Source organism: Vulpes lagopus, chromosome 2 (assembly GCF_018345385.1).
Source record: "Vulpes lagopus strain Blue_001 chromosome 2, ASM1834538v1, whole genome shotgun sequence".
In the NCBI taxonomy this organism is placed as follows: Eukaryota; Metazoa; Chordata; class Mammalia; order Carnivora; family Canidae; genus Vulpes; species Vulpes lagopus.
Window position 1 is genome coordinate 44,366,987 of NC_054825.1, and position 266,348 is coordinate 44,633,334.

General features: G+C 53.2%; 5 protein-coding genes, 2 long non-coding RNA genes and 1 pseudogene across 23 annotated transcripts; 3 read left to right on the top strand and 5 right to left on the bottom strand.

Annotated features, from left to right (window-relative positions):
- Nucleotides 1-9,353: 9,353 nt before the first annotated feature.
- On the bottom strand, nucleotides 9,354-18,267 carry ISLR2 (immunoglobulin superfamily containing leucine rich repeat 2). 6 transcript variants are annotated; one of them, XM_041746601.1, is made up of 4 exons: nucleotides 17,458-17,618; nucleotides 17,066-17,162; nucleotides 14,436-14,546; nucleotides 9,354-13,009 (listed from the first exon to the last, which is right to left on the bottom strand). In XM_041746601.1, exon 4 carries the CDS (start codon nucleotides 12,999-13,001, stop codon nucleotides 10,764-10,766), a length of 2,238 nt encoding a protein of 745 aa, XP_041602535.1. In that variant the 5' UTR covers nucleotides 13,002-13,009; nucleotides 14,436-14,546; nucleotides 17,066-17,162; nucleotides 17,458-17,618; the 3' UTR covers nucleotides 9,354-10,763. The 6 variants fall into 6 exon arrangements, with proteins under 6 accessions (XP_041602535.1, XP_041602534.1, XP_041602530.1 ...); XM_041746600.1 differs by lacking the exon at nucleotides 17,066-17,162 and having other exon boundaries at nucleotides 17,458-18,267; XM_041746596.1 differs by having other exon boundaries at nucleotides 17,066-18,267.
- Nucleotides 18,268-23,711: 5,444 nt separating this feature from the next.
- LOC121485807 lies at nucleotides 23,712-27,556 on the top strand. The gene is made up of 3 exons (XR_005986368.1): nucleotides 23,712-24,196; nucleotides 26,685-26,977; nucleotides 27,301-27,556. It is a non-coding gene; the product is annotated as an uncharacterized LOC121485807 (long non-coding RNA).
- Nucleotides 27,557-28,664: 1,108 nt separating this feature from the next.
- Nucleotides 28,665-75,256, bottom strand: PML (PML nuclear body scaffold). The gene is made up of 9 exons (XM_041731322.1): nucleotides 74,987-75,256; nucleotides 72,064-72,530; nucleotides 50,291-50,535; nucleotides 42,224-42,444; nucleotides 41,976-42,122; nucleotides 41,335-41,590; nucleotides 40,233-40,285; nucleotides 32,249-32,399; nucleotides 28,665-31,153 (listed from the first exon to the last, which is right to left on the bottom strand). The coding sequence occupies exons 1-9, from the start codon at nucleotides 75,119-75,121 to the stop codon at nucleotides 30,366-30,368; spliced, it is 2,463 nt and encodes an 820-aa protein (XP_041587256.1). The 5' UTR covers nucleotides 75,122-75,256; the 3' UTR covers nucleotides 28,665-30,365.
- LOC121484117 lies at nucleotides 52,867-53,661 on the top strand (annotated as a pseudogene).
- Nucleotides 75,257-77,650: 2,394 nt separating the features above from the next.
- Nucleotides 77,651-90,611, top strand: STOML1 (stomatin like 1). Of its 6 annotated transcripts, none has more exons than XM_041745374.1 (9): nucleotides 77,651-77,812; nucleotides 79,627-79,733; nucleotides 79,835-79,942; nucleotides 80,879-81,028; nucleotides 81,340-81,543; nucleotides 84,411-84,606; nucleotides 85,189-85,401; nucleotides 85,500-85,585; nucleotides 90,221-90,611. In XM_041745374.1, the coding sequence occupies exons 1-8, from the start codon at nucleotides 77,680-77,682 to the stop codon at nucleotides 85,571-85,573; spliced, it is 1,185 nt and encodes a 394-aa protein (XP_041601308.1). In that variant the 5' UTR covers nucleotides 77,651-77,679; the 3' UTR covers nucleotides 85,574-85,585; nucleotides 90,221-90,611. The 6 variants fall into 6 exon arrangements, with proteins under 6 accessions (XP_041601308.1, XP_041601307.1, XP_041601303.1 ...); XM_041745373.1 differs by lacking the exon at nucleotides 90,221-90,611 and adding an exon at nucleotides 85,915-86,052; XM_041745369.1 differs by lacking the exons at nucleotides 85,500-85,585; nucleotides 90,221-90,611 and adding an exon at nucleotides 85,915-86,826.
- A 12,915-nt stretch (nucleotides 90,612-103,526) lies between these two features.
- LOXL1 (lysyl oxidase like 1) lies at nucleotides 103,527-126,104 on the bottom strand. The gene is made up of 7 exons (XM_041743801.1): nucleotides 124,760-126,104; nucleotides 112,112-112,220; nucleotides 109,162-109,299; nucleotides 108,556-108,712; nucleotides 107,926-108,021; nucleotides 106,309-106,424; nucleotides 103,527-103,865 (listed from the first exon to the last, which is right to left on the bottom strand). The coding sequence occupies exons 1-7, from the start codon at nucleotides 125,961-125,963 to the stop codon at nucleotides 103,859-103,861; spliced, it is 1,827 nt and encodes a 608-aa protein (XP_041599735.1). The 5' UTR covers nucleotides 125,964-126,104; the 3' UTR covers nucleotides 103,527-103,858.
- A 25,009-nt stretch (nucleotides 126,105-151,113) lies between these two features.
- LOC121485147 lies at nucleotides 151,114-152,137 on the bottom strand. The gene is made up of 3 exons (XR_005986213.1): nucleotides 152,055-152,137; nucleotides 151,838-151,930; nucleotides 151,114-151,693 (listed from the first exon to the last, which is right to left on the bottom strand). It is a non-coding gene; the product is annotated as an uncharacterized LOC121485147 (long non-coding RNA).
- A 3,876-nt stretch (nucleotides 152,138-156,013) lies between these two features.
- On the bottom strand, nucleotides 156,014-175,197 carry TBC1D21 (TBC1 domain family member 21). Of its 7 annotated transcripts, XM_041744743.1 has the most exons (11): nucleotides 175,070-175,163; nucleotides 166,165-166,272; nucleotides 165,930-166,033; nucleotides 164,782-164,876; nucleotides 164,370-164,480; nucleotides 164,158-164,258; nucleotides 163,182-163,278; nucleotides 162,530-162,630; nucleotides 161,468-161,584; nucleotides 160,841-160,924; nucleotides 159,382-160,518 (listed from the first exon to the last, which is right to left on the bottom strand). In XM_041744743.1, exons 1-11 carry the CDS (start codon nucleotides 175,070-175,072, stop codon nucleotides 160,486-160,488), a joined length of 954 nt encoding a protein of 317 aa, XP_041600677.1. In that variant the 5' UTR covers nucleotides 175,073-175,163; the 3' UTR covers nucleotides 159,382-160,485. The 7 variants fall into 7 exon arrangements, 6 of the variants coding, with proteins under 6 accessions (XP_041600677.1, XP_041600672.1, XP_041600673.1 ...); XR_005986155.1 differs by lacking the exon at nucleotides 159,382-160,518 and adding an exon at nucleotides 156,014-156,074 and having other exon boundaries at nucleotides 160,841-161,584; XM_041744738.1 differs by having other exon boundaries at nucleotides 159,382-160,924.
- Between the last annotated feature and the right edge of the window lie 91,151 nt (nucleotides 175,198-266,348).

Genomic DNA, 266,348 nt, shown 5'->3' on the forward strand with positions numbered 1-266,348 from the left:
AAGCCCCGAGTTGAGCTCTGAGTTCATAGGGAGTCTGCTTGGGATTCTCTCCCTCTCCCTCCCTTTCCGCCCCTCCCTGCACCTCCCCCTCATGCATACCCTTGCTCTCTCTCTCAAATAAACTCTTTAAAAAAAAGAGTGAAAATAGAAGCAAGCTGCAAGAGAAATGACATGTTAAATACAAAGAATTCATATTCCAGAAAATATAAGGAACTCCTATGAATCAATAAGAAAAAGACTCTTATTCCAAATAGAAGAATGAGTAAAAGATGCTACATAAAAGGCTATCCAGATGGACAGTAAACAACAGTATTCAATGTATTAATCACCAGCGAAGCATCACTTATAAGCACGTACAATGCTGTTCCACACTCAACGGAATATCTACAACCCAAAGCCTACAATGCTGAGTGTTGATGAAGACTCTCACTGCTGGTGCAAGGGTCAGTCAGTACATATTGCAAAACTGGCAGTACCTGCCAAAGCTAGCCATATGTATACTGTACTGCCTTGTGATTCCACTCCCTCAAAAATGAATAAATTCCCCCAAAGACAGAGGGGATTCCTGGGTGGCTCAGTGGTTTGGCACCTGCCTTCGACTCAGGGCATGATTCTGGAGTCCCGGGATTGAGTCTCGCATCAGGGAGCCTGCTTCTCCCTCTGCCTGCGTCTCTGCGTCTCTGCCTCTCTCTCTCTCTCTGCATCTCTCATCTCTGCCTCTCTCTCTCTGTGTCTCTCATGAATAAATAAAATCTTTAAACAAACAAACAAAAAGACAAATAGAGAAATGTTTACATTATCCTAATAGTCCCAAACTGGAAACAGCATAAATGTCCAAAAACAGTAGTACGAATAAATGAAATCAGTATATTCACACAATGGAACATTGTACAATAGTGAGAATGAACAACATGCACAATAACACAGATGCAATGTGCTACATGCAATAACACGGGGGAGTCTCACAAGCAGAATGTAAGTACAGGCAAAACTAATCCATGCTGTTAGGAGGCAGGAGAAGGAGGGAGGAGAACATGGGGAGGCTGCTTGGGGCTCATCATCCTCTTTTTGCTGATCTGAGGGCTAGTTATACATGTTTTCTCTTTATGAAAATACTTCTCTGTATGTATGTTATATTCCAAAAAATTTTTAACTGGGAAGGAATAACACCTTGTGACATTGCCTCAAAAGTATATAGTGCTGGGGGCACCTGGGTGACTCAGTGGTTGAGGGTCTGCCTTTGGCTCAGGTCATGATCCCGGGGTCCTGGGATCGAGTCCTGCATCAGGCTCCCCGCAGGGAGCCTGCTTGTCCCTCTGCCTGTGTCTCTGCCTCTCTCTCTGTGTCTCTCATGAATAAATAAAATCTTTTTAAAAAACAGTGTACAGTACAAAATGAACAACATGACAAAGAAAAATCGACAAATTCATAATCACGAAAGGAGATTTGAACACACCTTCCTCAGAAATTAATAGAGCAAGCAGAGCAAGACATTGGTGAGGAAATAGAAGATAGGAACAGTAAAATTAGCAGGCTTAACCTAATGGACACATAATCAGGAACCCAATTCAAAAATGAACGTTCTTTTTGAACATATCTAAGCTTTCACAGAAATTAACTACACGCTATTCCTCAGAGTAAGATAAAATAACCAATAGCCAATATCATACAGTCCTCATTCTCTGACAACTGAATTAGTATAAAAAAAAAGTGGCAGGAAAAAAAACACATACATTTGGAAATTTAAAAGCATGTGTCTAAATAATTCATGAATCCAAGAACAAATCTCATGAAATAAAATATTTAAAACTAAATGACAATGCAAACACTACCTATCAAAACTTGGGGCATGCTGTTAAAATGGCACTTAAGGCGACATTAATAGCTATAACGGCATACATTAAAATGAATAAAGTTTAAAAATTAATGAATTAAGAACTGAACTCAAAAAGTAAACACGGAGAGTTGTGTTGGTCTGAGTCAGAGGGAGCCTGTGCCAGAATTCCCTGCAGTGCTACTCCAAGAGAAAATTATTATGTTGGTACCAGCAGGATTCTGGGCGACCTCACAAAAGAGTTACGTGCTCCATTGTGGTGTGAAAGCGGCAAAAGACCTTTGTGAGAGTCTCCAGTGGGGAGCTGAGTCATGCCTGCAGACCTCCCAGGCTTCCTCCTAGCAGGCATCACTGCCAGGCGGGTCCTGGGCCTCAGACTAGCTCTCCATGCAGTCAGCACCACGCTCCAGAAATACCCTTACAATATCCCATGCCCACCGTTGCTCAAGATGAAGGGGAGTGGAGCCCTAGACCCCTGGTGGGGTGTCGATGGTGGAGATAACGCCCTTCACATTCACCTGGGGAGGTGAACTGAACCAGATGGAAGCTCCCTGAACTGGGGTGGTGATAATGACACTGTTTGTATCTCCATACAAATACATGCATGTCTATAAATGCATGCAAAAATGGTCTGAAAAGATACATGTCACTCTGGTAAGAGTGATTACTGCTGGGGAGAGCTCTGAGATTGCAGGTGGTGGTCAAGGACATTTCAGTTAATCAGTTATTTAATTATCTTAGAACAAGAATATGCTACTTAGGTAATTTAATAAATTTCTGTAGAAAGAGACTGGAAGGAATGTAAAAATGTTAACTATGGTTTTCATAGGATGGGTTTTATTATATAAATAATAAATTATGTTTTCTTTTTAAAAAATTCATTTATTTATTTATTTTATTTTATTTTATTTTATTTTATTTTATTTTAGAGAATGTGTGCAAGCAAGGAGAGGAGTAGAGGGAGAGGGAGAGAATCTCAAGCAGACTCCGAGCTGAGTGTGGAGCCCGATGTGGGATTTGATCTCACGACCCTGAAATCATGAACGGAGCCAAAACCAAGAGTCGGACGCTCAGTTGACTGAGCCACCCGGGTGCTCCAATAATAAATTATTTTTTCTATACACTTCTGTATTTTTTCATTTTTATTTTTTTTAAAGATTTTATTTATTTATTCATGAGAGACACAGAGAAAGAGAGAGAGGCAGAGACACAGGCAGAGGGAGAAGCAGGCTCCATGCAGGGAGCCTGACATGGAACTCAATCCCAGGACCCCGGGGTCACAACCTGAGCCAAAGACAGGCGCTCAACCGCTGAGCCACCCAGGCGTCCCTATTTTCCCATTTTAAAAAATCGAGGTGTACAAAAAAGTGTACAAATCTTCAATATATAACTTGATGAATTTTTACACACACACACACACCCATGACACCACCACCCAGAACAAGGTGGAGAACATTTCCGGCCCCCAGAACGCTCTTTCGAGCACCCTCCCAATCCTGGTCAGTACCTTCCAATACTATTCTGACTTCTCTCCCTCAAAATTGGTCTTGTCTGCCTTGAACTTCATATGAATGAGATCACGCAGTGCACATTCTTTCGTGCCTGGCTTCTTTCACTCAACATTACGGCGTCCGTGCTGCTGTGTGTAGTTGCAGCTTGTTGGTTTTCTTCATTGTTGTGTGGTAATATATGAATATACCACAGGGTTTTTTTTTTTTTAAGATTTTATTTATTTATTCATGAGAGACACAGAGAGAGGCAGAGACACAGGCAGAGGGAGGAGCAGGCTCCACACAGGGAGCCCGACGTGGGACTCAACCCCGGGTCTTCAGGATCACGCCCTGCACTGAAGGTGGCGCTAAACCGCTGGGCCACGAGGGCTGCCCCTATACCACAGATTTTTTTCTTCACATTCTACTCTTGGTGGATATGTGGGTTATTTTCAATTTGGGGTATTAATAAATAAAGCCACTACGATATTCTTGCACTTGTGTTGACCAGAGACTCGTTCGTCTTTTGATGGTCATTAAGTGCTCACTTCTTTGGGTATATGCCCGAGAGTGAAACTGCCTACTCATGAGCTATAAAGTATCTTTCACCTTTGTATGCCATCAAATATTTTCTAAAGTGTCTATACCTATTTACATGTAATCAGCCATAACTTTTATACTTAGGGAAAAAAATTGCTATTTTGAGAAATAAGAGAGACAGCAAAAGAAACTTTTTTCTAGACAAACTCCATAGCAGCAAATTTAACAATATATAAAATATATCATCCTTCACTTAAGCTGATTTATAGAGGTATCAGAAGGAGGTTTGGCTTTGTGGCTAAGTGCTCTGTTGGAGTCAAATAGTCAAAATACAAACCTCAACCCTGCAAATCACTAGTTATGTGACCTTCAGCAAATTACTAACCTTCTCTGCTCTTTGTTTTCTTGTCTAAGTTGGAATAATAATATTATCACCACATAAGATTATCATAAGGATTAATAAAAGAATGTTTATAAATTCCAGAGTATATATGTGCCTGAAATATAGTAAGAGTTCAATAAATGAACATACTGTTGGTATTATTAATAAGTAATTTTAATTTAATTAAATTTAATTACTTATTTTCAATATTTATTAGGCGACTATTAGCATTTTTAATCTGCTTAAATGCACAATAAGCCACTTTGATTTATTTAAAAATTTTTATTTATTTTTATTTTTTATTAATTTTTTTAATTTATTTATGATGGTCACAGAGAGAGAGAGGCAGAGAACAGGCAGAGGGAGAAGCAGGCTCCATGCACCGGGAGCCCGATGTGGGACTCGATCCCGGGTCTCCAGGATCGCGCCCTGGGCCAAAGGCAGGCGCTAAACCGCTGCGCCACCCAGGGATCCCCCGATTTATTTAAAAATTTTTAAAGAGTTTATTTATTTATTCATGAGAGACACACACAGAGAGAGGCAGAGACAGGCAGAGGGAGAAGCAGGCTCCCCACAAGGATCCCGATGCGGCACTAGATCCTGGGACCCCAGGATCATGACCTGAGCCGAGGGCAGATGCTCAAGCGCGGAGTCACCCAGGCATCCCAAGCCTTTTTATTTTAAAAAAAAACATTGATTAAAAAAAAAAAACATTGATAATTAATTCTCCAATCCCATTCTTGCCCTATTTCAACACTGATCAATTCTTACAAAGTTCCTCTCTGATGTTTATGATTGTGGCAATTTTTCTCTCAAATGGCTGGATGCCTTGAATGGCTTTTAGACTCAATTTAAGGACCAGTTTGCTGGAGTGTTGCTAAGAGAAAGTGCATCTAATTTGCCAAAACCAAATTAACTCCCAATACACAAGGGGACATATTTAAGCAGTAAACAGTTGATAAAAATATAAACATTTATTCTCCTTATTCCATGTGGACTAAAACTTAATTATTAAACTTACATTCACATGTCCAGACAAAGCATGTGCAATTAACGCAGTTTAAAAAATCATATCATCTTCAAATTACCTAAATTACTTACTCAACCAAGAGATGGTACAAAGTCTTTCCAACGAATTTAACCCAACAAGTTGGTTTTATTTTCTGCTCATCATGGGGTCTTTGGATGGATTTTTGAAAAAAATCCATATCAAGTCTCATTAGGAAAACTGGCCATATTTTGAATTAAATGCTAATACTGCAAGACCATTTCTAATTCAATCTCTTTTATATGCCCGTCACAGCAGATCTTCCATTTTCAGTATATTATTCTTTATTGAGTCCTAAGGCAAAATCTTGTCATTGAACACGTATGTGTAGGTGGGTGGGTTACAAACACAATCAATTAATTGACACATTACAACTGAAATGGCCCTGCCTTCTCCATTCCCAATTTTCCAACAGAATCGCTCTTGTCAATGTCCTTGTGTTGGCGAGTTACAGGTAAAGGTATTTGCTAGGTCAGACTTCCCAGTTTCTGGCCTCTACAAGGGGCCTTCCTTAGGTCCCCCTTCCTGAGCTTGGCTTTTTCGGCAGAGAATGTTCCTCATCCCTAAAGGTAAAGGTACCCTAGTCTCTCTTCTCAGGTTCTTTCTCTGCGGATGATGCGTCCTGCTGGGCAGAGGGGCCCTCTTTCCCTATGGGGTGTCTCATAGCTGGGGCTCTGATATTAAGGAGTCTGGGGCAAGACGGTTGTAGCAAGATGCTACCCTCTTTCTTTTACCTACCAAATTGCTTTGCCTTGAGATCAAGGAGGGAAAAATCAAGATTAGCATCACCACCGGGGATTAACTGTCCAAACATTTACAGACTTGAGTAATCTTTAGAAATGTTAGCTTTAGTTGTGGTTGTTATTCCAATGGCATGAGTGGAGGGCTGCATTCCAAATACAAGATCAGGAAGCACTGGACCCCGTTCCAGATGCTTCTTCCTCAAAGAAGCCCTGCACCCCTTTGTCCTTTTGTATTAATGGACTTTCTCTAATGATCTTCAAGATGGTTTTCATTCCAGCTGATCTTTAGGAGACACTAAAGAGGGGGGCACTCCTTTCAAATCACCTTTCTGCAGACAGGTTTCCAATCTGATTCAAGGCCACATCCTGGGCATCTGGTTTCTGTAGCTCAAAGAATTACTGCTCCTGATAAATTGCTGTGAGTTCCAAGGCTATTGCTGTCATATTGCATTCTCTGAGCATTTTCCAGTTCCCAACACATGGTTATAACACACACACACACACACACACACACACACTCCTCAACCCACTGGACTCCATTCCCATACCGCATCCAGGTAAGTCGTATGACAAAATAGCACAGGACCTGGAGACACTAAAAAAATCTGCATTGAGGATCCCTGGGTGGCTCAGCGGTTTAGCGCCTGCCTTCAGCCCAGGGTGTGATCCTGGAGTCCCGGGATCAAGTCCCACGTCGGGCTCCCGGCATGGAGTCTGCTTCTTCCTCTGCCTGTGTCTCTGCCTCTCTCTCTCTCTCTATGTCTATCATGAATAAATAAATAAAATCTTTTTTAAAAAATCTGCATTAAATGGAAAGCTTTGCAGAGAGGATTGGAAGTGGGTACTACACTTGCACACCTCTGAGGGTTCTCACAGAGGTGTGCCAGTGGCAGTCAGGCTTAAGGGGTGGAAGTCAGGGAGAGACACATTTTATTTATTTATTTATTTTTATTTTTAAAGATTTTACTTATTTATTCATGAGAGACACAGAGAGTGGCAGAGACACAGGCAGAGGGAGAAGCAGGCTCCCTGCAAGGGAGCCTCATGCGGGACTGGATCCCAGGACCCCGGGATCACCACCTGGGCCAAAGGCAGCCGCTCAACCACTGAGCCACCCAGGTGCCCCCTTGCGGGGTATTCAATAAACTTTGATCTCCTATGTTTTGCCTCACGCAAATTCCTTCACGTCCCACACTGCCACCAGCTTCCACCTAATCATCACCCCACATTTGAGGACCCACATCTGATCTGGACAACCACCCCCTGGCGACACCGCACCCATCTCTGAATCAGCACGGTGGAGGTCACACAACCAGTTGACGAGGGCTTTGTAGGAAAGAATGAAGCCTCAAATAGGCAAGGTTTCAGGGTTCCTTCCAACCCTGGGATTTTAAGAGATTTTTGAGGAAGAAATAAGGGAAAAGCAGAAAGAGAAAGAGAATAGAGAGGAGAGATGGGGAGGAAATGAAAGAATAAAATTTAAGAAGAGACAGGAAGGAAGGCCAGAGGCTGGAGACCATTCTGTGCATGTGCCAATCACCCATTCATACGGAAGGAAGCTGGTAAGGGCCTGACGGAGTGTCACGGCTCCCTGGTCGTCCACCTCCAGCACCTGCCCACTCCTGTCCCGTGAGGCCACCCTGGGGCCTGGCTTTGCCCCAGAGCACCAGGCTGGCTGAGCAGTGCATGCCCCTCCAGCGGGACGCGGAGCCCAGGACCAAGGAGGGGAAGAACTCTCAGAACCCTGCACATCTCTCTGGGGCCCTCAGGGTTCTAGGTCTCCAGTCATTAGGACAAGGACCCCGTCTTCCCCTCCTCGCTCCATACCCACGACCAGAGAACTGGGTTAGGCCAAAGCTGCTGAGCACTCACCCAGCCAGGCCTCTGCCAAATGCAATCATGTGGGTGGATTCCTGAACCAGTTATGAAATTGAGCCAGTCCCTGCCCCCTGCTCAAAGGCAGCAGTTTTGAATAGAACAAAGCTTTTATAATATAAGATTATATTTCTGAGCCGTGTCTCCGGCAGTGGGCTAGTTGTAGTGGAGGGCTCGAGCTGTGACTCTCAGAAGGGATTTTTTTTTTTCTCTGACACAGGTTTGCTGGTCTGAGCAGGGAAACAGGGCTCTGGCCCTGGGAAGAATCACAGCCCCCCGCCTCTGCCAGAAGACAGGCTAGAATAGGAGGCTGGGTGTCTGGACCTGGGCCGGGTCCCCAGGGTGGACTGGTCCAGTTAGGAAGCCTTGATACCCACCTAAAGGGTGGGGGAAAAAAAGAGATGGAAGCTGGAGCTACAGCTGGAATGTTTATCTGCTCCCCTATTTCTACGCCTTTCCTTTTATACCTCCCTTCCTGGCCACTCCCTGTTTTGCAGAGGGATTCCACTGACACACGGCCAGCCCAGGCCCTGCCCCGTGGGCTGGTCAGGGCCACAGCACTCCCTCTTAATTCCTGTTTCTGTCTCCTATTCTCCTCCACACAGGAAACCTCACTTCTAGGACTATCGAATCAGTGTGCTTTCGAATCCTACATGTGATCCTACATGATCCTACACTGATCCTACATGTGCACCCACCTCAACTCACCCCAGGGACTCACAGACCTTGTCAGCTGTCCATCATCCACTGAGCAGCCCTGTCCCAGACACACACGTGCGCACACGCGCAGGCACCTGCTTGGGCATGCACACACAGCTCCTCCACTGAAGGTGCCAGCTTGTTCTGCAGAACCAGCCTTGCCAGGTTGGTTTTCTGCTCTCCATCATTTGCCTGCTCTGTACTTTGTGTTATCTGGGACTTCTTTTGTGCAAGGTGCAGCAGTCTTGCCCCTATGAATCCCCCCACGGTCTTCTTCTCACTGGAGGTGAAACCGAAACCAGGCAGTCCACACACGTGCCTACATGCGCACACACACACACACACACACACACACAGCAACACCCCATCACAGCCACAGTGTCGACCCACGGAGGATTTGGCACCCACACAACACACTCCACGTGCATGCCCTTGAGCTCCCTGGACTCCTGGAGCTTAGCCTGCAGAGAGCCACCCACCCTCCCTGCAAGCCCTCTCCATTCCTTCCAGCCTCCACCATCCCACGTGGTTTCACCCCCTCCACCCAGGAGTCCGAGGCGCCGCCGAGAAAGAGCAGGCGGCAAAATCACAGGACAGTCAAACCACCACGAAATCACACAAAGGATCCCAAAGGGAGGATCCTGGGGGCTCCTTCCTTCTGTGGTTTCCACAGCATCCCCCAGGCTTCCTTCCTCTGTCCCCCCCCCCCCCCCCCCGAAAGAGTCAGCGAGCCCAGTTCAAATCGATTGTTTTATTGACTGTTTACATACAGACGCCTTTAGAAAAGGGCGCGGGCTCCGGAGGGGGCAGGGCGCTCCTCCGCCCCGGGCCGCACTTGTGCTGCGCTTTGCGGACGGGCCGGTCCCGACGCCCGACCCCCCACCCCCCCCCAGCCCCATCCCCGACGTTTACCTTCAAGAATGAAAACAGGACCCCGCCCCAGGCGCCGCGCCGAGTCCACCCTCCCTCCCGCCCCCACCCCTGCCCGCCCGCCCCCCGCCCCCCTACACTACACGGTCACACTTTACGGAACACAGACTTCTGCTACGGAGCTCGCTCGGCTATAGGACTAGTCGCCGGGAGGGAGGGGGGGCGGGTGGCCCAGGACCGGGCCTCTCCGGTCCGCATCCCGCAGCCCGGCGCGCTCCGGCTTTGTGCTGCGACCTGGGGCGCGGCCGGGGACCGCCCTGGACTTCCTTTGCACCCCCCTCCCCCAACCTGGAACGCAGGTCTGGGCTGCGGGCAGCAGCGGAGGTGGAGGTGGAGGTGGAGGTGGAGGTGGAGAGCTCCGAGCGCCGGGACCCCAACTCACCCACAACGAAACTCCCCCAGGGCAAAGCCCGCGGCTCCGCGGCGCCTTAAGTTAGGAGGAGGAGGGAGAGAACGGGGTCCCCCCACACGCGTCCCAGGGGCTGGGAAGGGGGTGTTAGCACCAGACCCGGAGTGTCGCTGTCTTTGGGGGGCGGGGGACAAAAACAAAAACAAAAAAACACAACGAAAATATGAAAATCGGAGGCGGAGCTGAAAGGCGCCCCAGCCGATCAGCAGGCTGGGGGGATGGGGGCACCGAAGGGTTTGCTTCCCCGGTCGGAAGCGGGCTTCCAAACTAAGACTAGGGAGTTGCCACCAAAGTCCTGGCTTCTGGGACGTGCACCCCAGAAAGGACGGAGTGGGGGTCCAGGCGGGACCCTGCAGCGCTCCGCGAAAGGGGCTTCTGCTGCGGGTCCGGGCTGACCCCGGGCCGCAGCGTTGCCACCAGACGCTCCCCACGGCAGCTCGGTTTCCTCGAGTTCCAGAGCCCACGGCAGGCAGGAGCATCACATTTTGTAGATAACAATTGCGGTGGGAATGGAGAGGCGCGGACGTGGCTTCAGGGGCGGCAGGTGGGGTATCAGAGGGAGGGCAGCGCGGGTACTGTGCTTGCCACGGAGGGGCACTGGGTCCGCCAGGTATTGGGGGGCCAGGGACGGGTGAAGTCGTCCCCCTCCCCACTAGAGGTCCCCGGTAGTGAAGGTCGGGGCTGGTAAAGGGGCGGAGTAAGTGAAGGTTGCAGGACGGGGTGGGGGTGGGCAGCGTCCTGCCAGCCCGGGGCTTCTGCTACCGCGCACCCAAGGTGGGGGACGGGAATGGGCGGGCCCTCGGCGCTGGGGGTTCAGCCTGCCGTCTGCTTGTAGTTGCCATTAATTTCCTGGGCGATGTTGACCGCCTCAGCGCCCAGGGGCAGCCGATCACTGTACTCAGAGCCCGCCTCGAACTCCTCTTGGTTGGCCTTGGACTGGGACTCCGCCAGCGAGCAGGCCGCCAGGCTCTCCTCCCTCTGCAGGTCCCCGCCTGGGTCCCCCTGCTCCGCATCTTCCTCCAGGCCCTCCCCGGAGGCCTCCTCTGGCCCGCCGGCGTCTGCCCCGCCGTCTGCGGGGTAGCTTTTCTCGGACTCGAGGTAGGAGGCACGCGGGTCAAAGTCGGCGGCGATGCGTTTCTCCATGGGGTCAGGGGCCTGTGGCCGCAGGATTAGACGGTAGGGCTTACCTGGGTGTTTGGCCAAGAGGTGGCAGCAGGCGGCGCCCAGCAGGGGCACGGTGGCCAGCACCAGGAGGAACACGCTCACCGCCACGATCACCAGCAGGGAGGGCAGCTCCTTCTTGGTGGCGAACACCACCTGCACGTGGCAGGCCTCCCCTGCTAGGGCCAGGCACACGGAGTAGTTAGTGCCGGGCCGCAGGCCGCGGAACCAGTAGGCGTTGACCCCCTCCTCCACACGCGACCACTGCACGGCCGCGCCGCCCCCGGCTGGACACAGGTAGAGCAGGCGCAGCGGCCTCCGGCCGGGCCGCCCGGGACCCCCGGGCCCGGATCCCCAGCGCGCCGCCAGCGGCGTCAGCTGCACCCGAGCCTCGCGCTCCGCCACGTCCAGCGCGATGACCCCCAGCTCGAAGACGTGCTGCTTGAGCTCCGAGCTCTGGTTGAACGCGTGGTTGGACACGTACCGCGAGGGGTCCCCGTGGCCACAGCGCTGCTCCTCCACCGGGTGCGCGGAGACCTGGTCCTCCGCCTCCTCCCCCTCACCTGCCTCCGCCTCCTCCTCCTCCTCCGGCCCTGCCTCCGCCTCCCCGAGGGCAACCCGGGCCAGGCCTTGGCCTTTGACTTTGCCCTCGGGCTTGGACGGTAGAACGCTGTTGCCTCGGCCTTTGGCTGTGGACTTGCGCTCAGAAGTAGGGGCCTGCCCTTCAGAGTCTCCCCCAGCGCCGGGAGCGTGCTTGGGGGGCCCAGCAGCCGCCACCGCCACGCGGAGGGACGTGGAGTTGGCGCCCAGCTCATTGTGGGCACGGCAGGTGTAGATGCCCGCTTCCTTGGCACTCAGGAGGGGCACCAAGAGGGAACCGTTGGTGAGGGCCAGGAATCGGGGGGTGGCTGGAGGTGCGGGCCACGCGGGTGCTGGAGTGGGGGTTGGGGCCTCGGTCTGGGTCAGCCCGTTCCCATCTCCATCCTCCTCCCTGTCCTCTGCCCCAAGCCCCTCGTCCTCCCCGCTTGGGACGGGAGGCTCTAAGACTACGGTACCACCCGGGATCTGAAGTTGCCATTGTAGGCGGGGTGTGGGGTGTCCTTCCGCGACGCAGTGGAGCATGAGCGCCAGGCCCGCGGGCAACGGGCTGCCCGGAGCCTCAGGCGGCGGCTCCGCACTCAGCCGCACGCTGGGTGGGACACAGGACAGGGCGGGCAGGCGGTGCACCGGCACCCCCTGCAGCGCCGGAGGCGAGGCACACGCAATGGAGTCGGGCTCGGGTAAGGAGACCCTGGTGCTTGCGGCCCAGGTCTGCAGCCACACGAGGCTGCAGCCGCAGTGGAAGGGGTTGTGATACAGTTGCAGATGCGACAGCGCGCTCAAGGCGTCGAAGGTGCCGGGAGCCAGAGTCCGCAGGCGGTTGTTGTTGATGCGCAGGGAGCGCAGGTCGGGCAGTGCCCCGAGGGCGTCCCGGGGCAGCGAGCCCAAGCGATTGTGGTTCATTTTCAGTAGCTGCAGCGCGCTCAGGTTACGCAGGTCGCTCCACGGAAAGCTGGATATGAGGTTGTGGCTGAGGTCGAGGTTCTTGAGCTGGCTCAGCACCGCCAGCGCGCCCGGCTCCACCGTGCGCACCTCATTGTGGGCCAGCCACAGCGACGTGACCTGGGTGACGTCGGCGAAGGCCCCACGCCGCAGCACCGTGATCTTGTTGGCCGACAGGCTAAGCGTGGTCACGTTGGCCGGCAGTCCCTCGGGCACCTCTCGCAGCTCCTTGTACGCGCAGTCGGCGAACTGGTGCGCGTACTTGTCCACGCAGGCGCAAGGCTCTGGGCACGCTGCAGCCACTCCTAGCAGAGCCCAGGCCAGCCACAGGGCCCGCAGGGGCACCATCGCGGAATCTGCAGGTGGAAGCCAGGGGAAGAGGGGAGAAGGTGACTCAGGAGCCCCGCTTCCCTCCCCCTATTAAGTACTGTCTGCGCAAACCCATCTAGGGCAGGCCCTAGGGCTCCAGTAACCTCCTCCGGGCTCAGGAGTCTTTCTTGGACAGGAGTAGGGGGCTCGATCAAAGTCTCAGGATCCAGTGCATGCTCTCTCTCAGGGCCCTGACTTCCTTTTCTAGCGGACTCGGACCTCGATTTCCCCCCCTATCCCTTCAATCTGGCACCAGACCCCTCAGAGGCTCAGCAGCTGGCCTGTCTGCGCTGGGCTCTACCCTGACCCCCGTGTGTGTGTGTGTGTGTGTGTGTGTGTGTGTGTGTGTGTGTGTCTAAGCCTTGTTTAACTCCTTGGCAGGGAACCACAATAAAGTATTTTTGTGTGACCTGTTGTCCTTCCTGGAACCATATGTCCCATGCACAGCACTCACACACGCGACAAAACGAGCAGACAACAATACAAACACGCGCTGGGCACCGCCATCAAATCAAGTCCTGCCGGGGTTTAGAGGTTCCCAGCCCATTTGCTAGCATACACACACAAAGACACCCAGGCGTGGACACACTGCACCCTGGAGACTTCATTGTTCTTTCGGCTGAACCTAGCTTTTGCACAGCGTTCTCCCTCGCGGCGCTCTCCTGTTCATTGTGCAGCTGAGCTGACAGACACAAGGACACAAGTCCTCGCACGAACCGACCCACACATGGGCACACGTGCGCACGCTTGCATGCACAAAAGCCCTCCGCTGAGGCTGAAATCCCAGCGGATCGGCAATGCCCAGAACTTGCAGCGGTGGTGGGAGGCGACCCGGGTAGCAGACCCGACGGCGCCCCTCCCTCAGACACCCAAGCACTCTGCCCTGGGCTGCAGCTCCCTGGGACGCGGGAGAACCGAGGTTGCTGGGTCAACTTCCGTCTGAGAGAGGAGGTCCTCCCCCACGCCTGGACCGGGATCCTTGAGGAGGATGTCACTAAAGATGCCTCCTCCCATCCCCAAGAGCCCAGGCGGCTCCCAGAGGGCATGGGGTCCCCAAGCTGCAGGTGACGGGCTGCCACTAGCTAAGGAAGCCGGAGATGGTCCCAGAATCTGCCCCTTTTCTGCAGCTCCGATGCCTTAGCATTCTTCCCCCCCCCACCCCCCCAGTAAAACCTTCTCATCCGCAGCCACCCAAACGCCTGCTGCTCCCACCTGGGGCTCTGGGAAGGTAGGGCTGAGCCCCTCCCACACGCCCCTCTTTGGGAACCTGGGTTCCCCACGCCGCCTTTGCTCCCAAGGGAGGCCCCCTCCCCGCCCCTCCTGGTCTCCCCCTGACGGCACCAGCGGATTACGGGACCCCAGGTGTGACGTACCTACACCGGGGGCGAGGTTGTGGGGCATCCCCAGGCTTACCCGCTGCTCGCTGACCCTCCGCTCGCTGCCCTCGGGCTGCAACCTCTGCTCCGGACGGGAGGTCTGGGGGCCAGGCCACTGCCCAAGGGCGCTTTCCACATCTGTTGCTGGCTGTGGGAAAGACCGGGGAGGGCGGAGAAGGGGCCAGGTGAGAGTGGGCAGCTCCCGGGCCCTGAGGTCCCGCTTCAGTTTTTCCTTTCGCGTCCGTTCCCCGCACGTCTGGCTGGCTGCACACTGGAGTCCTCGCGCGCTCCCGGCTGGGCGGCCACGCGCACAGCCTCTCCCACCTCCCGCATGGGCCGCATTTGTTAAAGCCGCAGCGGCTCACCCCGAGGCTGAGCCGCGCGGGTCCCCAGGGTGCCCCCGCGCGCACCGCCCTCCTCCGGCTCTCCCCGGTTCCCCGCACACCCAGACCCACGGCCCCCCACGTTCACACACCGGGCAGACATTGCCACTATGCCTAATCACACCACCCCCCACATCCAAACACATTAGTGCAGACACACACGGACCCTTCACACCCTCCACGCAGTCGACCTTCACATGTTAGAATTCTTTATCATCATGTAATAATAACCGAGGCAATGTGTGGAGGCCTCCCTACCTTCACACACCTTTTCAAAGGCTCACCTTCGCCCGGGACGCTCACCACTGTCCCCCCCCCGCCCCGCCACGCGCGCACACACACATTCACGCTCACTCACCCTCACGCGCGGGTCCCGCCGGGGCCGGGGAGCTTCGCTGCTAATTGAATGCCAGCCGCTTTTACGCCCAGCAACACGTGAGACAAACCATCTTTGAGGAATTTGGGGGAAGGCGAGGCGCACGACCGGAGGGGGGGGCGTGTCTTTGCCTTTAAACTCTTTCTGCAAACGCGGGCCGCGGCGCCGGCGGACCTGAACTAGGACCTGCTGAGCTGCGCGCAGCCGGGCGCGCGCGGACCCTTCCTTCCCGCACCCCCCTCCCCACTAGCAGCCTCCTCCCCGAAGCCACGTTCAACACGATGCATAATTGATAGTGTTAGCAGAGCGCCTCGCCCTCCCTGCTATTTTTTGCTTGGATCTGGGTAGATGCGAGCCCTGGTCTCCCCCGCCCCCCGCCTGTCTAACCCGGAGACGGGAGCGCAGGACCCGCGGGGCGCGCGGGGAGGTGACGCCTACACCCCAGCCCGCCGCCGCCCCTGCCCAGCCGCTTACCCCCTAATCTTTGGGTCTGGATTTCCGTGGCTGGAGCAGCGCGCGAAGCCCACCTCCCAGCCTGCAGCCTGGGCGCACGGCCCGGTGCGCGGGGAGCGCGGTACCGGCCTACGCCTCCCTCCCCCGGGGCGGCCTGGGCGCACCCCGGCGCCTTACCGTCAGCTCTTGGCAGCTACCGGGGAGGGGGGCACCGGGGCTGAGCGGCAGGCAGCAGCGCCCCAGGGATGGTTACAAAACGTCTGCTCCTCCCGAGCCGTGTGGGCTGGGAACTTCAGGCCCGAGCCTCTCTCGCCGTCCCTCCCTCGCCGACGTCTTCACAGCCTCTCCGGCAAACCGTCAACCCCACGCACTAGCCCCCAAGCCTCCGCGGCCGCCACCGCCACCGCCAGCGTGTCTCACACCCTCACACAACAGCCGGCCTCAGCAGATTCGAATACTCGCTGTTCCCGACTCTCGCTCCCTGTCTCTGGCGAAACCCCGACATTTCTTTTAGCGACGAGGAGGTGGAGGCGCAGGAATGTCGAGGCATTTGGCTGGAACTCGATGTGTAGCTCCTGCCTGCCCATAGCAGCCCTGGAGACAGAGCTGGCGGCCAGAATGGGGAAGGGGATGCAGGCTCCGGGAGACCCCGGGGACCCCCCCCCCTTCCTTCCCGGTCCTTTCCCTGGACGCTGCGCGCTCTGGGGCGCCCGGTCCCCGAGCCCTCATCCCAGGCCTGGTGCGGGGGTTCTCTGACGGTGGGTCGATGGTGCGGGTTTGGGGCCTCTGAGATCAATCTCCCGATTTGAGTGTTGAGCATTTTAATGAGCCAGGGAAGTGGGGAAGGGAGACGGACGAGGAGCTTTGCAGCTACACGGGCTGCCCAACCGGCGCTCCGAGAATCCTTTGTAAATTAAATATGAACCGACCGGCGCGCGCTCAGCATCCCTCTCTCTCTCCTCCTCCTACGGGGGCTGCAGGCGGCCCAACGGGCTGGGACCGGCCCGGCTCCTTCGGACCAGGATTGAGAACCCAGAATGTCACTCCACCTGCCTGGGCCTGACGACCTAGGGGGAGAATACAGGGACGCCCTGAGAGCGATGGGGTCTTCAAGGAGGGTTGGAGGGGTGAGGGCGCCTGGGTTCCCCAGTCTGGGGCCGAGTCCCTGCGGTTGGGCCAGGGAGTGGCGCAGCGGGAGGGTCCGGTGCAACCTCTTTGTCCGTGGAGCCAGGGCGGCGTGTTGGGAACGCGAAGGGGGGCGGTTCTGCGACCTCGGTTTTGGAAGAGGGGTCCTGGAGGCGGGGGGGCCCCGCAGCAAGGATGGGCAGGCAGGGCCCGGCGGCGCGGGTCTGGAAGACGTCCGGGGGCGCGGGGGAGGGGCGCCTGCCCTAGAGGCGGGGACCGAAGCTCGGGCGGGAGGCGCCCTGCTTGTGGACCTTTCCACCCAGCTTTCACCTTTCTTGTGGTTCTTTTTGCCTTGGTCGAGGAGGCGGACAGGTAGGCAGGCGGGTGAGGGACAACCTGGAAGCGCTGATGGAATGGAAGGCGGAGGCTGGGGAGCAGAAGGGGGAATGGGGTGGCTCATCCTCCGCGGAGAGCTTCCCGGAACCGCAGGGACCCGCCCCGCCAGCGTCCCGGGAACCCCCTTTTTCGTGGCTCGCTTGCCAGGGATGCAGAAGCCAGAGGATTCGGCGGGGAGACGGGGCTCCGGGGGCCAGGAGGGCGGCCAAGGATGCGGTGGTCACCCAGGCGAGGGACCGGCCGCCCGCGGGCCCCTGCGACCCCCGCCCACTCTCCAGCGAGCGCTTCTGTGCCCCGAGCCCCGGTGGGGGAGAGACGCCCCTTACCCCCGCCTGCGACCCCGGAGAGCCCAGTGCCTGCCCTGCCGGGGCAGAGTCCGCTGAGGCCGGGCCGGGAGCCACGCCTGCAGGATCAGCCTGGGGCCCCGCCAGGAGAGGACCGCGCGTTCCCCCCGGGGCGGCCGGGGCGCGGGAGCTGGCGTGCGGTCTGTAGGGTGAATGATGCTACAGTTGCGAGGGGCCCGGGAGCCCGAGCAGCGAACACCCCACCCCCGCCGCCGCCCACGTCCTTGATCGTTAAAGAAACAGGCACCTAATCAGGTGCGTGGAAGCAGGTAGGCGGGGAGGAGGGATTCAAGGTTCTCAGCCGCCGGGGGTGGGGGGGAGGGGGCGGGTTCCAGAATGGGATTCTGTAGCATCCCGGGCTCAGGCTTCTGGACCAGGATGGGGGCCGGAACCTCGACAGGCCCCCCCGCCCCCCGGCAGCTGTGGCTCCAGGCTGGTCTTTGCGGATCGACTTCTGACTGCAGACTTCGCGGACCTGCGTGGTCCAGAGGGTGAGGAGGGTCGCAAGCCCGCGGCCTCCCGCGCTGGTTCCCGCGGCTCCGTGGGCTCCCGGTCTCGGTCCCGGGCCTGGTCCGTGCGCGCCCCCTGCTGGACACGGTGTGCCGGGCGCAGAGGCCGGGGCCGGGGCCCAGAGGGGCACGCGCCCCCCAGGGCACCGCAGCTTTCCTTCTCAAGCCCACCCAGTCTCGCCCAGGGCGTCTGCAGCCTCCTGCCCGCTGCTCACCACACGGCGCCCCATTGAGTCCCAGCACGTTCCAGTGCGCTCAGTTCTCCAGGGAGGGAGGAAATCTTCCCCTCTGCCTTCCTCACCCCCACCCATCCCTGGTGGGGTGAGCGCATTCTCTTTGAGCCTTTTTTTTTTTAATACATATTTTATTTTCTTTATTTATTTACGATAGTCACAGAGAGAGAGAGGCAGAGACACAGGCAGAGGGAGAAGCAGGCTCCTTGCACTGGGAGCCCGACGTGGGATTCGATCCCCGGTCTCCAGGATCACGCCCTGGGCCAAAGGCAGGCGCCAAACCACTGAGCCACCCAGGGATCCCTCACTTTGAGTCTTATAGGAGGGTTCTAGAACACAGTCCTTAAGCCTTATGACTTTGTCAGGGACCTAAAATGTCCGAGATCTGGAAAAGAAAATCTGCTGGCACTAAAAGCTGGGGAAAACCCCTGAGAGGTCGGAAGTCGTAGATGTTTAATAGGAAAAAGTGCAGGACTTTTCTAACACTGTGTGAACGATCCAGTTGCACCTGCACTCAAGAGTCCAAGAGTCGTATGTGCTCTCGTATTTAGTGTGGCACGTGAGTGACTTAAGGGATGTGGGACACCCTCGAAAGGCAGAAAGCCGGGACCCAGGAGGGCATCAAATCCTCCCTGCATCACAGCGGGCTCAGGAGTTCTTCCCACAGCTGCCCTCCAACCAGGGTCTCCAGAACACTCACCGCTCCCGCCTTGCAGCTCCCACCTTGCAGCTCCGCAGTGTGCACCCCCCCTGGCCTCCCAACACGCACTCACACAGTGCTCCTACCTCTCTCCCCCAGAAGCAGCTTTCTTTTTTCTAATTTCCAGCAAAAAAGCTCCCCAGCCTGGGAAGCCAGTTCCCCTTGAGGATAGCTCCTCCCACCTGCCAGCTCTCCTTCCCCTCCTACACCCTCCATGGAGTGGTCAAGAGGAAAGGTTTCAACAGCAGACTCCACCAGGTACCAGCTGTGTGACCTTGGCCAAGTTACTTAACCTCTCTGTGCCTCAGGGCGGGGGGGGGGGGGGGGCGGAAACGGGCATAAATAAGAATAGCTATTGTGTTAAGTGGCTGTGAGTATTCAGTGAGTCAATGCATGCAAATCGCATAGTACCTGGCACTTAGTGCTCAGAAACAAGTTATTTTTTTCCAACAATAGCCAGAATTAGCCATTATTACTGCCTCTCAGAGTTGGGTACAGGTATGATGAGATGTTCTGCTACACCTGCTCCCACATGCTTGTGTCCCCCGCCTGCTCCATAGGAAGAAGGACCTTGGCCCTGCCCCTATGTGTCTCTCTTTCCTCCCTCCGCCCCTACCCCCATGGCATGGGTCGCAATCAGAATTACTATTACGATTTGTAAAGCTCTGTAGTCTCAGATACTGAAACTCAGATTCTCATGCTTGTAGCTGTCACCAGTGTGCCTGTTTGGAAAGAAAGACTTGCAGCTGCAGCCCTGGTGGAAGGTTTTTAATTAAAACCACAATCTGTTTAAGTATTTATTGGGCTCAGTGACTTTAATTATTTTCCGGGGAAAAACAAAACAAAACAAAAATCCACATTTGCATATGGGAAGACCGTTGATTTCAGAGGAAAGTAGCAACCTGTGGCAGTTTGCTGGAGGCCACTGGGAGGAATTTCCTGAATGGTTCAAATGAAGCTCGACATTATTAATAACCTGGGATCTAGTCCACAACCTTCCTCCTAGTGCTTTCATGAAATTAGCTTAACATGCTGGCAAGGCCCTTTATTGCCATCAAAATTAACGACGGCTCTTCCGGTGGCATCTCTTGTAATTATCTGGGTCTGTGCTTGTCTCACTAAAAATGAGGGTGGGGGGGAGCTCCTGCCTGGAAGAGGCAACACACCTGCCTGCGAGGGGCAGCGTGCTTAGCTCTTCTACTCAGCCCGGGCGAGACTGGTTCTCCCCAGAGTGAGGAGTCTGGGCAGCCTGCCCTTCCACAGTAGGGTGAAGCAGGGTAAAGGAGGGTTTCCATTTGCAGGTAACAAAGTTCCCATATCGAAGGGAGCAAGCAGGCCTGGCTTCAGGGCTGGTTGGTTCAGTGGCCCAGTGACATCAGCAGGGCCCTCTCCTGCCCCTCCCCTCTGCCACCCTTAACGGGGCTCCTGCCTGAGTCTTGTGTTCCTTGATGCCCGTTGGAGGGCTTCGGCAGCAGCTGGGGTAACATGCTTGGTGGCGGCAGACTAGTGGGACAGAGGGACTGGATTCCCTTTCTACAAGCCACAGCCTCTCCTTAGGTCTTATCCACGCCTATTGGCTCAGGACCTCTCATCTGTGAGCCAATCAGTGGTAAAGGGGATCGAATTGATTGGCTGAGAGTAATCATCTAGCCCTGAAAAGGATGTTGAAGACTCAATCCCAAGATTATCTACAGGCAAGAAATCCCCTTTAAATCGAAGTGCTGGGGAATGGCATGATCGGAATAATCTATAATTGTGTCAAACTGAATCGAAATGAAACTGACCGTAATTATATTAGATGCCATGTCAGACATTAAACCACATTAGACACCATATCTGGAGATCGGACCAGTCTATGTCCACCATGTGTGACCAGGATCAGGGCGCAGTGTGCGACCAGGATTAGGGAGCTCTCTGGGGTAGGTATACGTACAAGCTAGCGAATTCTCTGCTTTCACAGAATTCTTGAAATGATAAAAATTTGTTCTTGGAAATGCCTGCGCTGGGATCCAAATGCCTGTGCTGGGATCCAAAGCTATTTTGGGAGCAGTAGAAGCTTGAGTCTTCAGTTGGATATTTATGAACAGGAGATGTTTATGAACTCAAAGATGTTCCTACATGACTTCACATCCTGAACATGTCGCCCGGTCCCACGGCAGAGAAGAGAGGCACTTTACTGTCGAGGTGGAAAACAAGGGGGAAGAACTGTACCCTGGTCTTATGAAGAATGTGGAGGCAGCGCAAAGCTGCCAGCTTCACAGACTCCTTGTGTGACCTTAAGCGACTTCTGTCCTCCTTCTAGATGTGTCCATGCTTGTGAAGGTAGGAAAGTGGGCTGGGTGTGCTCGGAGGCCCTTCCAGTGCTGCTGCTCTCTGAAGCCTTGGCTCTTGGGTGCTGTGGCTTTAGAAGGAGCCAGTTTGCCGGTTGAATTGGAGCATCTAGGGAGCCTCTGCAGGGACTTCCTGCAAGAAGAGGTCTTTGGAGAGTCTGGGAACCATTGCTTGCCCTCCCCCTCATGGCCCTGGATGGCTTCTTTATTTTCCTTTCTCCACACTGCACCTGCCTTATCTCTTGAGGTCATCAGCACACCTGGGCCAGGAGCTAACTCCTCCTCCCCAAAACTGCTCTCCATTCTTCTCAGGGCAGGGGGAGTCTTCTTGCTACAAAACACATCTTGAAGGCTCTTCCCGTAGTAGGATAAGTGAGGCATCACTAGAAATTAAGTCTGATCACTCAGTATTTCAGGAGCCTGGTACGTGGGCCCAGGAAGAAATGCCAAGGCTGCCAGGGGCTTCCTGACTGGAGAGGGCATGCAGAAGGAAGACACAACTCTTCATGCCATTCTGGCCACTCCTCTCTGCTCTGCTCCCCTCAGGTCTCCATCTCCTGGTGCCCTTAGTAGTGTCCTCAGAAGCCGCGTTTGCTGTGACCCCCTGAGGTCCCCCTGTGGCCCTCATCTGAGACCACAAGGGTTTGGCCTGGGGTGAGCGGCTCCTCCTCCTTCATCCTCCAGGTGGAAAGCTCCTGGAGGGTCACCCAGAGCTTTCTCATCTCCTGTCCCCATCAAAGCCAGAACAGCACAGGATGGGGCACGTGGTGGCATCGAATAAACTGAATGTCCTCTGGGATAGTCTCTCACTGACAACAGGCTCTTTGTTTTTGGAACCCATTTCCCAGAAGCAAAGCTGCGATAAGGATTCATGCACATGCCCATTGACTGAGGAAATTTCTTAGCAGAAACTGGCAGGAGAAGGGAAGTAGGAGAGGAAGGGGAAGAAGCCAAGGCAGCGGTGTGATCTCAGGAAATCTCAGCGGAGGCCTGATCCCTGGGAGTTCTAGGCATAAATCACACCTCAGAGTCTATACTGATTGAGGCGGGGAAGCTCGGCCTCCTCCATGGATGCACAGCAGCGGTCAGACACTGCCTAAGGGCTGCTCCTGGAGATAGAAACTTCCAGGCACTTCCCCCGCTCATGAAGCTTCTCTGAGATGCCTTCTCAGGGTAGTCTGGTCTAGGACAGGCCGAGCTTGGTGGCCAGTGCTGACCTTGCTGGTTAGGAGGCCCTTGAGACTCTCAGGCAGATGGCTGATTCTGGATGGGAAACAGGCCCCCACGCAGGTCTCCCGTATTAGCCCCTGTACCCCACTCCAGGGCTCCTGGGCCCCAGAAGCAGAGCCATCCCACGTGTGGGGAAGACTGAGGTGGTGCCCTATTGGAGCAGGTCCCAATGACTAACAGCATATCCCAGAGAGAGAGAGCACTCCTGCCAGGCAGCTGGCTGGGGCAGAGAAGTGGAGGAAGGACAGCCCTCCCTCAGGCGAGCCTCGGCATGTCCAATTCTGCACCCAGGTAAGGCCAGATCTGATGGTCATGTCTTGGGGACAGCCAGGGACATTTCAGTGTAAGGGGGGCCAGAGCAGGAGACCAGGGAGTAGGGGCTGCCCCTGCTTTCCCCTCCGACTTTCTGCCTTCTTTGCCTCAGTTTCCCTTCCTGTGCCATGGGGCTAAACATCCTTTCCAACCTGTCTGTCTCCTCTGGGACAGGAGCTTAGATCTGTCCTTTCTTGCTCTCAGGCCTGTCCCTACCTAGTCCAAAAGGAGGAAGCATCTTTCAAGTGCAGCCACCCCCAGGAGGGACCACCTCCTCCCCTAGTTCTCTGCAGGGCCCTCTTTGAAGTGCCCCAAATAGGTTTTCCCTGCCAGCCAGCAAAACGCCTCAGCCTCATTTCCCTGAGCCCTTATCTCCAGACCCAGCTGGAAACTTGATGTATTTATTTGCTTCTCCCAGAACCTCTTCTGTCCAACCCACAGCTCTGCTGGTGCTGCAGAAAGTGACCTTCCTGGAGATGGTTGTGTCTGGTAGCCAGGTGGGGGCCGAGGAGGGAAGGGACAGCAGTAAATCCCTCCAGCCTTCAGCCTGCAGGGTGACCCCATTGTCATCACTGTAGTCATTGTCTTCGGCTTCGTAGGGATAAGGGAGACAGTTCAGGAGGCTTGGAGAGATGGGGACAGAAGTACCAGAAGTAGTTGGGGATAGGGTCTTTCCATTCTTAAATGGACTGGAGTCAGGAGGGGGAGGGAGAAAGAGAGAAAGAGAGAGAGAGAGGAGGAAAGTGAAGGAGAGGGGAGCAGACAGGATAGGGGTGAAGGAAGGGAGGAGGGAGTGGGGAAGGAGGAAGAGGAGGGGAGGGGAAGGGAAGGGAGGAAGGAAGGTGAAGGGAGGAGGGAGGAGGAAGGAGGGAGAGGGGAGGGCAATGGAAGGAAGAAGCCCACAGAGCCTTGTGGGGTCAGCACAGTGCCTTCTCTAGGGTGCTGGAGGTATAGAGTTACTTTTTACTCAGTGTTGCCAATTCACAGAGTTTCATGCTTTCTGTATGTCACTGTGTTTGTCCTCCTCATTTCTGAAGGCTGTTTTATCACCCCCAATTTGCATATGAGGCCACGGAGGGAGGCGAAGGATCTTGTCTAAGGTCACACATGGGATTACGAGTCAGGTGTCTCCAGAGCCCGCATCCTAACCACCTGCAGACTCAGGGACCCTACCTCGGGCCTAGCCCATGTCCTCTGCCTCGGGGGCTGCTCTCATCTACTGAGAACTCCTCTCCAGCAGCCAGCACCGTTGGGCCATAGAACTCCGGAAGAGAGTCTCTGAAGGCAAATTCTGTTCCCAGGCCCTCGCGCTCAAGCTGGTCAAGGAACAGTTTCAGACGATCAGACAAGTGACCGGATTTCACACTTAGGTCCTCTCACACTTGTCCGGCCGGCTTTGCGGAAAAGGTCTGTGGTTAGTTAGCCAGCTTTTGTAATCTGCTTGGCTGTCGGGTTTGGGATCCTGATATTTATAAACTGAGTTTAGCACAGTCCAGGCAGCTGGTCTTTAAGGAATTCCTCAGGGTTGAGTTTAAGGAGGTTGCTGGAGCCAAGAATGAAAGAATTCTCCCTCCCTTTGTCAGCAAATGCGTTTTGTAAGGGTGGGTAGAGACTTCCACACTTTCTGTTTTGTTTTATTTGGGAAGGGGTGTCTCAGTTGAAGGTCTAGACCCTTCTCTCTAAAGAATCTGCTTTAGATTTACTTTACTTTACTCAGGCATCTGCTTTACTCAGATCTGAAGGGTCTGGAGCTGACACCTGGATCTGGATACAAAAATGAATGATGGGCCTGCCCCCCTCTGGCCCCAAGCCCCAGGCCCAGTTACCAGGCTCACCCCAGCACCAAGGCTACTCCTGGAGAGTGCGTCCTTGCAGACTTCTGCTCACCGTTCCCTCCCTACTGCCTCCCTGCAGCCCCTTCCACCTCATTCCCACCAGCAAGTCAACCACATGAAGGGTTTAATAAGCCCCAAGACACTTCTTACTTGCAGTGTCACTGGGGATGGAGACTTCCCCTAAATCACACATTCTGCATTCTCAACGGAGCAAGATTACCCAAGAGAGGATGCAAATTGGTTCAAGGGGGTCCCACGAACCACCTTAGATATTTCAGTGGTTTCTGACCCCACAAAGGACCACAGCACACACACAGACATATGGTACATGTGTGTAAGGCAAAAGGAAAGGGATCTCTACTTGCATATGATAGGATTTTGTATGTAGAACATCCTAAGTAATCGATAGGGTATCTATAGTATTAAAGTTTCATGGGGGGCGGTGCATGACTAGGTAAAAATAGGTCTAAAGAGGCTCCTTATGGGGGCAAAATAAAAGTTTTGAGAAGCACAGCTGGGCCCAGAGTGTTGGGATGTTAGCTTTTTAAAGCTTGAATTTCACACTTGTGAGACCAAAGGATCAGGAGGAAACAGGAAGGGGAGGGCGGGGAGTGTCCCCCCCCGCCCCCCCGCCCCTGCCTGCCAAGGCGCCAAGGCGGTGCACCTGCCAGCTGTGGGTCACAGATGGCTCCAGTCTAGACACAGGCGCCCCGTTGGGCAAATTCCAACTCTGTGACATACAAGTTTAATGACCTTGAGTAAGGTGCGTGGCCTTCCCGCCCCCACCCGCACCCTGCGTTCAGCTGTAGAGAGAGGGTGAGAGGGGGCTGGGAAGGTTCCCAGGACTAAATGGGGTGCACGGTTCCTTCGGGTCATGCCGCTGGGGGCAGTACTCCCCGGCTCCAGGGGGAGGCTTGGGCTCCCGACTGATCCTCGGCTGGGGTGCAGCGAGCTCCGATGGAAGCGGATTGCTGGGCGTCGAAGAGGATGCTGCGGAGGGGGCAGGCCACTCCCAGGGCCCATAGGAGGGGGTTCCCAGAAGCTCCTGCCCCTCTGTCCACAGCTTCATGGACTCTGAAGCTGCTAAAGCGACCTATCCGTGGCCTCAAGAATGACAAATTCAGGACACCTGGGTGGCACCTGCCTTTGACTCAGGTCATGACCCTGGGGTCCTGGGATAGGGTCCCTCATCGGGCTCCCTGCATGGAGCCTGCTTCTCCCTCTGCCTGTGTCTCTGCCTCTCTCTCTCTCTCTCTCTCTCTCTCTCTCTCTCTCTCTCGTTGTGTCTCTCATCAATAAATAAATAAAATATTTTTTTTTTAAAAAAGGTGACAAATTCCTTTCGTCTGCTTCCTAACTCCATTGCTAATCTTCATCGCCCAATGTGCCCCTAAATTTCATATAGTTCCAAATCCTAACCTAAGGCCTTAGGCCACCTTCCTTTTTTTTTTCTTTTTTTTTTTTTTTTTTTTTTTTGTTTTTTTTTTTAATTTTTATTTATTTATGATAGTCACAGAGAGAGAGAGAGAGAGGCAGAGACACAGGTGGAGGGAGAAGCAGGCTCCATGCACCGGGAGCCTGATGTGGGATTCGATCCCGGGTCTCCAGGATCGCGCCCTGGGCCAAAGGCAGGCGCCAAACCGCTGCGCCACCCAGGGATCCCTTTTTTTTCTTTTTTAAAGATTTTATTAATTTATTCATGAGAGACACAGAGAGAGAGAGAGAGAGAGAGATACAGGCAGGGGGAGAAGCAGCTCCCCTCCCCTTACGCCACCTTCTAACCCTTCTGGCCCCGCCCTATCCTTACCCTCGGCTCTAATCTGGGCCGGACCTTAGCTCTAACCCTCATCTATGACCCTTACCCTAATTCCCCTAGCAGGTAGCCCAGGATTTCTCCAAATGAAGTCACAAGTTTTGCAATACCTGCCTCCTTCCCGAGCTTGTGGTTACCTAATATTTGTCCTTGAATTAGACCTTCAAATAATCCCACTTTAGCATCATTCTGAGCAGCAATGTTCCAGAAATCATGGTTTTGATACGCTGACTCTATGTTTTTCTAGGACATATTAAACTCAGCACAACCCCGTGAACGATCCTACCCGCTCCCCCCGCCCCAAGCTCTACCCAAAGTGCCTCCTGTGCCACCCGCTGCGAGCCCTGCGCCTAGGGAAGCACCGGGCGCCCCGGAGCCCCAGCCCCATGCACCCCTACCCCCCTGCTGGCCGAGCCTGGGAGCAGCTGTCGCTCAGCTCCTTGGGGGTCCGGTGTCTGGCGTCACGACCTGCTGCTGCCTTTGGCCTGCCACTTGGTGTCATTAACTGTGGGGTTCTTCAATTGTGAGGGCTGAAGAAAGGTGAGAAAGGACCCCCCCCTTTCCCATACTCTAGGTACAGGGCTGGGGATACCTGGGGTGTGGGGTGGGGACAACCTGAGGTCAGAGGATCCAGCCAAGGAGGGGCTGGCAGGTGGAGGGTGAAGGGTAAACTCAGAGAGGGACAATTGTCGGGGTTGGGAGTAGGGGTTGGAGTGAGAATGGGTGGGAGTAAGGATGAAGGGGGGGCAGGCAGGGGTGGGGGGAGAGGGGACGGGGGAGGGACACAGGTACCAGACAGCAGCTGGGGGTTGGGCCGGTAGAGGGAAGAGTAAGGTTGGAGTTAAAGCAGATTTCTGGGCCAGGTTCCTGGGGGTGTGAGCGCCTGGGCCTCAGGAGGCCCTGGAGCAGGCCGGGCTGGCCGCCACTGAGCCGAGGGGTCCCTGGAAGGCTGCTCTCCGCTTCAGGTATGCGAGGCTGACACCCCTCATTGGGGTGTGTTGGGGACACAGCACCACCGGCTTCTCAGCCACTCCAGGGCAGACGCCCCTGCTCTCCTCCCTGATTCCCTCGGACCCCCCGCAATCTCCTGCTCTATTCCAGATCCTGTTTTTTTTTTTATTCCCTGAAGCCAACCCCATGCGTGTGTGTATATATATATATTTTTTTTTTTTTTGCTAAGATCTAACATCTATTAATTTTTTATAACTCATGAAGCAATAAAACTGTCATCTTCGTTGTCTGTAAAATAAGATCTTATGTTTGGGTGGTTCTTCACATATTCAAAAGCTATTTCCACATTCTCTCATTGGTTCATGCAAAGGCCTGTGATGTAAAAATGATCCCTATGATCCCATCTGACAGAGCCGGGGCCCAAGCACCAGGGAGCTTGACGCATCAGTGCCCTGACCACTATCCCAGCTAGTTCATGGTGAGCTGACCTAGCGTTCAAACGGGAGGCACAGGGGACGCCTCTGGATTCGCTCTCGGGGACTAAAACTCCAGGACTGGAACTTGGGCGTCTGGGGGCAGGGAGATGCGGTTAAGGGTGGTGGCACTGATCAAATGACAATTACGGGGCCGCTCACCCAGGCCTGGGGTAGGGCCAGTTCCCACACTGCCTGTGCTGTGGGAATCCCTGCGTGTACTCCTGTGGATTCCACCTGTGACACCCTGGACAGCAGCACATTGATTATACATTGCTAATGTTCTGGGCTCCCCTCCCCCTTTTGGGGGGTTTTCCCACCTGGGACTCTGGGGACACAGACAGGGAGGGCATGATTACCCTGCAGGGACTGAGGAGGAAGTTGTTAGACTCTGGTCTCTGGCTCCTGACTCCCTCTAGGGGGCAATTCTTGAAACTGGTGCTTCTTTTCCTCCTCCTCCATTTGCCTCTCCTTTTGGGAGATGATGCCCCGCAGGCCCACCCTGGGTCTCCCCCTTTGGAATAGGGGGAGTTCACATCTGTGAGGCCCTCGGCACTGAGCAACACAGGGTCTCAGCTCTCCTAGGTCCCGAAAGGATTTCACAAAGGGCAGCTCTCCCACATCCAGGGTCCTACCCTCTTCTCCAGGGCAAGAGGCTGCCCAGTGGCTCCTGGGGTGGGCTGAGCAGCGCTTGATTGGTGCATCTGACTTTGAACATTCACATCTTTTTTTTTTTTTTTAAAGATTTTATTTATTTATTTATTCATGAAAGACACAGAGAGAGAGAGAGAGAGAGGGAGAGACACAGGCAGAGGGAGAAGCAGGCTCTATGCAGGGAGCCCGACATGGAACTCAATCCCTGGACCTGGGATCCCACCCTGAGCCGAAGGCAGATGCTCAATCACTGAGCCACCCAGGGATCCCCCAACATTCGCATCTTTATTAAAGGCTGCATAACTGGAGAGAGGCACACAGCCCTTTGTTAGAAAACCTGCGGTCAAACGCATTGGGGTTCACCGTAGGACCAGTGCTCCCACTGTGGCAGCCAGTTCCTAGGTAATCCCTTAGGGAATCTCCAGGGCACCTCGATGAATGGGGGCTGAGGTGTGGGTACGCAGACCTCCCCCCTGTGAAAGCTCAGGCTCTGGAAGCTGGAGGTCTGGGCTGTGTCCTGGTGGCAGGAGCCAAGGAAGAGGGAACATTGGGTAGCAGGGCAGGGCCAGTGGTTCTGCTAGTCAGAGGGAAGGCCCTGATCTGCCGGTGTTCTGCTGCTGACCTCTGGTACGACCACAACGCTGGGGACCTTGGCTTAGGGCTGAGAGCTACGTTTAAGCCCTTGTCTACTGCCTTGGTGGCCATCGTCCATGTCTAAACCCAGAATGGCAGAGCTGGACGGGAACTCAGAGACCAGCCAGACCGACTGGCCCATTTATCAGGTGAGGATGCTGGAGCTCGGGAAGGGGTCTTTTCCTAGGTCACACTCCCTGTCAGGACTAGGACGGGCTTTGCTACGGCGCCCTGCTCCTCTTTCGGGGAGCAGTCTAACCGAACACTGGCTCTGAGTCTTAGCAGGCATCAGAATCATTTGGAGGATGTGCTGAAACAGCTGGCTGGGCCCACCTTAGAGATGCTGATTCCAGAGGGCCGGGGGAGGGCTCTCGGGGGATGCCAACACTGCAGGTCCCTGGTGTATGTGGCAAGCAGCGCTGGGTAGGAGGACACTCCTCAGTGTGGCGGATGTGGGCAGTGCAGAGGGCAAAAGCCATGCAGACAGGGGCTGGTGGCTTGAGGACCAAAGAGCAAAGCCTAACTAAGAGGAGGTGGCTGCATGGCCAGCAGGAAAGAAGCAAGCTCGGAAGGGTCATACTTTGGAAGGAGGGGTAGGCATGGAGCAGCAGCTTCTGTCTCTGCAGATATGAGGCCCTCTGGGGCCAAAAATGCATTTTGTTCTCAAAGAAGTGAACAGAGCTGGCCTTCAGACAGGCAGACGGTGGGAGAACCAAACTCAAGAGGGCAGTTTGGTTTGAAAGGCACTTGGGGTACCCGTGGGTGTTGCGGGCACTGTCTGTGGGGACTACCAGCAGGTCCCCTACTGCAGTGACTGGGGGGTCAGGGAGGGGCTGCAGGGACACTCATGGAAGTGGCAAGTTGGGGGTGGGGGGGCCACTCGGCCTGGAGGCCAGGCCTTCTTTATGCCCCGGTTTTGGCTCCTTGACAAGAGGGGCCAGGGCTCAGGGGAAACCAACCCACTGGTGCCCCCAAAGCCTGAAAGGGGATCTGGTGGCCATGGGCGGTTAGGACTCAGACTTGCTTGGCTCAGAACCTTCTCTGTGGGGTTTTTAGAGAAGGGGAATTTGGTCCCAGAGAGCTGATTCTGGACCAAATGACGACTGAGTGCTAGGGATTAGGACATGGGAATGCTATGATGGGTCGGGGCAGGCGGCTGGCTCAGGGACCCCATCCCTCTCTGTCCCCGGAGATTCCAAGCCAGTCTTGGCTTCCTCTCAGCTCTGCTGGCATGCCCTCTTTGCAAAGCTGTGGCCAGTGAGAAGGGTGGAGAGGCCTTGTGCCGGAGCTGAGACAGCCCCCTCCGACCGGCCTTTGAAGTAAGTGCTCAGGGCCTGCAGGCTGACAGCTCGCTGGCTGGGGGGTGACGTGCTGGTCTGCGGGCCCAGGTAGCGGCTGTACTTCTTCAAGCCCTGCTGTGGGTCACGGCGGTACGCAGCCAGCAGCTCGGTGAAGCTCACATTGTGCAGGGCCAGGAGGCGGGCCTGGGCCTGGGCCAGGGCGGCCGCCTGCACCAGGGGCTGCAAGGATGCAAAGCACTGCAGGCTGCTGAAGGAGTAGACGTGCTGGGCCAGCCGAGGGCCCGGGGAGATCTCGAGGAGCCGGCACAGGTCTCGCAGGGCCAGCACGGTGGCCAGGGCGCTGCGTTCGTTCACATTTCTTGCCAGGTAGGTCTTGGCCAGACTCCCGAGTCTGAAGCTGCTGGCCTGGGGAACCCGCTCCCGGACGAGGGGCAGCACAGCCAGGAAGCCCGAGATGGCCTCCTGGAACCCCCACAGCCTGTTCATGTCTTCCAGGGCCTGGAAGAAAATCGGGAGGCTGGGCCCCCACAGTTTAGAGCAGGCCAGGACGGGGCGGCGCATGGAGCCCAGGAAGCCAAGGAAGTGCTGCAGCCCCACCTCCAGGGAGACGGCCTTGGAGAACATGCTGGAGTAGGCCTGGGGCTGGATGAGCACGCGGAACTCACTCTCCCGGTTTACAGCCGCCAGCTGGCTAATCTTCTGGGCTGGGCAGGAGAGAAGGGCAGGGTGAGGCCCCAGGGGCCTGCGAGCCCCAGGGCAGGGGCAGCGGGACCACTAGGGCTGCCGTCCCCCCACACGGAGACCCCACCTTGGGGCCTGCCGGCAGGAACCCGGCATCACCTCCAAATGCGGCTGTACGCTGGCTGCGGTGGGGCCAGGGGTCGGGAGGGGGAGGGCTGGCCACTCTGCAAACATTCCCTACTCACCTGCTGGGAGTCCAGCTCCCCCCTGCCCCCGCCACTTGCCCAGAGTTTGCCAAGCAGGTTAGGTCCGGGTCCCTCCTGCCTGCCTTCTGTTAGCCTCACCCGCCTACACTGGGGACCCTTCTGTGTCTCCACCACATCCTCCGCTCCCTGCCTCAGCCTCCAGTCAGGACCATGGGTTGCTGAGCTGAGACTCCCAGCCTGCTCAGAGCCGTGGGACACGCGGCCCACCTGTGCGACCTACTCCCTTCAGAACGTGGCTCAGAGCCACCCTGCGAGGTCTGTAAATGACTCCCCCATCCTCGGGGGGCACCACTATTTCTGCCTGGCTGGGCCGGCCCCAGGCTGGGTCCGTACCACAGGGCAGGCTGGGACCTTCTGGTTCTACAAAGGGTACTGCAGGTAAGGCCTGTGGGGCGGTGAGGGGCTCCTGGGAGGAGGGCTCATCTTCCTCCACGACCGCGGCCTCCAGCTTCCCTGCGCAGCCCAGTGGTGGGATGAGCCTCTACCAAGAACCCCGCCCTCAAGGCCCAGGGCCTTGCTTGGACTGCCGGCCTCAGAGCGGGGACTTGCCACACGGTGGTTCTGTCTAGAAGTGCGCTGCCAGGGCTCAGAGAAGTGCTGGTCAGAGGTGAGCTCAAGGATGCACCTGCCTCATGCTCTCAGGCGCTGGTCAAGGCAGGAGTCCTTATTCCATCAGCCAAGAGGGACACCTGGGGTCCTGGGGGCATGCCACGCGCTGCCTGCTTTCTGGCTGCTGTCACTGGCCAGAGCTCTGGGCTCTCCTGGGCCCAGAACATAGCTCTGCCTGCACCTATTTCCGGGACTCAGAGACTAAGCTTAGAGCGGGGTGGGAGTGGCCACTGGAGAACCCACTTTCACTGTCAATCTTGAGGTCAAAGAAAACCAGGGGCCTGTCTTCTGCTTGGGGGCCGGCGAGGCTGTTGTCCAGGACCCTGAGGGAGCTAGGGCCCTCCAGCTGGAGGTCACTGGACTCGCTGCTGCTGTCGTCCAGCTCTCGGGAGGACTGCAACACAGAAAAACCAACAGGTCAGGGGTCCGGAGGGCGAGGGGGCATGCTGGCAATGCGAGCCTGTGCCCGTGATGAGCCTGTGTGTGCGTGCGTGCATGGTGTGAATGTGGGGACACGAGTGAGCTGGTGTGGTCGGTGGCACCGGCACGCACAAGAGGGAGGGCAGGGTGTCGGGAAGAGGGAGGTGTATGTCTGAGTGTGTGCGCACGAGGATGTGTCGCAAGAATGCACGTCGATGTGTGTGTGCACGTGAGGCCATGTGTGAACCACACAGTAGTGAGCAGGAGTGAGAGACTGAGATCACGCGGGGGAGTGTCTGTGAAAGCACGAGCAAGGGAACGAGGGCAAATGTCAAACGTGTGTATGCATGCATTGGGTGTGAATTTGTGAACCTGTGTTGACAGGTGTGTGGGCCTGTGAGTGTATGTGAGTGAGTGCACGGTGTGGGTGTGGACACTCAGGGAAGGGGCCAGTGCTGTGGGGGGCACGGCCAGAGGGTCTGCTGCTCCCTTCTCTCTGAACAGACTCAGAAGAAACTCATGAGCTTGGGACAGGAGGAAAGAGGCTCAGCTCAAACCCCAGAACTTCCTCGGGAAGGGGCCTGGAGCCTGGCTCTCCTCCTCTCCGTGGCCAGCCCAGGCCCCAGCGCCCTACACAGAGGCTGGGGGGGGGGGGTGCCCGCTCAGCGTCAGGAGCGCCCCATCTGGGTGGCCGCAGGGCCTGGCAGCGAGAGCAGTGGGGAGAGGCCTTGGGGCTGCTCAGGGAAGCCTCAGGCCCAGGGCTCCCCTATTGGGGCGCCCGAGGCCCTGTTCCCTCCAGCACAAGGCAGAGACACAGAGCGGCTCGGGGCTGGGGGAAGGCTCCAGGGCTGCAGCTCCCTTCATCTGCACAGCTGCCAAACCCACAAGTGTCTTTGGTGGCCTGCTCAGGATGTCCTGGGAATGCCACCTGCGGGTGGAGCCAGAGACCAAGAGGAAAGGACAAGGCCGATGTCACGGGGCAGGGGGGAGGGGTACGGGGGTACTGCTGGCACAGCCCAGAGCAGGCCCCGGGTCTTCCTGCCTCCGGACAGCCTCTAGAAGGGTGATGCTGGGTTGACTGCCCCGCAGCTACCTGAAGCCTCCCAGGATTAATGCTGGCTTCTGGCTGATGTCCCTGGCTCAGGGGCGGGGGGTGGGGTGGGGGGTGGTGGTGGTGGTGGCATGGCTCTAGCCCTAATTTTACTCCCCAGGTGAAACATTTTAACAAAACGTCAGCCAAGAGCCAAGTCATTACTCCGCACAGGTAAAATGTGCTGGATTTTCCTAGGAGTGGCTGAGTTTTACTGTTTGCTTTCCATGGCCCTACCCCAGGCTCACCAGGTCCTCCCAGTCACTGACAGAAAGACTATGAATCCATCTACAGTGGGTCTTGCTTAAAGCCTGAGACATGATCCTGGAGACCCGGGATCGAGTCCCACGTCAGGCTCCCTGCATGGAGCCTGCTTCTCCCTCTGCCCGTGTCTCTACCTCTCTCTCTCTCTTTCTCTCTCTCTCTCTCTGTGTCTCTCATGAATAAATAAATAAAATCTTAAAAAAAAAAAAGAAAAGAGAGAAGCCAAGAGTTAGGGGGTTCCACACATAAGGCCCCTGCATATCCCAATCCCTGATTTGGCCATGCATCAAACGTGGATTTTGCCTGCCTTGCTCTGAGTCTTCTCATGGCCCCAGCTCCCTTCCATCCTCTAAGGAGCCTCTGCAGGTGTCTTCCTCAAAGTTGCTGGCTAATGGACCAGAGACACTGCCTTCTTCCCCTACCCCAGAAGGAAAAATCCAAGTTTTGTTTTTGATTTTTTTTTTAATCTTCAGCCTTCCAGACCTTGCTCTTGCACTTGGGCTGGTGGAAAGAGCTGGACTCCTCTTGCTGTGTCCTCCCCAGAGCCAAAGAACTGTCCCTTTTCCCAAGGCCTCTTGGTCACCCACTGACATGGCACACTGCCAGCTTTCTCTTCGTCCTTCCTATTTTTGATCCTAATATAACAGCAAATGCACATGCGGTGGCCCGGAGTCCTTCCACCAGTCTCCTTCCTTCTGGAATATCCTCTCGGGCTTTAGAGCCATAGTCAGCTCTTCGGATATCCTCTTCCAAGATCTGAACTCCCTGGAGAGCAGCACCGCAGCTTCCTTGGGCTAGCTCCATCCTCATACCGGGGTCATTTATGATGGCCAGCAGAATCTCATTTGTAGGGCCTCCCGTTGTCCTGGGGTCATTTTCTCTTTCATAGTGGCACAACATGTCTTTCTTGTCCCGAACGTACTGAAGACCATGCTGGCTCCCTTCATAAACGGGCAGCCTCCCTTCTGCTGAGCTCATCCCTGGCGGGAAGGCTGGAACCTCCAGCCCTGACTCTTCTTCCTCTCAGATTCCTCTTCACTCTTGGGACTTCTGTCGAGTGCAGCTAGTGCACGGGGATAATCTTGCCAGAACGCCTTCCACTGAACTCCAGCCGGCCGTACACGCGAGCCCCCTCCCTGCCCTAAATCCCAGCAACACGGCCAGGAAGTACTGGCACGCTTAGAAGAGACTTCGGAAGACCCAGCAATCAACACAAGATGCAGGCTGTCTTCCTGCCCCCCTCTGCTCACAGAAGGGGCGCCACTGCTGGGCTTCCGTCCACCGTCCGGGTGACTGAGTGTGCGGGTGGGGAGCATAGAGGGATAGTAGGAGAGACCCGGGCCCAAGCCAGGAAAAGGCCTTTTCTTGCAAAACGCTTGAGATCTGCTGGGGAGGGAAGAGGAACAGCGGGAGAGGAAACAGAGTGGGGGAAGATGAGAGTCCACATGCATGACCTGGAAAGTGAGAAGTGGGAAGCTCCAAGGAACAAGCGAGCGGGCGGGCGTGGTGGGAATGGAAGGAAAGAGGAAGAGGACTTAAAGATGTGCTTCTGGGAGCTGGGAGTCAAACCCCCTTTAATATTCTTTGAAAGATGCAAGTAAATACTAGGCTTCATTTCTTTATTATACTTGTAATGGACTGTGTTTCTTTGACTGCCATGGGGGGCCCAGGTGTTTTTCAGGATACACACGGCACTAGGATACACATGCAGCCTGGCTGGTGAGCCACAGTTCACTGGTCTTCCACACAGATTAACTCAGTCGGGCAACTGCATTCCGAACCCACACAGCAGGCCTACCGGCCATACCAAGCCTACCCACAGGAAACAGCTGGGTTGGCATTTTAATCACCTTCCACGAGCCTAGGAGGTTTCTTTGGGAAGATCCAGTGTCCCCCTCTCCCCTGCTGGATCACATCCCAGTACATACGGGTTACCTCCATTCAAGGCTGATAACACACACAAATCACAGACGTGCCACCAAATCCCCCAATTCAGTGGTTCTCTCCTTTCTGGCTGTGCATTAGCAGCTTCAACAAATCCAGATGCCCGGGCTGTACCCCAGACCAATTCAATTACGATCTCTGGGGGTGGGAGCCAGGAATCTGGCATTGATAACCGATCCCCCCGTAAACCCCCCCCCCCCAAATAAAAGACTCCCGTATGCAGCCGGGGTTGGGAACTACTGTCCGAGTGGTCAGCAGCCACTTAGGAGCCTGACTCTTTGATATTCAGCATCCGGTCACCCGGTGTCGTCTATGCAGTATCACCATTAATTCTTATCAAGAGTCCCCAGGTTTCTGAGGAATTTTCTTAGCACCCAAGCTTAAATGACAGCTGGGATCAGTTTGGCAAGACACACACATATTTCTCGTTTTTGCAGACACAAAGCCCCAGCTCTTGCAAAGTCTGGAAGGCCCGAACCACTTCACAGGTATCTGCAAACTGAACCATCCTGTCAGCTAGCCTGTGACTCCCGCTGCCCTCTGCCCACTGCGCCCAGCTTCTCAGAGGAGCACCTGCTTCTTTTCCTGACACCCACACTCACCAGTGTCACAGCCCCTCTCATGGATCGGCCATCTCCCACGGGCCTCCCTTCTACGGCTAGCCACCACTGCCACTTCAGCCACGGACTGCCCCCTCCTGTGTCCACTTGGTCCTGCTACTGCCGGACACTGAGGCTAGTCATCTGTCACAAGAATAGGTGAGAGAGCATCTATTTTTTCCTGCCTTGGGCCCTAACACAGAGCCTATGGCAGAGGCACCGCTGACCACCCCCTTCCCCCGCCCCCACCCTGCCTCGTTTTCAGGCCTCGTCCTCACCCATAGGCCTGGGTCTTGCCCCTCCACTGCCTTCTCCCACTCACGGATCACTCTTCCTGTGCAAGCAGTCTCTCCTTGAGCCTTGCCCATCTTGCCAGGCTTGTGCCAGAGCCCCCAGATTCCAGCAACAGACTCAGCTACAGCCTGGGGTGGGGGTCCCTACGCACCTGATATGCTTGGAAAACATGCTCTTTAAGTAGTAGGCCAACTTTCACACCTGGAAGGTGGGATGGAGGCCACGGTGGGGTGCGGTGTAGTGGTGGTGGCTGGGGCAGGGGTGTGCGGAAGCCTGGAACACCGTGCGAGGGTTGCCCTGCTCCCCAGTCAAGTTCCTGCAGGTACTCTAGGAGCTCCAGGGGCCTGGCAGGGGGCATAGGAGGTGGGTGAGAAATGCACAAAGGGCCTTAATTTGTTTCCTTTTAAAATGCTATATTTTTTAAAAGTTTGGGTTAATTTTAAAGTAATGGTTAATTTTTAAAATGTACGGTCTGAAAAATACCAACACAAAAGCAGTGGCCCTCTGGCTCTCTCCCACTCCAGAGCTGGCCTCCAGAGGTGAGTGGCTGCTTCTAATTTTTTTTTTAACTCATCACGACCTAAAATGAACTTCTTTCTCCCTCCTCCCTTGAAGAACCTCAGCCGTCACCTAGTGCCTCCCTGCTGACAGCTGAGGCTTAGGCTGACACCTGCTCCCTCGATATTGCCGGTGAGACCCCTGGCATGGCCATCCTTTCTCCCAGTGTCCTTTCCAAGCTTCTTTCTACCCCCGCCCCAGGTCAGTTTTGTTTTAGGAGGTTTCAGGGATGGAAAGAGATGCCCAGAGTTTCAGAGGAATGTAGAATGTGGAAAGGTAAGACAGAAAATCTGACCGGTGCTGAGGAACAATCGAGAGACGCCTCTAGGGTGGCCAGAGAGCCTCTGCTTGCGCGGCCAGGCAGATGCTGTGACGTATTGAGAGGAGAGGCAGAGAGATGAGTCTGAGGGATCTATGGGGCATCTGAGGGCAGACGTCAGAGGGCCACGGGCTACTTTGGTCTAGCAGCAGGAGCAAGCACCAAGCACCAATGGAAGCCACAGGTGTGGCTGAGACCACAGGGAAGGGCACATTAGGAAGAGAAGAGGGGCTGTGGCTGGAAAGAACAGAGGCCTGGGAGGAAGGAGGATGAGGAGCAGCAGCTGGAGCTATGGGAACTGGGGCGGGGAGGGCAGGGGCCTTCGAAGTACCTGAGAGCTCAAGGGACAGGATGCTGTGGTCAGGGTCCCCATGGGCCAGTTCGTGGTAGGATGTGCAGGGGTTGGCCACGGGGCTGTTGGCTGCAGCGGAGTGGGGTGAAGACCCCGGAGAAGACAAGGTGCTGGGTGTGGAGGTCACCCAGAAAGAAGGCTGGGCCTGGCTAAGGAGAGGCCACCTGGGAGGCAAATGCTGGAGCCTTCCCTCTGTGGGAGGGAGGCAAATGCCAGAGCCTTCCCTCTGTGGGAGGGAGGCAGGAGGAGGCATGAAATGGTCTGGGGTGAGTGGGGTTGCCCTCAAGGCACAGGGGACCTTACCAGATGGTGGGACCAGTCTAAGAGGCACAGAAGACCCGACCCGTCTCCCACTCTGATGCTCACGGGGTGTGGGAGAAGAGGGGACACGGTAAACACCCCCACCCCCCCAAAGAACCAAGTTTCAGCGCAGGGAGGATACAAAGCCACCTGCAAGAGAAGAGCTGAATCCAACAGGGAACGTGATGGTCGTGGAAGAAGGGTGTGCAAGGGCAATCATTCAACAAGTATTTATTGAGTAGCCATATCTGCCAGTCCTGACCTCATGGGCTGGGGTCCTGGCAAGGCCCAGTAGAAAGCCTTGGGTGGCAGGATGGGGCAGTGGGAGGTGCAAAGGGTAACAGATGCTTCCTATTTTTTGGGCAAAGAGGCCCGGGGATGTGAGGAACGGCAGCCTGAATCTCACTCGTGCCCTTTTGGGGGAAGAGGGCTTACATGTCCTTGCTGAAGCCATCTAGCCATTCCTTCCTCGGTCTGCTCCTTGACCACAATGCACTGAATGCCTACGGTGTGCAGGGTCTTAGGTGCATGGGCCGGGCTGGGCCACGCAGTGGGGTGGAGGTGGCCCGGGCAGCAGGGGCTGAGTGAGTGGCCCCAAGGCTCCAAGAGGATGGTGGCCAGCAGCTAGAGCAGAGGGAGGTGCCAGGGACTCTGAGGCCTGTCTGAGGGCGGCTGGGCTGGTGGGAGGCGTCTCTGGAGGGCAAGGGGAGGGCAAGGGGGTGGCAAGGCAATTGGAGAGCCTTTCAGTGGGACCTGGACCACGTAGTGGCTGGGGGGGGGTTCTTCCCAGGGGCTGTGTCAATCCCTGGGGGTGATTCCCACCCTAAGAGTCTGGGGCGCTCTGTCCCCCTTCATTCCCACTGTTGAGAGAGGTGTCAAGCTGAGCAGCCACAGAGGAGAAAGGAAGGGCAAAAAAGTTGTTGAGCCACTGGGCTACGTTGGGGGAGCCCCGGAGAGAGCAGCCGAGGGAGCGCACTGCTCCGCGTGCCCGGCGTCGGTGGCCCATGGCCCTCTGGAAGTGGCAGGGACCCTCCTGGGCACCGACAGGATGGCAAGGAGGCCCTGTGGCGGCAGGGTTGGTGGCCTGGACTGCAGGGGCAGGGTAAGTCCACATGGGTTTACAGTACACTTTGAGGGGCAGGCGGAAGATTCGCCCAAGACGGGCGGTTCTCTGCGCTCTACGAGACAGGGGGCCGGTCCCGCGGCGGGGGCGGATGGCAGCCTCCTCCTGGTGGCGGGCAGGCTGGCTGGGAGAGTCGGCCTCAGAGACTGCGGCTTGCTCGGCGGGGTGGTGGGAAGACCAAGCTGGGGGGCGGCATGCGCCATGGGGCAGGCGGGAGGCCCAGCAGAGGCGGAAGGCTCCTCGTGCTCTTGGCAGGGGGTGGGCAGGCGAGGCATGTGGTGTCGCGGTCTCCGTGGACTCCGTGCACTTTCCAACACAGAACCTCAGACTGAGAGCTGGAAGGGACCTCAGAGGCCACCCAGTCCAACCTTTCACTCTGTTCGGATCCCCTCTTCCCCAGCCTCCATTAACCAACCTCCAGGGACAGAAGGGTGGCAGCCCACAGCGGTGCTCGCTCCGCTGTGGGGTGGTTTTAAAGTCCTCTCTTACGGAGTAAAAACTGGCCTAATTGGGCCCTGTGCGCTGCTGCCCACACCCTCATGCCCCTGCGCTGACCCTCGCTGGCTGCGGTTAGCTGGGGTATGGGTTCTCGTCCACCCTCCTTGCTGAGGACTTAGAGGTTAGAGAACACGTAAGGAAGCTCCAGGCGTAAGGAAGCCCCAGACAAAGGCATTGGCTAGTCCAGCAAAGAGACAGGGCGCTGGAAGGAAGCGTTCTATCAGCATTTCGGAGGAGTACATATGGTTACTGAAGGCTCCTGCCCTGGTACGGGGGGACGGCTGGGGTGGTCCGGGCCCGCAGCTGGCATTTGGAGGCTGTCCTCAGGACAGCGGGGAACTCACTGCCTCGCTGGAGAACTCCCCAGGCGCAGGGCAAGTCTGAGAGTCACCTGCTGTGGCTGTGTCCCCTGGGACCTGGAGTGGGGGGAGGCAGGAGTCCGGGGCCGAACTTCTGGACCACTCACCGAGTTTTCAGCGTCTGAGTCTTCCGAGCTGCTGATCACCACGACGCGTTCCTCTGAAACAAGGCAGGGGGGACAGCATTAAGCCCTGCTGGGACGCCCGCTGGGTGGGGCCCCAGGTACACTCCGTGGGAATCCCTGAAGGGCCAGTGGACGGGGCAGACGACGTGTGCCCTGCAGCGGGGGGATGGGAATATTCCCCGGGCATGCCTGCTGGTCTGGGTCTGTTTATTCAGCTTGGTTCCTGACACCCCTCTTTACAAGGGACCTTCCATCAGGGTCTGCTTATTCAAAACGGCTTTCTGTCACTGCCCACTGTGCCCTGTGCGTGAATACTCAATTTAGCTATTGGCCTTGAAATCGGAATTTGCTCCTGATACAGGCAACTTGGCAAGCAGCACCTGCTTTGGAGCTTTTGCAATCCTAGAGAAAGAAGCACGTTGGTTTGTTCCAACCCTCAGCCTCATGAGCTGAGATGTCTGGCTTGGAAGATACTTTATTTGGTTAATCAAAACCTTTTGATTACCAATAGCATTGTGAGCAAGGAATGTCGGTCAGGGCTCAGTATGCAAGCAGGATCGGGGCTCAGTCTGGGACCTAGAATGAAAACAAAGGGGGCCTCTGGGTGATGCAGATCTAGGAAGAACTGTCTCGACCATTCCAGAATTCTATTAGTTGACCTCAGCTCATGCCCCAGGACTCCCTGTCTGGCAGTGTCCCTAAGAGAGATCGAAAGACAAATGAGGCACGCTTGAGGCAGGTGACCTTTGCAGACAAATTTGGGAAGTGAGAGGTGTGGACTTTCCCCGAGGTCTCTCTGGGCACATGCTAGGTACCCACCAACAGATGCACCCTTGTGTGTGTCGGGGGAAGGAGCTACGGAACCACGGGCTTCCTCGCACTGGAATCCCAGTACATCACACAGTAACTTGTATCCATCCTCACTCCCTCCCCTGGCAAACTGTGGGCGTCCCCTCTCCCCTCTGGTGGCAGCTGAGGGCACAACACACGGGGGACGCTGTTGGCTTTGGCCTCCCTGGGTCCCACCCAGGCCTTGGAGGACAGCACGCTGGCTTTGGCCTCTGCCGCCTGCCCGCCTCCCTACCTGCCTCCCCAGGGTCGCCGGTTGAGTGGTTGCTGTTGGGCAGAAAGACCTCGTTTCCCATGATGGGACTTTCGGGGCTGGAGGGCCCATCCATGGGTGGTGAGACTGCCTTGGAGGTGCTGGGCCTGGGCTGCTCCGGGGAGCTCTGGGCCAACCGAGTCTCCCGCTCCTCCTCAGACTCCATCTTGATGGCCTTCCTGGGGCACTCGGTTTGGCAGGACTTCCTCTTCTGGGGAGTGACTTTGTTGCAGACCTCCTACACGGCAGGGAGTCAGAGGCTAGGTTAGCAGCCTTCGGGGGTGCCGGGGCGGTGGGCAGAGATGCGGACCTGGGTGGCAGGGGCCTGTGGGCCTCCCTCACCCCCGGCCCCCCCCCCCCCCCCCCGCTCTCGCCGTGCAGATCGTGTCTCTCTCCACACACGGCGCCCCCTGAGCCATCACACACACTGGCTGTGCGCTGACCACCGCCTCTGCGGGCCTCTGCCTGCCCCGGAACAGCTCGTTCTTACGGGGGGCTTCGCGGCATGGCCCCCAGGAGCAAGGGAGAGAACAGAGTCGGTGCTGACAAAGGCCTGCATTCTCACCCCAATCGGCCCCGCCTGACGGGTGGGACCTGGGCCTCGGGTGCGGAGGGCAGCTCACCTCTCTGCAGGACGGGTCTCTGATGGAGTAGGCGTGTACCGGCACCGGGTGGACCCCAGGCACCGACTGTACCAAAGCCACAGTGTGGGTCTCCGCCAGCTGCGGGGCCTGCGCCGGACTCCCCAGCAACTCCTCCGGCGGTGGGGTCTAAAACAGAGATGGAAATGAGAACCCCGGCCTCGGGGCAGCCCAGTCCCCAGGGCCCACCAGGGGCCAGGAATTCCTCCTCGCACCCTCCAGGACCTCACCTTCTCGGGCCTGTGAGGTGCTGGCGTCCGGGCCATTTCAGTGCCTGGGCTCCCGCCCAGAGCCAACCGGTGACTTCTGGTATCACACGGACCAGAAGGCCTGCCAGCTTGCTCAACAGCTAGCTCTAGAAACAAAGCTCTCACTCCCCATGGAAGCCAATCCACTCCAGGTGCGGAGTTCCAACAGCGAGGACACCCTCCCTGGGAGCTTCGCCGTGACCCTCACTCTGCCCCCGGGCCTTGATCCCACCCGGCCAGAGAAGCCAGTACACACCCGGGACACATCACTTAAAACTGCTCTGGCCTCAGTTCCCCTGTGCAGAACGGGAATACCAGTACCAGCGGTCTCAGGGGACGCTGTGGATGAAGCGTGCTTAGAAGAGCACCTGGCACTTCCTAAGTGCCACCACCGATAACGGTCAGTACTGTTTTGGTCGCACCAGGTGAAGTGTGTCCTACATATAAGTCAAAAGGAAGCAGGCAGGGGAAGTTCCTCCAAAAGCTAACCACAGAATTTCCAAATGAGCCAACAATTCTGCTCCCAGGCACAGGCCCAATGGACTGGAAACACGTTCAAATAGAAACCTGCACACGAATATTCACAGCGGCCAAAAGACCCATCAGGTACAGCCATTGGTCGGGACATTATTTGGCCACGAGAAGGAACGTGCAACCTGGATGAACCTTGCACGCTGCACTAAATGAAAAGAAGGCAGCCAGAGAAGAACGCACGTTGTACGGCGCCCCCCAGGCGAACAGGGCCCACGTCTCCTTTCGGGGCAATGGCCCAGCCGGGTGGGGTGGCTGTACAAGACTGAGGGTGCTAGAGGTCACCCAACTGTACTCTCTAAGATGGTTCAGATGGCGACTTCCCTCTATGAATTTTCCCACAATAGAAAAAAAAGATTACCGTTAAAAGAAAGAAACAGGGACCATCCCGTGGTTATTGCCAACCTACAGAGAAGGGTCAGAGGGACAAGGGGTGAAGTGATCTGATTCCCCAAGGTCCTGGCCAAGGCAGGGTTTGAATCTAGTGTTTCTGAAATGCAAGTTCCTTTTATTTTTATTTATTTATTTATTTGACAGAGAGGGGGTGGGGAGAGAGCCTAAGAAGGGAGAGTGGCAGGGAGAAGGAGAGGGAGAAGCAGGCTCCTCGCTGAGCAGGGGGCCAGCTGTGGGGCTCCATTCCAGGACCCTGGGATCATGACCTGAGCCGAAGGTGGACACTCAACCGACTGAGCCACCCAGGTGCCCCCAAGTTCCCTCTTCTTTAGTCACTGTCTCTCCTTTCTATCCCTCCATACCACCTTTCTCTACTGTGAAGCATCCACTGGACAGTTTGCTGAAAATAAGTGACAAGTGATGTGGGAAGCGTCCCTCGGAGAGGGGAGGCCCAGACTCTGGCGTTCGGCTCCAGGAACCCTGGCCTGCTATTCCTGCCTCCAATCCTGCCCCGTTGGTGCTCCAGCTCTGTGTGTGCCCAGGAGATGACCATGAGCAGAGCCCTGCGGTGAGCTGTGTAGTGAAGGAAAAGGAACCCCTCACAGCTGGACGGGGTGCGTCCTCGAGCAGAGCTGCGCTGGAGAAGCCAGACCCTGGACTGTGAAATTAGGAGGAGGCCGGGGATATGCCTTCCTCCCAGGGACAAGCTCTCTCCCTCCTGTGTGGTAGAGGAAGGGTCAGGACCACATTCACAGGGGGAACCCCGGGAACTGCCTGGCCAAACCCGTGCTGGGGGCAGGAAGGGGAAACCCAGCACAAGATGGGGCCACGTGCTGCACCGGAACCCCCAGCCGGGGCTCTCCTTGGTCTCAAGCACTCTGATGTAGGATGTGGGCTCCCCTATCATTTGCTATAATGGACTGATTTCTTTTGTCCCCTCTTCCTTCCTGGATTTCTTTTTCTCAACATCTTTACAGAAAGGAAGGAGAGCGGTCTCTCTGGATCAGAGCAGAGTGTGTATCTGGGGGAAGGGGAGAGAACAGACGATCTCCTGGGCCTCTAGGAAAGCATACAATCTCCGCGGAGTGCTCTATACCAGTATTTTTCAAACTGTAGTCTGTGACCCACTGGCGGATCATGGAAGCAATCCAGTAGGTCAGGACTAGCATTTTTAAACGTTATGCACAATAGTACAGAACAGAAAGCATTAGAGCACATCCCATGTAACAAGTGTAATTTACTGTGCAAAACTATCATTTAAGTCACAGTTAGGCATGTCCATGTGTATATACTATGCTGTATTATGTGACTAGATATAAAATATATTTCTCAGGGGGTAGTGGTCAAAAATTGAAACCACCTCACACCCGTAAGGATGGCTATTATATTACGGAAAAAAGTGAGGATGAAGATGTAAAGAAAACAGAGCCCCTGCGCACTGTTGGTGGGAATGCAGGACGGTGTAGCCCACCATGGAAAATTGCAGAGTGACTCCTCAAAACATAAAAAAAATAGAATGACCGGGATCCTTGGGTGGCTCAGTGGTTTGGTGCCTGCCTTCAGCCCAGGGAGTGATCTTGGAGTCCCAGGATTGAGTCCCACGTCAGGCTCCCTGCATAAAGCCTGCTTCTCCCTCTGCCTGTGTCTCTGCCTCTCTCTCTCTCTCTGTATCTCTCATGAATAAATAAAATCTTTTTTTATTTTTTTATTTTTTTAATGAATAAATAAAATCTTAAAAAAAAACCAGAATGACCATATGATCCAGCAATTCTGCAGCTGGGGTTATTTTACATTATGTTGTATTTTATCACCATGGAAGTTTTTTAAAAGAAGTTGAAAAGGTCCTTTTTTAAAAGAAGTTGAAAAGGTCCTTTTGCGTCTGGATCTACGACTCACTGGTAGGTGAAGACCCCCTTTCCACGTGAGCTATGAACGCCCCACAGGTGGGCCTGCCTTCTTCTCTCTGCCTCTGCCCCACCCATGACACCCTGACTCTCCTGTTAACGAAGCAGGGGACACACAGGAGGGCTCACTAAAGACAAAAAAAAAATCATGATGACTGATTTCCAGTCGCTTTATAGCTTTAAAATGTTTTATTTTTTTCATTGAAGTATTATAATGTCATTACAAAAAGAGCCTAGAGGGATCCCTGGGTGGCTCAGCGGTTTAGTGCCTGCCTTTGGCCAAGGGTGTGACCCCGGGGTCCTGGGATCAAGTCCCCCATCAGGCTCCCTGCATGCTTCTCCCTCTGCCTGTGTCTCTGCTTCTCTCTCTCTCTCTGTGTCTATCATGAATAAATAAATAAAATCTTTAAAAAAAAAAAAAGAGCCGAGAAGTCAAAGGAAAACGCCTCTAAGCTGGGCAGTCCCAGTCAAGCCTACCGCTGCGTCTTCTCATCGCCTCTCACACCCATGCCATGAAAGTAAAGCAACGCTTTCAAGAGGGATCAAGTGTTGGTACCAAAAGCCCAGCTCCTGCTTCCTAAGGCCGGGCACGGGCCCAAGAGTGGCCTTTCTCCTCGCCTCGCTGACTTTCTCCTGGGACAGCCAGACCGTGCCTGCCACCTCGCCAGGGCTGCTCCACGGGTCCCTGGGGCTCCCGGTGTGTGAAATCTGTTCCCCTCCCCCAAATCCACTGGCCTCCCTGCCCCCTCCTCCAGCCTGCTACCAAAGTAAAGCAAGAGGCTTTGCAAAAAAGAGCATTCTTTTTTTTAATTAAAAAAAATTTTAAACTAAAAAAATTGTTATTATTATTATTATTTTGCATTCTTCTGATGTTCCAAGTTCAAACTGCTTAGTAGTGGATAGGATAGTGAGAGGTCACATAAGACCCAGCAAAATGCTGTTCATTAATTAACCAGGGACTGGGACCTGGAAGACAGCCGGGCTCTGTGGACCCGGGACACTTTGCACAATTATTCATAGGATTTTTTTTTTTTTTAAATAGGATTTCTGTGGGGACTTATTCATTCTAGCACTGTAATACCAACAACCCAATATGCACTGGCAGGGAACTGGCTAAATATAGTACGTCACATCCATTCCATAGGCCACTATTCAGATGTCAGAAGGCATCAGGAAGCTCCCTACCTATGGACAGTGTAAGAGTTCCAGAGAATTCCAGAATACTTCCTTGGGTGAAAAAGCTTGGCCACAGTACTATGAATATATGGTATTATGCTACCTTTGTACCAAAAAGGAACGGAAAAACCAACTACCTGTAATCGTATTTGCTTGTAGTTAGATAAAGAAATTCTGGAAGGATATGTAAGAAATTAATAAAGACAGGTATATGGGCATGAGAAGTAGAAAGACAGAGACAAGGTGGGAGTGAGACATTATGTATCATTTTCTTTCTTTTTTCAAATCCAGGTAAGGTACGTGCAGGACTTGGGCAGCAAGGTGCCCTACGTAGGGTATTATGTGAAAATATAGGATATGCACAATTACAATCTTAGGTAGTATAAGAAATCATTATGATGCTGGCTAATGGAAGGCTCAAATGAGGAATGGAGTAGGGAGGGATGCTAGGTGAGTGTCCTCCCTACCTCAAAACAGTGCTTCTCAACTTAGCTATAAATTATCATCACCTGGGGGCCAGGAAAAACATTTTTAGGTACAACTTATATACAGTGAAATGCAGAAATTGTGAGTGTACAAAAGTTTAAAAAATTGGAGTACAGTTGACATATTTATCACTTTCTGTGTTTTTACTTCTGACAATGTGACTGTATTACTGATCTAAAAAATACAATAAAATGTCCTCTTTTACTTTTCAAGCTAAACATATGGGGATGCAGTACCCAAGGCAATTAGGAGTTGGCTTCTAGTCCTACCTATAGCTCGCCGTGTCATGTAGCCCTGAGTTAAGTCACCCTCTCCCTGGGCCTTACCTTCATCCTGTACAACAGAGGGGGTTAGACTCCATGCTCTCTCCTAGCTCTAAAATTCTCAGAGGCTAAATCCTGCCTCCTCCAGGAAGTCTCTCCAGATTGCCTCTGTCTATAGCAAATCTCTCTCTCCCAAAGGCCATGCATGGCAAAGCTAGGAAGGCTCACCTGACTGCTACCACCAGACCTGCTTTCCATGTATCAGTCTGGCGTGCACATCCTTGACAGGGAGGTGCACGCACACCTGGATGAGCAGGATGTGGAGGAGACCAGATGCCTGGTCCAAGAAGGAACTCAGGAAACTTAGCCCGAAGGAGAGGAATCATGCCTGCAATCATCCAAGAGAGCAAGCCAAGGGGTGCCCCTGCATTTTCACCCAGGCAATCTAAGAGCAATCCAGAGACGGGAGTGGCTGCCTCAAGAATGAGTGAGCTTCAAGTTCCTGGAGGTGTGTGTGTATGGACAGCCACAGGTCAAGGGTGCTGCAGAGGGAATGCCAACATAGGGGGGTTATGGACACCTCCAAATCCTGAGAAACTATGGTTCCTGCATACATGCTGCTCCTGAAATCACACCAATGAAACCCAAGCTGCTGGGCCTGAGGTCGGACTCCTGGCCCTATTCTTGCTCCAAGAGCCAAGTGTAGGGGGAGAGGAAGGGAAGGCCCCTATGTCGATTCCAGGAAAAGGCTCATGTATCTGGGGTGGGGTACAGGATAAGGGAGAGGTCCTCTACCACAACTATCAGGGCCACCCACCAGCGACCGCCTTCTTCACCTCCTGTCCACCCCTTCCCGAACCCATCAAGTGCCACTCTGGCACTCAGCAGCCAGACCAGCCTCCACCCAGCCTCCAGCTAGCCTCCACCCAGCCTCCAGCTAGCCTCCACCCAGCCTCCAGCTAGCCTCCACCCAGCCTCCAGCTAGCCTCCACCCAGCCTCCAGCTAGCCTCCACCCAGCCTCCAGCTAGCCTCCACCCAGCCTCCAGCTAGCCTCCACCCAGCCTCCACCCAGCCTCCAGCTAGCCTCCACCCAGCCTCCAGCTAGCCTCCACCCAGCCTCCAGCTAGCCTCCACCCAGCCTCCAGCTAGCCTCCACCCAGCCTCCAGCTAGCCTCCACCCAGCCTCCAGCTAGCCTCCACCCAGCCTCCAGCTAGCCTCCACCCAGCCTCCAGCTAGCCTCCACCCAGCCTCCAGCTAGCCTCCACCCAGCCTCCAGCTAGCCTCCACCCAGCCTCCAGCTAGCCTCCACCCAGCCTCCAGCTAGCCTCCACCCAGCCTCCAGCTAGCCTCCACCCAGCCTCCAGCTAGCCTCCACCCAGCCTCCAGCTAGCCTCCACCCAAAAGGGAGGGGGGAAGCAGAAGAGAACAAGCCCCAGGCGCACCTGTCCATTTCTTGGCCGCCACCAAGGCAAAGTGTGAACAATCCTAAGGCTGTTATTGCTCGCTGACTTCTCTGCATACAGTGAGAGCGTCACGGTACTCTTATGACCCACTGCTCCTTTCCCCTGCCACTGCCCAGTTACGATACCAAAGACAAGCTGCTTAAACTCTGTGGGGGTCATTTCCTGTATATGGAGCAACATTTGCTGCCTCGTGGAGGAGGCACGAGTCCATGACCACTCTAGGATTATGCTTTTATGGGCCCACGTCCACCAGCCCCGAGGGCAGGAGAGAGGGAGCTGAGGGAGCCCCCACGGCTGGCGCTTGCTCAGATGCCTTCAGATTCTGTTGCCCCCCACCCCTCTCCCAGTAAGGGCGTCCTCACACCAGTTATCTATCTAGAGCTCAGATTTCAGCCTAGAGATTTTTGTCTAAGGGCTTTTAAGGGTTCCTCGCCCTGGGGGCCCTGTTGGGCATCTCTTCCCCCAGTGTCTTCTGAAAGCCCCCCACCCCCTCCCCGACATCCCCAGCTCATAGAGTCGCCACAACTCCTGGATTTGGACTGCAGAGCCAAGCACTACCTCATCCCCAGCTATGTAATGTGTCCCATCTGTGTCCTGGTTGGACTGGACAACTCTTGAGCTCAGGAACCGGCCTGCTGTCTACTTCCCAAGTGCCCAATACCAGGCAGGGCCCACGAAGGTGGGCAGTTGGTCCAGATGACAGGCCATGGGGGAGGCAAAGCATCTCCTCCACTGAGCCACAGCATGGTTTTGGGTAAACATCCAACCACTCAACAACCAACCAACCATCCAAATTTTTTTTGGTAAAAATCCATCCAAGGGGACAGCCCGGGTGGCTCAGCGATTTAGCACCAGCTTTGGCCCAGGGCATGATCCTGGAGACCCAGGATCGAGTCCCATGTTGGGCTCCCTGCATGGAGCCTGCTTTGCCCTCTGACTGTGTCTCTGCCTCTCTCTCTCTGTGTCTCCTCTCATGAATAAATAAATAAAATATATCTTTTAAATAAAATATTTTTAAAAAAAAAATCCATCCAAGGGAGCGAGTTCTCTCCGCTCCCTTCTGCTCTAACTTCACCGCTGACTGCTCTGTTGCTAGATACCAGGCTTAAGAGGAACTTCCTGGAGTGGTTCTCTCTCCGGGGCTGAACTGATACTGCGTCTGGTTCTCAGCTTTGTATTTTAACTTCTCTGAGGATCGCCACATCACAGCTCATCCAAAAGGTCTTGCAAATTGGTAAAACGTGACCCCCTTGGGAGGCCGCAGACCCACCCCAGGCCTCCCCTCCTCCTTACCCTGTGCTCTAGAATCTACCATGCGAGCAAACCCGAGACTTCATGTGTCAAAAGCCAGCCTCCAGCTAGCCTCCACCCAGCCTCCAGCTAGCCTCCACCCAGCCTCCAGCTAGCCTCCACCCAGCCTCCAGCTAGCCTCCACCCAGCCTCCAGCTAGCCTCCACCCAGCCTCCAGCTAGCCTCCACCCAGCCTCCAGCTAGCCTCCACCCAGCCTCCAGCTAGCCTCCACCCAGCCTCCAGCTAGCCTCCACCCAGCCTCCAGCTAGCCTCCACCCAGCCTCCAGCTAGCCTCCACCCAGCCTCCAGCTAGCCTCCACCCAGCCTCCAGCTAGCCTCCACCCAGCCTCCAGCTAGCCTCCACCCAGCCTCCAGCTAGCCTCCACCCAGCCTCCAGCTAGCCTCCACCCAGCCTCCAGCTAGCCTCCACCCAGCCTCCAGCTAGCCTCCACCCAGCCTCCAGCTAGCCTCCACCCAGCCTCCAGCTAGCCTCCACCCAGCCTCCAGCTAGCCTCCACCCAGCCTCCAGCTAGCCTCCACCCAGCCTCCAGCTAGCCTCCTCCGTGTCGGCGCGCGCGCGGCCCAGCTGGCTGACGGCCGAGTGCATCTGCGCGTGCGCCGCCCCGAAGGCGCCGTCCTGCTCCTGCAGCACCCGGGCCATGGTGTCCAGCTCCTCCTGGCGCTGCTGGATCTCGGCGCTGATGTCGCACTTGAGCTCGCCGTGGCTGCTGTCCAGGAGCGCGCACGAGCAGCACAGCGGCTTGGAGCAGCCTCGGCAGTAGATGCTGCGGACACACGAGGCGGGCGCGGTTGAGGGCTCTCCTGCCCCCCCCTGCCCCCAGCTCTCCTAGGGAGACTCCCCTTCGAGGGTGACAAAACCTCGAATCGTGGCATGTTCCCCGGTTCCGTCTGTGGCCAGCGCGATGGTGTCCAAACCACCAATAAAGCATTAGCACATGGAAAGGTACTGAGGTTCCAACCGCTAGCCTCCCCCCAGCCTCCCCCTAGCCTCCCGCTAGCCTCCAGCTAGCCTCTCACTAGCCTCCACCCAGCCTCCCGCTAGCCTCCACCCAACCTCCACCCAGCCTCCAGCTAGCCTCCACCCAGCCTCCACCCAGCCTCCAGCTAGCCTCCACCCAGCCTCCAGCTAGCCTACACACACACAGGGGATCAGCTCCTCACACTCTTCTGAACTTCCTTTCCCTTCCTGCGAGGCAACCAGATGAGCGTCCGGGTGCCTCCTTCCAGCCCTCTGTCTGCTTTAAACCACTTTGCACAGATAGCCAGGCTATGCAGCTGCTCGCAGGATCTTAAGGAGCTGATGCGACGCATCCCGTGTAATCCTCACTAGAGTTTCAGAGGCGAGGAGAGCTACTGTTACCCTCACTTCACAGGTGAAGAAACAGAGGCCCTCAGAGGTTAAATAATTGCCCCAAGTATCTACAACAATTCTAGTAGGTTGCTACTTGGTTTACAAGAAAGATCATGCTACAAATGAGATCATGAGTCATGACTCTGTAACTTCCTCCTCTAATTTAACTTTTCCTTAGGACAACATTCCTGGAGGTCTGATAAGTATGGGTCTAACGTATTCTTTTTTAAAAGCTCCCTTAAAGGGGATCCCTGGGTGGCTCAGTGGTTCAGCGCCTGCCTTTGGCCCAGGGCATGATCCTGGAGTCCCGGGATCGAGTCCTGCGTCGGGCTCCCGGCATGGGGCCTGCTTCTCCCTCTGCCTGTGTCTATGCCTCTCTCTCTCATGGTCTATCGTGAATAAATAAATAAAATCTTTAAAAAATTAAAAAAAAAAAAAAAGCTCCCTTAAATTCCATGTGTACCACAACTGATCCAGTCAGTCTCCCATTATGGACAATCCAGTGATTTCCTATTTGTACTCCCCCCGGCCCCTTTATGCCAATATGGACAATGTTAGGCCGACTTTATGTGGCCTAACACGTCTTCTGTTCTATGAAATAGGTTACAAATGATAGGAGTGCTAAATCAAACCGTATGCATGCTTTTAGTTATTTAATGTATTTTAGCTAGCAGACACTTCTATGGCATTATTATAAACATTTGAGGAATATCAACCCTTTTAATCTTCCTAACAGTCCTACAGAGTAGGAATTATTATATCTTCATTGTTTTTTAAAAGATTTTATTTATTTACTCATGAGAGACACAGAGAGAGGCAGAGACACAGGCAGAGGGAGAAGCAGGCTCCATGCAGGGAGCCCGACACGGACCCGATCCAGGATCACACCCTTGGCTGAAGGCAGCGCTAAACCGTTGAACCACCTGGGCTGCCCTTATATCTTCATTTTAATGATGGGGAACCTGAACAAGAGGTACAATGACTTGTCCAAGGTGACACAATTAGTGAGTGATAGACTCCAGAGACAAACTGTAGTAGGCAGAAAATGTACTAATAATCCCCAGAACCTGTGTATGTTACCTTATATGATGGCAAGGACTTAGTACATGTGATTAAGTTAAGGATCCGGGATGGGAAGATTATCTTGGATTATCTGGGTGGATCCAGTATAATCACGAGGGTCCTTATAAGGAAAATAGAGGGGGAAGCAGGCAGGTGTGAGGAAGAAGATGTGATCATGGAAGCAGAGGTCTCATGATGCTATCCTGCTGGCTTTGAAGATGGACAGGGGTCATGAACCAAGGAATGCAGGCAGCCCCTAGAAGTTGGAAAAGGCAAGAAGACAGATTCTCCCCAAGAGCCTCCAGAAGGAACACGGCCCTACTGACACCTTGATTTTATCTCAGTGAAACCCATTTCAGGCTTCTGACCTCCAGAGGTACATGATAATAACAACTTTGTGATATTTCGCTATACCTTTCTCTTCCTCCCATCTTGGGGCCTGTGGAGGCTTTTTTTTTCTTTTTTTTAAAGATCTTATTTATTTATTCATGAGAGATACACAGAGAGAGGCAGAGACATAGGCAGAGGGAGAAGGAGGCTCCTCGCAGGGAGCCTGATGTGGGACTCGATCCCAGCACCGGACCATGCCCTGAGCCAAAGGCAAACGCTCAACTGCTGAGCCACCCAGCTGTCCCAGGGCCTGTGGATGCTTGCTGGGAACAGGACTCTTAGAATGACAAGTATGTCCACAGGGCTGTGGTCCTAGGCCATGTTTGCTGGCTATACGTGGGGTTTCCAGAACCAGAGGGAGCACACAGATCTTCTTAAAATTGAAGGTGTTTATGCGTGAGATGAAACTGAATTCCATCTAGGCAAGAGCTATGCTTACGTGAACAAAGCAAAGAACAACAGAGTGACTCCCGGTGGCAAAACAAACCAAACCAGAGTAGTCTGGGGAAAAGCAATTCATGCTTGTGGAAGCAGTGGCATGGTTCATGCCAAATTCCCAAGCAACCTTCCTGCTAAAGCCATTGGCCATAGAATTCATGTGATGCTGTACCCCTCAAGAATTTAAACTTACAAGTAAATACATAAAGGTGTAGAGAAGAAAATCAATTTGTAATGTTTTAAGCTCCTTAAATTTGCAGTAATTTGTTACAGCAGCCATAAGAAACTACCATAAAACCCCAGGCAGTCTGGCTCAAGTCCACGGTCTCAAACACTCCAATGCTGCCTCTTCCAACACTCCCAGGAAAATATTGTTAGTCATTTCCCCAGAAATATTGCTGTAATTTGTTCTCACTAGCAATGATAGCCCACCTGAGGCCAGGAGAAAGGATCTTAGCTGGAGCCACTTTGGCCTCCGTTACTGAGATCAGTTTGTCCTGGAACTACCAGCAGAGACCCTGCTGGCCAACCTGACTTCAAAATTGTGGCACCAGGCACGGGGCCTCAGCTTCGCCAGCTCTCAACCTCCCCATATCCCCCGAGAAGGCAAGGCCTTAGAGCTTGAACCTCTTGATCAAACACAGGAGACTTATTCCAGGCCAGCAGAGGTTTCCTGGAGAGCCCAGAGTATGAGGGAATCATGGGGGCTGGCACTGGGTCAAGGGCCTTCAGCTCCTTCCAGCCTCGGGAAATAAGATGTAAGTGACAGAGACCCAGCAGCAAGAGGCAGGGCCAGTGACTGATGTCAGTGGCAGCTGAAGCAGAGAAAAGAGCTGGACAAATGCAGATCTGACCTCGGCCCAGCGCCCTGGGCAAATACCTAACCTCCTTGCACCTCAGTATTCTTATCTGTAAAACAGGGATAATCCCCAACTCACATGGGAGTGGAGTAGAGGATCAAATGAGAGAAGTCCTACATAAATGTTCTCAACAAAGACTGTGATTATTGTAATTGACTGAAATATTCCTACTCAACCAATGATACGAGTAACGAGAAATGCTGAGCAATTATGAAGAGAACTAGTAACTCTGCAGAGGGCAGCTTGGCACCAGCCATCAAAATCACAAATGTTTTTATCCTCTGACCCAGCAATCTCTCTTACAGGTATCTGTTCTATAGCTCTATCTCTACATCTTCGAAACAACATCTGTACAATGTCACGCAGTATGTAAGAGCAAAAAATAGAAACAATGCTAGGCAATATGTTTTATAAATTCCAGCCTTACAGTGGAATCCTATGCAGCTTTAAGAAACCACAGAAACTCTTTATATGGAAAAATCTCCATGGCAAAATCAGGATGATAATAGAAACGATAGAAAGATTAAATGATTTTATATATATATATAAAAGGTTAGCGTAGTGACTAGCATACAATGATGTTCAATATTTGTACTATTATAATGTATATTTTATTTTATATTTTTTAAAAAAGATTTTATTTACTTATTTGAGAGAGAGTGAGCAAGAGAGAGAGGACAAGTAGGGGGTAGAGGGAGAGGGAGAAGCAGACTCCCCATTGAGCTGGAGCCTGATGCAGGGCTTGATCCTGGGACCATGGGATCATGACCTGAGCCAAGGCAGATGCTTCTCTGACTGAGCCATCCAGGCACCCCTATAATGTATTTTGTTTTTTTAAGATTTTATTTATTTGTTCATAGAGACAGAGAGAGAGAGAGGCAGAGACACAGGCAGAGGTAAAAGCAGGCTTCATGCAGAGAGCCTGACGTGGGACTCGATCCAGGGTCTCCAGGATCACGCCCTGGGCTGCAGGCAGCGCTAAACCACTGCGCCACCGGGGCTGCCCTATAATGTATATTTTAAATTTAAAAAATCAATAAGATGCTACCTATTGTGTAAGAATGAAGTAAGATGGAGTTAGGAATAGATGGGGCTAGACAGGGAAAGATAAGAGAAAGGCCCAGAGTCAGGCTCCCATAAATCCCAAGGACACTGAGAGGCCCCAAAGTCAGGCTCCTACCCGTCCCAAGGAAACAGAGATAAGGCAGCAAAACAGAAAAAATAAAAAATAAAATAAACCTGGCTCCCTAACTCCAAAATGTTAGGGAGTATCTTCCTTTGGTGGTTAGATGGACAGACCAGACCCCAAGACAGCTATATATCAATCACTCAAGACAGCACAAAGAAATCTCAAGGCTGTGGGCTCCCTGGTTAGGTTCTCAATAAAAGGCCAGCCAGAAAGCATTCAGCGGCAACCCTGTCAGGACCCCCCTCACTTCTGAGATCTTTCTCTGTATCTTGGCTTAATAACCTTCTATCACTTTACTCACTCTCTGTTTGTCCACGACATTCATTCTTCGACTCTGTGAGACAAGAACCTAGCTCTTCCATATCAAGACTATATTCAGGGGCCCCTGGGTGGCTCAGTGGCTGAGCATCTGCCTTTGGCTCAGGTCATGATCCTGGGGTCCTGGGATCGAATCCCGCAGTGGGCTCCCCGCAGAGAGCCTGCTTCTCCCTCTACCTATGTCTCTGCCTCTCTCTGTCTCTCATGAATAATTTTTTAAAAAAAGACTATACTCATATTTGGTTATATCTACAAAAAGACATTTTAGAAGGACACACAAGTTGATAAAAGTGGTTCTGGGTGGGGCAGGGCGGAGGTGGAATGAGACATTTCACTGTTAAGTCCTTTAAATGGTTTTTATATTTGGGGTGCCTGGCTGGCTCAGTCAGTTGAACGTGAGACTCTTGATCTCGGGGTTTTGAATTCAAGCCCCACACTGGGGGTAGAGCGTACATTTAAAAACAATTGTTCTCATGAAATCTTTTGACTGCTTTCATGTTTGAACCTTGTGAATGGATGCCTATTTTCTTTTCTTTTTTTTTTTTAATTTTTTAATTTATTTATGATAGTCACAGAGAGAGAGAGAGAGAGAGAGAGGCAGAGACACAGGCAGAGGGAGAAGCAGGCTCCATGTACCAGGAACCCGATGTGGGACTCAATCCCGGGTCTCCAGGATCGCACCCTGGGCCAAAGGCAGACGCCAAACCACTGCACCACCCAGGGATCCCGGATGCCTATTTTCTAAATGAAAGAAGAGAACACAAGTCAATGTGGGCAACCACATAGTGTGCAGAAATAGAGAACTAAAGCTTGCTGTCACTTTCCCTGCTTTGGACCCTGGGAAGGGCTGAGTCTGAACTCAGCCTCCCTTCCTTAGGAAGAATGTTCCAGAGCTACCTTGGTGGCTCAGCAGTTGAGCATCTGCCTCCGGCTCAGGGTGTGATCTGGGCCAGGGATCGAGTCCCACATCAGGCTCCCCACTGGGAGCCTGCTTCTCCCTGTACACCTAGGGTAGTCTGGCTGGCGGTAGAGCAAGACTTTCTGGGTTGACCCCAGTCTCTGCTAGGGCCTTACTCTGAAGCCCCATCTCCCCTAAATGGGTCCTCCTAGGGCAAGTGGCCACTGCCCCCCCCACTGGACAGAAGCAGACAATTGGCAGCAGGTTTCCGTGAGGTGGTTGGCCTGCATCAGACTCCCTGGGTCTGAAAGCTCCCAGCCTTCTGATAAGACCGAGGTGCAGACCATAAATTGGAGTGGCCCATCAACGGGCTGCACCCCGGGACCAGGATTTCCTTGGCCTAAGATTCCTTCACCCTCATTCAAGGGACCCTCACTGAGCAGCACCTGTGTGCTTGGCACTTTGCGGAAGGCAAGGTGAGGTGGGCACATGCCCACAAGGAGCTCCATGACAAAAACCAGAACTTAGACACAGACATAGATAATAGCTCTGAAGCAAAATGACAGTTATTTGCTCCTGGATTACTCAAAAGAATGAACTAAAACAGCATAGAATTAATAAGAAGTTGCTCCAGAAAGTGGCTGAAATATTCCAGAATTAAGAGTCGAAAATCACTTAATCTAGCCTAGCAATTCAGATGAAAAGAGATATGGAAAAAAATTTCGATGCTCTCATTCACAAACAGCAATTTGCAAATGCTTAAAAAAAAACCCAAACTGTAGACGTAATTATAGCAAAAAGTATACATATGGAAAAAAAGACAAAACTACTGAGAAAAATCTAAAAAACAGGAAGATGTACCCAGGTCCCAATGGAGGAGGCTAAATATTAATGATTATCAATTCTTCTCAAGTTAATATAAAGGGTTAAGGGAATTTTAATCAAATCACAGATGAGATTTTGAAACTGTACTGACTGATTCTACATTTCACAGGATGGAATAAACAGATCAAATAGTTAAGAAATTTTGGGGAAGCCAGTGTCAGGAACGGGAATTTTCTCTGCCAGATAACATAGGACAGAATGTCCATTAAGAGAGTACATGTGGGGCAGCCCCGGTGGCGCGGCGGTTTAGCACTGCCTGCAGCCCGGGGTGTGATCCTGGAGATCCGGGATCGAGTCCCACGTCGGGCTCCCTGCATGGAGCCTGCTTCTCCCTCTGCCTGTGTCTCTGCCTCTCTCTCGCTCTCTCTGAATAAATAAATAAATAAATCTTTAAAAAAAAAAAAAAAAAAAAGAGAGTACATGTGGGGGCACCTGGGTGGCTCAGTTGGTTAAGCGTCCGGCTGTTGGTTTTGGCTCAGGTCATGATCTCAGGGTCGTGGGATCGAGCCCCATGTCGGGCTCCGCACTGGGCGTGAAGTCTGCTTAATATTCTCGCCCTCTCCCTCTACCCCTTCCCCAAAGCACATGCTATCTGTCTGTCTCTCTCTCAAATAAATAAATAAATAAATAAATAAATAAATAAATAAATATTTTAAAAAAAGAAGAGTATGTGTGGAGCTAGTCTCAGAGTAATGAGAAAGATGAGCAGAACAGACTAGGTAGTCCTGAAATAGGCCCTGGCATCTATAATAATGTGATATTTTATGGAATACAGAAAGCATCCCACACTAAAGGACATTAAACAATTCCATTCAGCAACTGGAATCGAGAAAACTGGCTACCCAGGGGCAAAAAGTAAGTTAGAGCTTGCTTCATATATCACACTTCAACACATTTATGATGGGTCACGGAATTAAAGATGAACCCTAACGATATGCTAGTTGACTGTTTACTTATGATGGTAAAGACCTTATAACCTCTGAAGAAATGGAAGAAATCATACAATCGACGGATGCGACTACCTAAAAATTCAAAACTACATATTTTCTGGAAAGGCATTCACAACTGTCTATCATGAGAAAAGCAAGTTACGGAATGCCACACACTGTTCATTTTCGTTTAGATGATTATAGAGATCCCAAGAGGGAAAGAAAACAGTCTATATTGATGGGAGTTAGTCACTTCTTTCTCTTTCTCCCTCCCTCCCCCTTTTCATCTATTTAGATCTTCCAAAAATTTCCATAATCACTTCAAAGTGAAGGAGTTTGGGCTTTAAATAGAAGGCAATGGAGACCTCAAAAAACATTCCATCTGGGAATTACAAAGCTCTTCCTCTTCTTCCCTGAGATGGGTTGTTTCGCTTATCCATTTATGACTGTTCAGTGAACTGACTACGTTGTTAATATTTTTTTCATTTTTTATTTTTTTAAAGATTTTTAAAGATTTATTTATTAATGAGAGACAGAGAGACAGAGAGAGAGGCAGAGACACAGGCAGAGGGAGAAGCAGGCTCCATGCAGGGAGCCCGACGTGGGACTCGATACCAGGTCTCCAGGATCAGGCCCTGGGCTGAAGGTGGCGCTACACGCTGAGCCACCCCGGCTGCCCTTTTTTTCATTTTTTAAACGATTTTTAAATTTATTTTTTTTTAATTTTTTTTTTATTATTTATTTATGATAGTCACAGAGAGAGAGAGAGAGGCAGAGACACAGGCAGAGGGAGAAGCAGGCTCCATGCACCGGGAGCCCGACGTGGGATTCGATCCCGGGTCTCCAGGATCGCGCCCTGGGCCAAAGGCAGGCGCCAAACCGCTGCGCCACCCAGGGATCCCTTAAATTTATTTATTGATGAGAGAGAGGCAGAGGCAGAGGCATAGGCAGAGGGAGAAGCAGGCTCCCTGTGGGGAGCTCAATGTGGGACTCGATCCCAGGACTCTAGGATCACGCCCTGAGCCAAAGGCCGACACTCAACCACTGAGCCATCCAGGTGCCCATGTTGTTAATATTTTAATAAAAGCCTCACGTTGGTGGCAGCAGAGGCGACTAGTGACCCCGTGTGAACAAAGCTGCTCTCAGGGATCCATGTGCATCATCTTCCTTAAGTTCGATCCTCGTCCTGTTTCCAAAAATGCATACAGGCTCGTCCTGGGGCCAACAGGGATGAATTTTACCACAGACCGTCCAGGTTAGCTGACTTCCGGGGGACAAGAAGGTCCTCAGTGGGCCTCACATGGAGGAAGGCAAGGAAGGGGGCACGTGGCTGGGCCTCAGCACGTGGACCCTCTGGCCGCGCTCACCGACCACCTGCAGCCAAGCAAGAGCGGGGCGCCCGGGCCGAGGCGAGCTGGCGGCCCACCTTCGGACCACAGACGCGGCCAGCCTGTCCTCCTCGGAGAGGGCACCCGCAGGGGGCCACCTGCACAGCGGCTTTAACCTCCCCGCCGGCCTGAGCAGACAAGGCAGCTGTCCTCGGCTACTACGGAAACGGGGGGGGGGGGGTGGGGGGGGAGCCCCAGCCGGTGGTCCTGGCACCAGGGGCCTGTGCAGCAAGCAGGGCACTGCGGGAGATGCCGGGGGAGCCAGCATCTCTGGGAGCAGCTCTTTCTGGGACATCCCCATTGCCTGCTCCCGAACATGCTCGAGGACGGCGAGGTCTGAGTGGGCAGATCTGCTGGGGCCAGCAGAGCACCCTCGTCCTTCTCTAGCCCTGGGACACTGAGGCAGGCAGCTGTGCTGCCCTGGGGGGCTCAACGTGACTGGGCCCCCCCCACTCGGCCAGCAGGGACCCGATGGACACACTATTCTTCGCTCCTCCTCTCCTAACTGCTCCCCTCCTGGACCAGTACACTTGGAAACTGAAAAATAAATAAAATAAAATAAAATAAAGTAAAATAAAATAAAATAAATAAAATAAAAGCCTCAACAGGTCTCCTGGGTTCTCGGTGTCCCCATCCGAAAGCTGCCTATGTCTACATTGCTCTGCCAGAGGCTACGTGACAGCAGGAAGGGTAGAGGACAGCTTTGGGCCTGAATCTGGGCCCTTTTCATTTCTAGCTACAAGGACTTGAGCAGGGATCCCTGGGTGGCACAGCAGTTTAGCACCTGCCTTTGGCCCAGGGCGCGATCCTAAAGACCAGGGATCGAGTCCCACGTCGGGTTCCCTGCATGGAGCCTGCTTCTCCCTCTGCCTGGGTCTCTGCCTCGCTCTCTCTCTCTCTCTCTCTCTCTGTCTATCATGAATAAATAAATAAAATCTTAAAAAAAAAAAAAAAGGACTTGAGCAAATGACTTTCTTAGAGTCTTTACTTCCCTGTCTATAAAATGGGGATAAATAACGATGCCTCTCATAGACTCTTGCAAGGACAAATGGGGGCTGGTCTATGTGAAGTCAGCTGCACAGAGCCAGCTCCACAGTGGACATTCTGGAGCCATGTAAGAAGGGGAGGCATTAGCTACACATGTACATATGGCTGGGAGAGCCCTCCTTTGGGTGGGCAAAGCCCTCAACCTCAAACAGTAGGAAACATCACATTGAGCATGGTCTCCAGGCTGCCCTCCTTCCTACTGCAGCCAGGCCACATCTCCTGCTGGGACCAGGGCGGCATACCTACCACTTCTGCTGTTCTAGGGAACAGGGTAGCTTGGAAATGCAGGAAGCAAAAATCCTATATAAGTGGGACCTGCGCAGGAGAGCTGGCCCCAAAGCAGGACTCTGGGGCAGGGCCCGGCTTGCCTGAATGGCAACTGCAAAACTCTCTCCTCTAGCACCTTCACCTCCACAAGAATAGTAGGGAGCTTTCACTTTGGTGGAGCAGAAGAAGGAGCAGCCTCCCTTGGAAACTCAAATTATTAGCTATAGGGCAAGTAAAAGGGATCCGTCAGTCATTTCCACAGGAGTATGAATGCATTTAATCAGGACTGGTTTCCTGAAATCTGCGGGGGGGACAGAGTTGAGGAGAGATTTCTGAAGCCAGGAGTGGACCTGGGTAAGTACAGAGCCTGGGACACTGAGAGTAAAAGCACTATTCCTTTTGACCTCCCCTCTTCCACCCATTCTTTGGTTGAGAAGGTGGTGACAAAGGTGGGGGAACCCGAGGGCTCAGGGAGGAAGATACTAGAAAAGAAGCAGCAAGGAAAGGTGAGAGGAGAAAGCCTTGTCTGTCTCACATGGCCATCTTATGCCGACCCCACAGAATGACAAAGAGGAAGTTTGTGCTTTCCCTCCCCACTCTTTTCTCTACAGTCCCTGCTCCCAAGTCAGAGGACCATACCCCTGGTGGACAGTGTTCTCTCGGCCACACCACTGCCCTATATATGGCAGTTAATGGCACTACCATTGAAAGGCCAGGCAAGCCAGAGACCAAGGGGAATGCCAGATACACCCCCCACCACAACTTCAACAACTTATCATTAATTCTTGTTGATTCCTTTCATTTACTCAAAAAAGATTTATTAAGTACCTACTATGTGCAGGTGTGGTGCTAGGATGTAAAAGTGCTCAAGGTGGAATCCTGGTTCTTATATTTGTCTCATCAGTTCCCATTGCAATAACCTTTGTTCTTGCCTCAGTAATGACTTATCTCCTTTGGTGCTGTCCCCTAAGACCTCCCTGCCTCTGGTCTCTCCAATCAACCCTTCCCAGTGGCCACCAACATGATATTTCTAAAATGCAATGACCATCATACGCTGAGATGACTACAACGATGCCCCTCAGAAATACAGTTGAAACAGTATCAACTGCAAGACAATTTTTAAATCATCACATAAGTCATATGTTAATAAGAGATTCAATTTTTGGAACAATGATAGATAACTTAGGGGAATTCACTGAGTTTTATAAAAATGCACTACAGTTATACAGTATTGAATACCAGTGAACATTGATAAAACAGGAACTTAGGTGCCAGGAAATGTTGCAAGACACCAGGACAAGGTTTATCACATAGGTAAGTATAGTGATTGTCAAATTATTTAAGTCTAAGCTAGGGACACCTGGGTGGCTCAGCAGTTGAACATCTGCCCTCCGCTCAGAATGAAATCCCAAAGTTCCTGGATCGAGTCCCGTATCAGGCTCCCTGCATGGAGCCTGCTTCTCCCTCTGCCTGTGTCTCTGCCTCTCTCTCTCTCTGTCTCTCATGAATAAATAAGTAAAATATTAAAAAAAAAAAAGTCTAATCTAATTTGGGGTGCCTGTGGGGCTCTGTCGGTTGGGCATCTAATCTTGGTTTTGGCTCAGGCCATGGTCTCAGGGTAGCAAGATCAAGCCCTGCCATTGGGCTCCACACTCAGCAGGGAGTCTTCTTCTCTCTCCCTCCCTCTCCATGTGCACATGCTCTCTCCTGCTCTCTCTCTCTCTCTCTAAAATAAATAAATACATCTTTAAATCAATCTAATTTCAGTAAAGGAGATGGCAAAAGAGACAGAAATAGCTAAAACAATCAATTAAAGCCATGAATGAGAAAACATTATTTGATGATTAGGTTAACGATAACTTAACACTGTATTAGTTAAGTGACATATGGTATAAAGAGGCAGCTCTTCTACTTAGCCATACTAATCTTGAAACACGTCTCCAAATTTCAGCTTTGGCAGAACAAATCCAAACTGTAAAAGATGCCAAAGTAGAAATTTGTTACAAAATTCAACAGCTAAGGTTAATCATTAAATGTTAATAGAATCTCGTAAAGTAGAAAACTGGCAGTAACTCCTTATATGTGACAAACAATTCTGATAATCTCAAGTACGTTTATCACAATGTGTATAAAATGATTTTATGTAACTCTGAATGTATACTGTGGTTCTGAACTTCATTCAATGGTCATCAAATCAGTTTCCCCCAAGTGAAATAATACTATTAAGATTATGAGTTGGAAAAACCTGGAAACAAAAAATTAAAGCTTGTAATACTAACAGTGATAGAGGAAAATGAGAAGGAAAAGAAAGGGGGGAAGCCTGGGTGGCTCAGCGGTTTAGCGCCACCTTTGGCCCAGGTTGTGATCCTGGGGACCTGGGATGGAGTTCCACGTTGAGCTCCATGCATGGAGCCTGCTTCTTCCTCTGCCTGTGTCTCTGCCTCTCTCTCTCTCTTTCTCTTTGTCTTTCATGAATAAATAAAATCTTAAAAAAAATCTTTAAAAAAAAAGAAAAGGAAGAGGGAAAAAGAGGAAGAAGAAAAAAGTTTCACTGAAATAATGTAAATAATAAGTAATAAGAATTTTTATTTTTATTATTTTATTTTCTAAGATTTTATTTATTAATTTATTTGACATAGAGGGAGAGAGAGAATGCATGAACAAGGGGAGGAGCATAGGGGGAGTGAGAAAGAATCCCAAGTAGATTCCATGCTGATTCAGAGTGCTAAATGGGGCTCAATCTCACCAACCTGAGGTCATAACCTAAACTGAAACAGAGTCAAATGTATAACAAACTGAGCCACCCAGGTACTCTGAAATAAAAGGAATTTTTAGATTGAAGAAACCTGCCAGGTTCTAGAATAATCTGATACAAAATGCTCAACATGAAGACACTTTGGTTAAATTAATAAACTTCAAGAATGAAAATGTCTTTAAGTCTCAAGACAGAAAAAGCAAATACATTTGGTCTCAGGACTCTCCTCATGAACATTTGATGCTGAAAGACAATGTATCAAAGTCTATAGAATTCTACAGGCAACAGTATGACCCAGGTATATTATACCCAGCTAAGATATCATTCAACAGCAACTGATAGACATTTTCAATGCCAAGAGATCCTGGGAATTGAGACAACTTATTGACAACATCCATCCAATTAAGAAGTGGATCAAAATAAAGAATTTGCAAGAAGGAATGCTAGAGTACAAGGCCCAGGGTCATGCAGGAGAGCCATCTTAACATAGAACCAAGATAGGTAGATGGGAATGGGCCATGGTGCTCTTTTCCAGCAGACCCTATCACGATTGTCTAAAAATGGAACTGTTTCATTTAAAGCAAACTACAATGACTCTAACCTCTTAATGTATTAGCAATTTTTTTTTGCTTACTCTTAGATATCTTAGGAAACTTTTTTTAAAAAAATATATTTATTTTTTTAAAAGAATATATTTATTTTTTAAAATAATATATTCATTTATTTATGAGAAACACTGACAAAGAGGCAGAGATGTAGGCAGAGGGAGAGGCAGACTTTCTGCGCAGAGCCCGATATGGAACTTGATCCCGGGACCCCAGGATCACAACCCGAGCCAAAGGCAGACACTCAACCACTGAGCCACCCAGGTGCCCTATTTTAGGAAACATTTTAAGATGAAGAAATATTTCTTTGAAGTTTAGTAAGTCCAATCTTACTTCAGTATCTTTTTCTTCTGTTAAAGTCAAGGAAAATTAAATTTATTATTGTTTAAATAGCATGCTTCTTTTTAATAATCCACTTCTGAGGGGGGAAACACTCTGAGTTCTGAACAAGCAACTTGCAGAATCCCTTTTTTGCAATTCAGCCTGGTTGTTAATTGAGGACTGTCTGAATGTAGAGGCCAGCAGTGCCACGAGAGGCTTTGCAGTCGGGAAACCCTGCACCCATTTGGGCCTTGGCTCAGACAAGATCTTCTATTTGGGTTAGCTCCCATTAATGCACTGGCCTCTTGCCTCACTTATACAATGGGAACAATCCTCTGCTCCTCATCTTTCAAGAAGGTGTGAGAATTAAGGCGACAACCCAAGAAAAAGAGCTCAAAGAAGGAAAATACTGTTATATTAATAAGGGGGATCCTCCTACCAGAAGAGCCCATTCTCTGCCTATATAGGAAGAGGGAAAGCTTCCTGATGGAAAGGGACTGCCCAGGTTCCAAGGGGTTGGGGAGCTTCACTTGAGGCTGGCTTCGAACCTGTCCCCTGCACAGACAGGTATCTGATCCAATCAAAACACACTCAAACTAGGCTTAGAATTTGGGAAGAGATTCTTACTCTCTCCCACTGGATTTGAGGATGACGGGGTCTAATAAGGGCCTCTGGAGCTGCTGTAATCATCTGGCAAGTGACAGGGAGAAATCCTTCTGTGAATAGAGCTTGGAGGAAAGCCACATCACAAGAAATACGGGGAAAATAGGTCCTGGTGACACAATTTGAATATCTAATCAAGTAGGGTCAGAAGCCAGCCACAATCCTATTCACTCCTCCCATAGGCCATTCATTCATTTTTGCTTATGCCTCTAACTAAACATTTGTTACTAATTCACACATTTGTTTCAGTTGTAACTTATACAGACAAGATTCTTTGAGGCATAGCTCCCATGTCCCTTCATCCACATATTCAACCAAATCTACCTTCCAGCTCTACCCCCCCACCCCCCACCCCACCTGCCACCATGAAAAGAAAAGCAGTTGCTCTTGGCTATGAAAACAAGTCCCTTGGGTGAGTTCATAGGGAAAAAAAATGGGTAATTTGACTGTGCCCGAACTCCTGGGAGCAGCAGCCTTCACCCTACCCCGTTCGTGCGGTGCTCCTGGGCCAGCTTTCAATCCCAGTACAATCATTCAATCCCCAGGAAGGTGCAACTTACACAGCTATGGTGCAAACTCTCAGGAGGCACTTGCTTGGTTCAGGAGGTCAGGGGGGCTCCCCAGAGTTGGCACCTAAGGTATCTGGCCTTCCTCCTCCAAGCCTTGACCCTACAAGGGCCCTGACACTCTGAGTCTTTTCCATATCCTTCTCAGCTAGATGCCCTTCGCTTCCTTGCCACCAGCTCTGCCACTGCATGCTGCCCACCTCTGCCCTGAATCTTTCCCCTGGGCTGTCCAGCCTGCTTCTCCTTGACCCGTTGTGAATCATCCCAACTTCAAGTCTCAGGAACCCTCTCCCCAATTTATGATCTCATCACACCTTTCAAACTGGATTAATAGGTCTTTTGTTTTTTCCACTCAACTAATCCAAACACTTTCTGTCTATAAGCTTTGATGGCCCTGGATTAATTCCCCCACCCCATCTGGCCATGCTTTGGGATCTGAGACCCAGATGTGGGTGCTCTCCTAGACCTATATTACTCTTGGGTGGAAGACATTCCCCATCCCTCCCAAATACACACAATGGAGAGGCTGGCAGCCACCTGGACCTCCCTCCAGGTTAGGCAGGCCCTGGAAGTGTGAGATTTGGGCATTTTCCCCAGCCTTCCATCTCCACATTCTTGCAGGCCTCGCCCCCACCTGGACCATGGCCTCAGTCTCCTAATGGGGCTCCTTTTTCCCTGGTGCTGATTCTTTGTTTCAGTCTTTGCTAGATACACGTAAACCCAACACTATGGTGGTCAATCTCTTCAAATTCTTTGTGGAATGGGGTGAAATGCAAAGAAGCATGCAGCCAAAGAAACAAACACTCACCTCCCATCTCCCAAACGTACCGCTTTACAGAACCACAGCGCAGAGAGAGAATCTAATCCTCCCACCCTTTGCCTTAACACCCATCAGTGGCTTTGAACAGAGCCCCCGCTAGGGTCCCCTTCAGAGTACATTCTATAGGCCATTTCTCTGGTAAAACAAGAGTAAACTGAGTGAAAAAGGAGCAAGCTGAGAACATTCTATGTTCCAGAAATGATACGCTAGAGTCCTATCACCAGGCTCCCTCATGTCTGTCTCCAGCTCCCCCTTCCAGCGCCTGCCTTCAGGCATACCCTTTACTTTGCAATTCCTGAAATGCAACAGACTCACTAGTGCCTCTGCCTTTGTACCTGTTGCCCGGCCCACTCCACCCTGCCCCCACACCATTTCTCCTTTCTTACACATCAGGCTAAACGTGACACCCTCTTGGAGGCTACCTTCCCCAGCCAATGTCTTTTCTAAGATGACTCACTTTGTGCCTGTGCTCCTCTCCTTTTTGCCCTTAACAACGGACTGAGCACACACTCAGCCCTGTGCCGAGCAGGGATACTAACTAGCAAGGGAAAGTGTAAGGTAGAGGACAGTGCGAAATTATTCAAGCTCAGGGTGAGCAGGTTTCCTGTTGGCCTTACAGCCTTGGTGGTTAGTTGCAGATCTGGTTTTTCTACTACACTATGACCTCACAGAGCGCCACGACTATATCTGTCTGTATTTACACTCTAGTCCCCTAGCAGATGGCCTAACACATAGGAGGAAGTAGGCTGAAAAAAATGTACTCCATGGAGGTGGCAATATCAGCCCCAAAGGCAGACACTGCCAGGCTGAGTTCTAAGTTCAAAGCCACCTCTGGTGCTGCTCCCCAACCTGGGTCCGAAATCAACTCAGCATCAATGAATGGAGTGGTCTCTCATGAATAAATAAATAAATAAAATCTTAAAAGAAAAGAAAAGAAAGAAAAGAAAAAGAAAAGAAAAGAAAAGAAAAGAAAAGAAAGAAAAGAAAAGAAAAGAAAAGAAAAGAAAAGAAAAGAAAAGAAAAGAAAAGAAAGGGGGGACTGGGGATCCCTGGGTGGCTCAGCGGTTTGGCGCCTGCCTTTGGTCCAGGGTGATCCTGGAGTCCCAGGATCGAGTCCCACATCGGGCTTCATGCATGGAGCCTGCTTCTCCCTCTGCCTGTGTCTCTGCCTCTCTCTCTCTCTCAGTCTGTGTGTTTCTCATAAATAAATAAATAAAATATTTAAAAAAAAAAAAAAGAAAGGGGGGGCAGCCCGGGTGGCTTAGCGGTTCAGTGCCACCTTCAGCCCAGGGCGTGATCCTGGAGACCTGGGATCGAGTTCCGCATTGGGCTCCCCGCAGGGAGCCTGCTTCTCCCTCTGCCTGTGTCTCTGCCTCTCTCTCTCTCTATGTCTCTCATGAATAAATAAATAAAATCTTAAAAAATATATATGTATATATATCTATATTTATATATATACATATATATAACTTGAAAGAAAGAAAGGCCTCCATATTCTGCTGGATCCCTGGTTGGCTCAGCGGTTTAGCACCTTCAGCCTGGGGCATGATCCTGGAGACCTGGGATGGAGTCCCACGTCAGGCTCCCTGCATGGAGCCTGCTTCTCCCTCTGCCTGTGTCTCGGCCTCTCTCTCGGCCTCTCTCTCTCTCTCTCTCTCTCTCTCTCTCTGTCTTTCATGAATACACATAAATACAAATACAAATAAATAAATCTTTAAAAAAAAAGAAAGAAAGAAGAAAGGGGAGAGCATTACAGGTATAAAGGAGATTTTTAAATTATGAAAGAACTCAGGACAAACTGGAAAATTTTCCAGAAAATCTGACTCAAGATCCCTAACAAACCAATACCAGGGAGAAAATCTACTCTTGGGATTCCTGAATGGCTCAGCGGTTGAGCGCCTGCCTTCAGCTCAGGGTGTGATCCTGGAGTCCAGGGATCGAGTCCTGCATCAGGCTTCCTGTGTGGAGCCTGCTTCTCCCTCAGCCTCTCTCTCTGCCTCTCTCTGTGTGTCTCTCATGAATAAATAAATAAAATCTTAAAAAAAAAGAAAAGAAAAGAAAATCTACTCTTCAAAAAAAAGCACCAGTTCCAGGTAATTTTTCAAGAAACTTCTATAAGCTCAAACTACGTATGTTCTTTAGCTGTTCTAGAGCAGAGCAGAGAAATTATAGGACTAGGATTTTAACATTGACTTAGTACATAATACGTGCCAGGCATTGTGCTAAGCAAATCCCAGGATCACGTTCCACATCAGGCTCCCTGCAGGGAGCCTGCTTCTCTCTCTGCCTGTGTCTCTGCCTCTCTCTCTGTGTCTCTCATGAATAAATAACTAAAATCTTTGAAAAAAAAAAAAAAGCTTACAAATTCACTGATGGAGAACGTGTATAAAATGGGTCAAAAACCTTGAAAGAAATCATACATACTCATAAAAATTGATCACATTTGTAAATACAGATAATAGCCTAAGTAAAATAGCATTGAATGAAATCCAGCTAAGAATTAAAATAATAGTATATCATGACCAAATAGCATTTTTCCTCCTGGGAATTAAAAAAAAAAAAAAAAAGGCTCAACATAAAGAAACACATTGCTATATAATTCACCACAATGAAAGGTATAAGGACACCTTCATTGAATCCCAAAGAACACCCATTCCTGAGTTAAAAATAAAACAAAATAGTAAAACAAAAAACTCTTAGTAAGCTAGAAGTGGGAGGCAACTTTCTAAATGTGATTTTGTAAAGTTACCTAAGGAAAGCAATAATAAATAGCATCATATATAAGAAAAAAACTCTCTCATGAAAGCTAGGAATAAGATGAAGTTTCTTTTTCTTTTAAGTTTTTTTTTTTTTAAAGTTGCCTTTCTAACCACTTCCTTTCACCATTCAATATTGCTCTGATGGTTTTAGCTATGAGAAACAACAAAACAAAGCTACAAGGAGGTAATACGTGTAAATTTTGGAGACAATAAAGTTTTGTATTACTTGTGGATAACATGAATTGTTTACCTAAGAAATTCAGAAGAATCAATTGGAAAAGCTAACAAAAATAAAAGAGCTCAAATGGCTAATATAATACATAAATTAGGGGGATTAAAGGATGTTAATGATCACCAGCTAGAAATAATAATGGAAAAGATTTTATTCACAGGCTCATTAAATATTATATATATATATTTTTTATTTTTTTTTTAATTCATGAGAGACAGAAAGAGAGAGGCAGAGACACAGGCAGAGGGAGAAGCAATTTTACTTTTTTTTTTTTTTAAGATTTTATTTATTTATTCATGAGAGACACACAGAGAGAGGCAGAGACACAGGCAGAGGGAGAAGCAGGCTCCATGCAGGGAGCCTGATGTGGGACTCGATCCCAGGTCTCTAGGATCACGCCCTGGGCTGAAGGCGGCGCTAAACCACTGAGCCACCTGGGTTGCCCAAATATTATAAATTTAACTACAACTTAAAAGTTCAAGAGGTATGTCCATGAAAGTATAAAGAAAGATATAACCAGAGATGAGGCCAACTCTCCCCAGATTTAATACAATTTCATTCAAAATCCCAGTGAATATATAAGTTCTGAAATGGCATCAACTGTAAAAACATAAGAAAAGCAAAATTTGGGACGCCTGGGTAGCTCAGCAGTTGAGCATCTGCCTTTGGCCCAGGGCGTGATCCTGGAGTCCTAGGATCAAGTCCCCCATTGGGCTACCTGCATGGACCCTGCTTCTCCCTCTGCCTATGTCTCTGCCTCTCTCTGTGTGTCTCTCATGAATAAATAAATAAAATCTTAAAAAAAAAAAAAAGTAAAATTGCTTCTGAAGAAGAATGGGAATTTGCCCTATCAAACATGAAGCTACTAGATTCCCTAGGACAGTAAGGATTAGCAGAGAAATAGATCATCAGCACAGAACAGATTTTTACAAACATACCCATGATTGCTTGAGCATTTAGTATAGGGCATGTGAGATGAAGGCAAGAGTGGATTATTCAATAAAAGTTGTTGAGAGAACCAACATTCCAGTTGGGAGAGAAAAGCAAAGTGAGGAATCCTACTTTATACCATGCAGAAAAATTGATTCCTTATGAATTGAAGATTCAATTATAAACATAAAACCACGGGATTATTAACACAGGATATAAGAAAATATTTTTAACGTTGGCATGGGAAGAAAATCTTTCCCAGTATGATCAAAGCAGGACACCATACAGGAAGACTGATGAACTGGATTCTATAAAACAAAAAACTTAAAACACAATCCCACATAGGAAATGACATGGCAAAAGTCAACAGGAGAAAACGTTTGCACCGTTGCTGGCTCTTGAAATTAAGGATTGCATGAAGCCTGCTTCTCTCTCTCTGTGTCTCTCAAGAATAAATAAATGAAATCTTTAAAAAAAAATTAGGAACTAATTTCTTGAAGAAAAAAACCAAACAGGCAAAGGACCTAAATAGGCAATTCACAAATGAAGAAACAAGAATAGGCAATAAATATATAAAAAGCCACTAAATCTGAATCTTAACAAACAAGGAAATCCAAATTCTAATGTCCTTCTGTTGGAGGAATCTGCTGGAAACAGAAACTCATTCTGGTAGTAGAAGTCCAAGCCAGAAGCAAGCTACACTCAGGTTTAGGAAGAATACAGTTTTGAGTGTGTTCCCAGTGGGCAAAGAATACTTTTGCTACGCAGATTCCCAATGAGCACACCTAGGAATCTTACAGAAGCAATCTATTGGGAACAGGAATAGTTCACATAGGTATGTTATCTTTTTGGCTGAAAGGGGGAAAATTAGAATTTGTAGGGCTATCTACCCCTATCTGTGCATAATTCACAAAGAAACTCTGGAGGCATTCCAAACTGGTAACAGTGGTTAACTGTGGGTGGGGGGAGGGAGAAGTGGTAGGAATTAAGCAGACGGGGACAGAGTGGAGTGGAGACTTTGCCCCCTTTATAAATTTCATAATTTTTTTTAACCATACACATGTATTATGAAAAATATTGGATTAAAATCCTGTGCTGTTTAATAAAAATAATTTTAACTGAATTCAATTGGATTTTTTTCCTATAGACATTCTGAGACAGCACTGTGTTATGGTTTTGACTTTCAGACAAAAACTACCTGCATCTCCTCTGGAATCTATCCATGACCCACACTCCATGGCCGGTGATGTAGAAAATCCCACTGTAAAACTTTCTAAAGGGCAGTTTGGTAACGTATCGAAATGTAAAATTTTCATACCCCTTCTCCTAGCAATGGCATTTCCAAAATATACCCTGAAAAAAATTATTGGGTAAGCGTGTAAAGATGGTTCTGCAGCACTATCTACTACAGGGGGAGGCTGTTACCGATCGCTATCCATTTGCATGGGATAATATAAACTGCGGTCATGGCCACAGATGCTGCTGGTCCCTGGACCACATTTTGAGTTGCAAAGGCCCAGAAGCCCCTTATCCCCCGGTCCCCGCTATGTGACTCTCTGCTCCCTGCACCTTCTACCCGGCTCCGGGATGTGCCACCCCACCAAGACCAGCAGGCTCACCTCGTCAGCATAGGGGTGCGGTGGTTGGGGTTGGAGCAGAAGATGCTGTTGGACTTTCGAGTGCTGTCTAGGAACTCACACACCGACTGGCTACGGAGCTCTGCCAGGGGCCGAGCCTCGTGCTTGAGGAACCACTGGTGCGCCTCGAAGCACTTAGCACAGAGGAGCTGCTCGCACTCAAAACACCAGAAGTCCGCAGGTTCTTTGCATCGGGTGCAAACAGCTTGCGCGTCCACGATCTGCCTGTAAACCGACAGGCGCCGCTGCAGGCTCTCGAAGAAGACGTTGTCCAGGGCCGGCGAGCCAGCACCTAGAGGCCCGGGCACCTGGCAGATGGAGCAGCGCAGGCCTGATGCCTCCAGGCATCCCGAACAGAGCGTGTGCAGACACGGCAGCAGCTTGGGGCACTTGGCTTCGGCCTGGCAGCTCTGGCAGCACAGGAACTGGAACTCCTCCTCCAGGGCTTGCTGGGGGACCAGAGAGGTGGGGTGAGGCCTGAAATCCCGGAGCCCCCCCAGATCCTCTGCTGCGGCTGGAGGGTAGAGTGGGCTCCATATTCCACGCCAGGCAGTCATTAGATGATACAAAGCCCGGGCTGAGCAGGACCACGGTCCCCAGCCTCTACCCAGGCGTCCCTCTCCCACTCCGCAATGCGGGGAGCACGGCACTACGAGGCCCGGACACCCAAGGATGGGAGCATAAATCCCTACCTTCAAGGGACTCACTCTAGAAAGGAGATACGTGAAGTGTATCTCATGTAACATCATAAACAGTGCTTAATATGGTTTGGTGGAGGGGCGCCTGGGGGGCTCAGGGTGTGATCCTGGGGTCCTGGGATCGAGTCCTGCATTGGGCTCCCCGCAGGGAGCCTGCTTCTCTCTCTGCCTGTGTCTCTGCCTCTCTCTCTTTCTGTGTGTCTCTCATGAATAAATAAATAAAATCTTTAAAAAATATATGGTTTGGTGGCTCTTGAAGAAGTTAAACACAGGAGTACTATATAACCCAGAAATTTCATTCCTAGATAGATTTCCCAAAATAACTGAAGACGAGTAGCTGAACAGATACTTTACACCCATGTCCACAGCACCATCATGCACAGGCTCCAAAAGGTAGAAATAACCCAAGTGTCCATCAACAAATGAACGGATAAACAAAAGTGGTCTACGTGTGCAATGGAGTATCATTCAGTTTTTAAAAATGAAGGAAGAGGGGACGTATGGGTGGCTCAGCAGTTGAGCATCTGCCTTTGGCCCAGGGCATGATCCTGGGGTCCCTGGATCGAGTTCCATATCGGGCTCCCTGCATGGAGCCTGCTTCTCCTCTGCCTGTGTCTCTGCCTCTCTTGAATAAATAAAATCTTAAAAAAAAAATCTTTAAAATAAAATAAAATAAAATCTTTTAAAAAGAAAATGAAGGAAGGGGCGCCTGGCTGGCTCAGTTGGTGGAGAATGTGACTCTTGATCTTGGGTTTGTGAGTTCAAGCCCCACACTGGGTGTAGAGGTTACTTAAAAATAAGATCTTTACCAAAAATAACATAAAATAAAATGAAAAGGAAGTAAATTCTCATACATGCTATGAGAACCTTGAAAACATTAGGCTAAGCAAAATAAGACAAACACGAAGGGACAAATAATTGGATGGTTCACTTATATGAAATATCTAGCATTGGCAGATCCACAGCAGCAGAAAAGTAGAGTGGAGGTTACCAGGAGCTGGGAGAAGTGGCTAAATAAGGAGCTTCTGCTTAGGGAGTACAGTTTCTGTTGAGGGCGATGAAAAAAATTCTGGAAATAGATGGTGGTTGATGGTTACCCAACATTGTGAATATATTCAATGCCACTGAAATGTACACTTAAAAACCGTTAAGTTTTTGGGGTACCTGGCTGGCTCAGTGAGTGCAGCACGAGGCTCTGGATCCCGCGGTTGTTAAGTTCAAGCCCCATGCTGGGCGTAGAGATTACTTACAAGAAATAAAAATGTTAAAAACATGGTAATTTTAATATTATGGATATTTTCTAGCAAAAAAAAGGAAAGAAAGAAAGAAAGAAAGAAAGAAAGAAAGAAAGAAGAAAGAAAGAAAGAAAGAAAGAAGAAAGAAAGAAAGAAAGAAAGAAAGAAAGGGAAAAAAGTGCTTAATAAAGTACTGGCCCACGAGGAATGTTCACAAGGAAGTAGTACGATTCCTAGTTGTAATAATGCACAGAACAGAAGTTACTGCAGGATGGTGCTTTCATGAAGGGCCTGGGAAAACACACTGCATGAGATGTGAGGTAGCTCCTCTGGGGCAGGAAGGGGACCTGGGGAGCTTGTCCCGGAACAGACCCAGGCAAGCTTCCCGGAAGAGGCCCCAGTAAACCCGGAGCAGACCCAGGCAAGCTTCCTGGAAGAGGCCCCAGTAAACCCTTTGTGGACGGGGGGGGGGGGGGGGGGGGGGGGGGGGGGGGCGCACAGGATGTTCCAACAGAAGGATCTTGGAGGTAGGTATCCTAGCGGAGAAGCCACCCCAAGAGCTATGAGGCCTTAGCCAAGACTTTCTCTCGTCTGGGCCAGGTTCCCACTTCCTGATCTGGGAACTCGGGTTTTGGTTTTCCACACTTGGGACATGCCCCTGGCTCTCGGCCTGCTCCCCAGGGCTACCCCGCCATCCCCCGAATCCCTGGACCTTCATCTGAGGCTCAGGGGGCAAGTCGCCAGGGTGGGCAGATGAGTCCAGGCCCTCAGCACCTTGCCCCCTGTCCGTGGGGCATGCCAGCCCGAGGCCCCCCCAGCTCACCCTGGTACCCCTTCCCACTCGCAGCTGCCCCGAGGGTGGGGGCCCAGGGTCTGGCGGTCACTCTGGGGAGGTGCCTGGCCTCGCTGTCCCCTCCCTTCCCCGAAGCCATCAACCAAGCCTCCACCCCACCTCCCCAAGCCCAGTGGTACCTCCGCGGGGTTGCGGCTGGGGCTGGGCTGGTGGCCCTCGGAGGCGGGCTCCGGGGGAGGCATGCTGGGCGCCGGGGGCGGTGCGGGGTCCTGCCCGGGAGCCGGAGAGCGGGGGGGCGCGGGCTCCTGCTGCATGGATCCCAGCACAGTTTCGCTTCTGGGTTTTGAGCCTGAGGGGGGAGGAGAAGCGAAACGGAGAGGCAGGCGCCGGATCGCGGTCGCCCGAGCCCGTCGGAGGGGCGGCCCCACTCAGGGCCCGCCTCCCCGGAGGAAGTGAGACAGAGCCGGGGGGCGGTTCTAGGGGCGGGGCCGGGGGGGTCTGGAGACACGCCCCGAGCCGGAGGGAGGAGGGGACGAGAGAAGATGCTCAGCCGACCTGGGGGTAACCGGCCGCGGCCCGGCCTAGCGGGAGGGAGGCCGGGCCGCCCTTGGCTTGACCCGGGGCACAGACAGGAGCCACAGGTGGGCCTGCTTTGGAAGAACCCAGGTCTAAGCGAGAGCAGTCACCCAAACAGGTTTGCACGCTGCAGAGGGGCAGTCCGGAAAGGAGATCTCAGCTGGAACGTGCAGGAACTTGGGGATGCGGAATGCTTGCAACAGCACGAGCAAAGGCATGGAGGTTTGAAACAGGAGAGTCTGTTTAGAAACCAGTTTCCAGGGACGCCCGGGGGGGCTCAGCGGTTTAGCGCCTGCCTTCAGCCGGGGGTGTGATCCTGGAGACCCCAGATCGAGTCCCACGTCGGGCTCCCTGCATGGAGCCTGCTTCTCCCTCTGCCTGTGTCTCTGCCTCTCTCTGTGTGTGTCTCATGAATAAATAAATGAAATCTTAAAAAGAAACCGGTTTTCATTATTTTCAAATTTAAGAGGGGACCCATGAGCAGGATCAGGGCTAAGGAGATGCACTTGTTCTGTGGGCAACAGCGTGAGATTAGAACCCAGAAACATGACCCAACACGCATGTTGGGACAGTCACTCTGGCAACCTGGGACGGGGGACCTGGTCTTGGACAATGGCTGTGGGATGCAGAGGAGGGATCTGAGTCTGAGACACCGGGAGGACAGTGAGTGGAGCTGAGGGGAACAGGATGATGCCTTGGTTGAGAGTTGGAAAGGTTGATGAGTCTGAGGCAGCGCGGGCAGGGAGTGGAAGGGGAGAGCCAATGAGCAGGTATGAAGACAGCGAGGAGAGAGCAAGTTAGTTCTTGGCTAAAGGGGAAACATGCCAGCTCCCAGCTGGTGAGGGTAGGAAGCACAACCCCGGGCAGCTTCACTGGGTGAAGGGCCCTGGCTTCAAACACCAAACCACCCCAACCACTGTACTACCCGCTGGGTACAATTCTGTGCTCAGTTCCAGCTTGAAGCGGACTAGGGATGGTGATGGGACCTTGCTCTTGTAAAGTTTATCCTCTGGGCTATGTGGGGAAAGGGATTGGCAGGGAGACCCCACTTCCCAGGACCGTGTGAGGCCTCAGGGGTCCTACCCTTCCCTCCAGCCTGATCAGTACCCTCAGGGCTTCAGAATCAGGCCATCAAACTAGAAAAAGCCAAAGATGGTGAGCAGCATCTGCAGAAGGGACCTGGAAGAGTCACATCAGGGGGTGTGAGGGTCTGAGGAGGCAGGATTGGCATGTGGCTGAGACAAGGAAAGCTTTATTATTTGTTTGCTCACCTTTTTTTTTTTTTTTTTAAAGATTTTATTTATTTGACAGAGAGAGCACAAGTCGGAGCGGCAGGCAGGGGGAGATGGTGAAGCACGCCCTCCACTGAGCAGGGAGCCCATGGGGCTCAATCCCAGGACCCTTGGGATCATGACCTGAGCAGAAGGCAGACGCTAGGCACCCCTCTTCCCTCACCTGCCCCAACTGGATGTTGAAAGTCAATGCTGCTCAGAGTGAATTTACCATCTGCATTTAGATTTTTCCCAAGTCATGGAGAAGCAAGCTAAAGCTACCTCTTGGTCACATTACCTCTCTGGGTCAAGGGGTGTGCTGTTTCCTGGATGTCTGTGATGACGAAATTCCTCTTTTTGTGCCAACAGTGAGCTGGCTATGGCTTCACTCAACAGACAAGTATCTTTTTTTTTTTTTTAAGATTTTATTTATGAGACACACACACACACACACACACACACACACACACATATATATAGAGAGAGAGAGAGGCAGAGACACAGGCAGAGACACAGGCAGAGGGAGAAGCAGGGTCCATGCAGGGAGCCCCACGAGGGACTTGATCCCAGGTCTCCAGGGTCACACCCTGGGCCAATGGCGGTGCTAAACCGCTGAGCCACAAGTGATTGAGACCCATTCTATGCCAGACCCTGCTTGGGAGGCTGGGGGGCTGGAGGGGGTGCCCACAAGGAAGAATCGTTTGCTGACCGTGCCTAGGAGAAACCCTAATTCTAGATAAGACACTCCAACCCGCCAACCCTGCAGTATGGGAGTTTGCAGCAGCAGCGCCGAGCAGGCTTGATTCTGGAGGGAACGTGGTTCGCGGGCTCCCCCCCCCCGCCCACCCGGCCTGCGGGGCGCGGAGGCAAGGCGCGGGCGGGCGGGCGAGGTCCTCCAGCCGCAGGGGGCGCTGTGCCGCGCGGGCCGGCCCCTCTAGCCGCCGCCTCCCGCCTCGGTGGCCCGCGACCCCGGAAGCGGCGGCCGGGGGGGGCGGGGCGGGGCGCGGGTGCACCTGCCGGGAGCCATGCTCGGCAGGTCGGGGTACCGGGCGCTACCCCTGGGGGACTTTGACCGTTTCCAGCAGTCGAGCTTCGGCTTCCTGGGCTCGCAGAAGGGCTGCCTGTCCCCGGAGCGGGGCGGCGCGGGGCCGGGGGCCGGTGAGTGGCCGCCCAGCGCCGCGGAGCCGGGGCCCGGGAGGAGGAGGCCGAGAGGGGGGATCGCAAGTCCCCATTTCGAAGATTTAGTTTATTATTATTCTTTTAAAGATCGTATTTAATCATGAGAGGCCGAGAGAGAGAGAGGCAGAGGGAGAAGCAGGCTCCGTGCAGGGGGCCCGACGCGGGGCTCGACCCCGGGACCCCGGGTCACGCCCTGGGTCAAAGGCAGGCGCCCAGCCGCTGAGCCCCCCAGGGTCCCCTGAAGATTTATTTTATTTTTTTTAAGATTTTATTTATTTGTTTATTCATGAAAGACGGGGGGCGGGGGCAGAGGGAGAAGCAGGCTCCGTGCAGGGAGCCCGAGGGGGGACTCGACCTCGGAGTCACGCCCTGGTTCAAAGGCAGGGGCTCAACCGCTGACCGCTGAGCCCCCAGGGATCCCCTGAAGATTTATTTTAAAGAGAGAGGGAGGGAGAGAATCTCCAGCAGATGGGGCCACATCTCAGGACCCAGAGGTCACCATCTGAGCAGAAACCAGAGGCAGCAGCTCCTGGACTGGTCCTCCCCGACCCCCAACCCCGGGCGCCCTTCAGATTCCCATTTCGGCCAAAAGGAGCCCAGGGTGGAGGCCTAGGAGGTGGTCCGCATGCTAAGGGCGCCTGGCTGCGGAGAAATGGCACAGTCTTCATTCATCCTGGGGGTGCTTCTAGACGCCCCTGGGGCCCAGGCATCCGCCTGTCTCCCAGTGGGTATGGGCAGGCCCTCAGCTGCCTCTTGTTGAGCTTCCGTCATCTCCTGCTCCAGAGCCTTGAGGGATTCCCTGGCCCTGGGGTAAGATCCCCACGAGCCTCCGTCGTTGGAGGATTTGGTCCGTCCCGACCCTCCTGTGATGACAGCCGACCCTCTCCCGGGCTTCCTTTCCTGCAGGGGCTGCGGGGGTCAGAGCCGGGCAGGAAGGTGCCCCGGGGTCTTGGAGACCGCAGAGGGCACGGCGTTCCTGGGAGCACGGAGCAGAGCCTCCGGGGTTGCTTCCTGTCTAGGCTTGCAAGGGGAACGAGAGCAAAGAGAGCAGAGGATCGCCATGCTAGGTTCTGGGGCTTTCTCCGCTCCACTTGCATCTTGAGCCCTTGGTTCTGCAGGAGCCGGGCTCACGGCCCCTCATCTTCCTAGTTCACACCTCCCTTTCAAGTAAAGCATTCCGTAGTCCTTAGGGCATTAAAGGGCTGGGGCGGGGCGGGGGGGTGAATTTTGAACTAGGGAAGAAAATCTTCGCCCTCGCCATGCCATTCACGCTTTATCCCTTTAGGCTAAAGCATTATTTCCAAAAGGCGGCCCTGAAAGCACACTTTTTGGGGCTGATGGTAGAGGAGGAAGGTTCAGGAGCATTCGGTTCACCCCCAGTGCAGTGTTTACAGATTCCTGGATGCCCCTGGCTCCATGCCAGGTGTGGGAGGCACTCCGCGTGAGGCAAGAGCATTGATCCAGGTACCCGGTGAGGAGAGCATCACTTGGATTGGCTTCTCAAGTCTAAAGGCTCTTGCTTAGCAGAGACTTTGCTTAGCAGAGATTTGGCCTTGTGGAGGTGGGACTTGAGACAGATTAGTTTTGACGAGTGGGAGGAGGGAACATCCTTACCTCGCACCTGGCTAACGACCGGAGTCTTAGGGAGGCAACTGAGGGCCCTGAGAAGGGATGAGCCACCAAAGAGGGAGGTGGGCAAAAGGTACCCTCGACCAGCTTCACTCCGCCCACGGCTCTGCTGCCAGAACCTGTCGGTGTTCCCTGACTGCCTCTGTCTGCTCTCTTGTCCCCAGATGCGCCCCAGAGCTGGCCTTCCTACCTCTGCCACGGCCTCATCAGCTTCCTGGGGCTCTTGCTGCTGCTGCTCACCTTCCCCATTTCCGGCTGGTTCGCCTTGAAGGTAAGGTTGCCTGGGTCAGACCCCGGGGCTTCAGGCCACGCTCCGAGCTTTGGCATTGTTGGATCAATCCTCCCTCCATCTTCTGTCCCCTTCCCCTACAGATTACATTATCGCATCCCAATGAAATGGGCTGGTCCGGGATTATCCATTCACATCTTTCAGATGAGGAAAAACAGGCTCAGACTTGCCCAAAGTCACACTGGAAGCCAGTGAGTGGTGCAGAAGCCTTCCCAAACTCCCAGGTCCTGGGGTCTGGGCACTGGCTTTAAGGGTGCACACACACAAGAAAAAAAAAAGGGTGCACACAGATATTTTCCTTTCTTTGGGTCAGGCTAAAATTTGAAATGAGAAATACTCCGCTTGGCCCAGCGGGTAATAAGTAATAGGAATTCAGGCCTGGTTTTTAACAAGGGCTGGTGAAGAGGGGAAAGGGTGAGCTCTCCCTAAGGATCGCATCTGCAAGCCGCAGTGAAGTTGGAAGCCCAGGCAGGCCTTGCCCTTTGTGTGGCCCTAGGCAACAGCCAACCCTTCCAGGAAGCCTTTGGGTTTGATATGGTCTGGAAGGAAGTCTCTTAGAAGGTGCTAAACCCTAGTCCTAGAAGTGCCACTGAAACAAATGCTGTTTGACCTTGGGCAAGTCACCTTGCTTCTCTGGGCCTTCATTTCTCAGTTTGGACATATTTACTTCTAAAGTTGGCAAAGCCCTTTGCTTGGGGTTGGAGTCATTCAGAACTGCCTTCAAATCTTGTCTGTTTCACTTGGGGGCTGTGTGATTTTTGAGCAAGTCACGTAACCTCTCAGAGCCTTGGTTTTCTCTTCTAAAAAGATCTAAGAAGGGATACCCGGGTGGCTCAGCGGTTGAGCGGCTGCCTGTGGCTCCGGGTGTGATCCCAGAGTCCCGGGATCAAGTCCCGCATCGGGCTCTCTGCAGGGAGCCTGCTTCTCCCTCTGCCTGTGAGTCTGCCTCTCTCTCTGTGTCTCTCATGAATAAATAAGTGAAATCTTTAAATAAAAAAATAATAATAAAAAAAAAAAGATCTAAGGATAGCTGACACTGACCAAGGCAGGGGGGGCGGTGGGGGGACCTGGGCAGATGCTGTTGTCAGCCCGGTACTTTGACCGCTTTCCCTCCCCCTCATGAACAGATTGTACCTACCTATGAGCGGATGATCGTGTTTCGACTGGGCCGGATCCGTACCCCTCAGGGGCCTGGCATGGTTCTGCTCTTGCCCTTCATTGACTCCTTTCAGCGGGTGGATTTAAGGACACGCGCTTTCAATGTCCCTCCCTGCAAGGTGAGGAGCTTCTCGGCTCTCCCAGAAAGAGGGGGTAGGGGCTTTTGCAGAGTGATTGTGGGAGCCAGTACCTCGGTGTGTGAGCAACCATCAAGGTCAGGGTAGGGGAAGAAACCAAAATGTCGAGGATGGAGGCTGGGGGACGTCCTTATGCAGTGTACCTAATGACATGAACTTGGGAACATGACATTCCCATCGGGGAGCCAGGTACCCAGTGGGTGGGTCAAGCTGGGTGGTCTCAGAGGGCCTGACCCCCCTGCAGCGCCAGCCCCTTGACCATCTCCTCTCTCACCAACCCTCCACCCCAACAGCTGACTTCTAAGGATGGGGCCGTGCTGTCCGTGGGGGCCGATGTCCAGTTCCGCATCTGGGACCCAGTACTGTCCGTGATGACCGTAAAGGACCTGAACACGGCCACGCGTATGACGGCCCAAAATGCCATGACCAAGGCACTGCTCAAGAGGCCTCTGCGGGAGATCCAGACCGAGCAGCTCAAGATCAGCGACCAGCTCCTGGTAGGCAGCTCCTCGCACGGTAGAGGTCAGTGGTGGGCACCTGGGCCTGGCTCTGCCTGCCGAGGCTCTTTGAGCAGAGCGCCAGATCGCTCTGGGCCTCAGTTTACCGTGCGTTCCAACCTTTGAAGAGCCAGTGGTCTGGGTAGGACTGAGGAACAGAAGATGAGTGCAGACCATAGTGGTTTTGGAGAGGCACTGGCGCCCTGAGAGGGGAGTGGCCCCACTGAGATTCTCGGGGGGGGGCCCTGCCTCACTGCTGGGGCTTTACCCTTCCCTGCTCTGCCAGCATTGCCATTGACACAGCCTCGCAGGCAAGCAGACCAGCAGATGGGCGGGCAAGTGAAAGGAGCAGGGGCCTGCCTGGGCACAGTCACCTGGGGAATTCCATGCCCCACAGGGCAGCATTTGTGTTTTGAGGGCTTTGTGTTTCTTGTTCAGAACAGAACAAAGGGACACAAGGGCATTCGGACCTTTTTCCTGCCTCTTCCCCATGAATAATGATCTGAACAAGAACTACCCTTGCATCCCTTCTGTGGCAGGACAGGATGGAAATGCATGTCCCCTGCTCCCTGCGCTCACCTTGGGCTCCCCCTGCCACCCCGCCCCAGTGGCCCTGGGTGAGGTTTCCTCTTACTCCCCTTGGCTCTGCTTTCTGGGGGCCTAGGGTTCCAGGACGGGTGGGGCAGGTAGTGCCAGTTCCAGAGATCCCAGGCCCTGGGGCAGTGAGTCAGCCATGGGAGGGAGGGAAGCCCCCGAGGAGGAGCCGCTTCTGTTCTGGTGAGAGCAGCTCCTGCGTGCAGAGCTTGCAGAGCATCATAGTTTACGAGTCCTTTCCCTGCCCAGGTGTATCTGCTTTACGTTTTGCTGCAGGAGGACTGATATTCTGGTTTTATTTTGGAGGGAGGAAATGAAGGGCTTATTTGGTGCCCCCCCTCATCAAGGGCAGAGCAGGCCCAGCGCCAGATCAACTGCCTTCTGCCCGCCCCCCATCAAACCAGTGCTCCGTCTTCTACAATTGATAACAATTTTTATTTATGAAGCTACATGGCGTTTTAGTGTACTTTTTGAAGGAGAAAGCTGATCTCAGCCTAGTTGCTGTCAGGGGCGGGCAGGGGAAGAAACCAGAACACCAGGCCTGTTGTGCAACAAGGCTGAGAGGGGCAGTCTGGGGGAGGTCGGTCCCACTCCACAACGTTAGTCATTGAGGGCCTGTTGCCCAGACGGAGTTGGCGCCCAGGAGAACGGGGTCAGTGCCTGTGGTTAAGGCGAAGTCTCCAGAAAGCCAGCTGCCTCCTGTAAGCCCCAGGCCAGGCGGACATCTCTCATCCTCACTCCCCTTTCTGCCTACCCCTGGAGGTATGCCCCCTGCTGGGGCGGTGCTCTGGGCTGGGGGGCATGGCTCCTGCCTCTGTTGATCCTCCCTCCCTCCTCCCCTTTCTGTGAGGCTGCAGGCTCTGTCTGCACCCCAGGCCCTCGCAGTTCTCCCCCTCCACTCCCCGACACCAGATCCCCATCGTTTCTGCCCATAATTTGAAACAATGGCCCACGTGGTCTCCATGCCGCCACCCTCAGCCCCCTTCAATCTAGTGTCCGTGGAGCAGCCAGGAGGCTCTTCCCAAGGAGCAAGTCCTGGTCACCTCCCTGCTAAACTGCTCTCTGAGGCTCCGAGGCTCTGTGTGTCAGGGTAAATCCAAGTGAGCCGAACCCCCACCTCTGAGCCAGCTGTCTCGTCTCCTGGCCCATTGTGAGGGTCTAGCTAAACGGGACTCTGGTTACTCCCATTTCCCCAGACATTCCAGGTTATCCTGTCCCTGCCCTGTACACGCTGTTCCCATTACCTGGAAGAGCCCTTCTCAAGGAGTTCCCGGACCCGGTTCCAATGTGGGGAAGGGGAGTTTGCACATGCACAACACCAATCTTCAGATGCCTGTAGGGTGTCCCAAGAATCCAGCTCCATTCTGACACTGTCCCCCCAGAGACAGCATCAGATCCCATGGGTTAAGTCCCACAAGACTGCCCCCTGGCCCCCACTAAAGACGCCAGTCACAAGCCCAGGCTGTTACTGTGCTTCTGGCAACCAGCTACAGATTTGGGGGTTCCACCGACCTCCCTGGGTTCTTTTGCTAGAGTGGCTCACAGAATTATGTTTACCAGTTTATTAACAGATATGATAAAAGATATGAATTAACAGCCGGACAAAGAGAGACACATGGTGAGGTCTGGGGAAAAGGCGCGGAGCTTCCATGCCCTACCCAGGCACACCTCTCTGGCATTCACCAGCCTGGAAGCTCTGGAGCCCAGTCCTCCTGGGAATTTTCTAGAGGCTTCTTTGCATACTGAGAACTAAGTCATTGGTCATCTGTCCTGTCCCAGTGGAAATTCCAACTCTCCAATCACATAGTTGGTCCTCCTGGCAACCAGCCCCCATCCTTGGGTGGGCTCCAAAAATCACCTTTTTTAACATAACAAAAGACCCCTTTATTTCTCTTCTCACCGCAATTCCAAGGGTTGTAGGGCTGGGAGTCTTGAAACAAAGACATACTTGGAGGTATCATTTAAACGATCAGTGCGCATTTCTTATAAATTACAGCATCTGCTCAGTCTTCCTTCCTGCTCTACCCATGGACCGGATGGCTCCCCTCCTCCTGGCGTTACCGCCCCCTCCCTGGACCTCCAGGGGGTCAGGCCCTGTCCTAGTTGCTCACCACCAGCTGCTAGCAGCTGGGTTGTAATTGCCCTCTGCCTGCATTCCCCAGGAGGGAGCTTGGCCCTGGAGGGAGGGAGGCGGTGGGGCCTCCAGACCAAAGAAGGTCCTCCCACAAAGGCTTGCAGATTTAATTCCACATCTCCCCACCGCTGTTTTCCAGCTGGAAATCAATGACGTGACCAGAACCTGGGGGCTGGAGGTGGACCGAGTGGAACTAGCAGTGGAGGCTGTGCTCCAGCCACCCCAGGACAGCCCAACGGGGCCCAGCTTGGACAGCACCCTCCAGCAACTGGCTCTCCACTTCTTGGGAGGAAGCCTGCCCTCAGTGGCTGGAGGCGCCTCACCCCTCGGGCCAGGTGAGGAGTCCTGGGAAGAAGGGGAGGTGCCCCCCAGGGCACTGGGCTGGTTGTCCGCACAGGCTTTGTGCGGAGTACCTTCGTGCTCGGGAAGCCTGCCCAGCCGCTCAGGCCACCCCTCTCTAGGGCCCATGGGAACTGAGGCCAGGTGTCTGAGCATGTAGAAGCCTTGGGGAGCCCCCATTGGGGGAAGGGACGGCACCCAGGGAGCGGGGGTTAAGCTGAAAGCTGAAAGGCGGGCAGCCCCCGTGGTGTAGCAGTTTAGCGCCACCTGCAGCCTGGGGTGTGATCCTGGAGACCCAGGATCAAGTCCCACATCGGGCTTCCTGCATGGAGCCTGCTTCTCCCTCTCTGCTCTCTCTGAATGAATAAAGAAATAAATCTTAAAAAAAAAAAAAAAAAAAGAAAGAAAGAAAGCTGAAAGGCTGCCTCTTAGCAGAGGAGGAAGGGGAACTCAGGCCAGACGGGCGCAGAAGAGGGAGCAGCCACAGACAGTGCAGAGGTCACAGGGAGCCTGACCTTGGCAGCACCCTGACTTTCTTCTCTCTGCTTCCTTCCCCTTGGCTGTTGGCCACCCCCCAGCAGACACCTTGGAGATGGTGAGTGAAGCTGAGCCGCCTGCCCCTCATGTTGGTGCTGGGCCCAGTCCGAAGCAGCCTGTGGCTGAGGGGCTGCTGACTGCCCTGCAGCCCTTCCTATCAGAGGCCCTGGTCAGCCAGGTCGGGGCCTGCTACCAGTTCAATGTCATCCTGCCCAGCGGTGCCCAGAGCGTCTACTTCCTCGACCTCACTACAGGTGTGCCTGCCTTCCCCGCCCTCGCCGTCCCACCCAGGTGGCCCGTAGCAGCACCCACCCCCGTGGTCCTATTTTAAATTGCCCCCTGCTCCTGCCAGGAGTTTTGGGTGAACTTGCACCGTGTGTGGAAAGTGACGAGCTGGGCCGTTGTCTCCCTGCCCTGCCCCGGTGAGCAGGGGAGCAGGTGAGCAGGGGCCCCTGGGGTGAGAGCTTCGTGCACACGGTGCAGCTCTGCTGGCCAGGGTCTGTGCTGAGCACGGCAGTGCATGATCCCACCTGCCCCTCACCGTGGTTCTCTGATTCAGGGATGATTGTCATCCCCGTTTCACCAGTTTGAAAACCGGGGCCCTGAGTGGTCACACAGCCAATAGTACTTGAACTCAGTGAATTGGAACCTGGACACTTAGCTGTTAGCTGTTACTTTCCACTCCTTAGTGGGCCATGCTAACCCCATCTTCCCCCTGCTGCGTAGCTGTCCCCCTGCTAATGCTCCATTTTTCTCTTCCCCCATAGGGCACGGGAGCATAGGGCACGGGGTGCCCGACGGCATCCCTGATGTAGTGGTGGAGATGGCTGAGGCAGACCTGCGGGCCCTTCTGTGCAGGGAGCTGCGGCCCCTGGGGGCCTACATGAGTGGGCGCCTAAAGGTGAAGGGTGACCTGGCCGTGGCCATGAAGCTGGAGGCTGTCCTCAGGGCCCTGAAGTAGCAGCTTTGGCTCACTGCCCATAGGCCAGCCCAGATTCTGGTGTGAAGCCGGGGGTGGGGGGGCATCTTGGAGGAGGAGGCGCTGGTGCCACACCTCGGGTTGTTGAGCCTTGAGAAGTTTCAGGCTCGGCCAGGAGCCAATGAATGGAGGCTAGCAGACACGAGAGGCTGGGAGAGACTGAGTCAGGCCGCCTTGCCGTCTCACCTGGAGTGCTTCTCTGGACAAGCCTTTGCCCATCCCGGCCCCTGGCTGAACACCCAGCCCTGAGCGGGCCCACGGAGTGCTGACCAGAGAGCAGGGCCCGCTCCCCTCTGCCAGCTACATGACTGGAGAGACGGGGCCCACAGGGCCAGCCCGACTGCACCTGATTTGGTCCCAGTGTGAGGGAGCCAAGCGTGTGGCTCGGGTCCTGGCTCTAGAGTGGGGATCAGAGAGGTGCTGGGGGCGAAGAAAGGCAGCCCACCGCCCAGAGTCACCGCAGGGCAGGGATGTGCCCTCGTGGCAGTGGTTCAGGCCCAGGCCAGTGGGCGGTGCGGATGGAAAAGCGCGGGGCCTTCTCGGCGTCCAGCCCTGCTCCTGAAGATGGCTTGCCTCACCTCCCAGCTCCGTCTTGCATGCCTGGTGGGCCGGGGCCCAGGGCAGCATGTAGGAGGGCCCTGCTGTTCTGTGCTTTTTACCAGAGGTTTACGAACCACCAATAAATGTGCTGTTTACAGTGTATTGAAGAGAAGTGGGGGCACAGGGGTGGGTTGTGGGGGTCCCCGAGGCCATGCTCCTGCTGGTACCTGGGCGAGGACAGGGGCTCAAGATAGGAGGGTGTGTGCATCACCCACAGTTCCCCTTCCTGCCACGGAGTTCAGAGACCGTGGGGCAGGTGCAGGCTCTTCTGCTGCTCTTTAGGGTAGAAGCTGGCCCAAAGAGAAGGTGTGGGTGTGTCAGGACTGGTCCTGCAGATGCCCTGCTGAGACCGGGGTGAAGGGTCTTACCAGTCGCCTTCAGGAGAGTCCGGTCCCTCTTTCTCCACTACTAGCACAAGGGAGGGAAGGGGACGGAATGGGCCTGGAGGCCTGGCCCAAACCCCAGGGACCTCAGGGAAGGGGCCTTTTGCTTGTTTAGCCCTAAGAAATGAATCTCAGTTCCTGAAAAGGCTTGTGAGAAAAGGAACCCACAGAAATCGGGACCTCCCCTTTGCAAAACAGCTCTTGGCTGGTCCTCCGGGCCCCGGGCTCCCCGGGGCCTCCCCGGCACCACTGGCTAGTTGTCCCTCTGTTCCCGCCAGTGCCTGCCCTCTCCCTCCTCTCACCAGCCCTCCCAGCGTGGGCTGCACAGCCTTGGGGTTCAAGGGTCGGCCCCGGGGCCCATCCTGGAGGGCCAGAGCCCCAGCCAGCTGGCCCTCCTCTGCCCTCAGCCTGTTCAGGAGCCGTCCCCGTGGTCCCTGCCGGCCACTCCCGCCATCCTTGAGGCCCAGTGGGGCACAGTCCTCTGCCCTCGACTGGGCCCCCTCAGCACTTGGGCATCGCGCCCATTCCCCACTGTCCGTGTCGCCGTTCTTGCCTCGGTGGCTGCTCTCCCTGCCGGACCCTGAGCCCCCCGCACGAGCTGGTCCCTCCGACCCGGCTGCACGGGTGGACCAGGAGTTCCAGGAAAGCCCGCACTTCCCTCGCAGAGCTTAGGAGAAACCGAAACTCAGATTCTTGTGGGTGTGGGAGGATCAAGAGAACATTTACAGGAAACTGAAACTTGTGGGTGTCTCTCTAGGTGGAGGGTAGGGCCTGCTACTGACTTCCCTGGTGGGCAGAAGTCATTCCTTGGTGAGGCCAGCCCTCCAGGCCAGGGCCCCCAGGTTCCAAGGCCCCTGGGCTTCTGAAGACTGAGGAGACCTTGCAGTCTGGGTGTTGGGGGGGCGGGGGACAAGGGGCACTTAACGGGCAGTAGGGTGTGAGGAGGGAGGGAGAGGATGTCAATCAGAGGAGGCTTCCCTAAAGAGGCGATGCCCTTGCAGCCACAGGGCAGGCTGACGAGGTGGGGCACGAAGTGGGGCACGGGGTGGGGCATGCGTGCCACAGAGTGGGAAGCCCCTGCGAGGCTGAGGCTGCAGTCGAGGCAGCTGAGCACCTCTGATTTTGGGAAATGGAGCCTAAGGTATGGGGGTGGTGCAGAGATTTGGGGGAGAGACCATAAAAATGGTAACACCAGACCATGCATGTCCCTGCACTGGGCTAAACCCTTGCTAGCTATCCTCTTCTCCCTCAAGGTAACCTTGTGAATAATGATAAGATGCTTATATTGACGTCATGTAATGTATTACTTTTCTTTTTTAAAGATTTTATTTAGGGCAGCCCTGGTGGTGCAGCGGTTTAGTGCCGCCTGCAGCCCGGGGTGCGATCCTGGAGACCCTGGATCAAGTCCCATGTCAGGCTCCCTGCATGGAGCCTGCTTCTCCCTCGGCCTGTGTCTCTGCCTCTCTCTCTCTCTCTCTCTCTCTCAATAAATAAATCTTAAAAAAAAAAAAAAAGATTTTATTTATTTATTCATGAGAGACACAGAGAGAGAGAGAGAGAGGCAGAGACACAGGCAGATATGGAAGCAGGGCCCACGCAGGGAGCCCAACGACATGGGACTCGATCCCGGGACTCTAGGATCAGGCCTTGGGCTAAAGGCGGCACTAAACCGCTAAGCCACCTGGGCTGCCCCACGGAATGTATTACTTTGATGTCATTTTAAAAATAAGTAAATTTGAAAAAAAATAAGTAAATTTAGGGGTACCTGGGTAGTTCCCAGTCCGTTAAGCATCTGCCTCCAGCTCAGGTCATGATCCCAGGTCCTGGGATCAAGGCAGGCACTGTGCTCCCTGCTCAGCAGGGAGTCTGCTTCTCCCTCACCCTCTGCCAGACTCTTCCCCTGCTTCATGTGTGCTCACTCTCTCTCAAATAAATAAACCTTAAATACGTAAATTTTGGGTAGCCGGTACAGTCATGTCACTCAAAATTTTTTGAAGATTAAGAAGTCATAGTATTAAAAATTTCCCTCCTCTCCTGACTCCATCCACATATTTCCTGCACCTGCCTCCAAACAGGTATCCCCTAATATTAGTTTCTTGGTTATGCTTCCAGAAGTTGTTTTTTAACTGCATATACAAGAAAACCCAAATATATATATATCCTCCAGGGTTTTTTTTCATACAAGTGGCAACATAGCATATGTAATGTTGCTTTATTTACTTAATATTACACCTTCAGCATCTTTCCATAATAGTACACGCAGACTTTTTTCACTGGGTTTTTTAGTTACACAGGATTCCGTTGTTCAAATGTACACTATTTAACCTGCCTGCATTGGTAGACAGTTTATTTTTTGTGTTTTGCTGTTTCAAACAATGTTGCAGTGATAGCCTTTAACATATCCTTCTTTGCCAGGGTTGAGTTTATCTGTAGGATAAAATCCCTGTAGGAAATGGCTAGGTTAAAACATTTGTAATTTAATAAATATTGCCCAAATGCCTGTTTATAGATGTTCAAAGGAGCTTTATTTGATCATCAGAAACAGAAAACTACAAATAACTAAATGGTGCCGCTCTCCATACAGTGGGAGGGGCAGACGGTAAAAAGGTGCAAACTATAGACAGACGTGATAACTTGGGGTTATTCCTATTTACACTCCAATCATTGGTGAGTAAGGGTGTGTTTTCCTCGCAGCCAGGCCAACACACACTGTTATTAAACTCCTGGAGTTTTTGACAATCTGGTAAGTGAAAAATTGCATCTCAGTATAGGGTTTTTATTATCATTATCCAATTGTTTATTGCTTTCTAACTTGGATTTTCTTTTTTTTTTTTTTAAGATTTTATGTATTTATTCATGAGAGATACAGTGAGAGAGAGAGGCAGAGACACAGGCAGGGGGGAGAAGCAGGCCCCATGCAGGGAGCCCAACGTGGGACTCGATCCTGGGACTCCAGGATCATGCCCTGGGCCAAAGGCAGGCACAAAACCGCTGGGCCACCCAGGCGTCCCTCTAACTTGGATTTTCAATCCCAGCAAAAGCACAGGATTTTTGCTGTCTTCCTCCAGCATTTACTTTTTTTTTTTCCTTTTTAAAAAAATAAACTGCCAGGAGATGCACCCATTAAATGGAGTGCTGGATGAGTTCTGACAAATGTGAACACGGTGCACCCATCAGCCAACACAAGACCGAGGACATTTCCATCAACTCACAAAGCTCCCCCAGGCCCCTTCCCAGCCCCAGGCCCCCGCGGGTCTGCTCTGTCCATCGCAGGGGTTAAATTTCACTTTCTGGAACTTCAGACAGATGCAGCCGCGTGGTATGTATCCTCCCGGGTCCGGCTCCTCCCCGCCCTCGCGTGTCTGAGAGTCCCGTTCTTCGCGTCTGTCTGTAGTCGCGCCTTTTTGCTGCCTGTTCCTCCCACTGTGTGGATGGCTGCACTGTTACTCACTCTAGTGTCCATTACTGAGGATCAGGATCAAATAAAGCTCCTTTGAACGAGTGTGGCCATGCGTTTTATTTGGGTAAACACCTAGGAGTAGGGCACCTAGTGGTTGAGCGGCTGTCTTTGGCCCAGGGCATGATCCTGGAGTCACGGGATCGAGCCCCACGTCGGGCTCCATGCACGGAGCCTGCTGCTCCCTCTGCCTGTGCCTCTGCCTCTCTCTCTGTGTCTCTCATGAATAAATAAATAAAATCTTTTTAAAAATAACATCTTTCCTTCCATTAAAATATCTGATTGGGATGCAGGTGCTCTCAGGGTATTTTGCACCTCACTAACTTCCTGTCTTTCTCCTCAGAGCACTTTACCTGCAGTACACGGGCATCCGCAAATGTTAACTTCATCTCCTCCCACTAAGGCTTTAAGACGCTTTCTCTTCCCTAATTGCATCGGCTGCCATGGAGGTGGGCACTTTGAGGGTGGAAGTGAGAGAGGCAAGATCCAGCAGGAAGAGAGAAAGAAGGAGGGGGAAGGTTCTAGAGGTAGGCAAGGGAACAGGACCCAAGCCTGATGGAGGGATTAGCTGTGGACAGAGTGGCTCCTTGCACCTATAAAGAATGAGGAAGTAGGATGGGGTAAATATCTGGGCGAAGGAAAAAAAAATCTGTAGTCCAGCCCACCCACGCCCCCGTGCAACACACAGGTCGGTGTGGTTGGTGGGAAGATCTCAGTCCTTGGGTGACTCACTCAACGTCCGGGCTTAGCGTCTGATGCCCCCCCCCAAACCTTGAAATGAGAGCGATGAGGAGGTGGGCCTCGGGGAGAGTTGTGTAGGGAGGGATGGGAGCTGGGAGGAGAACACTCTGGCTCTTCTTTCTGGATGGGAAGAGAGGGAGGAGGCAGAGAAGAAGGGGCTCCCTACCCCAGTCCTCTGCTGGGACGGCACCTACCTTCCCCGACTTTCCAGAACCGGCCACAGCATCTGCCATACAATAGGCACCAGCGCGTGGTTTTTAAAACTAACCGGTTGAAGGAGACGGGGAAGTACTGGATTTGCTGGGGAAGGTGGAGGTAGGGGATGGGGAGAGAGATGGGAAGAGGAGGGCCGCAGCTGGAGGCTGGAACAGAGGGAGCAGCAGTGCAACTGCCGGCGGCCCCCTGGGGGAACAGCCATGTGGACCACCCAGGGGGGCCAGAGTCAGGTCAGCCTGGGGAAGGAGAAGCCTGGGGGGCACCCGGGGCCTCCCGACGCCCATCTCCTCGAAGGGAGCCCATAGAAACCCAGGCATGAGCTTGTGGCTCCACCTGGTGGCGGTGTCCCCATTCCCAAACCGGCCTGGGCTCTCCGGGAACAAAGAACGGGGAGACCCGAGGGGCAAGCAGGTAAAGGGGGGACCAAAGCCTGGGAAATGTACACCTCGCCTGACCATCGTCACCCATAGGCGCACACACCCCGTGTGTCCCCAGGCCCCGGTGGGCCTGTTGGTGTTGGGGGGGCGGGTGGAAATAGGAAGGCAGGAGGACCTGGCCTGGAGAAATTGGGGAGGTCGACTACTGTGACCAGGAAACTGCAGACCATGGAGTTAAATCTGTAAAATGGGGGACGCCCGGGTGGCTCAGGGGTTGAGCGTCTGCCTTTGGCCCAGGGTATGATCCTGGGGTCCTGAGATTGAGTCCCACGTTGGGCTCCCTGCGTGGAGCCTGCTTCTCCCTCTGCTGTGTCTCTGCCTCTCTCTCTGTGTGTGTCTCTCATGAATAAATAAATAACATCTTTTTTTAAAAATCTGTAAAATGAGGCTGATTGTATCAAAGGCCAATTTTAAGATGTTCCTAAGATGAAGTACTATTACGTTTGGAAGTTCCTCCCCAGATCAATTATGAAGCCCACAGAATTACTACATTAAATATAACATATTACTGTGAAAGAACATGAAGTGATTTTTGTAAGTCTGCTTGGAAATTATTTGGCTAAAAGTGATTCATTTACAGTATAATCCCACGAGTTCTCAGGACTCTTGGGTGCTCATTTGCATTCTTGAAGTGCTCATGGAATTTTTAAAAAAATATAATTTACAAATTATTTCCAAATGTAATGAAATTCTTATGAACACTACATTTAATAATTAAAGAAGTTGACACAGAATTGATGACATACATTAACAACTGATGACATCTTGTAGACATTTCATTAAACATTTAATAATTTGGGTTATTGTATAGTTTTTGCATTTTGGAACTAGGGCTCCTCTTGGGCTTTAAACTCTTATGTAGGTCTCTGAGAAGCTCCGGGACTCGGTTCTGTTTCCCTGGAACTACCTTACTTGGACAGGAAGTGGTTCTGATAACACCCCAGTAGGAGAGCTATGAAGGATAAAAATGGGATAATATATTAATGCACTTAGCACAGTGTACACCAAACTCCAAGCACCTGATAGAAAGTAGTAGATGTTATTCACTATATTTGCACACACATACTCACATATTAATTTCCTCATTCATTAAAAAAAAAAAGTTGTATTGGGCACTCACTTTGTGCTGGACAAGGCAATGTTCCAGGTGCTGGAATAGAAGTCAAAAAACCAACCCAAACTTGTATCCTCATGAAATTTATACTCTAGTTGGGAGTGTAAATAATATATAGATATATAAACAACAAGCATGAAAAATAAAGTCTTTCTCCTGTCTCTCTGTGTGTCTCTCATGAATAAATAAATAAAATCTCAAAAAAAAAAAAAAAAAAAGAAAAAAAGGGGGGTAGGGAATGCCTGGGTGGATCAGCAGTTGAAGCCCAGGGCATGACCCCGGGGTCCAGGTATCAAGTCCCACATCGAGCTCCCTGCATGGAGCCTGCTTCTCCCTCTGCCTGTGTCTCTGACTCTTTCTGGGTGTCTCTCATGAATAAATAGACAAAATCTTTTTTAAAAAGTTTAAAAATAAGAAAGTCAGGCAGTGTGTGAGAAGGATAGAAGTGCCTTGGGAGAGGGCCTGGCATGCTCTAGAATAGCAAGGCAGCCAGTGTGGCTGGAGTGGAGAGTGCAAGAGAGTAGGAGGAGGCTAGAGGGACAGAATGGAGCCAGGTCACATAGGGTGTTGGAGGCCATTGTGAGGACTCTATGGGATGAGGACCCGCTGGAGAATTCTAGCAGAGGGAATATGAGAGACTGAATATACGAGCTGACAATGGCCAAGCTACATATAAAATGAACTTCGACCTCAACCTTCAAACCATTGCCTTTTCTACAATAACCAGCCCAGGAAGCCAGCCTGCTGTGCGTCAGGTTTGTGAGAGGCCAGACCGCTGTCTCATGTCAATCCAGGAAGCCAGGTTCCTTTGTGTCCCTCCTCCCAACTTAGAATCAACCAGAAAAAAGCCAAATGTGCACTCCTAACCCATCACACAGGATGTCTTGCTTCTGGTCAGCCACCTACAGCCTCCCTGTGCCAGCAGCCTCCAATGGGGGCACACCCAAAGCCTCCCCATTTTCCACCATAAAGCCTCCCCATGCGTCTGCTGCCTTTGAGTCTCTGCCAAAACACAAGTGACGGTGTGTTTTGACTCCCTTCCAGAGCAAACTTCCGATAAACAGCCTTTGCTTTTCTCATCTGGTTGGTCTCCATTTATTTCTATAAATGACAGAAATTGCCTTCCGTTGTAGAAGCTGCTCTTTTTGAGGACAGACTATATGTAAAAGCAGGAAGATCCAGGAAGAGGCAGTTGCAGCAATCCAGGCAAGAGATGGTAGTGGTTTGTACCTACCTGGTAATTGGGCAGGTGACTAGAAGGGAGTGGGCTCTGGGTATATGTATTTAAAGTTGTTCTTGGGGATCCCTGGGTGGCTCAGCAGTTTAGTGCCTGCCTTCAGTCCAGGGTGCGATCCTGGAGACCTCGGATCGAGTCCCACATCGGGCTCCCTGCATGGAGCCTGCTTCTCCCTCTGCCTGTGTCTCTGCCTCTCTCTCTCTGTGTCTCTCATGAATAAATAAATAAATAAATAAATCTTTTTAAAAAAGTAAAGTTGTTCTTATATGGAAAAAAATTGCATATTCACAGGTATGCAAAGGAGCACACCAAGAGGTCCCCTCCCCATCTCACATAACCCCAGCAAGGTAGCAACACCAAGGAATTGGCATTGACATCATGTAGTTTATTCAAATTTCACTGGTTGCCTGTGCACTCTGTGTGTGTGTGTGTGTGTGTGTGTGTGTGTGTGTGTAGCTCTACTCAACTTTTGTCACATGTGAACCCAAAGTCACCACCACAACAATCAAGACCCTCAACTGTACCGTTGCCATGAGGTCTCTTGTGTCACTCCTTTCTAGCCACATCCCTCCCCTCCTGTTCCTAACCTCTGGCAGCCGCACCGGTCTGTAACTCTGGGATCACATTACCCACAAGTGTCGCACACGTGGCATCGCACAGCAGGTATTCTTCTGAGACTGGCTTTTCCATGCCCTGTAACTCCCTGGAGGTTCATCCCAGCTGGTGCTTGTATCACTAGCTCCTTACCTTTGGTTGCCCAGTGGCGCTCCACAGTCGGGGTGCCTCATGGTTATGTTTAACTGGTCACCTGTTGAAGGACAGCGGGAGGTCTCCAGGTTGGGGCTATTTACAAAGAAAGCCGCTTAGGAACATTTGAAAATGAGTTTCATTCATCCAGGATAAATGCAATTGCTGGGCCCTTGGTAAGTCCATTTTTAAAAAAATATTTTATTTATTTATTCATGAGAGAGAGAGAGAGAGAGAGAGAGAGAGAGGCAGAGACACAGGCAGAGGGAGAAGCAGGCTTTGTGCGTGCGGGGGGGCCCGACGTGGGGCTCGACCCCGGGACCCCAGGATCACGCCCTGGGCCAAAGGCAGGCGCTCAACCGCTGAGCACCCCCCCGCCCCCCCGCGCCCTGGGCATCCCAGTAAGTCCATTTTTAGTTTTGAAAGGAACTGGTTATATTTTGAAGCTCGAGCCACAGGATCCCCCAGCGGATTAGATGTGGGCGTGAAAGACAGGAGTCAGGGGAGCCTTGAAAGGACCTAATGCACATAGAGCAGTGCTGGGACAGGTGAGGGCTCGTGTCAGCTAGATGGTAGCTCCGCAAGTGACAGCAAATGACAACACAAACCGAGGAAATGAGAAAACCCGCGAGTCACCGTAGACCACAAGCACCAGGGAGTCCCTCAGAGGCAGGTAGTGCAGGAAACTGCTTTGCTACCTGCATGTATCAAAAGTGAGAGAGGACTTCCACCCTCTCTTGGGATGTGGAGAGGCACAGGACAGTGTCACCCTCATTCTAGTGAGAAAAAGCCAGATAATCTACAAACTGTAAGTCTTTAAACTTACCAGAGAGCTGAGGTCGTCGGGAGCAACCACGAGAACTGAATTCCAGAGAGTGACAAGTGCCTCTTAGGGAAGACAGGACAGACAGTTTGCCTTGGGGGCTCCCGAGGGGGCAGGAGGGAGTCTCGGAGTGGAGGAGCAGGGGAGGGAGGAGGCCCCCTCTCCAAGGCACATGTGCAGAGGGTGAAGGGCTGCTGCTGGTGGGCAGTCCCTGGACCTCACCTGTTTCTTGAGGAGGTTCTTTCCACCACATGGGGCAAGGCCCGGTAGGGTAGGGGGAGCCCCCTCTGGCCCCTGGGCTGCGGGAGGAGAGGCAGAAACTAAGATCTTGTTGCTGGGGAAGGATAAAGGTCAAACGCCACCTCTTGCCCTTGTGGGAGGTGCACACCTACCACCCAGGTAGGGTTTTGTCTAAGACCCACCAGGAGGCACAAGGTGAAGGTCAGGAACACTGCCAGGGCGCCCCCTCTGAGTGGCAAGTGCACGGCTCCCTGATGCTGGGCCCGGGAAGGAGAAGCAGCAACAGCAGCCTACCAGTGGGGGAGCAAGAGCACGCGGAGGGACCGCGGGGTGGGGGGACAGGCAGGGACCTCAGCGCGGCTGAGGATGCGACACCGACAGCAGGACCCGGCCCCTCCCCGGAGGACCGTAGGCTGCCTACAAGAAACCCTCTTTAAATATAAAGACCGAGGTACGTTAAAGTGAAAGAATGAAAAGTAGACAAGCCATGCAAACACCAACCCAAAGATAGAGCGAGTGCCTACACTAACACAAGGTGAGGGAGCCTATGGGACAGAGACTATTCCAGGAATAGAGGGACACAACACAGAATGATAAAGAGGAAAATTAACCTCAGAGTGGAGAACAGACGCCCCCCCCCCCGGGATAATTATAAGTGATAGAACTGGAAGGAGAAGTAGACTCACCCACTCATCTCTCAATAAATACCTCACAGAACGAACGGGTAGTCAGAAGGTCAGTCTGGATGTATAACTCAAACAACAATTTTTTTATATTTATTTTTTTACTTTTTAAAAGATTTTATTTATTTATTCATGAGAGACACACAGAAAGAGAGAGAGACAGAGACACAGGCAGAGGGAGAAGCAGGCTCCATGCAGGGAGCCCGACGCGGGACTCGATCCCTGTACTCCAGGATCACACCCTGAGCCAAAGGCAGCTGCTCAACTGCTGAGCCACCCCGGCATCCTTTAAATAACACTGTTAACTGACTAAAAAACCCGTTGACATTTATAGGACACTCCACCCAACAACAGTGGAATACACATTCTCTTCGAAGCCATGGAACTGGCCCAACATTGATCATATTCTGAGCCATAAAACAAATCTCAACTTTAAAAAAAAAAGATTTTATTTATTCATTCATGAAAGACACACACACAGAAGCAGAGACACAGGCAGAGGGAGAAGCAGGCTCCCTGCAGGGAGCCCCATGCGGGACTTGATCCCAGGACCCCGGGATCATGACCTGAGCCGAAGGCAGATGCTCAACCACTGAGCCACCCAGGTGTTCCTGTGGGATAAAATTTAAAGTAGTGCTTAAAGGGAAATGGCAGCATTGCGTATCTGTATTAGGGAGTAAAGGAGAATATCTTGATGACCTTGTTTATGTAGAGACTTCTTAGCTAGCACAAAAAGTACAATCCATAAAAGAAAAACATGGTTACATTGGCTTTCACCAAAATTAAAAACTGCTTTTCTGAAGGTACTAGGAAGAAAATGAAAATACAAACTCCCGATTGGGAGAAAATATTTGCAACACCCATAACTGATAAAGAACCTGTGTCCAGAATAAAGAAAACTTTTGAATCAATAATAAGGCCATTTAAAAATGGGCAAAGGATTTGAAGAGAGACTTCATGAAAGATGAGATATGATGGAAAATATGTACATGAACAGATTCTTCCCATTATGAGTCATCAGGGCAGGGCAAAATAAAAGCATAATGAAATACCACTGCATACCTATGAGAATGGCTTAAAAAAAAAAAACAAAAAAAAGAAGTTCTGGCAATAGCCAGTTTGTGAAGCAATAGCCTCTTTGGACAACAATTTGGCAGGTTCTTGTACAGTTAAACATGCACTTATCCTATGACTCAGTAGTCTCATTCCTAGATGTTTACCCAAGAAAAATGAAGATGTATGTCCACTTAGAGATCTCTTTGTGAATGATTACAGCAGTTTTCTTCATAATGGTGCCAAACTGGAAATGACCCATATATTCATCTTCTGGTAAGTGAAAACAAAACAAAACAAAACAAAACAAACAAACAAACAAAAAAACCAAAAACACCAAAAAACCAAACCCGTGGTCCCTATGATGGAACACTACTCAGCAATAGAGAGGAACAAGCTATCGATACATGCGAGAGCACGGATGAATTTCGAAAGCCTTCCATTAGGTCTTCCATAGGGCAGAGACCAGGCAGAGGGAGAAGCAGGCTCCATGCACCGGGAGCCCGACGTGGGACTCGATCCCTGGTCTCCAGGGTCACACCCTGGGCCGAAGGCAGATGCTCAATTGCTGAGCCACTCAGGTGTCCCCATGAAAGGGCTTTTAAGGGTGATGAAAATATTTTACATCTTGACGTGTTGTATTTTTTTTTTTTTACAACTGCACATACTCATCAAAACCTTTCATACACCTGAACTGGGTGACCATCACCGTACGCAAATTATTTGTCAATATATCCGATTGAGTTTAGAAGTGAAAGAGGCAATTGCTGTGAATCAGAAAGGAGGTGGCCTCCGATGTCATGTATCCTGGAAACGGAGTCCTGCACCCTCTGGTGGCATCCGGGGACAGTGACAGTCTGTTTTCTGGCTGAGAAGCTGTGAGACTGCTGGGACCCCAGACAGAGGCCACAGCCCCCATCTGTTGCCTGGCTCGGGTGCACCGCCAGCTGGCTCAAGTCCCTGGGGCCAAGGTGGGTTTGGTGGCCCGTGTCACCCGACTTTGGGTGGGTATGTGTAGGGACACTGCAGAGAGGGAACTCCATCAGGACCTGTTTATTTAGTCAGACGTTCCCAAGCGCAGCAGGGAGAAGCCGGAGGACGTAACCTATTTAAAAGTAAACAAACAAAGACTTCAGAAGTTCTCAAGGAGAAAAAGAAATGACAAATTGTCGGCCTCTCGGGGCACCCCGGCTCACTACAAGTTTCTGGGAAATAGCAGTGACTCAGTTATGGCCTTTTGGTATCGTTGCAAGCTTTGCCTACTGTCCGCGCGCCCTGGGAGGGGCACTTAAGCCTGGAAGGGGATGTCCTGTCCCCTGCGCTTGGACCCGGGTCTCAGGGTCGAGTTCAGCCCCAGCACAGACCGGGGCTGCGGGAAAGAAGGCCTCACTGGGTGTTGGATAATGATGGGCAACGCTGGCTGCATCCGAGGACACGACAGTCCGGGGTCCTGTGAGCTGCCCTTTTATCCAGGACTTTCATGTCCACGGCCCAGAATAAAATCGCTCTGTGATTATCATCATGAGGGCGGCTGGGGCGATCCGGTGACCTTTGTCAGATTTGGGTGTGGGGACTGTGTTAGCTTCATAAGATCAATCCGGAGGCATAACATCAAGCCACAGTTTCCCGCCTGCCCGCTGGGAAGAGTTTAGCATAGAGCTGACCGGCTTCCCTTGGTTTGAAAGAACTCCTTCTAACGTGGGGGGTCTTTTTCAGAGATGATAACTTTTAGGATTTCTCCTGTGGTTATTGGTCTTTTGCTCGTTGAGTCAATTTTGGCAATTTACAAATATATTCCTAGAATGTTATGCTTTAATGCTGAAACACTCTAATTTGTAAGCATGGGGTTATACGTCCTACTCTCTTAAATTTCAGAAATAATCTCCATGGCTGTGTTAATATTCCCTTCTGAATCTCATGTTTTGTGTTATTATTTTGTTCTTGACCAGATTAGTTGATGGATTGTCCATTTTATTTATTTTTATTTTTTTAAAGATTTTATTTATGTATTCATGAGAGACACACACACACACACAGAGGCAGAGACACAGGCAGAGGGAGAAGCAGGCTCCATGCAGGGAGCCCAACGCGGGACTCGATCTCAGGTCTCTAGGATCAGGCTGGGCTGATGCTACACGGCTGAGCCACCCTGGCTGCCCGGCTTGTCCATTTTAATTAGTTCCTGCTTTCCCCTGCCAATAAAGAACGATCTAAGTATGAATTATACTGCTTCTAAGAAGAATTTTGCCTCTCCCCTCGCAGCCACTTTTTGAACCGCTCTTTCCAGGAGTCCTGATTCCAGGGAGCTGCAGGGGAAGGAGATGAAGGTTTGAGCAGTGGTCTGGCCGTGCTTCAAAGCACAGGCGTATGGTTTTCCGTCTGGTCCCAGAGGCCTGCGACGACCTTGTGGGAACCACGCCCGTCTCCAGAAATGTGCTTGCCTTTGAATCCCAGCTCTTCTATTCACTAGCTGGCGGAAGTGGGCAAGTCGCATGGCCTCTCTTTGCCTCAGCTCCTCCATCTGCAAAATGGGAATAGTAACAACACTGCCTTCCTAGGGACATTGTGAGGATTGTATAGCATTTAGGGCAGAGCCTGGCACAAGGCTGTGGTCCACAAGTTAGCTACGGTGAGCGTCATTCTTGGTGTTCTCCTGCAGGGTCTTTTGCTTCTCCCATTCCCCCCAGAAGGTAACTGTGCTTTCCCCAAAGGCCAGATCTGAAGAGGCTTCATGAACCGAGGCACGGGGTGGGGGTGATGGAAGGTTGCCTGAGAGGGGAAGAGGGACGGGGCTGGGGAAGAATGAGGGAGGGCACAGTGAAGCAGGCAGAGAAAAGAGGCTGGGAGAGCTTCTCCCAGACTGGAGAGATGGGCCTACGCCTCTGCTAAGTAGCAAGGACAGCGTTTGCTCGGGCCAGTGCCCTGACGACGTGGTGAATCTCCAGGGACACAGCTGCATGGTGTCCCTGTCTGTGCTGCGGAGTTCAGCCACTGGGCCAGCTTGCAGTGCCTGGCGTGGACTAAGGACTACAGGGTCCGTCTCTGTTGTTCTGGGTCTTTTATTTTAAAATGTATTTATTCATGAGAGACACACAGAGAGAAGCAGAGACACAGGCAGAGGGAGAAGCCGGTTCCCTGCAGGGGGTCCGATGCAGAACTCGATCCCAGGACCCCGGGGTCACGCCCTGAGCCGAGGGCAGACGCTCAGCCACTGAGCCACCACAGCCTTGCACCACAGCCTTGTGCCAGGCTCTGCCCTAAATGCTATACAATCCTCACAATGTCCCTAGGAAGGCAGTGTTGTTACTATTCCCATTTTGCAGATGGAGGAGCTGAGGCAAAGAGAGGCCATGCGACTTGCCCACTTCTGCCAGGCGTCCCTCCAATGCCCCCACTGCAGGCCTCTGTGGCTTCCCCCAAGCCCAGTGACGCCTCAGGTCCTCCAGAGGCTACATTGTCTCCCCCTGGCTGTCCTGCTCTGAGGCCCTGGCCTGTCACCGTGCAGCCAAGGTTTTGCATGTCACCTCTTCTCTCCTCTCTGTGTCCTTCTCCACCCTCCACCCTCTTTTCTTCTGTCCAATTCTCTGGCAGATGAGGAGCAGCACAGAGTCCAAGGCGCCCCCGCTCCTCAGGGCACAGATGGGGAGACTGAGGCCTGGTGGCCGGGAGAGTTAGGACCACAGCCAGGTCCCCTGCCACTTGCATGGCATCTGCTCTCTGCCCCTCCTGCTTCCAGCCATGCCAACCCCAGATCGTCAGTATTTAACAGATTCTGTGGCCTAGACCTACGAGGAGGCGGACAGGAGGCCCATGGAGCCTCGAGATGATTCTAATGGCATAGTCTGGGAGGCAGGGAGCGTCTCCACCTTAGGGCTGAGCAAGCCCGGGGCAGGGGGTATTGGGCAGGTGTCCGGGAGGCTCTTTGCAACCCAAGTGGCTCAGGAGTGCCTGGATGTGATGCTGCGGCCCCTCTGGCTCGGGGAACCCTGGAGGCAGGTGCTGAGGCAGGGGTGGAGATGGCTTGGCCGCCAAGCCTCCCTTCTGCCCCTCGAAGGTACTGCCTGTACAGGGCCGAGTACCGGGCTCAGGTGGGGCCCACAAGCATTGCCAGGGACAGGGACTGAGGATGAATCACCCTTTCTCGGTTCCGGCAGGGAAGGTGATCCCACCCTCTGGCCCTGGGAGAGCAAGCAGCCCCCGGCCCCTGAGCCCTGTGCCCCCAGGAGCCTTGAGCTGAAGGCACGGCTTGTCCCCAGAGATACACCAGCAACACCCGGCCCCGGGTCCTGGACAAGAGCCTAGAGCATGGCTTCCAGCACCGGATCCTTCTTGAACTCACCTGTGGCCTCAGACAAGTTCCCATGCTGGGCTTCAGCTGCCTGACCTGGGAACTGGGGACTCGTGACTCAACCTCATAGGGTCCTTCTTGTCTGAGACCCCCCTTCACCTGGGAGGGGGGCACCTGGAGAGGAGGGGGTAGGGCCGGAATCAGGACAGCATCTCCGCAGGGTACAAGGGCGAGGCCACAGCAGAAAGGGGGCCCCTGGATGACAGGCATCTGCCCACACTCCTCCTCGGTCCTCCAGCACCTCGTGGAGGGCGGCGAGGTCCCAGCACCTGGCACCATGTGCCAGGGAGGAGTTGGTGCCCAGCACGACTCCGTGGGGAGGTGGGGCTGCAGCCCCGCTCCGTCCTGCAGACTGGGCTGGAGGAGCCAGGCGGGCTGGGATTCTTCTGGAGGAGCTGCTTGGCTCCAAGAAGCCCTCCCTCTCCACCTCTGCTGCCAGGCACCGAGGCACGAATAGCGGGAGAACCAAAGCGGTGTGGGGGGGGGGCCAGCCTGCACTCACCCAGGGCTCCTTGGAGGGCACTCCAGGTCGGCCTGTGGGCCACGCACCAGGGCATTCCCATGTTTCCCCTGGGGAAACCGAGGCCCAGAGCACAAATTACCCAAAGTCACAGAGCCTGGCCCCTAGAGCCCTGGTGCTTAGACCCAGGCCTCCCCTTCCTCACTCATGTCAATCCCCTGGGAAGGAAGAAAGCTGGCAGGGCCAGGTGGGTGCTCACAGAAAGGGAAGAGGAGAGGTGCCCCGACCGTGTCCAGGGCTCGGGGATGCTGTGGGGGGGCAGGCAGCCACGGGGCCCCTCTCCGTGCCCTTCAGCCTCACTCAGGCAGATGCCTGCGCTTCCCTTCCCGGGAGACGCCGCAGCAAAGGCTCTGCCACCCCCCCAGGCCTGTGTGGCCAGCTGTGGGGAGCACCAGCTATGGGGAGCACCATGTGAGCTCCGGACAGCAAGCCTGACTGCAGGCCCAGCGCAGGCCCGGCATCGGGAGGCTCTCAGGCTGCAAATGAAGCGGGGGTGGCCGGCAGAGTCGGTGCAGGAGGAGGGCAGGTGGGGGAGACCGGGCAGGGGTGAAGGGCTAGAGCTGCCCCCCCACCCTGCCTCGCCCCCCACCCACGGGACGCGGGGCCCCTTGTCACCCAGTGGGCTTGGCCTTGGGATAAACCCCGGGGCTTCCCCGCGGGGCTGGGGGCCCCCTGGTCGAGTAGTGGTGGTGGCTGTCCCCCCGCCATTCTGCCAGGGGAAGGAGGCGGCCCAAGGACAGCCCCTGACCCAACCCAGCCCTGGCCAGCCCCGGCGGCAGGCCACAGTGCAGAACCACAGGGTAGAAAAACCTTGTTTTATTCAGCCCAGGCCTGGGCGATCTTGCTCCGTGATATGGCCAAAATATAAAAAATAAAAACCAACAACCGACAAAACAACGTTGTAGAGAAGAGTTAAGTACAAAATTGGGCCTGGCATCCGGAATCCCTGTGGTTTCGGTCTGCGCTTGCTCCCTGAGGCCGGCAGGGAGGGATGCCTGTGGCTTCCAGCTGCCCCTGCCTGGGGTGGGGGCTGCGCCCCTTGGGCCAGGTCGGGCCTGGTGGGAGGCTTCCTGGGAAGCCAGGCCAGCTTTGGGAAGTGGGGGAGATTGGCCGTCTGTCCCTCTTCGGCAAGATCAGGATCTAAGGAAAGAAAGGGAGTGGGTCAGTGGCGGGCTCTGGGGCAGGCCCCTCATGCAGCCCAGACAAGGCTGGCCACCGTGTCGCCGGCGGAGGGATGCCCTTCCCGGACCCAGATCCCAGATGGAGGGAGGGCAGGCTGGGGAGGAGCCCCCAGCCCCAGCCTCCAGGAGAGGGGTGTCCCGGCCTCAGCCACGCACGCAGGGGTCGTCTCAGCACCACCCTTTCCCCTGGCCCCCTGTCCTCCAGGCCATTAGCAGAGCTGCTACTGTCTGGAAACACTTTCTTGTTTTTTCTAACTCGGTACTTTTAAAAAAAGCCTCCTTCCTCCTCTTCAGAAATATGATCGAAAGCCACAGGCGTCAGTCCCGTGGCCTTTCTGGGAACACTGCATCCAGCTTCCTGTGTGCTGGCCCGGCCGCCCGCCTGCGGTCAGGGTACCAGAGACGCTCTAATAAGTCTTGATTGAGCCTTTCCAAGCACTTATGTAAAGGGCCTGGAAAGAAGGACCTCCGCCTTCCCTGGCCCGCAGGCCCCAGGGCACCAGAGGGGGCATGGGGCTGCTTCTCCGCCCGGCCTGTCCGGGGGCCTTGCTCGTGCATGGCCGGGGAGCGGGACACTGTTTCAACCCACCCTTCCCAGCGGTGGGATGGGCAAGAGAGGGACGTGGTTCCCTGCCTCTGTGCTCACCCCCGGCCCCCTTTTTGCCGTGTGCCCCTTTCCTTCCTCCTTCTCCTTCCACAGAATTGCTTCCCAGAAACCCTCTACCATTTAGGTGACCCCTGAATTGGGAATGGCTGAATGAGACAGGCCCTGAGGAGGGAGGAGGTTAGAAACTCAGACCTAAAAAGAGCCAAGTTGTCAGGGATGGGGCAGGAGTCAGTTGTTTTAGACGTATTCTGTGACCTGGACAATTCTGATCAAATTCAATTTATGAGGAATCTAATCTCTAGATTAGAGGCTGCTGTTCTCATTTTTAATATACAGAGGGTGGTAGTAGTGGTGGGGTGTGTGTGTGGTGTGTGAGCAGTCAGCTTAGTGGGGGCAGCTGAGGATGAAAGGGCGGTCTCTAAGTGGGTCCTGACTCTGATCACATGCAGAGTCTTAATCCTGGTCACACACTGAGCCCCGACCCTGGACACACACTGAGCCCTGAGCCTGGACACGCACTGAGCCCCGACCTTGGTCACACACTGAGCTCTGACCCTGGTCACACACTGAACCCAGGCCCTGGACACACACTGAGCCCTGACCCCGGTCACACACAGAGCCCTGATCCTGGTCACACACTGAGCCATGAACCTAGTCACACACTGAGCCCTGACCCTGGCCACACACTGAACCCTGACCCTGGACATACACTGAGCTCTAACCTTGGTCACACACGGATCTCCCCCCATCCCCTCCCAACACACACGGAGTCTCAAGCCTGGTCACATACTGAGTCCTGACCCTGTCACACACGGAGCCCCCACCCCCCCGGCACACACTGAGCCCCGACCCTGGTCACACGCTGAGCCCTGACCCTGGTCACACACTGAGCCTCAACCCCGGACACACACTGAGCCCTGAGCCTGGTCACAGGCTAAACTTCATACCTGTCAATCATTCCTAAGCATATGCTTTTGTTTCTCCGAGCCCTGAAATCTGTCATTTGTCCCGCAGCTGATGGACTGAAGTCTAAGACTACTCCTGTTTTGTTTTGTTTTGTTTTTGTTTTAAATGGAAAAGACTTGCTTTGAGCAACGCAAAGGGTCCCCCCGCAAGTACTTCATGTGGGAAATCAGGAGACAGACTGAAGACAGGCAGCCTGGGACACGGCACCTGAGGGCCCTGCCCTAGAGCCGTGTGCCAAAGGCCTGGCCCAGAGTTCTTCATCTGCTTGTACAACTGGGCCCAGGCACTGGTGACAGCTCATTCCAACCAGAATAAGGGCTAATCTGGGACTGTTTAATTCAATTGATTTGACAGAGACACAGCTGCCTTTCCCTGAGCACCACCGGGAAGGCTTCTCCAACACCAGGCATCAGGCCTTGATCTTTTAACCTCACAAGCGTACGTGGGAAGGGCCTAATTTGTTGAGAAAAGTAGTTCAGAGAGGTGAGGCGACCTGCCCAATGTTCCAGAGCGAAGAAGGCGGAGGGAGAACCAGGCTGCAGACCTCCCCCCACCCAACTATGTTTCCTCCTGCTGGTTCCCACTTGAGAACGCTTAGGGAGCCACACAATCTAGCCCCAGGTCCACACCCCGTGGCCAGAGCCCCCCTGGGAGCACTCGGCTTGAGGCTGGCACGGATGGGGCTCCACCTGCTTGGCTGTGGACTGTGCCTGACTGCAGCTGTGCGTGACCCAGGGTGCAGGCGCGGTGGGTGGTTGGTGCGGCCCCCCCACCTGCTCCCCAGGTAGGAAAGGGGCTGGGGCAGGGAGGGTGGTGGGTGAGCACTCACTGGACAATTTTGCAGTTTGTGGTAGAAACATAGCGACCTGTGTAGTGGATGTTGCAACGCACCACATTGTTGGTGAAGTCAGACTCCAAGACTATATACTTCGGGTTCACGTGGACCTGAGGAGGAAGGGATCCGGTCAGGGGGCCACACCTCACCTGGTCAGCAGGGAGGGTGGTGGGGGTGCAGACAGACAGACATGGAGGAGGCCAGGAAACGGAGAAAGACCGCTTGAGACCAAGAGCTACGGAGACAGAGATACAGCCTGTAGTCAACAAAACACGTCACCAGATCATATCAGAAGATGGGAAGCTTCCCCAGAGCCCGAGCCCAGGCCAGCTGGGGCCTGTGTGGGGTGCTCAGGGTCAGAGAGGCTGAATCACTGCCCCAGTGGTGAACGAGGGATGCGCGGGGACCCGAAGCCTGGTTTCCGGGTCTGAAGCTGGGACCCTCACGCCACACGTCCATCCGTCGAGAGGAGCCGTGGCAGGGCTGCCTGCCGGCTGCCAGGTGGCCTCCCCTGCCCTGGAGCCCGAGACGCCGGACTCTCACTGAGATGATGGCCCAGGTGTAACCTTCAATGCTGGACTAACTGGTGAGGGGGGTGCCTCACTGGGGTGGGCCACACCCGGCTCACACTTGCAGAACACCGAAGAACGTGTCACTTCTAAATCCTTCACACTCCCCACGGGCAGGAATTATGCAGGACTTATGTGGTCTGAATCCCTGGTGCCTGGAACCCAGAGGGGCCTTTGTACAGGTCTGGCAAGTGGATGCACAAGGGAAGGAAAAGAATACCCCCGGCAACCCTGGCCCCTGGCCGCCGAGCTCGCTGGGAGGCTCCAGGGACGGGGCTGAAACCGGGGGTGTCCGGGTTGCTGCGTTCTGAATGCAGCTTTGCCGGCGGGCCGTGTTCAGGCGGGTTAAAGGGCCGCTCCAGCCTGGCTTCACCGCTCACTGCTCGGTCTTTGCTTCTCTCGGGCATGCAGCGGCGGGCCCAGGGCGCCCAGCACCACGGTTCCCAGCCCTTGCTTTGTGCGGAGGAGGAGGCAGCGATCTGAGAGCCCCCGGTGAGGCCATGCGCAGCCTGCGTGGAGGTACCACAATGGGCTGTGTGTCCTGAACATGCTGTTCTCCTTGGCCCCACCCCACCCCACCCCAAGGGAAGTGGCATTGGGGTGAGCATACTGGAGAAGCGGTTCAGGCCAGAGGGGACTCCGTCACAGGAGCCCTTGGCTTTGTAGGGGCCTCTCTCAGAGAGCGCCAGTGCCCTCTTCCAGATGGCACGAAGCCTCCCCTACCTGCAGGTGGCACGGCGGGGGGAGCGTGGGTGCACAGCTTCCCAAGTCACCTAGGGAAGACAGCCTCACTACCTCCTCCATCACCACACCTGGGCCAAAGGTTCCTGCTTGTCTTTGTGGCCAGAGAGGCTCTACCTGCCTGAGGCCCAGAGCCTCCAACGGGAAGAGAAGAGCTCCCCGTGAGGTCCAGGATGGTGCCTGTGCTCAGCAGCTGGGGAAGCGAGGGCCCTAGAGGCTGGAGCATTTACCGCAGGGGCAGGGACACGGAGCCAGAGCAACAGAAGCAGCAGGAGGGAGCACCCCAGACCAGGAAGCCCACCTTGAGGATGTAGTTCCCGGGCTGCACGTCCGTTATGTCGATCCACTGGCAGTCAATGTCCGCGTTGTAAGTGTCATAGCAGCCTGGGCTCAGGCCCTGGGAGGAGGGATAGGGGTCCAGGCTGCGGTGCTGTGCACTCCCCAGCCACCAGGGCCACGCCAGCAGTCTGTGCCCCTCCTGCCTCCCTCCTTAAGCCAGCTGGGTGGATGCACCAGAGAGAAAATAGGGGCGCAGAGCAGCCAGGTGGGTGGGCCTGGACAAGGGGGATGCCGGGAGAGTGGGCTGGAGGAATGGATCCACTCTGCGGATGCCGGACCGACTGCCAGAAAAAGGGGATCTGGGTGGACAAACAGGCAGCAGAACACTGTGCCATTTAGACTTCGATGGAACGTTCCTTTCTTTCCATGGGCAGCCATGCCTGGGAGCCACGCAGGAAGGGGCCTGCGCTGGGGGGTGGGAGGGATGTGTGGGCAGTCCCCCAGGGCCCGTGGTGGCCTGGGGGCTGATGAGAAGACCCTGGCTCCCACTGGGCTGAGGGGCCAGGAGCCGTGGGGCTCCTCAGTGCTCCCCTGGGCAGGGCTCCCTCCTGGTGCTCCCGAGTGCCCGCCCCCGCCCTCTCCCCGGCTGCACCTGCGTGTGAGAGGTGCACGCGTAGCGTTTGAGGTTGCCGAAGTCACACGTGCTGTCCTCCAGGCAGAAGCTGGCCTTGTGGCCCTCGGCCACCTTCTTGCCTGTGGCTGCATCCAGCAGGTCATAGTGGCTGAACTCATCCATGCTGTGGTAATGTCTGAGGGCAAAGGACACGAGGAGAGAAGGGGGTCGAGTCACCCCTGGGTTCCTGAGCTGGCCCTGGTGAGCCTGCTGTGGCCCGGCCTCCCGTACCCCCTGGACTCCCGGGGCTCCGTGGTCCCCTGAGTCCCCCAGAGCGCCCTCTCTGGTGCTCCCACTTAGCCAAGTCACCCTGGGGGAGCACCTCCCCAGGACCCCACATTTCTTTTCTGGGCTCCCACCTGCACTAGCCTCCCTTGGGCAATTCCCTGTACTCTAGGCATTTCCATCCCATAAGACCGAGCATCCTGCAGTCTAGCTTTTGCTAAGGGACTCTCACCCTAGTGCTGGATCCGTGGCACAAAATACCTTACAGGTGCCCCAGCAGCACCTACTCCTCCCAGAGCACTCCCGGCAGGAGGAGCTCAGGCCCCGAGGCCCCGGGCCCACTGGAGGAGCCCCACTCACTGGTGGCAGCTGTGCCACTCCCAGGTGTGCCGCGGCCGGTTCGGGAGGAAGTCCGCGGTGCCCTGGTTCTTCACGCGCTGGGGGAAGCGCAGTAGCACCCGCACGTCGTAGTCGGTGGCCTCGGGGGCATAGGCTGTGCTGCGGGGACAGGTGGGGAGAGGAGTGAGGCCGGGGACTGTGACACGGATGCCCAGAATGGGCCCACTTGTGCCTGAAGAGCCTCACAACGGACTCCCCGTATGGTGGCCAAAGCTCAGGCCCCTCCCCGTCCCTCCTGAGCACACGGACTTGGCTGTCCCCTCCCTTGCGGCCTCCACCAGGTGCCAGCAGCTACCAGTGAGGTCTTTCCGAAGTGGCATCTGGCCCAAGGACAGTCACACCCGCAGGTGATTCTCAGCTGGGGATGGCCTTGGGGCGTGGGGACATAGCAAAATCTCCGAAGGGCTTTTCAGAAGTGGCCCCTATCCAGGAGATTCTGGACAAGCGGCCCCTCCTCTGGACGGAGCCCAGACGGTTGACCAAAGTACGCCACGTCTCAGGTGTGGGCCCAAGAAACAGGCTTGGGCTCTCCAGTGTCCCTCCCCTCCGTCCGGGGGTTCTGGCTTCGAACACTGTTTCTCAAGCCGACTTCAGCCCTGGTAATCCATACTTGTGCCCAAGCGGTTCATTTGATCCAGATCTCACCCAGCCTCCTAGGTCTAACTCGTTTCCTCCTCCAGGAAGTCTGCCCTGATTGCCTCACTGAGACAAGTCTTGACTGCCTGTGAACTCTAACAATGGGTGGCCTGTGGCTGTATCCAGCAGGTCATAGTGGCTGAATTCATCCATGTGGCCCAGCCCGACACCACATGCCCCCTGAACGGGGTCGGTAGGACCAGGTCACCTTTCCCTGACCGCACGGCAGCAGGGCCAGCGAGATGCCCTTGCCTGTTCAGGACACACGGGCCTGCTGCAGACCGCCTGCTCCCAGTGTCCTTGCTGACCCCTCTTTCCCAACTGAGACGGGCTCTGTGAGAAGAGGAAGGGAGGGAGAGAGGAGTGAGGGGCAGCAGCGAGGGGAGACACACGCGCGTGCACGTTGGGGGGCCGCCTGAACTCCCCTTCCGAAGAGGATGCCGACAGCTGTCCTGGCCGGCCTCAGGGGCACTTCCCTGGCACTCACTACGGTCTGGGTCCTGAAGCCAGAGGCAGCAGGCGGCCAGCTGTAGGGATTAGCTCTCTCTGAGGACGTCTGCACAACAGGCAGTGTTGGCTGCCAGGACGTAAGGCCCTTGGCCTCATCTGGGGGAGGCCTGGAATCTGTCTGGGTCTGGGCTGGAGCAAAACATCCTCCTTCCCCCTGTTCAGTCAAATCCTGCCCTTCTGTTCGGCTCCGCACACCGTGGGAACCCGTCAGGGCCTGAGGTCTGGGCCCAGCTGGCCGCAGACTCGTGGGGAGACTTGGCGGGGCGCCCTCCCCTCGTCTGGGCTGGGCCCAGCCCACGCGCTCCGGACTCTCGGTGATCTTGGGGGCCCGGCCCTGCCGCCCCGGCCGCAGTCCTGCTGGGCCTCCCAGGCCGGCCCCGCCACTGCCCTCTCCTCCTCTGACCTCCCCCGACAGCTCGGGCCCGGGAGCCAGCTCTCGGCCCGCTCCCTGCGGCAGGCTCCTGTCATCAGGGCGCCTGAGGGGTCACTTCCCAGCGGCCCAGGACCGGGGCCGGGCTGCCTCCCCTCTCCAGCCCATCCGCACAGGATGCTCCATGAAGACGGGGCCGTATTCTGGCTTTGACTCACACCCCTCAAAATTCAGCCTCGGTGGCCTGCCATGGAGGCCATAAGGTGCTCCCTGCTGGAGGGATTGTAGCGGGGACATGACCACGATGCTCTGTCCCAGGGACAACTGAGACGCGAGAACTGAATGCACAGGCCCACTGAGTACTTCGTGCTGGAGGGATTGTAGCGGGGACATGACCACGATGCTCTGTCCCAGGGACAACTGAGACGCGAGAACTGAATGCACAGGCCCACTGAGTACTTCGCTGCATCCCCTTATCCGCGGTCTCACTTTCCGCGGCTTTGGTTACCCACGATCAGGGCAAGGCGCTCCGAGCCAAGGACGCAGTGAGCAAAGCTACATTCTGGTGCAAGCGCCCTGTCCTGTTACGGATAGACAATGCCTTGTGGGGAGCTACTCTGAGGGGCTTGGGTGGGGAAATGTCGAGATTCCGGAGGGCTTCCCAGATACTGAAAAGTAAAAGTAAGTAAAGAATTAAAAAAAAAAAAAAAAAGCCAGCAAGTATTTGCTCTCCAACGTGGAGGGATGTCCACAAATGAGGCAGGACGATGTAATCTCTAATTCTTTGAGCACAGGGAGATGTCCCAAAAGCATATGTATCTGAACAGAATATTCGAGGTTAATCAATTCCGAAGCAAGCTCTGCAGGAGGCAGAGTCGCCTAGGGATAAAGCAGAGCTGGCCTCGCTCCCTTCCCGGGGTCTTGCCAACTGGTCTCCTTCCCGTCCCGACTGCCGCACGTACCCAAGGCCTCTCAGTCCTGGTGCCCCCTGCCCTGCTGGAGAGCCACACCTGTCCTGCGGGGCGATGGTGCCATGCTCCTGCCCTCTGTCCCTATGGCTCGTTCCCCCACTGAGCTTCCCTGGGTCCTTGTGGGAGCACCTTCTCCTGGGGGCAGCTCAGGGTGGGAAGGCCTTAGCTCCTCTGCTCCTCAATTGCCTGCCTGCAAAGCGCTGGTGTGAAGATGAAACGCCACAGTGAGGTTCCCTGTATAGTAAACTGTACGGAAACGCTTGCCTGTTGCCTTCCCCTCCTGGCTCCCCGGGGGCAGTCGAGACTCCCAGACGAAGAGGGCAGGGTCACTCGGCTTGGAGGCAGCCTGGCTGGCATGAGCACGGGCTCTGGGGGACTCCCAGACACTGTCCCCACATTCCACACTTCATCCTCTGCCCCTTACCTGGCCAGACACTTCTCCTCTGCAGCACAGCGCAGGGAGTAGAGATGGGCTCTCTGCACGTAAGTGGATGCTTGCACGTAGTTGGGGTCCGGGACCAAGTCAGGGAGACCTGGAGATGGAGGAGAGATGGAGGAGGGGGAAAGAGTTGGCATCGAGGGGCGTCAGGCTGGCTGCGGCTAATGCCCAGAGATCTCCCCAACCTCAACCACCCTTCGCCACCCTCCTTCCTCTACACAGGCTGTTGCCTCCCCCAAGAAGCCTCCTCACCCGAGCAAGGGGTGTGATTGCAACTATTCCCTCTGGGCTCAGGTGTGGGCCGGGGAGCTCGGGGAGCAGGGGCCCACTCCTGGAGCTCCGTGCTGCGGGGGCCTTGGAGGCCCCCCCCTGGAGGAGCTGGGAAATGAGCAAGGTCTGGGAGGCAGGGTGGAGTCCGGAAAGCCGGCGAAGGGGGAAGGGTATGCTTGGCGGGGCAAGCAGCATGAACAGGGGCCTGGAGGCAGGGCTGCGTGAACCAAGTGGTTTCCTGGCCCGGGCACTCCCTCCATGTCCTCGTTCCCCAGGCTTCTGGGCGCCAGCCCCCAGATGCCCTCTGCAGCAGGCATGCTTCCCGAACCACCGGGAGAGCCCTGGGCTCTGGCCCCAAGTGGATCCTGGAGACCTCACGGGCAGAGCCAGGTGAATGTCGGTTGGCACAAGCGGGGCGGGCAGGAAGGGAAGGGCAGCAGGGAAACATCCGTAGCACAGGCTGCTGACAGGGCAGGATTCCTTTCTTCTTGCCAGCAGCCCCCACACCTGATCACACCCTCCCCTGGCTGCCTCTCTGGCCTCCAAGCTGAGAGGCCCGGAGTCTGTTCAGACCCTGCGGTCACCTGCTCCCCAGGCCACGCTAGGGACCAGTGCCCTGGCCATCCTGCCCCTCCCCCATCTCTGTGCATCAGCTGGCCCCAGGGAACAGGTATTAGGAATCAGCAAAAACCAAACTCAGGTGTCCAGACCCTCTCTGCACTGGAACCATCCAATCTGGCTGCTGGCCGCGCAGGTTGGTAGGTGGGCAGGGGCCTCCAGAACCCTGGGCTCTCCCCCCGCGTGGCCACGGACTCCCAGGTGAGCGAGCCTGGAGCCTCTCTGTCCCCTCGTCCTCAGGGATTCTGGCCGTTAAGCAAGGACATGAGGCCACAGGTTGCTTTTCAATTTCTTTCAAGCCCTTGGTTCTTGGGGGCCAAGTGAGGTGCGGGCAGGGAGTCACACAGGCAGGATTCCAGCCCCTCTTCTTGCTCCCCAAACCCTCTGCTCAGTTTTCAGGTCCCCAAGGTGAGGCTGACCCTCACACACACGCATCCCTTGGGCTCCGAGACCCCAGCTCAGCTCGCCCTGGCCCCAGGGCCTTGGCCCCACGCGGGAGCCCGGTCCAGGCCGCCAATGTGATGTCACCTACTCGGAATGAAGAGGAAGCTTGGAGCACAAGGGTGGGTGAGGATGAGGTGGCTCCTGGCTGAGGGGGGCCGTCTTGGCCAGCCTAGATCCCATTACTCAAGCTCCAGGAATGCCTGCAGTCATTTCCCCAGGGATCCCTGGGTCCTCAAAGCAAGGGCGCACCTCGCTGCCAAGCTAGTTCTGCCCCTCTGGTCCCCAGAAGTCTCTGGTGGGGGGAGGGGAGGAAGAAAGGACCGGGAGGTCCCCTTCTCCATCATCAAAGCGCCTTTCCGGCAGCAACGTGTGGGGGTGGGTTAGCTGGGCCTGAAGCCTCATGAGACCCAGTTATTTGGCACCAGCCGGCCTGCCTCCCCCACCCCAGGCCCAGTTTCAATAAACAATGCACAGATGGCTCCTCAAAGCTTTTCTGGCCCAACCCTTCCTCTCTAGGCCATTCTATGAGCCGGCTGTGCCGTCCAGGGAAGTTAGGAGAACCAGCTGCGAAAGAGGCGAGAGGTACTTCGGGCCCATGACTGAGCCCTGACCCTGGTCCTACATGAGGCCAGACATACTAAGGTTTTTTTTTTTACCTATCAACAACTCTGAACCTCAAATTCACGGTCTCCAGATTATGTACCAAAACCTTTGTACTTAAAACAGTTTTGGGGCACCCCGGGTGGCTCAGTGGTTTAGTGCCGCCTTCAGCTGGGGGCATGATCCTGGAGACCCACGATCGAGTCCCACGTCAGGCTCCCTGCATGGAGCCTGCTTCTCCCTCTGCCTGTGTCTCTGCCTCTCTCCGTGTGTGTCTCTCATGAATAAATAAAAACTTAAAAAAATAAAAAGAACTGTTTTTAAGGAATTGCTTTGACCTCATTAATCCTTTTTATTGTAACGGAGTGGGTGGGTTTGGGTATCTGCAGCATCTACATGTAGGGATTCTGGAGGACAACCAGCGACAGACCCTTCAGAGCTGCCCCTCACAACGGGGGTCTAGGCCCTGGCCATAGATGACCACCTTCCTCTTACTGCTGAGGAATCTCAGGTTCACCTCCTGTTCCAGGAAGTCCTCCCTGACTGGTAGCGACATTCCAGGCCACACAGGCTTCGGTCTCACCACTAGATCTGTACGGATTTAGAATTAGATCTCGTCTTATTTACCTGGGTCGACTCCACCCGGACTCTGCACTCCCTGAGTGCAAGGACCAGGTCCCCCCCACCCCCCCTTAGTGGGCAACCCGCCAGGCTTTGGGGCTGACGGACTGCCCTGTCGCATGGTCCTGTCTGCCAGGTTTCTTTAATGATTAGTGGCTTGATACTTTTCTGTTCCAACCACGGAGTGCGCTCTGCATCCTGTCCCGTAGGAGGCGCGAGGGTACACGAGGTGCTGGAGGGACCAGGGCTCAGAGAGGGTGATGAATTTGCCCATGTTACACAGGGAGTCAGGGCAGCCCTAGGAGAGGCTCCCCACCCCTCCTAGGACTCCCTTTAAGACTCTTTTTATAAAAATGAACTTTTTGGAAATTCAGACTTAAGGCATACACTTTAAGTTTTGACAAATAATATATGCGGTGTGACTATCACCACCATCAAGCTACGTATTGTTTCCACCATCCCTGAAAGTTCCCTCCTGTCCTTCCCAGTAAATCCCCCTTTCCCCCTCCACCACCCCAGGTAATCACTGATCTGCTTCTTAATCACTGTAGATAATTATGCCTTTTCTAGAACCTAAATGGAATCACTCCTGGCATGATTTTATTTTCTTTGTTCTGTTCTCTCTGACCATCACAGGAGTCCCCTAACTGGCTCCCCGTGGCCATGCTCCACCTCTGTCACACTGGGGGAAGTCGCTGGAAAAGAGAGTAGCCCTGAAAGCTCAGGCTGGGCCCCCCTTACCCCGTTAGAGGAGGGGATCCCCTGCAGAGGTCCCTGGGAACCGCAGGCCCCACCCTCAGGTGGTGGGCTTCTCAGGGAAGGAACAATGCCTCCTCCTCCACCTGCTCTCCTAGGAGGTATTCCATCCACAGCGGGCCCCAGGCTTGGGCTCTCAGCCCCAGGGGGCTGGGAATCAGGGGTTAGCCTGTGTGTTGGTAGAAGGGCACCCTCCCTGCCTTCAAGGGAAGGCTTGGACAGGGGCTTGCAAATGTAGGGATAGGGGATTGGTTTGCCGTTTCTGGCTTAGGGGTTAGGGGTTAGGACCAGGCCCTCCAGGCCCATGTTACATGAAGTGCACCTACAGCTGCATCATGTGCTCATCCCCCAACCCAGGAAGCATGCATTTTAAGAGGAAGACCCCCGAGAGAGGGTAAGGCTTACTCAGAAGGTCAGGAGAACTCTCCATTGTGGGGCTGTAATTTTGAGGAGGGGTTAGAATCTTTTATCCAGAATATATGGCATCATCCAGCCCTGGGACCTGGCACTGGAGACTATAAAGTGGGTTCCAATGAGAACGTCTCCCAGAGACCTCACATTTCTCTACACGCAGAGACCGAATGAACTGTAACCTTAATGTCAGAGCCAAGTAACCATTATTGGGGGGCACTCTTCCCCAGAAACAAAGTGCTAACCATGGGGGTTGGGCACACAGGGATCCAGGCTGTAAAGTCTAGGCCAGGGTTGGAGGGACACCAAGGCAGCGGGCAGTAAAGGCCCCTGGGATGGCTGAAAGCAGGCTGCTCCCAGTGTAAGTGAATCTGGTCCCAGGGCCATTCTGCAGGCAGCCTTGGAGGGGGGCCCCATCAGACCCTCCAGGCCTGGAAGACATAGAACCAAGGCACTCTGCATTCCTGCTTCATCCCTGGAGCTTCCTCGGGGTGGGGGTGGGGGGGGAACCCAGGGCCCCTTCATAAGGGCTCAGGAGCTGCCCCGTTCTGCACCCCAGGCTGGCCCACATGTCAACCTGTGGCCCGAGGCCTATCTTCCTCCTCCCAGGCAGGACGCGGCTGGGGCCTTCTCCGGGAAATACTCCATCTCATCCAACCTCCCCAGTGTTCTTAGGCTCAGTTTCCCCATCTGGATGCCAGAGAGAGAACACTCACCTGCCTACAAACACTTCTGTGGCTCCAACAACATTTGGAGATGAAAATACTTTTCAGGAGCTACTCAGTCTGTTCCCTAGCCTCAGGCAAGAGCCCAGGACCTCTTAGAACCTCTACAGAAGATACTTCAGCAGCCCGGCAATCCTCCAGCTGTCTGACCTAAATCCTTCCTGCTCCAGGAAAACACTGGTCCCTCCCTCTCAGCGGCTCCAGGAGGCCACCGGGGCAGAGGGCCTGTGGTTACCTCCTGGTCACCTGCCCATGCCTCACCTGTTCCCCTCCTGGCTTCCCCCTTCCTGTGGGTTCCATAAACCTCGGCTCCTTTGAACTCTATCCTCCCCAGGCCTCCAGCTCCAGAAGTGGAATGCAAAATAGCCCTGATCTCTTGAGCCTGGGGCTGGAGGATATACAGTGCCCAGCAGAAACCCGTGGCGGCCTGGGAGAGATGTGTGGGGCGGGACGTCCTGGCTCAGCAGCAAGGCTGGGAAAGCGGAGAGCTCACGGGCTCGCCCTGCATCACCAGGAGCTGATGGGGCCTCCAGGGTGGGAGCTGGCGGCTGAGCCCCGGGAAATCCTCGTCTCATCATCAGGACACTGAATTGTCAGGGCTGGCCCGCACCTGTGTGACGAGGCGGCTGCGGGATTTGCTGGTCCTGCCATGAAGGGGCGCCCCCAGCCCAGGCAAAGGAGCTGTGAGCAGCCAGGAGGCCAGGGGGCCAGGCCCGGAACCGCCCACAGAACCAGGCCCAGACTTCTGAGGGTGCCAGCTAAGGCCTGTGGTCTGGCCTCCACCCGGCCTTCTAGACCTCACAGCCCAAGGGTCAGGAGGCCGCTCCCTAGCACACCAGACCTCTTCTGTCCTGGTCTGATGCCACGGGGCCTGGTCTTGGAATTCCGCTTGCTTGCTTGCTTACTTACACACACACACACACACACACACACACACACACACAGCCCTGCAGGGTCCAGTCTTTAGGCCCCGACTCTGAGCAGGGGATCTGGGAGTGTTTGTTCAGCTGAGAGGCTGCCCAGGAAGCAGGCTGGGCTGAACCTTTTGGTGGGGGGGTCAGCCACCCTCGGCTCTGGCCAAGCCCGCTTGCTGCCCCCTTGCCCCCTCACTCCCTTGCGCTCTTCCCCTCGCTGTGAACACAGCCCCCGAACCCCTTGCCCTCTGCTCCCCGTGCCCCCGGCCCATACCTCCAGAAGCCTCTGTGGCTGCTTCTGTCCCCTGGGTCCCTCCCAGCCCCTCAGGCCCTTCCCAGTGACTCAAACTTTCATCTTTCTTACAAAACCTGCTCAGCCCACTGCCTTCCCATCTCAGCTCAGAGCACCTGTCTCCTTCCAGCTGCACAGGCCACAAACCTTCGTGGTACGCCTGACCTGTCTTCCTCTTACACCCCACGTCCAAGCCATCGGGAAATCCCATCACAGCTCCATCTCCAGAAGAGATCCTGAATCGGACTTCCCACCATCTCCGTTGTTAGCGCCTTGCGCGGTGACATCACCCCTGCCTGTGTCTCTGTACCAGCCTCCTCTCTGTCTCCTGCCTGCCTCCTCGCTGCCCATCCCGGCATAGTCAGGGACCCTGTTCAAATGTCACTGCTCAGCTCGAAGCCTGCAGTAGCTCCCCAACGCAGGGAGAGGAAAAGCCAAAGTCCTCCTAGTGGCCTCTAAGGGCCTGCTGCCTCTCTGGCCTGCCTCCTATCACACCCCTAGCTCAAGTTCTGCTCTGTTCTAACCAGACCTGAATACACTTGAAACCCCCAGGGAATCCCTGCCTCAGGGCCTTTGCACTGGAGGTTTCCCCTTCCTGGAATGCTCATCCTGAATGTTGCCTGCCTCACTCACTGGCCTCCTTCTCTCTGCCCAAATGTCCCCTTCGTGAGGCCTACCTTAACCACCTTTGCAGCCTTCTCCTTGCCCCTCCCCATCCACACCAGATTTCTAGTTACCTCTATTTTCCCACCATCCTTACCACATTGTCATTTCCCCATTTATTATGTTTAGGCAGGAAAATACAATGTCCGCAAAGGCAAGGGTTTTGTCTCTTCCCCCTAATATTCCGCTCTAGATTGCGCCCGGCAAGCAGTAAGGCCCTCAATAGTTCTGGAGTGGGTGATTTTCCTTCGGAGATGCCATCTCTTCTCCTCAACCAGAGGAGAGCCCCAGGGGGTGGGAGGGACTGCCCTTTGCCTGCCCCCGCCAACTATGGGTGCAAAGCAGGTAGGAGAGAGGCCGGTGAGTTGGTGGTGGGTGCTTAGGCCCTTGCAACTGTAAACCTGGTTTCTGGTTGCCAGGCCGAGACTTCAGGGGAGGACAGGCCTGGGTCTGGGGCCTCCCTGACCTCTATGGGCGCAGCTTGGGGCCTGGCACCTGTGTGCCCTGACACACACAGGCACGAACACCCGCAGGGTCTCGTGGCCTCTGCCTGCGTGAGCAGACTTCATTATCAAGCAAAGGCTGAGGCCGATTCCAAAAGGCCTTTCTTTTGAAAAAGGACTAGCTTTGGGGTTGGAAAACCCATGGTTGCAGTTGGTCTGCAAGCAGGAGGAAGGGCGGGTTGTTTCCTGGGGCTTTGATGACAAAGACCCCTGGGACCCGAGTCCCTTCCTGCCCAGGCGTTCTGACACCAGCACCAGCCCATTGCTAGGTGACACTGAAAGGCCCGGTTCCCGAGTGCCCATCAAGCAAGGGGGGTGGGGGCAGGGACCCAGGCCTGGCGCCGCCCGGTAATCCCGAATCCACACAGAAAAGCCCTCTGGGTCCAGCTGCCTGTGGCAAGGAGGCTGTTAGGTCAGAGCAGGGGGGGACCAGACCTGGCCTCGCCTTCCGGCCTGGCTGAGCCACTGCCGCTCCGCAGGAATGCCCGGCTCGGGAATTGGAAGCAGGTGTGGGCTGCCTGCGCGGACCACCCGCCTCCTCCCCCTCCTCTCCTGCCATTCCAGCAGGGCCCTGGGGAGTTTTCCATGTGTTCTTGGCTCGGACAGGAGTGGGATGGACTCAGGCTGGGGCTACTGGTGCAGTGTGTGTGTGTGTGTGTGTGTGTGTGTGTGTGTGCGCGCGCGCGCGCTTGTGCATCCGTGCACGCGCCCCTTCGGAGAGGAGAGGGCGCGGAGATGGGGACCCCTAGGGTTAGGAGAGAGGGAGGAGGGGGGACAAGAGGCCAGAACTCCTGGGTGGAGGGTGGCAACAGCCTGGTGCTACTACCCCAAAGGCCTGTGGGGCCTGCGAACTCAAGGCAAAAGTCCAAATTCTGGTTTTCCAGGGGGTTTAGGCCTGAGAGAAGCAAGGAGCCACCCCGTCCCTGAGGGGCGGGAGCAAGAGGCTGGGGCGGTCCAGCAGGACAGAGGGGCGGCCTGGCTCCCAGCCCCACCAGGGCCACAGGACCGGCTACCTCCGGGGGCTGCTGGGGGCACTACACGAGGAAACAGAAATCCCGTGCTTAGCAGAGCATCGGGTGCACGGTTGGTGTTCGAGAAATACCAACTTCCATGACTATTATTTAAGACAGGAGCCGTCTCTTTTTGCAGGGATGGTGCAGCTTGAGACCAGGGGAGAGAGGATGTGGCTCTGCAACCAGATAACAGAGGAGACAGGAAGTCTGCCTGCGATGAGGCTGCCAGGGACACTGGCTTGTTCCGACACTAGTGACCTTCGACTGCCAAACAGGGGAGCAGGAAGGGGACCCAGGTCCCTCGGTCTCCACAACTGGTCTGATCCTTTAAGACAGTTTCCTCAGCCTGAAGACTCCATTTCCTTTTGAAGGAGCAGCCAAGACAACGTCAGGAAGGAAGAAGGGAGGCCGGGTTGTGATTCTGGCTCTACCACTCACCAGCAAGGTGACCTTGGACAAGTCATTTAACCTCTGGGGGCCTCAGTTTACTCATCTGCAAAATGGGGATGATAAACAGTACCTAGGGTTGCCCTGGGGATTAAGTGACTCCTCAGAAAGCTCCAGGAAGAGAGGAAGACACTTAGGAAGTGTGCTAAGGGCTTGTGACATAAATGTTCTGGAGTCTGGCGTGAGAATGGCAAGTCTTTGCAAACATCCCACTGGGAAGGGACTCTTTGCTTCCAAAGCCTCACAGGTCCTCAGTCCCATCTCACCCTGTCATAACCAGTGCCTGGAACATAGCAGACGGTCAAGTACCTGTTTAGTTACCAAATGAAGAAGTCACTAAATGAGGTGCGTAGGACAAGCAAGAATACAGAAAGTCAAACAAAATTCTGCTGGTGTCAGAACTCCGCATTGGAGGTCATGCAGATGCACCACCTGGTTTCACCAAGAGGCTGTGTGCACATCAGCAAAAGAGCCTGTCACCTTATCTATGAGATGGGACCAAAGACAGGAACGGCTTGTGGGGCTGCGGCGGGAATTAAGGGCGGTAATGTGCAAAGTGCCCATAAATGCTAGTGTCATCCCCCCTCCCCTGGTTGCAGCTAGGGAAACTGAAGCCTGGGGAGCTGCTGGAGGAGGCTGAGGTGCTCAGCCTGGCCCACCCTGCTCGCAGGGCAGGTGGCATGTGGGTCCTCCCAGGGTCATCAGGGCTGGCTCATTACTCTAATCCCCGCCTTAGGGCTGGAACTCTGGACACTTTTTGGGGAGAGGCCGGCTCCTGTCCTTCCCTGCATCTACTCTAAGCCCTGTGGTGGCAGGGAGGTTACCTGGAGAAGGGGAGGAGGGGCTCAGGGGCTAGCTCAGGCACAGGGACGGGGACAGGGAGCCAGGGCTACTCTCAGGGACCAGGGGGTCCTATCTGGCTTCTTGGGTGCAGCGGCTAGATGGAGACGGGAGTGTGCTGGGAACACTGCTGGGTGTGCAGGGAGGTGAAACATCCAGGCCGGGGAGCAGCCTGGTTCCCATGAGGCTGTGGAGGGGTGAGACGGGGGAGGAAGAGAAGGAGGTGCCTCTGCTTCAGGAGCAGTAGGCTAAAGCGTTTGTTTTGTGGTGAAGGCCTTCTGGAGCTACAGAACTTTCTTGAGCAGGAGAGTAATACGGCCAGCACTGCAAGGCTTTATCTGCCCCACATGTAGAGGGACTGGCCGGGGAGAGGCTGGGAGCAGGGGAGTAGGGGGGAGGCAGCCAGGGCTTCGTCCTGGGCTCTGATTGGCCGTGGCAGGGTGGGGACCCAGGACCAGGCCAGGGAAGGCTGGCACAGCCATCAGCGATGCCCCGGGAGAATGGCCAGCGAGGCCGCTCCATGTTGCTTTCCACGGGGTTGCCAGCGCCGGTGAAGCAGGCTGGGGCTAGGAGGGGGAGCCTGGGGGAAGAGCTGTGGTCTTTGGGGACCAGTAGTCCTCTTAGTCCAAAGACCACCAGCTCAGAGAAGCTGAGGCTGTGGAGTGGGGAGGCGGGAGCAGGCACAGGAGGCGGGGAAGGGAGGGCTGGCCACGGCGGAGGGAGAGGCACAGTGCAGGGGGCGCAGCTAGGCCTCCTCTAGGCCTGGAAGCCGTGGGCCACCCTGCAGGCGTGGCCCGGATTTGCTGAGAGCCAGGCAAAGTATGTGACCCTCTCTGGGCCTCTGTTTCCTGGTCTTCTCTCCAGTTACAAGTTGCAGAGCTGGAGACAGTGGTATTGCAGGAGGCCTGGGCAGCCCCAGCCCTGGGTGGGAGGGAGAAGGTGCAGGCGCCAGAGGAATAAACCAGGCTCTGGACAGAGGCTTGGAAACTGCCCAAACGTGGAGGGATGTGGGCGGAGCGCACATGTGTTTGGTGTTGTGAGGACACGTCCACGCCCACACACATGGGCTGCCAGCACCCAGCCTCAGACCCCTGGGTGTGTGGCCAGGAGGAATGAGGTCAGTCCCAGAGAATCTGCCTTGGACTCCCACACCGGGCCTGGGGGTCTGATCTCAAGCACAAGGCTTGGCCCTCTCTTAACGGGGATTTTCCATGGTCTGGGCCTAGCAGGGTGGGAAGGGGAAATCAATGATGGGGGGAGAAAGTACTGCTCCTTCTCTGGTCTCTCTGTGGGCCCCAAACTAGCCTGCACCCCCATGCTCCCTCCCACCTCCCACCCCATCCCCTCCATGACCAGGGGAAGGAGCACCTGCAGCAACGCACAGATCCCTCCTCCTCTGGGAAGTCCTCTCTGGGCCGCTAGCCCCCACCTGGGGAGGCCCCTTATCTGGGCTCCCGGGGCTCATGCCCCGCAGGCCTGCCCCATCACAACACTGAGGTTTCCCCTTTGCTATGCTTCTCCCAGACCAGGGGCTGGATCTGATGCTTACCAGCAACAGCAAAAATGAATTTAACCCCAAATGAACGGTAGGGCTCAGGGGCAAGACCAGAGACACTGATAAGCTCCGAGCACCCCCACTCCAGAAGTGGCCTTGCCCTGGCCGGTTGCCTCTGAACTTTAAGAACTGTCAGGCCAAAGAGGGGCCCTAGAAAACCCACTGGCTTGGAACACAGGTGCTGAGTCCCAGGCCTAGCTCTGCCAGAGTGCTGGGGCATTGGAGGCCTCAGATTTCTCCCATGCCCTTCTGACTGAGCCCCACTTTGAGGTCGAGTATCCTAAGAAAAGCCTCACGAAAGCTTAGCACCCCGTATATGGGTTGCCCTCTCCTCCAAGGAGCTCTAGGAGCTGACGATGCCCAGCTTGTAGCCCCCTCCGAGAGCAAATCTCTTGGAGGCCCAGATGTGGGGGAGGCCACAGTGGGTAGGAGGATGCATGCTTCATCACAGCACAGCAGGGCCCCCCCATCTAGCTCCTGTCCTGCGCCCCTGCAGGTTCTCCAAGTGGGATTCAGCACCGAACTTGAGTGCTATGCCATGGATGTGAGGGAGTGGGTGCTACCAGTGGGGACACACCTCTCCCCTAGCCTTGGGTTCCAGCAGCCCTTCCCCCACCCCCACCCCCAAGCAGCAGCCTCTCACCCAGGTCAGTGTGGCAGCAGTTCCTGAGCGGACACAGGCACAGGAGCAAAGGCTGGGGGTGCTGTGCCTGTACTCCCTGGGCCCTGTGGGGCTCAGCCCTCACCTGGTACGCCTGGCACAGCAACCTTGGCGTGGAGCACAGAACTGGGGCAGTGACTGCAGCCCAAAGGGGCTCAACGGAAAACCCTGATCGAAGCTGACTTTGGACTTGCAATAGCCACCTAGCCTTGGCCAGGCCACTCGGGGGCCCTCGGCATGGAAGCCTGTCTGCCACAGCATGTGTGGAGCTGTCCACCCAGAGGAAAGCTGCCGCTTCACGGGGTTGTCCCTTCACGGGGTTCTCCCGTACGGATGGCTTGGGCCTTCCCAAAACCAGGTCACAGTTTCACATCCATCCCCACCCTCTCCCCCGCTGAAAATGAAAACGCCAGAGGGAGGCCGTCTCCAGCTCCCTCCTGGGGCTCTCCCTGGAGCACCAGGACTACAGTGAGAGGAGTGAGCTGAGCTGAGTGAGGTATGGGCCTGGGCACCCAAAAATAAGTAATAATAATAACAATAAATAAAAACCAGTAGCCAAGAGAAGTAGTATTTGCAGCAACACTTTTTAAAACTCAGAATCGGTGGCCAGAAAAATCTGTGATGAACAAAGTAACCAACATTTCAAATAAATACAGGATCAGTCCGCCTCTGGCTCCCATACCGCTCGGCGGGGCTGGGTTACTAATTCTGCTTGAAACCGGGATACTACTCTGTTCATCACAGATTTTTCTTAGACGTTTGCATGATTTTTGACCCAAGAGGCATTAGCATGTCACTTTCCTTGATCCCTGAGCTTTTTTGACATCCGCCTTAAATTTTGCGCCCGGGGTCGGTGCCTGGCTCGCTAGCTTGGCCAGCCTGGCCCTGGGAGTGTCCCCCCTGCTCCCCAGGGAAGTCCTGTCGTTTAGTCTGGACTGCGGCCTGGGCCACTAGGTGCCTCCCTGACCTCCTGCGCATCGCGGGCCAAGCTCACGGATGCTAGGGACTGGGATTTTGCCGCACGCACGTCAGGGGCATCCCCCCGGGAGGCCTTAGCGGACCCTCCCCGAGCGAGACCCAGCTTTCCGGCTGCGAGGCTGGCGCTGCGGGGTGGGGGGGCGGGGGGGCGGGGGGCAGATGCCCCCCTGCTCCGCTGAAACCAGGCAGGAGGACAGGCAGGGGGAGAGCGGCCTTCCCTTTGTCCCCAGCTGACCCCAAGCTGCAGGTGCGGGGGCCTCCTCCCGCAAAGCCCGGCCAGGTGCCGCCTCCGGGGGTGCGCGCGGGCCTGGCGGGTACTCACCGCGGCCGCTCGGGCTGGGCCGGTACACGCTGCCCACGCTGAGGCGCCCCTGCTGCGCGCCGGCCCGCTCGGCCCCGGGCGGGGGCGCGTCCGAGCTGCGCAGCGGCAGGTAGGGCGGCTCCGGCGCGCGGAAGGGCGGCTGCGGCTGCGGCTGCGGCTGCGGCTGCGGCTGCGGCTCGGCGGGGGCGTAGGGCGGGAGCCAGGCGAGGCGCGGCGCGGCGGGGCCCGCGTCGGGGGCGGCGAGCTCGGGGCCGGCGGCCTCGTGGTACAGGCTGTGCGCGTAGCGGCGGTCCAGGCCGTCGGGCGCGGGCGCGGGCGCGGGCGCGGGCGCGTAGGGCCGCTCCGGGCCGGGGTAGAAGGCCTGCGGCGGGAGCTCGGGGGGCTCCTCGTAGTCCTCGTAGCGCGGCCGCGGCGGGAACGGGTAGGCGCCCCCCGCGGAGCCCGAGACGGAGGCCGAGGCCGCCGCCGCCGCCAGCGCGCCCCCCGCGCCGCCGCGGTAGTACACGTAGCCCTGGTCGTAGCTGCGCGACGCGGGGTCGTAGGCCTCGTACTGGCCGACGAAGGGCGCCTGCGGCGGCGGGAACGGCTGCGGGAAGGGCGGCTGCTGGCGGTAGGTGGCGGCGAAGGCCGAGGCCGAGGCCGCCGCCGAGCCCGCGCCCCCGTGGCGCGGCGGGGACACGGCCGTGCGCACCCGCGCCAGCCCCGCGCCGTCGCCGACCGCCACCTCGCGCCAGTTGTCGGGCACCTGGCCGAAGCCGAAGGGGTGGCGCGCCTGGCCGCGCACCGTGTCGGAGCCCGCGCGCCCGGGCAGGGGCTGCAGGGGCTGCAGGGGGTGCGCGGGCTGCAGGGGCTGCAGGGGGTGCGCGGGGTGCGCGGGGTGCGGCGGGGCCTGCCTGCGCCGGAGGCCTCCGGGGCCGCGCCGCGCCGGGGCCTGGGGGGCGCCGGCCAGCAGCAGCCGCGAGCTACCGTCGGGGCGCGGCGGCCCGGGCGCCACGTACTCGGAGCCCGAGCTGAGCAGGCTGTACACCTGCCCGTTGTTCTCCCAGCGGATCAGCTGCCGCCAGCGCCCCGCGGCCGCGCCCTGCCCGGGCCGCGCCTCCTGCCCGCGCGCCAGGGCGCACAGGCAGGCGCCCCACAGCAGGGCCCGCAGCCGGCCGCCCGCGCCCGCTCCCGCGCCCGCGCCCGCGCCCGCGCCCGCTCCCATGGCGGCCCCTCGGCACAGCCCCTCGGCACAGCCCCCGCGGCGCGGCGCGCGCTCCTCTGCCCGCGGCCTCCACGACGGCTCGGCGCTCCGCCCGCCGCGGCTCTAGCTGAGTCCATGCCGGCCGGGCCCCGGGCGGCGCGGCTCCTCCGGGGACGGCGTGGCGAGGCCGCGGGCGGGGCGGGGCGGGGCGGGGCGGGGCGGCGCCCGGGGCGCGGGGCTCTCGGCGGGAGAGGGGCTCCCGCTCCCCGCACCTGCCGCCCGCGCCGCGGGAACCGGCCGGGGCCGCGCGCGCCGGGAGGCCGAGGCCGCGGGGCCGCCCGCCGGGGCCTCCTCCGCGCGGCCCTACGGCCCGCCGGCTTCGAGCCGGGCTCCCGCCGCCCCAGCGAGCGCGCAGCCAAGCCGCAGACCTGCCCCCGGGGAAGGCGGTGAAGCGGGGGGCGGGGGAGGCCTCAAGCGGGGCCCTGGCCGGCGGAGCCGCGTCGACATGCCTGGGACCCTTTCCCCCTGCTTGGGCTCTGCATCCTGGGCTCGCCGCACTGGCTTCTCCGGCCCTGAAGGAGCCCCTAACTCCTGTTCACTCCCGCCGCCACCCCCAGGACTCCCCGAGCGCCCCTTACCCCGAAGCCAGCCCTAAGAGACCCCCCTTCTTGTTGATGGGGACATGCCAAATCCCCTCTCCCCTTGATTCTGGACCCCAGTTCCTTCATCAGCTTTTCCCCCCTCCCGGCACACCTCTTGGCCTTCCTCTCCTGATGGGCCTCCTTGGGGACATGCAGAATCACCCCTCCCCCTGATTCTGGACCCCAGTTCCTTAGGCCTGACCACAAAGGGGCTGGAGCATCAGCCTTTCCCCCCTCCCGGCACACCTCTTGGCCTTCCTCTCCTGGTCTGTAGAATGGGGTGTGCCCCTGTAGAACGGGGTGTAGAACGGGGTGTGCCCCTGTGCCCAACAGAACTTGTGAAGTCACAGAAGAGGTCAGTTTCTCATGCATTGCATCTCATGGTTTCTGTTCTCTCTCTCTCTCTCTCTCTCTCTCTCTCTCTCTCTCTCTCTCTCTCTCTCTCTCTCTCTCTCGTCAACATAGCCTCCCTGACCTCCTGCGCATACATAGCCTGGCAACATAGCCTGGCAATAATCTGAGGGTGCCCGTGGGTAAAATGTGACCCAGGGGCTGTCTTTGATGGAGCAGAGGAGGCCTCAAGTGCTGACAGAACAGCAGAAAGGGAGATTCGGGAGAGCCAGGGCTGGTCCTGTTGCTGTGATGAAGCCTGGGGGTGGGTCGGGGTCTTGGGGGTCTTGGGCAAGGCCCTTCTCTGTTCTGATCCAGTTGCCACATCTGATCAATGGGGGATTCGGGCGGATGGTCCCCAAGAGTGCTTTGAGAGTTTCTCTGTCTTCTCCGAGGACAGCAGGGATAGGAGGAGCGCCAGAAGTTTGAACCTTGGCACCCAAGGAGTCACCCTCTGACTGCCTCCCCTGGGCTGCCTTCCCCAGCCTTGCTCATGCGTGAACTGGAGGGCAAAAGTTTCCCTCCTGTGCTTCTACATCACGTAGGAAGAACTCGCCCTTAACTTGGCCTCTGCAGATTCTCCTCTGCTTTGGAGACTCCTGGAGCCCACCTGGGAGAAGCAAACCAGAGTGGACATTCCGCGGGGAGTGGACATTCCGAGGGGACCCTGGAGCCCTGGCCCTCACCCTTGCCAGCTGGCATTTGTTCACCCATTGCACTGTGCCTCGGGGTGAGGCTCCATTCAGGGGACTCCTGCCGGCAACCCTTCAACACGGGCCCCTCAGTTACCTCATGTGGGGTTAAGTTTCAGACCCCAGGTGGGACTCCTGCCAGGAGTCACCCGTTTGGCTCCTACAAGGAGCCAGAGTAAGAGCCAGGCTCACTGGGGGCCGGGACCTGGAGGGTTAAGCCTTCCCGGCCTCCTGCCTGCCCCCTGCAGTGCTGGCCCCAGCTGCTTGGAATCCCTGGTGTCCCGTAGGGCCCTCCAACCAGCCAGATGGGCAGCAGCGCCAGGAGAGGAGGAGGAGAAGTGGAAACAGGCCTCAGGGTACCCCCAGTCAGGGAGGGGGGAGGGAAGAGAAAGGATGGAGGGAGGACAGAGGATGGCTGTGAGGTAGGGGAGCCCCACCAGCTGAGAGTGGAGAGGACCCCTCTTCTAGAGCCAGGGGAGATGGGGGCACAGGCTATCGAGCTCAACTGGCCTCTGCCGGAGAGCCAGCTCTTGGCGTGAAACCCTACCCAGTGCTGGCTCCTGCTCCTCTTTCTTTTTTTCTTAATAAGGTCGAATCAGAGTGAGTCAGAGGAGCCAAGTTTCCTGTTAGGCTCTGTTTGAATAAACTCTGCTCTGAACAGAGCTTGGGCCTCTGCGTAGGTTCCCCGAGCCAGGGCCACGGCCCTGCCAGCCGTCCCTGCTGAGAGCAGAGAGCTGGGGTCCCCAGGATGACACCCCCCCCGCCCCCCCCCCCCCCCCCCGACCTGGCCCAGCCCTCAGCCATTCCCTGGGGGAGCCTGTTAGGCACTCGGAGCTTCAGTCTTCGTCTGTATCTCGGGGGTGACAATACCCTTCTTGTGGCATATCTGGGAGGATGAAATGAGAAGATTATGAAAAGTGCCTGGCTCTGCGCCAGGCATGTGGCCACTATCTTCCTCCTCCTGCACCCCTGAGAGGGGAAGAGAGGAGGCGGGGCTCATCTCCCATGGTGGGTTCCCCCCCCATTTGCTCTGTCCCTTTCCTGTTTGTATCTATCTCGAGCACTCTTCCTGGTACTGGGGGGGGGGGGATCCTTGCGGGGAGGGGGCGCTGAGCACCACCCCCTTTCTCCCTCCTCTCCACCCCCTCCCTTGACCTTCTTTGGCCTTCCCATCTGCACCTCCTGCAGCTCTGTGAGCCCAGCGGAGCCTGCCCTGTCTCCAGACACAGGGCCAGGCCTCGTCTGCCTCCGTCGCTGGAGGTATCCTGGCATCCTCCGACTGAAAACCTTCAGAGTGGCCGTCTTAGAGAGGCCTGGCCGGGCTGCAGAGGGTGCAGAGCTTGGCTCCAGTGAGGCCCTTGAGTCACCAGGCTGGGCTGGGCTGTCTGGACTTGAGGAGGTGGCGTGGGGGCTCCTCTCTGGGCCCTGTCCTTACAGGCTGGGATTCACACTCACGTTTTTAAGGTCTAGCCATATGGTTGATGAGGGAGCAGGGCTAGCTGAGGACAAAGCACAGCTGATGTCCCGCAAACACCCCCCACCCAGGGTGGGATATGTGTGACATTCTTTAGGAAGCTTCCAGTTGTCTTAATGTTAGTGCCTTGCTAGAGGGAAAAGCAGTCTTTAACGTGACAATGGCAAGGCCTCCAGTACCCTGTAGGTCCTCCTTAGCATATGAAAATGCTTTTGAAATCTCCCTTTTTGCATAGCTCCCCCAACTCTTCAAGAATATGCTCAGCCACCCCTCACAGGCCCGGGGCAGCAGCTCGTCCTGCCCAGGGGTCTGGGTCCCGGTCCTGGTCCCCGGCTTTAATAAAACCACCGTTTTGCACCAAAGACGTCTCATGAATTCTTTCTTGGTCACTGGCTCCAGATCTCACCTATATTCCAAAACTTCATCCTGGTGGAGGCTTATTGCCAGTTCCTGTCACTTGGAACCAGTCTCGAGGGACCTCGGAGGGCCAGCTATGCAGGGCTGCAAGCTTGTCGAGAGCACGACTTCAGTGAGACCGACTGTGTGCTTGGATCTGGGCTGGGCTGCTGTGTTGCTGGGCTCGGGGAGCAGTTAGTGTCCCATGCCTGACCCTGGGATGGAACTCAAGGTTCTGGAAAATCCACGCAGGAGTGAGGAAACATTAGGCCTAACTTGCAGAGGGTTTGGGGAGCAGAGGAGGAACTGAGTGCGGGAGTCCTCTCTGCTTTGCCGGGGGAAGGGCCAGGAGGCCCACTGGGGGTCTGAACATTTCTGTGATGCGGGAGGGAGGAAGAAGGAGGCAGTCGTTCCCCCCCCCCCCCCCCCCCCCCCGCCAGGCCCTGACACCTGGGTGGGCAGCTCAGGAAAGGGCACTGGTGGGATTTGTGCCGAACTGGGAACGGAAGCTCCGGCCCACCCAGCCTTGACCTCTCTATCCCGGCCCTGCCTCTGGAAGGGGGGCCGGAGGAAGTGCTGCATGAGGAGGCCTGGTGAGCTGACCCAGAACTCGCTGACTCCGCAGAGTGAGGACCACCGAGTGACCACTGCCAGCTGAGGCCTGTGCTCCTCCCTCCCCGGCAGCCACATCTGGCACAATGGTCAGGGAGGCAGGGGGGCTCCGGTCCCCAGAGCCAAGCCAAGGGAGGGGCCCGTGGCAGGGACTGCAGCCCTACGGTTTGGAGTGTCTCTCCAGGGCTGGAACTCTGGAGAAGTCCGGAAGTGGGGGAGGTGAGGTCAGGACCTTTCCGAGGGACAGATGTGGTGGGGGCGGGTGGGGGCGGTGGGGGGAGGAAAGGAGCCACCCTTCTCTAGGACCGGAGGAGTTCGGTGGCTCTGGCTGCCTCCCACTCGCCTTCCCTCCCAGCAAGCTGGGCCCCTGCCCGCCCCCTCCCCGACCCTGGTTCCCTGGGAATTGGAAATACCAGAGCTGAAATAACAGTCTGGGCACCGAGGCCCGTCTCCACGGAGGCAGGAAGCCCCTTCGGTCCCCCTGGGCCACCAGCCTGGCCAGCTTCTCCCTTTCCTGACTCCCCCCGCCCCCACTCCAGAGGCAGGCGGGGCTGGGCCATGCGGATGGGAACCTTCCCTGCTCCCACCCCCAGCCCTCCAACCCCAGGCCCAGAAACTAGAGGCCCAGCTGGTCCTCAGGCCCTGGGACGGGGCCTCCCTCCGCGGGGTTGCGCCAAAGCTGTCGGCAGGGGCCTGCTGTGGGGAGAGCCCCTTCTGTCCAGCTCGGGGGCTCGGGGCGGCAGGAGGGCCTCAGCCAGCGTGCAGTGTGGGGAAGGAGCCAACGGAGTCCCCTGCCCAAAGGAGAAAGCTGGCAAGACCAAGCAGGGTGCCAGTGCCTCGGGCTCCAGCCCTGTAAACCCCAAGGAGGGAAACTGAGGAAGGAACCCAGGGGTGCTGACTAAGGCATCCTGGCAAGGCTAAGGGAAGCCTCGCTCCTCTCCTTTCTCTGCTTTAATTTTCCTGCCTCTGTGTCTTTAACTTTCATTTGGGTCTCCCTGGGTTTCTTTAGCTTTTTTGCTTCTTTTTCTCAACACCCCCCCCCCCCCACACACTTGTCATTCATTCACTCATCCTCTCCGTGCCCCTCCACTTCTGTGGCTTGCGGTCTCTTCCATCTGTCTGTTCTCGCACATGGCTTACCCACTCACTCCGTCTCTGCTGCCAATGTTTCTCTCAACTATTCATTTGTCTGCACATTCAGTCAGCAGGTCCCCTGCGTGCCTGCTGAATGCCAGGCTCTGGGCCGGTGGTGGGTGGGTGGGAGGGGGACAAAAGCCTCACGAGGCTGGTCTCCCAGGAACTTGCCATCTAGTGAGGGTGACACAATAGGCAAGACCAGGGTGAGGAGCCCCGGGTGGTGGTGAGGGTGCTGGGCCAGCGCTCTGTGACCTTTGAGAGAATTTCTGTCCGTCCGTCCGTCCGTCCGATCCTGATCCCTGCCCCTGTGTGACTCCGTCCTTGCGACACCTTTGTGAGGTGGCTTGCTTTCTGTGGGGCACATGCAATTTGCTCATTTGCCTCTGGTGGGGGAGGCAGTGAGCTGAAGGGCCAGTGTGTGGGGCAGGTGGCCCCGGGCTTCCGAGGGAGCAGGGCCCTCGGGGCGGCGGACAGCAGTGCCCACTCACGGGCTGCCCGCGGCTCCGGTGCGCTTCAAGGCGCTGAGCCTGACGCTTGGGCTTCTACTCAAGGGTTGTTTTGCAGGCAATTCCGGGTAAGAGGAAATGATGGTCATGGGTATGGATTAAGCTCCTACTGTATGCCACAGGACTGGACAAAATAAGGTTCTTCACTGCTGGTATTTCCTATAGTTTAGTGTGTGGGACGCCCCCCTCCCCACCCCAGGAGTCCTCGAGGAGATGAGTTTTGCCCTCTTGAGTCCTGGAAGTAGGGGTCACAGGGTATGAAAGAGGAGTAGAGACAGGATACCAGCAATCTCTCCCTTACATATTCTACAGCTTTTTATTGCAGATTACAAAATATGTCAGTTATAGAAAACTGAGAATATAGGCTAATAAAATAAATTACTCTGTAACATAGACAAAAACCACTCTCTCCAGTTTCCCCCCCCCCTCTTTAAAAAAAATTGAGGGATGCCTGGATGGCTCAGTTGGTTGAGTGTCTGCATTCGGCTCAGGGTAGGATTCCAGGGTCTTGGGATCGAGTCCTGCATCAGGCTCTGCAGGGAGCCTACTTCTCCCTCTGCCTATGTCTCTGCCTCTCTCTGTGTGTCTCTCATGAACAAATAAATAAAATCTTTTTTAAAAAAATTTTGAGATCATATTACATATATTGTTTTATGACCTGCTTTATGTAATCATATTTGATGACCATTTCCCATGTTAGGGTAACTGTCAAGACCTGCTTGCCTTTTCAGTATTCACATTGATCATTGTTAAGCCTTCATCCCCTTTAGGACGGAACCCGGATCCAGAGGCTATAGTCAGATCTTCAGGTTCACTCTGGCGGGATGAACTCAGATCTTGGTTGGGATATCCTGACCCACTGGTTAAGATGGCAAGTTGAGTGGTAGGGATTACCTTAATTTCTATCTGCCCTGAGGCCAACCACATCCTTCCTTCATTCCCCATGGAGCAAGTGGTGGCTACCAGCCATATGCCTACATACAAGAGGGACTCCAGAGACCCCAAAAGACATGCTCCACAGACTTTTTTGTGTTCCCCAGGAGAAGAAGCATCTGGCAACTTAAAATTTTTTAAATAACTTAAATTTTTTTTACTATAGTACATACGCAGTAAAGTATGCAAAGTGTTCAGTTTGATGAACGATCCCAAAGTGAACACACCCATGGAACTTCCACCTAGATCAAGAAACATCACAGCAGCTGGCAAATTGTAGCAGGAAACTCCTTAAAGTTCTGCCTATATCAGCGCTTGGCTGCATCTAAAACTTTTTCTTCAAGATTTTTAATGACTGAATTATGTAGATAAATAATGATTTAGTTAATAACCTCCCTTGGGCAGCCTGGTGGCTCAGCGGTTTAGCGCCACCTTCAGTCCAGGGTGTGATCCTGGAGACCTGGGATCGGGTCCTGCTTCGGGCTCCCTGCATGGAGCCTGCTTCTCCCTCTGCCTGTGTCTCTGCCTCTCTCTCTCTCTGTGTCTCTCATGAATAAATAAATAAAATCTTTAAACAAAACAAAACAAAAAAACCTCCCCTTATTGGTTTCATTTTACTTTCTTAGCTCCTACAAGTGACAATGTAATAAGCACCCTTGCACATAAACCTTTGTGTCTGCTCTGCTATGTATTAGCCTCAGAGTGCCTGGGCTTGGTTCCTTCCCTCATCTGTGAGCTGCATGACTCACTATGCCTTTTTTCTTTCTATATAATGGGAATGATGGTAAGGATTCAAGTGAGAGAACATATAGGGTAGGACAGCCTGGGTGGCTCAGCGGTTTAGCATCGCCTTCAGCCCGGGTGTGATTCTGGAGACCCGGGATGGGTCCCGCATTGGGCTCCCTACATGGAGCCTGCTTCTCCTTCTGCCTGTGTCTCTGCCTCTCTCTCTCTCTCTCTCTGTCTCTCTCATGAATAAATAAAATTTAAAAAAATATATAGGGAATATTTAGTACACAGTCCAGTGCTTACAAACACTCAATAAGTAGCAGGCATTATTAGCACCATGGATTAATTCATTAGAAGTTGGATTTCCAGAGAAAGGAGGGTTTGAACATTTCTGAGGTTTTGATACAGATTATTCAGCTGGTTCCAGAAAGGTGGTCTCCGTTTACCTGCCCAGAATGCCCTGGCTCTTATCACTACTGTGTACTGTCTTCTTCAAAGATAATTAAACATTAAGCATAAAGCATGTCAATGTATTTTTTTTAGTTGCGTTTCTTTGATTACTTGTGAGAGTGAGCCTTTTGTCTGCGTTTGTTGACCTTCCACATGGTTTCCCTGCCTCTACCATTGTACACAAGTCTATTCTAGGACAGTAGCCAGAATGGCCCATTTAAGACCTAAGTCAAAATTTCTTTTTTTAAGTCAAAATTTCTCTCTTCTGCTTAAAACCCAGTAATGGTTCCCCATTCACGGAGAATAAAAGCCAAAGCCCGCTTGGTGGCTCCAGGGTCCTCCTCAATTGGAGCCTGGCTCTCCCTGCACCAGCCTTACGAGCCTCACTCTGTCCCTGCAGCACCCTACCTCGCCCCACCCCCCATGGCACTCTGAACTTGTTCAAGGTTTGTTCAACTGTCATCTTCTCAATGAGGCCCCTCAGTACTGATCTTACTTACTCTTCTCTTTTACCCATAGTGTTTCTAAAATACTGCACAACTTACTTATTTGTTTGTTGCCTGTCTCTCCCCTGCAGAATGTAAGCTCCATAGAGGTAGACACGTTGGCTTGGTCACTGGGGTGTCTTAAGAACCTAGAACTATGTCTGGCACATAGGAGGCACTTGGTAAATATTTATTGATTAAATGAATAAATGGTGAATTTCCTGGTCACATTCTTCAACTATTTTCTATTGTAACATTCATCTGTTTAGTATGCGTTTATAAGATGTAGTATATTTAGCACTTATCCATATAAAACTCTTTGTCACATCTTGCACAATGAAGTTTTGACGTTTGTCATTTGCATTAATATTTTTTATACTTTACTAATATGCCAAAGTGCTTCATTTTTATTTATTTTCCCTTATGATCTCAGACTTTGTTGTGTGACCTTTGCCTTCACCAAGAATATATACATTTTCAATGAATATTTATTTCTGATTTCACTTTTTAAAAAAAATATTTATTTATGCATGGAGAGAGGCAGAGGGAGAAAATCTCAAGCAGATTCTCCTCCGAACTGGGTGTGGAGGAGGAGCTGATGTGGGGCTCCATCTCACAACCCTGAGATCATGACCTGAGTTGAAACCAAGAGTTAAAAAAAAAAAAGAAAAAGAAAGAAACCAAGAGTTAGCCATATAACTGACTGTGCCCCCTAGGTACCCTCAAAATTTCACTTTTTAACTCTTTAACCTATTTAGTCTTCATGCATAATGAAAAGTAAGAACATAACTTTAAAACAAATTAAGCACTGGGTGTATTCTGTATGTTGGCAAATTGAACACCAGTAAAAAATAAATTTATTATTAAAAATAAAAAAAATAAAACAAATTAAGCAACTACCCCAAAGTTGATCATAAATGAATCAATCATTTTCTGGTCATCTAAAAGACCATTTTTAATCATATGCTGAATGTATTTTATGTGTTTGGGCTTTCTGTTCTGTTCCATTGGCCTGTGAGACATTGCTTATTTTACACAGACATTGCCTATTTTAATAATCATGACAGCCCCTTTTATTATTTTTTAATTATGTTTTGCTCTGGTCATTTATGTGAACATTAGAATTTTTTTGTCAAGGCAAACAAAATCAAAACAATCCCTCTGTGAATTGGAATTGGATTAAGTTTATAGATTAAGGGATGCCTGGGTGACTCAGCAGTTGAGCGTCTGTCTTCAGCTCAGGGTGTGATCCCAGGGTCATGGGATTGAGTCCCTCATTGGGCTCCCTGCATGGAGCCTGCTTCTCCCTCTGCCTGTGTCTCTGCCTCTCTCTCTCTCTCTCTCTCTCTGTGTGTGTGTCTCTCATGAATAAAGAAATAAAATCTTAAAAAAAAAAGTTCATAGATTAATTTAGTGACAAACAACTTTACACCATTGAGCATTTCCATCCAGGAACATGGTGTATCTTTCTATTACGAAGGTCTCTTCTATTGTTATTCTTTAGCAAAGTTTTGTTTTATAGATGAGTGTGTTTTTTGCTTCTTTTTAAAAAATTTTTGTTTGTTTTTTGCTTCTTTTCATGAAATACAGAAATTGTGTCTGTGGTCGGGAGCTTCTGAAATGGCTCCCAGTGATCCCTGGAAGTCCTTACTTGTATGATCCCCTCCCCTTGTATGTGTGATGGACCTAGTGACTGGCTCCTCATGAATAGAATGTGGCAAAAAGTGATGGGATGCTACTTCTGGGTCTACGTTATAAGAAACTGTGACCTTTGTCTTGCAAGAACTCCCTCTGACCCTCTCACTTGCCTGCTCTGATGAAACCAGCTGCCACATTGTGAGCCACCTTATGGGAAGCCCATGTGGCAGGGAACTGAGGGTGGCTTCTGGCCAACAAGTAGCAAGGAACTGAGGCCCTTGGCCCAAGAACACCTGAGGAATGGAATCCTGCCGGCAACCACGTGGGTGGGCTTTCCCAGGTGAACCTTCAGAAGAGACCATAGTCTTGGCTAAGAACTTGATTATTGCTTCATGGAAGATCCTGAGACAGAGAATTCAACTAAGCCACCCACCCAGATTCCTGACCCACAGAAACTGAGATGGTAAATGTTTTGAACCACTAAGCTTTGGGGTAATCTGTTATGCATCAATGGGTAACTAATATAGCACCTTTGTTGTGTTGTGTTGTGTTGTGTTGTGTTGTGTGCATTATGTTTTCTAACTTGTTGGTAGGAAGTAGAAAAGGGGAACTTTTCTGTAGTTATTTTATAACTGGACACTTTACTAAATCTTCTGTTCTGATAATTTTGTACTTTCCTAGTTTTTCTAAGAAGACCATCATATTTGCAAATATAATTTGTTCTCTTTTTCCTGTCTAACTGTGTTAGCTAGGATCTATGAAACAATGTTGAATAACAAAATAGTAGAAATCTTTGCCTCGTCTCCATATTTAATGAGAATGCTTCTTGACTTCCACTCTTTTGGTGCTGCCTGTGGGCTTGAGAGTTAGTATTTTTTATCACGTGAAATAAGCGTCCTTCAATTTCCAGTTCACTGGAGCTTTTTAGAAGAAAATCAGGAATGGTTGTTGACATTTACCAAACATCTATTTGGCATGTGAAATGATCTCTCTTTTTTTTATTTTTTATTTTTATATCTTTTTTTTTAAGATTTTATTTATTTATTCATGAGAGACAGAGAGAGAGAGAGAGAGAGAGAGAGGCAGAGAGACAGGCAGAGCGAGAAGCAAGCTCCATGCAGGGAGCCTGATTCGGGACTTGATCCCGGGTCTCCAGGATCACGTCCCGGGCCAATGGCAGGCACTAAACCACTGAGCCACCCAGGGATCACCTCTCTTTTTTCTTTAAATATGTTATTTATTTATTCATGAGAGACACAGAAAGAGACAGGCAGAGACACAGGCAGAGGGAAGAGCAGGATCCAAGAAGGAGCCCCATGTGGGACTCCATCCCAGGACTCTGGGATCACACCCTGAGCTGAAGGCAGATGCTCAACCACTGAGCAACCCAGCCATCCCACGTGAAATGATCTTTTTCTTCTCTGACCTATTGCTGTGGTTATTCAGCTTACTGCGTTTTTTGATATAGCATCATCCATGCATTCCAGGAATGTTTGCTCATGATGTATTCTTTTAATATATTGTTAGACTTACTTTTGACTTAATCTGATTAAACTTTTATTAGGACTTTTTATCTATATAAATGAGACTAGCGTATGACTCATTCATGCATTCCATTTTTCTTTGGTGCCATTTGTTGGGTTTTAATATAACTAGGGTTATTTTGGCTCTACAAAAAGAATTGAGAAGTGTGTGAGTCAGGGTCCTGGCATGAAACATCCTCCCAAAATAGTTTAAATAAAGAGACTTGAATGAAGGGGCTACCTACAGAAGTGTGAATAAGGGGAAGGGATGGTGAGGCACCTGGAAACTAGTCATGACCAGGAGCTGTTACCATCTCCACAGCCACAGGGACAGGGGAGGAACCCATGTGACTGGAGCACAGAGAGAACTGGAACCTTGGAGAATAGATCACATAAGAGCTAAGGCTGGGGACATTAGTGCCCAGAGAGAGGGCACTAAAGTAGGGAGGGAGCAGGGAAGATACACCTGCACTTCTCTCCTCCCACCTTCCAGCTTCCTGCCCATGCCTCCTGTTGTCAGAACCCAAGCGGAAGCTTTGCAGACTGGGGAGTCTCTGGTTTGCTGATTGTGGGGAGTCAGCCCCTGGGGCATGAGATGTGGCAGGGAAGGATATGGTTTCTGTCTCATGACTGGATCCTGATGGATCCCTACAGAGTCATGTGCCTAACAGCTTTTAAATATTCACTGAGGTCTTTTATACAACTTCCTTATACAGATTTTTGTTGTTGTTCACTATGATTTTGCATATTTTGATTCTCTCTTGCTTGCTAAGAGTGCATGGCTGAGTATTTTTTCCCCACAGAAGGTAGAGCTGTGCTTGGTATGTGTTCTAAGTTCAGCGCGTAGGAAAGTCTTTCTTGTCTTCATGCAAGAATGCACCTGGCAGATTGTTGCAATTTTAGGTCACAACTGTGACCTCTCAAAATTCTGTAGAAAAGTGGTCCCTAAAGTGTATTCCATTGAACACTCATCTTACCACATGGTGGATGCAAAGAGGTTTCATTGTCAAATAAATTTGGAAAACTGTACTCTCTAATCTTGCTAAGTTAAGAATATGCACAAACACTTAAAAAAAAAAACAAAACCCTGAGACTCAGGCTGGGATTTTGTCTTTTTTCTTCTTCTTTTTTATTTTTTTAAAGATTTTATTTATTTATTATTCATAAGAAACAGAGAGAGAGAGGCAGAGACATAGGCAGAGGTAGAAGCAGTTTCCATGTAGGGAGCCTGATGTGGAACTCGATCCCGGACCCCAGGATTATGCCCTGGGCCAAAGGCAGGCACTTAACCACTGAACCACCCAGGTGTCCCTTATTTTTTTTCTTCATCATTCAGCATTTCCTGAGTTTGTTTTATGGCAGAAGCTCTTTTCTCCAACAGAAGCACTTCCCAACATTCCATGGAATCTCTCTTCCAATTATACATTTTAAGGAATATTATAGATGTTCCCTGAACCTTTTGCTCTCTAGGGGTGCTTATAGGATTATTTCCTTATACTCCAAATGGACAAAATCCTGAATGGTATTTCCAAGGATGCCTTTGTTTTTACTAATTTGACATAGGTAAAAGGAACCTTTTAACTTTATAGGTTCAGGTTTTTCGTCAGCCTTCATTCTACTTGGATTCTTGCTTTTGTGCAGTTTCTTCTTTGGGCCTCCATGTCTGTTATTTTTTCTCCTATTGTTTTTTGTCCCTTTGGGTATTTCCTCTGCATTTTCAGAGAACTCCTATCTTCCATATTTATGGATTCAATTTTCTGTAGTTTCAGTTCTGTTCTTTTTACCATCAAAATGCAATTTTGAATTCTGTTGCTGCTTTTTGGTTTCTTTATAGCCTTTGGGGTTATGGTTTGCTTTTGATTTCTACCTGCTTCTCAGCCAGCAAACTTCTCATCTCATCCTTTCCTCTTATTTTTGACTCTCCTTTCTTAGAATTCACATTTTAATTAAATGAATTGAGTACAAAGTGAATGTGGTCTGAAAGTTATTTATGTTTTTGTGACAAATCTTTTTCGAAAGAATTCTTTTTCTCTGCATTTTGAGGGACACGATCTTTTCCCTTCATGATACAGAATCTTTCTAAAGACTGTATTTGCAAGCATGTGTTTACATATGGGTGTGTGCATGTGGGCGTGTGTTTGCTTTTACTCCTCCTTAAAAAAATGAGTATTTTGTGAAATCTTATTATTTTCCCCAAAACAGGAGGCAAAGAAGGAGATTCTCTTTAGCTCTTCATACACCTGGATGCTTTTCCAATTGTCCTGTCATATTTTAGGCTGAAGGACTGGTTAATGAAAACTCATGTCACTGGGTGGCTGCAAACACAAATTGCCCGTGGTGTATGTCCTCCCCCAACCCACTCATTGCTGGATTCAACCCGTGGATCTCACTGGCTCCAGGGTGTGTGTGTGTGTGTGTGTGTGTGTGTGTTGTGTGTGCACATGCACACTTTTTTCTCAAGTCAAGGCTTCCAAGGGCCATTATGAGCTCGGGGATCTAGTTGAAGGAAAGGGATGGGCATCAGCAGGGGGCAGGCCCCGTGGGGAAATTTGCCTGTGCACCGGGGAAGCAGTATGCCATGTTCCTTCTCTAGGTAACTGACAAAGCCATGACAAGGTGTCTGCCCACCCTGTCAGGACAGGAAAGATGTGGTATCAGAGAAAACCTGATCCAGGGAGGAGCTTCCCCTAGTTGTCTACTTGGCCTATCAACTGTGTGCACCCCAGGACTTCCCAGTGAGCTCCTCCCAAATGCTGTTGATCTGTAGCACTGATACATCTTCCATCTGCCATACTGTCTGCAAACCCCATGCTTCCCACCTGTCCTCCAAGTCCAAGGGCAGTCAGCCCTACTTGCTTCGCATGAGGGAACTTTTTGCTTTCTTAGAAACTGGAATTGTGAACCAGCCCTCGGGGGTCTCCCTTCAGTCTGGATCTTGCCCATTTTCCACAGATCGGCAGCATTCCTGGCACAGGAATACGCCTTCCCTGGTTCCCAGGCCAACACAGGCTTTCCCTTTATATTCATTTGATCAATTCAGCTGGGATCCAGGCAGAAGGAGAGCCCTGCAGCAGCATAACAGGATGTCACGTGGGACTTTTCCTTCTGTTCTGGAATGCAGCTAAGACCCAAAACTGAGTACAAAAACACTAGGGACCCTGTGTCCCTACATTCAGAGAATTGCGGGTGAGCAGAGGAGCTATATTATCTCCCATTGGTGGGGCTTCCAGGGGGGTCACACTGGTTCCTCTCTCATCAACTACCACCACCTCCCACAGAGGGTGCAAAGGGCAGGGGTGGGGGGAGTCATCTGCTGTGTGGGCAGCGCAGTGTTACAGCAGAGGCTATCTCTCCCGTCTTTGGGGGAGGCTGCTTTTTCTCCCCAAAGCCACAGGGAATTTCGAGTTATGGCAGACCAGCACATCATAGCCCAGGCGGGTGTCTGCGGACTCTGTGATATACCTCTGCACTGTCTGAGTAGGGAAAGGGGAAATAGTTAGATGGCAGGTGGAGAGAGCCATGTGTGGTGGCTGAGCTCAAGCCCACATGCTGGTGTCCAGCCCAGGAGGTCCTCATGCGGGGCTTCAAAGGATGCCTTCGCAGGTCCTCCAGAGGGAGCCAGCTTTTGAACAGAGAATGAGTCAGAGGGACCAGAGAAGCAGGGACAGTCCACCCAGGAGAGGACAGTCTTAGGAGATTTGCTTCCATATCCTCCTGGGCCCCCCCAGTCCCAGAGATCCCCGGAAGAGAGAGCAGGAGGATGGATGTAGTCGGATTCCCCTTGCTCTGGGCCATCAGCTGGGGGTCAGCGCTCTGTTTAAGCAGAGGTGGGGAGGCCGGAGGGGATGAGCAGGAACCAGTCTTAGTTCTACTTACAGAAACTAGAGTGTTTGGGATGCCCAAGGGGCTCAGCAGTTTAGCACCTGCCTTCGGCCCAGGGTGTGATCCTGGGGGTCCTGGGATCGAGTCCCGCATCAGGCTCCCTGCATGGAGCCTGCTTCTCCCTCTGCCTGTGTCTCTGCCTCTCTCCGTGTGTCTTTCATGAATAAATAAATAAAATCTTTTAAAAAAAAGAAACTAGACTGTTCTAATAGATGAAGATGGCAGGGAGTTGGGCTATGCAGCCATTGTCACCGAGAGCCCTGCCACCCAGCAGGAGAGTGGATTTCAGCAGGGCCGAGCGTGGTGAGGAGGGTGGTGGTGAGAAAGCATCTTATTCCCCAACAAATTGAGACTCAAGGAAATCTGTTACATTTGAACAAAAGCAAAAGGGAAAAAAAACCAGCTGTGGAACGCTTAAGGTAAGGAAGGTACAGAAGTGTGGGATGGGAGCATCCGTGACTGAAGAGGGAGAGAGGCAGCCATCTGCGGGGTGCGGAGTAGGGGACCTGCGGAGTAGGGGACCTGAGGAGCGGGAGTAACGCGTCTGTGCCCTTTTGCTTACAAGTGATAGAAGCCCCGTTCACACCAGCTTCAGCAGAAGTGGGATTTATTGGAAGGATCCTGGAGCATCTCACAGAATCTAAGTAAGAGTCTGAGAGTTGAGTGGGAGGAGGGGTGGGGCCACAGGTGGGCGTGAGCAGCATCTGGAACCCAGGGTCTGCAAGCCCCAGGACCTTTGCACACCCTTATGTTTTCCTTGCACTGCATGTCAGCCTTGCGGTCCCCTCATACAGACTGGTCTTCTCACAGGGCACAGAAAATGTGACCATTAACAGCTTCTAAGTGTTGTGACCTGGGGGTTCTGCTACAGGACAGAACCGCCTCTCAGTGGCCCCAGAGGAGGCTTGGACCATCAGCCGGGCCCTGTGAGGGCCGCTGTGCCGAGAAGCAGTGAAGGACCATCCCAGGAGAAAGAAGGCTGGGGTCCATCAGGTGGTCTCTTTCTTTTCTTCTTTCATGCTTTCTTTCTTTCTTTCCTCTTTCTTGTGATTTTATTTTTAAAATTAAAAAAAAATTTTTTTTTGTTTATTCATGATAGTCACACACAGAGAGAGGCAGAGACATAGGCAGAGGGAGAAGCAGGCTCCATGCACCGGGAGACTGATGTGGGATTCGATCCTGGGTCTCCAGGATCGTGCCCTGGGCCAAAGGCAGGCGCCAAACCGCTGCGCCACCCAGGGATCCCCTATTTTTAAAATTTTAAAAAGATTTTATTTATTTATTCATGAGACACAGAGAGAGAGGCAGAGATACAGGCAGAGGGAGAGGCAGGCTCCCTGCAGGGAGCCCGATGTGGGACTCAATCCCGGGACCCCGGGGTCACATCCTGAGCCAGAGGCAGATGCCCAACAGCTGAGTCCCCCGGACGTCCCACGGCTGGTGTTTCTGGCAGGAATCGGACAGCCTCATGCTGGCCTCCTGCAAAGTCGTGGCTCCCACTGCAGAGGCTCTGATGACACTGCGCCTCTTCGGAGACCCATGGCAAGGGAAACGACAGATAACAGCTTGCATTTATTGTGTGCCTGCTGTGTACCAGGCCCTGGGCTGTGCTCTGCGTGAAATTTCACTTTGTCCTCACAGAAAATGTATATTTCCACCCATTTCGGGGATGAGGATGCAGCAGCTTGGAGAGGGTAGGAGCCAAGGTCACGGGGCCCTGAGGGGCAGCCCGGGTGCCCTGCCTGTTTGTGTCTGGCTCCAGGCCCACCTTCTTCACCATCAAGCTCTTCCACCTCCAAGATTGAGCGTCTGGGCCTGGACATTTCCAGGGAAGGAAGAAGAGTCCATGGGGTCCGGGGTGTGGTTCTGTGGCATGGACCTACAGGCAAGCACAGCCGGAGCAGCGGACCCAGCCTGGGGCCCGGCTGAGTCACAGGGAGCTCGCAGAGGATCCTTGGATCACCTGAGAAGATTCTATGGTAAATCTCTGCTGTGGTCCGTGCAGTGGCTGCGAAGCCCGGCCCTCGGCCCTGGTGGCTTGCAGGGCAGAAGGGGGCCCAGCCCCCTGTGCTCCCTCCTCCTCCACCAGCTGGAGGGGAGTCCTTGTCCCTGACCAGGCTCTCGTTGGGGACCCTGCGGACTGCAGGCAGCACCGTGCCCAGCAGAGGGCGCCAGAGCCTCTTCACGGCCTGGAGGGGCGAGCCTGGCAGGAGGGCCGTGGGTCTGTAAGCTCCCTGCCCATTCCTCGGGCCTCCGTGGGCCTGGCTCTGTGCACCTGCAGCCTGCGCACCTGCACCCTGCACACCTGCACCCTGCGCGGACAGATGTGCACGTGCCTCTGTGTGTATGTGGGGGAGAGTCAGACACAGAGACACAGAGAGAAAGAGACACAGAGAGAGACACAGCGGGGGAGCATGGCTATGAGGCACCCAGCTGCCTCGCTGGCTTCTCGCCCTCAGGGTGGGTCTCCTTCCAGCTTTGCATGGAAGCATGATGGCTGGTTGGGGTCTCTTTATGAAGGGAAGGCCTGACCATAGCACCAGGCTTGTGGGACAGAGAGCAGGGCTTGGAGAAGAGAATCCTCCAGGCCTGAGAGTGTCTCCTCCACATACATGGCATTGGGGTATGAGCCTTTCCAGCTCGGGGTGCCGGGGCTCAGACCCAAGGAAGAGTCAGCATTGCAGCTTCGTCCTGGGTGCCTCAGGGCTTAGGCGTGTCCCTCTAATGTACCTGACCTCAGTTGCCCTTCCTCACTGCAGGGGACGCCTCTCTTCTTCCTCACAAGAGGAAATGCAGGCACTTGCTCTAATGTGCTCCGGCCTGCTTTCCTGAGCAGTCTGCTTTCCCAGGAACAGAGCGAGGACTCCCGCCTTCTGCTCCCACACAGGCCTGTGGTTCCCCCCTGCCCGCAGCAGCACTTGGCAGGACTTTTGGGCATTTCTCTGCCTCCCACCCCCGTCTCCACCCTTCTCTCCATGTGGTTCTCTTACCTCCCTGCCTGCCTCCCGGTCCCCCAAGGTGGGCAGCTCAGAGGCCACCGGTCCCTGGGACTCGGCTCCCCGAGGAGGCTGTGGAGCTGCAAGTAATGACAAACTGCCCTCCATATAGAAGTAGCACCACTGTCTGGGACTCTCTTAGGCTGGGAGAGGCCTCTAGGCTGGAGCCCGGGAGACCAGCCTGGCCCATCCCATCCATGTGCAGGTGACCTAGAGTCAGCCACTTCCCTTGCGTGGCCTGTGCTACTTGGCTGACACTTAGGGGTTCTCTGGGGTTGCCTGCCCTTTAGGCCAACACTCTACCCTCCAGACCATACTTGAGGGGAGGCATGAGGACCCAGCCGCCCACAGGCCTCAGGCTGCCATTTGACCTGCCCCCAAAGCATTCTGCTCTGCCCCTCAAGGAAGACTTGCACCTGCGGCTGCGGCACACCTGGGAGCCAGAGATTGGTGGGGTCCAGTGGAGAGGGAAGTGAAGGAACTCACTGGTTTGTAGCAGCTGCCAGCTCCCATGGGGTAGCTACTCCCCACCCAACGGATTTCAAGCTACTGACTTGATGGCCCTGCGTGCAGAACTAGGGAAGGTGTGCAAATAATTGTGCCTGAGCCAGGACGAGTGGACTTTTTTTTTTTTTTAAAGATTTTATTTATTTATTCATGACAGACAGAGTGAGAGAGAGAGAGAGAGAGAGAGAGAGGCAGAGACACAGGCAGAGGGAGAAGCAGGCTCCATGCAGGGAACCCTATGTGGGACTTGATCCTGGGTCTCCAGGATCACACCCTGGGCTGAAGGCAGCGCCAAACTGCTGCGCCACCGGGGCTGCCCAGGACGAGTGGACTTGAGCACAGCTAAGAGGAAGAAAGGGGGATCCCTGGGTGGCGCAGCGGTTTGGCGCCTGCCTTTGGCCCAGGGCGTGATCCTGGAGACCTGGGATCGAATCCCACATCAGGCTCCTGGTGCATGGAGCCTGCTTCTCCCTCTGCCTGTGTCTCTGCCTCTCTCTCTCTCTGTGTGACTATCATAAATCAATACAAATTAAAAAAAAAATAAGGGGAAGAAACGGCGTGCATCTGGGGACCCTGACCGCAAGGATGCGCCCAGTCCCCTGGGGAGAGAGCCCCCAGCAGATCTGCAGAGCTGCATGGCGCTCTGGCTACACCTCAGAAGAGGGGATTAAAAACGCCAGGGAGCGTTATGAAGGAATTTCTTTCAGAAACAATTAAATCACTTTGCAATTTAATTGCCTAAATATTTTTTACCTAATTTAAAATCGCTTGTCATGTGAATAATTGGGCAACGCATTATTGAATTACAGGAGGAATGCAGTGCCCAAATTGAAGAAGTAATCAAACATTTGCATCGTTGAATCAAGTGATTGATTGACACCCGAGGAGGCTGTACGGGGGCACGGGGGGCCTCCCTTGCTGGGCCCCCCTTCCTGGGAGCCCGAAGGCGGCAGGGGCCCTTTCTGCGTGGCCCCCCTGGCCCGGCCAGCCTCCCCGCCTCCCCTGCTGCTCCCGGCTTCACTGCACTTTGCTCAGCTCCCAAGTTCTCTTGGTTGTCCTGTGTCTCTCGCTGCCCTGTGCTTTCCCGGTCCTGTCCTCTCCCCTCGCCCAGCTGTCCTCCTTGTCCTCTCTTCCTGCCTCTGTCTCTGCCTTGCTCCTCTCACTCTTCTTCCCCGCTCTGGATATTGTGTTTGCTTTGTGGGTTCGCTTTACCTCTCCCCGTGCTGATTTGGTGCCAATTCAGCCCTGCCCCTCGGGGGAGCCCAGAGCAAGGGCCTGTGCCATGAGCCCGAGACATCCCCAGGATTTTGCCACAGGCTGTTGGTGGTGGGAAGGGGCATCGGCAATGGTGGCTCTCGGAAGAGGATGAAATCCTAGCATGGGCCAGCTTGCATGGTGTAAATACCCCCCACGGCTGCCTGCAAGCCACCGACACCATGGCACCGAATGCAAACTGGGAAGTGATGTGCTTCGGTGCTTTGGAGCCAGTGCACCCCTGGGCCAGGGGAAGGAAGGGGGTCTGCTAACAGGGCTGCTCACAGAGCGCCCGCTGCAGTCTCCTGAGCATAAAGCAGAAGTGCTGGAGGGGGCAAGGGCCTTCCAGGGGAGGGCAGGAGCCAGAGTGGAGGGGACCATCACTGTCATGGGCGGTGCAGGCGACAGTGGGGCTGCAGTACCAGAAAGGTGAGGGTGGTGCAGAAGGGGCAGATGAGGGCCAGGATCACCGAGGATCTTGAGGACTGAATGAAGGAGCCTGGTCTTTTCTGGTGGCCACCGAGGAGAGGAACATGCTCAGGTGCCTTAGTTTGGCTTCCCGGGAAACAGATTTGTGGATATGGATTTGGGTGAAGTCCTTTGTTTGGGAGATGATCCTGGGAAGCAGGTGAGGGAGTGGGGCAGTGAGACCAGGTGGAGAGGAAGGTCAATGAGGGGTGTACCACTGCTTCTGCTGTGGAGGGTGGGGGCCCCGTCTCTGAGGGCCCCTCTGCCTTACGGAGCATGCCTTAGAGCTGTCCAATCAAGGGGCAAGTAGCCACCAATTCTCATCCCTTGTTGGTCAAGGGTTGCTCCTGGAGCGTTAGTGTCCTTGGCATTCCAGCCTGCCCCATGTGGAGCCAAGGTCAGTCCTGGCCAGAGAACACCTTTATAAAGAGCGACCAAGAAGCCTAGGGCCTGGGCACCGGGGCGGGAAGCAGCAGCAGAGAAGCCTGTCGTGGTCGGTGTCTTTTGAGTGATGCCTTTGGCTCAGGTGGCCCAGGGGTGGCTGGTGGCTCTGTGAGGGCAGTCTCAGTGCAATAAGGGGGCGGAAGCCAGACAGGCCTGACTCATGGGGAGAATGAGAGCCAATGCAGAAAATATAAACTATTTTGAAAAGTATGGAAAATGGGAATTTTCAATATTGAAAATATTGGAATATTGGAAGGTACCTCGGCTGGAGAGAGGGTGGGCTGGGGGCAGGTTGGCAAGTTGCTCTGGGCCAGGAACAGCAGCAGTGCTCAAGCAGCCCAGACTGCTGCAAGGGTAGGTGGGCCCTCCCCAGGGGGCGCCGACCAGCACCGATTCACATGGAACAGCCAAGCCACGGAGCTGACACCTCGTACTTAATTTTTCTCCCTGGGAGCCATGGATTGGCTCAGCATGACCCAGTTCTGCAAGCACTGATTTGATTGAGTGGAAGCAGACAAGGCATCTGCTCTCCAGGGGAACAGATCCCATGCCAGGAAGCGAGGGGGGTGAAGAGATGAGGGAGACGTAGCTTCATAGTCTAGGAAGTTGCGGATGTGCAATGACAGATGAGTGGAGCGGGCAGCCGGCACACACCAGTGGATATACCAGCGAGTGTGGTGGACGCCCAAGACGAGGCAGCTGTTCTGCTGGGGCTGGGGCAGCCGAGCCTTGAGAGATGAGGGACATGCAGAGGTAGAGAAAATGAGGAGCAGGCATTGCCGGACTTCAAAGCCTTCCCAGCCTTCAGCCTTCTGGTCACCACGCCCTCGAGACCAGGGACCCAGTGGCAGCTCTTCCATAGCCAGAGCCCTCCCACCATCCTCTGGTAGGATCAGACTGCCCTTGTTGGGGAGATGGGAGATGCAGGAAAGAGGATGTTGGAAGGGGGCGGGGAGTAGTGTCACCTTGGGCCCCTAGCTTAGGGGAGAAGGCTGCTTGCTTAGCTTGGGCTCCTTGGTGTCAAAGGCTGAAGAGTCCCCTAAAATGTATCCACGTCCTAATCCCCAGAACCAGCGAATGTTACCTTCTATGGCAAAAGGGACTTTGCAGATGTTATTAAGTTAGGGATTTTGAGATAGGGAGATTCTCCTGGACTAGGCAGGTGAGTCCCAATATAGTCCCCAGGGTCTCTGTAAGAGGGAGGCAAGAAGGTCCAAGGAGGAAGTAGGAGACATGGCACTGGAAGCAGAGGTGGGCCAAGGACACTGCCGGCCACTGGAAGCTGGAAAAGGCAAGGAGACAAGTTCTCCCTTAGAGCCTCCACAAGGAACCGACCCTGCTGACACCTTGACTTGAGCCCGGTTGAGACCGAATTTGGCCATCTGGTCTCCAGAACTGTAAGAAAATAAACGCTTGTTTTGTGTGTGTGTTTTAAGCCACCAGAGTTTATGGTGATTCGTTCCGGCACCAGAGGAAGCAGGCTCAGCCACGAAGATGTGCATGCTGCTGGGGCGTGTCCTTGGGGAGGGAAGGGAACCCAAGTGGGCAGAGGGTGCAGCTGAACTGCTGGGGAGTCATGGACAAGTCCATGCATAGCTGCCTCCTATTGAAGCATGAGCCACTGGCCCATGACCCACAGTGACTGAATGGGGCTGCCAGGCCAGGTAATATGGGCTTGGATGAAAGAGCAGTTGATGGGGGACCCTCCTCAGTGAGCCCTCCATAGGCCACACTTGCCTGGTCCCAAAGGAGATCTGTGGGTGCTGCTCAGCATCCCCAGCACTGTGGAAGGTGTCCTTCTGAGCCTTCTTCCTCTGGTCTGCAGGCCCAGTACTTGACCACTTTCCAACATCCCAGACTCCTTCACCCACCAAGGAACTCCACAGTATATCCACACCTTTCCCTGAGCCAGAAATTGAGGTTTTATTCCCACTTTTCAACAGCTACCACTGAGTGCCTTCCATGAACTGATGTCTTTATTTTATTTTATTTTATTTGCACTGATGTCTAATCCTAGAAGAGCCTTGCTTTCATTCCCATTTTACAAATGAGCAAATGGATACTCAGGAGAGGAGAATGAATGCCCAAGATCAAGGCCAGGATGCTCCAGAGGTCACCTGGTGTCTCTTCGCTGCTCTGTGACTTTGTCTCCCATCACTCAGCATTTTCTTATGAGTTGTGCCATGCTGAGTAGGCCTTTCAACCTCTTTTGGCCTCAGTTTTTTTGAAACTCTGTCCTGTTTCCCTCCTAGGGCTTTTTTCACTAGGCCGCAAGGAGACAAGATGTCACAGGCTTCATACAAGGACCTGTGACCCTGCTGCTCTGACTCCCTGGGCCTTCCCTCCCCGGGCCTCCCCTCATCCATTCCTGATAGCTCTGGGCCCTGATCCAGGGGAGAAGGAGGAAGCAGGAGGGGAAGGGTCTCATCTCTGGCTGCTTGTGATTTTCAAGTTAGACTAGTCGCCTTTGCTCGGTTTCCCGTAATGCTGGGAATTACGCAGGACGGCTGCGTAGGCTTGAATGGTTTGTGTGCTGGACCTCACAGAGGGGGAGGCGTGGGGTGAAAGCCAGCTATGTTGGGCACCGTTTGCTGGGCACAAAGGCACCATCTGCCAAGAGGCTGCGTCTACCCAGAGGGGACAACCTTTTCAAATTGTCACAGAAGCCCAGCATCAGTTCGCAGTGGGCGGGGACACATTGGCTTTGTAGGAGGCCAGTGTTGCAGCTCAGACCTCAGATGCCTGCAATCCAGAGTAGAGAAGGGAAGTGAGAAGCAAAACCCCACCCAACACACTGTCACAGAAACAGAAGCCTCTGAGACCTGTCTGGAGGTGCTGCCCAGCCTTGGGACTCCGGGGTTGCCCACCTCTGAGCCTCCGAGCCTCCACTTACCTCTCCACATACCCTTACATAGGAGGCCCCACTCCAGCGGGACCCCCGGAGCCAAAAAGGGCCACTAACTATCAGGGCAGTTACTTCCCTCCTTACTTCTCCCTTCCCAATCCCCTCTGGATGGGCTCTGATTGCTGTGCCTCAAAGCAAGACTTCAGAAACTTCCACGGTCCCACTCTATTTAGGCTGGTGATTAGTGCACGTCACACACACACACACACACACACACACACACACACCCCTCCAAGGCCAACAGCTGCTCCTTTCTTTCCCTGTATTTCCCTTTGGCTCCCTGCCATCTCCTGTCCCCCAGATCCCACCCCCAGACCTTTGCACAGACTGTGGCCTTCCCGGAACTCTTTCCTTATGCTTTCCCTTCCACCGTCTGTATGCTAACCTCCCTTCCGTGCTGCACAAAGCGCCTCCCCTCATGCAGGGCAGAGGGACAGCTGGCATCAGCTGGGCGATGGGCCAGGACAAGGAGCTCTGGGAATGCAGCTGGGTGCCTGGTGTGCCCTGGGGACTGGGGTTTGAAGAGTGCCACCGGCGTGCCCTCTGTGGGGCCCACTGCAGATGGCAGCCCCCTGTGAGGTGGGGGCTCCCCAGGGAGGGTTGATGGCCTTCTGTCTATGAGCAGGTTCCAGGTCCCCAGGAGGCTTGGGGGGGGGGCCCTAGCTTCGAGAACCAAAAGTAGAGATGCTAAAGCTCATCAGGCCCCTCCCTCAGCCACTGCTGCTGTAGGATTCCCAGAAGACCACCAGCTCCTCAGCCGGTCAACACAAATTTATTGATATTGGGGACTGGAAGGTATCAAATGTGAGTGAGTAAAACATGCACTGTCCCATACGGGAGCCACTGGCTGTGAGTGGCTACTATGCACTTGAAATATGGGTCATCCCAATTAAGATGTAGGGGCCGAAAATGTGAAATATACACCGGATCTTGAAGACTTGTAGAAAAAAAAAAGGAATGTAAGAATCTCATTAATGATCTTTATACCGATTACATAGTTGAAACAATAATATTATGGATCTATTGGGTTAAGTAAGTCTTTTCAGCTTTTTACCTTTTTTTTTAAGATTTTATTTATTCATGAGAGACACAGAGAGAGAGGCAGAGACCCAGGCAGAGGAAGAAGTAGGCTCCATGCAGGGAGCCCGATGGGGGACTCGATCCCGGGACCCCGAGATCACACCCTGGGCCGAAGGCAGACAGTCAGCTGCTGAGCCCCCCAGGGATCCCCACCTTTTTACTTCTGTATGTGGCTATGAAAATGTTAAAAGACGCGTTTGTGGCTCATAGTATATTTCTATTGGACACTGCGGTCGTGGGTGTAGAACATGTAAGGGAAGTCCTTGGATGGTTGTTCACACTGTGAAACAGGTAGTGGTTAGAAACTGGGTAGAGAAAACAGAGGCAGCCTCCCACACCAGCCCCACACAGGGCCCTGATGGCAGCTGGCGCCGAGCGCTGGCCCCGATGCTGGCCCTGTAGCGGGAGGGCACGGCTGGCGCAGCTGCTTCCTGTGCAGGCACGTCCTGGGGCAGAGCCTCTGCCACTGGGAGCGGCATCCTGGGTGTGCAAGAGCAGGCTGCGTGAGGATGCAGGCCTGGCCCGGGGAGGAGGCTGACTGATTCTCTCCAGGGGGCCCTCGTTGCTGCTCAGGATGACTCTGCTGGGTCCCGCCCTCCTCAGGCCACCCTGGGTAGACACAGGCCATCAGGATGACTGTCAAGACTCACAGTGAATTATGCTGGACCCCTGTGTCTGCGTTTTGGGTGGGGAGTGGGGGGAAGTTCCCAGTCAAGAAAGGGGGCACGGGAGAGAGCATGGTGCTCACCGCACCTGCTCCGGAGGCTCTGGAGCCTTCAGGAGGTGCTTCCCAGGGGGATCCCGATGGCTCTTCCATCCCAAGCTGAGGGCCGGTTCCCAGCAAATCTGCAGCCAGAGTGGAAGGCTCAGGACCTTTGAGAGCGAGAACTACAGATCCCTCCCCTCTCCATCTCCACCGCCCCCGCCCGCCCAGCAGCTCTGGCCCAGCGGACCAGGCTTCCTCCCCTACCTGCAAGGCCTCCACCTAGCCCGGGAGCACGCCGGGATTGCAGTAACCCTGGGCGAGTTGCCTCTTCCTGGAGCCGCCGCCTCTGGGGTGGGGTCCCGGTCGGTGGAGGCGGCGTGCCCTCTGCAGGACTAACGGGCAAGTGCAGGTCCCCCAGGAAGGAGGAGCAAGTGGCTTACTGTAGAGATGCTACTTGGGGCTGTGGGAAGTCACAGGTCTCTGTCCTGTGGCTACTGCTCCTTGGGTTAAGGAATAAATGACAATGGGTGCACCTTGCTCCTGCGCTGTCCCCCCGACGGCCGTGGGTTCTGGGAACTGATGTTTGCTGGACCAAACGCATTTATAGATAGCGGCACTGTGATCCCCACGGTAGATACCTTTATTCCTAATTACAGAGAAAACGGCCTCAAAGAGGCTTACTGTCCAGGCTCACCCAGCTGCTCCGTGGAACCTGACTCTGGAGCCCAGGGACTAGAACATTCCCTCTGCACCGGCGGAGGGTGCCTGGGTGTGCCTTTGGGGCTGGAAGCAGAGCTGCGAGGATAGTCGGGCAGCCAGCTCTGGAGGCCTTCACTGAGGGGCCAAGATGAGGTGAGGGTGATGGAGCAGCACGGAGGATGGGGCCGTGGGGCAGGAGCCAGTTCTGCGGGGACAGCTGTCACTGTCTCTCGAGCCCTGGTGGCCACGCACCCTTCTCCGACCCTCACCCCTCTGTCCCCACTCAAGGCAGCCTCGTTCCACTGCGGGTCACCTAGGCAGCGGCCACAGGGCTCTCTGAGACGGGGTCCCCGCTGCCCCAGGACAGGACAAACTCACCCACTCATCTGCTGGTCACACTTCCTCCCACTTCCCAGAGGAGAAACCTGAAGCCTCTGGGGGGGCCATGCTCACCCCGGTCCCTTGTACCCCGTCACCCTCCAAGTGGCACAGGGCTGTGTGGCTGAGCCTTTGCGCAGGAGAGAAGTTAGGAGGCAGCTGAGCTTCCCCTGGGTCTGTGCTTGGGGTGTCGCCCCCCACCCCAGAGCCAGACCTCGTACCTTCCCTGCCCACCTGCCTTTGTCAGGGTGTCCAGGTCATCCGGAGCGCCCACCTTTGCCAGCTCCCCTTCACCTCTCCACCCCCCAACTCCACCCCTGCCTCTGTGACTCGCACCGTGGCCCTCATCACTTGCCCCTGAGGTTCTTCCCCTCCCGCCCAGTCACTGTCCTGCTCCTCCTCAGGACGCCCACCACCCTCCCCTCCTCCTCTGCCATCACCTCAGCTCTTACCATTTCCATCCTGCCCCTTCAACGGTCACTGTCCTGTTGCCTCCTCCATCCCCCACATCCCTGTCCCTCCCCGCTCCCCCCCCAGAGCTCATGGCTGGCCTTGAACCTGGGCCTTGGGCAGGGAGCCAGTGTGAGGACAGCAGCCCCCTGCCTGGCCCACCGCCCACCGGCCCTGGACGGCTCAGAGCAAGCCATGGGCAAGCCAGGTGTCGGAACAATCGGCCCTCCCGACCCTTCCTCCTGGAGCTGCTGACAGGAGACAGCTCAGCCCTCCCGTCAGCCGTGCCTGTACCTAAAGAGACAGCTGCTGTCGGGTTGAAGGATCGAGGCCATGAATCCGGGGCTGCCCTTGTTTGCATAATGATCGCATACATTTGCATCTCATTTACACCCTGCTTCTGAGGCCTCACCGTGGGTGTTCGGGTGCCATTTGCATATCACGGCAGGTGAGGGTCGGGCCTCTGAGACGCAGGCACTTATTAATTCTCTAAAGAGATTCTTTTTTCTTTATTTTTTAAAGATTTTATCAATTTATTCATGAGAGGCAGAGAGAGAGAGAGAGAGGCAGAGACCCAGGCAGAGGGAGAAGCAGGCTCCACGCAGGGAGCTCGATTCCAGGTCTCTAGGATCGGACCCTGGGCCAAAGGCTGCCCTAAACCGCTGAGCCACCGGGGCTGCCTGAGAGATTCTTTTATGTGCTGGTGCAGGAAAGAAGTTGGAATGTTTAATTCTAGAGTCATTCAGCTGCAGGTGGGTGACGTGGGCCAGTCCAGCAAAGAGCCAGGGGGGTAGGGGCGGCCTGAGGCTTCAGTGTGGCCCTGCGTGGGACAGTAGGGTTGGGCGCGGTTGGCTACAGGGACCCTGAAGACTTTGGCCCTCAGTATCCATTCAGGAGAGTGCCCTGCACACCCACTCCTGTCCTCTCCTGGCCGTGATCCGTTTGCTGTGACACCTTGGGCAAGTAACTTCCCATCCCTGAGTGGAAGGAGGGACTTAAACCACCAATCCCCCTCCAGCCAACACCTGCTCAAGCACCAGGATTCTCATTCCTGACTGCACCTCAGAATCTCCTGGGGAGCTTCTAAAAAATATCAGCATCCTGGTTGCACCCCCAGAGATTCTGATTTCATCAGTGGGGCTTGGGCCGGGGTTATTTTTAAATGCTCCCTAGTGAGTCTCAAGTGCAGCCAAGATTCAAAGCTATTGCTTGTGACTCTACCTTCCTACCCCACCCCCAGCCTCCCGCTGCCTCTTTGGACCCACAGCTCCCTCATTTCCAGCTCCTGCTGAGCTTTTCCCCCCATAGGCTCCCTAGCCCCAGACTCTGGGAAGACTGCGTGGCTCTCAGTGCTTTTGTTTGAGGTCTCGGAAAGAATTCCTTTGCCCTCCAGGGTGGTGTGGCTGATAGTCTGCTGGTGGCAAGACAGCTCTAGGCACTGACTGGATCTTGGCTCCAGTCGCCTTCCCTGGCAGGGGCTGGGCAGGAGAGGGGCCTGCAGGGGCTGGAGGTGGGTGGTGGGCCGTTCCCCTGCATCTCCCTCCACCCCTCCTCTCCCACACCCACCACATGGCTGGCTCATTCTAGCAGCCCAGGCTTTGCTGCTGCCACTTTGGGCCTGGCAGAGAGGCTGGGGGGCGGGGGGTCCCACCGGGGTCCTTACACTCGCTCCCCACTGCACACTGACGGCCTTATCACCGAAGAGCCCCGGCTCAGCCGCTGTCCTGGAGAAGGAGTGACCGTTGCGGCCTTGAACTTGGTTTCAGAACAAGATGTGGTAATAAGCATGGCTCTGATTCGGCCTTTTCCAAACTTTTGGGGCAAGATAAGGGAAGTGGGAGAGAGCCTCCTGCACACTCCCCAGTAGTCTGGCCCCATTACCTCTCAGCTGCCCCCACCCCAAGGGCAGGGGTGGCCTGTGAGGTGGGGGGCCGGCTCTGCAGAGGAGCACACAGTAGACTCGGGTGTGTGCCGGGGCAGGTGGGGTAGAGTGAGGCCGTGAGCAGGCGGGGTGGTGGACCCCAGGAGCTGCCCCAGAACCACTACTATGGCATTAAGGGTGTGGGCTCCGGGGTCCGCCTGTCAGCATCTGAATCCTGCTACTGCTGGCTGCACACTCCAGCACCTCTGGTTCCGCACCAGGAGAAAGAAGGCAGTGGTGGTGTCTGTCTTTTAGGCTTGGGACATCGCACTCAGGGAGCCAGGGCAGCTGGGGTACTGTGAGGCCCAGGGCCACAGCGCCTGCCCCGGTCCCTTGTCTCACCTGGAGCTCCTGACCTCTCCTCATCCTCACAGTCCCCCCAACTCTGGGGCTTCAGATTCCTCAGTGGTTGGTGGGAAGGTGGGATTGGGGAAGGTGGGCTGCCTTGTCCTTTGGGGCGGTGGCTGCAACTCCAGATCCTGGGTCCAGGCTTCCTCGAGGCTTCTCGGTGGGGTTCTGGCTATGGTAGCTGAGGCAGCGGTTCAGGCCCCAGCACCGAGGACCTCTGGATTTGCAGCCCCCGGCCTGCTTCCTCCCAGAGGGAAGAGTGTCAGAGGATGGGTCAAGCCACCTACCCCCCAGCAGGTCCAGAACCCAGCAGCTGGTCCATGGGGGGTGGGGATGAGGAGGTGGGAGTGGGGATGGGAGGGTGGGGGGTGGAGGAGGAGAGCTGACAGGACTTGGTGGTATTGAAGTGTGTGTCGGGGGTGGCTAGGGCAGTCAGGCTGGACCAGGAGATAGCTCCTTTGGTCTAAATGGATCCGAACATCCTTTTTCTGAAAGGCAGACAAAAAGAAGACGTTTCTAAGCCAAACACGCACATCCCAATCCGGTTAAAAAGCAAAATCACCAGAAGCCGCAGTGTGAGTGTATGACTGTGTATGTGTGTCTGGGGGGGGCTGTGGTCTGGGAAACACCGGGAGCAGCAGCAGCCTTGAGGATCAGTCGCTGTCATGTTCGACCCACACCGCTGGCTCTGATGGTCCTTGACGTGACAACCTTTAGTCAGCCGAGGAGAAACCTCACATCCCCTCCAATTTCACTGCCTCCCCCAGTTTGCTAAAACTTGTCTTTTCCCTTCTTTTATTTCTTTCTCGCTGGCTTCCCTCCTGTCTTGTCCTCTTAGAGGCCAGTGCTCCAGCCTCCAGTCTGGTCAGTGGGGTTGGGTCCTGCGTGCTGGAGGCCCCTTCCGTTAGCCAGATCCTTCCTCCTGCAGGAAGGAGCCGCCCTTCCTCCTCAGTGGACAGAGGTCTGGAGCCACAGCCCGGGCCGAGGCCCTGCTGGCCAGCTTGGGTTTCTGAGCCTGATGCACAGGCTCTGGGGCCCAGAGAACTCGGATCTTTACATGTGCTGGCTTTGCAAAGCTCTTAGTGGGTCGAGAGCCATTATCCTGGCTCCAGGAACAAAGAGTGGGCTTGGGGTCACTGCAGGTAGCCAGAGAGGGGATAGGGAACACTTCTGGGGGAGAGGCTTAGAACAAGGATGAAAGGAGGCGAGGGGGTGGTGAGGTCGTGAAAGAAACACAGCCACTCAGGCTTCCATTTCAAGCTTAGGACCAGGTGTTGGAGAGCTTGGACAGGGCCTGGGGGCTTCAAATTTCTTTATCCCTATGCTCATGGTCACGATGATTTATTTAAAAATATTATATTTAGGTCTTGCTCAGTGGAAGTGTGTTAAGTACCAGTTTTTCTAGAATAAATTTATCCCTGTTTTCATCTCCACCATGATTCATTGCCATCACCACCAACACCCAACAGAGATGGCCATTGTACACAGTAAGTTTTTGCTAACTGAATGAAAGTCCTCACCACCACCACCGCCATCCACAGCTACGTCTCCACCACCGCCAGAATCGATGTTACATCTCTGCCGTCAGTGCCACCACTGACATCACCACGACCACCACCTCTACCATCACCAATGACAACACATCTCTGCCACCATCTGTACCACACCACGGCACCAAGAACATCACTGACAACCACCAATCCCACCGATGTCTCCATCATCATCACCAGAGCTTACACTGCCACCTTTGCCACCAACACTGCACCATTACTAATATCCCCATTAGTACCACCACCATCTCATCTGACATCACCACCTTGACCCCTGACAACACTGCCATCATGACATCACCACCACCACCACCACCACCACCACCACCACCACTACCACCACCACCACCACCACTAATCTTATCTTCTCCCATAGGACCACGTTCCTTTCCTTCAGGGCACAAAAAGGAAATTTGCAATTATACATTCTTTAAGGTGATTATCCGGTCCCCACTCAACTCTGTGCGACTTGGAAACAGGGATTGTGTCTCTCTTTACCCCACTCTTGTCTCAGTGCCTGGACAGTGGGCAGCTCGCAGGAAAGATTCAATAAACGATGTGTTGGATTAACAGATTATTTAGACCAGCTCAGTCTCTACACTAAAGGGAACCTAGGCTCTAGCATTTCAAAGCTTCCCATAGTTCTATCTCTGGACTGGACCTTACTAGAAAAATATAACACTGGGTGATAAAGTGATAAATGAAATGAGGAGAAGCCTCAGCCGGCTTTGATACACACAGCAGCTCCATGGGAAGATCCTAATCCCCACTCCACTGGCCAAGGGTGCTGCTCATGAGCTGCAAGAAGTCTGCTCTTCTAAGATCTTTATTCCCATCACTATGTCGCCTGACATATCACCTGACATTTATCCGAACCTGGATCAATTCAGAGTCAGGATTTAATCCAGTTCATGTTCAAGACTAATTGAGGTGTTAAACATGCCCCCAGTAGGTAGGCAAGAGGTTCTCTGGAGGTGGCATAGGGAATGTTGTGAGGTTTGAGGGGCCTGGGGAAGACCACAGGGAGGAGGGCTTGGACAGGGCCTGGGGTCCCCAGGGCTCCCCACCCAAACTTCGGACACTGGGCACCTGAGAAAGATTATATAACAGTGGTTTATTTGTTTTTATTATTATTGTTATATTTATTTGATTTTTATTTTTTTGGTTATTTTTAAAAGATTTATTCATGAGAGACAGAGAGAGAGAGGCAGAGACATAAGCAGAGGTGCTTATGCCCAGGTGCCCCTGTGTAACAGCGTTTTTAAAAGCATATGATTTTATTTATTTATTTTTTAAAGATTTTATTTATTGGGACGTCTGGGTGGCTCAGCGGTTGAGTGTCTGCCTTCGGCTCAGGTCGTGATCCTGGGTCCTGGGATCCAGTCTTGCATCAGGCTCCCTGCATGGAGCCCACTTCTCCCTCTGCCTGTGTCTCTGCCTTTCACTCTGTCTTTCATGAATTAATACATAATATCTTAAAAAAAAAGATATTATTTATTTATTTTGAGAGTGACAAAGAGAGAGCATGAGAGAGGAAGAAGCAGACTCCTCACTGGGCAGAGAGACTGATGCAGGGCTAGATCCCAGGACTCTGAGATCACGACCTGAACTGAAGGCAGATGTTTAACCGACTGAGCCACCCAGGTGCCTCAAAAGCACATGGTTTTAAAAAAAGGTTCGAAAATCACTGTTCTAAAAAGTGAGTACTTGAATTATTTAGTTTTGGAATAGATATCTGGCATTGCATATATGTCTCAACCAACAATCATAGGCCAACTGATGCTACCAGGTCAAAGGATGCATTAGGAAGAGCCCACCTGGGACGCCTGGGGGGCTCAAGGGTTGAGCATCTGCCTTTGGCTCAGGGCGTGATCCCGGCGTTCTGGGATTGAGTCCCACATTGAGTTCCTGCATGGAGCCAGCTTCTCCCTCTGTCTCTCTTTCTCTGTGTCCCTCATGAATAAGTAAATAAAATCGTAAAAAAAAAAAAAAAAAAAGGAAGAGTCCATCTGATGTTTCTATGGACTCTTCCCAAGGCCACAGCTGGTGCACCAAGCTATGTCTTTGACTCTGGATCTTTGGTAAAATGAAAGCATCATTTTGTTCTTAGAGAACTTATTTCATCCAGGAACATTTATTTATTTATTTATTTACTTATAGTTTTATTGTTATTTTTTAAATTTACTTGAGAGAAAGAAAGCACAAGCATGGGGAGAGATGGAGGGAGAAGCAGACCCCTCACTAAGCAGGGAGCCTGATGCAGGGCTCCATCCCAGGACCCCAAGATTATGAGCTGAGCCGAGGACAGACGCTTAACTGACTGAGCCACCCAGGCCCCCCTGTAGGAACCCTTATTTAGCCTAAGGGCCAGGGCCACAGCCAAACGAGTGAACCCCTCGTGCCCGTCTGTCCCCACCTCTGAGAAGCTGTAGCCACAGGACAGGTACGCATGTGGGTGTGCACTTGCAGAGCAGCTAGGGGGGCATCTGGCCAGCCCCAGCCCCTCTGAGGGCTCAGCCCCTCTTGCCAACCCTCGCGCCCATCCTCAGGGCACCCCTCAGGGCATGAGCAGGCTGGAGGGGGCTTGGGACTGTGGCCGGGATGGAGAGAGCGCGCCTCGGCCTGGGGGCTGCTGAACTGCCTGGGCCCGGGGAAGGGAGAGGACAGGTGGCCGGGGGACAGTGGCGGGGGGACAGGTGTGGGGGGACAGGTGGCGGGGAACAGGTGGTGGGGGAACAGGTGGCGGGGGACAGGCGGCGTTCTCCGGGGAGGCCGAGTAAGGCTGAAGTGGAGGCTTCGTCCGAGGTGCCCTTCCTCGGACCTGGGAGCGTGACGGTGGGGCTCAGAGCCAGGAGGGGGTGGCCGCGAGCCTGGCACCCGGGCTGCCACCTGCGCAGACCCCTGGCCAGGCCCCGCAGCACCCCCGGCCGGGCGATCACAGTGTTGGGGGCCGGGCCGAGCCAGAGCCGCGTGGGGCCTCCTGCTCGGGGCCTGCTGGGGCCGAGCCTGTCAGACACTTCGGCTTTGGTTCCGAGGCAGCAGGGAGGCTCTCCGGTGGTTTCCGTCCAACGCCGGGGCCGCGTGGGGCGGCCGCAGCCTGGGCAAGCCACCGAGGGGGGGCCTCCCGGGTGCCCGCCCTCTGCCCCCAGCGGGCCTCCCTTGGCCGGACGCCCCTCCCGCGCTCACACGTCCCCGGAGACACCCCGGAGACACCGGGCCGCACACTGGGACTGCAGAGGCCGCGTCTCGGGTCGTTATATTCCCTGCGCCCTCACCCCAACGCCCCCTTGGACCTCGGGGCTGAAGCCCCCCTCTGGCAGGTGGCCCGAGGCCCCTGTCGTGCGAGTCCTCAGAGAAAGAAGTCCTTCAGGGGCTGAGGAACCTGGGAAGAGGAAGGCTCCAGCAGGGTGAGGTGGCCCACCGTCGGTCTGTGGCCTGCACTGTCCAGCCAGTGACATTGTCCTGAGCCCTGGGCGCCCAGCCCTGCGCCCCGTCTGCTGGGATGGACACAGGGACCCTGGGCCGCGGTGTCGGGCAGCGCAGTCCCCTTGGGGAGGCAGGAGGTGACCCCGCGGGCTGGTGGCAGAGAGCGGGGCCCTCGCCGTGCCTCTGAGGCCCAGTGTGCCTGCCCTGTGCCAGGCTGGCCTGGGAAAGTCAGGGAAGGACGAGGAGGGGGAGGAAGACAAGTGTTCAGGGCAACGTACCTCCTTCTGGATGAGCTCAGCGTAAACCAAGCAGGCAGCCGAGATCAGCACGTCAGCGTCAAGGTCGATGAGGCTGTTGCAGGCCTGCGCGGGAAGAGGAGCCGGGAGGAAGCAGGCCTCGGGCACAGGTGGCTGCCTGCTGCTTCCAGGGCACGTGGCCGCTGCTCGCGACAGCTGCCTGGGCCCCCGATCCCTCCCCAACCAGCCGGGCCGCCCCGAGATCTCACCACTGGAACGTGGTGTTTGGGGGCAGACAGCGAGTGCTGTTCTCCTGCCTGGCTCTAGGGAGGACCCGGGTTCCACTGACGGCGTCAGGAGCTTCTAAGGGGGACTCGTTTTATAATTGGGCTGCCCCCCTAGACTTTTTTTTTTTAACCTGGACTTCAGCTGCTTTTTAGAAATGTCAGAAACCTCTTGGTGTTTTCCCACAGGGGACCCTAGGGCCAAGGGATTCACAGTGAGGCCCTAGAGCAAGGCCTCAGTTTCTCCCTCTGCCACATAGGAGTGCGGCTGATGCATCCGGCTGGCTGTGGGCTCAGATGAGCTGGTCTGTATAAGCACCATCACAGCGCTCAGGGCATCAGTCCCGCCAGGGGGGAGGGCTGGCCCGGCCCGAGCTGCTCTCACCAGGAGGATGTCATTGCTGGTCATGCTCTCCTGCAGCACCTGCTCCCGCACCATCTGCAGCATGCTGTAGGCCACCAGCACCTGGAAGTTCCTGCACGGCTTCCCTGTCAGCAGAACCTGCCCGCGGCCATGAGTCTCCGTCGGGGCCTCCGGCCTGAGCCTGCCTCCCCCTTAGACTGGTGAGCCAGCTACCCGCTGACCACATGTCCGCCTGCGGGCACCGCCCCCGGGCCTCCCTGCTGGCTCGCTCATTTATTCAGGCAAGTGCTACGTGGGGTCCCAGGCCATTGTGCCAGCTACTGGGGAACTCAGAGAAATAGGCTTCAGGGAATTCCTTAGCTAGACAGGGAAGGAAGAGGAGGAGAGAATGAGTGAGGGGAGGAGGGAAAGAGAAAGGGAGAGAGGGAGGGAGGGGAGGGGAGAAGAGAGGGAGAGAGGGTGGCCTGGTGACTATATGGGTGGAGCTTTGGCAAAGCAACGGTTGGTAAGTCAACAATTCAGGGGTGTCACCAAGGGTCTGAGGGGTGGCCAGGGACTTGGGCATGGAAACCAGCAGGCCCTGAGGGAGGGGTAAGGCGGATAGGGGTTGACTTGTGGAGCACTGAATGCCAGGCTGAGTGTCGGGCTGGGCGGAGCAGGAGTGAGCAGTGGGGCTCTTCCCAGGGAGGTCCATCTGCTGATGGCCAAGGGCTCTGGATCAAAGAACTGCACCTCTGACCTGCCCTGGAGGGCCTCTCCTTCTCCAGGAGGGAGGGCTCAGCAGGGAGCCAGCACTCCAATGGAGGGGAGGGCAGGGGAAGGGGTCTCTGGGCCAAGTGAACAAAGGGAGGTCTGGCTGGGCAGGGTGGCAGGAAGGTGGGCCAGGCTTCCACCCACATTGGCCTGGAGGCCCCTCCTTCTGCCCTCACTGCCCCGCAGAAGGTCCTGGTGGGACTGGATGAACAAATGGATGCGCTGATGCTCTAGCCGCCTTCAATAAGGCAGGGGCAGGTGCTGGCCTGATAAACCTCAACCTGCTGAAGGAGGGGTGGGGCCTAGCCCTCCTGTCCAAAGAGGACTCACCTCCCAGAGCCTCCAGACATCGTCGAAGGACTTGAAGGCACGCTGGAAGCAGAGACAGAACCAGGGGAAGAGGGACTGCACAGTCCCCGCACCCTTCCCTCCTGTGGAGAGAGCAGTGGGGTGTCAGCCTGGAAGCTGAGGTCAGGGGAAACGGGAATGGCACACGATAGAGCAAGAGCACACAGACAGGCCCAACGGCAGGGTACGCAGACACGGGGAAGTCCAAGATGCCTGGCTCTCACTTTCCATCTTCAGAGAATGTTTGGGGTGATTTTTTTCTTTAATTTTTATTTATTTATTTATGAGAGACACACACACACAGAGGCAGAGACATAGGCAGAAGGAGAAGCAGGCTTCCCGCGGGGAGCCCAATGCAGGACTCAATCCCGGAACCCTGGGATCATGCCCTGAGCTGAAGGTTGAGGGACACTCAACCACTGAGCCACCCAGGTGCCCCTGGGGTGAATTTTCAACTGTCCAGAGGCCAACCCCATCTAGATGAACCCTCCTCCCAGGGCCTGGAGAGAAGACCAAAGCACCCTGGTCCCATGACCGGGCACTGCTGCCTGGGGCTGGGTCCCTGGCCCTTCTCAGGCCTGCCTGTCGGGGGAGATGTACGCTTGCAGGAGGCTGGTGGGGGTGGCCCACTCACGTAGGTGCTCAGCAAACATGGGGTCCAGGAAGTTGATCAGGGTGTTGAGCTTGTCTAGGTTCTTGCCTACTCCGATGTTGATGACACAGCTGTGCTCCTGAGGAAGATGGATGGGAGGGAGGGCCACCAAGTCTTTCCCTGCTTGAAGGCCGGCCTGCCTCACCAGCTGCTCGGCTCCAGGCTGGGCTCATGTCTCCGCGTGAGCCTGGGTGTCCGCTTGTGTGTCATCTGTCTGTGTGGGTGTGTTCCTTTGTATATACGTGTATGACCTGTGTGTGTGTGGTGGGGACCCAGAGAGGTCTCAGGTGTGCCTCGTGATGCACTGGGCCCAGTTCCACATCTGCACATGCTCAGTGGGTCAGAACCAAGCGGGACAAGGAAAGAGCAGTGAACACCTTGTTGCAGGGATGGAGGAAGGGGTGAGGGCAGATTCTGGACAGCTTCCCACAGAGCACGGGGGTTCCAGGGAGGAGCAACCCCAAAAGCCCTCCACCGGATCCCTGGGGGTGCGTCTGGGGGAGCCCGAGTCCCCCCGGGGTGCCTGGAGTGCAGGTCACATGAAGGCAGCAGTGAGAGACAAGGCCAAAGATCCACCTTGAATGCCTGGCCAGGGTTATTGGATTTTATTCTGGAGGCGATGGGGAGCCTTGGAGGATCTGTGGGAGCAGAGCCATGCTTGGGGAGGGGAATGCCCGGAGAGGGAGCCATCACTGGGACTGGCTGGTTACATACACTCTTCCAAAGTTTGGTGAGAGATGGACCCAGAGCACCCTTCCAGCCCCCTCCTCAACTCCAATGCCTGCAACACACACAGCGCCCCCACCCTGATCCCCCCAAAACCTTCTCTGGGCTCCTCTGGGACCCAGAGGGTCGTTTCAGGGCTGGAGGAAAGAGCTGGCCCTGCCATTGCCTGTCTAACCTCCAGGAGCCTGGGGAGTGCAGGGAGGTGGCTCCTGAGCTCGGGCCCTGCCCTCACCGTTTTCTGCAGGAAGAACTGGAAAAGCCAGAAGGTCTCGTGGTCATATTCCACCATCAGCTGGAAAAGCATCACCATCTCGTGGAAGCCCTGCTGGTACTCTGGGGTGGAGAGGGGCAGGGAGGAGGGGTGAGCCGGGGCTTGGGCTGGGAAGGGATTCCAGGAAGGGATGGGAGGAGGCGGCTGAGGAGAGGCTCAGCCCTGTGGCCCACCTGCCTGGGTATTGCAGACGTAACTCAGGAGCAGGATTTTCTCCAGTCGCTTCTTGTCGATCAGGACATTGCCTAGTGGGTCTTTGTCGTAGAGTTTCTGAATGTCATATGCTAGGTTGAGGACAACAGACAGGTAGGTGGCACCAGATGGCCTCCAGCAGAGGGGGCATGAATGGGTTTATTCACCAAGAGGCAGGACACAGGGCCCCCTGCGGAGGCGGCTGTGAAACCACAGGGGCCCACGAGGCTCTGCCCATCAAGTCCCCATACCCTGAGCTGCCTGGCTTTGTCCCCACCTCCAAATCTTTGACTAGGCCATTCTCTAGGAACCGGGGAAGCCATCTGCCCCGGGTGTGACTGAGGGGTGGGCAGGCACTGCCCCTGCCAGCCCTGCCCACCCACCTCTGCTCACCGATGGTAGTCCGAGTCTCCATGAAGTTCCGGTGCAGGTTTTCCAGAAGGGGCTGAATCTTTTCATACATCTCGCATAAGGCCTCATAGTTCTTCCTGTGGGGACAGAGCTGAGGCTAGAGGACGCAGCCTTCTCCGGGCCAGTCACAGGGCCGTCTGAGCAGTGCTCTCTGCTGGGCTGCGCCCCATCCCCGGGCTGCTCCCTTCAACTCCGCCTGCACCAGCCCTAACCACGCTCCCCTCAACTCCGCCTGCACCAGCCCTAACCATGCTCCGTCCCCATGTGCCCCTGGAGGGAGGACTGGGTGAGGCGGGTCTAGTGTCCGTCATTAGAAGGTGCTTGGGTGCGGTAGGAGGCTGCATGGTGACCCTTCAAAAGATACACCCATGCCTTAACCACTGAATCCTGTGAACGTGAACTTATTTGAAAAAGGGCCTTTGCAGATGTAATTAAGGATCTCGAGATGAGATCCATCTAGATTATCTGGGTGGACCCTGAATCCAATGACAAGTGTCCTTCTAAGGACACACAGGGACACACAGAGGAGAGACAGAGGGAAGAGGAGCGGGCCATGTGACCACGGTGGCAGAGATCAGAGGACCCAGAGCCACCAGGACCTCAGAGGCATGGGGGGACTCTTCCCTAGAGCCTTCAGGGAGTGTGGCACTGCTGGCACCTTGCTTTGGAGCTGCTGGCCGCCAGAACCAGGAGAGTAAATTTCTGTTGTTGCATAACCCTGGTTTGGGGTTCCCGTTACAGCAGCCTTGGGGAGCTAACATGGGCTCTCGAGCTGTCTAGGGGGCCCTCAATTCCCCTACTGCCCTGGATTATTATTCTCCACTGGCCCTTTGTGTACGAATCTTCACCTCAAATGGGCTGTGTAGACCCTAGAGAAGGATGGGATGGGGAAGAGGAGTTGCTGGAATGAAGCCCATGATGGGCAGTCTGTGGGCTGCTAAATGGAGCTGGGCGGGAAGGTGCTGGAACACCTCCTGTTTGGGCCATGGGTCAGGAGCACATGAGGCTTTGTCTATAAGAATAAGAAATCCATTTTGGGGAAGAAGACTGAACTTGTCAGACTAGGGTGAGTACTCCCTCCCGCCTGCACTGCCACCCACCCTCCCGCGACAGGATCTGGAATGTTCCACCTCCTTGTGCTGTCCACGGTGAGCCTCTCATCCTGGGAGCTCTGCCATGAGTAGTAGCCCGTGAGGAACTTCCAGGCTTCTGTCCTCACGAAGGGGTGCAGACCCTGGGGTGGGGGTGAGAGGTGAGAGGTCATGGGCCCTCCAAATGCCTGCCAAGAGGACATCTCCAAACGCCGTGACTGCCCCTTGCCCACCCATGCCCTCCAGTGCCAGGGCAAGGCCTTGGGGACCGTACCCTCTCCAGGATGTTCACGCAAATGAAGTCTCGTGACTTGGCCAACAGACCGTTCTCATCAAAGAAGCCATCCCATTCTGTCTTGTCAATGGGTGGTTTTCTCTTCACCTGGCAAGGACAATCACTTGAGCCCTCTGTTAAGAACCTTTGACTCTTCTTTTGAGGGTGATTTTGTTCCATGCTATACTCTGGATTTTGCAATATAAATCAAGTTCCCCACCTCTGACTCACTTCTAGAAATCTATCCTGAAGAAATCACTGCAAAGTTATAGAAAAACGCTGAATGCACAGTAATTTTCATTGCGCATTACTTACCAAAATGAGAACTGCCCGGGCTCGAAGCATTATGCAATAAGGGAAGAGTTAAGTAAACTATAATTTATATGCTCAATGGGATATTGTGAGGCATAAAAAATGATGCTTACAGGAAATGAATAATCACCTGGAAAAATTAAAATGTTAACAGAAAAAAAGCAAAATACAAAATTATACATTCAGTATCTAGCCTCTAGCCTTCTATGTGCTATACTCCTGTATGCCTGTTACATATTATGAGAACTACACCTTCTATACTCTGATGCGTACTGAATTAACCACTATAAAAACTCTGTTATAAAAAAATAAATAAAAAATAAAATAAAATAAAATAAGATTTAAAAAATGTCAAAAGCAAGAGTGGGGCAGCCCGGGTGGTTCCACGGTTTAGCGTTTGCCTTCAGCCCAGGGTGTGATCCTGGAGTCCCAGGATCAAGTCCCGCATCGGGCTCCCTGCATGGAGCCTGCTTCTCGCTCTGCCTCTCTCTCTTTGTGTCTCTTATGAATAAATAAATAAAATCTTTTTTCTTTAAAAAGCAAGAGTTATTATCTTTGAAAAATAGGAATCGACATAATCTTTTCCTTTTTCTTGTGTTTTCAAAATTTTCTGTAATAATGTCTACTGTTTTGAGAGTGGAAAATTACAAAATAAGCACTAATTAAACATACTCATGAGCTCCCCTCAGCCTTTCCTGGAAGAGTAAAACAGTTCATCCTAAGAAATGGTTTCTGGTTTACATAAGAGAGGTGTGTGAGTGTGTGTGTGGGATGAGAGGAGGTAAGTGCACTGCGTGCAAAGTAATTAAAAATGCTCAAATGAAAAAAAAAGGCTCACAAGACAGTAACCAGGAGGTAAGAGCTCCTGTCAGAATGGGGGAAGCTTCCTAGAGGAATCTGCCAATGGAGAGAAGCAGATCTTGAAATGCCACATTGCAGACATGAGGATGTGCGGATGGACAGAGCTTGGCAGGTGACTAGACACGTCTGCTATGTACACTCCCAACTCCCCATTGTTATAAACCTGAATGTGCACATGTGTGACTCAGACTGAATTTGCATCCGAGTCACCTGAGAATCTTCTTAAAATGCAGATTCTGACTCAGAGGGCCTGGGGTGGGGCCCAAGATGATGCATTTCTAACAAGCTCCCAGGGGATCCCTGGGTGGCACAGCGGTTTGGCGCCTGCCTTTGGCGCAGGGCGCGATCCTGGAGACTCGGGATCGAGTCCCACGTCGGGCTCCTGGTGCATGGAGCCTGCTTCTTCCTCTGCCTATGTCTCTGCCTCTCTCTCTCTCTCTGTGACTATCATAAAAAAAAAAATTAAAAAAAATTAAAAAAAAATCTAACAAGCTCCCAGGTGATAACTGATGCTGTGTCCACTGACCATGAGAGAGGAGAACTATTACAAGTTGCTTTAGCACTGAAAGTCAAAAAATATGAGCCCACAGGCCCAGATTTGGGGTAATTGCCACTAACTCCACATTTTATAGGGATGGATTGATCCACATAGTAACTCATACATGCTCTATCTTCTAAACTGAAATAGGCCACAGGGGCCCAAGAAGATACTAAAAAAAATAAAAATAAAAAAATAAAAAATATTCTACCCTCATTGTTGGCCCAACCTTGGGAAGCAGGCGGGATCTGTCCTGATGCCATGCCCCAATTGCACAGGCACTGTCGTCTGAGCGAGCAGAGACAGGCTTCCATCCCTCAGATGGCCATCATGTTCCCCCAGCCTATATCCAGACTGCAACACTCCGCCTGCCCTGTGGCGGGAAGTAGGAGAGAACAGGCAAAGTTGGGCTGTGTCTGGGGTCCTTAATTATGAAAGGGGATACATGAACTTTGGCAATGCATTTCCATATAAATCTTAGTCAATTTATCCATTTCTTTTTTTTTTTATCCATTTCTACAGTAGAGACAGCTGTGATTTTGATGGGGATTGTGTTGAATTTATAGGTCAGTTTGGGGAGAATTGATAACAATATTGAGTTTTCTGGCCCATGGTATATTTCTCCATCTATTTAGGTCTTCTTTAATTTCTCTCAGCATTGTTTTGTAGGTATACAGGCTATTCATATATTTTGTCAGATTTATCCCTAAATATTTTGGTTTGAGAGGATGTTATTGTATAAGGTGTTATTTTTAAATTTCCAACGTCCAATTGTTCATTGCTAGTATAATAGAAATACAACAGATTTTTATGTGTTGGTCTTGTATCTTGCTCCCTTGTTAACCTCATGTATTAGTCCTAGTAGCTTTTGTGGACTCCATGGGATTTATTATAGAGGCCAACACTAGCTAACTACAACCCATGGGCCAAATCTAGTATGCAACCTGTTTTTGCTTTTTTTTTTTTTTTTAAGATTTTATTTATTTATTAATGAGAGACAGAGAGAGAGAGAGAGAGAGAGAGGCAGAGACACAGGCATACCCTGGGCTGAAGGCAGTGCTAAACCGCTAAGCAACCCAGGCTGCCCTGTTTGCTTTTTTTTTAAAATAAAGTTTTATTGGCACACAGCCGTGTGCATTCATGTCTATGGCTGTTTTCATGCTAAAATAGCAGAGTTAAGTAGTTGCAACAGAGATATGTGGCACACAAAGATTAAAATAGTATCTGTACCTCTGCAGAAAAAGTTTACCAGCCCTGACAGGTGACCATGTTGTCTGCGAATAAAGGCAGATTAAATTCTTCCTTTCCAGTCTGGATGCCTTTTATTTACTGATTGATTTTTTTGTTTTGTTTTATGTTCTCACTGGAACCTCCAGTGCAATGGTGAATAAATGTGGTGAGAGCAGACATCTTTGCTTTGTTCCCTACCTTAGAGGTAAAGCATTCAGGCTTTCATGATTCAGTGTGATATTAACTGCAAGCTTTTTGTAGCTGCCCTTTATCAGGTTGAGGAAGCTCTCTTACATTCCTAGTTTGCTTAGAGTTTTTATCAGGAATGGCTATTGGATTTTTTCAAATGATACTCTTCATCTGTTGAAATGATCATATGGTTTTTCATTTCTTAGTTTGTTAATATAGTAAATTATATTGCAAGATTTTGAATGTCAAAACAGCCTTTGCATTCCTTGGATAAACCCACTGGTATAGGTTATCCTTTTTATACATTTTTGGATACTATATGCTAAATTTTATTTAGGATCTTTGCATCAATGTTTGTGCAAGATATTGGTCTATAATTTTCTTTTCTTGTAATGTCTTTGATTTTGGTATCAAGGTAATGTTGGCTTCATAGAATGAACAGGGATGTATTCCCAGGGATGTAAATACCCTTTAAAACTTTTTAGAAAAAAAAACTTTTTAGAATAGTTTGTATAGAATTGGTATTATTTCTTTCTTCAATATTTGGTATAACTAACCAGTTAAGCCATAGGCCTTGAGTGTTTTTTTATAGGAAGATTTTAACTACAAATTTAATTTTTTTTTTAGTAGTTTGAAGGACAGAGTCAGAATACATTTTTTTTTTTACTTTAAAAATTAGATGGGCGGGGGGATGGGGTGACTGGGTGACAGGCACTGAGCAGGGCACTTGATGGGATGAGCACTGGGTGTTATGCTATATGTTGGCAAATCGAACTCCAATAAAAAATATACAAAAAAAATTAGAGATTTATAGGAACAGGGCTTTTTCCTTCTAATTCACTTAAAATTCTTTTTAAAGATTTTATTTATTTATTCATGATAGACACACACACAGAGAGAGGCAAAGACATAGGCAGAGGGAGAAGCAGGCTCTCTGTGGGGAGCCTGATGTGGGACTTGATCCCAGGACCCCAGGATCATGACCCAAGCCACAGGTAGATGCTCAACCACTGAGCCACTGTGGTACCCCTAATTCACTTTAAAAAGTAAAAGAAAATAATACAGGAAACAACAAGGAATTCATAAAAGCATAAAGTATAAAAAAATGATAGTCAAATCAATTATGAAAATAAATGAACTAAATTATCTGATTGGTTGTAAAGAGTTACAAACATTGATGATGGCCCAGGCACTGTCATAAGCATTTTATATTTATCATTTAATTTTTGCAACCTCCTATGAGGTAGGTATAGTTATTACACTGTTTTAATAATCAGAGAACTGAGGCTGGAGGAGGATTATTTAGAGCTGAGATTTGAACCCAGGTGCAAGAACCAAGAGTGTTTAACCCTAATTCCATGCTACCAGGGAGAGTAAAAAGCAAGGATTTTCGGCTTGAATAAAAAATATACATCTGATACAAGCTGTTAACAAAAAGTATACCTTAAAATCTAATGGCATAGGAAGATTAAAAAATAAATGATAAACAAAGATATGAAAAGAGGGTCAACCACAATGAAAGGATGGCAAAGTAATTAATATGCACCGAAACCAAGATAAAAGATAAAACTTCAACACAATAAGGCAGGGATCATTGGAAACATCACAAGAAGGCATTTGCTACGTGCTCGGTGGATTCATATTACTAAACCTCTGTCTGCAACAATTGCCCATCTGCCTAACTTTGCTGTGGCTGAATTTGCTTACAAAAAGTCATGACTTCTCCTTCCAGGAAACTCAATTTCTCTATGTCCACCACTTCTGTGGGCAAACCTAAGCAAACTACAGGCCAACCACAAGAACATCTCCAAGGACAAGCACAAAAAGCCTTATTGACCTGGGAATATTTATTTATTTATTTATTTATTTATTTATTTATTTATTCATTCATTCATTTAAGATTTTATTATTTATTCCTGAGAGACACACAGAGAGAGGCAGAGACATAGACAGAGGGAGAAACAGGACTCGATCCCACGACCCCGGGATTTGACTTGAACCAAAGGCAGATGCTCAACCACTGAGCCACCCAGGCGTCCCTGACCTGGGAATATTTAAACACAGAAGTCCTCTCCTTCTCTTCTCCGGTACATTCACACCACCTGTCTATGCCAGAAATCATAGAATCTATATCTGGGGTCCTTTGAAGTAATAGCGTCCACTCAATGGTCTCTCAAATCCATCTTCATCCTCCCATATTCCCCTATTCTTTCCTCCACTAACTTATTAGCACCCTGTGCCACCATCTGGGTCAATGATCTAGTGATTCAGGATGAGGTGATATGTAGTCCATGAGGTGCTCGATACCCAGCTCTGCAGTAGCTTTTATTCTAGCCTATTAGGAAGAGTACTGCTGGGTAGAGCAGTTGTGAAAGTCTCCCACATTTAAGGTGCACTTAAATAGGTTAAAGCTCTCCACCAGCAAACCGTGGCCATGTTTCCTCTAGAGAAGGGGCCCAGAAGTAGGAGTCCTAAGTGGCTCAGTTTCTCTAACATCTTCCTGCTACCAGAGGGCTTAGCTGCAGGCACATATCTCCCCGCCCTCCTCCTATGCTGCATCATTGGAGTAAGGATTTTCTTTAGTGTTTTTAGTAAAATAGGAGAGATACCAGAGGATAAGGCAAGCCTTTCAGGAGGGTTTTTGATGCCATGCTGCTCTGAATTCTTATAGCCACAGAGCCTCCAGTAGGCCTAGGAAGGGTTCCTGGCTGCTTATGGTTCTCAACCTCTGCTACTCTGGTTCTTTTGAGGGACAAGATATACTCCCAACAGTAAGAGTGGCTCATCATGTCAGTGATTTTGACCCAGGGGAGAGCAGGGTGGCCCAAAGAGGGAAGAAGGGTTAAAATTGTGGTGGGGGAGGCATATGTGCAACTTGTAAGTTACCTGGGTGATTACTATCAATCCAGGCATGGGGGTGTATCATCAATATAGCATAGTGATTAAATGAATGGTTTAAAAACAGTGGTTCTCAAAGTTAGCTGTGCATCAGACTCATCTGGAGTTAAAACACAGATCACTGGCTCCCACCCTGAGAGTTTCTGGTTCAGAACACTTGGGGATCAAGAATCTGCATTTCTAATAAGTTCCCAGTTGATGCTGATGCTGTAGTTTTGGGCATCCTACTTTGAGAATCACTGATTTAAAAGATGGACTCCACAGTCTGGGTCTAAATACCAGCTCTGCCAACTTATCAGCTGTGTGATTTTAGGCAAGGTTCCTAGTCTCTGTGCTTCAAATTTCTCATAAAATGAAGATAATAGCATCCACCTCATGTAGGGTTATGGTGAGAATAAGCAGCTATAAATAAGGCATTTAGAACGGTTATGATACATACTAAAGGCTATCAGACAGTTTGTTATTTTATTATTATCACTATATAAGTTCAGAGAAAGAATAAAAATATAAAGAAAATCCAAATCAAGACCTGGTGATAATTTGCAATAAAGCCATAAACATTTAAAACTCAGGGAGAGGTGCCCATTTTCCCTTTCTGCTTTCTTATGTATAATTCCTTAATCAATATGATTAATGAAACTTGAGATCGGTTAAGGTCATTATAATTAGTTATTATGATTTTGAAAAATATACGTGTAGAAAACTTTTATGACTGAGGCCGACTTTAATGAATAGATGTATCTTATCAAGTGGGCTTGAAACTACCCACTAATGAAGGCATTACTGTCACCTGGTGGCAGCATAACAAAATTGTTGGCAAACGCACCAAGGAAAATTTATCAGCATTTTCAAGACTGAACTTGCAAGCCTAAAACTCATTAAAGTTAGAATGTCACATATAGGGAAAGTTAACTGGCTTAGAAAGAAGGGTGACAGGGAGCAAGGGGGTCTGTGTACTTCAGTCCTGCTGTTAGTGCTAATGTGAGGTCAAGGTACAGCTTAACCTGCTCAACCTTGTAGGCTAGCCTACGGTTCTAATCCTTCCCACCCAACTGAGGAAAGGTGGCCCTAATCAAACCAGAAGTTGGGGACGGAGGGACTTGGAGCTGATGAAGAACACGCACCAGGATGAAGGAGGCTGACCACCTGGCAGAAAGGCTGTTTTCAGGAGAGAGGGTGGTCATGGCGCTTGCTGGCCGTCTTCAAAGCAGCTTCTGACCAGAGCTCACTTGGAGCCCTAAATGATGCTTAATTAGAAGGGGAAAGTGATCTTCCTTTTGGAGGATGAGTTTCATTCCCAGGAGGACCTGGGCCTCTCCTTGACTTCCCACACCTGCACAGAGCCAGGCAGCATCTGTCACAAGTCCCCTGGAACCCTCATCACAATGACCTTGGAACACGGAACCCTCACCTTCAGAGGTAACACACACCCAGGAACCAACTAAGTCTAAATCACAGGACATACAGGATGTGCGGTGGAGGTTGGGGTCAGAGAACATGCAGATCAGTGTGCTGGGCAGGTCAGGGGAGGCTTCCTAGGGGAGGTGGACCAGGAAGTCTTCTTCCCTATCTCTGGCTGTCCCTCCTCTGGGCTCCCTCGCCTTATCATCCCACAGATCAGTACCCAAACCCAGAGTACACCTAGAATCTGAGCTTCAGGTTTCGTGGGTGTCCATTCTAGTGATTCAGAATCAGTTGTCTGGGTTGGGGACCCAGGGAACTGTATTTTGAAAAACTCTCCTGGCGACTCAGTGTCAGTATGTGTATTTGAATGGTAGTTTCTGGGGTTAGAGACCGGTTTTATTTATCTTTATATCCAGAGCACTTAAGACAGTGCCTGCATGACTGAATGAATGACCTAATTGAACAGAAGAATAAACGAAGCTCTCTTAGATCTCATCTTACTGTGCTGTCTGAAGGTGTCGCAGAGATTTCTGTATGTGTCATGTCTCCCCTCCTACTCTGGGCTCCTCAGGTCCAGGGTCAATGCTTCATTCTTTTGGGCTTTCCTCCCAGTGCCGAAACCTGCTGCCTGGCACTTTGCAGGTTCTCAATATTTTTTTTAATGTATTCATTTACTCATGAGAGACAGAGAGAGAGAGAGAGAGAGAGAGAGAGAGAGAGAGAGGCAGAGACCCAGGCTCCATGCAGGGAGCCCGACGTGGGACTTGATCCCGGGTCTCCAGGATCAGGCCCTGGGCTGAAGGTGGCACTAAACCGCTGAGCCACCCTGGGGCTGCCCCTCAATATTTGTTGACTGAATCTGAGGAGTTGGCTCCTCTTGGCTTTGGCCTTGCTGGTTCTCTACCTTAAGCATTGCTTGCATTTCTACCCAGGTCCCAGCCACTAGAGCCATCTGGCTCAAAAGCTTCCATAGTCATTAGGAGATAGTAGTAATTAGACCAACCAAATTGGAATCAGGAGCTTGGAGAAGGAATTTGGACTCAAATTTGGATGTTCCCCCCTTCTGAGCCATGGGTCCCCCATCCATGAAATCAGAATAGAGTCAACCTCCAGCTCTCACATCCTTATTAACATAATGAATCAGCATCCACACGGAAGTCTTCAGTGGACACAATTCATTGTCTCATTTACTGTTACTGTTCTGTTAGCTTGCAGCACTTGGGGGGTCCTTTTAAATCAAAACTCCTTATTCTCTGCCTTCTCCACGACTCCATGCCAGCCCAGGAAAGCATTATAGCTTCGTCCTTTTAATCTGCTGCCCTTAGGTCTTATGGAGTAGGAGGTGGGTGGCTTTGAGCAGGAAGCGGTGGAAGGAGGATGGGACAGCCTCCCACAGAGCCTCCATTCTGAGGTCTGCAAGAAGCTTTCAAAGCTAACGTCCAGAGCAGGAGGAATGGCATGGGCATTACTCACCATTTGGGATTATCTATGCCTCTGTTCCTCCACGTTAACGACGCCGACAACTGAGAATTAACTGCAATTTTTCCCTAAGAAGCTCAGGATCAGGCAGGGAGTTGGAAAATCTGTGTGCTAAATCCGACGTGGTTTCTAAAAGGAACATGATGGCCATAGATCATCTACTGAACTTCCTTTCACCTCTGGCTCCTTATCTGTAAATTGTAGATAATAACCCCAGCCCAAATTAGCCAGTATAGTTTGGTCATATTACAAAAGCCTCAGAGCAACCACATGGAGGCTTAATATTCAAATGGAATTGCCGGACACTGAAGCAAGAAAGGTTTTTGATCTCTTTTACTCCTTTTGCCGAAACTTATAAGGGATTTACATGTGTCAATCTCATTTTTTCAGGGCTGAATGATCCTTACCCTGTCCATTTATTTACATAATTCCCCAAGTTCTTTAGATCCCCCTGTATCATTTTCTTTTATGCATTTCCCCCTCCTCGATAGCAGCTCAGTTTTTCTTCTTTAAATTTCTGAACATGGGGGTTCTTCAGGGCACAAGAATCCCAGCTTTTCAAATACTTTTTTAAGATTTTTATTTATTTATGATAGTCACAGAGAGAGAGAGAGAGAGAGAGAGAGAGAGAGAGAGGCAGAGACACAGGCAGAGGGAGAAGCAGGCTCCAGGCACCGGGAGCCCGACGTGGGATTTGATCCCGGGTCTCCAGGATCGCGCCCTGGGCCAAAGGCAGGCGCTAAACCGCTGCGCCACCCAGGGATCCCTCAGCTTTTCAAATATTATTCTTGGGGATCCCTGGGTGGCGCAGCGGTTTGGCGCCTGCCTTTGGCCCAGGGCGCGATCCTGGAGACCCGGGATCGAATCCCACGTCAGGCTCCCGGTGCATGGAGCCTGCTTCTCCCTCTGCCTGTGTCTCTGCCTCTCTCTCTCTCTCTGTGACTATCATAAATAAATAAAAATTAAAAAAAAAAAAATCTTTTCAAATATTATTCTTGGTATTGGCGTATGGGCAAAGGTTGGAAAGATCCAGAATTTGCATTAAAGAAGTCCTGGGAGGGAGCAAACCTCCCAGCCCATCTTTTCTTGGGAGAATCTGGTTGTCCACTGGCTGAAGGGTGTGGTGGTAAGGCAAGAGGGTGGTAGGGAGGCTTGGAAGTTTCCCCGGGGAAGACTCTTGCATCCTCAGAAGTGCAGGGCTGACACTATGGAAAGCTCACGCGCATTTGGTGCCAGAAAAACCCAGGTTCAAATCCTGCCCAAGCCATTCAACCAACCACGTGATCTTGGTCCCACCTGTTGGGAGAGGCATGAAGGCTTCCACTTCTGCTTGGCCACTCAAGAGTGGACCCTGGGCCTGGGACACTTCCTTACCAACAGACAGGGAGTCCTCACAGCCTGTGCTGGATTTATCACCTCGTGTGGGAACGTCTGTCTCTGTTCCAGATTCAGTATGTGTTTCTTTGCTCTGCTGAAGTGTGTGTGTCCAGTGGCGCCTGGCCAGTCCCACTGCTGAGTCTCTTACCAGCAGGGAGGGAAGGGGGTCCTTTGTCTGCAGCAGGAGGGGTGCACGCAGATCATAGCCCTGTGATGGCTGTGGGGTGAGACCCACTGGTGGACCAATGCCCACTGCTGAAGATGACGTGGATCCGTCTCTTATGTGAGCAAAGCCTTGTTCCCTCCAGTACCTGGCCGAATAGTGTCTTTCTTGGTGGTGCTGACACCTGCAAGCCGGGGGGCGGGTTGCAATCTCGGGATGCCTGGTGGTGGGCGTTGCTGTGCTACTTGCTCTCCTCCGTGCAGTGAGACTCCTCCCCAAAAGGTGGTTTTGCTTGACATCATCTCTTACCCTTTGCGGGGGTGGTAAGGGGAAGGGAGCGGTGTGATAATACCTCATGAAACAGAAGGGTAAGTGAAGCCATGTGCATAAAGAGCCTGGCCTGGGCCCAGAGCCCGGGGCCACCAGCGCATGGTATTTATTGTTCACCTCAGCATCACTAGTTCTGTTACTGCTGCCCGGACGTGTCCATAACAACGACTATGAGCTAGACTTGAATCAAGGTGCTTCCGTGAGACTTGTAGTAACATCAGTGTGAAAGTTCAAAGATCCCATGAGCCAGACAGTTTTCTGCTGCTTTGCATTTCTCCGGGAACCTAAGGACCAGCACTACTACACTAGCGGGTTGAGGCCAATATTAGAAATTAAGTTCCCTCGAGCTCCTTATATCAACGCAACACGACACAATTCTCTGAAATGCAATGTGACCGTGTCCCTGTAACAGTGATCTGCTTGCCTCTTCAGAGGACATCTACTCATGACTGTCTGCGTCGGGGACGTGCTAGTTCTTGGTATACATCATGCACATTTTATCTCATTGCAAAGTGCCAACGATCTTTTATGCTAAAGCTGTATTTTCCTCCTCATTGTGAAGAACCAGGATAAGTTTAGATTTCCCGCAGCAGGTTTCCTGCCCTCGCCCCCACAGAGCACGGTATTTCTGACAAAGCTAGAGACAGCTGCACGTCATGTGTCACTAATGTGAGGGAAGCAGGGGACGGGGAGCCGGGGATGCAGATGGCTGTCTCCCCAGTACTGTGCTGGTCGGAACTCCCCAGGGAAGTGGCCAGCCACGCTGAAGTCCTCTGAGCCAGTTGGAGTCCCGAGGGGTTCTTCACTGCACCTCGGGTCATTTTCAAGGTCTTGGGGAGCCTTCTCTTGATCCGCACTTACCCCTAATCAGTTGAAGAGGATACCTCTGTTACCTCCCATCCAGCTGTCATGCTCACCAGAAATAACCTACAGGACCAACTCTGGGCTTAGAATCCACCAGTCAGCAAAAGAGAGGCGCCCGGCTCTGGGCAGCTGAGCCTGTCCCTGTGAACCCCTTCCTGTCCCCCTAGGACCCCTAGATGGGTCCTCATCTCAGTTGTCCCTGACCCCTGACCTCCAGCCCGGTCTCCCAGGGCACCATCAGGCACTTAGCTCTGACTCTCCCCAAGCCACGCTGTCATGTGTACAGATCATTTGGCCCCCGGACGTCCCTTGTTGTCCTCAGACACCCAGACCCCAGGGCATTTGCTAGCGACCTCTGGTGAAGTGCTTTACAGCCATCAGGGCTGTCCTTGAGCATCCCGTGAGGGCGCCAGAAGCCCAGAGAGGTTGCGTTACTTGCTTGCTATCACCCAGTGAGTAAGGGGGGCAGCCAGGAATCTCCTACCTCCACCTAGCTGTGCCCCTAGCCAGGCTGTCCCTGTGTCCCATTGGCAGGACATCTGTGTGCCCCTTGCTGGCTCAGGAGACTGTGATTCCACAAGCCAGAAGGGAGGCGGGAGTTTGCTGTGGCTCCTTCTGCAGAGTCTGGACTCCTTACTGGGTCCAGAACCAGAGCGGGTGGTGACGGTCGGGGGAGGGGGTGGAAACGCTACAACCGAGCTCATAAAGGCCATGGAAAGAGTGAAATGGGGAGGAAAAAGGACAGGAAATTCCAGCAAACTCCAGGGACTGGTAATGGAGAGAAATAATGTGGCTAATTACATCTCTGAAGGCTATCTGTTCCAAAATGAATTTTTAATGAAAAAATAATGCATTCTCCCTGCTGCTTGGGTCAGGGAGGTGGGGGACCAATCAGAGCCTCCTGGGGCGGCCAGAGCAGTTGTGCACGCCCCGCGCCTCTCACCGCTTCACCTGTCTCCTCCCAGCATCCTCGTCTTCGGGGTGCCCGGGAAGCAGCCTCCCCCTGAAGCCACAGGCGGAGCTGGGGACCCCCACATGCCCAGGGCTCCAGGAACACCAACATGGACTAAAACCTGTCGGGAACGTCCTCACCGCCTCGAAGCTTCGGGTTTTCTCCAGCAGCTCCCAGGGGCCTTCCCGGCGGATGGGGGGAGGGGTTCCTCTGCTTACTCCCCTTATCTCTTCCCCCACCAGCGAGTCACAGATCTCAAATCCAGGGGTGTAAAGCTCCTTATGTGAAATGAAACACTTGTCTGGAACATTTCCAACGCATCTGTTTAGTGCGTGTGGGTTTTGGGGAGTTGACGAGCCCCAATCTCCCCTCTCCCTGGGGTAACCCATAGATGAGAATAGGGAGAGAGAAGCATGAGCTTTGTTTACTTACTTATTTATTTTTAAAGATTTTATTTACTTATTCATGAGAGAGACAGAGAGGCAGAGACACAGGCAGAGGGAGAAGCACTGATGCTGGACTCGAACCCAGGACCCCAGGATCATCAAAGGCGGACGCTCAACCACTGAGCCATGAGTTTTAGAGCCCAACCGCCCTGGGTTCAGATCTCACTCTTGCAACTTGCCTGTGGTGTGACCGAGGGCAAGTGACTTGGTTTTGCAGACTCCGTTTCCCTACCTCTATAGCATTTGTTGTGACGTTTGAATAATGTCTATAAGGTGCTCAGCACAGTATCTGGCACAGCCTGAGCACAAGCAGTTGTTTGGGTTGTTATTATTTGCTTCAAAGCACACCCAGGCTAACCTTGAATCTCCCCACCCACCAAGGGGCTCTGTTCTGAGAACTCCCAGCCTGTCGCCTCTTCTGGGCTCCCAGGCAGGCCAGCAGAGCCCTCAGCGACAGCTGCGATCACGGAGATTGCCGTGGACCCTCAGCTCAGATGGGCCGTCTGGTCAAGGCCCCAGCTCGCTCTCCAACGCGGAAGGGGCAGCAAGGCCAGAGGAGCAGGAGGCCGCTCCAGGCAGAGTGGCCAGGATGCTCCGGAACCAGGATAGCTCTGCGGCCACGAGGCCCTTGCTGGGTTCACGCTCCCGGCCACTTCCTCGCCTGTGCAAGAGTCACCCGTTCCAGCCCTCAAGTGGGGAGTACACCAGCACCCCGAAACTGCAGGGCCAATGCCTCAGCATCTACTCTGCGGCACACTCAGGCCCACGGAGACACGACCGGCCGCACTGGGACACGCGTGGCAGGAGCCGCCGCCCGCGTACACTCGCGCTTCCCAAAGCCTGGCCCAGAGCGCCCGGCTTCTGCGAGGGTCTGCACTCGGCAGTGAGCACACACGAGCACACCCGTGTGAGCGGGGACGCCGGGGCCGGGGGGCCGGGAGGGCACCTCGGGGCCACGGCGGCATTGGCGGTGTCCAGGCGGTTCCCCTCCCGGGAGGCTGAGCCAAGGAGGCCGAGGGCCAGGAGGGAGGCCGACCCCGGAGCAACGTGGAGGTCAGAGCTTGTGAGGCTCTGCCGGAGCCGGAGGGACCGAAGGGGACCCACTGAGCGGGGACCGGGAAGTAGAGGAGGATACATCGGCTCCCCACCCTCCGGTCCAGGGCAGGGAAGGTTCTGGACTCAGACCCCCACATGTCAGCACCTGGCAGACGTGGGGAGACCCGAGCTATTTTGTCCCCACCTCATTCCCTGATCTTTCCTTTTTCTGGAACTACTCTGTCCTCCAGACTCGGGGACCCTCTGGGGAGCCCCGGCTCCCGAGGCCAGCGGCGGGCAGCTTATTCCTGGGATTCTCAGGGCACAGGCTCCCCTGCCGCTGTCGGGGGTGGGGGGGCCCACTCTGCGGGCAAGGACAAGAGGCCCTGCTGGGACAAGCCAGCACTCAGGGTGGAGGGGGCTCCCTGGATGCTACCCCGAACTCCCCACCCCAGGTGTAGCCACTAGGACACGTCACCTGGAGGCAGAAGGTCCCAGGATGCTACCCCCCCCACCACTCCTACCCCATGCCCCATACTCTTCCTTCCTTCCTTCTTTCCAGGGCACAGTGGCCCTGCAAGCTTCTCCCTCTGCAGTCCTCGAGGGAGCTGGGGCAGTGATGGCATAAGAATTGCTCCTGCCCCTCGTGGGCAGGCCTCACCGACCCAGGCGGCTGCTCTGCTGGCAAAGGATTTCTTTCCACTGACGGTGCTGTGCAGAGAAACACTGGCCAACAACATGAAACCAGTCAGTGTTGGGGGGGGGGGCAATTTTTTGAGACACGATCTCAGAAAGTTCTACAACCTGACCCAACATTGACCCTGACCCTGGCCCCAGGACTAGTCTTGATCACAGAATTTTATATTGAGCCCTAAAAATAATTTACAGCAATTCTGCTTCACGGAGAGAAATTAAGCTCCAGAGAGGCGTAGTAAGTTGCTCAAGGTCACACAGCACATCAAAGACAGACCTAGACCCAGAATCCGTGCTCCTGTCTCCTGGCCTAGTGTCTTTAGATCTCAGTACAAGGTAATGTTTTAAAGCCAGGCTTTGAAGAAAAGAGAGGAAATGCCCAAGTGAGGGGGACCCTGGTGAAATTTTAATGAAAGACTCGTGGCCGCTCTTACTTTCTGGGAGCACGGGTGTCCTTGCTCGCTCCTTCTGCTGTGGTCTGGCCAGGTGAGGGCCGGCAAGGGGTGGGTTCTGCTCCTCACCCTCACCTTCTACCTGGTGGACAGGGAGGCGGGCACAGGCCTGGGGTGGGCATTGCCCCCTCTGCTCAGGTCCCTGGCGGAGCAGCAGCTGCTGCAGGAGCATGTGATGCCACTGAGCAGGGAGGCTGAGAGGAGAAGGGGCATTGATCTTTCTGCTGCTTCAAAGAGAATACAAGCCTCCCTGTCAGGGCCCTTGATCAAAGGCTCCGCGGAGGAAGTTTCCTGTGCCCCCCACCCTACCCCCAGCCCCTGGAGGCAGGAATCGCACTCTGTGTCGTGCCTTCCTCCAGTCCTGGCTGCAAACTGGAGAGACCCCCTCCCTTCCAGCCAGGGCCCCACGGCAGCTGCCGGGAGAGCTGGAGTTCGAATTCCCTGCCAGCCTTTTCTCCAGGCAGCTCAGCCCAAGACCAGGTCCGTGGGAACTGCTACTATCCTCATGGCACAGATGAGAAATAGAGTCATCGAGAGGTTGAGTAACTTGTCCACAGCCATGAGACAGTGGGTTGGGAAACCCTCATTCTTAATGGAATCGGGTCCCCGGGAAGCCCCCCTCTGTGTGATGGCAGAAGTAGGCTCCTTCCTCTGGAGCCGCTAGGTCACCTGGCATGTGTAGATCCCAGCAAGAATGAAAATATTCTCTGTAAGAAAGGGGGGATGGGCCCTGTTTCTAAAATGTCTCATTTCAGACATCTGGAAAAATCCAAATTTCTTACTTATACTTTGCCTCTCTGGTGGAACAGAATGCAGATTTTTTCCTGCTCTTTCCCACCCCCAACCTCCAACAGTACCCAACTCCATCTATCCGCAAATAGGGCTCTCCCTTATGTATGAAAATCCTTAAATGCTTTTTTATTAAATACAGTGCAAATTCTAAATTCCTTAACCTGGCATTCAAGGCTCTAAAAAACCTTGAGAGGCCACCCGGCCTAGTGGTTAAGAATGTGAGCTCCAGGACGAAACTTCCCAGACTACCACCCCAGCTCTTACACCTCCTAGATTTTGACACATGGATTGTTTAGAAGTGTGTTATTTAATTTCCAGTAATTAGAGGATTTTCCAGATATCTTTCTGTTATTCTTTTTTTTTTAAAGATTTTATTTATTTATTCATGAGAGACAGAGAGAGAGGCAGAGACACAGGCAGAGGGAGAAGAAGGCTCCCTGCAGCAAGCCTGATGGGGGACTCGATCCCAGGACCTCGGGGATCATGCCCTGAGCTGAAGGCAGATGCTCAACCACTGAGCCACCCAGATGCCCCCCTTTTTTGGCTTTTTTTATAAAAGATTTTATTTATTCATTCATGAGACAGAGGGAGAGGGAGAAAGAGAGAGAGAGAGAGGCAGAGACACAGGCAGAGGGAGAAGCAGGCTCCATGCAGGGAGCCGGACATGGGACTCAATCCCGGGTCTCCAGGATCATGCCCTGGGGTGAAGGCGGCGCTAAACCACTGAGCCACCGGGGCTGCCCTGGCTTTTTTTTTTTTTTTTTTTTTTACTATATCTTCTTATATATGTGTTTTTTAAGTGGTTGTTTTAGGGATTGTGATGCACATACCTAATTCATCATCATGATCTACTTAGAGTTCGTTCATAACTTACAACCTCAATGAAATATATGACCCTTGAGGCCATGTAGGCTGCCCCCACCCCACACTGCAGCTGCTGTATGCAGGAAGTTTATATACACCAAAAACTCCATTAGACAATATTACCATTTTTGCTTGCAGTGGTCATGCACATGTTCAAGTACTTAAGAGGGAGAAAATAGTTTATCATATTTGCCTAACTATCCTCATTTTTATTCCTTTTCTTTTATTCTTAAAGTCCCAAGTTTCTTCCTAGTATCACTTTCTTTTTTCTTTTTCTTTATTTTTAAAGATTATTTATTTATTTATTCATAAGAGACCCACAGAGAGAGAGGCAGAGACACAGGCAGAGGGAGAAGCAGGCTCCATGCAGGGAGCCCGATGTGGGACTTGATTTCAGCATCCCAGGATCATGACCTGAGCCAAAGGCAGACGCTCAGCCACTGAGTTGCCCAGATGCCCTCTTCCCTTTTTCTTTCTTTTTTTTTTAATTTATTTTTTTATTGGTGTTCAATTTGCCCTCTTCCCTTTTTCTTAAAGAATTTCTTCTAACATTTCTTTTAGAGCTGGCAGGCTGTCAAAGAATTCCCTTAGTTTTCCTTCCTCTGAAAATATGTTTTTTGGGAGGGTATTAGAAAAGATATTTTCACTGGGTATAGAATTCTGGTTTGACAATTCTTTCCTTTCATCACTTTTTTTTTTTTTTAAGATTCATTTATTTGAGAGAGACAGAGATATTGAGAGAGAGCACAAGTATGGAGGAGAGGGAGAAATAGGCTTCCCACTGAGCAGGGAGCCTGATGTGGGCCTTGATCCCAGGGCCCTGAGATCATGACCTGAGCCAAAGGCAAATGCTTAACCTACTAAGCCACCAAGCTGGCTCCACCCACAGTACTTTAGAGATATTGTTCCACTGTCTCCTGACCTCCATGGTTCCTGATGAGAAATCTATAATCATTTTAATTCTTGTTTCCCTGTAGGTAATGTATTTCTTTCTTCTGCCTGTTTACAAAATTTTTTTTCTTTATCCTTGATTTTCATTAGTTTGATTAAGATGTATTCAGGTCAGTTTTCTTTGAATTTATCCTTTTTAAGAGTTTACGGAATTTTTTGCACTTGTAAATTTCTGTCCTTCCACCCAATTTGGGATATTTTCAGCTAGGACTTCTTCAAATCCCCCCTCTGCCCTGCACCAAGCTTTTTCTCCTCTCTGTCTGGGGACCCCAATGACATGAATGTTAGATCTTTTAATATTGTCTTATAAGTCCCTCAAAGTCTAGCCATTATTTTTCCAATACCTTTTTAACCTCTACTGTTCAGATTAGATAATTTCTATGCATCTATTTTCAAGTTCACTGACTCTTTTCCTCTGTCATCTCCATTTTGCTATTGGGCCCACAGAGTGACTTTTTATATTTCAGTTATTGAATTTTTATATTACAAAATTTAATTATGTAAAATAAGTTATAAGATTTACCTTTGGTTCTTCTTGATAGTTTTCTTTTTGTTCCTGACAGTTTCAGTCTTTTCATTCATTTCACAATCATTCTTCCTTACTTCTTGGATTATAGTTATAATAGCTGCTTTAAAGTCTATGTGTGATAATGCCACCATCTGGTCATTTGGAGGCCAGTATCTATTGCCTTTTCCTTTGAGAGTAGTTGAGATTTCCTTGGTTTTTCATTTGTAATTTGGGGCATTTTGTAATCAATCTTATTTGTTTTATTTGTTTCAGACCATGAGTCCTCACCTGCCTTTTGTGTTGAGTTAATTCTACACATTCACAGCTCAAGGATGAGTCTAGGACTTCACACACAGATTCAAGAAAATCTCTTCCCCAGCTCTCTGTGATCGCCCTTGCATTCTCTGGCTCCTCACCTCCTGGTTGTTGGGCTAGAACTTGAGTATTTGGCCTTTCCATAGTGTCATATGTTTCCTTTGGGTGCAGTGGGATAAAAAAAGAGGAAAAAAACACCAACAGAACTTTTCTATATTCCTCATAGGAGCCCCTTTTCTCAGCCTCTCCAGCTGAGAACAGTTTTCTCTCAGAATTTGGGTCCTGTATGTTCAATGGTGCAGAAGTATAGCTTCATGACTGGGGCTTTCCTTGCTGCACACCCTGGACAGTAAAAGAGAAATGATTGAGATTATTCTCTCCATCCCATTCTCTATCTTGCAGGTCGCCCAGTCCTCCAGTCAGAAAGAAAGGGGTTCTCTTCAGGCTTTTTCTGCACAGATATGGGTTCAAGATCTCTAGAGTCCATGCTGGGAGGGATGGGAAGGAAGAAACCCAGGAATCACATTGCCATATTGGTTAATCTTTAGTGTTTATTGCTTTGTCCAATCCACCTGCTTTTATTTATTTTTCAGAGTCCATTGATAGTACTGAATGTATTTGTTCTAGGGTTCTTACCTGCAATCAATGGGAGAGAGAGGATAAAGTGTGGTTACTCCATCTTAATAGTAACCAGAGGCCTGTAGACAAGTAATTTTAGGGGATAATTTGACTAATTTTGTTAACAGTATTGCAATATTTAAGAGAATTTCAAATTCAACATATTTATAAATTTAATTTATTAGATTTACAACAGTTTTTCAAGTATATGATGCAAAGGTTATGCTTGTTCAATTAGACATTTAGGTTACTTAGGAAAATTAAATATATGAAATGTTCAGATGTAGTTGAAATTGTTTAAACAAGTTTAATTAAATTGTAAATGGCACTAAGGAAGTTTAGTGTTTCAACTTGAGTTGATAAAACTTTAATTGAAGAAAAGGTGAAGGTTTTGCTCTTATTATATTACATTTATAAATAGAACAGTAAGATTGGTAAGTGGAACTTAATCCTTAAGAAAAGCTCTGTTTTAAAATATGTATCCTTAGTAAATTGAATATTAATTTAAAAAAAGTAACTAAAATAGTATTTCTGTGTGCTCCTCATCACCCCACATACACACCAAAGAAGCTTCATTGACAGGGGCTCATGTTGTCCAGAGACAGCAATGTCACTCCCAGGCAACTCCCATTGTTGGAAAGATGTCTGTCTTTCTGCCTGAAATCCATGGGTAGTGTAGGCAGTCACAAGTGCTAAAGACAGATTGATGAGTTACTTTATTCCTCTGAGACTCAATATCCTTATCTGCAAAATGAGAATGAAAAAGGACCTACCTCAAAGGTTTGTTTTGAAGATGAAATAAGATGATGTAGGTAAAGTGCATGTGTACATGCATCTGTGTGTGAAGTGCTTCACATAGAAAACTCCAGGAGTCGTAGTAGAAACAGGTGGCAGTAATAGTAAAAAGTGCTGCTGTTGCTGGTGGTGTTATTCTCAGAACCATTTCCCAGGGGCACCAAGCCTGGAACAGAGAGAGGCCAAGAGAAAGCCAAACTGAAGTGGGGTGCTGACAGTAGGACCATTGCTCCTGTGCCACTGCATGGCTGCCCCTTCCCTGGCCCAGCCATTTCTGATGACTCAGACAGTTATCTGGTGGTGCCAGGGGGTGGTTGAAAGATGCAGATCTTTGGCCTCAGAAAGGCCTGTGTTCAGACCCCAGCTCTGCCTTTCCTCTTGGGTGGCTTGAGAAAGTTGCTCAGACTCTCCAAGTCCCCATTCCTTCACCTCTCCATGGCATGGAGCTGAGGATCATGAACTCATAGGGTGGATTTAGGTCTTAAATGGGTTCTTGTGCAATGTCGAGCATGACACCTCATGTGTGGCAGAGGTTAGCTTGCATCTCCACAGTTTAAGTTTTATTTCAAAGTGGATTCTTTGGCTGCAGGCAACCCAGTTGCCTACACTGACCCAGGTTATCTGGTTAGCTTGTGTACATTGATTTGCCTGAGGAACAGGAGGCCCGTCTTCTAGTTATGGGCCTTGACACTTAGGTCAAAACTTTCCCCTCCCTGGGACTCGGTTTTCTTATCTCTAGATTGGGTACGAGAGTCCCCATCCTGCCCCCACTGTGCCCACATGGCTCAGATGGCCGGTGGATGTGGAGGGCTTAGTTCTGAGGGGTAATTTGCCCTGAGGGACTCAGGAGATCTATGGACAGAACAGAATTCTTGGTCTCTTCTTACCCTGACAAAAAGCTGGATGCCTTGTGCTTCCAAGGGCTGGTGTTTGGCCTCCATTCCAGTCAAGCTGGAGGGTGGAATCAGGCAGCCACTTGCAAGTTTGAGTTCTGGGTCACCTGTACATCAGCCCTGGGTCCCCTCCTTTAGAGCAGAGGTTGCTGCGGCAGGACCAGATGGGGAACTCTTGGGGCATCAGTACCACCCTGTCTCTGCTCAAACTCCCCACAGCCACCATTGGCTCCCTTGCTGCTGGACTTCTATGCATGGGGTCTGTTCCTTAGATCCGGGACAAGCAAGTGAGAGCCTCCTCTGGAGTTTGGTTCTCCTGTGTCTGGGCATTGTGACCTGTGTTGGCTAAGCCAATGCTCACTTCAGTAGCATATGGATCCTTGAAGGTCATATTGAACTCTCCCCTTCCTCCAGAAAACCCTCCCAGCTCCTGTAACGCACACCACCCTCTTCCTCCCCAGAAAGTCCAAGCCACCTCCTGCTCCTACTCTGTCCTGCCCTGGACTCTTACTGTTCTCTGAGTGGCCCTGTCACTTATCCATATCCCAGGTGGAGAGCTTCTAAAGGGAAGGCCCAGAACCCCTCCTTCTCTAGCTTGCTGACAGCCTCATCCTGGGATGGCACAGAGGACCTCTGGCTGCTTGGGGGCACGTGAAGGAAAGCATGGCAGCAGGGACAGAGATCAGGTTCTGGCTGTGCTCCTCGGAGGTTTCTTTTTTGCTGCAAAGAGGTTGCAAAGGAGGGGCATGCCCCACAATGAGGCTCAAAGCACATTGGGACCACTCTCTGGTCTCAATAATGCAAACATCTTGTGTGTGTAGAGGGCCTCATTGATTTAGATTTCTCTCATCTCATTTAACAGAATGGGCTTGATGACTTTTTGCCTGCAGAAGAGATAACCAGGTATCCCGGTGTTCAAAAGACAGGTGAAGTTCCCAAGGCACCGAGGTACCAAGGTCAAACACCCTGACTAGAAGCTCTTGTTCAACTTCTAGCCTCTTAATCTCTGTCTCTGACTTGCACTGAGGTGGGGTGGGAGGCGATGTGGGAACCGAGCAGTGCGTGAACACCACTCATAGCCTCTGTGTGCTTACCTCAAGGCTTCTCTGCCAGAGAGAGGGGCAGACAAGGAAGGAGAAGGGCAGACAAGCAAAGCTGGAGACTGCATCTGGTCTGCCCCTCATCACCTGTGGTGGATGGTACCTGGAAGCCTTGAGGGGCTGGGCAGATGTGAGTGCAGACCTGGTGTTCCTCCACCCTGCAGCCCCAGCCCCAGCCACAGACCCCATGAACTTCTATCCCATGTTCCTTCCTGGGGTCCCAGGGAGACACATGATGTGAGCATCTCTGGAGCTTCCCCAACTCCATAAAAGAGCCTAGAAGTAAGGTTGGAGCAAGCAGCTACATTGGCTAGAGCCTGTGATCTAGCTCCAAGGCCCCTACCTCCCTTCCTACTCTGTAGCCCAGAAAGCTTTGCTCTCTAGGCAGGTACCAGGCTGGCTCTCTGGCTTCTAAAATCCCTCATCCTTATTTATGGTAAGCTGAGGTGTAAAGGTCTTCCCCTCTCCAGATAATTTTGCACTGGCTCATTTTCCTCCTACCTTTTCTCACTTGATTCTAGCACAGGAAATACAGTCAGCATTCCTTCCTACTGGCCCAGGAGAAGCTGCCGGGAGAGGAACCTTTGTGAATGTGTGTGTGTGTGTGTGTGTGTGTGTAAGACAGAGGGAGAGAGAGAGAGACACACACAGAGAGAGAATGAGAGACAGAGAAAGAGACAGAGACAAACAGAGAGAGACTGAGAGAAAGAGCATTTCCTGAAGACAGGCCAGGCCTCCCCTATCAGGCAGGCAGAGACCAGCCTTGCCCAACAGGTCTTTTAGGAGAGGGGACTCCCAACATCAAGGTCTCATCAGTCCCACTGGCAGGTTCAGGAAGTGGAGGATGCTGCAGTCAAAGGAAGCCAGGCCAACTCATTAGCCATGACCGTTCAAAGACTTGGGCAGAGTTGCCAGCAGGCGGGAAGCTCTGACATGGTGCTCATGGCCTGCGAGGAGTGATGGGAGGGACCAGGCAGCCAGAGAGCTAGACATATAGGCAAACCTCATAGATACTCAGCATCGGCAGGGAGTGTGGTGATGAGTCAGCACAATCCTTTATTATGTAGATGGGGAAACTGAGGCTCAGAGGGGGGCAGGGTCCTGCTAAATGATGCAAAGCAAGACAGGGGACTGAAAATAGGTGTTTAGATTTCAATTTAGGTTTGTGGTTGTTGTTTTTAATTTTTTAATGTAGTTATTTATTTATTTTAAAGATTTTATTTATTTATTCATGAGAGACACACAGAGAGAGGCAGAGACACAGGCAGAGGGAGCAGCAGGGTACCCTGCAGGGAGCCTGATGTGGGACTTGATCCTAGGACCCCAGAATCACGACCTGAGCCAAAGGCAGATGCTCAGCCACTGAGTCACAAGGTGCCCCTATTTTTTTTTTAATACAAAGTATCTTGTCATGTTGTCCCAAAATCAATAGCTAGAAAATGTATTGATCTTGATGTTCTGACCACTTCCCAGACGTTTCAGGGTACCAGGCCACGTGCTGAGGCTCTGGGAGATTTAGGATTACATGGGAACTGCTCCTTCAATGGCCAGGCAAGACCCACTTATTTGGGTTGATGACTATGAAGGAGAATGTGTCTCCATAAAGCTACAGGCAGCGCACAGTGGAATGAGGGGGATAGTGACAGACAAATGGGGGGATTTTCCTTACTTTACCTTACCTCATTCCCAAAAGGTTTATGGTGGCTGTGAGGCTGTGAGCCTCAACAGCTTTCCAGGGTATGGACCTGACCTTGAAGGGTAAACAGGATCCAAAGGGGACAAATGGGGACAGGCATTCCAGAAGCAAGAAGCAGGTTATACACAGATCTAGGACAGGTGCAAGGCCTGGCAAAGCCCCAAGGGTTGGAATTGGAGGGGTGGTGGATGGTGCAGAGGGAAGGTGGACCCTGTTGAGACTCCCTATTTTCCCACCACCCCACTGAGGGCACAGGTGTGGATGAGCCTGCCTCTCCACGGGCTGATCTCTTTGTTTGGCCTTAGTCACTGGGTTGTCACAATGATGCTGCTAACAAACTTCTCAGAATCAGTGACTTGAAATAATAAGCATTGAGTTGGTCAGCAATTTAGGCTGGGCTCTGCTTGGTGGTTCTTCAGTTCTCAGTGGGGCTTGCCCCTAGCCCTGGGGTTGGACTGGCTATTGGCTGACCCAGGCTAGCCTTGGCTGGGGGCACTAAGATGGCTTGGCTCCGCTTCAAATGTATTTTATCTTCTAGCAGGCTAGCTTGGGCATATTGTCACAGGGATGACAGCACACAAGAAGGCAGGTTTTGGAGTGAAAGCCCATTTTATTTTAATTTTATTTTTTTTAAAGACTTTATTTTTAAGTAATCTTTTTTTTTATTATTTTTTTTATTTTTAAGTAATCTTTATGCCTAACGTAGACTTAAACCTACAACCCCGAGATCAACAGTCCAATGCTCCACCAACTGAGCCAGCCAGGTGCGGCTGGGGGGGGGGGGGAGGGGGGGAGGGGACCCATTTTAAACTCTCTGCTTGGGACCTGTCTGCTAGCATCCTATTGGCCAAGGCAAGTCACATGACTGGCCCAGAGTCAGGGTTCCAGTAGGTGGAGAAAGGCAGTACAAAATCACATGGTAAAGAGCACGGATCCCTGGACGTGACCCAGTGCAGTCATTTCCATCCAGCATTGGCACAAGCATCCACACCCACTGCCCTGGAGAGGCATAGCATAAGCCTCCTGGGCCTACTTCAGATCCTGTCTTCTCCGGGGAGCCCTCCTTGTTGACCTGGCCCTCAGACTAGCTCAGCTGCAAGGGCTCAGGTGGTTGCATGTGTGTGTTTGTAACCGTGTGAGTGTGCATGTGTGAAGAATGGGGTGTATTGGGTAAGCATCTGTTCGTGTACATCTGTGTGTATATGTGACTGTGCGTTGGTGTGAATGCATGGTAAGTATAGCTGAATGTGTGCATGCACGTGTGGATGTGTGTGTGTGTGTTGCTGCCTCAACCAGATGGTGGGAAGTGGTAAGGGGCTGTGTGTTTCTTCATCATCTCTGTTGTGCTGGGCTGTGGAGAATGGAGGTGAATCAGACAGGTCCCCGGGTCTCCAGGAGACCCAGTTTTCTACAGAAGACACTCCTGCCAGCAGTGACAACCCAGCATGGCAAAGACTAGGGCACAAGAGCACTGGGCACGGAGAGAGACGAGGGCAGCACTGGGCCCCACCTGGCAGCCAGAAAAGGCTTTCTGAAGACGGTGAAGCCTGAATGGCATCTAGAAGCTCGGCAGGGGAATAGGAGCACAGCAGTAATTTAGGAAAGGTTGGGAGAACCCGTTCCCTGCTGAGGGAATAGCGTGACAAAGGCCTAGTGATGCAAACAGGTGGACATGTTTGAGGAATGGCTGTGGCTGCGTGTGCTTAAGTCCAGGAGGTATGCTGGGGAGAGTAGGGATAAGCCTGGAGAGGTCAACAGGGGCTTGTCCCCACACCTTGGGATGAGGGACTCCGAGCTAGACAGCTTGTTCTAGGGTGGGTAATGCAGACCAGAGGCCGGAGGACGGTGTGTGACAATTCAGGGGTTGAGAGGAAGAAGGTCTGAATCAGGCAGAGAGAGTGGAACCAAGAGCAGTGATTTAGAATCTGCAGGACTTAGTGACCTGTGAAGTGTGGTCCCCAAGGCAAAGATGTTCTAGACCTAGGGTTCGGCGGCTAGAGCTGAGGACTTGGTGTTCCCCTGAGGTCTAAGAGGTGAGAAGCCTTGGCGCCTGGAGACTGCCTGCTGGTTAGAAGCCAGTAAGACATGCGTCAGGCCAGTTTGGGAGTGAGGGTCCCCAGAGGTCAGGGTCCTGGACTCCTGGGCTGGGCCTGGGCTGCGGATAGGCTCTGGGGCCCTGACTCCACACAGCACCTGCCCAAAGCCCCCAGTGCCAGGGCAGCACTGCTCTCCCCTCTTGAGCAGCCTGGCACAGCCTGTGTGTCCCCGCCTGCTTCTTCATCGGGCACATCCTGACACAACAGTGCTGCTGACAAAGAGCAGAGGGATCCGAACATGCCACCAAGGGAAGGAGGCATCAAAATGCTTTCCTAGACTTGAGCTCTCTCCCCAGCTCCAAAGCCTGCTTCAGACACCCTACTCACATCACAGGCCTGGGAGACCAACTGATCACTGGAGAGGCCCTGAGTCACCTGTTCCTCTGCTGGGTGGCTTCAAAGCTTAGTTCCACCTATCACCTGAGAACCTTTGCCATCCTCTCCCCTGATCCTCTGGCTGACATTCTTTGCTCCCCCCAGAAGGTGACCTCTGGACCCTGGGCTTTCTTTTAGAACTTGTCATCAGTTGTGCCCACCCTGGCCCAGAGAAAGGGCTTCTCCACTCTGTCAAGGGCACAGGTCCTTGTCAGGCTTGAGTCTGGTTCCGTGGGTCAGCAGCTGAGGTTCTCCATCCTGAAGAGTTGTGTCTGCCTCTTAAGCAGCTGCTAAAGACAGGGAAAGCCCCTGGATCTGGAATTAATTCCCTGGGGGAAAGAAGCAGGCTCTGTAGTTCTTTTTTCTCTTATTTACCGGAAGGAGCTGAGTTGGAGAACATGCCCTGGCCTTATAATCAGGACACCTGGATTCCTATAATTTGACATTGGGAAACCTCATTGGGCTTCAGCTCTAGAATGCGGCTAAAACCTTCAAAAGGCTGGTCTATGAATTGGATAAGGCAATGCATCTGAAAATGTTTAATTGTGCCTAGCACATAGTAGGTGCTAATTAAAAAAAATTAAAACATTTAAAAAACTCAGTAATGTACTAAGAAGTTACTATGTACCCCTATTCTTTTTTTTTTTTTATTTTAATTTATGATAGTCACACAGAGAGAGACAGAGAGGCAGAGACACAGGCAGAGGGAGAAGCAGGCTCCATGCACCGGGAGCCCGACGTGGGATTTGATCCCGGGTCTCCAGGATCGCGCCCCGGGCCAAAGGCAGGCGCCAAACCGCTGCGCCACCCAGGGATCCCTGTACCCCTATTCTTACTACTCAGGGAAGCCCCAGAAAGGAAGATCTTCAGGGAGAAGGACCTCAGAGAGTTCACAGGTAGGTCCTATTAAATATCATGATTCCACACCCTGTACCAAAGAACACAGGTCAAATTAAATCTGACCAGCAGGTACCAGGGTGGGAAAGCTCAGGACACAAGGACACAGGACAGGTAGCTAGGGATACAGGAGCCGGAGCAGGAGATGGTGGTGTGAGCTGGTGATTAGAAGGAGGAAAGTAAGCAGAACCCAGCAGGTGAAAAGTTTGGAAGGCTGAGAGGATGGATGGGTAGGCATCCTCATAACCCCAACATGATGCTAGCCATGGGCCATGGGAAGCCTGTCTTCTGGAAGAAGAGGCTTTGGTCTATGAGTACTGAATCTCTTGATAGACCAAACAGTCCTACACTGCAGGACCTGGCGCAGGTCTCCTTGGGGTCAGGATGGTGGAACAGCATGGCCAGGGACCTCTCAGGTATCCTGGAAATTCCAGTTCTTTTGCTGCTGGAATGGGAAGCCTGGGCAACATAGAAACTGCATGTGGACCCAGGGGGTGGCTAGAGTGTGATTTCTCTCCTTTGCCTACAGAAGCCAGCCCTGCAGTTGCTGGGCAGGGGAGCAGGGCTGGTCAAGATGCAGGGAGTGGTGGGGAGAATCAGAGAAAGGCAAACCACACCCCGAGCTCCTGGGTGCAGGGGCCTGCATGTTGCTTCTTTCCCAGAGCACAGCCAGAGCCGGCCCAGTGACAATGAGTGTTGGTCCAATTGTTTGATAAGAGAGATATGAAATGAGATATAGACACAGAAACAGGGTGATAGAGAAACAGAGAAGCCAAGAGATGAGAAGACATGTATACTCAGGGAGAAAACCCTACAGATAATGGAAAGGGAGAAAAGAGAGAGAGGAGAAAAATAAAACAGAGCAGAGACAGAGAAGGAGAGAGAGAAGATAGTGTCTTCACCAGTCCCAAAATAGCAGCTGCTGGTGCCGGCAGCCTGCCCTGAGATGGCCCCTTAATTGGGGCTGAATTCAGCATTCTCTGAGCCCAGCGCGAGTGTCACAGGATGGTGTGTGCTGGGCCAAGGTTGTCAGAAAAGACCCAGCTGGAGCTGGAGTGTGTACTGCGTGTGTGGCTTCCTGCCCTGGGCTCCCCACACCCTCTCCAGCTCCCATCCTGCACCCCCAGCCCAGCCCATGGAGGCTGTTCTGAGGGGAGGCAGCCCCTCTGGGGAGGTCAGGATCTCTCCTGCTCCCCTGGGGAATGGGGAGAGGAATGGGGCTGAAGGAGCCGGGAGATGGCGGAGGGGAGCGGATGATCATTGCATCTGGGGAAGAGACGGTGTTTGGACAGTTGGATACTTAGTGCTGTTATTTTAGGGCCGAGCTACAGTTTCACAAAACTCTCTTAACAGGCTGATTTGTCTGCCCACGTCCTCTCTTCCAGATGCCAGCACCCAGTTGTGTGGCCCAAGCAGCCATAATTTAAGGTACCACCTCCTCTCCAACCCATTCCCCTATTGCTTCAGAAGAAGGGCTGGTCCCGTGTCTTAAGGGAGCACAGACTTTGCTCCAGCCAGTTATAAAAGGAGGCCTGGCTGGGCTCCATTTCTCCTTAGGATAAAATGAAAATACCTGCTATTCTTCATGCCACAAGGAATTTTCGTTAGATGTCAAGAATTTTCCAACAGCATGAGAACCAAGATCGGCATTCAGGGAGAGTTGAGTTGCATGACCAAGACCCCACTTCCCTGCCCTATCACATGGGAAATTCAAAACTTTTTCTACAGTTTAATCACTACCACATCTGTGCTTGTGATGCTTGATGCTGGGTTAATTTAAAAATATGAATTGACAATTAGTTGGAAAGTGTCCCCAGACCCAAAAGAAGAAGAGAAGGTGATTAATATTGGTATGTCAGGCACTATGCTAAACAATTTCCCTTTGTTATGTCACTTCATCCTCATAACAGGCCTGCAATGTTTTTATTATCATTTCTGCTTTCAGAAATGGGAACAGTAGCTAGAAGAGATTAGGTAATTTGCCCAGGGTCACCTAGCTGGTTAGTGGAAGATCTGGGACCCAAACCCTGATCTGCTTGCTTTCAAGGCCCATTTTACTATGCCCTGTGACCCAAGGACATGAGGGAAGGCCTGCTTCTAGAAGCAAAGCTGAGAACTGCCATAGAGAGTGGAGTGAGTACTCTTTTAGGAGATTTGGGAGAGATTGAAATGCAGGGCAGCTCTACTCTTGGCTGGCCTTCATCCACGTAGTCAGATGGTGGGCAGAAATGTCAACAGGAAGCCTAATCCTAAGTGGCCAAGACTTTAGAGCTAGTGTAGGTTGGGTTCACCTGGAAGCAGGCTCTGACGTGATTAGTATGCAGAAAATTTATCAGGGAGTGGTCTCAGGACCGATGCTTGTAGGGGAGGGTAGCAGGAGAAAGTGGGCTGCAGCACAGTCTCAGGGAAGGCCTCCACTGATTCCACAGGAGCTGGGAAGCTCGGATGATCTTTCAGAGCTGTCTTGAACTGGGGTGAGGAAGCTGGACCTTTACTCTCTGTCATTGACCAGGCATTGGTGGTGACTGCCCCGAGGAGTGGGTGTGACCTAGGACAAGGACATTTTCTTCAGTGGAGGCAATTCCAATAGAGAGCAGACAGATGGGAGCCGTCAAACAACCACTTCCCAGCAGCTGGGAGAAAAACCTGTAGGGGCCATCTGTGTGGCACAGCACAGCATCCCTGACAAGGCTCCTCGGTGATAACGGTAGGACAGGTGGGGTGAGGGAAGACCAACTTCAGGAGAGACAGAAACATCAGACATAATATAGACCAGGGACGAAGATTTCCTAGGGACAAGGGTCTTATGGGTTATGAGAGAGAGGGAATGAAGCTGGGCTGAGGAATTCTGGAAAAGAATCTCAAGCTTGCCTCTGTCTCCTGTGTCAACAATGCCCAACAGAAAAGGAGCCCAGGAAATCAAAGCTGAGGACAGAGCCACCTCCCGGCTAACACATCCTCCAGAAGAACCCTGAGTGCCCAGCCCCGTGTGGAGCTACAGTAGGTGCGAGGGAAGGAGGACAGAAGGGAAGGACAAGGAAAGGACAGGTTGGTCCTGTCTCAAGGCATTCACATTCCGGCTGGGGGTGCAACTTCACATGTGGGAGCCGAGAGAGCAGCACACGGTGTGCTCCCAGTCTGTCTTGGATGGTTCTGCCAACTTTTAGGGTAAATTAATTCAGAGAAGGAAGCCAGCAAGGTGGGAAAGTCAAAGAGAGATCCTCAGAACAGAAGAGACTCAGGAGGAGCTTTGAATAATGGAGGGGAGTCAGGAGAACAAGGATCTGCATTCCTGAAATGTCCTCTTGCTTCCCTGCCCTGCGACCATGGCCGAAGGGAGTCATTACTCACCCAAGGTTGGTTTAGCTCCAGATTAAGAGGTGACCCAGAGAAGCACCCCGTCTTCACTCTTGCCTTGTAAACCATCGGTCCTTCCAGGTGCCCCGGATCTGTCCATGGTTCTGAATCCCAGGGCGCTGGTCCAAGCCTCACCTTGGGTGGATGTTTCTCCTGCAAGAAAGTAGCAGGATGAGCTTCCTCGTGTGGGGTTTGGGCATGGGGGCTGCAGCCAATGCCAGATCTGCCCCTGGGCAGAGCAGGGCAGGATAAGAAGATGTTTTTCCAGCAGATTTTCCAGTCGTGAACAGAGCACAGGCGTTGCCACATGCTTGGTGTTTATGAGTATGTGGGCAATTTAAAAGTGTGCCCTCAAGGGAGCTCATCTCTGGTGATGGACCCAGTCTATGTCTTGAGGATGGTGGTGGTAATACGGAGTACACATGTGATAAACGTATAGAATGATATACACAGACAAAAATGAGTGCATGCAAAACTGATAAAAGCTGTGGAAGGTCTTTAGTCTAGTTAATGATATTGTGCTACTAACAGTAGCACAGGTCTTGAAATTGCTAGGGTTATCCCCATGGTCCCTCATACCACTGGGAGAAGCTGGGTGATGGGTACTTGGGACCTTTCTGTACTATTTTTGCAACTTCTTGGAGTCTATAGTTATTTCAAGATTTTAAACTTTGAAAAAAAAAAGCCATTGTACCAAGTGGCTGGTCCTGCTTAAGGGCCTCTTATTAACTATCTCTTCTTCACCCAATACATATCCTTTCGGGGCCCAGCTAAAGTTTCTCTTCCCCAGGAAGCTTCCTGATTACCCATGCCCACTTGTTGGTTTCTAAAGAACTTATGTTTTCGGGGAAGCCCGGGTTAGCTCAGTGGTTTAACGCAGCCTTTGACCCAGGGCGTGATCCTGGAGACCCGGGATCGAGTCCCATGTCAGGCTCCCTGCATGGAGCCTGCTTTTCCCTCTGCCTGTGTCTCTGCCTCTCCCTCTCTCTCTCTCTGCATCTCTCATGAATGAATAAATAAAAATCTAAAAAATAAAAAAATAAGGAACTTGCATTGTGAACACACAGCCAGGTGTCTGTCCTATGTGGGTTTGTGTATCTCTTGCCTACCCAACGGTGCTGAGGGTTCCCTGAGGGTGGCGGTTGGATCTTCTGAATCTTCTGGCTCCTTCTTAGATCCTAAGGATACACAACCAGTGTTCAACAATTCCTTGGTTGATAAAGATCTGCTTCCCTTAAGACCCAGGCTCTTTCAAGTCCTGAATTGCCTCCTACTTCCCCGAGCTCCAATGGAGTCCAGCTTGGTGGGAGCCTGTCTCTGCAGCCATGTGAGGAAGTGAGAGAACACTGGACCTGGAGCATGAGGGCCACTGCACCAAGAACCACTTGCTGAACATCCACATCATCACAGAACCTAACATACATTGCATCGAATCTTCACAAGCACCCTGCAAACAGGGAGCTGCACCCCACTTTATGCATGAGAACAGGCACGCACCAAGAAGGTATAAATAACAGAATCGCAAACCTGCTCCTGTTTCCCAGCTTTGCCACATATAAATCAGGTAAATGTGGGCCAGTTGCTTAGCCACTGTGATCTTCAATTTCCTCACCTGTAAAATGGGAAGAATAAGACCTTCATCACAGGGATTTTGTGCGAGGTAATGAAGTAACTTATAGTGTTTGCTCTTCTGCGGTTTCCTCGGAGGCAGAGCCAGGACTGTGTGTTCACAATGCAAGTTCTTTATTTTTTTATTTTTTAGATTTTTATTTATTTATTCATGAGAGATGCAGAGAGAGAGAGAGAGAGAGAGGCAGAGACACAAGCAGAGGAGCCCGATGTGGGACTCGATCCCGGGTCTCCAGGATCACGCCCTGGGCTGAAGGTGGTGCTAAACCACTGAGCTACCCTGGGCTTCCCCGATAACTTAAGTTCTTTAGAAACCAACAAGTGGGCATGGGTAATCAGGAAGCTTCCTGGGGAAGAGAAACTTGAGCTGGGCCCCAAAAGGATATATATTGGGTGAAGAAGAGATAGTTAATAAGAGGCCCTTAAGCACGACCAGCCACTTGGTACAATGGCTTTTTTTTTTTTAGTTTAAAATCTTGAAATAACTAGACTCCAAGAAGTTGCAAAAATAGTACAGTTTGTTGAAGTAATCAATGAATGCATTAATAAATGAAAGAATAAACAAATACTTGCAAAGTGCCCCTCAGTTCTGAGCACGGCGTGGAGCTCTGTAAATGTTAGTTCCTCCCTACTTTCCTCTCCATTGCAGCTCAGGCATTCCTGGCGTGAATTGCCATCCACACAATGCCAGGACAGCGGAGAAGCGGCTGGTCCCTTCTGGTTCCAAAGGAAGGAGAATATGCCCCTTGCAATTGGGGAGTTTGGACATGGAAGGAGGCCTGGGGGTCCCTGTGCCCCTGAACTCATTCTCAGGCCTGTGGCCAGGCAGGGCCAGGAGAAGACTGGTGCAGACCAGCAGCCTGGGTGGGGGGCCACTCAGGAGCCCTTTTCAGGGTGTTTAAAGAAGGGGTTCCAGGGGCTTAGCCCACAGCCCCAGGGTTCTCCCACAAAGTGACCTCTCATGAAGGTGTCAGGAGATCCAGGGAGGGCTGTGGGACACCCACCTTTGGAGGAAAGGCAATAGGGCTTTACAGCCCCTGTGTGCCTATCCCTCATGCAGAATCCTGGAATCCAAGCTCGTCAGGGGTGTGAGGAACACTGTCATTAATGCAGCTTCAGACAGGGACCGGTCCAAGGCTTAGAAGACCTCTACCCCAACTGCCCCGGGCATAGGAGCCTTCCCCGGCACGATCCCTCACAGCTTGCCCTGGTGGGAAGAACAAGAACAGGCCATTCCAGCATTTCTGGGATCCAACGTTGCCCGAGTCAAGCTGAAAGAGCAGTGAGGTGGTAACTTCATACCTGAAGGTTCCATGGCCAACTGTTGTCACTGCGATGGTTGGGATAGAATCTGGCAATTTTGGAGTATTCGGGCTCATAGGTAAAACCCTCGAAGAGGGGTAACTCAGCCACAAAATTCATACTAAGGTGTAAATGATTGACATGCTAAGTTCTTCCCTGTCTGAACAATGTTGGCTCCAAATACAGACCTCTGAGAGGTCATTCCATGCATTGTTGCCTCCAGAGCTGTTCGGTCAGGTGGATAGGCGGCACATCCCTAATGCTCTGTCTTCCCTACACCCCAGCCTCCCACCCCCTCTCTGACCCTGGGAGTCCACATCCCTAGAGGTTTCTGGGTTTAATCCATATATCCCTTCAATAGAATCCCCATCACTCTGCCCCCCCCCCCCCCCCAGGGATGGGAAATTTGACCAGTCGTGCAGGCTCCACCCCTTCTGCTTATTCCTAATTTCAGGACTGAAAAGAATGCCTGATACTAAGGCCCTTCCCATAAATCCTCCCCTGTGGTTGAACAGGTATGGACTAATTGTCCCATTTTAAAGATAAGGAAACTAAAGCTCTGCAGGTCGTGAGAAAGGGACTTACCTAAGGTCGCACAGGGAGACAGTGGGCAAGACTGAGTACAAATCCCAGGGCTCCTGTCCCGCCCGCCCTCCCCGGCAAACACCAGCTGCAGTGGCTTCCTTAGCCCCCTCCTCTGCCTCCAGTTCTTCCAGCTTGGACACGGGGGTCTGTCTTCAGGGAGAAAGGGCTTCTGTCCTCAGGAGGCTCATGTTAGGGTGTGCAGACAGGGGTGTGATGCAGGGAGGGAGAGGCGGCGAGGCGGGGCTGAAGGGCTCGGAGCAGGGAGACGAGTCGGGGCCCGGCTGGTAGCCCACCGTGGGATCAGGGGAGTGTCAGTGAGGGGACGAGAGCCACTGAGGCTTCTGTGTTGGTCCACCCTCTGGCAGACATTTGCTCTTTGTGTTCGATCACCCCTCACTCAGCAGAGTCCTCCAGACACCCAGCGCCCCTGATGAAGCTCGGTGCTTGTGTCACCAGAGGCCAAACGCTCTGCCCACGTCCCCCAGCTGTCCCCACAGCCACTTCTAAAGACAGGTCTCTAGAGGGAACCTGGACTCCAAACTCACTTCCCTCCTCCCAGCACCATGGCCGAGGCTCTGCCGAGCACTGGAGCGCATCCTAACAGCAGCAGCCTGCCCTAAAGACTCCCAAGGTCCCCAAGGGCCTTGATAAGACGCAACAGGCTGAACTATGGGAATAGGGTTCATTTGTGCCAGCCGTACTCTAATCTTGCCCCGAGGGTCAACATTTTTTCTGAAATGTTAATGGGGTGAAAGCTCAGGCTGGTGAAGTCCAATCTCAGGACAGAGTCAGGGCTTCGTGATAGGAGTTAGGGGTTAGAAGGTGTCCCAAACAGTGGCACAAACCTGGTCTCTTTGGTTTCAGAAAGCAGGGAAAGACATATGGCCCTATCCACGTGGCTTTACAGTAAGTGCTTCTCTTTCCCCACCCTCCCTTGGGATCTAGTCCCCCCCAGCCCAGTACTGTGGGAGGTGGAGGAAGCGAAGACCCACCATCAAGGGGCTCCATGCTCAGGGAACCAGATCAATCTTACACAGGAACCACTTCACAAGCACATTAGTTTCCTATGGTTACTGTAACAAAGTACCAGGAATTTGGTGGCTTACAGCAGCACACATTTATTTTCTTATGTTTCTGGAGGTCCAAAGTCTCACAGGGCTAAAATAAAAGTGTTGGCAGGGCTGTATTCCCTTCTGGAGGCTTTAGGGAAGAATCTGCTTCCTTGTCTTCTCCAGCTTCTGCAGGCCGCCTGTGATCCTTGGCTCATGGCGCCTCTTCCATTTGCAAAGCTAGCAGTGTTGGTCAGTTGTTCTCATGTGTTAGTCTGATACTGACTCATCTGACTCCCACTTCCACTTCCAAGGACTATGGTGATTACATCGTGACAACCTGGACAGTCCAGGACCATCTACCTAGTTTAAGATCAGCTGACTAGCAACCCTAATTCCATCTGCAAATTTAATTTCCCTTTGCCATATTAACATAATATATTCACAGGTCCCAGGGATTAAGACGTGGACATCTTTGGGAGGCAGGAGTAGCTGATGGGATTATTCTTGTCCATCACACTGATTCATTTTTTAAAATTAAAAAAAAGATTTTTTATTATTTATTTGACAGAGGGAGAAAGAGGGAGAGAGAGAGAGAGCACCAGCCAGAGAGCACAAGTAGGAGGAACGGCAGAGGGAGAGGGAGAAACAAGCTCCCCGCTGAGCAGGGAGTCTGATGTGGGGCTTGATCCCAGGACCCTGGGATCATGACCCGAGCCGAAGGCAGATGCTCAACTGAGTGAGCCACACGGGTACCCCCCATTAGGCCAATTTAAAGAGAGCATCTACCAGTGGGGCTCAGGCTTCCTTTGGGAGCTGGAGACCTGGGTTCTCATTCTGACTTGCCCACTGACTGGTGTGTGGCCCTGGACAGGTCCTTTCCCTATTGCACCTCAGCACCCCCTTCTGTATTCAAGGAGGATGAACTAGATGATGGCTGTACTAATTTGTATAAAGCTGGGCTCTGAAACACACACACCAAGCCACACTTTAGTGGCTTTGAGAAAGACAGCAGGTATGTCAATCCAAGATGAACACCCCAGGTGTATGGAGGCTCTGCTCCATGTGATCATTTAGGGATTGAGATTCTCTCTCTGTCCTGTCTTGGGGCTTTGCTATTCAAAGTATGTTTTTTGAACCAATAGCATCAGCATCAGCATCACCATGGAACTCTTTAAAAATTCAAACTCTTGGGCACCTGGGTGGCTCAGTCGGTTGAGCGTCCAACTCTTGATTTCAGCTCAGGTCATGATCTCAGGGTCATGCAATCAAGCCCCACACCCGGCTCCATGCTGAAGGTGGAGCCTGCTTAAGATTCTCATTCTGGGGCAGCCCTGGTGGCTCAGTGGTTTAAGCATCTGCCTTCATCCCAGAGCATGATCCTGGAATCCTGGGATCGAGTCCCACATCGGTCTCCCTACATGGGGCCTGCTTCTCCCTCTGCCTGTGTCTCTGCCTCTCTCTCTCTCTCTCTCTCTCTCTCTCTCTCGTCTACCATGAATAAATAAATAAAGTCTTTATTTAAAAAAAAGATTCTCATTCTGCCCTCCCCTCGACTGCTTGTATGCATGTGTACTTTCACTCTCTCTCTCAAAAGATTAAATTAAGAAATGCAGACTCTTAGTCCTCATCCGCAGAGTTAGTGAATCAGAAACTCCTGGGGAGGGTGGGAAGCAACCCATGATCTAATAATACCCAGAGGTAATTCTGATGCACACTGAAGATTAAGAACCACTGTTCTGGGGCATTGTACTTATTTGCTTGGGGACAGCTGGGTCACAGGCATGTCTGAGTTTGGGCTCATGGGAGTTTGGGCTTATGGTAAGGGAGCACGGTGGAACACCCCCGAAGGTTCTGTGGGCCGGGCTGGAAAGAATACATACCACATCTACTATTGCTGAGAATTTGGCCCCATGACCACACTTAGTTGCAAGGGAAGTTGGGAAAGGTAGCCCCTAGCTGAGCAGCCACATGGCTAGCTACTACCCTTCCACTATGGAAGAGGAGGAGGATGGATTTATTTTGGTATATAACACAGGCCTCCACTGATCACCTGAATGAACCCCAGAGGGGTGTCCTCATCTAGTTCAACCCAGCTCTAGAGTCAGTGACCTCAGTTACCCGGGCATCCTGATGGTGGCCATGATACCAAGGTCATTCTCCAGTGTGGAATGAGAGTGAGCCAAGGAGGGAGTGGAGAGAATGGCCTTACAAAGTCTTGGCTTGCCTAATTTGAGTAGGCAAAGATTGGGGTGCAGAGACCATGTTTAGGATATCAGAGAAACTTTGATCTGTCACAAAATGCCAGAGGTTTTCAAGATATCCTAGGGGGACAGCAGGATGGGGAGCATGCTTGTTGCCGCCCCTCCGCCTCCATCAACACCATCAATGCCAACACTTATGGGGTTGATTCACCATGCTCCACTCCTTAGTTTTATGCTTAATGACAAAATGACACCAACTGCTGGCTTCAGGTTAAATGGGGAAACAGCTGTCCGTTCTCCCCTGCCTCCCTGCACATTGTTTTAGGAGCTTCTTAGGGGTTAGCTGAGAGGCCTCCTCCTTTATCGTGGTCATGGCCTGGAGAGAGGGAACTGGCCTCCCGCCGGGGTCAGAAGCCACGTGTGTGCGTTTCTTTATTCTCTCTCCTTAGCTACATTGAGACCCTCCATTTAGATTTTCTGATAGTGTCATGGGCATTCTGGACTTGCTCAGACGGCCCGAGTTGGCTGAGCTGCCTGTAGAAACACTGTCCGGAGCTGGGCTTGGTGTTGGGCCTCAACTGCTGCAGAGAAACAGTGAAGAAGGTGCCTCCTGCATTTTCTGTGGCTCTCGGGGAAGATGCTGCCTGTTGTGCAGCTCAATGTACCCTAAGTAATGGCTCCCGTGATAAATTCTGCTTAGAATTTAATGCCAGGGACATGTTTATGTCTCTTGAAAAGCTGGCCTTTTGTTCTGGCAGGGAGAACACTATATCCTTTTGGTTCCACCTTGGTCTGAGCTGCCAGGAACCTCGTAGCTAAATTTAATGATTAATTGCAACACCTCAATCTTTTCAGTGTAGGATATAGTTCTTGCTTCCTTACACATTCACTGGTGTTGCTCGGCGGGACTTCTGTGCTAGTCTGCACTGACGGCAGAATCAGCTTGCTGAAGGGCAGCGTACAGTCCAATATCAGCCTCAGCAGACTGGAGTCCTGGCAGGGGTGATGGGGTTGGGAGGAAGGTCTCATGCATCCCGAGTCAATTCTTAGAGAAGCTGAAGGCGGAGATCCACTGCTACGAATCTTATTTTTTTAAAAAGGTTTTATTTATTAGTTTGAGAGACAGAGTGCAAGCAGGGGTATGGAGAGGGGCAGGGGAAGAAAGAAGCAGGCAGCCCGATGCGACGTAGGGCTCGATCACAGGACTGTGGGATTATGACCTCAGCCCAAGGCGGATGCCTAACTGGTTGAGCCACCCAGGTGCTCCTGGAGCCTATCGATCTTTATCTCAAACACCCTCTCCTGAAGGTACGCTCTCCCAGACATCACCTCCAAACTGCTTGGATGTAGGAGGATTTTGAATAATGAAGCCTGCAGGGGAACACTATGCCGCTGCGAAATGAATGAGGAAACTTCTTCAGAAACAAAAAGATGTTTCATCAGGTGATGAAAGAAAGGAACGGAATGGCATGTATAGAATACTAACTTTTGCAAACAATGGGAAGAAATGTGACTGCCTATTTGGCTTTGCTTATATAGACATATGCGGGTTCTGGAAGTCTTCTCAAGGAATTAGTAACGGTTGTGGGGAGGAGTGTTGGGAACTGGGGTCTTAGATGGGAAGGAAAGGAAACCTTTCACTCCATAGAAGCCTTTCACTATATAGCTTTAATATTGCTTCATTTTTGAACCATGTGAAGATATTTAGGTTCAAAAGATTAAAAATATATGTATCTCTGCTCAAAAGACACTGCCCTGTCACAGTCATGTTATTGGTTTCATGAAGACAGGTACCTGGAGCCTCAGAGTTTTGTCTGTGAGTGCTTACCTCATACAACCCCATTCCAGGCCAGCCTCCCCTGAAAGGGCCCCTGGGGCTCACAGCTTTGGACGGAACAGGCTATACCCCCAGAAGAGTGGAATGTGGGCTGAGGGGAGGAGAGTGAAAATGCTTCTCCATGTCTTTTTTTTTTTTAAGATTTTATTTATTTATTCATGATAGAGACACAGAGAGAAAGAGGCAGAGACACAGGCAGAGGGAGAAGCAGGCTCCATGCAGGGAGCCCGATGCGGAACTCGAACCCGGGACTCCAGGATTGCGCCCTGGGCCAAAGGCAGGCACTAAACCACGGAGCCACCCAGGGATCCCCCTGCTTCTCCATGTCTAAGAACATGTGATAGTCAGGGCCCAGGTTCCAGAATGGTCTGCCCTCATGTTTGTCTGTCAAGGGCATCTCCTACTGAGACAAGCTCTGATACCATTAAGTGTCATAAGAGCAATGAGAGTTCAGACATTGAGGTTTTGGATTCCAACCCTACCTTGGGTCTGGATTGACACTGGGGACTATTATTGGTCTGGCAAAATGTGGTTTGAAAGAAGTAGGTTGTGAGAAGTAGGATGGCAAAGGCCAAGACATGCATAAATCAGATGAGAAGGGAAAGGGGGAGGGAAAGAGAATACGTGAGCAGATGACAAGACAGAGGCAGAGACTGGCAGTGAGTCCCCAGTACCCTGCCCCTGGGAGAATGACCCCCTTTGGGATCCCCCCATGTAAGGGGTTGGGGTGCTGAGCACTATCTTCATGGCCCCAGGCTTGGTCCTTGGCTCCAACTTCTCTCTGGAACTCTGGAATGTCCCTCCTTTGGCAATCTCTGGCCTTAAACAAGCTGATGCCTCCAGGACTGTGCTCACCCCATTTTAGAGTGGGGAGACACAGAGCTCATCCCATCTGGCCCCTTCATTTTATGGAGAAGGCCAAAGTCCTCAGCATGGAGAGTGACTTCTTCAAGGCTGCACAGCTGGGACCTAGAATTGCCATCAGGGGTGGGGGACCTCCCTTAGAATATTCACATCCCCAGGGGACCCAGCCAGCAAATCAGGAAAGGGGGCTTTTCCCTTCCTCATCAAGCAGTTTATAATCTGGGGGTCTTCATTCCCCATAGGCAGGGGCTGCCCCAAAGTGAGACGCTTACCCGTGGGATGGTGGAAATAATGGGGAGAACTCTCAGAAAAGACTGCAGGGGGGCGGCACACTCGTCTGGGGCCATTAGGATAGCAAGTCAGGGAGATAGAGATGTATCAGGAAGACTGTCCCTGAAAGAGAAGCAGAGTAGCACAAATGATGACTTAGCGCCCTGATAAATCCCGACCTGGTATCTCGGTGTTCTAGCTGCAGGTGTGAATGCTGGACCTGTGACGGAGGGATGGAGGGCGTGCTTGGGATGATGGGGCGCTCCTGCGTCTCTCCGCTCTCCTCCAAGATGCCGGCCCTGTTTCGTGCTCAGTATCAATAACAAGGACGTGTCCTAGAATGAACGATGGTCCAGGGATGGCAGGACCGACCTGCCTCCATTACATCTTCTCTGCCAACAGAGCACTGCCAGGTCTGCCGTGGAGCCAGGGAAGATCACGATCTGGCTCCCGGTAGGCAGAGAGAGATCAGGGTGCAGGCCTGGTCTCCCACCTCGCTGAGCCCACCCAGGAGGCACCCCTTCCTCTAATCTTCCAAGCCATTCCTTCTTGTTCTGCAAAGGTCGAGCTCCAGCTCTGCTGCATCCAAGAAGCCTGCACTGACCACTCTGGCCTACATCAAATTTTTCCCTCCCCCGACTCCTGCGCACTTGCTACGTGAACCACCCATCACCTTGAGTTAAGGCCGGAGTATTTCACTTATATCCGATTGCTTCATATGCTTCAATTCCGAATAAAACTGTACACGTTCTTAACGTCACAGTGGGTCCCAGGGCCCCCCATGCCTAGCACAGAGTAGATGCTCAATAAATGGGAACTGAATGATTATCTTGAATTGGAGTCTCTTCTCTCCCACTGATCTAGAAGCTCATCAAGCATAGAGAAGCCACCTTCTCCCCTGCCCTGTTGCTCAGCACAGGTACCAACGCAGCACTAGAGAGAGTGGAGGCCAACAAGCCTGGCCAGCAGCACCTCCCAGCAAGGGCTGGCTCTACCAGCAGTGGGTGGCAGAGCAAGCTTGCCCCAGATGTTGGCGCTGAGCCCCTCATTCTTGCACGCGTCTCCCCACAGATCCCAGGCATCCCACCTTCCAGAAGGCTCAGACGGGCTCTCCCCATGGGGCCCCTGGACTTCCCTCCACCACAGCATCTAGAGAGCTCAGGGTCAGGTGGCCTGTTGCTTCCTCTGTAGGCTCAAGGAGTGGTCATCATGCCCGCTCTGCTCTGTTTTGACCAAGGGGCAGCAGCCCGGAAGGAGAAAAAGAGGTCAAGCATTGTGACTTGCACCTCCGTGGAGCCTGGCTGACTCCCGCTCTTCCAGCTCTGGCCCCCAGGAGGCTCCGAGCCTCCTTCCCTTCGTCCTCTCCCCAAATGCCATCCACCTCCACCTGCACAGACCTCTCACGTGGTAACGGAGCCGTTCTTATTCCCCTGGATCTCGGAGAGGTCGGGTGTGTCCAGGCCTGTCCAGGAGGTGTGCGTGCATCCTTGGGCCAAGGAGACGCTGTCACACATTAGGCCAACGTTTAAGCATCCTCATCTCCAGGAAGTTCATCCTTGTATCTGACCCAAATCTCCTGCAGTGCAGCCAAAGCCCAGTTTGCTCACTGTCCTCCACAGAGCTTGGCTCCTATCCCCAAGCTCATTCCCTCACTTCCTCTTTGCCGGCTGTGCAGCCAGGATGGGGTCATCCTGTGACCTCGCTTTAAATCTCAGAGCCTGGGGAACGGCTTTTATCATCCCCACCAGTTGGTTCCATCTGTCTTAATTACATTTTCGATTCTGTCACTTAACCGTCATTTCGTATTTCCTTCGGAGGCTGAGCGCGCCCACAAGGACCTGGCTGGGGAGTGCAGGGTGGGGGGGTCCCTGCCTTCCCAGCCCCTCGGCCTTTCCCAGCCCCGTCACTCAGGAATGGCACATTGCTGGCACCTGCCCCGGGGCTCGCTCTAGAGGAAGCTGAATAAAACGCCGCCCTCACCCTCCACCCCAACTAAACAGCCTTGGCTGTGGCCCAAGGCTCTGATCCAGGACGTCCCTGCCAACTCCTCCAGCCAGCTGCCTGCCCGTGGGTTTCAGGGTGACCTGGGGCTTGTCTCCAAAGCACCACGGGAAGCTGAGAGTCCACCAGGCGGCCTGGGGCTGGGCACCTGCTCAACTGGACTCTTGCCTGGCTCCGTCTCTTTCTGAACTTTCTGTGAGAATTGAGGCAGCTCATTTTACCCCCGTGCCTGTACACCCTCCTCCCCTGGAGGGGATGCAGAGTCTAGACCAACAAGTCTGGAGGAAGGGTAAATAGAGGGCCCAGAAGTGAAATGGCTTTGAGAGCTAAGTATGATATAATGAAGATATTACACTTACACTCCGATGGCCTTTCCTCACGGTTTATTATCCAGGGAACTAAGCAATTGGGCTCACACACAGGGGGTCAGTGAGCTCAGGACTCTTTCCTTCCCCATCAAACACGGAGCTCAGACCCAGCCCAGGCTGAGCCCTACCTCTGGCCTAAGGCTCTGGCCCTTGTCATAGACTAAGTTGAGCCCAACGCTGGTCACAGGTTGGCCTCTGTCCCTGTCTAATTTCTCAGCCTGGCCCTAAACTGTTCCTTCACCTGGACTGCCCTGGCCTGGTGTCTAAATCAGCTCTGACTCTGGCCGCTTTAGGCCTGTCCCCTCACCCCAAACACCTACTCTTCACAAAGGTGGGTGAAGGAGACCGTGGCTGCTTGTGAGCGGCCCATCCCCAGCGCTCGGCTCACAGGTTCACGCGACCATCCTGGTGCTCCAGGTTGCGGGCCCTGCAGCAGCCACCCCTGTTTGAAGGGTGGACGCAGCGTGCCTTCCCGGGGAGGGGCTGCAGTGGCGGAGGACAGGCCCGACCCAGATGCCACTTCACGACCTTGAGGCCCTGTCTTGAGTGCATCCCTCCGCATCCTTGTCTTCAGAGTCTTGAAGCTAATGTCTTACAGACACACGTCCCTTCCTTTGGAAAAAATGCCTAGCACGTTTCCCTTCACACCCCAGGACCTCCCTCCCCATCTCCCCCCTGCTCCAGGGTGAAAGTCAGCTCTCCTGGCAGGGTAGGTCCTGCCTCCCTCCTCTTGCCCCTTAAGCTCGGAGGGCACCTCCCTGATTGGTGTGGCTGTGGGGAAAGGAGACAAAAGTGGCCTCCACTGGAAAGCCTTCCTCTTCCTCTTCCTCTTCCTCTTCCTCTTCCTCTTCCTCTTCATCTCCAGCTCTGCCTCCTCCAAGAAGTCTTCCCCGACGCCCATCCCACTCTCAACTCCCCTCAGAATCAATGGCCTGCATTTGGCACTGGTGTCACAGCACTGGGTACCCCTTTGCTGGTCGATGGAGTCTGGATTGCCACACCCCTGACAGCCAGGCTGATTTGACACCCCAGTGACATCAACACTACACATTCCGGAAGTGATGCCACCGAGGCCTCATCTGACATTTAACGGTGCTGGTTGAGGACATAGGCTCTGCCGCCGGAACAAGAGTGTCTTTCCAGCCCCTGCAAAAGTCCCAGCTTCTATGGCCTTTCTGAGGCCCTAGGAGGTCACCTGCACTATGACGCCCTTATCCTAGCTGGCAGGAAAGGTGAGGGGCAGTCAGCGTGCTCTCCTCCTCCCCTGCTGTGCTTTCACAGAGCCTGGAAGCCTGGGCGCTGCGTTTCTCAGACTTCTTTGCCACAAGGACTCTGGCTGTGACTAGTTCCAGCCAGTGAGCGTCACTCACATGTGATTTGGAAGGAGGAAGGACGGCTGAGGCCACTCTTCCCTAGGCAGTGGACGATCATGGGAGTTTTGACGGTGGCTGGATCTCCAGCTGCTGTGCGGTCACCCTGTGTCTGTGGGCGCCTATGACATTTGAGCGGTTTCCTGGCACTTCCTGACCTCTGGTTTGTAGCTGCCAGGATGTGACCACACATCCTAGCAGCATCCCACAGCCTGCATGCTTCCAGCCTGCTAATGGATTTTGGAAGCACCTAGTCCTTTATTAAAGCCCCATTTTGCTTGGAACCGGAGAGTAGTTTCTGTTTCCCATACTGCACCCAGACAGATTTTCAGATTGCGCCCATCACATCCTGCTGGCCAGACCACATCCAGGGAAGCCGGGAAGTACAGATTTTGTCCTAAGAGGCCATGGCCCCAGCTACAATGCAGGCGATCTATTACCAAAGGAAGAGGGAAGGAGTGAGCATGAAGGAACACTCGTGCTCTCCCTTGACTGCTACGCTAAACCTGAAGAAGCTAGCACAGGCCTCGTGAATGCTACTACCCAGCACTGTTAACTTTAAAGCGCCCCAAGACCTTATAACTACAGACCCCAGAGCCCCGCCCATGAGCCCAAGTCTGCTGATATAACCAGTCAGTTTCTCTGCCACTGATGTTCGGTCCCAGGTGCTAATGAATGAAAGCCTCGGGTCACAGGCTCTGGGCTCCTCTGTCAGCTGAGCCTCCTGCTGCGCCTGCCTTTCTTCCCTACACTAATGTAATAAGCCCTATGCCTTCCCTGGGTTCCCGCCATTCCAGCACTTACCTCTAACTCCCTACCAGCCACAATGGATTGTTCCAGTCTCTCTATGGCTCTGCCTCTCCTGCAAGATGGGGTGGAGACTGGGGTGGCAGGGGTCTTGTCCGATTCATCTCTGGACTACGTGAGCCCAGCACTGTCTGCCCAAAGCCTATCCTCCATCCATGTCCAACACCCTGTCTTTCCCAAACCTGCAGTGCTCTCTCCCGCCTCTGGGACTTGACAAAGGGTGCTCCTTCTCCCAGCACATCTTCGCCATCTCCCTCCTCGGATTCTTACCAGCAAGACCCACAAGGTTCCATCTCTTCCAAGAAGCCTGACCCCTAAAGGTGGACCAAGTGCCTCCTAGAAGCTCCCACAGCCTCTAGGATTCCTTCTCCACTCTTTCTGCTCAGAGTGTGGCCTGGGAGCAGTGGTATCAGCATCCGCTGGGAGCTCGCTGGAAAGCTGGTGGACTCCAGCCCCACCTGGACTCCTGAATCACGACACGTGGTTTAACAGCATCCTTGGGTGATTCCCTCACACATTCAAGTTTGAGAAGTGCCGCTTACCACTCCACTGATTACATGGACTGGGATTATCTCTCTGGGGTCTTCTACCAAACTGTGACTTTATTGGAGGGCAATAAACATTTCTTATTCTTTTTCTCCCCTTCCTTCCCTCTCCACTGGGGTTGCTAGACCTGGCAAATAAAAATACAGGGCACTCAGTTAAATCTGAATTTCAGATGAACAATGAATAATTGTTTTAGTAAAAGGGTGTCCCATGCAATATTTGGGGCATAGTTACACATGAAGTGATTCTTCGTTTATCTGAAATTCAAACTCATTGGGGTGTCTTGTATTTTATCTGCAACCCAACCCTGCCCCTCTCAGCACCTGACCTGCCCACAAGGCTACACAAATCCACGTTTTCTGAGTGAAGGAGAAGAGAATGTGAGTCTCATCTATAAACCTAAGAAGCTTGCCTGCCTACTTTTCAGTGTTGCTGCTAAAATAAAACTAGCTAAATTGCTTTAGAAATGCAAAAGCTGTGTGCAAATCCTCATTGCCATTGCCGTCATCCAAATGGCCCCAAATACGTTGAAGCTAGACTTTGCGAGCATTTGCGTATGTTGGTAATTCTTTTCTATTGCTCAGATCAATCTGGATGTAGCACATTAGGGCAATTGATATTATATTATAATCATGTTATTACTATTATTATTGCCACTCTTGATACTGTCATAGTATGCTACTTTATGGATCACTGTGATTATTTTTCTTGCAGAGAATTTTCCGTTCTTGTCAGGGGCTTCATTATACATACTGATGCCCAGATCCTTCCCCAAGGCTCTGAATGGAGGGTGCCTGGAAACCCTGCCTCTCCCTCAGTAACCACAGCCCTCGATGGATACCAAAGCCATAGAGTGAGTGCTCTGGCGTTGGAGCCCTTTGGGGAGAAACAGAGATAGAAGGTTATTTTCTGAGTCAGAATCTAGGTCAGTGGTTCCAGAATTGTGAGCCTTGGACCGGAAGCATTGGCATCACCTGGTAGATTGTTAGAAATGCAAATTCTCGAACTCCACTCCAGACTCCTGAATCAGAAAGTCTGAAAGTGGGGTCCAGGATCTTGTGGGAAATTTAATTCACCCTAAATATGAGAATCACTGATTTAGGTGGATGTGAGAGGACTTGGAACTCTCAGTACTATATCCTTTTATATAATTCCACCATAATTCTAATTTCCATACTACAATTCTACCATAATTCCTCCCCCCTATATATATATATATATATATATATATATATATATATATATATACCCTGTTCTCTCTCTTTATTCCTCCACTTTTCTTTCCCCACCAGGGGTATTTTATTTATTTATTTGAATTCCAATGCAATTAACTTACAGTGTTAGATTAGTTTCAGATATACAATATAGTGACTCACAATTCCTTACATTACTTAGTGCTTATCGTGGTAAGTGTACTCTTACTCTCCATCACTTATTTCACCCGTCTCCCTACCCACCTCCCCTCTGGTAACCATCTGTTTGTTCTCTGTAGTTAAGAGTCTGTTTTGGGCTTTGTCTCTTTTTTTCTTTGTTTGTTTTGTTTCTTTTTTTTTATTTAAAAAAATTTTTTTAAATTTTTATTTATTTATGATAGTCACACAGGGAGAGAGAGAGAGAAAGGCAGAGACATAGGCAGAGGGAGAAGCAGGCTCCATGCACCAGGAGCCTGATGTGGGATTCGATCCCAGGTCTCCAGGATCACGCCCTGGGCCAAAGGCAGGCGCCAAACCACTGCACCACCCAGGGATCCTGTTGTTTTGTTTCTTAAGTTGTCTTTCTCTGGCCAAATTATTTCAGTTAGCCTTATACCCTCTAGATCCATCCATGTTGTTGCAAATGGCAAGATTTCATTCTTTTCATCACTGAGAAATATTCCAGTGTGTGTGTGTGTGTGTGTGTGTACCACATCTTCTCTATCTATTCATCTATCGATGGACATTTGGGTTGCTTCCATAATTTGGCTATTGCGAATAATGCTGCCATAAATGTAGGGGTCCATGTATTTTTTCAAATTAGTGTTTTCATATTCTTTGGGTAAATACCCAGTAGTGCTTGGTTACTGGATCAAATGGTAATTCTATTTTTAATTTTTGAACAGAACAATAGTGCCATACTGTTTTCCATAGTGGCTGCACCAGTTTGCATTCCCACCAACAACTCTCAAGGGTTCTATTTTCTCCACATCCTCATCAACACTTGTTGTTTCTTGTGTTTTTGATTTTAGCCATTTTGATAGGCGTTAAGTGGTATCTCATTGTGGTTTTGACTTGCATTTCCCTGATGATGAGTGATGTTTAGTATCTTTTCATGATTTTTTTCAATGTATTGTTGGATTTTAATATTTTGTTGAAGATTTTTGCATCTATGTTCATCAGAAATATTGCCTAGTTCCCTTTTCTGTGGTGTCTTTATCTGGTTTTGGTTATCAGGGTAATGCTGGCCTCATAGAATGAATTTAGAAGATTTCCTTCCTCTTCTATATTCTGTATAGTTTGAGAAGAACAGGTATTAACTCTTCTTTATTTTTTAAAAAGATTTTATTTATTTATTCATGAGAGACACAGAGAGGGGGTGGGGCAGAAATACAGGCAGAGAGAGAAGCAGGCTCCATGCAGGGAGCCTGACGTGAGACTCCATCCCAGGTTTCCAGGATCAGGCCCCGGGCTGAAGGCGGCGCTAAACTGCTGAGCCACCCGGGCTGCCCCATTAACTCTTCTTTAAACATTTGGTACAATTCACATGTGAAGCCATGTGATCCTGGACTTTTTTGTTTGTTGGGAGTTTTTTAGATTACTTATTCAATTTCATTGCTGATACTGGTCTGTTCAAATTTTCTATTTCTTCCTGATTCCATTTGGAGGTTACATGATTCTAGGAATTTTCCCATTTCTTCTAGGTTGTCCAGTTTGTTGGCCTGTGATTTTTCATAACATTCTCTTATACTCCTTTGTATTTGTGTGGTGTTGGTTATAATTCTATCATATTTCAAATCCCTGTACCATAACTCTACCATAATTCCAATCCTGTACTACAATTCTATCATATTTCTAATCTCCATACTGTAATTCTACCATAATATCAATCATGTACTACAATTCTTATCCCCATTTTATAATTCTACTGCATTCATCAGGATCTAGGAAGACAGGAGAGTGAGAGAGAGAGAGAGAGAGCATGGGCACCAGAGGAGGGGATAATATTGGCTGACTTGGTATCTGGCTCCCATGGCCTGGGTCCTCCCTATACTCACAGCCTTCCCAGGGAAAATGTGAATTTCTACAGGTGGGATGGGGGAAGGTGGAGAACTCAAAGCAGAGGAAATGTCACATGCAAAGGCCGTGAGGCTTGGCAGCAAGTTTGAAAGAGAATAGAATGGATTTCCAGATTTGACTGGAATCTTGGTATCCATCAAGATGGCTTACAACCAGAGCACAGTTGCCCTTGGATGCCACAGGACCTGTTCAGATCTTATCCATTTGTTTCTTGAAGGGCTCTGAAGGTTTTTGACAGGAGAAGCACATGGATGGAGCTATTCTTCTGTAGGATGGAGATGGGGAGAAAAGAAGTTGGGAGCATAAAACAAGGCATCCATCAGGATTGATGCTAACAGCCACAAGGACAGACCATGGCTCCAGGTTGCACAGCATGCTGCCTTGGGGCCCTGGCTCCATGAGTAGTGTTGGCATCCTCCACAAAGGTGTCTTTTTTACCCACAGCATTAGAAAAGTGAAAAACCAGCCCTGGCCAGTTGGACTTTGCAGGTCTTGCCAGCTGGGGGTTTGGGGATCTGTGAACAGCCTTAGCTATGACAGCTCCAGCACTCTCCGACAGGCCTTGGGTTTGAGTTTTCCAGCACAGACTTTGATCTGGCAGCAGCTATTACCATGGACATTTGTGGGGGTTGGCTTTCGGGGGGGGTATAGGGATTGGGACTCACAGAGGTCATGATGTTAGGTGGGTTCTTGCCCTGCTCCTTCCCTGCCTCCCAGGCCTGTGGTGTGGAGGCTGACCTAGGATATGGGCTTGTTAAGATTTGGAGAAGGAGTCTGGGGTGAGGGCGGGGGGTGCAGGCTAGGGGAGAAGGAAAGAATAAATATTTATACCACTCCTGTTCACCTTCCCTCACCATTTTCATCTTGCTCCAGCCATGCCTCAGGTAAACAAGGGAATCTCCTCTCTTCTTTTGAGGAGCATTGAAAAGAACATCACGCTCCATTGCCCCCTGTGGATTGGCAGCTTTGGGAATATGGCTGGATGTGGCTTTCTCATAAAAGGTATTGGCCATGAAGGCAGCAATGGGGCTCCCTTCTGTGGTTCCACAGGCAGTAGGAATCACCGAGAGGGTCTCTGGTAGGAGACCAAGATCATGGTTCCACTTTATAGGAAAAAATACTTATCTCCAAGTATAATGGACACACCCCATGAAGATTCCAAATATGACTGTATGTGTGTTATGGGGGAGAGATCTTTACACAGGGCTGGTCCTTTGAAGGCGATATGAACAAGTCAATGAATTGACAGCAATTGTGGGAAGGTTCCTCCATTGTGCCCCTAGGTTGGGAGACATGAATTACGTGTGTATAGTCCCTGGCATAATGTAAGCACTCGATAAATGCTTGCTGACAAGTGGTTTCATTAATAGGCATTGAGTGGTCACTATGACCCAGGTCCTTTTGTGGCCTTACGAACCCCTCCCATGATCTTTTGGGGACAGAGCCAATAATATTTGAAGATCATGGAATGTATCTCCTTCACTTTCCATAGACATCTGGTTTCACACTCTAATGGAGGATCCCCAAGGGAGTGCCATGTTTCTACTTCCTAAAGTCTAAATGTTAAAGCCGGGGCTTGTCAAGACTTTTAACTAACTCTCATCCACATAGTAGAGATGGAGAAATGGACCTACTGGTGGGAAATTACTCATCACAAGTTATAAAAGGAGTCAGAGACACAGTCAGCACTAGAATCTGGGTTGCCTGATTTCATACTGGCACTTGCTTCACTGAGTCATACTATCATTCTTCAGTACCATCCGCAGGGGGGCAGGGAGGGAGTTTCCCTAGGAGTGTCCTGACATCATGGGGCCAGAGCTCCAGGGTTTCAGATCTCCCTGTTCCTCAATCTCCTAACAAAGGACCTCAAGAAAAACTATCTATCTCTCATCCCTCTGGATGGTCAGCCTTTTGAATTATGTAACCCATGACTTGAGAGCAATTACTGGGGTTAATGGTTACACCTTGGGCAGCATAATAGCTAAGGTCACAGAATCTGAAACCAGACTGACTGAGTTCATGTTCCTGTTCTGCACTTACTACCTATGGTGATCTTGGCCAAGTCTTTCAACCTCTCTGTGTCTCAGTTTTCTTCTCCCAAAATAAGGATGCTAACAGTACCTACCTTATGGGGTTGCTGTGAAGAAGAAATGAACTGCTTTTGTAAAGGACTTAGAGCAGTGTCTGACTCACTGTAGGAGCTAGACAAAAGTTTAATATTTAAAGCACTGTTGTAGTCTGGGTTCCCTAGAAACCAAGCCCAAGACAGAGATTCAGATGCATGGGGTTTATTGAGAGATCCTTAAAGGAGAAAGGAAGAAAGAGAAGGAAGACAGAATATGCGAACAACTTAACTAAGGATGTAGGGAACACCAGCTGCACCACAGAGGCAGTCTCATCCTGGGGAAGGGGCAGGAGTTAGGGAGAGGGGGCAGCCTTTAGCCTATATCACTCAGCCCTTATCTACAGGATACCTTGAGCAGCAGGAGAGTGGACCATCTCAGAAAAGGTGAATTACTTTTGCTAAAGGCAATTCTAGCAAAGACAGGGCCTGTGAACTATTAGCAGCTGACACCTGCTGCAGCTAGGCAATGGGTGCATTGGCCCAGCAAAGGGGACCTGGATGGGGCACCAATGGTGCCAGCTCAGAGCACTAAGAACTCTCAAACCTCCCTCTGCTTGACAGAAGGGAGAGTATTGTCCTTGATCTTGACTCTTCCCTTCTACCCAGCAGGGCTGGGCTTTCTCTCTTACCATTCCCTGCAATAAATCAAAACTCTTATCAAAAACTAGAGACATTCAAGGGCATCCCCAACCCCTGCACCACATTATCAGTTCTCGGCAGCCCCCTACAAGCAGAGGGATCTCCGAAGGACCCCTGAACTCAGGAGGCTCCAACTCCTGGCACTCAGGCAGGGTCCAGCCTTCTGGTGAGAGCTTAACCTCATCCCCCACCGCCACCCCCTGGTCCCTGTGGTGGGGACTTAACCATGCAGGAATTTCTATCACACCATGAACACCTCGGAGGAAAATCGGCAAAATTAATTGGAAATTAAAGTCACCAAATGAGCACTGAATTAAGAAACTATTAACTCCAAATGACTGCTGGAAGGGAGCAGAAGTTAATTACAAAGGCTGCCTGGGTATTTTGCATGTTTTCTGCATCACAGTTATCGTCTCAGATCGTGATGTCTGAGTCTGATTAGAATTTTGTGGCTACCAGAGTAGTTTGTGGTGAGATATGCAGCCCACCCCAGGTATCCGTGGACCAACTCAGGCATCAAGGAGGCCTTCCCCTGCCTGAGATGGGGCCTCCCCACAAACTCCCTGCCTGATGCACAGCAGCATCCTCCTGCAGATGCCCCCTGCCTCAGTGCCCTGTAAGGGAAGCCATTGCCTGCAGCATCCCAGGGAGTCCTTGCCCGCACATTCTCATTGCATAACGGGCACCACCATCCACCTCATTAGGCTCTGCTGGGGATCAGGATTAAATGGGATAAAATGGAAGAAGCACATGGCTTATTAGCCAAGGGGGCTGTGGGAGAGAGGTGTGGGGTGGAAGCTGACTGCTTGCCAAGAGAACCTCCCAGATGTACTGCCCTGAAAGACAATTCTGGACCAGCTTTCTTCTCTCCCTGGGAGCAATCTACAGCAATAGTTGACTAACTAGTAGGATGCAAACTCCACAAAGGCAGGGGCTCTTGTTTTGATACAGTTTCTACCCTCAGCACCTAGATCTGTGTTTAGAACAATAAATATTTGTTGAATGAATGAGTGAATTAGACCTCCCCCCCAACCAGGAAACCTTCCCTTGCCCATTTACTGAGGGAAAGGGAGCTTTCAATGGCCAGTCAACTGCTGGGAGCCAGGTTATCTCAACTGAAGGATGTGGTTGAGGCCATCATGATCTCTCACAGGTGCTATAGCAAAGGCTCTTCGCTGGTTTCCCCACATTCCTTCTTGTATCCCTATCTCCCTCCCCCATTCTCTATATTGTGTACCTGAGTAATTTTTCTAAAATTTGTATCTAATCATGCCCTTCCCCAGCTCCATATTCTATGCTTCCTATAAAGTAAACTATAAAAGTCTAAATGGTCCCAGCCTACACTGGAGACCTTCAGAGATCTCTAGTTCCCAGAGCTTCCCTTCTAGAATTTTCCTCCTCTACAAAGCCCTTCCCAACCACCTGGGCTCATTGTGAACCTGGGTTCTCCCTGCTGTGACATTTTGTGTCTGTGAATTTAGCACAGAGCCAGACACGATCCAATATTTTGATTCCTTATTTAGTGTCCGATGAGTGTTTTTTCCTATCCTCTCATCGATTACAATCTCCTTCAGCAAATTGATTAGGATTTTCTTGGAGCTTCCGCAGAAAACCCAGGAAAGGGCTGAGAACCCAGAGATCTCATGTTGGAAGACACTGATTGCTCAATCAATTAATTCAGTGGCATCCCCCTTCCACCACATTGTCTTATCACAGCTGTGAGCGTGCCTCTGTTCAGTAATTCACACCCTATCTTGTAAGCATTGATTTTTCCATATGGCCTCAGCCTCTGGGCTGTGGGATCATTGAGCATGAGGGACAAATGTCCCTTCTCCCTGAAGCCCCAGCAACTGGTACAGTGCCTGGCAGGCACCTTCAGTAAGCAAGAGATGATGACATGATACACCCTGGCTCTTTTTTTCCCCCATGCTCAGGGAAAGCCTTACCTATACCTTTCATTGCATTCATTCCTTCTCTTACTCATTTATTCATTACTTAATTCAGCAACTGCTTATTAAACATTGATTTATGTGTGAGGCACAAGGATAGGCATTGGAGAAAGAGCAATGAAAAGACAAGCGGCTTACATGTCTTCATTTCTCTACTATACAGTGAGTTAGTTTCCTGAGGTTGGGAACATGCTTAAATCACTTCCATGGTTCCAATGCTCAGTACAGGGCTTGACACATAAAGTGTTCACTAAGTATAGACTGTGTTCATTAGTAATGTGTGTAATTGGATTCATCCCCCTTTTAAGACTGTAGTTTCTCATTAATCCCATGGAATTTTACACGGCCTGACATTCTACAAGGCTGGTGTGATGTTTATCTATAGTCCTTGCTTGGCCAGCACTTTTTCCTCCATAAGGTAAGAGCATTTTCCTCTGGGGAACAGCCTTCTGCCACTCACAACCTAACCAGATGGTTACCTGCACAGCGACCACCTCGATCACCTCCCCACATAGGTCTGCCCAATCACAGTGTCCCACTCCCCTGGCCAGTGATTGGCTCAGAGATGATCATGTGATCCCACCAAGCCACTGAGACTTAGTCCTGGGCTCTTTTGTTAGAAGAAAGGCAATGTCTCTTCTGCTGGGTGTGTCCAGAAGCTCTTAGAAGTGGACCTGTTTGCAGTCCTTTGTCCACCACGTGGTGCAGGCCTGCCTGAATGAAGTGAGTATTGAAGACACAGAGCCAAGAGGTGTCATGTGGCTGAGCTCTGATGGCATCACCTGAGTTCTGGGAGCAGTAAGATCAGCTTCTGGGCTTTCTAGCAGAATTCCTTTAATTAATCTAAATTGGATCAGGTTTCTGTTGTTCATAACTGAAAAAGTCTCAACGTGCTAAAAAGGCAATAAAGAAGTTTGAAACTCCTAGGTGTAGTCAGTTAATTGCTAGCATCAGATTAGAGAGGATTGGCTCAAGGAAGATGAGCAGAATGCTGTGTGCCTGAAATGGATGAGTTTGGGACACATCTGTGGGAAGGGGCCAGAGAACACTACTGAGTTCATATTTGAGGAGGGTAGTTGAATTTGAAGAGAGGGAATGGACCTGGGACCCATACAGGGAAGTCTGTTTATTTAGGGATAGAGAAAAACTAGGGGAAGACCCCATCCTGAGTTCGGAGGAAAAGGTAGAGATAAAGGGAATTATCAACAATATAGGATTGTACTCAAAACAAAAATCTTCTGTCCCAAAGGAAGTAAACTAGAGAGGGAGTTGGCAGCTTACTTCCTATAAAGGGCCAGTTATTAACTATTTAGGCTTATATGTCATATAGTCTTTGCTTCAGTTGCTTAACTCTGCTGTTGTAGAGCAAAAGCAGTCATAGACAATAAATAAACAAATGAACACAGCTATGTTTCAATAAAACTTTATTTAGAAAGCTGGTGGGACAGATTTGGCTGTGGGTCATGGTTTGCTGATCCTTAACCTAGAGCATAGACTGTTTAGTGCTGTAGACAGAACCACATGGGAGTGTGCGTCTGGAACTTATAAATCATTCTTCAGTTAATACCTAAGTTGTCTGACAGCCAGTGGGTTGGCAGTGGGTGGACTGGAACAATCTCTCTTGAAATAATCCCATAATCCCTAGATCTTGGTTTAAGAATCCAGTCTTGAAGGGGTTAAGCATCCAACTCTTGATTTTGGCTCAGGTAATGATCTTAGAATTGTGAGATTAAGCCCCGCATCAGGTTCTGCGCTGGGCATGGAACCAGCTTGGTATTCTCTCTCTCCCTCTGCACCTCTCAACCTGATAAAAAGAAAAGGAAAGAATCCAGCCTTGAAGCTGAAAAGAGGTTTCAACGGCAGCCAGTGATGGGAAGCAGTGGGCAGTACCAAGGACAGTGCCACTCCTTGGAGGGCAAGGATAGTTTGAGAAACATCCTGTTTCCATATTAATAGAAAAGGCTTGTGATCAGGGCCAGGAAAGGCATCTTTGCATCTCCTTCTATATGGTGGAAGAGGCAAAAAACAAAACAAAACAATAAACCAAGCCTAGATATTCTGAGAAATGTCCTGAGAATCTGGATGCTTAATTCCAGAGGCTAACCTCTAGGATCATGTAACCAGTGAGAAAGAATCTTTTTCCTAAAAGATCTAAAAATAAGCCACAATTTCATGTGGGTGTATCTAGGTGGTGTGAATGAAAGCAGTGCCTGGAAGGGATCTCAGAAAGTAACTTTAGCTCTTGGTGTCTCCTCTTCCAGACCTGTCAAATGGAGATAAAAATCACATCCTCACATCCCTGCCTTGCTCACAGGGTCATAATGGTTATCAGATGAGACAGTGGACAGGAAAGTGCTGTGAGCAGCAGAAAGTATGGATGGGAGGAACTCTGTCCAACAGTCCAGCTCAGCCTCTGACCTGCCATGACTCTCTTTCATCCTTTTCTTTTTTAGTGTTTTTTTAAAAAAGAAAAAAATAAAGGCTTTTCTTTCCAAGTGATGCAGAGAAAATGACAAAACTAGTTTTCACCTGATCGCCTGTAGCAAGCATTGTTGGTCACACACTCAACATCCATCCTACCAGTCATTTCTCCCCTAACAGCACCTAGGCTGTATTCAGGGGTGACCTGTTCTAGCAGGTGTGGGTTTTACAAAGGCAATCATAGTAGTCCCATTTTTCCTTGCCAGTTGTTTTAGGAATGGATATTTGAACAACTCTGGCTTGCTGAGAAGTATGGATAATGTGCTCACATTGATTTTAAAAAATTTAAAAAGACATAGGAAGACCTCATCTCTCTCAGAGTAGGTTAAAAAGAGGTTTGAAGCCCATAGTGGAAAAGCAGAGGCAGAGCTGCTCCTGAAACCCTTGTAACCCATCCCATCTTTGGGCTTCCTGTTTTGTAAGATACTCAGGCTACTTGTGGTTTGAGCTAAGTGGGCCCGAGCTTTCTCTTACTTATAGCCAAAGGGGTCCTCACTGGTGATCACCACTTATGAGGAGCTGAGCAGGCACTGGAGATACTCATTGGCAGCCACCTCTCCTCTACACAGAGCTCCCCCTCACCTTCATCTCAGGGCTTCACCTGAAAATGAACCTGACAAGCCATATGCTCCCCAGGCCTGTACTCATCTTTAATTAATCCTTGGGGGGCAAAGTGCTGGGGTGGGGGCCCTGGCTGTGAGAGTAGGACCCTGTCTCCCTGCCCTTAGACCTAAAGCTCTCTGCCATTCGCATGCCTCTTGCTTGCACTTAGTGTTCAAGGATAGAACACTATCCTTAGTGTTCAAGGAAATGTTTACCCTGATTTGTGCCAAGAATGAGAGAAGGAATTTTGTAGCTACTGGGGTATGTGCTTGGGAACCGCTGAGAGTTCAGGCTTGTATCCTTGGGAGCATAGAGACCCTGAGACATTCTCTTGGAGCTCAGGTCTGGGATGGGTTTATCTAGGGTGGAGAGCTCAAGTCACTCCCAGGTCTAGAAGCCACAAATTATGACAGCCCTCTTGGCTCCACCAGGCATCAGCTCTCCTTGAACTGAGGATTTCAGAGTCAACAGATGCTCAAAAGCATAGAATATATGGCTCAGAGGTGGGGGTGACATGAGGGGGACCATAGGGAAGCTCAGGACTTCCTCATAGGATGAACTAGGTCTCATTAACAGGAGCCCAGACTGAGTCAGCAGAAGCATAGTGTGTGGTTGGGTTTATTCAGACTGAAGAAAGAAGGACTTCCAGCTTCAGAGGCTGGTAGGCAAGGCGACTCAGATCCAATTGGCCAGGCATGATGGAGGTCATGGGCCAAGGACAAGGAGAATAAAGTAGCATCCTGCTCCCTAAAGGGCTAAGTTCTGTTGACCCCAGACCCAATCTTCTAATGGCGTGGGTTTTTCTTCCCAACTCCAGCTCAGTATAGTCCATTTTCTTTGATGTCTTCCCCTCTGAAAACAGATGGAAGTACATGGAAAAACATGGCAGCTCTACTGAGGAGCTAGAAGAGGAAGCATGGCCTCCTGGATTGGCTTATCCTTCAGCCACAAAATAATGGAAGACTTTCAGACGATATCATACTCAGTGATTCTTTCACTATCTCTCCATATTGGCCATCATTGCCCCATATTGACTCCACTCTGGAAACTAGAAGGATCTTTCTAAAACAGAAATCTGAGCACATCACTCTCCTGTTTAGAGCTTTCAATGGCTCCCCATTACCTTCAAAATGAAGTTCAATCTAACCTTCTTAACAAGGCTTAGGAGGCCCTTTATTATCCTGCCCTGCTTGCACTTCAAGCTGCATCTTAACCCAGACCCCTTTTTTGAATTCAGGGCATTGCCCACATCAGGTCTTCAAATATGCATTGTTCCCTCACATCTCTGAGCCTTTCTGGATAGACTATTTTATTCCCTAAAAATTTCCCTTGTCTCCTCATTTCCTATCCTTACTTGGTTGCCTCTACCCATCTTTTAGCTCTTACTAATGCCACTTCTTCTGGGAAGGCTTCTGTGATGCCCTGGTTCTGGTTCACTCCTCTTCCTGGGGTTTCCATAGCTCCTGAGCTTAGGCCTATCGAAAGCTACTCACAGTTTATAGCAGTTCCTCTTTACCAATCTGTCTCTCCCACTTACCTCAGAGCATCTCAGATGTTAAATTGAGACATGGGATGTCAAATATTTTGACTTACAAAATAGGCAATTTCATATGGTTCCACCCAATGCAAGGACCATGACTGCTTTGTTATCTGTTGGATCCCAGTTTCTAGCACAAAATCTAAAACACAATGAGTGGGCAGCCCGGGTGGCTCAGTGGTTTAGTGCTGCCTTTAGCCCAGGGCCCGATCCTGGAGACCCGGGATCGAGTCCCACGTCGGGCTCCCTGCATGCAGCCTGCTTCTCCCTCTGCCTGTGTGTCTCTGACTCTCTTTCTGTGTCTCTCATGAATAAATAAATAAAATCTTTTTAAAAAACCACAACACAGTGAGTCCTTAGTAAGTGTAGATCGTCTTCAGTGTAACTCCGATTTAAGTTTTAATGCCTGATGGCCAACATCAGCAGAGAGCTCTCTGGTGATAGAACCAGGGAGTATAAGGAAGTGGTCTCCTAAGGTCATCTGATTCAGCCTCCTGCCTCCTCCTGGCACTGATGCACATGTAAGAAGCATCACGGACGGCATTGCCCTGGCTGCTTTAGTCTAGAGCTATCCCCAGCCTGAGGTGCATTCCAACCAGGCCTAGAGCATGTTCTGAAGCTGGGGAGGCCATCCTCCCAAGCCTGGGTTGATGACATCACCATGGTCACAGATGATTGTCCAATGTGAACATTCTAGTGTTTTCCTGGGCAGAGGGTTCAGCATGCCTAGTTCACATGTGCAAAGTCAAGCCAGGCTTTATGGCCTATGAAAATCTCACATTGCACAGACACATTAAAGTTCTGGAAACCTATAGAAAACACCAGAAAGACCAGTCCCAATGCTCTGATCCTTCTCATTGGCAGGCACACCACATTGTGCTGCCCCAGGGCCACACAGGTTCTTGGATCAGGGACATAGGGTCTCCCAGGCTGGAGGCAGGCTCCTTGAGTGAGGTCTGAGTTAAGGCACCAATAACTGCTGTGTCCTCCTCACCAAGGAGGAGTGCAAGATGAGACTGTATCCTTTTACTAATGAAATTAAATAATACGCTCTTTCGACTCTGTCTTTTTTCCTTTCCCAATGCCTCCTGCTTATGATAATACCAGGATCCCCAGGGGAGCATATGCAGTCCAATATATGGTTCAATCCTGGGGCTACTGCCTCAAGGAGAGGAAAGTAGAGAGCCTCCTGGGCCAGGGCGCCCCGGTGCGCAGCGGAGCAGCTGAGCAGCTATGTCTTTGCGGTGCTGGAAAGGCAGATCCCCTGGCGGTGGCCAACGCTGGGCTGGTTTTGATGGTCCAGCAGCATTTGCTGCATGTGTGGGGGGTGCGGGGAGCACACACTGACGTGTGGTCATGTCGCATCTCTGTAGGTCTGAGGTCCCAGTGCTGCTTCCTCAGCTCGTGTGCACACTCAGCCCCACACACATCCACGCATATCTGCACCCTCTGGAGCCAAGTCCACCCATTTCTGCTCAGAACTAGCAGACTGTACACTGCTTTGTACTCATGTCCCCCAGTCACTGAAGGAGACTCGGGTAGAAGTTTCCTGGGATTTCCTCCTCCTAGCTCTGCACCCTCAGTGCCTTTCTCTGACCCCATCGGGATGGCCCAGGTGAGAACCCCAAACCCCCTAGAACCCCTGAAGGAGTGTACTCATACCTAAGCCCAAGGGAGAAATGCATAGTTTGCTAAAGATTCTATAAGGCCGGTAAGGGGGGGGGTCTACACTGTGCACCCCAGAAACAGCCTCCGGACCCGTCTCCAGAACCTGTGCTGGGCTGACCAGGGAGCGCCCTCTCGGGTCCTCTGCAGCCAGCCCCACCCCCTGCAGCGTCTTTCTCAAGATCAAAGTGCCCCCACTCAATTCCCTCTGCAGCCCTCAGGGCTCCTACTCCCCCAGTTGCGCAGACAAACCCAGCAAGGTGCCCGGTGGGCAGGACGCCGTCCCTATTCTGATTACTGATCCCAGAAAACAGACTTCGATGCAGAAATCCTTTGATTCTCCGTCATTCTGGTTGTGACCAGAGTGTCCTTGCACCCACCCCCACTTGCGCTCTGCCTTAGCACATCCTCCGGATGCTTTCCTAGCTCTTTACAGCTGCAAAGCCGTCTGTGGCCACAGCGATGCCTCCTCCGACAGACTGGGTACAGCCTCCTCCCCCCTACCCCCCGGTAATGCCAGTCCCCAGGACCCCTCATCTGACCCCGCTGCTTCTGACAGGCCACATGCCCTCAGCCTGGGGGGGGACACCCAGAGGGAGAGGACGGGGTGTGAGCTGCAAGGGCCAGGTGTGCTGTGCTGGCATGGGGGGCAGCTCGGAGATGGAGTTGGGGGAACAGATTTTGGCAATGAAGGAAGAGGAACCTTCTGGAGATTTCTGTAGTGGTCTAGCTCAGGCCAGGGGCGTCTGAACTGGGGTGGCCACCTTGAGGCCCCAAGGGGCTGGCTATGAGTTGTTTTTGAGCCAACTGGGTGTGGGCAGTTGGGGCTGAGGGAGAGCCTTAGGAAAAGGAATGAAGAAAAAAAAAGGAAGGTGAGATTGACAGCTGGGTAACAGGGATTTCATGGGTCTGAGACAGAGAAAAAAGGAGGCAAGCAGATTTCAAGAACAGTGGAGGAAAATGGAAGGAGATCCAGAGGCAGAGGAACGCAGAAAAATCCAGATGGAGACCCCACGGACCGGCCCAGGGGGCGCCTGCACTCACAGTGGCCGTGGCAGCCCAGCTGGGGGCACCCCTCCCCGATGCCAGCACCCAGGCTGGTACAGCCCCAGGAGGGGTGTGTGCACCCTGCTGGGGGTCAGAGGAGGGGCCGGAGGCCCTGGAGGGTGTCGCACTCAGGAGAAGGCAGCAGACACAGGGGTTGACTGGGGCCAGACCCCAGCCCTGGAACCTGTCTCTCCATCCCGCCCCCCAGCCCCCTCTCTGGACGGCACTGGCTTGGATCCAACACCCCCACTCCCACCCCCCACCCTCACCCCTACCCCGATCTAAAGGAAGTGGAGCCTGAGCCCCGCAGTACAGTCCTCACTCGGGGGAGGAGAGGCCACAGGCCCAGGAAGGGAGCCGGGGTGCAGGGAGCAGCAGCTCCAGAAGGCCCCAGGGCGATCCCCTTCCTTCCCTGAAGACAAAGCCTGTCCCTTGCGCCCTGCACAGGCAGGCTGGCCCTCCTCTTCTGCGACCTTGGGCTGGGGGATCTTTTCTGCTTCGTCCCCTAGAGCAAAGTCCTCTTCACATGCCAGCGTGTCCCACCTCCTCATCCCTCCTCAGGTGTTCTCCACTGACCCCCCGCCCCCCTCACGCCCAGATTCCCACGGGCATGTGCCAGAGGGCTCCTGCCTGCCTCCTCCGGATAGCTCCTCCGGACAGCTGCTTAGACCGCTCACTCCTTCCAGACCTCACCCTCTGAGCTCAGTGCTCCCCGCAAAGGGAGGGGGCTGAGGCAACAACAGGACAGCATGGCCACTTTCAGGTTGCCTAGCACATGGCTGAGAGCAGGACTTCACACATTGTCCCCAAGAGACAGCCCTGGGCACTCTACAGCGGGGGCCACGGCCTACGTGGAGCTCCCCTGCCCCGCTCCGCCAGTAGCAGGAGCCACACCTTCTCCTGGCCATGAAGACAGAAGGACAGAGGGTGTGACCCCTCTGAGGGGCTTGCCTGGTGAAGTAGGTCAGGCCAGTGGTGCGGGGAGAATGAGGGGTTCTAAAAGGCTCGTAGCCCAGGGGCTCTCCCCAAACCCCCACAGGACCCCCAGCAGCTTCCCCAGGTGAGGGTAAGGTGACTCGGCTCTCAGGGCAGCCCTTGCCCCTCTTTCCCATTCTAGATACCCCTTCTCCCACTGGCAGCCTGGCTTCCACCTCCAGGACCGGCAGGGACCCAGAAATAGGTCCAGCTCAAAGATGTGTCCTTTCCAGGGCGCCTGGCTGGCTCTGTCAGTGGAAGCCATGTGACTCTTGATCTTGGGGCCATGAGTTCAAGTCCATGCTGGGTATAGAGTTTACTTAAAAAAAAAAAAAAAAAAAGACATTTCTTTCCCATTTAACAGAGAATTAAAACAAGACTAAAAGGAAAGGGTGTGGGAAAGGAGAGTTTAAGATGCCCTCAGCTAGGAAGGGCCACCATCCTTCAATGCTGGGTGTTGGGAGTCTGGGCACACACACGGGGCCTCCTGAGCACTGCTCCTGGAGGAGAGCGTCTTGGGCCCGGGTGCAAGCTACCCCCGGGGAGCCCTGCTGAGGACCCTCACGCAGGCCAGCTTCCCCTTCCCTGTCCTCCCAGGTCCACAGCCCCGGGCTCCCCATTTTGGCCTCTGCTCTCATTACCCGCTCCGTGCTCTGCAGCCCAGGGCTGTGGAAGGATCCGTTTACTGAGGTCAGGAGACCAGCCCTGTACGTCTCCGGAGAGGCTGTAGGCAGACCGCTCCGTCTTGAGCTCTGGCATCCTTCCTGGCGGAGGTGGGCATGTGAACATGCCGGCCACAAGGGGCCTGGGGTTATTAATGGGGCCCTGTTTTCTCTCCTTGTCTGCTCTGTGTGCATCTGGACATGCTTCATATGCCTGCCTGCTCTGAACTTCTGAGGGAGGCACCCCCACCCCCCAGCCCCTGAGTGGAGGCCACCTCTTAGATCCCTCTTTACTGGGCACAGCCTCATGACCCTCAGGGCACGTCTCCGCTAGAGAAGTGATAAATCCTAGGTCTGAGAAGTGAAATCACGTGCCAGAGCAAACTCAGCTGGCAAATGACAGAGCCAGGATGTGAGCCCCGATGTGTCCCACACAGACTCCCCACCTCCCACTGAGGTCGCTCCTACGTACGGGCCATGGCAAGGCTGCAGGGAGGGATGCGTGGGCAAAGTGGGGAGCAAAGTGATCTGTTGCGGTAGGCTCCTAATTGGGACCAACAGGCCCAGGGGTTCTACCGGCTTATCTAGAATGTTCAAGAAGTGGCCATCTTCCCATGGGGGGAGTGGGCAGTGGGCATAAGCTGGGTCTGCCCCCGTTCCTGGGCCACCAAAGAGCACAGAGGTACAGAGTTCCAGGTGGTCAGAAGGCCTGGGACCATGGCCTCTCTGGCCAATCTGCCTGCCTGGCCCATGCCACATGCAACAAGGAGCCAGTGGCATGTGGGGTCCTGCAATGGGGGTCCTCGATAAGTCAAAGACCCTCATAGACGGTATTGCATCCACAGGGGCCCCTCGGGACTCTGTGGCTGGGATTGAGTGGAGAGGCGTCGCCCTCCAAAGCACGTCGTCGTGCTTTGCTCTGGTTGAAATGAAATTACCCGTGTTTCTTTCAGCACACGGCAGTTAGAACTGCAGGGATAGGCCCAGTGGGACACTTGCAGGTCCTTTTGTCCGCTATTTCTCAACCCTGTTATTTTTATTTATTTTTATTTTTTAAAGATTTTATTGGACACAGAGAGAGAGGCAGAGACACAGGCAGAGGGAGCAGCAGGCTCCATGCAGGGAGCCCGATGTGGGACTCGATCCCGCTACCCCCAGGTGCCAACCTGAGCTGAAGGCAGACGCTCAACCACTGAGCCACCCAGCCGTCCCTCTCAACCCTGTAAACTCCTGCCTCCCTTTGATAAATATAAGGACCTCACACTCGCCTTTAGTGATGGTGACATTTCTAAATGGAATCAGTGCAGAGCAGTGGCCCCCAAATAATCCCCAGGACCGGCCAGTGTTATCCTATTTGGGGAAAGGGTCTTTGTGGATGTGATTAAGTTAGGTTAGAGGAGAGATACCCTGGATTATCTGGGTGGCCCCTAAATGTCATCATGTGTAAGGGTCCAGGAGGGAGATGTTCCACGCCCAGAGGGAAGGCCTTGTGGCTGAGGAAGCAGAGGTAAGAGTGGTGTGGCCACAAGCCATGGAGTGCTAGCCGCCGCGACAATTCGGCAGAGGCAAGGAGTCGATTGTCTCCTAGAGCCTCCGGAGGGAGTGCAACTCTGCCGAAATCCTCGGTCTCAGCCCGGGACTACTGACTCCCGGCTCCTGGCCTTCAGAACTATGAGGAACTGTGAGGGAATAAATTTCTGTTGTTTTGAGCCTCACAGCCCATGATAATCTGTTATGGCAGGAAACTCATACAATGATTTAAAACGAGCCAGAGCCACAGTGAAATAAGTAAGCTCTTTGTAAACTGCAAGAGCCACCCTTGGAGGTTCTCACTGTCCTTCAGGCTGAGCGTTTGATGTCATCCAATGCGCCCAGTTTACAGAGAAGAAGACTGAGGTCCAGAGAAGGTCCCGAGAACCTTCAGCAAGACAGCGAGGGAGGACTCTCGGTCCTCCCAGGGCCCCAGGCTGCCTTCTTCTACCCTTGATTCCCCTATCTGGGGAGGGAGAAGGGTCTAGAAAGGTCTGGTGAATCAGGAGAGTGAGCTTTGGGGCCAGGCTGGGAAAAGCCTGGAGCAGCAACCCCAATGTTAGAAGCTCATCTAAGAGATAAGGCGCAGATGTTCTAATATTTTTCTTACTAAAGAGTATCTTCCAGAGACGGCGAGAGGCATCAAATCTGGCTTATGAGGCCTTAGGGACAAGACTGCGTTTGTAAATGGTATTTGTTATGACCTGTGGGGGAAATCACAGCTCAGCGCTGGTCGCTCCAGAGAGATGTCTGGTGGAGAAACTGCAGAAGGGCAGGGCAGTGGGGTGGGCTGGGGGGGGGGGGTGTGAAGAGCCGAGGCCAGGGCCTGCGAACGGAGTGGGGGGCCGGCCTCAGAATCCTCAAACTCCTCAGCTTTGCTGAAGACTTGCCCTTGCCACAAGCAGGTGTGGGTAAATGCAGCCAAGCCGCAGCCCGTACACACGCTGTGTGCACACGTGTGCTCAGAAGTACCCACGGGCCTCAGGCGTGCACGCACACAACATACACACACGTGCACGCGCACACACAGCCTCGAGGGCTGGAGCCGAGCCTGGGCAGCCAGGGAGAGCTTTTCATAATTCGTCAGTTGCCCTTTGGGTTATGCTTTAAGTCCAAAAGCCAAATGGAGCGTGTTGCCACGATTTGTTCTCCTGGCATAACAGCTCTTGGACGAGCCCGGGTCCCCAGCGTGAGATGCCGTGTGGCCGCGACTTATACAGTTTCTTCTCTTATGTCTGCTGCTGCGCCTACCAAGGCCACCCCCGCCCTGACCCTGACTCCCACTCCCCTCCCTTACTTCATTCTGCTGGAGCCCCAGCACCAGAAGCAGCAGGCTCAAATCCCCACGGACAGTCATAGGCTCAGTTGCTCCAGGATTTAGGAAACATTTTTTTTCTAATTATTTTGAAGGGGAGAGAGACATTTCCAGTAAGAGGGGGAAGAGAGGGCCTGGCGTAGTAGCTGACCGGGGAAGCGGAGCTGCCCAGGCCCAGGCCTCCTGTCATGTCCCTTCAGCATCCGTCTCAGAAAGTCCACCGTCTGGGGAGCAGGAGACATAAATCCAAGGACACCAGCCAGACAATCGGGACCAGAATGGCACATACAGAAGGTGAAGACAAACCCGGACACCTGGCCACAGAGGCAGCGTAGCCATCTGGGATGCAGGGACCAGAGGGCAGCTTATTGGACAGATGAGAAACCCTAGGAGACTTCTGGGACTCTGGGAGGAAGGACCAGCACCAGGGAGAGGAGTGATGGTCACAGTGACTCTGTGTTGAGGTTTTGTTGTGCTCTTGCTGCTTTTCAAGAACCTAAGTGGTCTGGAGGCAGGCGCTGCTGCTGGGCTGGTGGTCAAGGCCAAGGGAAGAGCAGGACACGGTGTCTGCAGGCACAGTAGGCATAGACGCGGGGCCAGCAGCCAGGCCAGGGGATGCCGGGCCTCTGCGACTCGTCTTACCCTCCTTCCTTAGACAGCTCGGGGGTCAGAGCACAGGGCTTGGTTCTGGCTCCCATTTTGGGGGTGACACCTTTGCACAGTCCAGTCTCCATTCTGCTGTGTCCAGACCTGGACAGAGAACATGCCCAGTGAGCCCCCATCTTGGGAGATGGGAGGGGGTGCCCAACAGGGCCCCCAGAGTCCTATGTGAAGACTTCCCTAGAAGCTCCCCACGGTCCCTTCTCTTCTAGAGTCTATGAGGTACCACCCTTTGAGGCTGTGTTGCTGACAAACCATGGAAACTCAATTTAGCCAATTAGGCACAAAGGGGATATTACTGAGTCACGTAACCAAATGTTGGGGGTGGGGGGCCAGGGAGCAGCAAGCCCCAAGGAGGCTAGGCGTGAGACCCCTACGCCACAGGCCTCCCTCACAGCCTCTCCTCCCTGCTGGCTGAGGCCAGAACCTTGTACCCAGGCTCCAGGGTTCCCTCTGCCAAGAGCTCTCTGCAGAGAAGAAGGGGCCCTCTTTCTTGGGTTCTAAATGTTCAGATCCCAAGGAAAGAGGATGATCAGCCAGACTTGGGTCATGGACCTGTCCCTGCGGGTGGGGATGAGAGTGGGGGTGAGCAGGTCCCGGGAGGCAGAGACAGGGGCTGGGCAGCAAAGCAGTGGGGGATCTCAGATAACCTAGAGCATCTCCTTGTCCTCGTTGTTGGAGCCAGCAGGGGCAGGGCAGGGGGGTAGTACAGGTAGGGGAGGGGTCCCGGAGACATAGAGGGGATGTCACTCCTCCTACAGTCCTGTCACAGGCAGGCTGTCAGCTCCTCTCTTTGACTTTAAATCCCTTTACAGCTCCTCCCCCACATCCTTATGGCTCTAACTCCTGCCCCAAATGCTCCTTTCACACAGGCAACTTCACGCAAAGAAGAGCAGAGTGGCTACAGGTGTGGGCTCTGGCGCTGGATTGCCTTGGTTCAAATACCAGCCTTGCTACCTCCTAGCTGTGTGACCTTGGGCGAGTTACTTGACATCTCTGTGCCTCCACCATTATAAGGGTGAACTAAGCTTAGCCACACAGATCACCCGGACCTATGCGTGGCGCACATAGAGGTCAATGTTATCCTGGCTTCTGAGACTTGATTGACACCGACCTCCACCTAGGATGCCCCTACTGTTGTCCAAACCACATCATCCTACAGCTCCCCTGACCACTGTGCCACGATGGACAAGCCTCCTTTCAGAATCCTTGTGGCATGCAGGGTCGGGCATCTTGGGGAGTGACTCATCCTCCTACGTGGTCCAGGCTCCCTTCTCTTGGTGCCTTCCGTCCCCAGAACACTGTGGCAGGTCTAGGCACACAGGGGTATCTGGAAATGCTTGGGCACCCCCGGCAGCCCTTCCAGGACAGGCAAGCACTGGGAGAAGGAGCTGATCATCACCCTGGAGCCCAGCACTGACAGGGCTGCGAGGACTGAGTAAGCGTGGCCCCTTCTCCCAGGAGCCAGGAAGGCCCTGTACCTGTGACATCACACCTTCACCCACAAAAATAACCAGCACATCTTAGCAGCCTGAGTGCAGTCTGCTTTGTGAGGTTACAGGGCATGGGTGTGAGTCGGCCCCTGCTGGACGAGTGACACCCCTCGCTTCTGACCCTGGAGCAGGGGAGAGGTGCACCCACTGGCAGAGATCTCTGAGACGAGGAGAGACACGGAGAGACAGTCATATGCAGAGTCCAGATTTTCCAGAATTTAATTCTGGGAACTGGAGCCCGTCTGGGTTCGTGTGTCTGATGTGGAGTCTTGCTCTGGCTCTGGCGGTGGGTCTCTGCCCCTTTTCCCGCCTTCATTCCTCCCTCTCCCAAGTCTGGGCTAGAGGAGTGCCCAGGGCTGTCGGTGGCATGACAGGGGCTTGAGGAAGATAAACACAGATTACTCAAGGGCTGTCAGAACCAATTACATCTCCACGGAGCCTGCCAGCCACATTATTTGTCTTTGGGCCCCTCCAAACCATACATACCGGGCTCCACTGTCTATACCATTGGGCCTCCCCTGGGTTCTGGTCATGGAAGGTACCTGGCCATCCCACCCAGCTCTCTGAGTGAGCCTAGGATCAGAGTGGGTCCCACCAACCCCTCTGGGCTCAGAGAATTGCCTGGGATGGGTGGGGACATGTGCATGCCCTTCCAACCTGGGGCGATGCGCAGTGACCACTAGCAGGCCGGGGTCACTCTCGGATCCAAGGTCCCCCAATCTTCCCATTCCCCGGCAGTAGCGACCTGCAGGAGCACCCAAAGCAGGCCCACGTGTGTACGTGTGTGCAAAAGCAATGCTATGTGGCCTTCGTTTGGGAATCTGCCTTTGCTCGGAGGTGTGTGTGTGACGGAGCCTGGCGCGAGTGCTCAGAGCTGAATGCACAATAGCCGGTGACAGTACTTACTAGAGGGCGTCTGGGTGACAACGAAAGCTGGGGAGGCTTCCTGGGGGCAGCTCGCCGTACACTTTCCTGGGCCAATCCCCTTCATCCTCCTACCCTCCTATCCTCCTATCCTTCTGTCATTCCTGGCAAAGAGCGGGACCAGAGAATTCCAAACACCCGAGTCTATTTAACTTGGGGCCTCATTACCGAATTATTTTTTCCATCAGAAAATTTGCTGAAGCAAAATGGTGTTTGGCTTCAGCAAATATTAAGCCAGTTTGCTTTCCCAGAGCTCACGCAGAGGGAGGGCGGTGAGGAGGCCCGGGAGGGGGTGGAAGCCAGCTGAAGACCCTTAATTGGCAGAGAGAACCCTCTGGAGGCTGCCCAGGGAGCAGCCTCAGGTCCAGGAGCTTTCTCTGCCTTGCCTGCACCTGAGAGTGCTCCCCTCCCTCTCCCCCTGCCCCCTGCCTCCCTGCCCCCCTGCCCAGCTTCTGGGTTAGTGCACCTGCCAGAAGCCAGCTGAGTCCTTCCCCTGCCACACCCCCAGCACCCATGTCTTGCACTGACTTGTCCTAATTCCTCAGATCTGGGGAGTCTGTATTCCCCCACCAAGCTGGGGTCTCTTTGTAACAAAGGGCTTCTGTTTGTTCTCTGAGCCCAAGGTCTCAGGCACAGTAGGGGATTTAAAAAGTGGGCACATGCTGGCCACCTACTGTGTGCCAGGGGGCCTCTCGCCCTCCCAACAGCCTACAGCTCGGCTCCCCTCCAGCATTCTCCTGTTATGGAGGCGTTTGAGACTCATCCTGACCAGGAAAGGAGGCAGGCACTGAAGCGTGGCTTTGTGGCATCGGGGCCCAAGGTCCTCCCTGCCCTGTTATCCCACCTCCTGGGGAGACGGCAGCTGTGGACTCCAGGCTCCAGGCCAGAGGTCATGCTGGCCGGGCCACCTAGCTCTTGCCGGCCCAGGCCTTGACGTCTCCCTCCATGAAATGCAAAGGCAGGTGCTCCCAGCTTTAAAGGTCTATGCCAACAGCAGGAGAGGCGGTAATTGTGCCTTTGAGTCAACAACCTTGTTTTTGAGGTTCTTGTCTCTGTTGGTTTCCTTAGGCCTCCTGGGGCCTCCAGAAGGCTGGTGAAGCAGCGGGGTGGGGCATGCTGCCTCCTGGCCGTTTGGAGTAGGGTCTCAGACATCCGGGTTAGTGGCCACTCCGCCCGGGGCCGTCTTGCGTGGCCGGCACTACCCACCCCTGGCCTGGTGTTGGAGGTCAACAGGAGCCAGCGGAGCCGGATCGGAGGTGCAGGGGGCCTCTGGGACTGCAGACAGCCCTCCCCCGCTCCCCCCATTCAGAGGGGCCTGTCATTCTGAGGGTCCCTAAACTGCACAGACGCTCCCAACCCCTCCAGGGGAGCCAGAAACCCAAGTCCCCAGCTGGGCAGCAGGACTGTGGGAGGGTAGTGCCCAGGGCACTGGCCTCCTGAGCGCCCAGCTGTGCCCACCACCCCTGGGCACTGCCAGACAAGCCTGCCCACACCCCCAGTGCCCTGGACAAAGGAGCCCTGGAAGAAACAAAATCAATGGGCCATCTGAATGCTTCCCACTGGGGGCGCCTCCCTCTCCTCCCCCACCCTCCCTCTCCTGGCTCCTGTTGGGTCTCCTTGCTCCCTCTCCCCTCCCCTCCTCTCCCTTACTTCCTTTTTTCCTTTCCTCTCTCCCACATGGCTGCCGCTTAGAACTCCAGATGATACTTCAAGGCCACGGGGTCACAGGATGCTGTTTGTTCTCAATTAGAGAAAATTCCCACTGGAGACAATCAGCCCTACTCAGGGTACCTGAACCTCGATCTGCAGGGACCGTGACTGCTCACTGGCCTTTAACCTCCGATTAAAGTCTCAAACGTAGCTGGGAGTGTGTCGAGTTAAGTCACTCAGTACACACACACACTCACACATGTGAGCTCACATACACGTGCACACACACATGCACGCACCACACCCTGCCTGACTAGACCAGAGACCCAATAGATGGATGGCCGGATGTTCCAGAGATGGAAAGGTAGGTGCTACCATGGGCAGGCTAACGAGGCCGGCTTGGGAAAATGGAGCGATGCTGGATGGCAGGCTGGGGGTGAATGGGGAACAGTTGGCGAACACAAAGATAAGCAAGCATCTTGCATCGTTAGCACATCGAGGCGCTGGTGCACCTGCTGGGGGCTGGGTGGGTAACATTCCCGCAGTGTGATGGCGTGCCAGCGTGCGTGCAGACTGAGAAATCACCTGAGAATTTGTTACCAGTCCACTTGGGCAGCTTCCATGGACCAGATGATCTCTGAACATCCTCATCAACAGAGCTGGAGGGTGACAAGTAATTCGGTAAGGAGATAAAGGGCACAGGAGAAAGAGGACTGGCCAAAAACAGAAGTCCCCCAACTTTTCTGTAAAGGGCAGGATACTAGGTAGGCTTTTCAGGTGCATGGTCTCTGCTCAACCTCTCAGCTCTGTGCTAATGAGGCAGAGGCTGCCCCAGATAACAGGAAGTGAACAAATGGGCTCGTGCCATTACGACGTTAGTTAGTTGGGTGCTGAAATTTGAATTTCATACAATTTTCACATGCCACAGAATATTATTCTCCTTTTGCTTCTGTCTCAATCATTTAGAAATGTAAAAACCATTCTTAGCTTGCAGGCTGTACAAACACTGTCCGTGGGCTGGTTTAGGCTCGTGGGCCAAGTCTGCTGCTCCCCGGGGGTAGAGGGTGCCTGGCACAGATCAGATCCCAGGGCGGGGCATGTGCATCAGGCCAGTCTCCCCACCTGCCCCAGCTCTAATTCAGATTCACCGAAGAGTCTTCTTCTTCTTCCTTTTTTTTTTTTTTTAAAGATTTTATTTTATTTATTCATGAGAGACACAGAGAGAGAGAGGCAGAGACACAGGCAGAGGGAGAAGCAGGCTCCACGCAGGGAGCCCGACGTGGGACTCGATCCCTGGACCCTAGGATCATGCCCCGGGCTGAAGGCAGGTGCTAAACCCCCGGGGTTGCCCACAGAGGGGTCTTCTGATGACAATCTTCTCGTGTCACTTGCTTTTAGCGAGAGAAGACAGATGGGGAGTATGCAAGTACCCAGACCCCTCAGAAGCTCTGTGTCTCATTGTGAATTACTAACCCAGCACTTTTTATAATAATTGGACTTCCCGTGTAGCTCGCCTACTGGGAGAGATTCCGCTCTGCCAAGGCAAACATCCGCTCCACTTGAGTAGCATTTCTTATTATAAATTAATAAATTGGCATCAGGGTGTGTATATAAATATCAGTCCCTGTGAGCTTGGTAAATATGAGTCTACAGATTGATAAATCTCCTTGAACCCAGCTTACCGAAGCAGATTCCTGCCTCGGCCCCAAGACTGGTCGCTGGATCCTTTGTACCTTCACAAGGTAATGCCACCAGGCTGCCAGACAGGTTGCTGACGAGGAGCCCCTGTGCTGTGCCCCGCCGGCTGCCTTTCTGCTGGCTGAGTGTGGGGCTGGGTGAGGGAGGAGGGTGGACGGATGGTGGTTAAGAGTGTGGGTAGATGGATGGGTGGTTGAGCGAAGAGGTGAGTGATGGAAGGGACACTGGGGGGCGGGAGGACGGGTGGCTGGGAGGATGCCATCAAGCACGAGTGGCCCTGGTGGGCACAGGGCACAGGAGGTAGCCAAGAACTAAACTGTGTGGGGGGCACCTCCTACCAGCAGCACTGAGCATAGGGCTGGCCCCCCCTCCCCTTGCTCCCTGTCTCTTCTCCCTGCCTGCTTGACCTTGACCTCTCTGGGCCTTACTCAGTCCCTTCCTGCTTCCTGCTTTCTTACTAATTAAGAGACAATTCCCTTCTGTTACAGGGGCTTTCTGCAGCAGCGGTCTCCTCCTGCACCCTCTCATCAGCTCCAGCCCTGGTTTATTTGCAGTAGATACAAACGTTTTTTCCTCAAACTTTACTTGCTGGGGCAGAGTCCATCTCAAGCAAGATTATGCAAAAATTTAGGCTTCCAAAACAGGTCCCCGGCCCACTCACCAACCCTCTCTTCTATTCGTAGCAGCTCTGCCTCCGTTTCTACCTTTGGCCTATTATGGGTCAGAGTCAGACTACGGCCTCCCATTCTGAGATCCAAACGGACTTTCTTCCAGGAAGCCCTCCCTGATTGCTCCCAAGTGAGCCCAATCTCCTACAGGGTGTTGCAGCTCTGCACCTAAACGTCATTTCACACAGAGCAATGTCGCAGGCTGTGGTTTCCGTGTGTGTGAGTGTGTGTGTGTGTGAGTGTGTGTGTTGGGAGGCAAGCCCTCAGGCTTCCCCACCTCCTCTCCCCTTGGAGCTGAGCTGGGATGAGCCCCCATAGGTGCTGAGCAGCCACCAGCACCGGCTAATTGCTCCAACTTAAAGAAGGGCCATTTAATTTTCCCAGCGCAGCCTCCCTTGCGCTAAGGGAGCGCGGTGGGCCCACGGAGGAGGGAACGGCCAGAAAATAAACACTGAGCCTGGCTATTATTACTTTTTGTTGCTGTTAATTTGTCCCCTGCTTGGCTTCTGATAGGCTCTAAGATGACTAAATCAACCCAGGAATTGACTCCCCACTCCCCAAAACTGGATCCTCAGCAACGGAGAGCTCAGGCTGTGGCATAAATTAGCAGAAGCTTGAGTGTAAAAATATGATTCTGTGAACAAACAAAAGCATCCAGTCATGAGACCAGCAGCGGCTGAGCTGTTCCCGCTGCTGTCAGCTCTGTTTCCAAGCAATTAAAAAGCAGAGGAGAAGAGACAGCATGCCCCAAGGGGGGGGCCCGCGGGGAGGCTGACAGCAGGTACAGCCCCCCGTGGCCCGTCCACAGCACCCGAGACGCCCCCGAGCTGGTGCCCGGCTGACCCAGCCGGTCCCAGGCTGCTGGGGGACCTCCTGGGGTGCTTTTTGTCTCTTGGCTTCGGTTACTTCATCTTTAAAACGAGCATCAGAGCTCCTGGTAGCTTCTCCCAACTCTGCAGCGAGGGTCACACAAATATAAGGCGAGAAAGGGTGTAAGGTAAGGTAGAGGTACCCCCAAGGGGCTACCAGGAGGACGTGGCTTCCGAGTCACAATCGCCACCCATGCCCATTCTACAGACGTCATACGTAAGGCCCAATAGGGTTGGGTCTGGCCAACGGCCACTTTCCAGAAATCAAGCTATGTCTGCCGGGCGCAGAAGCCAGTTGCCCCCCTGGTCCACTTCATAGGCAGAGCATTGTTTGGCCAGCTGGAACCAGGCAGCTCAGTGGAACCCCCAGTGAGTTGCAGGGTGAGCTGGTGTGCGAGTGTGCAGGCAACCAGGGCCTGGTTCCCCAGGACTGATCTCCTGAGGAGACGGGCTGGGGAGCCCACAGCACAGTACCTGCCAGGACGGTTTCCATTGAGAACTACCCTCGTGAGAGACTAAGGCATCAATTCTCTGGCCTCCTGCAGTAGGATTGTGGCCACCTCAGATCCCAAGGAGGCCCGTTATGAACCAGGGCACTGGGGACCCTGGGATGGCAAGACATGGTCTCTGTCCTCAGGGCTCCCAGACTCAAGGGCAGTCTTCATGGTAGGATGTGACACAATGGTGAGTGCTATGGAGAAAAATAAAGCAGGATAGTTGGGGGGCAGGGTATGGTTTTAAATCATGTGGTCTCAAAATCAACCATCAATCAATCAATCAATCAGGTGGTCTCATTTAATCCTTATAATACACCTCGTTTGACAGTTGAAGAAACTGAGACTCTGAAAGGCTAAGTAACTTGCCCAAGGTCAGACAGCGAGGAAAGGAGGAACTAGGATCTGAACCAGAATGTTCTGATGGGGGAGTTCTGATCCAAACTACCGGGCAACCATGACTGCAAATGATCCCACAGCAGACGCAGACAGAAAGCCATCTGGACAGAGGTTCCAGCAGGGAAACTACGCGATCGAAGGGTTCTGTTTATCCTGCGCAATCAGGAAGGCTTCATGTAGGAGGTGACAGCAGCTTCCGTGTCTGGCTGACAGGGGAGAGGTCCCTGCTGCCCCCAATAGCAGTTGCACTGGGTCTGGTGGAGGCTGCCTCTGTTTCCCTGCTGGCCAACCTTCCCTCTGCCTGGAGGACTGCCCTATGGTGTTAGCCAATCCCTGCCTTCTGGAGCCGACTTGGCTTGAGAGGCGAGGGCCCTTCCTGTGCCAGTCTATGCCAGGCCCACCGCCAGCTTCAGGCTGTGGCTCCTCCTGGTTGCCTGCACACAGCAGAGGAACCTCCAGCCCCGAGCTCTGGGCATCGTCTATGGGTCCAGCCAAAAGGCTGCCAGGGGGAAGTTTGGCGGAAAAAAATGTAGAGGGAGAGAATTGTTTTTGTTTTTGTTTTTGTTTTTGTTTCCAGCTACAGAGTCAGAAACATAAACTAGAAGATACGTCTCTTCCTCCATGGGAGACAATAAAAAACACAGTACAAGTTTAGGTGGGGAATGTGTCTTTCTGACACGGGATAGTTTCCCCCAACCCCTCGGCAGGTGAAACCACTCCATTCCAAAGGTAAGTAATTGAGTGGAAGAGGGTGGTGGGGGAGGGAGGGAGAAGCCCGAGTCAGGAAGGGGAGGCTCTCCCTTCATTTCTCGCTCCCCTGAAGACCCAGTGCCATCTGGGATGAGCCCGGGGACCCACAGTCCACCCTTGGCGTCCAGGAGCGTAGGCTGGGGCGCCAGCACTCACGAATGTTGCGGGGCAGCTTCCCTAGGCAGCAGCTCGGTGCCGGGCCTGTGTGGACGCCCAGGACGGGCGGGCTGGGAGCGCTGCTGGGCCCTGAGCAGCCAGCCGGCAGGACCAGGACGCGAGGACCTTCAGGCACCTCACGATGACCATAGCGAAGTGAATTGGGAGCACGCAGGTGTCCTTTCTTCCCTCGTGCTCTCTCCACGCATGCAGGGCACCCGGCTAGGCACCTGCCCAGAGCTGCTCAGTAAGGCTGGCCCCCTGGGTTGCCAAGCCAGGGCCTGGTGTGGCAGCAGCAGTGCCCAGAATCTGGTTGCTCAGAACCCAGTGCCCACATTCCCCTGTAGCCCAAGCCAGGTCTGGCTCAGGCCCGCTGAGGGGCGGATAGTTCTCTGCAAACTCAGCATCAGCCTCAAGCACCTGCTGCCAGGCTCCACCCCCCCTTTTTTTCTGATGCTCCTGGTGCCCATGGGGCTTGTGATCCGGGAGGGCAGAGGGGTGAACACCCTGCCAGGACAGCCCCCGACCAATGGGGGATGGGAGCCAGTGGATAACCGGTCCAGCCTTGCACCTCACAGACAAGTGGTTCCAGAGGACCTGGGAAAATAAGAGCCCACCCGCCCACCGCCCCCCATCTTGGTTTCTCTGCTAATGCTCCTTTACACTCCTCTCGCACCAACCCTACTCCCTCCCTCCTGCTTCTAGACTCATCCTAAATCCACTACCATCACTCAAGCCCTGGTCTCACGTTTTGCTTTCAAGGGAACCCAGACTAAGAAAGCCTCCCCACCTCCTGCTTCCATACTCCCCAACATACTCAGTCTCTGGCCCCCCGAGCACCTGGAGCATTGCTCATGACTACACACCCTCAAGGCCAAGGAGCAGAGCCCAGGGCCAGCGGTGGGCAGAGGACACGGCCCTGCCTCCTCGAAAACCTGGCCACACATAGCGAGGTTTGAGTCCAGTGGCCTTGGGGTGGGCTCAGCACCCCCCCACCATGTGACCTTGGACAAACCACATGACCTCTGAGATCCTTATGTTTCTGGATGCAGAGTGAGAACACCGCCTCGCTGAAGCAGTGCGAGAGCTAAATGAGGGCGTGTGTGGAAGCAGAAGCACGATCCAGGCTGAAAACGTGAACCACTGTTTATACGAATCTCGTCTCCCTAAACAGACTGCCGATTCCTTGAAGGCGAGGGCCTTCTTTATTTTTTCCTGTCTCCCCACAGCACCAGCGTGGAGCTCCCATGGAACATTTCCTGGGCGGGGGGACCTGAGCGATGCTGAGGGGCTGGATGATGGGCGCGGACTCAGCCTGCCCTGGGCGGCCCCTGCCCGGTGCCAGCAGGACAAGTGGCCTTCGCACGCTAGGAATGGAGGGTGGGCCAGACCCCCGGAGAAGTGAGGGTGCAGCCAACCCCACCGTCCTGAGAAATCCAGGATGACTCTGTTGGGGGCTTTCATCAGCCCCGAGCTCTCTTTGAGTAAAGGGAAAAAATTGGCTTCCACTCTGAGCCCAACGGCATCCGACATCTGGCAGCGCAAAGTGAAGTGACTCATGCAATCCTTAGATACAAGGAAGTGGGGGAGAGGAAGAAGGAGGAGAAGAAACTCCACACAGAGGGAGGGAGGGCAGGGGGGCGAAGCCACCCCAGACAGAAGGGCCAGCAGCCGCAGCAGAGAGCAAGTGCTGTCCCGGGCCCAGGCGGCTTACCACGAGTTGCGCAGCCTCTGTGCGGCTCACCCAGCTTCAGGCCTGGCGTCAGGACCTCGGCAACTAGGCGCTGCTGGCCAAAAAAAAGAGACACAAATTCAGACCAGGCCAGGCAGGCTATAAAGCGATGCTGCAGAGAGTAAGCAGCCTGTGAGTGCGTCAGACGCCCTGGTCTAGTCACTGCAGATGCTCGTCTGACCCTGAGATGGTCCAGTAAGGGCTTGGGAGGGGGCTGCCCTTGGGGGTGGGGGTGGGGAATGAAGTCATGGAGGTGAAGAGGCACCTAATCTCATACCTAAAGCCTGGTCATCTGACTCCAAGGGCAGAAGTCACCTCTCTGTCCATACAGGTGACAAGGACAGGCAGGTTGGGGGTGGGGACCCTGCTGTGGCTTCCCCTGTAGACTAGGGCTTGGTGGCTTCCTCTTCTCCAGCCCGATTGCTCTGGGATGGGGCTCAGCCCCCTGGGGGACTCGGAACGTGGCAGGGGAGGAGCAGTGGGCCTGTGGAAGCTTGGAGGCCGAAACCCCGCTTTCCTACGATCCCAATAAGTTCATTAGGACCCACAGGCCAAGAGCCATTTCAAGAAATGAGAGGTCAGCAGGTGCAGCTGACTTCGAGAGAATTCTTGGAAGAAGTCGAGCCTGGAGCCGCTTCCTCCTAGATGCTGGAAACATTCGACAAGTTTTCTTGCCTGCCATTCCCCTGGGAGGGAGGTGGGGAGACCAGGAGCTGCCCTCCCCTCCCCGGGCCTCCCATCTCCTACCTGTCCAGGGCAGATTGGACCACCCGATCCGTGAAGGCCCTTCTAGCCCAATTCTCAGACTCACAGGCAAAAGTCAGGCCAACGCAGAGTTCGCCTTGCGGCCAATTTAGCAGCTTAAAGAGCCAGCCTCTCCCCTCTGCCTCAGCCAGACCAGTTTGATGAGACATCCGGGTGGCGGGAAGGGGGGGGGTCCTCGGCACCCCTCCCGCAGCAGGTCAGGACTCCCTTCCCTCTCAGGGAAGGCCCTGCCCGTAGCCCTCACCTCGGGCCTACACTCATGCCGTCCGCCCCTGAGCGTACCCTTGCTCTTCATTTCCTAGCAAACCACAAGGTCCTTCCCACACTATGCCTTCACTCCGTCTCCCGCAGGAGCAGAGGCCATGCTCATTGCCCTGCTCTGACCTACGTGCCTCTCAGAAGGGCACAGTGTGGGCCTTGGGAGCGCAGGCTCAGGGGTGAGACCCGGGTTTATGTGCCAGCTTCCTACCCACAGCTGGATGATCAGGGGCAGGTTAAGGGACCTCCCCACACTTCGTGTCCCCATCTGTAAAATGGGAACATGATGGTATCTGCTCCCTAGCGTTCTCATGAGCAGTAAATGAGTAAGTTCTATGTGCCCCAGACATCATAGGGGTTCATTGGTACTCAGGTTTAATGTTCAAATGGCCCTCTGGTGAGGACGCAGGCCCTTCTCTCTCCTTGACCCCAGGCTCGTCAAGGGCAGGGCTTTGGAGGCGCCAAAGGTACAGAATGTGTATGGAGGATCATGTCATGAGTGTACATTTGCTTGTTCCATGCATGAATCTCCGGAGCCCATGGACTCCCAAGGGCAGCCTGGAGGGAAGGGAGCCAGACAGGTAAGTTTTGATGAAATGGCATGTGGAACTTGAGGTATCCAGAGAGGTTCCTGCGTACCTGGGTGCCTGGTAAGCCCAGGGGTAGGGGCTCCTGCAGACAGAGGAGCTGCTCTGGCCATATCAGGACTCGTTCAGGACCAAGGAGATTGAGGGAATGACTTCAAGGCGTAAGCAGGCCCTGTCTTTCTCCTCAGGCTCCAAAGCCCCTAGGTCCCCGGGCTGGGTCAGGCCCCCAGGCTGCTGCACCTGCCCTGCTGCGGATCTGGGATGGAGAAGAAGTTGGGGGTGCTTCTGGGGAGGGGGTCTGGCCAAGGGGGTCTGGGAACCATGCTATGGGGGGACTTTAGTTTGGAGCGCCTTGGGTCTGAGATCCCATTCCTGACCCCCACACCCCCACCCCCTGTGACCAGAATGGGGACTGTACGTGATGTCTGTTCAGGAGGCCTCTGTTGAATGAATGAGTGAGTGAGCGAGCGAGCGAATGGGAGCCAGATGTGGGTCACCAAACAGAACTTGCCCGAGGGACCCTCCCCCAACTTCCCAGAAAAACCTGTATTCTGAGAATCCTCCAGCCCTTCATGTCCCTGCCACGCTGCCGCCAGTCTCAGCCCCCACCCGGCTCCCACCCCTGTGGGCAGCCCCGAGCATCCCTCAGCAGGCTTGCATGCAAGCCCAGAGAGGGAAGCCGACTGGCCAACTTGTGGCTCTCTGCTGTCATTAGCTGTCAGGTGTCAGGTGATGGCTCCCGTGGAGAGCCAGCTGCCTTCCCTGAAGAGCTTGCAAATGCAGCCTGGGAGGTGCAGTGGACCTCTGCTTGCGAGGCTACCCCCTTAACAGGTGGGTGAGCCTCTCCCACCTTCTGAGGCCTCCTGCAGGACAGGCTGCCAGAGGCCCTGTCCATTCTGGCCCCTCCAGCCGCACCCCAACCTGGCCCAGGCTGCTCCTAGGCAGGGAGGAAGGCAGATGGGGAAACTGAGGCTTGGGCCAGGCATATGCCTTATGCCAGAACAGATATCCGGTGGCCTTATGTCTGTCACACCTACCATGTGGGTAAAGTATAGTTGGCCAGGGGGGATGCACCAGTGTGTCTAGCAAAGGATAGAGTGGCACCAACAGACCCTGTAGGTCACAGTGATGGCCCCTAAAGGTCAAGGGGCTGGAGGTGGGAGGAGAAGAGACAGCCCCTCACTCCTGTAGTTAGGAGGCCCCACCTCCCAGGGGGAGCCTGAGGGTGGCCATTCATTCTCCCAAGTTAGTTGTGTCAAAGTGGTTAATTGCTTCCACCCAGGGTGACCACCCCCCCCCCCATTTGCCAGAGATTGTCCTGGTTTTAGCACCCACAATCCCACACACCAGGAAACTGATCGGTCTCAGACAGACTGGGACAGCTGGTCCTCCCACTTCCAACTTGCCCTGCCTCCAACCCCTCAAGTGACTACAGCCTGGGCTCCAACCTCCAGGGCTTCTGTGCAGGGTGGGGGGCCTCCCTGGGAAGGGCCCTGGTGTCCTTTGAGAACCCCTGGAGGCCTGCCGCCACAGGAAGCTCCCTCCACTGCCAGGCCCTGCTCCAGGGGAGGCTTCTAACAGCCGCGCTATCCTGCCGGACTGTCTGTGACCATAATGAGACACTGACAAATCTCAGGCCGCCCTCCCCAAGGCCAGGCCACAGTGCCAGCCCGCTGCTGTCGCCCAGGGGGCAGGCCCAAGACCTGTGGTGCGATCGATCGCCTTGCCCTGGCTTGGGGTGATTGGTCAGAGTGCCCCCTCCTGTGCTGGCTTGGTGCCCGGTCCAGCAGGGGCCAGCGTCTCTAACTGGGTCACCCCCACCTCCACCCATCATCACCCTTCTACCCGCAATAGCGTTCCAGCTGCAATTAAGAATTTCAGGTTGCAATTAAAAATTAATTGGAAACCATGGGTTGTTTATGTCTCTCTGACCTCTGTCATCCAGGGGCTGGAGGGATGGGGTGTGGAGGAGGGAAGGCAGGTGTGGGGAGGAGGACTTTCTAGAGCAGTTAGCCATGGGAGGAGGGGCCCTGTGAGCTGGCCTAGGCTGCCCTGGGGCAGACTTCTCCTGGAGGCCCAAAGGAATGAGTCAACAAGCTGGCCTTGAATGCCACTCCCAGGATGCTTGGGGAGCTCCGGGGCAGCGGGGTCTGTGGGTGGAAGACACGTGTGTAAGGGTACCGGTGGCAGGGCCAGGCCAGGTAAAGGTCAGGGTGGCCGGGGTCATGGTTGCTTCTTCGGGGCCCCAGCTGCCCCTCCCCAGAGGACTTGGTGATGATGGGTCCTGGGTTCTCTTCTATTTGATGATGCTGAAATTTGACCTCACACCACTAGAAGCAAAAAGGCTGTCAATAATGCAGATTCTAGATGCCAAACGTACCCCAAGGCCCCAGAAACACTGAACCGCAGTAAAATCTGAGGTGGTAAACCAAGGAGATGTTTGAACTCATTACTTAGAGAATATCGGTGATCGCTTCTTTCCCACAGAAACTGTGTGCAAAATCATACAGAATGTCCGTGCCTGCTTGCAGGTGTATGGGCCTATGGAACCGGGTACCATCTTTTGTCACATTCTCAAAGGGGTCAGTGCATGAATTAGAATTTACACTCAGCTGCTGGGAAACAATGGCTTAAACAAATTAGACACTTATTCTCTCTCAATGGAGAAGATTGGATGTAAGCAGATCAAGTTGGTGTAGCAGCTTCATGGTTATCAGGAATCTGGGCTCCCATATTTTGGCCCACCACCCTCAGCATACAGCATTAATCCTCAAGGGCCCCAAATGGCTGCTGGCACTCCAACCATCATGCCCATATTCTAGGCAAGAGGCAGAAACCAGGGAAATCGGGTAAAAGGACTATGTGTCACCTGTCTACCTTCCTCTTAAGGAGTATTCTTGAAAGTCCACCCTACAATTTCTGTTTTTATATCACTGGTGACCTCTAGATGCAAGGGAGGCCAGGAAGTCTTTTAGCTGGGCATCTTGCTACCCCAATAAAACTGAAGTTCTATTATTAAGAAAAAAGGGGAGAAAGGCTACGGGAATGCAATAAGTGAGCCATGTCACAGCCAGCAACTGCAGCAAGCCAAATAAGCCCCCAAACCCCGACTTCGGCTGGTCTGGGTCAAGATGCTATCTCTTCCAGGAAGGACAGGGGCTCCACACAGTCCGAGGCCCACCCTTGAGCCAAGACCTCTCTGCCCACAGATGCTGGAGGCCAAAGGTCGCATGAGCAGTGCCTGCAGAGCTGCCTCTTAGCAGGAGTTTACAGCTATGCTGGGAGTTGGTGGGAGGAGGAGCGGCCAGGTGAGGCCGGTGCCCAAGATGGGGAGACAGATGAGGGATTTCATTATTTCATCTTTCCATTGCTGACTCATCCTGTGTCTAAATTACCAGCCTCCAAATAACTCATTTAGGAGGTGGTGGTCACTGTGACCAGCCCCCTTCCCCAGCTCTTTTCTAATGAAACACCTTTGCCTGCCTCTAGCTCCCGCCAGGAGAGGAACAGGATGCTACCCAGAGCCTACAATCCACCCTGCTGTTTTAATTAGGAAAGAGGCATCTTCAGAGGATGTCCACAGTGAGGCTGGTAATTAGGAGCAAACTAACTGCCTGCTCCTTCAAAACTGATTTGGATACCTTGGAAGGGGCTGCCTCGGCCAGTGCTGTTTGGAGCCTCATTAACAAACTTGTTTTGAGCACTTGGGACGTAGCAAGCAGGGGCTGGGTGATGGGGAAGACAGACGCCCCCCACCAGGCACACACAAGTCATTTGCAATGTGATCAGAGTTGCAAGGCGGAGGGAGCCGGCTGTTAACTTGATGACTTGACCAGTGGGAGAGATGGAGGCGGAGCCCTTAGCCCCTCTCCTGGGGGTCTAGGCCACAGAGAGACAGGGCTCAGCCTCACAGGACAATGAGGGAGACACATTCATTCAGCGAATGTTTCTTGGGCACCTGCCATGTGTTGGGCTCAGCTCTAGGCCTGCAGATTCCTTGGTGAACAAAGCAAAGTCCCACTCTCGTGGAGCTTATGATGTAGCTGGCAGAGATGGATGGTTAACGAGAGAGCAATTAGGTACCGGTGGTATGGAAAAAAAATTTAAAAAAATAAAGCAGGCTAGGCAAATAGGGAGTGAAGGGGCTTAGAGAGGGGGCTATTTTCTCCTGGCTGGAGAAGAAAGGTACCATTCGAGATGAGAGAGAAAAGCAGTCATAGAGCATTGTCCTGGCCCAAGGGTTGTAACAAGCAGAAGGAGCAGCAAGGCCAAAGGTACAGAGGTGAGGGTGTGCCCAGCATTCGCCGAGAAGGGGCAAGGAGGCCAGTGTGACTGGAACAGAATGAGGGAAGAGGAGAGGGACGAGAGGGGAGGCCAGGTTGGTGAGGGAAGGAAGAGAGGTCTTCGAGGGCTCAGTCAGCTAAGCATCTGCCCTAGGCTCAGGTCATGATGCCGGGGTCCTGGGATCGAGCCCCGCTTTGGGCTCCCTGCTCAGCCGGGAGTCTGCTTCTCCCTCTCCCTCTCCCTCTGGACCTTCCTCCCCGCCCCTGCTCATGTGCTCTCTCTCTCTCTCTCTAATAAATAAATAAAATCTTTAAAAATAAATAAAAACCCCCAAACTTAGAAAGGTCTAAGCACGGAAAAGGAATTTACTGGCTCATATAAAGGAATGTTTCAGGTAGAGCTGAAGCCAGGGTTCACCTGAGGTCACCAGGAATCTGAATGCTTTCCTCTGTACCTGCCTCCCTTGAGGTGGCAAGCCGTCCTCCGCAGCTCCCAGTTTACATTCCATCAGCTGAGCTATAGAAGGGGAGGGCTCCTCTTTAGGAAGGGTTCCGGAGAACATCCCAGAGCAGGATCCCATTGGCCCGGGGCAGGCCACGTGACCACCCCTGTGACTCTGATTGGCTAGGCCTGGCTGATGTGCCCCTTCTGAGAACCAGGGTGGGAGTGGTGCTGGGGGGCGAGGCCCACCCTCCCAGATCGCATATCCTGAAAGAAGGGAAGTTTCAGAAAAGGAAAAAAGATGATGTGGTTTCCAGAAGAAAGGGGAGCTGATGCAGGGAGAACAAAACCGAGAATGATTTGCCTGGCAAACCCAGAACGGAACCAGGCTGGGCGCACAGCCGTTATCTGAGGACAGAAACAGAGGGAGGAAGAGAGGGAAGGAGTGAGGAAGAGTCGAACGCGAGCACTTGGGGACAGGTGCCCTTGGGCAGGGAAGGGGCACTGGAGCCATTGCCCTGGGCGGGCACCGAGCCTGTGCATTAGCTGCAGCAAGAAGACACTGAGGAGCGAGGGTGAGTCTGCATGCGCCTCCCCATGCCCTTGCAGTGTGTCCCGCCGACGGCCTCCCTGGCCACCTTTCTATTTGTGAAACAGTCATCGAGTCCCGTGTTAGACACGGCTGCTGTTGCAAATGGATTATTGCAAATGATTTAATCACCCCCATTAGCACTCCCTGGCTCCCACGTGGGGCCCGGAGCTTCTCCTCTCATGTGGGCTTGGCACAAGCTTTGCTGAAGGGGCTGCTGCCCGAACGGCTACAATTTCTGCATGAAGTGGTCTCCCAGCTACCGTGCCCGGCCCCGGGTGGGAGCACGAACGAAGCCATCGGCCTGTTGGGAAGAAAGTATCAGAGCTCCCATTTACATTCGGTTTTCTGACGCATCCTCTTAAAATGTTTTATAGCGTAGGGTCTATCAGCACAGAGACAGACGCATATAATCTACAAATGAATTAATATCGCTCTGTATAAAGGGGTCCCTAAATTTTTTCCTGATAGGAGTGAGCTGTAAAAAGTGTTCGGAGTCTACTATGTGCATAGGAATAGCTGACGATGATGCAGAACTTGCCATGGTCTAGGTCCCGGTGCTCATTTATTCCTCACAACAGCCCACTTTAGAGAAAAGGAAACTAGAGCACAGGGAGGTTGAGTCACTTGCCGAAGGCCACTCAGCCTGCAAGGTACAGGGCCAGGGAGGGCTGCTCCCTTGTGGGCTGGATTGGAATCCATGATGCCTCCCTGATAAGACTGGGGTCTTGGGGGCCTGGGCAGCTCATCGGTTATGCCTCTGCCTTTGGCTCAGGTCATGATCCCAGGGCCCTGAGATCAAGTCCCACATCAGCCTCCCTGCTAAGTGGGGAGCCTGCTTATCCCCCCGCTCTTCCCCCACCTCTCTCTCTCTCTCTCTCTCTCTCAAAAATAAATAAATAAAATCTTTAAGAAAATAAAGACTGGGGTCCCAGAACAGGAAGTGGAGGGATCCGAGGTTACTGAGTTTGTCCTTCGTTTCTGGCAGGATGGCTCCTCTCCAGGCAGAGATGAGTGGCCAGGGTCCCAAAGGACCACCCTGCCTGTCCCTGGCCAACCCATCTTTCTCCTCCTTATCTCCTCATTGCCATTCAGCCCACTTTTCTCCTTTTTCTGCTCTTGGAAAAATGGAGAACAGATGATTGGTTTTGTTGGATGAGGCAGAGAAGGCTGCCTGGTGATTGGAATTTTGTCCTCTTAGAAGACATCCGAATGGAGGAGAGGGGAGGAAAGAGGAAGCCAAGGGGAATGAAAGGATCCCGGGGCATTATGATGGAGGGTCTGAGAAGTGCTGCAGAGCTGAGCTGACCCCAGAGGACACAGGCAGCAGCCATGCAGAGTGCCAGAGACCTCTGAGAAAAGTCACAGGTTACCAAAGGGATGAGACTCCTCTCCTGTCCCCAAACCTTTTCAACCCAAAGCTCTCCTGCCTCCAGCCAAGTTCTCCAGGACCCAGTGGCTCTCTTGGCCATGAAGGAGCAGAGAGGCTGGTCCCTTCGACTCTCTGAGCCTCCTCTGAATCAGGGGGGAGTGTTGGGGCCAGCTGCAAAACCATGAGCCCCAGAGCCTGCAGAACCCCGATGACAGGCCTGGGCAGAGGCTCATGTTTCCTGACACTCAGTGTGTGTCAGCCCCAGAGCTCCGTCTCATTCAGCCTTCCCAACCCACAAGGCACAAGGCCCCAACTCACTGACAGAGCCACAGAAGGTTTCGAGGCTAAGGACGTTCCCCAAGGTGAGAACTGGCCAGAGGTGAGCCAGGACCTGCACCCAGCCTGGGACTGAGCTGCACCCTGGATCTGGATGCTGCAGCCCCTTCTCTTAAGGATGACCTTCCACTGCTCCCAGCAGGCTGTCCCTGTGCCCCTGAACCTTGCTTCAAGGAAGTCAGTTCCTGGGAACGTTCATGCCTGACAGCAGCCCCAGGCTGAACTCTGAACATGGTCACACAACGAGCCCTGACCCTGGTTACAGCCTGCCCCCCGCCAGACCTGGTCGCACACTAGGGCCCTGATGGAAGTCTCCATACAAAACACTGACCAGCACGGCCATTTGTTGAGGAGATCGTCGACGCTGGACTCCTGGGAGCTACTCAGACCACAGTCTCCTCAGTAAGGATTTGGCACATTTAGGTCATGTGAGATGCTGACAAGGGGATGGAGGCTTGGCTGGAGGCTTGGGATCCAGAAGGGGCTCTTCCAGGGGTCAAGCTCCAGATCTTGGGAGACAGGCCTTGGCAGGCACACCATGCAGGCATCCAGTCGGTAGGACAGCCAGGTTGGGGCCAAGCTGCCCAAGGCAGGCTTCTGTGATGGCAGTGGCTGGCCTTCCATGGGCATGGTGGGGAGGGCCACGTCTGTCCGACTAATTCACCAGCCCTGCCAACTGGGGACCTGGCCCACTTGACTTCTTGTCCCAAGAGCTCCTCTCCAGGAGCCTGGGCAGGTCTAGCAGAGAGAGGCACCCTCCTGCGCCCCCCCAGACGGTGACTTCTCCCTCTCTGGCTTCCTGCTAGCCTGATCCCTTCCCAGAGAGGATCTTAATCGCCTTTCCACACACCATCAGACAATTCCCACCCTACAGCTCCGGCTCCCGGGTCCTCACTGCTAGAAGGAGGGGGCAGAGGGTTACCACTAACTCTTTTCCAGAGGGTCCGGAGAGGGAAAGTAGCCCATCACGATCCCTCCTTACTTCCTCCAGGAAGCCTGCCTCATGCCTCTGATCCTCTTAGAGGTCTCTAGCCTCCGCCCATGGGCCTCAAGCCAAGGGCTTCTCCAACATGACTTCTCATCCCTCACCACGGGTCTGGCCTCCATTCCCTCGCCCCTCACTGTAGAAATCAGGCGTCCCCCCCAGCTGGAGTGGATGGGGTTGTGTGACCTTGGGCAAGTTACTTGCCTCTCCGTGCAGTTGTCTCGTGGGAAATTAGAATAGCAATAGCATTCACCTCCCGGGCTTGCTGCAGGAGTTACATCTGGTGGTGCATGTAAAGCAGCTTATGAGTGAGTGAGCTCCAGCGAGGCACCTGGTACGATGCCTGGCCTCAGTGGAAGGTCAAATCAGCACAGGTCCAGTCCCTACCCTCCCTCTACTACCTCCTTTACACTCCAGTTGGTAAGAGGTGGGGTGGGGTGTCCTTGCCTGGCCAAGGAGTCCCTAAACCCCAACCCCCTCTGCCCCCTGAATCCTCAGACCTGCCCCCTCCCCTGCCAGCTCATTCCAGCCATTTTCCCACTCTACCTCCTCCCACCCCCTGCCTTTGCTCCTGTAGTTGTTGGTTTAATGTGCACAATACAATTAAGGCAAAATGGCTTTCCCATCAAACCCCAGCAACTTCCCACCCCACCCCAGCATCGCTGGGCCCCATCCACTCTTTCCCTCAGGGACCGTGGAGTTTAATTTCGGGAAATAATCCCTGAATAACTCTCCTCTACGGAGCCTCACACACACCCCAGAGATCCCTTAGAAGCTAAGAGGGGGTTTTGTTGGACAGGCAGCCCCAGAAATCAGGGTCAGAGCCAGCAAGAGAAGGAGTCTTCGGTCAAAAAATTTCTTCTGTGTAGCTCACCGTCTTGATAAAGGTTTTCTCCAAAATTGGAACCGAAGACCAGGACTTGAGAGCAGAAAGCTTGATGGTACAGGACAGCAGGCAGGGAAAGGGGATCAGCCCACATATGGGGCGTCCTCGAGGTTCCTGTGCCTTGACCTCTGAGAGGCGCACAGATCATCTCCAGAACTGTCCACCTGAAGGCGAGAGGCTGGAGCAGCTGCCTGCAGGCTCCTGTCCCCCACTGGCTGGGGGTTGTTATGGGGTGTTGGCTCCCCTGTGCTTTAAGCCTGCATTTGCTGATGGGCCACGCAGGCTTCCCTGGCCCTGGGCAAGGCCTTGAGCCAGAGAGTAAACTGTCTCAGGGGTGCGCTCGAGGAGGGACCCTTCCAAGACAAGGAGAAGCCAAGCTCACCCGGAACTGTGCACAGAGGCTCTGGTGCAAACCAGCAACCAGCAGGCACGAGGTCGTGCTGGGCGCATGGAGATCTCCCGCACTCGCTGCCGCCTGCCTGCCTAGGTTTCAAGCATGCAGGTGACAGGCTTTCTCAGTCGGACCACCCTGCACAATCACTCATTCATTCTGTAAACACTTCTGAAGGCGCACAAGTGCCAGGCCCGTGCTGTGCGCCGGAGTCACGGAGGTGAATCAGGCACGGATCCTTCTGCAGGAGCTTCGCAGGCTGGGGGAGGAGGGAGGCCTACATCTAAGTGATGTTACAGAGGCTTGGGAAGGGGGAGCAACGGGGGAGGGAGTCAGCTTGGAGGAGTCGGGGAGGGCCTCACAGTGGGGGGGTATTTTAATTGGGCCTTGAAGGATGAGTAGGAGTTCAGCAAGCTGAAAAGTAGGCAGAGGTTTCTAGGTCTGGGGCCTGCCGACTGCGTCCCCGTGAGCAGTCAGCAGACCACCTTACTAAAATCCCTGTCAGCTCCTTTAAGAATTCCTGCCCAACTCTGGTCGCTCCCCCACCCCACCGTGGCCTGGGTTGGGAACTCAGATTCAGCACTGAAGGACGCTGCACTTGGACCTGAGCCACCATCCCTGGGTCCCTTTCAGGCACCTGGGTCCTGGCTATGCCTACATCAAACGCCACCCTCCCTCAGCTACCAGGCTTCCTGGCTGCTACCTTGTGTCCCATGAAACTCTAATGCCATCAGCTCCATGAACCCAGGACGGAGCCAAAAGGCCTAGGAGCTGGAGTCCTGGGGTGCACACACCTGGATTTGGATCCTGGCATCACAGCTCCAAGGTCTGGGGCAAAGTGCCACCCTGGTGAGCCTCATTTCCATGGTGAGGGGTTCCGGGAGGAGCAAACCCAGTATGTGAAGCACCTTTGTCGCGGGAGGGGTGAGATAAGGCAGGTGTTGTCGTCAAGTGGATTGTTGTTTGCATGGGGAGATGAGGAAGGCAGTTGTCCAGCTCTATGGGCAATTGGAGCTGTGCGACCTACCCAGCCTGCCCGGGGACTTACCAGGACTGCTGGGTGTGAGGCTAGAGCCAGTGCTGGGTCCTGGGAGGCCAATCTGGAAAGGACCCCAGAGACCCGTCCCTGTCCCCAGGGCCCGTTCTTGGGCGCCCTACCGAGGCACATTCTTCTCCCATACTCTCCATTGGCATGAGAATGGGACTTCTGCTGGCATCAGGAGGGCCCCAAGGTGTCTGTATTCTAGGGAGCTCTCGCTCTGCCCTCAAAGGCATTACTGTGGAGCTGGGAGGCTGGGCTGGAACCCAGAGGCCTCTGAGGGGAAGGGGAAAGAGGTGGTTACCAGAAGGGAGCTGCCCCAGGCTCGGGGCCCTCTGCCGCCTCGGCTCCCAGGCCCCTGCCAGGCCGGCCTTTCTCTGGTTGGCCTGAGAGCGGCACAAAACCCAGCCCAAACTATTCTTACCTCCAGCTCCCCACAGTGAGCCTCAGTTGTGTGTGTGTGTGGGGGGGGGGGGGGGAGCGCTTTCAAACAGCGCTCCTGTTTGAAAAAGCATATTCCATCTAATAAGCACTTTGATTTGGTTTTGGCCTCAAACTTTTATTTCTTTGACATTTTAATCCTGTACCATTAAAGGGAGGAGTTTGAGGCCTGTATGTCTATCACAAGGGAGCCTGGAGTTCTTTAAAGTCAAGAAACACCACCCAAGGGGATTAATAATAATAACCGTAATAAGAACTGACAGTTGGGAGCGTTTGCCCCACGCCAAGCGTTATGCTAAGCGCCTTACGTATTTTTTTTTTTTTAAACCTCGTAACAAGCCTACCCTGTTACAGTCCCCGCCTCACAGAGGAGAGAGACCGCCAAAGGTTTAGACGAGGGAAGGGACTTGCTGAGGAGCATAGAACTAGTCCGCGGCAGGAGGGACCCCAGCACCCGGGCCGCGCCCCCACCCCTCAGGCTGCCTCTCTGGAAAGGAGTCGCGCTAAGTGGGAGCCGGGGGCTCAGGCACCAAAGTGGGGGTGCACACGATGCCGGAGAGGCATCCAGCGGTCTGGCATCGGCCTAATGGGTGCGCTCCGAGCCTTGTGTGCAGAACTAGGGTTCCAGCCCTTAGGGTGGGTCTCCACGCCGGGCTGAGCTTGATGACACTTCGGGGGGAAGGGCAGAGGAGTGCCCCCCACTAAAGGTGCAGTGTCCAGTGTCACCCACAAGGAAGAGTCCTGGGTGTGGCTCCGCCCTGTGAGGATATTCTCTATCTGTCTGCCCGGTTTCCAATCTCTCTCTCCCCCCACTCTTGACACCTCCTCCTCCTCCTCCTCCCTCTCCTCCCCCTCTTCCTCGCCCTCCTCCTCCCCCTCTTCCCGAAGCCCTCCTCCCCCTCCTCCTCCCCCTCCTCCCGATGCCCTCCTCCCTGCCCACTGAGGGCCCCGGGCACACGAGCGCTGGCTCCTGCCCACGGGCAGCAGAAGGCGCAGGCCCCTGCCAGACTCTCCGGGAAGCAGGGCCATGACCCCGCAGCTGACTGTCCTCTGGGAAGCCGTGCTCTGCCTCCTTCCATCAGGGATCTGTCACACACACCAGAAGCCCTATGTCTGGCCTCATCACTTCCTCATCGGAGGGGTCCCAGGATCACCGTGTGGTCTAGGGGATCCTGGCCCCTCCTTCCATATCAGATAGAAGCACTTGGGGTGACCCCAGCGGGAAGTGCTAATAGGGGTTTCAGGCACGGGGTCGTCCCTGTGGTTTGTGCATCCCACGAGGGCCATGGCTGCCTGGGTCCCACGGTGGACCGGGGTGCAAAGCCTGAGGTAGGGGTGGGGGCAGTCCGGGTGCTGGCGGGGAGGGGGCCCCGGGCAGGAGCGGCCTTGTCAGGCTTTTCCTGGGCTCTTCATGATCCTCTCCCTCTGCCGGAGAAGGTAATTAAGTCTTCCTCCCTTCAAAGGCTAAGGGCTGGCTCCACCCCAAGGCCTAGCTCACAGGGAAGGGTGATAATGAGGGCCCTCCAAAGCCCACGGAGGGCGGGGTGGGGGGGGCTCCCAGTCCAGGCTGTGCCCCCACCCCCATCACACACAGTCAGGAGGCCAGTGGGAAGGTCCCCTGTTAGTGCTCAGCTGGAGGGGAAAGCTCAGCTCTCGGGGGTATCCTGATGGCCAAAAGTGGGAGCTGACTTGTCCTGGGCCCTGAAGAGGGTAGACATAGGGGAGGTGACAGCAGGTCCTGAAGGTGATGGGGAGCCACTGAATACTGAGGGGCAGACAGTGGTGGGAACGGTGTCGAGGGGTGGCAGGGGCCAGTGCATAGCAATGCCGGGAGCCTGGCCTGGGCCCGGACCCCCGAAGCCCACATTCCTGGCTCTGATCCAACAGGGGAGTTGGTTCCTGGAGCCCAGCCTGGCCAGGGATGAGGCCCGTGTGCCCCACCTCCGCCTATGCCACCGTCTAGGCCACCTGCCCTCCGGCAGCAAGCTGCCCCAGGACACGGTACAGCGGGAATCGGCCCCATCTCTCTGAGCCTTGGCCTCCTCGTCTGTGAAGTGGAATAGAGATGATGCCCACCTCGTGGGCTGGGGAGGAGTAAGGGACACCGTGTGTGTCGGGACAGACCTGCTCAAGGGTGAACCCCTTCCATCGGCCCCGGGGAAAGCCTGGAGGGGCTGCCTGCCTTTTGAGGGACTCTCAAATCCCGGAGAGAGCAGACTGAATGCGAGGGTGTCAGGCCAACCTCTAACTTCCAAGTAGTAAGCGCCTTGCCCAGAGCAGTCACTCGATTACCCTTAATCTTCTTGATGCTATGGAGCTGGGCCAGGCATTGCAGAGCCCCAAACCAAGTCCTCCAAGCCCTGTCTCCTGGCTACGCAACCCGGGGGGCCCCCTTCCTGTACTCCCCAGGTGGCCAGGCGGGGCCATGGCTAGCTCAGGCCAGCTTCTCCCTCCCGCCCAGACCTGCCTCCTTGCGCCGGTGGGTCGGCCTGGCAGGCTGGAAGAGAAAATGTTTTGGGCCACGGAGACCTGGTTTGAAATTCCACCATTAGCGGTTGGCTCTGGGCCTGGAAGGCCCTTCTCAACCTGTCAGTCCCCTCTGGGCACCCTGATTAGTCAGGAGCAGCTGCCTCTCGGAGCTGTTTTATTAGATCCCTTCTAACCAGCACATCTCTGGGTAGGAACAGGTCGGGATGCTGGGGATCAGAGCAGAGGAGCTCGGCTTCATGGGGCAGGAAGGGAAGCCGAGAACATGGACCACTAACAACCATCCTGCCATTGCAGGGGCTCCAGGAGGAAGTTCCCAGGGTGCATGGCAATGCACGTACACTCACACACACGTGCACACCAAGCAGGGAACCCTTCCTGGTTACTTCTGGGTGAAACCCTGCACCTATTGGAGAAGGGACAGAGAATGGGAGGCTGAGGCTGGCAACCCAGGTGGTAACCTCGCTCGGCTGTGGACTCACTTGCTCTTTCTGGAAAATGGGGAGATTTGTCTGCCTTCCTGTGATCGGCACATGGCCCTCCCATCCTGCTCCCAAGTGCCATGCAGGACAGAGCGCTGACACCTGCCACTCCAGACTAGAGGACTGAGGTGGGACTGCTGCCCTGTGGAGGCCAGCTCGCTTAGTGTGGCTAAGTCATGTGACGACAGATGGGGGACTGGGAAGGGCCGGATCAGAGGTTCTGGAAGCCTGCCCTTCTGCTCTGAGGAGAGACAGGCCTGGGGGTGGCAAAAGGGACACAGGGGCAGGAGGTTTTTCTCTTTTTCACCCAAGCACTGTGGTTTCAAGCAGATGCTGCCACAAGGTGTCACTAAAGGCCCAGAGAGGTTGACTGACTTGCCCAAGGTCACACAGGCTTTCTGATGCCCAGCCCTGGGCATTGCTCACCAGACCCAGAATGGATCTGCTCTCCATCTGATGGTTGGGATGGGGCCACCAAGAGGATCTGAAGGACCTTTCTCTGCTACAATATCACAAGTTGCTTCCTGGGCTCGGGGCTATGAAGGGTCAGGAGTTGTCAGATAACCTCAAGGGGAGAGAAGATCCTGGTGAGGATGATGTGTCCTCTGACGCGGTGGGAGGCTGACACGGCTGGATGAGCAGTGACCCCTCGTGTCACTCCCAACTCGTGGTATAACTCTGCTACCCCCACTTGTCTGCGTGCTTTCTCCAACCTCCAAGGGAAACCACTTCGTAAGTGGCCAAAGAGGCCAGATTCTCTCTACTGGGATTTTTACACTAACCTCCTATAAACTTTTATTCAAAGGCAAGAAAGGTTTTTTACGGGCAGCCCGGGTGGCTCAGCATTTTAGCGCCGCCTTCAACCCAGGGTGTGATCCTGGAGACCCCAGATCAAGTCCCGTGTTGGGCGCCCTGCATGGAGCCTGCTTCTCCCTCTGCCTGTGTCTCTGCCTCTCTCTCTCTCTGTCTCTCATGAATAAATAAAATCTTTAAAAACAAAACCTTTCAATGCACCGTGAGTCCAGGATCCTCTCAAAGCAGGATATGCCCTGGAAATAAGGCTGAATATTGAACATCAGTAACTTCACTAATAGCCCTGAGATCAGAACTCTCACTTCCCTGTGCGAAGCGCGTTTCTTCTTCCCTGCTGTCTCTCTCAGCTCTACCAGCCTCCCAGCCGACTCTTATTTATCCTTTGAGACTCAGCCCCTGCCACCTCTGTCAAGAAATCATTGCTGCTGTCTTCCCTGCAATCCTCCAGTATGGATTAGACATTCCTCCTCTGTGCCCACAGCACCCTGGACCACTTTTAGCACTGTGTTTAGCACCCAAAGGTATATTGTTGCATGTGTGTGTCAGCCTCTCACCAGACAACGCATTTTACCTTAATGTGCTGGTACGTGCAATACATGTTCAGTCATTCAGCGAGCCATCGTTCATTTGCTCCTTCCTTTGTTCCAAGGATATTGAGCTCTCTGAAAGATCCCAATGCTATCTGGAGCAGCTCTGCTGTGTCAAGCTGCCGCATGGCCTAGAACATCCTTGCATAAGGGATCCCAGGGAGCAGTCCCCAAAGGCTGAACTCAGGGACAAGTATTTCCAGCACAGGCCTAGCTCCTTCTAGCTTCACAGAACAGGGAAGAGATACAAGCATGGAACCAAAGCAGCAAAGTACATTCTCATTCTTGTCATTGTGCCCCCACCCCCATTCAGCCCTGCTATTCAATGGGGAAGGAGAGTTAAAGCTAAAGTGTAGAGGTGAGTATGATACAGACCCCACATTGCCCAGGCTCTGGAGCTGGAGGACTGGTTGTGGGGGTACCTTGCAGTGCCTGTGATTATAATCACCCCTCCAGGACTCAGATCTGGAAGCTGGGGATCCTAGAGGAGATAGGGGTAGGGAACATCACCTCTGGTTGCACCCATCTAGCCCCTGCCCCCATACCCTTGTTCCCATTCCCTCCCTCCATAAGCATTACCCAAGTACCAGTTGGGCACTCAACATTTCAAAACCAGGGCTTCTGGGTAGTTTTGTGTGGAGGTCCTGAGTGCCTTGCTTCCACTGACCCTCCAGGTTGTCTCGGCCTTGGATGGCCCCTCTGGTCTCGTGTGCCAACCTTTTAGGGCCTTCCTGCCCTGACCCAAGTCTTTCTAGCATGAGAAAAACTCAGGCCCCAAATCCAATGGGGGAGGCATGGCTCCTATCCTGGCCCTTCTGCTTTGATGGAGAGCAGGGGGCACATTAGGATGCCCAAATCCTATGCAATGTCAGGAGGCCTGGTGTGCTCCAGGCTTAGAGTGGGTTTGCTGCTCTGTTATAACACATAAGTAAGTAAGCTCTGTCACTCTGCCGAATAACCCTGCCTGGCAGGAATTCCATTATCTTCTTATGTTTACAGCTGCAAATTTACCAAAACTGACACAAGAAGAAATAGAGTACAGATGCTTCTGAAACTTTCAACAAACTTGAATTTGGGTTTTTAAAAGATTATTTATTTGAGAGAGAGAGAGAGCAAGAGCAGAAGGAGGGGCAGAGGGAGAGAGAGAGAATCTCAAGCAGGCTCCTCACTGAGTGACTTGAAATCATGACCCTGAAATCATGACCCTGAAATCATGACTTAAGCCAAAACCAAGAGTCAGATGCTTAACTGACTGAGACACCCAGGTGTCCCTCAAAGAATTTGAATTTGTAATCAAACTTCTCATAAAACTCCAGGCCCAGAGGATTTTCCTGGCGAATTCTACCTAATAGTTAAGAAAAATAAATATACCTTATTACACAAAGTCTTCCCAATGATGGAAAATGGTGATTGTCCTTCTAAGTCATTTCTACCAGGTCAGCATAACCTTGACATGTCAATTCTCACTTCTGTCAAGTGAGGATAATAACAGGTAGCCCCTATCTCGGACATGGGAGCAGAATTAGGATTAAGTGAGTTGTACAGATAGCTCTTGGCATAATCACTGGTACCTAGAATGTGCTCAATGTCTGCTAAGGCCTTCTATAAGGCCATGCTAAGACTGAAGCCATAGCCTCTGTCTTACTTGCACAGTCTGAGTCCAGAACAGCATCCCTTAGATGAAGAAAGGGGAAGAGCACTGGGCAACTACCATGAAGAGGGCCATTGTCAAACCTGATCTCATTCAACCCTCACAAAAATGCTTCAAGGTAGATGTATCGATGCCATTTTACAGGCAGGAAAGCTGAGGCTCAGAAAATCTATGGCATTGTGTAAAGTCAAAGCCAGGCCCATGTGAAGATAAAGCTCATGATTCTCTGAGGCTTGCTAATTAAGCAGGTATATTCATCAACCAAACATTAGGGCTCTCTGACCTTGGGCTAAGCTGTCTATGGATTTAAGGGTCCCCATCTAGAAAAATGGGTGGATGAGCTGCTCTCTTGGTTGTTAAAAGATAGATGAAGCTCATAGATTTTCCTGGCAAAGTCCTGCCATGTCTGACTAAAAATTCCTGTGAATCAGGCCACCTGGGTCATTAAACTCATCCTCTCCAACCAGCACCATTCCCCGCTCCAAGTCACTGCCTGCCCCACTCATGACAGGGGGAGATGGGTCATCACTCATGACATGGGGGAGTTGGTCATCCTTCCCGGTACAATGGTTTTATCACGCAAGTAAGACATTAATACTTTCTCCTTGTGACAAAGTTAACCAATTCAGAAATACGTCGAATCATAAGGGAAGATGCCCTCCACCCCACCTCCACTCTACTCTTCTACTCAGAGATGAACAAACAATGTTCTCAGACATTGTCTGAACTCAGAGATGTTCAAACAATGGGGAAGAGCCCCTTCCAGATTTATTTTCAGACTGCGTTTACGCTCCTCTACATTCTACATATACAGACATATCAACTCCAGGTTGTTTTTTACACGACTGCAATCATCCTGTATATATTGTTCAGCAACTTGCTTTTTTCACTTCACAATCCCACATGCTATTTATAACTCCTCTACTTCCCAAAGGATTTGAGGAGGTTTACCAGAGCTCCAGAAGGTGGGGTGCAGAGCGGTGGAGAGACTGTGGGCGGTAGGTTGATGCTGACCTGGATTGATACCTCGGCTCCGCCACCTGCATCTGGGTGACCTCAGGCCAGTCCTTAAACTCTCTAATTATAGTAGTTACCTCGAAGGGTCAGCGTGACTTTGCTAGGAGCCAACAAAGAGGGTGTTCAATCATTTCTGTTCCCCAGCCTCCCTGGAGCTTTGAGAACAAGGATCTGGAGGCCAGAGGTGGCCCGAATGGTCCTTAGAGCTCATATTCCAGGAACTGGACATCCTCCCTGCCTTTCCAGCCATAGCAGACGTTCTGAGGGTGAGTCCAGGTCTCCTGCTCTTCTGTATCCCAAGGAACTGTGACATCAGCCTGGCCCTGTTTTCCCCAAGCAGGAGGAGAAGCGAGCTGAACTTAATAAATGACTGCTCATGTTCTTTGAATAATTCCATGATCCATTCCTTCACTTCTGAAACCTCCTGGAACTTTCCTCTTCCCATTTGGAAAATGGGGAAACTGAGGACAGGGAGAGTCAGGGTGTTTGGCCCTCTAAATATTATCTGGCCCAGCTTCCTCATTTGACATAGGGCAACAGCCCCCGAAAGGAAGAAAATAACTGCCATGTAGATGGTTGTGGCATATAGTTAGCACAATAAAAGTCTGCTACAGTTAGGGCCAGATACTTGCGTTAATTCTCACCGGGCCCCATGAGGGACGTACTGTGGTTTCCTATTTCATAGGGAAGAAAGCTTAGTTCACTTTCTCATGGGAATACCACTAATAGGAGCCAGAGTTAGAGTTCTGTGTGAGTCTCACCAGCTCCCCAGGACTACCATGCTGCCTCCTAGCATCTTCTGTACCCTGCCTCATCCTCTGGCATGTTCTATGACCTGTAGCTCCCCGAGGAAGCTCTCCTGGCCCAGCAGCTGCTCTGCCCACCCTGCTGTGGCCCACTGCTCAATCCTGACCTGATGTTGAGTCTGTTTGCTCCTCTTAGACCATAGTCCCCAAGGAGGAGAGTCTGATTCCAATTCTTCCCTGTACTCCCATGCCCAACACAGGCCTGGCATGGAGTCAGCAGATGTGAGTGTTTACGGAAGGCAAGGAGGGACTGAGGACTTCCAGAGCTCATGCTCTTTTATCCAACTCACAGGTTCTTTTGACAGAGTCAAGGTCAGGAGACAGGGTTTTGTACCAAACATAATCTCCCTCTCCCTCTCATAGCCACTGCCCTGTCGTCTACTCTGTCTCCCAATGGCTGGTGTCCCCCACAGCCAAGGGCATCAGGCCCTCCCTGCCTCCCTTGCCATATGACCCACAGCTCTCAGGAACTGCCCTGCCAACCTCACCTCCATGAGAGCCCTCAGGAAGGGCTCCCTCATTGAGCCACTTCTCTTGAACAGGTGGCAAAGCCTTGACCACAGATCAGTGTGGGGGGAGGAGGAGGGGTTGGAGACTGGCTTTGCCAGACATTCAAAGCAACAGAGAAAGTGCCACGTCCTCCATTGTGCCACCCTCTTGCTCACTGGGAGCCCACACTTCCTCTCCAAAGTGGGTAGGGGGCTGGGGAGACTCCCATGTTTGTCAGCCGGAGTACTGTAGTTGGGGAGGATTGCGTTTCCATGGATACAAGCCATGGGAGCTGCTGGGAGATGGGGCCATGGTGTACACAGACACAGATCCACACGGAATCTGTAAGAAAAATAGCAACAGATTTGCTGAGTCATTGGCTCCACATATTTATAGTCTCTGGCAAAGGCAGACCTGCCTATCAGAGGCTAATAATACTGCAGCAGCGTGTTAATTGCAAAGAGGGAGTCTTCAAGCATCCATTCAGACACCCGAGACCGCTCCTTGAATAAAGAGTGGGGCCCTCACGATGAAAGCCGGCATGTGTTTGAGTGTGCATGTTTAGGAGTGTGTGTGTGTGTGTGCAGGTATGTGGAGCTTGACTCTGGCAGACTAAGAAAGCTCAAGTATCACATCAGCCGGTCTGAATCCACCCCATGGCAGTGTTACAGAGCAGTCTTCAATCGCCGAAAGATGTCTAGGACTCAGCCCATGGGAGAGGTGGACAGGAGAGGAGAGGAGGCTGCTGGCTATCTCTCGGGGAAGGAGAACAGATGCTGCCGTGCTGCCTGGGACCTTCATCCCACAGCCTGGGAGGTCAACCATGGTCCTCCAGCTCTAGGTACTTGGGTAGCTGGGTAGTTAAAAGAAAGGGAAAGGATGACCCCTGCCCTCTGGGATGTGTGCCCAGTGGGCCACTTAACTCACCCGAGGTCACACGGGGGCCCTAATACAGGCAGCAGAGTCAAGGACAGTGGGTGCCCAGGAGTCTGGGTGCCATCTTGAATAAGCGCCAAAGGGCTGAGGCACCTGTGTGGCTCAGTCGGTTAGGCGTCTGACTCATGTCATGTTAGGTTTCGGCTCATGTCATGATTTCAGGGTCCTGAGATTGACCCCTTTGCTTGGCTGTGCACTGAGTGTGAACCTTGCTTGAGATTCTCTCTCTCTCTCTCTCTCTCTCTCTCAATCTCTCAAAAATAAACAAACAAGCAAACCAACCCCAAAAGCCCAAACTCAATTCCAGAGGAGAGTCCTTGAGCTCTTGCCTCTGGGAGCCAGGACACCCATCTAGCTCCAAATCAGGCAAATTGACTGTCTCCTACGACTCCCATCAGGACCACACAGCTCTATCCAGAAGCGCTCCCTGCCCAGCTTCAGTCATGCTCCTGCCCACTGTCTCTGCCACCCTGAGAGCCCCACAGAGACTGGGCCACACACTCCCAGCCCCTGGCAGAGGAGCCCTCAGTGAAGACGGACGGTGGAGAAAACAAACCCCTCTAGTTCCTTGAAGGCAGTTCTCAGGTCCCCCTGGGCCTTCTGGACTCCAAGTCACAAACTCTCTGGCACGGGTTCCGGTCTCCTCCCTGGCTCTGCTCCTCTCTGCATGGGCTCCTTCTGACACTGCACCCACACTGGATGCAGAGAGCAAAACATGGGCCCCCGAAGGGATCCGGGCTTCACTGATTCCTCGTCCCTACCTATGGTCCCTATGGCTCCCATCAGTGCTAAGGCAGCAAGGATTGCTGAGCCCACATTTCCCTTTGCTTCAGCTGGAAGCCCCTGGCCCTGCCCTCAGCTCAGCCTAAAGACAGAAGCCACACCGTCCTTCCAGGGGTCCTGCCAGCAGAGGGGTGGTGGCTGCCGTGGACCCACAGAAGAATTGCAGAGCACAGCTGGACAGGAAGGAAGAAGAGGGGTTCACTGCTGGGCCACACTACCTCCCACACCAACCTGCCCCACAATGCGAACATTCGAGACTATGTTCCTAGTATTCTAAGGAGGGGAGGCAGGAGAGGAGAGAGGGACATCCTTTCAGTTCCCACTTCCCTTCAAGAGCAGGTTGACTCAAGAGCTATTATTAATAGTAAATTAAATAGTGTGGTTATTCTGAATAATAAAAAGCTCTCTTGTTCCAAGTTTTCACTGTCCTCTCTCCAGGGAAATACCTGCTGTGGCCTGAGACGTGGCATCCAGTGACGGGCATTTGTAGGGCGAAGCTCGTGTTCCGATTACGCCAGCCTCGGGCTCAAGTTCCACAAGATTGCCTCCTCCACCCCAGCTTTGAAGGTGGGGCAAGACAGGCTTCGGATGCCCCAGGTACCCCCATGACCCTCCCCTCTCCCCCAGCCTGGGCTGGGCTCCCCTGAGGATGGGAAACCGGCTGCTGGCGTGTCTCTGCTGGCCGAGGGTAGCCCTCCCACCCGCTAGCTGGACGGCCTCGGGCAAGGGTGAGCTGCTCCGTTCCCTCCTCCGTACAATGGGGGTAATGATAGTAAAAAGTTAGTATACACAAAAGGCATCTAACTCCACTGGGCACTTAGTGAGCACGGTGCAAAGGTTTGTTAAATTAATGAGGCTGCCAAGATGTTTGTAGGGCAGAGCCCAAGACCCAAGACTGCGGGCGTCAAGGCCTTTGTGACGGGAACAGTGGCTCCACGCAGAGGTCTCCTCCACAGACACAAGGCCAGGCTGAGGAGGACCTGTAGGAGCCTGCTGTCCTGTGCCTCTCTGGGCCTCAGTTTCCCTACCCCTGATGGCAGACGAGGCTGTGTGAAGCAACCGCTGTGCCCAGCCTGCTGTGCCCTGTCATGTGTAACATCGGCTGACGTGGGCTGAGCTCCGACCGTGTGTCAGACGTGTGCTGAGCACCTTGC

What these genes read in the sequence shown, in the direction of transcription:
- ISLR2 (XM_041746596.1), bottom strand. Translation starts at nt 17,195, where the DNA reads ATGAGCCACCCCATTCCCCCTTCTGCTCCCCAGCCTCCGCCTTCCATT. An exon ending in CAAAAAGAACCACAAGAAAG is followed by an intron (nt 14,547 to 17,065) that starts GTGAAAGCTGGG and finishes TCTTTCCCACAG; the next exon opens with CCAGCAACAGATGTGGAAAG. An exon ending in GGAGGGTCAGCGAGCAGCGG is followed by an intron (nt 13,010 to 14,435) that starts GTAAGCCTGGGG and finishes TTCCACCTGCAG; the next exon opens with ATTCCGCGATGGTGCCCCTG.
- PML (XM_041731322.1), bottom strand. Translation starts at nt 75,121, where the DNA reads ATGCAGCAGGAGCCCGCGCCCCCCCGCTCTCCGGCTCCCGGGCAGGAC. An exon ending in CACCTCACAGGCCCGAGAAG is followed by an intron (nt 42,123 to 42,223) that starts GTGAGGTCCTGG and finishes TCTCTGTTTTAG; the next exon opens with ACCCCACCGCCGGAGGAGTT. An exon ending in ACTCAGACGCTGAAAACTCG is followed by an intron (nt 32,400 to 40,232) that starts GTGAGTGGTCCA and finishes TCTGTGTTGCAG; the next exon opens with TCCTCCCGAGAGCTGGACGA.
- STOML1 (XM_041745369.1), top strand. Translation starts at nt 77,680, where the DNA reads ATGCTCGGCAGGTCGGGGTACCGGGCGCTACCCCTGGGGGACTTTGAC. An exon ending in CCGGCTGGTTCGCCTTGAAG is followed by an intron (nt 79,734 to 79,834) that starts GTAAGGTTGCCT and finishes CTTCCCCTACAG; the next exon opens with ATTACATTATCGCATCCCAA. An exon ending in CTTCCTCGACCTCACTACAG is followed by an intron (nt 85,402 to 85,914) that starts GTGTGCCTGCCT and finishes CTTCCCCCATAG; the next exon opens with GGCACGGGAGCATAGGGCAC.
- LOXL1 (XM_041743801.1), bottom strand. Translation starts at nt 125,963, where the DNA reads ATGGGAGCGGGCGCGGGCGCGGGCGCGGGCGCGGGAGCGGGCGCGGGC. An exon ending in CGTGCACCTCTCACACGCAG is followed by an intron (nt 108,022 to 108,555) that starts GTGCAGCCGGGG and finishes CCCTCCTCCCAG; the next exon opens with GGCCTGAGCCCAGGCTGCTA. An exon ending in CCGGGAACTACATCCTCAAG is followed by an intron (nt 106,425 to 107,925) that starts GTGGGCTTCCTG and finishes CTTCCTCCTCAG; the next exon opens with GTCCACGTGAACCCGAAGTA.
- TBC1D21 (XM_041744738.1), bottom strand. An exon ending in GCGTGAACATCCTGGAGAGG is followed by an intron (nt 166,034 to 166,164) that starts GTACGGTCCCCA and finishes CCCCCACCCCAG; the next exon opens with GGTCTGCACCCCTTCGTGAG. An exon ending in CCAGCAATGACATCCTCCTG is followed by an intron (nt 160,925 to 161,467) that starts GTGAGAGCAGCT and finishes CTTCCCGCGCAG; the next exon opens with GCCTGCAACAGCCTCATCGA.